Source organism: Fistularia commersonii, chromosome 33, assembly GCF_037954325.1.
Source record: "Fistularia commersonii isolate RoL2024-O1a breed Wild chromosome 33, RoL_Fcom_v1.0, whole genome shotgun sequence".
In the NCBI taxonomy this organism is placed as follows: domain Eukaryota; kingdom Metazoa; phylum Chordata; class Actinopteri; order Syngnathiformes; family Fistulariidae; genus Fistularia; species Fistularia commersonii.
The window spans coordinates 4,310,118-4,542,464 of record NC_141316.1 but is presented as its reverse complement, the minus strand read 5'-3'; the positions used below and the strand labels follow the sequence as shown (position 1 = coordinate 4,542,464).

At 39.1% G+C, this 232,347-nt stretch overlaps 5 protein-coding genes across 9 annotated transcripts; 3 read left to right on the top strand and 2 right to left on the bottom strand.

The window, feature by feature from the left end:
* Nucleotides 1–16,302: 16,302 nt before the first annotated feature.
* Nucleotides 16,303–19,826, bottom strand: LOC147214728 (somatostatin receptor type 5). The gene has a single exon (XM_086141030.1). The coding sequence runs from the start codon at nucleotides 19,465–19,467 to the stop codon at nucleotides 18,451–18,453; it is 1,017 nt and encodes a 338-aa protein (XP_085997156.1). The 5' UTR covers nucleotides 19,468–19,826; the 3' UTR covers nucleotides 16,303–18,450.
* An 8,559-nt stretch (nucleotides 19,827–28,385) lies between these two features.
* On the top strand, nucleotides 28,386–140,474 carry slc39a11 (solute carrier family 39, member 11). 2 transcript variants are annotated; one of them, XM_086140421.1, is made up of 10 exons: nucleotides 28,386–28,406; nucleotides 31,769–31,886; nucleotides 32,629–32,667; nucleotides 54,428–54,586; nucleotides 96,507–96,618; nucleotides 128,059–128,226; nucleotides 136,189–136,258; nucleotides 138,473–138,571; nucleotides 138,658–138,816; nucleotides 139,281–140,474. In XM_086140421.1, exons 2-10 carry the CDS (start codon nucleotides 31,779–31,781, stop codon nucleotides 139,357–139,359), a joined length of 993 nt encoding a protein of 330 aa, XP_085996547.1. In that variant the 5' UTR covers nucleotides 28,386–28,406; nucleotides 31,769–31,778; the 3' UTR covers nucleotides 139,360–140,474. The 2 variants fall into 2 exon arrangements, with proteins under 2 accessions (XP_085996547.1, XP_085996546.1); XM_086140420.1 differs by having other exon boundaries at nucleotides 96,507–96,639.
* A 273-nt stretch (nucleotides 140,475–140,747) lies between these two features.
* Nucleotides 140,748–143,990, bottom strand: LOC147214726 (ankyrin repeat and SOCS box protein 12-like). Of its 2 annotated transcripts, none has more exons than XM_086140558.1 (3): nucleotides 143,925–143,990; nucleotides 142,295–143,068; nucleotides 140,748–141,850 (listed from the first exon to the last, which is right to left on the bottom strand). In XM_086140558.1, the coding sequence occupies exons 2-3, from the start codon at nucleotides 143,052–143,054 to the stop codon at nucleotides 141,699–141,701; spliced, it is 912 nt and encodes a 303-aa protein (XP_085996684.1). In that variant the 5' UTR covers nucleotides 143,055–143,068; nucleotides 143,925–143,990; the 3' UTR covers nucleotides 140,748–141,698. The 2 variants fall into 2 exon arrangements, with proteins under 2 accessions (XP_085996684.1, XP_085996685.1); XM_086140559.1 differs by lacking the exon at nucleotides 143,925–143,990 and adding an exon at nucleotides 143,890–143,917.
* Nucleotides 143,991–151,896: 7,906 nt separating this feature from the next.
* Nucleotides 151,897–173,704, top strand: pkd1b (polycystic kidney disease 1b). Its single transcript, XM_086140241.1, has 34 exons — nucleotides 151,897–152,012; nucleotides 152,252–152,388; nucleotides 152,903–156,543; nucleotides 156,643–156,783; nucleotides 157,037–157,174; nucleotides 158,028–158,298; nucleotides 158,392–158,485; nucleotides 158,613–158,741; nucleotides 158,844–158,994; nucleotides 159,160–159,297; nucleotides 159,402–159,546; nucleotides 159,642–160,334; nucleotides 161,273–161,426; nucleotides 161,502–161,757; nucleotides 161,888–162,083; nucleotides 162,209–162,376; nucleotides 162,612–162,752; nucleotides 163,068–163,278; nucleotides 163,604–163,727; nucleotides 164,222–164,359; nucleotides 164,453–164,885; nucleotides 165,666–165,780; nucleotides 165,941–166,155; nucleotides 166,242–166,444; nucleotides 166,507–166,704; nucleotides 166,792–166,946; nucleotides 167,622–167,822; nucleotides 169,277–169,451; nucleotides 169,542–169,724; nucleotides 170,413–170,517; nucleotides 170,609–170,743; nucleotides 170,826–171,028; nucleotides 172,347–172,458; nucleotides 172,532–173,704. The coding sequence occupies exons 1-34, from the start codon at nucleotides 151,897–151,899 to the stop codon at nucleotides 173,390–173,392; spliced, it is 10,476 nt and encodes a 3,491-aa protein (XP_085996367.1). The 3' UTR covers nucleotides 173,393–173,704.
* A 3,338-nt stretch (nucleotides 173,705–177,042) lies between these two features.
* spata20 (spermatogenesis associated 20) lies at nucleotides 177,043–223,347 on the top strand. 3 transcript variants are annotated; one of them, XM_086141015.1, is made up of 22 exons: nucleotides 177,043–177,176; nucleotides 177,281–177,398; nucleotides 177,624–177,748; nucleotides 177,845–177,976; nucleotides 178,616–178,705; nucleotides 178,819–179,002; nucleotides 179,326–179,960; nucleotides 181,195–181,323; nucleotides 181,410–181,474; nucleotides 181,846–182,000; nucleotides 182,093–182,236; nucleotides 183,006–183,207; nucleotides 183,307–183,437; nucleotides 183,679–183,783; nucleotides 184,368–184,442; nucleotides 188,247–188,459; nucleotides 188,733–188,925; nucleotides 190,555–190,723; nucleotides 195,532–195,740; nucleotides 202,474–202,673; nucleotides 204,009–204,089; nucleotides 222,249–223,347. In XM_086141015.1, the coding sequence occupies exons 7-22, from the start codon at nucleotides 179,764–179,766 to the stop codon at nucleotides 222,432–222,434; spliced, it is 2,454 nt and encodes an 817-aa protein (XP_085997141.1). In that variant the 5' UTR covers nucleotides 177,043–177,176; nucleotides 177,281–177,398; nucleotides 177,624–177,748; nucleotides 177,845–177,976; nucleotides 178,616–178,705; nucleotides 178,819–179,002; nucleotides 179,326–179,763; the 3' UTR covers nucleotides 222,435–223,347. The 3 variants fall into 3 exon arrangements, with proteins under 3 accessions (XP_085997141.1, XP_085997139.1, XP_085997142.1); XM_086141013.1 differs by having other exon boundaries at nucleotides 178,538–178,705; XM_086141016.1 differs by lacking the exons at nucleotides 178,616–178,705; nucleotides 178,819–179,002.
* The last annotated feature ends 9,000 nt before the right edge of the window (nucleotides 223,348–232,347 follow it).

Below are 232,347 nucleotides of genomic sequence, written 5' to 3'. Positions count from 1 at the left end.
CAAAAATGGTGAAAGACCCTCTCGCTGTTCCATGCCGGGGTGTAAAAAGAAGAAAATGCTGGGAGACAGAATAACTGTCACGTCATTTTATTTCACACTACAAATGAAATGTGTGGATTTTCTATTCTTTACCTGTGTAATTAGTCATTTAGCTGCACGTGTCTCCGTTTAATAACCCTTTTAATCGATTCCCACGCTGGCTGCCACTTCTCATCCTGTATTGTGCTGTAGTAAATTAACAAAATGGGGTACCTGGCAGGTTAAAACGCAGCTTTTTTGCGTGTGAGCCAGTCTGACAGTGATGTTTATAATCCAGTATATTGTGCCTTGAAATGTTAGACACCAATTGAAACGAATGTTTAAACTATCCTGCTGCTTTCATCTGAGCAAAACACGGTCACAAACTCTTTGCTCGGCCTTCAACTCTGACACGAGTCCACGTCAGCAAAGAGATTGACGGGTAAAGGTCCTTTTTCAGATAAGGCCGACATCAGAAAGCTTCCCATGCTTTCTTGTTGTTGCTCTTGAATAAAATGCACCATCTCCTGCTTATATGAAACAAAACCCCATTCACTATAGACTTGATATCACTGGTAAAAAAAAACCAAAAAAACAACAATCCATGTTTCCTCAACAAACTTTGACACAAAAAGCATTTTTGTGTCAAACTTGCCTTCTCAGGGATGTGATGTCTTATCAGATCCATACAAACAAGCAGGACAGGCGGCTGCACATGGCTTCTGCTGTTGTCGTGCAACTGACGCGTTGTTTTCTCAGTGTAGACAAGGTGTTGCAAGTAGGACCGAAGCAGCTTGGGAAAACTGTCTAGGCAAATACGCTTCCATTTCCATCAGCTCCACAACACCTCTGTCATAAGTTATTCCTCGGAGAGCCTCCTTCCCAACCGACTTCCAGAATCCTGCGCCGCCCTTGGGGAATTGAGCATCACTGCAAACAAAAATCTCAGTGTGGTGTTAGTGAGGCCTATGACATTACGGATGTCGCGGTATTCTTACGGGTGAGAGGCTGACAATAGAGCTGTGACACGATTTATCTGCTGTTTATCACCTTGACTATTGGCTGACGGTGTCGTGCCAAAGAAAATCACAAACATGCTATGCGCTGCCCGCGCATCGCTGAGGGCAAGCACCAAGGTGCAGCACATCAGTCAGGCTCTGGGAAAACAAAAACATAACAGCTGGTGTGTGAGGTCATTGAGATTTGAAGGTTTCCGTGGTTATGTTTCCACCTGAGTTTCATCACATCGACCGCGGTTCAAGAATAGATGCAGCTGGGGAAAAAGAAAATGGTTCACCATTTGATGACAAAGTTCATCACTTTGAGACAGTGAGGAGAACATTTCCTTTTCTTTTCTGATGTCATTGTCTTTATCTGAAGCCACCGACTAATGATAAGGAAGCGTATTACACAAAAGTTTTTTTTTTTTTTTTTTTCCAGGGATGTGTTACATTCTGACATCAGCAGTGTTTATATATCTTTAAGATATGCATTTTACCCTCTAAGTATAAATAATGAGGATAACACAATATGCAGACTTTTTTGCTATGTCATTTTAGTTGAAATGATCGGTTATCACTTCTGACACTGTTAATGTCAGTGTTGTGACTGGCTAAGGTGGCGTTTCATCAGATGAAGGATCAGATTAGACAACGTTATTGTCATTACACATGCACAAGTAAAGGGCAACCAAATGCTGTTTAGCATCTAATCTGAAGTGCAAAAAGCAGCAGGTGCAGATATAGTATATAAATCACCAATATGTTCATGGTATATTATGTCAATAATTTACAAGTGATTTACAGATAGGGTTCTGTGAACATATTTTAAAGATAGATATGTGCATTAGATGTATTGGACTATGGTGAAGAACTATGGACATGCTTTACAAGTGAAGTGTTATTGTAGCTCAGCCAATATTTTATTTTGAATACACTGCAGACATGGAACAATTGGCCTAGTCCATCACCACTCCCAGCTTCGGCATAAGTGAAACACTAATCAAACATAATTTGGACAAAGACAGCATAACTGCATAACACCACACCATATTCAATCCTGTTTGAAACGGTTATAAAATTCCCTTCGTCCATATCCCACAGTTTTTGCCTCATTTAAATGTCTCCCCTCTTGGTCAGTCACCTCCCAGAGGCACCCTAGAACACAACACTATGTTATTCTCTAAAACTGAAAGTACAACAGCTTCAGGGCATCCTAACTGGCCATGTTTTGATAGTGTTTCCATGAGAATGACACCAGATTTTAATTTGACCCTTTTTAGATCCCTAGTCATTCATATAATGGTTGAATATTTGGAAGATTTCTCATATCTTCATGGATTTTTTCAATCCCAATTCATGGCAGATCCCTCATCACCATTTTATAATGGGTAAAATATCAGAATCTCCCCTAAATGCCTCTTGGATGGGAGGTGGGACAGATTCAAGATTTAAAAGAAAATATAGCAGCGTAGAATTCTGACAAGTGACAACAACTTTGATAAAAACGTTGACCTAACATGGTCAAAAGTTATGTTAAGTTAAGTTATAAGTTGTATTTCCAGGAACATTTACAAAAGCTGTATTTTTTGATCAAAACATTTTAAAATTAAATAAAAGAAAAAAAGACTGTTTTTTGTTCTCCATACTCCAGGCCAGAGTCTGAAAAGCTAGAAAAAATAACTCCCCGAGGAGGATGACTGACCACAGCGTGACAGCATCCCAAACAGCCGGAGGCAGAGGTGTGTAATGCTCACACAAGTCTGGGAGTTGACCACGACTTAAAGGTGGAAGGCACGCTCTGAAACATTATAATTTTAAATGCATGTGCCATAAAACAAACTAACAAATCAGTGAAGGGCTCCATTGTTTTTCCAAGAGACAAAAAATGTATTCTCAGCGATGCTGGAGTGTTACCACAGCTGGTCACGTTGTCGGGACCCTGAAGAATGATGGCACAGTATCTACTAACATATATCTGTAGATTCACGATTGCTCTTCATTTCTTTTTATTTTGTTGTCTCGGGAGCACCAGACTGACTTGAACTTTGGAATATGAAACAGTGTTTAATTCTTAATTTTTATTCATTAATTCATTGATTTTCAAAGTTGGTCCTGCAACTCCCGTGCAGGCATAGATGATAGTTATGAAAAGGTAATTAACCGAGAAATCATCATGTCCTACTTAAAAACGCAACATGGAATCAATATGTATTACACTTTTCAGAGTACCCACGCTTCTTATCAACTTTAGAAAAAGGCAGAGTGAGGCTAATCGAACAATTATGCCAAGATTACACCCTGATTCTATGATTTCAAGAAGTCCCAGCTTTTTATATAACACTTGCAGTTTTAATGAAACCGGCCTATCGTCTGGGATCAGTTCTTTAAATTTTATATTTGTTTACATAAAGCAAAAGATTTGATTTAAACATGCACAAACACACTCGGACACAAACACAAGCTTGGGTAGGGTTTCCTTTTTCCTCAGGGGGAAAAAACAAACCACACATAACTCAAAGACATTCTGAAAGCTGTATGTTTAATTTGTTGTTTTCGTGGATAATCTTGCAATTAAGAATATATGAAAAAAAATATTTTGAAGAAATATAAAAACATCTAAGACTGAGTGTAAAATCAGGACCCAGCTGCATCACAATCACCACAGATTCTTCCTTTCTATGTCTTTTTTATTTGATGGTACAAGCAGTGGAAAAGTAGACTGTCCTGGTTATGCAATCTGCTGCCTGTGACAATATCATTTATACTGATGCTAATTCATAAGCTCTGTATTCAGATAGTCCTTCCCAGCCAAATTCAATTTAAACATTGAAGTCATGTCTTGAAAATCTGAGAACATTATGCAAAAAAAAAAAAAAAAACTAGGCTGGCCGATTGTGCCCCAGTTTTTTTTTTAAGAGGCTGCCCCTGCTGTGAGAATGAACCAAAACAACCTGTTACTCCCAAGGCGCTGAACCAGCAAGCTAAGTACTCTGTCGTTCTCTGAATGATCCCCCGGAAACCTCAAGCTGTGGATTTACCTGCTGGCGATTCTCCCCCGCCGACCAGTGGAGCAGAACTGAAGCCTGTTCCTGGATCTACCATGCAGACACACACGCTGGACCCTTCAAAACACACTGTAATTATTCTCTAATGTCAAGAATCAGCAGGCTCTGGATGACAAGGTATCCATCTGACGTGCATTTCCAAAAACCCAGCACAAAAAAAAAAAACTCCTGTCTGTATTCTTTTTTTTTTTACTCTTAGCAAGACACAGGCTGCTTTCATAATACAAATCTTTAAACTATTTAATAGAAAAGGTGATGAGTTGCTTTAGTAAGTGATGCATATTCATGTAAATTAAAATAAACAGCTTGCAGTGATAATCGCAACACATGTCAGTCAACGTTACGTTACGTGTTTTTCGGGCCCCCTACACATGCACGCACCTGACACTGACATCCTTTCAGACACTTTTTAGATGCTTATATGCAATAGCAACATCAACAAATCCACCCTGAAGACAACTTCAAACATCACAATGAGGTCAGACTTCATAACTGTTACTCACAGACGGAATAAACTGCATTGCATAAACAGTTGCTCCACATTTTTTGTGAATATCTCAAAACAGAGTCATAGCTTTGTCATTAGACACTGACCAGAATGGAAAAGCAATATTCTGGAATCTTGCAAAATTAAAACAGCAAAGAAGTTGAAGCTGTGTTTTGTTTTTTGTTTTTTTTTGATATTATATATGAACTAAATGGAAAATGCAATTGAAACCCATCTGCTGAATGATGAAAAAACTGTAACTCTGAACATAAACAGGAACTCAAGTAATTTGCCAAAGGATGCGACAATAACATTTATCTGTCATGTTAATGTTCAGCTCAAAACCTGGAACATCACATACTCCTTACTCTGCTGTGAATGGTACCGTTGTTTCTTAGTGACTCCAAAGTGTAAAACATATGTAGATGTGATTCCTCCTCCAGAAAAGCTTAAAGATGTTTTTTTGATGCCCCTCATCCATCTTGTTTATCTCTATAAATCACTCCAACCTCCCAGATGCCTCGGAACTGGCGGTTGTGACATAAGATTATAAAGCGATCCAACAGATATTCTAAAATAAGGATGATTCTACTAATCACAATGAATATGGGTGAAAATAAAGAAATTATAAAGATTTTTAAAGATTTTTATATGTATAAAGAAATTGTTTTTTTTTTTTTAATTTATTTTATTTGTTTTTATTTATTCATCTATTCAATTTGGTTACATGCTGAGGGTTTTAGACGGACATGTCCAATTTGGAAAAAAATTAAGTTCAAAATTAGCAAGCCCAGAAATAGTGTATTAGAGACATTTTTATTTAGTATTGATATCAATCTATAACATTTTCAAGAGACACAACTGAAACTGATGCCAAATCAGTTTTGGTGCCTCACAAATGAATATTTAAAGCCCATGAAGATGGATTAAAGTGTGATCTTCTGATCTTACGGGTTACGTTGTAAGAGAAATCATGAAATTCTGAATGATAATTTATGAAAGACATTTGACATTGTGAAGAATAATGGCTCCCTGTCAGATCTTTTTCTTTTTCAATGGAAAATTATTTTATTTCTTCACAACATAGTGATTTTCTTTCATTTCTGTAATGTTTTATTCTCTCTATCAGTTTCTGAATTTTCTTACGTGATGTCGTAATTTTTCCCCTGGCTTTTTCACTGAGCCTCAGATCGAACACTAGCTGTCTTTCAACTCCTTTGAGAATTTCTATTTGCAACAAAGCCATGTCATATTTCATTTCCATAAAGTATCTTGGACTTTTACTTGATTCAAACTACAGGTCGAAGACATTTCTGTTTGGTCTTTAATTACCCTCAACGCATATTTCATTATTTTGAACCTTGTTGGGGACAGAGGAAGAATGATATCCAAGGAAAAGTGTGATTGATGTAACTGGATATAATAGGCAGAATACAGCGAGGGGACAGGAAATGCATGCAAAAAGATGGAATTAGTAGTAATAAAAGATCATTTTTTTAGAGATATTAACTAGAAATGGGATTATATACAGTACCAAATATGTGGCAAGGACAGTGTAATTGTGCTACACGCACACACACACACACACATACACACACACACACATGGCCAGTAGGCCTTCTGTCAGCTGCTTGAAAACCTACACATTCTTGTCTCTTCACTCAGCGAGCACATTGTGCGCTTATGTAAGTAATCTCCACTCACCCAGACATGATGATATCATGATCACTGAAGTACATTTCAGACACAGAGCTTCCAGGCTGAAAAACAATTCGAAGAACGTGAATCATCCTTAGATGACAAGTACACCGCAGGGTATTGCGTTAATGCAGTGATCAGGTTCGGGGATGAATGTATTCCCGAACTGAGGACCTGCGCTGTCACATGCTTTGTGTGTGTGCTGACGTGTGACATAAGTGTTTGACATCACTTTAATGAAGCACCTAAACTGAATGCCAAAGAAAAAATCTGTTGAGAATTGTAATTATATTTTACTTTATTTGAAATGAATGGTGGGGCATTGTAAGGCGATTTTATACGAATCATAATATGCCTTGGGTTTTAAAGGTCATCATTACATCAATTTAGACACAGAACCATGTGTGGAAAAAGAGGCGGCGTCCTCTCTATGTTATGGGAAACAGTCAGAAAAAAATTGGGCTCTGAATCGCTTCAGCTTGTGAAACTAATGTCTTCTCATGTTCCGTTTTGAAAATGTCATCAGAGTAACAAAAACAACCTGTCAGTTGCATTCTCATCAGGTCAGCATTCTAATAGGACCGCATTGAGATTTGCTTCCCCGAATTTTATAATTATGTCCGGTGTAGTTTGTTGCAGGGGCTCTTCGATGTTGCAGATTTGATGATGGCAAAATGAGACAGCATAATTATGAATAAGAACTATAACATGTTTCCTCCTCCTGAGGGTGGAAAGCAAAAAAAAAAAAAAGGACAACCTTTTAGGCAAACACTTACTTTCGGTTGTGCAAAGTTCAGCTTGTATTCATCCAAGGGCCAAACTCATCTATTGCTGCAGGGAATTTTCTCATATGCTGGATGTGGGATTACACAATGTTACGTGTCGCATTCTATCGATGTGTTACAAGTTGGCCAACGGTCATGATGTGAACGTGCACATTTGCCTCAGCAGTCACCTCAGATGATTACATGACTGCAAAGGACGTGTCACAATACCAGTTTCAGGTTGAAATGTTTGCCTGCTCCATTTCCATGGCCAACTATGAGCGTGTAAAGCAGATGCAATGAGTGGATTGAGCACCTGCTTGCCTGAGAAAAGCAAGCTTAGCCATTGTCATCTTGGAAACCTGTCTTATGTTGGTGGACATTTCACATTTTCTTTTCACCTTTTGTCATTCGGATGATCGGATCAGTCATCGCAGTAATCTGCAGAGCTTGATATCCATTTTTCCCCCCTAGATCCGCTTGGTCCCATCCAATTAACGGTGATTTCTTGGGCATATCTGGCATGGAAGAGTGCATTTTAAAAGATGTCCATCTAAAAAAAAAATGCAGGGAAGAAACTTTCCTTTACTTTATTACTCGGGGTATTATAATGAAAGCAGAAAATATGTGTTACAATTTTTCCGAATCCATGCCCTATGTGCTGTAATTGGTTGTCGCATCCCTCCAGTCTGATATTAAGGTGTTGAGGAGGCTTCCTGGCAATCAGAAATAACCCGATGAACACCAGATTAAACTTTCTGGGTAATTTGGTCCGGTCAGGCCTGGATGGCAGATGATTAAACTGATGTGACACATGTGACGGACATCATATGACAGGTAGTTGACATTCATACTCTCGGCTGAGGCTTGAACTTACCCTGTATGCCATTTCTGCATAAATAACACCCCCCCTCAAAAAAAAAAAAAAATAAAAAATCTGTGAAATAAAACATCTCCAGGCAAAGAAACCCTAAAACAAATCCCCTTTCATCTTAATCTCTGTTCATGTCAGTGTAGTAGAATCTCATGTAATACCTTTCTCTAGAAGACAGGTTAAATCTGCTCTTTTGTTAAAAATGCATTCATTATTTCATGGTATAATAATTTTGTAACAAAATAAGTCACTGTATGACAATGAATGTACAACATTGTAAGGCATCTCAGAGCTTTCTGAACAAGGCCACCAAACGAGGACCAGCATATGACCTCAATGAAGATATAACTAAACAGTTTGGGTGTTCTGTTCTCCTTCTCATCGATGTGTCGGACTATTTCTGAACCAAACATTATGTTAGGGGCATTTTGGATGACCTAAATATGATAAGACTCAATACCTTATCACTGTGAGACTCAGCCCTTCATTGGATTCATGCACCTAAAAACAGCTCCTTGATAAACCTTGTTCTGCCCCCTGCGTGATCCCGGGGCAGCATCCAATGGGAACCCAGATTATCTTGGTTCCCTCCTGAAGAGGATGAAAATGGATGGATTGGTCGGTTCTGGTAGGAGATTGAAGTGGAAAAATATGTTTAAAGATTACAGAGGATAGAGATGGAAGATTTTGTTCTCATCGCTATCAAGCAATTTTGTTTAAGCCATGTATGATAAATAAACTAATTGGTAAAAGTGTTGAGATAATCTTCTTTGTTTATGTTTTTCTTTGGATATACCAATTTTTCTGTTGTTGTCATTTTTAATTAGCTGTGATTTTACCGTCCACAAACAGGAACAAGGTATGGGTTTTTACACAAATCACCCTGTTTTATTTTCATAGGAAGTAAAGAGAAGAATCTTAGCCAGTGAAGTCGTAATCTAACTGCACAAATTCTGGTCATTGAAATGTCCCCGTGGCTACTTCTCGGACATCTCCCAAACAAAAACAAAGAATAGAAAAAAAAGATAGACACGCTCGGGAGGGAGAACAGACCTCTGCTCTTCCATGACAGATTTGACTGTCAGGCCACATGTGTTGATGAACTGGAAAATCCAGCATGGTAAAATGTATTGGGACCAAATGCAGCCAGTCAGGGTTTGCCTTGGTTTCAAAATAACAGGGAATTTCTCCTTTGACTCACCTCTCATCATGAAAGACATGGCTCAGAGAATGGCATAATTTGTATTCGCTCACTTTTGTTAAAAGATAATAGCAATCAGTCACAGCGATCTTAAACTTTAGATTGGATTTAATCTCTTAGTCATTTAAAATGTGGGTCATATCTATTCAGACTCCATCCATAAAAAAGGGCATTTGCTTGGTTACCAAAGACCATAAATGTTCAACTGAAACAGGTGGCGGTGACAAATGAAAATGTGTCAAATTTGCATTCATGCACCGTCAACATGACGACACATTCTTCATTCTCTGATCCAAGTGTTCCCACAAGCCTTCCAGAAACAGCGCTGAGCTTGGAGGCCAATTTCACATAGCATCCATGAAATCAATAAATACACCATCCATTATTCCCGTTCCAATTAGCCATGGATTGACCTATAAGTTTGCAAGTAGAACCTGGAGCTTTGTGCATTCCTGATCTTGGCCTACGCCCATCACTGCTGTCCATCACTGTTCCTGTGTGATCATGTCGTGTCTCTGCACCCCCACTTTCTTTATTATTTGTTTATTTCTTGACAATTTTCCCCTGCGTTTCTGTATCTCAGTCTAGAGCAGTGGTTCTTGACATAGTTGGAGGTACTGAACCCCACCAGCTTCATCTGCGCATTCATTGAACCCTTCTTTATTGGAAAATGAAAAAATTTGATTTTTTTCAAATTCAACACATATGTATGGTGCACAAAATGTTCGATGAACAAAACCAGCAAAACATGATTTTCACACAAAAACAAAAGCAGTTAGGACGCTGACTCCCATCAAGTTCCCTAATACACGTGAATCCATATTGTACATATTGCTCGATATAATTAGTATGAACGGATTAATATATTAAGAAAGAAATCACACGGCGTACCATCACGACAGTCACTAGTTGACTTCCCAGATAAGCCAAGCTATGGAGCTTGATCACCTGCGGACAGTGATGGCCCAGCGTGGCACGTCATCACGAATTATATGCGTCGGGTGTGTGTCTTGACTACCGCCGAACCCCTGAGACTGACTCGCCGAACCCCTGGGGTTCCATCGAACCCAGGTTAAGAACCACTGGTGTAGAGTCTCATTCTTCAAATTTACTCCACTTTCCTTGAGTTTCTGGGAAATTGCTCGACTCTAGACTCTGCCCTAGCTTTACTTATTAACCTTGTAACAAATACGTTTTGGCAAGAAAAAAAAAATCAGCCCATAACCTTATACTCTGTTATGCTCTTTCAAGATTCTGCAATTAAAAAGGCTTTTCTACAGATTGATTATAGATTCATGCTGATTAATGAAAAATCACATACACTTTGTACTCTATTGGGTTGGTAAAAAAAATGTAAAACTCAATGCACAATACCACATTTGCATATAGCTAATACCACCAGGGGAATGATTGAATGGCTACACACTTGCTGGGTAAAACTGCACTCCATTGAGCATCCATCAGCCGTTGGGATTAGGAGGGACCTTCCCCAATGACTACTGGGCTTCTCAAAACCTCTACAGCAGGGGTGTCAAACTCAAATGCACAGTGGGCCAAAATTCAAAACTGGGACAAAGTCGCGGGCCAACATTGATATTTACAGAAAAAAATCTTTCTCCATATATAACAATGAACCTTTTCATATGGACCCAAACAAGTTTTGCTTAAAAACTAAATATGGAACAAGCATAGCTTAATAATATACAATATATAACCTATTATTGCACGCATGCAAAATCCTGTTTTCTGTCAAAGAAGCAGGGTTCCAGTATTAGCATAAGGTTGCTATGGCTATTGTCAACAGAGGAGAGGGCGTTTATGGCTCCTTTTGTGATTTTCGTGCCAAAACACCAGCAGAAAATTCTGGGATTTGTAGAATTAGCGATACATGCACTGTAGACTATACTGGCGGGGCCAGCTCTAACAGTCATTTGGAATGTATTTGCGGGCCAAATATAATTACAGTGCGGGCCAAATTAGGCCCGCAGGCAAGAGTTTGACGCCTATCCTTGACAGCTTGATGAAGGAAGATCACAGTTTGATTTACAAATTACCATTGTCCCAAAATTTGGAAAAATTTATTTAGGTCAAAAAAAACGAGGTGTGGATGGTTACTCACTTCATTTATTCCTACTATTATTACTTCTTCACTAAGCTCCCCAAAATCATTGTTAAGCTCTTTTGCAATCTTGTGAAATTATAGTTTGATTATGGTTCAATTATAGTTGGAAAGACTTGCATGCTCAAGTATATTAAGCTTTTATTAGGTTATACCATGTTGTCTTAAATTATTCTTCTCAGTTTTTTACTGACTGAATTTTTCGAGATCATTGGAAAATCTGGTATTAATGTAAAAGAATATGGCATTGTAACATGTATCATGAAAGGGATGTGTTGCAAAAAAAAAACAGCTTTAAATGCCATTTGAGCAAATGCAAAAATAAAAGAGATCCACGAGAACAAATTGGGAAAGGAATTTTATTGTTTTCTCGTAAAAACCTTGAGCTAATTCAAAAGTAAACAGGCTAAACGTAATTTAATGGGTCATTTCTCACTATCAATTATTTCCCAGTGTAAAGAATCACAAACATAGAAATAATTTTAGTTTAACTCGTGTATTTTTCCCCTTATTAACACACTTTGACCGATCACATGGTATTCAGAGTTTTTGTTCAGTTAAATAGACGATGTTTTAATACAATTTCTTGCGTAAATGCTCCTAATTGGTATCAGCTGGGTACAAGATTCCTCCCTCTAATTGTTGAAAAGTATGTTGCTCTTGTGTCAAGTAAAGTGCAGGTGTTAGTCAGTAAATACTGAGTCGTTTGAGCTTTAGACCATTTCATAATGAGTCTTACTGTTATCCTTTCAGGTGTTTTGCACGGTGAACTACACTTTACTCTTACATTCCCTCCCATCAGGAAATTTAAAGCTCTATTATGCTCTATCTTCTTTCTTGGAACTTCTGCATTCGTCCTTCGAATCCTTCACCCCATTTTTTATCTGCAAATCTGCGGCGAATTCCCTTTGGCAGCAAACGGGTCACTCAACCCAGACATCAATTCCTTCAGCGACACACTTAAATTCTCCGGGGCTCCGTGGCGAGACAGACGAGACGTGGTCCCCGGAGCGTGTCTACGTCTCCTGCTGGTCGGACATGAGCAGAACAGCTATTTCCTTCTTCACCCTTAGACAGTGACAAAAGGTGAGGGATGGGAGGTAAATTGAGAGGTTTGACTATTTACTCAGCTCCAAAGCTCACCACAAATAACCCCTGCATCGCCAGGGTCACTTCTAACACCGGCCTGATCCTTCTTTCTAACTCATTCTCTGTCTCACCTTCCTGAACCCCAAGATACTTGAACTTCTTTACTTAAGTCAGTGGCGCTCCTCCGACTCAGAGAGATTATTCTGACATTTCCCGAGACGGAACCACGGCTTAGCAAAGAGGTGGAATTGACTTCAGCAGCTGTTTCCATTATTAAGCTGGTAAATATGTGATTGTTTTGATTCTTATGACTGGTGTTTTTATTCATTCCTGATACGTAGTTTTTATTTCCTGCCTTTATTTGTTTATATTCTCAGGCGTCTTTTCAAAAAATAGATTTTAATCTCGATCAGACCGTCTGTCTGAATAAGCATTTAGTTAAGCTCAAAACTTGTTTTGTCACTAACATTATCTCCACTGGGTAAATATCAAACTAATTAAAAAAAAAAAAAAAAATCCCTCTGCTCATATTTCACATTGCTGTGAGGTGTCGTCTGTCCGCGGGGACATGACAACCCAGGCTCGGTAGTGCCTCCTGTTTTTAATTTGGCCACCAGTTAGGCCTTGCACAATCTTAACGACAGGAAACGATGATTTGCAGGCCGATCTAAGAAGCAAGAGGACGGAGGAACGGAGGAGAGGATGCCGACGTGGACAAAGAGATGAAGAACTTTTGTACGTTTCCATGTATGTGCGAACATTAGCTGATCTTTTTGTGGAAAACCGGACACATTTACACACACCCCTGCTTTCCTTCTCTTTCACTTACCATATGTCTTTATGGAGGAGCTCCTCAGATACTTTGCATCTGGTCTAAATTACACACTGAGGATAAAGACAGGAGCGAGAAAATAACTGCTGCCGGCCATTCCTTAAGTAGCACTAACACACTCATAAAGCAAATCATACACACACACACACTCTCAAGACTATTCAATCATTCAATCAAACCTTTTGGATCATGAATGCAATCCTATGTTAACTGTTCCATGGTATGGGTTTTTTGTGTTGTAATGTTGTTTTCTTTTAGCTGCTTTTATAGATAATATCACCAAAAATAGATATTACTGCCAGCTGAAATAAGAGGATATTGGATGCAAACTTATGAAGTTATGACAGGAAACTTTTTTTTTTTTAATGCCAAAACAAAACACAGAGAGAGGAAAAGTTTTAGCAGGAATCCTGCTGATGTGGAGTAATAAATAAGAATGGAAGACATGTTGTCGCCTTCAATGGCATAAATAATCCAGGTCCAAATGTGAAAGGTTTCAAAAGGCTGTCAAATAAACCATCCGTCGGACTTATTTTTTAACAACAAAAATAATCTCAACTCATCATATCATAAAAGAAGTATTTAGTTGAACGCTACTTTTGGGGGTGAACTTTTGCACGCTGTCAGATAAATATCCAAAGTATGAAGTAAAATTTTATATGTGTCTGATTTTAAATGGATGTTTAAAATGTCTTGTGAATTTCATATATACACCTGTTTCTTTTATCATCAAGAACAAACGAGGTGTCCTTTGTCACCATGGTAACAGATCAATCCCAGTCGATGCTCGATTCTTTGTCGTGCTCTCGAATGGCAGATTTGTTAGATTTTTGTTTTTTGTTTTGTTGGTGGAAGTATGTTTTTTCTTTGGATAGAGCTACCACAACATGTTTATTGCAGGTATTGTTTATCGTGTTTTGGCACTTTTATGCGCACGCACACACACACACACACACACACACACACACACACACACACACACACACACACACACACACACACAGACACACAACTTTGACCTTGCTATCTGAGAAGTCAGAAAGGTTCTGCTTTGTGTTAAACCCAAGGAATTTTTTTTTTTTTTGCTCAGTTTGTGTTAATTACAGCGCCGCTATCCAGTACCTGTATTAAATTACAGTTTTGAAAGAGCTCAGAACTGCAGTGGAATATTTTCCACTGCTATTTTCTTCAGCTGTAAATATGCATAATACATGTCAAATAATGTATATACCTCTACTATTTGTATATTTGAAATATGCACCATTTGTTTGGCCGGTTTTGAAGCTTTAACATTTTCCCAAGGCACTTTATATTCTAATTTTATTTTGTAACCTTTGCTTTATGGATATTATGGATGAACGTATTAAATTGGCTTGAGTTCAGGAGACGCTGGAAATGTTGTTTCACTGCAAATTAAGGGCTCTGACTATTATTGAAAAATTGTCTGAGACTTAGCCAGCGCAAGGTCCTTCTGGTTCCAAGTTCGAGTATTTTAAGGCCCCCAATTTTCAGAACCTGACCTTTTCTTCTAACTTGAAATGTAATGCATTTTTGATGGTCTTTCAAATTTAGTCCTTTAAAAGCACTGTTTTTATAGACTCAAAGAACCAAAATGTCACACAAATATTGCAATGAAATATATTTTTAACTAAAACAAAGTACCGTACTTTGTTTCAGTCAGTCTAAAAGTATATTTCAGTCATTATAGCAGATGAAATTATTTTGCAGATACATGTGGATCATGTTTTTCAGAATAACCAAGAAGACACAGCTGTTTTATATGCCATTATAGTGTTATGATACAACCAATGTGTCATGACCAAATCTCAATCATTTTAGAATGTGGATTTTTATTGTCTTTCCTCATCTCATTCAATTCTCGACATTTTTCTTGCATATGGCATAGATTTTTAGGGGCCTCATTTATGAGTTTTAGAATTGTAAGACAAATCGTCTTGTTCACTGAAAACGTCTGCATTTACATCAAGTAGATTATCAGTATTGGTGTTTTGATTAAGTCAAAATGATATATGATGTCTGCATTTCAAAATCCAGCGCTAAATATTCATCATCATATCAAATCTCTTTCCAAAAGTGTCTGAATTTGACATCTGTTTGCTGTGCAAATCTGGAAATATTTTGCATTCATCGCTGAGCACACCTTAACCCCATATATCTCTGTCTGTAAAATGCATTTATGCCTTTGGCAGTTTGGAGTCTTTAAAACAACGTGGACGTGGCGAGGGTTCATCAGTGCATTTAAAAGCAAGAAGTCAGGCACAAGTAGGTCTCAGTGTGCCGGGCTGACATTTACATACACTTTCCACTCCACAGAACACCTTCAGGGATCCATCGCATGACTGTCATGGAAACACAACGCTCTTTTGGAATACTAAACTTGAAAATTATTATACTCCTGTGCAATTTCTTTGTCCTGGACGACTATCCTTTTTTACTTAACTTATTCTTCAAGGTGGTGCAAAGGGACCTTGGTATCACTTTGTTGAAATCATTTATTTATTACTGCCATCTGCTGTTGTACAGGACTAAAATGTATAACAGAATGTACATGACATCGCTGTAAACTTGTGTGTGTGTGTGTGTGTGTGTGTGTGTGTGTGTGTGTGTGTGTGTGTGTGTGTGTGTGTGTGTGTGTGTGTGTGTGTGTGTGTCTTCCACATACGTGCACACAAAACTATATCTCATAAAGAAATCAGACTCTTTACCACTACTGGTAGATAAATACTTCCCTGTAGCCATATACTAATATACAAATACCGGAGGGCAAATCATGATGTGTTATAAAATAGCTTTTTCTACAAACCACTTATGGATGTTTCATACATCTCTTGTTGTCATGGAGAGTCGAAGCATGTCAATTATTACTTTTCATCTGTCAAAATAGATTGCCTCCAATGTTCTTCTGTTTGCATTTTGGGGATTATCTTTTGATTCTCTGCTGTCTCGGCCTTGCAGCACACAAAATAAGTGAAGACTAATCAAAAAAGTTTATTGATACACATACATAATCTGTTAAAAAGCATTTTATTATACACTAATGTGAAAGGTGTAAACAAGATAAGGGAATCTATGTGGACACAACACCAAAACTACGAATATGTATGATATTACAAACAGTTGTAATTAACTTTAGTTCTCTTAAAGTAAACAGCGCAATTCTTCCTCATATATAGATAGTGTAGAGTGATACTTCTTAAAACTGTGCTTGCCTTGTATAGTTTTCAGCTTTTCATGAATTTTGCAGATTGATGTATGTGTGCACCAAAGAACAGACGAAAGAAAGAAGGATAAACAGCATTTTTTTTTATTACGCAATAGCATAAACATCTTATAGAGTGGGTTAGGAGTTATGATTTAAATGACTGAAATCCAAGTATCAAGCATTGAGATACAGTTGATTTCCATATTAAAAGTTTTGTTTCATGAATTCCGATGTCCCAGTAAAGAAATACGTTAACATCTTTGAGCATAAGATCACAATGTCTGTGGTATTTGTTGTGACTTTAGTTTCATTTACCACTCAGCTAAGTAGAGATTGTCACAAATCAGTGGGTTTCAACCTTTATAGTCATTTCAATGCAGTAAGATCACTAATAATTGACAGCAAACATCTGCTCCAACTATTCACTTTTAACAAGGATGTTTAATATTGACTTCTTCAGTTTCCTTCAAACCATAATTTTGTTAAAGTGTCTCCCGCTCGCTCACTGGCCAGATGTTTCCTTTACATCTTTGCATTTGTTTGAACTTCATAATTTCGATACATATCAGCCTAAATACTACTCAAATCTGATCACCTCAGATGTGTTCTCCTGAAATTAGATGTCATTTGTGTGAAATACATTTTCATTATGAAAAATCTGCAATTTATGGGCAAGTCAGTGCCGTGCATAGGCTATGGCCTCCCAGGAATGCAAAGCTCTTTGACCATGTTCTTTTATTAACAGAAATAAATTAGTATATCTTCAAGTAAATTGCACAAGAATACAGTGTAAGTGAATTGAAACATAAGGTATAGTTAATAGAAATACATTGGCCAGTAAAAAAACCGAACAAAGAAAACATAATTTTTATATATATTTTTTTTATTCTTAATTATAGTCATTTTTGTTGGGAATGTAATTGATGCAAACTTATCAGATCATGTTTGCAGTTTTTGGCTGTGGTCATTTTGTTTTATTTGCTTTTTTTAACCACATTTCTTGATTTTTTTTTTTTCTTTTTTTAGAAAATTAGCGACAAAATCAATATTTCATTCAACAGAATTGCCAGAATTCAACAGAACACACCCATTACATATCCTATGAATTTACATTGTTTTCTTGTTGAATCAGTGACACTAGATAACTTGAGATGAGGGTCTGAGGAACTTAGTGCAGAAAAATGTGCAGACACACATGACTCACAGAAACAATGTACAGTGACAAAATAACAATGCTGACTTTCCTCATTTTCATTTTTTTTTTTCTTTGGCCTGGCACATACACGCCTCCACAATGCGCAGGTGCAGGCACATGGTTGGTAATGTAAAACCAGAGATATGACACCTTCCTACAACATCCAGCTGTGAAAGTTAAGGAGATGACAATTATCCAAGCTTTGTGTTTTTTTCTGCAGTGCTGTGGCCGCTCAGATATAAATATACATCTCTACCTGCCACTACTTCAGGTTTACATTGGTTTGAGTTAATGGGGGCAAATTGTAAAACTTTCAGTCAGATGTACCCTTATCTATTCTAAGCGAGTAAAGAGAGTGTCGCTCGAATCGTCAAAGACGTTTTATACAGCTTGATTAACTTCTTTTGGAATTCTTTAAATAAGCTTGTCCCGTGGAAGACACATGCAAATAATTCTAGTTTCCTGTGAAACTAGAAAGCGCAAAGTCATTTCCTTGCTTTTCAATGGTGTAGAAAGCATTAATAGAATGATAGGTATATAAACAGAGTAATGTGTGACCAAGAAAGGTTGGCAGAAAATAGTAAACAGTAATACTCCCCTTTGGGACAGTTAAAAAATAGAGAAATTACCAATATAAACACACATTATACAATGAGCGTGACAACAAAATATAATCTACTGTGGAATAAGTAACAAAATTAAAGAATATGTTAGGCTTGCAAATAATGTACAGTTTACATTCAAAATATTTCAAGCAAATGTATTCTTCAAAGCAAATAAACCACCAAAATATGATTGTTAATATTTAAGTATAGAACATTAAAAAAATAGAATGGTGCATATTTACAGAATATTTCTCTACAGTCAGTTTATTTGTGCTTCCCCTATGCCAGAATAGTGATATCCGGCACAATGTAGTCATTGAGGTCATACCGTTCGGTGTTGCACTGCAGGCTGTTGGACGACTTGGTGGTGGGACAGAGGAGGGTACGGAAGTGCCGTCTGAAGGTGTCAGAGAAGCAGGTGTAGAGTATGGGATTTGCACAGCTCCATGAGTACGACAGCAGGACCACAACCTCAAAAGCGTTGGCGAAGTTCATCGACATGATGTTTTGGTACAGCGAGCAGAAGTTGAAGGTGTAGAACGGCAGCCAACAAATGCCGAAAACAACCACCACCGCCACCACCATCTTTGTGACCTGCCGTTCCAGCCGCTGACTTTCTTGGTTCGGGGTCGTCGCCTGGAGTCGCTGTGACCTGAGGGTGAGCAGCAGCGCAGTGTAAGACACCGTCATGACGACGAACGGCAGAGCGAAGCCCATGACGAACGTGTAAGACAGGATGCCGAGCCACCAGACGTCCGAAACCAAGTCGGGTATGCAGAGGCCTTGTTCTGCCGAGAAGTGCAGCGCCATGGGGAGGATGGTGAGGAGAGAAAAGAACCACAGGAACACTGAAACTATCTTCGCGCATCGTGGCGTTCTCCAGCGAGCGAACCGGAGAGGATTCGCCAACGCCATGTAGCGGTCGATGCTCATCACAGTCAGGCAAAAGATGCTGGTGAATTGGTTGATGCCGTCCAGCACCATTACCACTTTGCAAGCTGTGTCGCCAAACAGCCACTGGTTCTGGAAGTTCTGGGCAGCTATGAAGGGAAGACCAACCATGAAGAGTCCGTCAGCAACTGCCAGGTTCAAGATGTACACGGTGGTGGCCGATGACATTTTGTCCAATTTGAGAATGGTGACGACGACCAGGGCGTTCCCACCCAGACCCATAATGCAAACCACCAAGTAAAGAATGGCCAATGTGATGCCATAAGCATCAATGCGGTCCTCGAAGTAAAAATGCTCCTCCAAAACTGTTTGATTGAAGTCTACGTCTGAAAAAAAGGCATCCATTGTGATGGAAAATGAAAAATGATTAAAAAATGTTGAATTATTTCACTTCTGATGAAATTAAAAAGGGAGAGGAGCACCAGCAAAAAAAAACCCAAAAACAATAAAAAAACAGTTTTCAGTCTGACAAAGCCGTACAGATACTTCAATTACAATTAATCTGTTGCTACTTTCTGGTGTCTTTCAAAAAAAAGAAAAAAAATAAACTTTTTCAAAGTTTATTCCTTTGTAGTGGAATCAGCAAACACTGATACCCAGGTAGGCAGACACACATATGCCACACACACACACACACACTCACACACACAGGCGCACCCACCCACACACACACACACCCGCTGATGCACACCACCGCTGAAATGAGCAGGACAGCCACTCGGACGCTTGCCTGACCGCTCTTTCTCCCTGGGAGCCTCTTTATATCTCTTCCCCCACGGTGTGCAAGGAGTGTGTCTGCAGGGGTGTGTGCGTGTGTGTCAACGCGTGAGCGTGTGTGTGTGTGTATGTAATCCATCCACCCCCCTGGTTCATCAGTCTCGAGAGACCGTGATAAACTCCAGCTTGACTGTAGCCCCTCCTGATCGCACCCCCCGCTTCTTCTGCTGTAATGCTGTTTCCAAGGTAAACCCTGACTCCATCTGCTTCACTACTTTTGTTTTCATAACTTTTTCTCTCCCCTCTGCTTCTGTTTACTTCACCCCCCCCCACCTTCTTTTCCATCTATTTTGTCTAACACTCACTCCACCCCCTCCTGTTCACCCTCTTTCATAGTTGAGCGGGGGGTCATACAACTCGAACCGAACACACACAAATAACAACACAATTCCATAACCGTAAATCTACTGACAGGAAAAGTCTGCTGCCTCTAATTCGGGGCTTTTGCTCATTGATATTTGACACGGGGATGCTCTTTTCACGTCTTTAACTACTTCTCCTCTTCAACTCTGCTCCTCATTTATCTTCGAGAGCTCGGTGCCTTTAAAAAGTAGATAAAAGGAGGTGTTGAGCGAGTGGAAAGTGGAAAGGAGAGGAAAAAGATGTAGTGAGGGGGAGGGACCGGAGGAGATCGAAGACCAGGAATGACGGATGACCTCCGTCCTGTTGCTGCTCCGACACGCATTGTTGAAAGCACTGAAAAAAAGCCCCCCGCCCTCCCGCCTCCACCCGTCTCAAGAATTCCTGCAGCGTGTTCTGCCACCTTCCACCGACGTGAGCGAGGCTCTGCCTAAACTTGGGCAATTGATCATGCGACTCCAGCCTCCGCCTGAGTTTTATTTTGCGTCATCTTGGAGCTTATTCATCAGATGCCACGGATTTCCTAAGAAATTTCGCTTTCACTTGAGCTTTTAACAAGTTCCAGTTAACAGAAAAAAATCCCTTTGTAGTCTTAACTCCTAAATAGGTTGTGGCTCCACTTCCCCAGGAGACGAGCACTTCATACCATAAGACCCCCCCCCCCCCCCCCCCGCGCGCCCGCCCCCCATCCATAAAAACATCACTAGAAACACTTTGTTTCATGGTTCTAAATTTGGAGATGTTTGACAGCTTCATATTTCACGGACCGTATTTCACGGCCGTGTTCAGACAGACATCCAGGCATTTATATCCACGTGCTGTCTCTAGCAAAGACATGTGGAATAGGCTTTTCCACACAAGGAATTGTTTTTTTTTTTTTTTTTCTTTTCTTTTTCACAATTTCATACAGTCCATATCATCAGTTATGCATGACCATCAATATTTTTCTTCTCCTCTTGAAATTTCATGCTCGCGCACCGGAAATAAAGGCGTCAGTTTCCCTCGGAATGACGTATGAAATGTTTATCCAAATGCCGTGCATTCCTGCATGTGCGCTCGTGCTCCGTGTGCGGCCATACTAAGGCTAAATGCTAATATCAACATGCTAACACAAACACAAGAGGCCATTTTTATAGTTTACTCAGGCTCAGTATAAAAAACGGTACAAACACACCGGCTGGATTCTTTTTGTGCTCCGTGTGCATTACGTCTATGAAATGGAGTAGCAAGGGTGTATATCCTGACAAATCCAGTAAACACAACTAAGTAGAATGCATTTCTGTCATTGATACAACAAGCAAAAAAACTTTTCCATCGTCTGCTGTCATCACATGTTTATTCCAAATATCCTTGATTTTTTTATGCTCCCTCTGGCGAATGCAAGTCTAACATCCATGCAAATGTAAAGGACGCTTGGCAGTGTGTATGGCGTGAGGGTTACAGCTTATTTATTTTGGTGTGTGTCGGGATCAGAAATGAACCTTTTCAAGGCTGAAATTTATACAAGTTTAGTGGGGTAGAATGGGGCAGGGGGATTCATTTTGCTCTGATCTGGGAGCAGAGGTAGTCAGTGAACCATATCAAACATTTTGCCTAAACTCATGTTAGTTTCTGCTCATCAAAAAAGATCCTATAGTTTTGTTCCTCGCTGTTTTACGATACAAAGTTGGCTGATTTTTATAGTCCAGTAAATGAAACAAGACTGATATGTGTATGCATGCATGGCAAGTGAAACATTAAACTATTTTAGATCAGCAGATAATTATGTAAATCAGGTCATGTATTTCAATCCAAACTGTGCTTTTTGTCCAAATATCCAAAATGCAAGTTTTATTATAACCCTTAACATTTTGTGGGCATCTGATTCCCCTCTTTGTGGCATTTTTTACATTGCTCCTTTGCTTTATTGACATCCGGTCGAATTCACACTGAGGCCACTTTTATGCAGAAATCCTGAAACAAAAATGCGGAAGCGCCTCAGGTGATTTAACACAGTGCTTCATAATTTGTAAACTCACCATTGCTGGCATTTTGAAAGTGCTGTTCCACTGTACCCACAATTATTTTTTGTCTTTTTAAACCAGAGGTCACTATGACACAGTAAATACCTTTTGTGAGGGTCGCATGTCTCAACCAAACCACACCCACATTCTCTCCCTATACAATTACATAGGGGTGAAAGCTGCGAAATCTTTTTGCATGAAAAAAATGTTTCTAGGGCTTTTGTCACGCATTTTCCTGTCCTGATCAGTGTATTTTGTCATTTCAAAAAACTCCATCTATTTTTATTTGTAATCCTGGGGCTGAGTTTGGGATGAAAGTAGCACACTCAGGTCAACCCCAGGCTTCCTGTCCTCAATCCCTCTCCCAGGCTCTACCTGTGGGAGTCTGAAGCCGACCCAGGCCCAAGAAGAAATATAATCTCCACACAGAGTTCAGGGTTCAAAAAAGAGCTTTCTGCCATGTTCAACTCCCTCCTCATGTTGGATCTTTAAGACGAAACCGGGCTTCCTTGCAGTGGGGAAGCGGATCTCACATGCTTGAATCTGAGATCTCATTGTTGCACTTTTTTTTCCCCCTGAAAAAACACAACCTATGGATTGCAGAAAATACAATTAAATAAGTCAAAAACATCCCAGACATTATCAATTTGCATTGTTTAATTTTTTTTCCACAGTGGCTAAATACTGTGCAAATGTCAAATACAAATGCTACAGTGAGGTTAACGTCTGTTCAGGTTTAAGGACTAAAGCAATTATCAAAGGAAGGGAAAGAATATGCTTTGGTTCAAGTTTTGCATTTCATTCAAGGATGAATGCTAACTGGAGATTATGTAAAATTCATGTTATAATTAGATACCGTAGTAACGCATCAATATAGCTGGTCAGTTGCAGCAACTCTTTGAATTAAAATGCTAAGGATTATTCAACCAATGAAGCACTGCCAGCAGCCAAAAATGATAGAAATTAAACTGGCATACTGTTAGAAACATGCACTACATTTGTGTGTGTGTGTGTGTGTGTGTGTGTGTGTGTGCGCATGTGTTTGTGTGTCTGTTCACTTCAATCAAGTGATTCTAGTCAAATATAACTGCATTCTTGATCTCAGATAATGAATAGTTGTATAAGATGTGCAAGACTACGGATTAATCTTCTTATACAGTATGTTGAATCATTTCCCCCCTTCACTAGGGTCAAATGGGTTTATCATCTGGGAAGCATCTGGTTGATACTAATCGATTTCAGTGAATGAAATGCGATTGCAAATGTTTATGAGCTTTTAAAAGGCATGTAAAGCTAAACAAATTCTTCGGAAATTAGGGGGTCTTGAAGTTATTTGCTGAGTATCAGGGAAAAATGTAGCTGTCCAGGTATTTCACTCTGTGCCAGAAATACCTCATACTGCTAGCGTGGGTATGAAGTCTTCACGTGAACCACATGGGGCCATCTGCAGCTCGCATGCAGCAAAATGATCTTTCCAGTAAAATCTGATTCAGGCTGAGTTATCTTTGACAAAAATTGTTTCATAAGAGGTTATTATGAGCTCAAGATGTAAAATACGGAAATTCCAAGTATGCTCACAACATAGTTGGAGGTGGCAGGAAGCTGTAGGCGAAATCATGAAACTCATTATCCTGTTTACTGTGTCTTGGTATTCCAGGAAAGCTGATTGTTCTGAATTATAAAGATATTTCATCCTGGATTTGCAACAATAAAATGCAAACTATTTTGAACTGAAGGAAACATCTGTGCTACATTAGGTGATGAAATAAAGCTGATCTCACATGAAACGAAATCTGGATGTTTTCTGTCCAAAGTGTGATGTTAATATACAGTTATTTCTTTGGAAGCACATTGTAGTCTCGATGAAAATATGACAAGTAACATTCAACTTAACAGTTGTTTGCTTTGTGGCGTATGCATTTTATTTTTAAATCCTTGTTTATTTCTTTTTTTTTTTTAATCACGCAAAGCCTTCCAAAATAGACTGCTATGCTTGGGTTTTGAAGTTGTATTAGCATAAACAGCAGGGATCAGAAACATTTGTGGTAAACAGGCGGTTTCTGGTGCCAGAATCTCAGAATCAAAGAGGAAGAGGTTCTTTCTTCAGCCGCTATTTTGCACAGCTGTTAAATTTTCAAAACAAGGACTGACACCCATCTAAGATCCCAAGTGAGGATCATATTTTCCCCAAGAGGGAATGAACACAATACATTTGTTGCATTTAGAGTTTTTAGCGCCACTTCCCAAAGGACATTTCAATTTCTTGAATTTTAAAATGAATCAATAAACTTTCCTTACAACACAAAAATTCTCAATTCTACATTTTACACATGATCATTATTTTATAAATGCAAGATACTTTAATGATATGTTGATGATTTATTTATTTTACATTTTCATACTTTGACAGTGAGGACAAACAGCTCCTCTGACCTCCTTTCGTCATATGAGAAGCTTCAAATGTATATTTCAGAAATACTTTCTGTCCAATTTTCTCACCTCATTTGAACATGGCAAAATAGAAGGTGTCAGATGACTGAGCAACAGTAACATAATGTCCTGCAGGTAATGGCATTGCCAAAAAGAGTATTCAGTAAAATAAGCACGCTGCCTGTCTTTTGTGCGATTATACAATATAAGATTTCCATACTGACTGTTGAGGAAAAATCATTACTTGCAGTGTGATGCGTAAATTAATTTCCATGGCGTTTTGTAGCAAACGTTTCAATAGCCGTGAGTACATTCATGGGAGGCAAAAAAAGTTTCTTAAGTGTTGATGACTTCCATCAGTGCCTGGTGATCAGTCTGAGGGGGCCAGAGGTCAGTTTTAATGGGAACAAAGGCTTACGGTCACAACTCTGGAAATTTCCACTGTGATGAAAATAGAAAAAAAACAAGCAAAAAATTCCATGACACAAATTCCTGTCAATCTGTTTCTTGTCAAAAAGCACAAAGTCGACATGTTCCCCCGCAAATGCAGTGTTAGGAAAAGGCTCTCCCTCCTCTAGAATTAACAACATGCTATTGGGTTACAAGAAAAATGCAAAAGCATGGCCCCTCTGTGTAATATATCATATATGGGACACATCCCTCTGTAAGTAGCATTTTACTGTGTAAGTTGGTCAAGATGGGAAATAACTAGTAACTGTCAGCACAGAATGCAAAGCTTGATTTAATAATAACATAGAATAGAATAGAATAGAATAGAATAGAATGCAGCATAAATTGTCCCATTAAAGGGAAATTTCAATTCACACAGCAGAAAGTAGAGAGTACAGTAGAGGTAATTAGGCTATAAATATTGCAATTTAAAAACAGTAGCTAGAAAAGTATTGGAAAATATAGAATATAAAAATGAAAAATAGACACACTTGTGCAAAAAAACTTTGCCTTATACCAAAAAAATACATAACTAATTGAATAAATGACAAAATTAATCAATAAATACATAATTTTGTTCCTCAAATCAACTGTGAAAACACATTAAAGTTACAAAACAGTTAATATCTGTTCCAAGAGGTAAATTACTAATTGCCCATCAATTTTGTCAACATATGATGTTTTTGTGCAATGTAGATTATGATATCAGGTGACCACAAAGATTTTTGAGCAAGACTGATTGGGCAAAACTACCAGGATCTGGCGTTGATATTGTTAAATCATGTTTTTAATAAGCCAAAACCCAAAATGTAATTGTTCAAGTAGCAAAACTTCATTTATTTTTGTCATGAAGTCCATTAATATAATTTGAAGACAAACAAACATTTTGAAAATGGAAGCTTGTTGACATTTAACCCAGTATGTCTCAATGGTCACTGTAATAGTCCCTCAATAACTGAGGGTCCAGAAAGGTGGTGGGAAAATCCCTTCCCCACTCCACACACTGCGGACATTCCCAGCCATAGCCTTGTCACCTCTCAGATAGATTACCGCAACTCCATTCTTTTCCGGCTCCCCCAATAAATCTGTGAACAAGCTTCAACTCCTCCAGAATTCTGCAGCCCGGATCACCACTCGGACCCCCCACAGAGAAAACATCACCCTAGTCCTACATCAACTCAAACGAGTGCCGAAAGAATCTAGGATAGACTTGAAAATATCGCTCTGCATCTGTAAACGCACCCACAGCCTGGTCCCTCCATAGCTGTCCGACGTTCTTCATATTGCCACTCCCTTACGCTCACTCAGGTCCTCATCCATGACTAAAATTGTCGGTCCCTCTGACCACTTTATGACCATGGAACCCTCTCACTCAACAATCTGTTAATTTCTTTTTTTACTTTTTTTATTTTTACTTTTTGAAAAGCTGGCTGAGCTTTCTAGAGCGGCTTCATCCTAGATAATGCCTGGTTCCTGCATAGAAGGGCAATTGGAGATGGGACTTGATTAAGGTCCATTGACGTACTAGTAGGAAGGTGTTAGTGGAGACTGCAGAGAGTTCAGGATGAATATGTGGAGAGAGGTACGGAACTATGGATCTGAGGACTGACAAATATCAAATGTCAAACAAATGTTGGAATGTAAATCAAATCACATGAATCCAAATTAGTGCTCCTGCAAAAGGTCCGATTGATACAAAAGAATCTGGCAAGTGAGTGGTCGAGGTGACAAGTTGGTTGTTCTATTCCCAAAAACTTTTGTAAGAAACTCTGCAGCACCTCTTCACCCACGTGCTGATGGAGAGACAGAGAGGAAGGGTGGAGATAGTCACAGAGCAACATATACAGCTGAAAATAGCAGAATCAAACAACCTCAATTTACAACTGCCTATCATAAGGCAGTTGCTAATTCCTCTTCCCTCAGCCGCAGGGAATCTTCAATCTTTGTAGTTACTGCTAACAGTTAAGACAATTCACATTTCATTATATTTCTTATTCTTCCTCCTTTCTACTATTATCTATTACTGTTATGTTTTTTTTTTTTTTTTTTACTTGAAACTCTGGCACAACAATTTCCTTTGGGATTTATAAAGTTGTTCTCATCTCATTCTCATCTCATCTCAAGACTGCGCCTCCTGCACAATATGAGTTGAAGCGGGTCTTTCGTTCTATCTTTCTTTCTTTTAGTGTTTGACCTTTATTTAAATGGTTGTTTTTTTTTTAAACATATGGTCTACATGGTCTTCAGGTCTGTATGAGGTGTTTTCCTTACATGGCTTTTATTTCTCTCATCAACATGAAAAATAGGAAGAGAGACCACAACTGCATCCCAGTAATCCGGGTGGAGCCCTTTGGGGAACGAACCCTCAAGGGCTCGTGGTAAAATCTTGTCTCTCTCCTGCACACACACATGCACACACATGCATGCCCGCATGCTTGCACGCACGTCTGCCCGCACGCTTACGCACACACACACACACCCCTATACACACAGTCCCATATGTGATCATATTTAGAAACTACAGAAGAAGGTCAGTCATTAACATTTAATTAATTTGACTTATTTTCAGGTAGCCTCCTCAGACAGCTTTGTTGACTCCTTTTATTTTTTAATTTATGAATTCTAAGTGATTCTACCAAATTTACTCATTACTTCGTCAGATGACTTTGTGTGGAAGGAGCACTTATCAAGAATCAAAGGAAGTTTTATATTAGATTACAATCAAATTGATTTACACATTAACAGTAAACAAATAATCAAACTAACGAACAAATCAGAAAATAAAACATTCCAGATTGTCATAGTTTAGAATGAAAAAAAAAAAAAATTGTTATGTTTCTATGGAAATTTTATTAGATTTCTCAAAATCATTATTATGAACCCCATCTGACATGAGCCTCAGGTCAATAAGTTTTACACTTAAACAATGCACATATAAACAGGAACATCCATACACAATGTCTGTCCAAACAACCCCTCCCCCGAGACAATTGCAGCGTATTTAGTTAAACTCTGCGAAAGCAAAACATTTCACTAGTATAGAAATGTGGACGTTTAATTTCAGTTCATCGAAATTTGCAAGAATAGCCCCCTAATGTTGATTGACAGCCGATATTTTATCATGATCTCATTCGAGAAGCACTACTTTGAACTGTCACAGCGATTGGCCAATAGGCGCCGAGGAGGGGCGGGGTTTCTCTGTCATAGACACGTGTACCGGGAAGTAGGAAGTAAATATAGGAGTCGGAGGCACACTGGAAGCAAGTGAGTAAATTGAGAATAATGGCAAAAAATGGTAATTAAAAAAAAACAGTGCAATATTAATCTTTTTGTAGGAACGCGGGGTTGTTGGTGATACAGGAAGAAACGGAGTTGGGTGAAATCTGGCATTTTTATTAATGATAGAAGGTGATTAACCGGTTTGTACATTTGTAACGTTCGTTTAGTCACGTAAGTTACCTGTTACTGCATCACTCGTGTTATTTGTGTGTGGGAAGGAAAGTAACACTGCAAATCGCGGGATCGAGGGGTGGTTTCAGGTATTTTAGTCAATGTCGTCAATAAATAGGCTTCGCAAAACAAATGAATGAATATTTGAAAACGGTGAGTGAGTCTTCCACATGCAATTTTGCATCGTCTTTGAAAGGCTGTGGAGGGGTGTGTTTATTTTATTATATAGAAATGTAAAATCGAGCCAATTTGAAATTTTCTGTCTTCAACACAAAATTTTCATTTCATTTTTCAGTTGCAAATGTCATTATTTATTCAAAAGTTACATACATGCTTTAAAATTAAATGATTTTTTTTTTCTGAAAAGTTTCATTTACAAAGGTTATGTTGATGTTGGATCTCCATTAGGCTAGTTTATGTGGTTGAACTTGGGAAGAAACACTTTGGAACCGTTTATGTAAACATGCAAGATCAAACTAAGTACACACATACGCCAAACACACACACACACACACACACATGCAGGTATTCTCGGTTTTCCAACTCCACACAGTCATCTCACATATATTTATGAAATAACTATAGATGTATGATCATTTTTTAAATTTGTTCTGAGATTCTAAGCAGTATAGCATTATAAAATTATCTCACACAGCTGGTGTGTTGAAATAACCCCTCTACATGTTTTATTAATCTCATGTGTTAATGAAAATGCCATTTGATGTTTTCATAAAAGCAGTTTCTACATCTTACACTGTTAACAATTCCCTGTGGAAAAATATTAAATTGTACCATGAACACATTCAGTTAGCTTTTCCTACTTAAACATATTTGGGGAACGTATAGAAAAAAGAAATTGTCACTGAGCATGCAAGTTTTTTGATGTAATTGATGCAATATCAACTATCAGTTCTTCTTCTTCTTTCGGCTTTTCCCGTTAGGGGTCGCCACAGTGAGTCAACTTTCTCCATCTAACCCTATTCTCTGTATCTTCCTCTCTCACACCAGCTAACTTCATATCCTCTCTCACTACGTCCATAAATCTTCTCTTTGGTCTTCCTCGAGACCTCTTGCCTGGCAGCTCCAATTCCAGCATCCGTCTACCAATATATTCACTATCTCTTCTCTGTACATGACCGAACCATCTCAGTCTGGCTTCTCTGACCTTCTCTCCAAAACATCGAACATGTGCCGTCCCTTTGATAGATTCATTCCTGATCCTATCCATCCTGGTCACTCCCAAAGAGAACCTCAACATCTTCATCTCTGCAACCTCTAGTTCTGCTTGGTGTCTTTTGGTCATTGTAACAGTTTCTAGTCCATACATCATTGCTGGTCTCACCACTGTCTTACGAAAATAAAGTTCTAGGTAGAATTTGCTGCAAAGTAATGGTGAGTTGGATTGTTATAGCCACCAATCTTCTAGACAGGCTTCTAATACCTTTTTAATGTGTCATTTGCTGTACCTCCTTTTTCCTAAATGTTGGTTAATTCCTTTAATTTCAAATAATTTGTCAGCAATTTCTCTGTGATTCTTTTGGTATTTCCACAATTTTTGAAATAATCCCATTAATTTGACAAACAATTCCCGATAATGTGGATGCTAAGTTTGTGGGTCGCAATGTTTGATTAATGAAACAAAACAAACTGGCTCAAAAAAAAAAAAAAGACAAAATATTTGATAAATATCGAGAAAGGGTTATTTAACGCTAAACATGAGCTCACAAAGTAAACAAACCAATCCAACACTCAGACTGATCAGGATGCGGAGACATGTCCTCAGGACGGGCCAGACCAGCACCAGAAGTAGAAATTGTCGCCATAGTTTTGCAGCTTGGCACCAACTTGTTTTGAAATGTCATTACAGGTGAACCCTGAAAATAATACAGGTGATGTTTGATAAGTTCAAAAAACAAGTCCCAAGTTTTCTTAATTAGTTTAGCTTATTCACTCTTTCACTATGTTTAGTATGATCAGTGACCATCCAGGTTAAACCCCACCACTCACCAGATGTTTGCTTGGATTAGACCCAGCCTCCCACTTGTGTATAAGAGTATTGCCAATTGATATATGAATACATGCAGATTTTCCTACATTAGCTGAACAGTTGTCATTTGGTGGTCCATCTTTTATTGGCACCATTTCGATCTGGCTGCAGAATTATTATGTGCTATGATGACCTTGAATGTGCTTAAAAATGTAAAGCCGCTGGTTGAATGATTTTTACACTGCTGCTTTTGGCTAGTTTGACTTATTGAGAAGGAAGTGCATGCAGTTTGTTAAATGTTTGTATTTCTGTAAAGCAAATGTCAGAGTTGCATGCCAGCTTTTTGATAAATTAACAACTGCTTTTTGATTTCTTTTCTGATATATTGAGTTGAAGTTATCTTGGCTACGGACATTTGACCACATTGTTTTGTTTGGGAAACACTAGACATTTTCAAGCACATTCTGACTTGGACCGACCAGTCAGCTAATGAGTTTATTCAGGAAAATAAGTGAAAGATGAATTAAAAATGAAATCATGCGAGCAGTCCAAGATAATCTTTCGGCCCCTTGCAGTTGGGTGCATCACAAAAGAAAAAAAAAACTCCAAAAATGAAATAAATGTTCATCTGAGTTGACAGTTCCTCGCTGTGGCCTGCCACTGCAAAATTTTATTGATTGTAACCAAATACAATTACGCCGATGAAAAAATACAACTGTCATGATGCTTTTTATTGTCAATGAAAAGAGTTTGGAGTATTATCTTTATACTGTTAAGTTGTTTTCCTATCTTAAGAAGGGCTCCTTTTCACTGTTTATTTGATTCTTTGGCAACTGAAGAGCACAAAGAGATGAGCCAACACAAGTTTTGCAAGTTAGATGGAGGTGAAATAAAAGTCCAAGCAACACCTTACGCAAACGGAATATGACGCACATTTGTTGAGTGCTGAAACATTGTGTTCTCACAGTTGGTGAGGTATTTACAATAGATTTAAGCTCTTTTAATTCAGACTTTATACGATGTGGTTTATTCTTTGTGTGTTCTGGTTCACTTTAGCTATAAATGCCAAAGCACTAGTTATTTTGAAGTCGCACAGGAGAATCTTTTTAGATAATACTCCGGTAACATCCATGTTAAAGTCCTACACATGAGGGTGTGAAAGGTGTAATTTCATTTGCTGTGTGTCCAGGTGGGGCACCATGCTGGAAGGCTACTCCCCAGTGACCCAGGCCCTGTTGGGGACCCTGTTCACCTGGGGCCTGACTGCTGTTGGTGCCGCCTTGGTCTTCATCTTCTCTAGTCGTCAGGTACTACATGAATCACGGGAGGCACAATCAACCAGTGGGAACAGTCGGAAGTGGCAGCAGACCCCAAGCCAGCAATGTCGAGACTGCATTTTTGAAAAAAACGAGATCCTTTTTGTGGTCATCTAGCATGCCATGTGGCTGTTTTCAAACCAATCCAAAAACAAACAAGCCCAAGCAAACAAAAATGTACTATAAATGAGGTAAATTGATGAGCTGTTGACTCATGGAAGAATGTCCCACTGGTTTTTTAAGTCGTGAATTTTACCAATTCAAAACATAGTGCTAGTTTTCTTGTGCAGAGCCGTGAGGTAATAGAACCGTTATTAATAGAAAGCATAGCTTGTCAGAACATGTTTCCTTGAACTGCCATGCTTAAGAGACTGCGCCGAAGGCTGAGGTTACACACAGCATCTCATGTCCATGGTCTGTATTTAAGAAGTCTTAACAAACAATCTGTCAACTATACTTGCAAAGAAAGCAGTCCCAAGGTGAGAAGATGTTGGCTTTTTATCTGCTGATGCAGTGAGCTCAGAGTGTGTTGCAGTACACAGTATGAAACCTAACGATTGACAGAGCTATTGTACTTTTAGATTGTTCTTGTTGTTATCTTTCAACCTGAGACTCCTAGAACACACTGCTTGTTAAGTCAACAGTATCAGTTAAGCACCAGGATAAGATGTTACACTGTATGACTTGTGTGAACTTGGATTTGAGTCCAATTTAATTTCTCTGCCCTTTTCAGAAGCGCATCTTGGATGGAAGTTTAGGATTTGCTGCAGGGGTGAGTCTGTATTCATATAAATTGAACCGTTCTCCACAAAAAGGGAACTGTGGTAGGAATTTAGAGAAACGATAGGATGCCTCACCTCGGCATTAAATGAGATACATGAAGCTCCACAAGTCCCGATGCTATGTTATTAATTATGTTTTGGATAAATGGGTCCCCTAAAAGACTTTGGGTCTTACCATGTTAAAAGGATATTACGCTGCCATGGAAAACTACATTTCATGAGCCCTACTTTCTAACTCTTAAAATTACATTTTTGGATTTTCTGAAGGAGCTGGGGTTTACAGCTGTTAACTGTCGAGTGTCTGTCAGTAGGAAATCCCTTTAAAATCCCTTCCAAATCGGCAATGAAGGGGGAAGACACTGAATTATTCCTGTCACAACAGTCCAATTCCCTCTGATGGTTTTTAAATGTAGGAAGAGCCATAATGCATTAAATCCCCTCAGAGATTTAACAGATCAGCAGAACAATTTAGATCTATTAGGATAAATTAGAGGATTAGCATTTAAGTCTTTAGGTAAGGTATAGAGCTACAAATTTGAATTGAATAAAGATGAGCTACAAAACCCCTTCCAGTTTCATCCAAGACCAAACTGATCAGGATGCGGACGTCTCCACAGGACGGGCCAGACCAGAGCCAGAAGTAGCAATTGTGCCCATAGTTCTGCAGCTTGGCGCCAACTTGTTTTGAAATGTCATTACAGGTGAACCATTAAAATAAGATGGTGATTGAGTTTTCACTGAAATCTGCCACCTGCTATTGAGCCAACAGACTAAGAAATGGTTTAATCCCATGAGCTAGTAGAACTCCTAAATATACACATCGACACTTTTTTTAACATGAGCAATAAATGAATAGCTTATGCATATGCACCTGCTTTTGTATGAAGAAAGCAGTTGCAGCTAAAACTAATTAAAGTCCTCGGCAGTGTCAACTGGGTAGCATATTGGCATCGTACAGACTGAGCAATTTCAGATTATGGAGAATTTGAAAGTGTGCCACAGATTGCTATGTTTAGATTTGAGCTCCTGGCAATTTACGGTTGCTGCGATTAAAAACATGGTTTATAGTCCTATTCTCTCCCTGAATGGCAACACCTACAACAATTGTGCTTATTTAGCATGGGAATATTTTTCATGATCAAGAACACTGCCACAAGCTCATTACTCCAAATGCTGAGGATCCTCCCAAGATGGTGACACTTGTCTTCTTGGCATTGAGAGACATTCTTGCACTCTTATAGTGCTCATGAAACTGAAAATGTGGTTATTTCACTCCTTTTTGTGGATTGGTGAAAATTCAGGGACTTGATTAATGAGGTGATAAGGCTAATGCCCAGTGATGGATATAGAAAAGCAAGAAAGCTGATTTTGACTAAGTCAGCTCTTATCTCAATGAGATCCAGCGCTTACCAAACAGCTTTTCTTGCATTCAAATGAAAATAGGGTGTCAAACGCTGTGTCAATTTCTAAGACTCTACCAACTGCATATCATTTTGAAATATATTTTTGATTTACCTAACGACTCAGCCTGAGCGCTGTGAATTATTGATACAACCTGGCAGTCTCTTCAATTTTAGAGTACCTTGTTGGCATCATGAATTAACAGTCATTTATTTCCTTAAGCAGCTATATTTTTATGCACCCTTTGCATTGTATATATTTCTTTGGCAGAGTCTGGAGGAACGTGATCAATTTTTCATATTTTTTTCCATTTATATTACATCAATATATAGTAATGGCTCTATGAGAATTTTTAAAATATTCATCATGATATTCATACATTCTGCATATTCAGAATGCATTCTGCATGGATGGATGGATGACAGGTGCAATCCTGTTTACTGCATGGTGTGACAGACACAAACATACTCACACACACACACACACACACTGATAAATACACAAACATTGATGTGTACATATAGTGCTATTCAAGCAAAAATTTCAAAGAGGGTGCCGTAGCGATGGTGTAAAACAGTGTGCTGCAAATAAGTTATACAAGATTTAAAGAGTACTTTTGTTTTTTTTGGCCACAGAAGGAGAGTGAAAGAAGGTCAACCAGAAAATTTTATTTAAATTTGTTGAAAAAAAGATGAAGATTCTGAGGGAGGGAATGGAGTAAAACAATAACCAATGCTTTCAATCACTCTTCCAAACTGGATCGCAGACATGTAATTTATTTTTTAGAAACTATTTATTCCAGCCTAAACTCTAAAGTTTCCTAAAGCATAGTGATATTGTACAACAGTCATTTTTGAACATTAAAAATCAACTGTACTGTGTGAATTATCCTTTTCTGCGATATTTTTGCACTACAGTCACTTCAGCCACTTTATGCCGATTTCATGTAGTAAGAAATTCTTCTGATAGCTTGAACTTCACAAATAATGCATGTGTCTCATTTTTAAGACACTTGGCATATTGGCCTTCTTTATCAATCTAGTGTAAGACAATAATGCAGAGCTTCATTTGTGAGTCATGAAATTTGCACTGTTGGATGAACATGATAGTGAGTTTATAATGTGATAAGATGGAATCGGAATCACGAACAAGAACTTTCATTGAAGCACAACATTTATTTTACATGTTAAAACAACTGACAGTAAGTCATTTGTCAAATTAGCTAGATGGTTATACCAAGCAAGTGAAATGCACCAAGCACAATAAAGGAACACTGGCAAAAGCAGTGGAATTGTACAAATAGATACAAATCATGCTGGAAAAACTGTGACGAGAAAAAAAAAAAAAAACATTCTAAATAAGGTTAATATGAACACATCCATAAAGAAAAGTTTGAAATATTTCTTTACGGTGAAAGCGGTCCTATTGACAACACAGGTTTCAATAAACTAAGTAGTTTAATTGACACAGTTCAAAATTATGCTGTGGTTAAGACTGAAACTCCAGCTAAAGGTTTGAATATTTTATACATGGTTCAGTGTCATTAAATCAGCCTTTACCGTTTATGTAATGGCTTCAATAATAGTATTTGATATTGAGATTCAACATGAATTAGTCAGACTTTTAAAACCAGAGAGTGTGAAACACCTTCCCTATTTAATTTATTTTTATTTAAACTAGAACAAGATTAAATCTGAAAGACTATTGCGACTGCAGAATTGTAATATTGTTTTGATTGTCTATAGAGGTTCCTGGTCATCCAGTTCATCGTTAAATCTTGTCACAATCCTTGTTTAAGGGAAATATTGAAGACCAGTTGCCACAAAAAGATTTTGACGAGAATTGTTTTGATTGCACTTGTATTTAGCCGGGAAAGTTATGTGTGGTCTCAACTCTCCTGCTTTATTCTATTTCCTTTTTCTTTTATTTATTTATTTGTAAACCATTGTTACTCACGTCTTGGTTGTAATGTTTTATCTGCACACACATACATTGAACAATACCTTAAAAGAAGAATGGCACTGTATATAATCACAACAATGTCTTTCCTGATTGCCCTATAAATTGCAACATGAAAATTCCAGCTGCACTAAGTATTTAATAGTGTGTGCGTGTGTGCGTGCGTGTGTGTGTGTGTGTGTGTGTGTGTGTGCGTGTGTGTGTGTGTGAAGCCAAACAATACTGCAATTTCAAGCTGAGAGTTTTAGGCTGCAGTCTCGTGGAGATTATATTGTGTGTACATCTGTGCTGTGTTGGCTGCAAGAGATTTGGCCCTCCAATGAAATGACCAACTTGTTTCCTTGCTTTTGTTTAATATTGCTTTGCGCACCTGCCACTGTGTATAGAGCTATCACGTGCTAACCAGAATTGTCACTTTCATCGGTCATTTGGGTTTTTTTTAAGTGTAGTACTTTCCCAGTTTTTATTTTTTTGTTTTGTGTCTTTTCAACTTGAACTGGGCAGTTACACACACTGGCTGAGTGTTTCATGCTCTGACTGATTATCAATAAATGCGTTTTCTGTCTATTGTTTTCTCCTTCTCTGTTGGTTATGTGCCAAGTCCAGGCAGAAAATAATCACTTGTTGGCCGGGCGCTCTATATGCATAACTGAGATGGAGCTTAATTCAATTTTATTCATTTTAGCTCCACTTCAATAACAAAAAAGGAAAACTAAAGACAGAAAAACATTACAAGTAAACATTGCTATCAAGTACCCATGAATTCATTGGAAAATTGACAGAACAATTACAGAAGAATGAGACAGACAACTCAAAATAGTACTCTACAGATTTTGCCTGCAGAAGTGTAAAGTTATGAATAAGCTATTTTCAAGATTCAAGAGATTCAAAGTGTTTATTGTCACATGCACAGTGTAGAAACATGTTTCCCTATGCAGTGAAATTCCTAGATGGCTGTCTGCCGTGCATTTAGATATGTATTGATAAGAAATAATGATTGTGCAAATATTATTATAAATATGAGCAGTGTTTGCAGTGCAGATAAGACATTTATGTGTAGTTGGTGCGCAACTCACAAAGTGCAAATGCAAGGATGAGTGGAGTTTAACTAGGCAGTAATTACATAGGCAAATGAGCGCAGCACTGACTGTGCTGTATTTTAAGTGCAGAAAAAAAAATAATGTATGTCAGCTTTTTGAGTCTGATGGCATTTGAGTAGAAAGAGTTAGTTAGTCGTGTCGTTCTACATTTCATACTCCTGTACCTCCGGCCAGAGGGCGGGACTGTGAACAGTCCGTGTTTGCGGAGGGCGCGGTCCTTGGCGATGGAGGCAGCTCTCCTGCTGACTCTGCGGTGGTAGATGCTCTCCAGAGAAGGCAGTGGGTTCTGGTGATCCTCTCTGCAGTCTTTACTACTTGCTGCAGGCGTATGCGGTCCAGAGCAGCGGTGCTGCTGTACCATACCGTGACACAGCTGGTCAGGATGCTTTCAATAATGCAGCAGTAGAAGTTGATGAGTATCTCAGGTGACGTGCCAAACCTCCTCAGCCTCCTCAAGAGTACAGCTATCTTAACTGTCTGCATGGTATTGAGGACCAGGTGAGGTCCCTGCTTCTGTGGACACCCAGGTTTTTGAAGCTGCTCACACTCTTAGCCTAAAGACCTCGGAGGAACATTGGCTGATGAGGTGTCCTCTCCTTCCTCATGTCCACTATCATCGCCTCGGTCTTGTCTGTGTTCAGGGTGAGGTTGTTGTCCTCACACTACAACACTAGACTTGATCTTTTTTTTTTTTTTGTTTCAGTCAGCATGTTTGTATTGCAGCTGCCTTACTCCACTGTAAAATTAGTTCATTTTGCTCTGTAGCTGCCCATTAACAGCAGGACATTATGTAGTTGTGTCATCAATTTGCCATCACTCAGTCTTTGGAAGTGCTCCAGCTTCCAGTCATTTCAGAGCCTCATTAGAACAGCAACAGGAATTAGTACCTCAAGAGCTTTGCAGCCCAAAATACTTTAAAATAATGTCCCTCAAAAATCAAAGTGGACAGGAAAGATTAAATTGCGTGTTCACCAGTGTTATTCAGGGAAATCTTGGTTTCTTCCATGACACCACCCTTGGGTGGGCAGATAGATCCCCCTAGGTTTTCGGGGTTGGATTGGGTTTACGGTTCGTGATTTGTTTCTTTTGTTGCCTATAACTAGTTGATGAAACAGAGATAATGTCGTCAGTCTTTGGCTGATTGTGTCTTGAGACAAAAATCTTAGGGTCTAAAGTGAGGGAAAACCAATTAATTGTTCGTTCAAAATGTCAGTCTGAATCTCTGCACATTCCTTAATGACAATGCCATAATATTTGAAAATGTGAAAGTAGCACGTGATTCAAATGTTTAGAGATCCTGGGTCCCACAAATGTTCTTGTTGCAGCTCAGCATGCATTGAAGCAGAATTGAAAGTCCAAACATTAAAATTAGTATTTTTGTGTGGTTGTTTTGCTGGGAGGGTATATGGTGACCTGCATGTGTCATGATCTCTGCTGCTAATGTGATTCACGAAGCCATCCTGTTCTCATGTGTTTCATCTGCTGTCCTCTCAACTTGCACGCTACCAATCTGAGGCATACAAACAAACATGCACAAATCCAAATGGACACATGCGCAAACACACACACACACACACATACACCAATCGCATTGATTCCCAGAACACAGATTCCTTCAGCTGTAATTGGCTGCTTGTGTGACCAGATTCAAGATTGCATCTTGTTTGATTTGTGCATCTTCTAGCCTTCCTTTCAGTCCCTCCTTGGATGTACATCATTTTTGCATCTACTGTATGTCAGAAGAGTTGTTTGAAACGAGTCCCAGCAAATGACTGTCCACGGCAGGATGCGGGGCCAAATTACTGACTGGTATTTAATTTCCCAAAATGCTGCATAACTTATTTTTATTGTTAGGCCAGAAGATATCACATAGCAATATCCAGTTTATGAGAGGGACACTAGCTGACTCCCAGGCTCAACATGAAAAATTGGTTAGATAGCCTAATAGCTTTTACTGCAGTCTAAAATATCGAAATGCCAGCTGCAATGGAAACCACGTGATGCGAGTGGGGCTTTTTTTGGCGTCTGTCATTCACGCCGTGTGTAGATTCGATGCTTGTAGACAACAAAGAGCTGGAGGTTTTATTAGGACAGACCGTCAATGTATCTTATTGCTCTGGTTTGTAAGGAAGACTCAGCAGCACAGGAGTTGCTAACACAGTATTTCATAAAATGATGTGTCTGTTCCTGGTCAGCACGCTCTCATCACTTCCACACAAACTCCAATTGATGTGCAGAGAATCTGGTGAACAGGAGAGGCCCATTCATGCCTGTATTAAAGGAAGAAATCAGTGGTTTGAGCAGGACTGACCCAAATACTACAATGCAGTGACTGCAGTGTTGTGTTTACAGCAGTGGGACATACATTTTTAAAGTACTGAGTTGCTTGCTCTTCCCAGAATATGCTTGAATAAGTTTGATATAGTAGTTACATACATATATTTGCCATCTTTGCTGGAGCTACATATAGAACTGTCTCTTTTTTTTCAAGCAACATGGTGTTTTTCATTTTTGCTCCAGGCACCCTTTTGAATTTATCAGCAGAATCACTTCGCAGTGAATCCATCAAGGAAAGCCCTGGTGCATTACACTTGGGCTTAAATGGAGATTATATGGAATTTCCAAGAACTGGACGGTTGAAGATCATTTGATGTTTGATCTTACTTCAATATTTGCTTTCACCTATAAAGCCCCCATGGGAGCAGGGCCTGAGTCCCCCCTTTTCCATTTTGTAGTACATGTATAAAGGGAGCTTAAAACATAACACAAGTATTCTCTTCTTTGGAAACATAAAATGAAGAAAAAAGTTTTCTTGTTATTGTCATCAACAAGCATTGTCTCATCTGTGTGATTTGATTCCTGGTACCATTATTAATTTGCTTTACTTGAGTTAATTTCACTTCTGACCAGTCGGTGCTAATTTAAAAGCATTAGAATTTATTTACTTTAACAATCAAGGCGTTTTCTGATTATTGATATGAACATTATGATCCAACTGTTGCCTACCTGTCAGATATTGGCAGACGCCAATATTTTTGCATCATGTCCATGTGTCTTTAGTGTAAAACATAACCACAGGAGGTATCATTTTTCTCAGTTTGAAACAGACATTTCCTTGACAGATGGACCCAATTATCCAGCTTGCTGTAATATTCTATATTTAACCTCATCCCTCTTTTCTAAGGAATCTGAAGGTGGCAGTCCATTAACTCTGCTCACTGTGTGTGCATGCATGCAGTGCTTATCTGGCTCTGCCACGTTGTAAATTGATAAATAATATCAGGAGAAATGTTTTTTTCCACTTTCATGCCCCCTCTAACATTCATCAAAATATGACTTGGAAAAAAATAGATGCTGAAGCAAAAAAAAAAAAAAAAAAAGAAAAGTTTAAAAAGTTCTTCTAAGCTAGTTTGAGACTTCAGCAGAAGGTTGTGCCAATAAAGAGCATTACGTGTTTTTATGAAGGATCTTTCAGCGAGTGATATGACACTACATTTAGGCCATAACATCTGCAAAAGCGGAACCCTTTAGATGTTGAGTGATCAAAGGTTGAATCTTTGCCTGGGGTATCTGTGTCAGAGGTGTAGGCTTTTGTCCATATGGCATCAGTTCTGTTGCCCTGCTGTTGCCTTGTACATGTTGTGTGTGTGAGATGACTGCACATTGAAATCCTGAGGGTGAGACAGTTCCTATTAGGAATACGTAACAAGGGCCCCATGCGATTTTTCTATCTCTTATAAGCGTATAGCTGCATGCGTGATGGTTTGATGTGCTGTAAATAATTAATGAAAAGCTGCCTTTTAAAATTGGATTTATTTTGGTATTGGTATATGTGTGTGTGTGTTTGTGTGCTATGCATATATATATATGTATCTGTATATATATGTATATTTGTGTGTGTGTGTGTGTGCGCGCGCGTGGGTGTGCGTTTCTCTACACTAAACAGGTTTGATTTGGCAGTCAATGCCTAAGTACGAGGTTACACCATTTATTTATTTTTTTTATTAATTGCTTTCTTTCTTTTTTTTTTTTTCTTTTTTATTCTGACACTAGGTCACACCTGTTGGTGGCAGGGTTCTTATCTTGCTTTGAGCTTGGAGCAGGAAGGTTTTGTGTTTAAAATTCAATATACAATATATCTAATTGTATAGATATTTTATATTATATAATATATATCAATATAGATAGATAGATAGATATCACTAGATATAATGTGCTTCTTTACATTATTACAACAAATGTACTGCATTGAGGGGTTAGTAATTAAGATAATGTATATGCTCTCATGAAGTCATATTACTTGCCAACAAGTAATTCATTATCAAGTGGATGTGAAAAGGAAGCTATTTAAATTTCCACATGGTTGCAGGCAACTCACATATTTGAAAGATGATAAATATTGGTCGATATACACTCTGAAGAAGAAATAGGAGTGTGAGCGTTGACTTACATTGATGTAAGGTAGTCATTGTCATCACACTCACATACTGCTTTCCTGACCACCCTTACTTGATTGTTAGACATTGGTAGTATCATAAAGCCTTGTAGCTTTACATTTTGCAATTAGAAAACTGAATTAATATTACTGACCATATTAGTATTCAGTGATTAAAATGTCATGTTCCACTCTTATACATATGCCTGGATGGATGAGCATGAGAATTGGGACTGCCTGAATAGCTTAACCTGTTTATCAGACATGTCCTCTGAACTCTGTCTCTCTCTTTCTCTGCCCGCCAACTATCTATTCTTAAAGTTGGAACATCACCACCTGAAAGGGCTATTTACTTTTGGACAAATTATGGACACATGTCTGTTGGCGAACCTAACCATGTTTTGGCGGAAAATCTTTTCAGAAAAACAAAAAGAAAGGGATAACATCTCTAATTCTTTCTTGGACATACACTTCAGAAACGGATATGATCCTCATTTGCACCGCAGGAGCTTTTTTTACTTGCTTTTTTTATACCAGCAGGATTATCCTGCATAATATTAAAACATGAATCTCTTTTCACAACTTTTGTAATGGATTAGCATATGAGAGGAGAAGAAAAAAAAGGGGCTTACCCAGATGTGTTTTAAGGTATCAACATGTGCTGAAACCAACCCAACAATACTTCCATCATCCACTGTGCACTCTGTAAGTTTGCTGCAAATTCCACAAAGCTGGCCTCCTCTAAAAACATGAGCAGATGAGACCATTTATAGTAGCAATAATACATGTAGGTGCCATGTCCAAAATTCTTTATATTATGAAGGTGGAATGCATGCAGCATTGGCTGATATACATTTTCATCACCAATACATGGAGGTGAAAATCACCAAAGTAAATCATATCTATGCTATTTAAAGCAGTACAATCACTCGCTGCTTCCTTGAAACTAGAGACAATATATTAACCAAGCACATGAAGCTGTCTCCCTAATTTTCACTTGCTGCTCAGAATCTGAGCCTACTTTTTTCCTTCATTTGGCTAACTGTATTGTGTAGCCGCTTTATGTGGATAAAAAAACTTTGGTCCACAATTGCACATGTTCTGCCTTTTTTTTCTTGGTCTATTTCAAGGAAGCTTCTTTCCTCTGTTAAAATATGTATGTATATCCCTCTCTGTGTCTTGGCTTTTCTTCATTATTTTATTTTTAGTTGGTTTCCGCCCCAGGTTGCATCCCTCGGACTATCTGCAGCAAGAAAAGTGCAGATGCAAAGGACTTAATTTGATTCATGGAGAAAATATATAAGCTAATGTGATATGTATGTGTGTTGGATATTGGCCTAACTCTAACAGGGGGATATTGTCACTATATTGTGACAAGTATTGGCATGTTTGTGTCGTATTGTGACAAATATTGTCATATTTGTCAATCATTATCATTCTCTTGGACTACTCCTCCTGCTGAGAGCAATGGGAGCCATTTTCATAAAGGTTTTTACGTTTCTGTTAACAAACAGTAACAGATATGACCTGTGTGCAGTGTGGTAGGTCCAAATGAAACGTCTAGTAAGCTTTCAATGATAGTGGTTCAACATTGATTTATAATAACAGTTAAATGTGCGTGTAAAGCTGAAGGTGACAAGCTTATGTTATCAATAAAAAGTTAAAATAATAACATAAAAAAACAAAGACATTTCTTATTGCAATGCAGTATTTCACAAAGAGCTGACCGCTGTAATCTCCTTACTCAAATTCTGACACCACCAGGAGTGTGAAATAAAAGTCATTGAATGATGAGCTACTGGATGATTAACATGACATTTGATATTGACATTAATTTTTTCTTCCTACTTGCTGTTGAAGATCATTTTTTATTAGTTATTGAACATTGGTTACAACTCATCATGCATCATGTAGTCTGAGTTTTCGAAGAAGAGCAATAATACATTACTTCAAGTAATGTCTGACTTTTTCTTTGAGCCTCTTCAACTGAACATGCGTTTTGTGGTTGTTTTATCAGCCCTGCACATATTTTATTCATCCTTCACATTTATTTCAGAGTGGTTTGGAAAATACAAAAAAACATTTGACTGTTTTCTCTGATGAAGCTGCTTCACAGCAATGCAGAATAACTTGTTTATAATAAACAATGACTTGTGACAGACTTTACAACCGGCTTAGTTAGCACTGTATTCCCGTGCCCATTCCATGGGATTTCTATCTTATGATGTTTATCTGTATAGCCACAGGCCCCCCTGCAGGGTTCTATTTTTTGGAAATCCCCGAGAGTATGTATATTTATTCATTTATTTATATCCTCCCTCCCCCAAGGATGATGCAAGTGCAGGTTAAGTTTGACAGTACCACAATCTGATCTGAGGATTCCATTTCAACTATTGTGAAACCCTGGTTGTACAGCTGATAGGGACCACTACATTTGCGTCTGGTTTTTTGGCTGTGTTTCAAGACTGGGCTGTACGTTTCTAGCGTTAATATGTGTATGCATTTGTGTATTGCTCAAATTTAATTTATTCAGTGCCTGCCGCCATGTTGAAGTTTAAATGAGCTGGAGGAAAAATGATGTCAGTGTTGGATTGTCAGTGGGATTACCTAGACAATTAAATATTGCTATCTTATTACACTTTTTTTTAAATCTTTATGAAACAATCAGACATACAAAGTGGATACTGGTCATCATCAATGATAATGTATAACTGTAAGTGAAGGGTAGTAGTCTTTTTGTGTCATCACATTACTTTACTTTAGTTTTGGCTAAATATACAGTCTTCTTTGTGGCTAATCCCTTCAGGGGTAACCACAATGAATCAGCCCACTCCATCTAACCCTATTCTCTGGATCCTCTTCTGGCTTAAAAATGTTGTTTGTCTAAATAAATCTTCTGTTGGCCTCAGCTGACGATTGGTTTATAATGTCATGACATATACTAAACCCCCAACTGTGATGGTACATTTTTGTGTTTTATGCCACATTTCATTCCTACAACCCAACTCTAGCTGCAGCAATGTCTGGCAGCATGCATCCTTTGTCATCGCCTTAAGCACCAATTTGACACAGAAGTTAAAAATCAAGCAGGAGTATGGCTGTAAACATGTTGTTGTGCAATGTGAAAATTAGGTAATTAACCCAACTCCAAGAACGTCCTGTAGAGAAAGGAAATGTAGTCCTAATTTCTTGTCTTGTTGACTGTTGCTTTCGGTGACGGAAGTACTATTAATGGGCTCTAATGATCGAATCTGCATTTAATCAAGTTGCACAGGAGACAGGCACTAAAACAAGCAAGACAGATGTGCGTGTTTCATTTACAGTGGAAAGTTCACGCCTGTCAGTGAGCCCCTGCCTTTCCGTCTTCAATTAAAGGTGTAGCCTAATTTGTCACACTATCCTTTACACATTGTACTCAGACCATGAGTGAAACTGCTGATGCATTGTTGGAGGCAAAGCAAGGATGTAAATCCTATTAGGGGATGATAATTTAGGTATGATGTTAGCTGTCGGTTTAAAAACGATCCTTTGATCAATCGAGCTGCGTGATGAGAATCTCTTAGGATATTCACGCTGAGCCTATGTGAATGTGCAAATACAGGGCTGGAGAAAGCTTTTCGTATATTTAAGGTTTTGCTTTAGATCACTCTCATTTAGTGTCAGTTAAATTGCCAGTGACACAGAGTCAATGACATCAGCAATAAACGCTATAATTGGGGTTTTATTATTTTGTTGTTATTTAACCTTGATTTGGTATTCAAGTAAACATTACCTGTAGAGCCTTTGTTTTTTTTTCCTCCGGCTTTGGCTCAGCAGTGGTAAAGCTCTCCCTTCAATGAGAGGGTCAGCGGTTCGGTTCCTGAGTTGTGCAAGACCCCCAGAAGCTCTTTGCATGGCACCTCTGCCACCATCGATGCACGTATGAACGGATGAATTCAGGTTAAAGCATTTTTTAAGTGAATACTATTCCTACATTCAACCCTATTTTCTCTATTTGCACTCATATATTTATAACCATAGGAGGATGAAAAGCATGGATTTGGTCATGATCATTCAATACTGGTATTCCAGTACTCCATTTAAAAAAAGGAAAAAAAAAGTTGCGAATAAGTTACATTGTAAAATACTGTTCACAATGTCTGTCTTGCACTGCATTAGTATACAGTAGTAATAAGTATATAGTATATTGTCTGGTCATGATCCTTGACAATGCAAGTCCAAGTCAATGAAGTTACAAAGGCAACCACAACATGGTTAATAGAAGCCAAAACTAAAAAAAAAATTAAAAAATAAAATATAAATAAAATAATCTGTGCTCTGGAATTTTTGTCTTTAATACTTTGAGTGATCTTTGTGGGAATGAAAACATGTTGATCCAAAACACTCATCTATGAGAGATAGATTTTAAAAATGTTTGTGGAAAAGGGATCATAGAGATTAAGTGAGAGATGATGGGAGACGAAGAGATGGTCATAGAAATCAGGTGATGAGATGGATTTAAAGCTTGAAGAGGCAGAAACTACCCAGGAGAAAGTAGGTGGCTTTGATAATTAGCTCTTAGAATGGTTGTCACGATGAATGGAAGAGAAAGAGGTGGGATGAATTGATTGGAGGGGGAAGTGGATGGACCTCTCCATTCACAGGAGGTTTCACACAAGGGAGCAGAATCTGCTTGAAATGAGGGATTAAAGAATAATATCAGGGTATTTGCTGTGGGGTACAAATTTTTTAAGTGCTCTCCTCGCTTCACTTTTATCCTCTTTTTCTGCTGTGATGAAGAGTGATGAGCTGATGTAACATTTTAGCACTAGATTCCACACAAAATAATGTGGCAAATTTCAATCGATGAAATTGCAACATAGATACAATCTCCATTCTTTCTTTGTTGTATTGTTATGCTGAGTTCACAATGCGATCAAATCTGACAATTTTGTTCCTTTTTCAGTTTCTACAGAAGGACATTAGTAGACTTTGTTTGTGGCAAAAATTGGAAAGGATTTTATGACTGATGTCAATGTTATTGTTTATGATCCTTAAACATTACAGCATTGGCTGGTTTTAAAGCTGTTCCAAATCAAATAAGCCAATAATCCGATAGGTCAATGAGCTACTAGTATGGTTACCTCATTTTTTGATAATGAATTTATCAAAAAGCCAAAAATTTTACACAAATGTCGTTTTGTTTTGAAAATAATTCTTAATACAAATAGCGTGAATGCTGCTTGCACCCCAAAGGTCACTGAGCAACTATTAATTGCATAAACAGCAATTATTTCCTTCAAGATTATCTTGATAGTCCTACTGTTGGGCTATATTCATAGCTGAAATTTAATAAATCACTGCGCCATAAAGGAGATACCTTTCTTGTCACAGATGCAAGAAGTAATAATAAAAAAAACACTTCATATACATTTATTGCAAGTAGATCCAATAGTTAGACCTGGGAAGTGGAAGTGGAAGAAGTGGAACCCAAAAGGAGGCAGCACAACAAGGACAGACAGCCCTTCTTTTTAATTCCTCTTCAGGGAATCTTCAATCTTTGTAGTTACTGCTAACAGTTAAGACAATTCATATTTCATTATATTTCTTATTCTTCCTCCTTTCTACTATTATCTATTACTGTTATGTTTTTTACGTGAAACTCTGGCACAACAATTTCCTTGGGGATTAATAAAGTTGTTCTCATCTCTCATCTCATCTCATCATAGGGATATTATATGGCAGGTGCAGCATAGGTGAAGAGGCTCAGGGCAGGGTGTAAGAAAACCAGTGTGGAGCAAGGCATCAGTTGCAGAAAAGAGGGAGTTGATAGTTGATCAGGCAAGAGGAGGTAGTAAGGCGTAGTAGTAGTGTCGTAGGCAAAGCAAGGAGAATTTGGAGAATGTGTAAAGGAAAAAGCTAAAGTGGAGAGAGTTGTGGAGCATGGAGGCCAATAGAATTAGATTTATCATAGGGGCTACGTATGATGTGCTACAGGACGCTGCCTGCCCATTGTGTTCTGGGGTGTGCACACTTAGACATATATTATCAGGGTGTAAGGTTAGTCTTTCCCACAGCAGATGCGCTTGGTGTCATAACCAAGTGTTGGAATGTTTGGCAGCAGCAGTGGAAGAAAAGCAGTTAGAGATGAATTCTGTAGATGGGAATCGGGAGGCGAGGCAGATTAGATTTTTATGTGAGGGAGAAAATTATTGAAAAAAAAAAGTTCTTCTGGTTGCTGCACACAACTGTGAGATGCTTTATAGAATGAGAGTGGCATACAGGTGAAGATTTGCTTCTAGAATGCCTCACGCTATGTCCACTAGTTTGTCATTTCATTTCCTCCATATTACAAGAAAGCAATATCATATTTTTGTGTGTATTGTCTCAGTCACCTTCTAGTGAGCACATTGGAAGCAGGGACACAGGTCATAAACCATAACCATTAACAAAATACATACATCCTAATTTCATCATGAGGGCCTCCCAAAGTTTGGATGATCTTTGAACAAACAGAGTCATTGGTTATTTACTCAAGGCTGCCTTGTAAACAGGGGATAATGTCATTCTTAAATGAGAGGTTTCATCAACATCCCTTAATACATCAGTACACTCTATTTGATACTAAAAATTTTATTGTAGTAAAAGCTGTGCATAAAATGCTTTACAACCTCCATTGTATGGTGCAGTTTAATGGACTTATGAATGTAGTGAAAGAGCACATGAAGTTAGTTGGTGTGAGACAAGAGGATGCAGAGAAAAGCGTTAGATTGAGGAAGATGATTGGTAGTGACCCCCTGAGGGAACAGCTGAAAGGAAAGTTAGAAGTTCTCAGAGTGTAATGTAATACAATTGCTTTTTGTTTTAATCAAATTTAAGAAGAGGAAAACTGTTTTGATAGACATTGTGTTATTTGACACCCCAATTATATTATTTATAAAAAATAAATCATTAAATAACTCCTTTTTAAATGACACACGTGGTTAGACAGAGAAGTGATTGCACCTCAGATTTGGAACATTCAGTATCTCATAACCTCTTGTATATTTCAAAATAAATATAAATATCATAGGTTATGAATTTTTAATGGATTGTCACTCAGCCCTATTATCTAATTAGAGTCAATTGGCACCCGGTTCCTGACGGCAGCTTAGACCTGCCTACCCTGGAGTAGAACATCATTTCCTCACAGTCAACCCGGACAGTTCTTGTTAAGAGTAACTTCTTGCAGTGACACACAAATGGGATTAACCAAGTCTGTGTGAGGGTCACTTCTAATTCATCTATTTCCAAAGGACAGAGAACTAATGGACAGAAAATTTTTATAGGCAATGAGCTAAAAGAGTAGCATAGAGTCTGCATTATCCCCATAATGAAGCGTATATTTTCCCATATGCAATTATTTCTCAAAGCCAGATAACAGTGTTTGCTAGCAATAGAGGTTTTTAATGTCTTTCTTAATCTCTTGGAGCAACTAAACCATAGCAATTTAGCCAATTCCTCAAATCTCCAGGGGCTGCGATTAGAGTACAGAGGCAGTACTCAATGATAGTGTGTGTGTGTGTGTGTGTATATTTACATGTGTGTGTGTGTATATATATATATATATATATATATGTATGTATACACATACACATGTATATAATCACATAATAGAGATTCAAGACATTGGATGCAATCAAGTACTCCAAACCTAATGAATGATCCCCAAGAAAGACTGTAGATCATTAATTCTACAAGTACATATTTGATTTACTTAACATCAGAATTGGAAACATCTCTTGAGCAAGGGCCCACCACTGCATTTACTCCCAAAGGGAGCATATCTTTGTCATATTTATTGGATTTTTAGTAGGTTCATTTGACATTGTAAGATGCTGGTCATTCATTTTGTGTAAGCTCCAATCGCTGGTCCACAACTTCAAGTTTGCATGAAATACTAGACGATTTAGTGTTGCCAACCCTACCCTTTCTATTATATTTCTTGTGCAAATATCACAAGGCTCAATTGCCATCGTTTGCATATGAGCACCCCAAGTACGTGTCACCAGAAATTATACCCCACATGCGACAACGTATTCCTTACACTGTAGCTCCATGTGAAATAAAACAAATCAATGTCAAGCTTAACTGTTTGACATTCAGTTTGGCAAGCCAGAATTATGCCACGGTTCAACAAATGGGCTTTAGCATCAAAAAGCTTTTGCTCCATGCTTCAGAGTATTAGATGGAAAAATATATGAAGGGCAAACCAGAAGAAAAACAATATCTAGCCTTCAAATTCAGTGGAAGGCTCTGTAATCCACATTGAATGCAAATGATCAGCATGTTGAAACATGTCAGTGGGCACTTTTTTCTGACGGTAATTTACTTCAACAGTATTCAGGATGCAATAGATTTGAAATTCTATGAAAATGGAGGATTGGTGTTTTTTACAACTGTTCTTGAATTTCATCCTTACACATCCCTACACAATGTCTCCACAGAGATAATTTTACTTGTTTCTCAGCAAGCTTTGTGGTTTTTGTTCATATCATTAATGTTGGGGAAGGTTTTCATTTTGATAATCACAGAAATATATACCTTTACAAATAGATACAGCATATACCCAGCTCACACCTTACGATTTCCGCGTTTCAGACTCAAAACTGGAAGTCAGAAGGAAATCTCCAGAGTCGTGGGGGGAGTTGCAGTGGAGTTTCTGTGGGCTCCCATCATAGTCTTAGCGCAATCGTAGCTCAGTCTTTGCCTAGTCTTCGGGCGGCAATGTCAAAGGTGTTTGATATTATCACAAGTCTTTGTGTTACGTTGCCAAGAAGGCTGCATCAACAACCAATAGATGAGCTCCCACAAAACTGGAAACAGGAAACCCGCTTCAAGCATGATGGGAAAACATTGCATGATGGGAAAAGAATGTAGTTGTAGTTTTCTTTGAGTCTTTTCAAAATCTCTGTAAAGTATTGTGATGTAAAATCCGTATTATTTTGTCTCAGACTGCGCTGAGACTTAAAACTCTAAATCTAGTCTTAAGATGTATCCTTCTGTGAGATGATCATTTTTGACAAGCCAAAATATTTTCAATGTTTTACAGTATAAGCCTTGCATGAGTGAACCTGCACTCAGATAATGATGGAACACTGAAGAGCTAGCGAGATTTTTATGTGTGGAAGAGCTACTGGCTTGTAACTGCTAGTGCAAACCAGAGACAATTAGGAGAAGTGGAGCAACCGGAATTGTCTGAAATGTGATAGGAAGAATAGGGAGCAATATATTTAACACAAAGTCTACCACCATGAAATGCTTGTGCTGCCTCCTCATTTCTGTTTTTTAAACTGGTAAGAAATGTGGCCAATTTATAACGCAGCAGAATCATGGGCACATAGGAATGCACGTATTGAATTTCTGGGGGTTTCCATTACTTTGTCATCTCTATTTCTATCTTCTCTTGCCTGCTCCAAGCTTTTGGAGTGAGAGCGATGGCTTGCCTAATCTGTGTAAACAAATGTAACTTTCTCAAGAAAATCATACGTCTGGATATAAATAACCAAAAAGTTAAACTATATTTATCAGAACTAAATTGGAAATGTCATTGCAGCAAGCTGCGCTTCATTAAAAAAAAAGGATAATGCTCATTTTTGTGTTGTTTAGTAACTACATCCCTTTCAAAGAGGAAGGCTTGTGACAATCTGCCATGTTGGGTTCAACGCAATCGTGTTAATAAATGAGAATTATTTTTATTTATCCCTTTCTGTCCCTTTCTTACTTCCAATGCCTGGTTAAAGCAATGCACAGGGAATTACATTTATTCCCTTTTGTCAGAATAAAAATTGTCATGCATTCATGTTTGGTGAATGTTTTTTGATTAAATGTCTAAATCACCAACATATTTTTACATCTTCACTTGCAAACGTGATGATTCACTTATACTTGCACATTTTTTCATTTATAATAATTCACTTTATCATAAAAGCTCTGGCAGATACTTTTCTCTGTCACTTGTCTGATGCACTAATTCAGATCGCTCATTTTGACCATTTGTGACCAGTCCAGTAATGTACTGTCAGATCGAAGAAATGCAGCAGAGACATGGGTGGCATGAGCCCATCTTAATATAGGATGGAAGTGGTTTAAAAATAACAAAACAAAATAAGCTTGGCTTGGTGTTCATGTTCATTTTACCACATACTGTCTTATTATACGCATGTATTGGTTTTCTGTAAATTTCAAATGTTTCTCATTTTAATTGCCTTCATTGAGGGGGATGCGATACAAAATTTTCTTGCTTCTTAACTTTTAATTTCCCGTCTCATTGAGTATATGAACCGATTATCTAATTCATTAAGTTTTGTCTTTTTTTTTGCCATAGTTGCGGTGGTGCAACCTGACTTGGGTGTGTAATGGAGAGAATCATTTTGGATTTTACAATTCATTATGAGACAAAGGCCAAGTTTCACGCAATACGGTGTTCTATCAAAGATCAGAGGACTACTAGGAGATAGTCAGTAATGGCTTCAGTGATTACAAATATGTAAACATATTATATAAATGTTTGGTGTATTTCTATGTGCATGTTTGGAATGTTAATTAGATTAGCAGTAAGCCTTTTAATTTGTTTGTAGGATTTTTCTGTGACGGTGCTAAAATATTGGTCATTGAGATTAGTTCAAAGCCAACACCCTCTAGGGCCCAGGATATAACATTTCAAGACACATGACACCATTTCTTAATGGTTTTCTTATTATTAATGGAATCACAAACACACACACACACACACAGACACACAATGCACATGCAGACTCTTATATGTGTGCATTTGAATCCGTCTGTTTAGTGCACCTTTGGGGCTTGGCAGCTGTGATGGCAATGCGCTAAAGTGCTCCTCTTATGTGTGCTCTGAATCATTGCTAATTAACATTTAGATGGCTCCTCGCCTCCACTCAATCGACACAGAAGAACATGATGTTCTCCAGACTGTAGCAATGCTCTCTCCAAGAGGGACGACATCGCATAACGAAGTACAAATATTCAGCTATCGAGTAACAGCAGTTGCACATTTAGATCAAGATTGAGTTTAAGTGAAACCGGTTTGTTGAATTTTTTTTGAAAGAATTTCGGTATGGCGTCTTGTGCCAATGAGCCCTCCCTTCTCTGTTTTGTAAGTGGATAAAAAATGGAAAATTTTCATTTTTCAATGTGAGAGTAATGCTTTTAAGTAAGAGCGTGAAATTATTGAAACACAGACAAGAGATCTGATGCAAAGGTGAGGCAGCCATTGCTTCATTTTTGGCCACAAACTAGTCGATAATTATGCAATCCAGTTTCAATAAGGTCTAATCACCTTTGTGTCTGCATTTTGGGTTTTATCTCTTTGGACAGTTGGGCACTAAAGTTGATACTTGTTGTGGAACCATGCCATCTTGGTTAGAGTCAGATGATAATGGTTAGTCGGTTAATCGCTAAAGATACTGTTGGTTGATTATACATGACATTCTATCGCGCATTTTGCTCTTTGGTGGTGCTAAATGAAGCACAGCGTGAAACCATTTCAGCAACATGTAAATTGTGTGATGTTAGGCTTCCATTTGCTGTATTACTGAACTAACTGCCATTTGAATAATTTTGTGTAATGATTCATCTGCACAGAACTAAGTGAAATTACAGAAAATTGCCCAATTAGTCTACATATGCAAGAGGTGTTTAATTGTTTATTTATTCATTTGGGGTGTTGGCGTTTGATTTGTCTAAATGTATTAATTGAAGTTTTTACTTCATGAGTTACAAGTCATTTCTTTATTATTTTTGTTGTTATTGCTATTTTTTCTCTCTTACAAGTTTTTTGTTTGTTGTATGCATATAAATAAGATGTATATAGGTCTAGAGATTCACTTTGGCATTATAAAACAAACTAATATTCTCACCGTTGAAAAAATTGAATAGGCTTGGCATTTGCATGACATGACAGCATCATGCAGTTGTCAGCTTCCCATACATCATGCAATTTTTCTGTTTTTCCACATCCCAATGATGCGCCTTTCTACTGCAATAAGGTGATTGTGGAGGTCCTTTGACAGCAGTGAACTCTTTTTCGTGTTCAAGACAGCAGTTTTAGATTATTTAATTTTTGTATTATCCTGTGTGACGTAACCATTGGAAGATGCATAATCCATGGTCATAAAGGGATGGACAGGTTAGTACTCAGCTTGGCTGTGGTGCTGAAAACCAAGTTTGTATTGGAAATATATGCATCTGAAATTGAGCTACAAGGCAGTATGGGTCCATGATTTCAAGTTTTTTCATGCCATGTTCTTACATGTTCATCTATATATTGCAGCTGAAATCAAGACCAGGCGATGTTTTTTTTCAGCTGGAATAACAATTGGAATGACAGCCTCAGTTTCTTGTCCTCCGCTGATAGTGGCAGCATCTTGTGTTTGTGTGCTCTAGCTCAGCTTGTTTAAAGTTTGGCAATCAGGGATGATGTGCTGTCACTTTGCGCAGCCTATCTCAGTCTAGATTTTCCATTTTCCTTTGACTTCTGGCCTTGTGTTTTGCTGCATGAAGCACACCCACCTACAATTCAATTTTAAAATCAGAACAACTTGATGCTTTTGACCTAATTGGATCCAATGATGTTCCCTAGTTGAGTTTTTAGCAGAGAACCCTCCCTTATGGCTTTAAAATGGAAAACACAGAATCAAAAATTTGAAGTATGAGTAGGCATTTCCATCCATTTTCACATTTATGGTGACCAATTCTTGGATTGCTTGTTTTTGAAAAAAGTTATGTCGGGTTGTTTTGATACTACACGAATTGAAGTTTAAATTCCAGTTCTGTTAATTTTCTTTTTTGTCCTTTTTCTTATCTCTCTCCATTCAGGTAATGCTGGCTGCTTCCTATTGGTCGTTGCTGGCTCCAGCAATAGACATGGCTGAGGAGTCTGGGAAGTATGGCTCATTTGCGTTTGTGCCCGTGGCCTTGGGATTCGCACTTGGAGCAGCTTTTGTTTACTTTGCTGACTTGGCCATGCCTTTTCTGGTAAGAAATACTCATAAAACTCCATGCTGAAGAACAAAATTTTGTTTTAAGTGAACACCGAGGTTCACATTGTGTATATAAAACCCACCTTTTTATTACTATCTGTTCTGTGTCTGCGACCGACTGATGATTATTGCATAATTTCAGGTCTATGACATTGCCAGAACATGCCTCATTTAGTTTCGCAGTGTGAAACATATTTACTTGGTGATACTGTTTTCTAAGATTCGCCCCCCCCAATCATCTTTTCTAGACAATCTCACAGCAGGCCTTACATTTAGCAGGGTGAAATTGAAAAATGCCCCTTGAACAATTCCCGCTGAGATGGCCATAAGTTCAAATCAATGGATAAAAAGGGCCTCATTAGGGGGGCTGAGCTGCAGTGCTACCCATCTATTTTGGTGTGCCTTCTATTAAGTTTTGCTGGCCTCCATTAAATCTGAATAATTGACATAGCCTCATATAGCAGCACAAAGTTTTGTAACCATGGTTGCATGCAATAGAGGAAATTTTGAACCCGGACGATCATCAACATGGTAATTCTTATTCTGAGATGTTCAAGGACTGAAGGTAATGGCTCAAATTCTGACTTACAGTACATTCAAAATTCACAGACTGAGTAAAAAATACATTTGTTCATAATCTTATACGGTGCTCCAGACATTGGCCAATTTGTTGCATTTTGCGTGAATGGATAACCAGCTGCCTTTTGTTAATTGTACACCTTATTTATTTAGTGTTTTAGTACCTTTTTCACACTGCTTTTACGACAACTACCTTATGGGGGCGTACATACCCAATATTGTTTGATTCCTACTTGTAAAGGATTATTTATTCAGGAATCAAGATTCAAAATCCTAATAACTTGTGGACTGTGAAAAAGCTAGAGGCATTTCAATTGAATATATATTTAAATTCATCTAACTGTAGAACTGTGTCTCTACTATTTGAGCATTAACCAATATACACTCCTGAATAGGCCATCATTAATAGAAAATTACATTCAGATGATTTGTGAAGATAAGGACTAAAAAAAAAATAATTAAAAAACTGCAGTTCATTAAATTCTAAATGTCCATTATTCTAAAAACCTTGATAAGTAAACCTGGATGAGACCTGACAGAAAAATTGTTTAATTTGTCATTTGAGGTTAGTCATTTTCTTAAGGCAATTAGCCTTACATTTTTCAGTTGAATCACATTGATATTCTCATGGTGTAATACAGAGGAAATTAAGGAAATAAATGTGTACAGAATTCATATACATATAAATTACAATGTTGTTGCTTGTTTTTCGTGGCACTGCTCCTGAATATTTCAGTGAGCAGCAGTGGTTGCTATTTGGGTAAAAAATTAGTCTGGGACTGTGGTGTACTTTCATTTCGTATTAATACTGTGCTTTATGTTAGCCACACTAACTAATGGCTTGGCAAATTAGTTTTCTTAATACAGTGATTAATTTCTCACCATGTAAGTAAAGTGAAATAGACCCAGTCTTGAGAATGGTGATCACATGCAAGCTATACACATTCAAAATAGCCAAAGGCAAACTTTTCTTTTTTTTTTTTACTCCCCGTAGATAATAAACCTGAGAACTGCCAATGTTGTCTGGGCAAAACACAGTCTCACTTTCTTTCTTGCCTTGACAGTTATGGTTAAAATGTTGATTGACAGTCAGCCTTTCTAAGGTAATTGGGATTTGACATATCCTTGGCTTCTTTAAATCAAGTCATTTTTTTCCACAAAAAAACAAGCCATATGTTAAATAAGGAGTTGATCTGTGATTCAGGCAACTATTTTGAGAAGAAGGATATAGACTGTGTATGTTGAAATACATTTATAAATTTTCTATGAATGCTATCATCATTTTTAAATCTTTACCTCATTATGTTACTGGGTTCACTTGATCATCGGAATTTAAACAAAATCTCAAGTTTGGTTCTTCAAACAGGTGATGTGTTCTTAAGTAGAACAGTCAGTTTTTCAAATGAATGTATTGAACAAACATAGTTTTTAACATGTTGCAAATTGAGCGACACACCTGCACGTGTGTTCCGCACAAAGTGAAATGCAGGTGATAAATATGTATTTACTTTGATTGCAGACACCAAAGAATTCAAGCAATTATAAATATAGCACATCTCATTCCCTTCAGTCACCTTGTGGTCAGATATTGTTGTTTGCTTGGTGAAATTTGATCGGTAAAGGACCATTGTCACCTTGACATTTAACAAGATCCCAGTTTTATATACAATTTTTTCAAACTCTTTCAGTATTAGCTGAAAACAGTACCTAATCAATCATCCTTTTAATTTACTTTTTTTTTTAGAAACTTCAGAAAAAAATTGCATTTTTACACTGATGATTTGTTGTCAAGGTAATCACTCAGAAACAGAATCAACTATAGTCATGAGAAAATGGTCGCTTGAATTCTGGCTCTTTTCTGTCTGTCACTTGGAATTGCACTGAATGAAATGGGTCAGTCTATTTCTGGATAAAAAGAAATACTTGACTCACTTATGAAGTAGAAATGAGCTTGGATGAGACTCTAGACTTCGGGATAGCAGCAAAGTTGGAGTTTTCAAGCTCATCTCAGTCATGTGTCCTGTCTCAAGATGTTCGTTACACTCGGATGTGTCTGACTTATCGGGAATTGTTTTGACTGGGGCTTGATTTCATCTTAGATGTACCTATTAAGATGGTCTTTTATTTCTCTGTCTACTCCTGCACTTCTTTGTGTAACTCAGAACACACTTGAATACCTTGAAATATTCTGTCTGCTTCACAAACATAATACCTCAGTTATTAGCAAGTTTAGACAGAAAAGTTTGTTGAAGCATTGGTTTACCTAAGATGAAAAACACAATTTAATGTGTCTGGGTTGTACAAGTATGAATACAGTTTTGAAGCTATTGGTCTGCAGGGAACAAGGTGAAGCAATAAAAAAGGGGAAAGAAATAAAAACAGAGTTCATCTGACTGCAGTCCATTTACAGCGCACACTTCCGCCAAGGTCCATGTACCACTGATATTTTCTGTGAAAGTATCCAGAGAGATAAGCACATTGGTCATTGCAACAGGGCTCCAACTCCTCAACTAACAAATCAAACAATGAGGAAGCAGTTACTTAAGTTGAAATAATGAATTAACAGTGTGAAATGTTTTTGTCTGGATAAAATAGGAGGCTAAAACCACGGGTAAATGATGTTACAAACTGCTTTCAACTAATTGAAACAAGGATTCAGCTCAGATCTCTGCAGCCTTTGCAATCAGAATCATAGTTAATGTGACAGATTTTCTGTTTGTGGGGAACATGGAACTGATGACAAGGACAGTGAATCAAATCCAAAGCGTCTATATCATATGAATGGTAAGGAAATGTATTTCTCTGCACAATTAGATTATTTCTTGCGCTTCCCAAAATACTTGCAGGGTAACCCCCTGCAAATGTCTGTTTTGCGTTGTTGCTGTGCAGTATAAACTTTAAGTCTCTCAGTTAAACAAAAACTCCTCCCTGTAGGGTGTGCAAACAATGTTGCGGCTTGATTGTTCCATATCAGTTTTTTTTTTTTTATACTCAAACTTCCCACCGAGAGGGCCGATATATGTTTTTTCAGGGTAATGCTTTGAAACCCCATTGTGCTCTTGATATCGGCAAAGACGAGCGACTGTAGCAATCGGAGATTGACAGGTACAGCCTGCTTGAGAGAACAGATTACACAGAATCTCAGGGGAACACAACTACCTAAGGCAGTCAATTGGAGCAGTAACTAGTAAGCTGCAGAATGCCTCGAGTAGTTTTCAGGAAAGAGCATCTGAGATCCTTGTCCTGAAAAGTTCAATTCTGGGAACAGCAAAGATACTGTGCGGAAGCCCCAAGCTTGCAGGCCTCAGGTAGAGGACACAGTAGTGACGGCTCATTAATTCTTCAAATAAATTGTTTGGACTTAAAGTTAATCACTGCTATCTCTGAACATTCCATCAATAAATGTCCGATCTTGGGAATAGAAAAAATAGATATATTTTAAATCTGCTACATGATTCAGATCTTCACCAATGATATGTCGTCCTTTCATATCTAACAATCTATTTATCAGTCGGCCTTGTACAATGTGAAATTAGCCTGCTTAGACAGACTGACTGATGAAATTGGGAACATGACTTCTTTGTTGACCCATTTCAATGGATGACTAGTTATTTAAACCATTACATCCTTTAATGTGCATATTTTGACCATATCATCATTTTATCCATAATTTCTATCTCCAAGCTGTATAAACTCAAATGCTTATTGGATTTAATGCATATCAGGGTGTAACAAGGGATGGTGTGGCCTAAGGAGATCAATACCCTGTATCAAGGTGTGCATTATTATCAGGCAGTGACTGAAAAGTCAAAAATCTTTTAGATCAAGAAACTGACTGAATCCTTGAATGGAAGGCTTGCGACTGTTATCAAAAAGAAGTGTGGCTATATCGGTCACCACTGAGGTTTTTTATTTATTTATTTATTTTTTTATTTTCAGAAATGTTTATTTGTAAATTTTGAGTTTGTTTATCGATTTCACTTTAACAGGTGAAAATAAACAAGTGAGATGGGTAAATCTTTTTTTTTTCATTTAGTTGCATATAGTTGCCTAATGATAATTTACATGTAGATATTCTCTTAAGAAACTTCAAACTTCAAACTTCACTTTTACTGCTTAAATGTTCAGGTTTGTTGACATTTTGGATTGGCCAAAGAGCACTGTAGTTGTACGATAACAAAATTAATCCTCAAAAATACAACTTGCCTAATAATTGTGCATGCAGTGTAATAATGTCAGCTATGCAGTAAAGTGTCATGTCTTTCGGCCATTTTTTGATGTCAATTTTAATTACAATTCTTACATGGAAAGTCACAAATTGAAAAATCCCCTTGAAGTAAATCATATTGATTCTGGTACTAATAGGTGTGTCATAAACAAATTAACTTAAATTTGTAGTCTAGGTTGTACATGTTTTTCAGAAATAATTTCATTATTTGTCCTCAAGTTATTGATTGGACATCAGCTTATTTCTTATTTTTTGTGTAACCCAGTTGCCATTGTAAAAAATAGTTTTGTGTTTGAAGGTTATGCACAGAAGTTTCTAGTCACTGCACCCACTTTCTCTCTGAAGAACTAACATGCCGTGTGCGTGCGTGTGTGTGTGTGTGCTTGTGTGTTTATACACACTGTGTATTGACATTTTGATTTGTTTTAGACTTTTCAAGCAGTCTTGCCTAGATGTTGGTGGAACAGTTTATGGTTCAATACCCTTTGAGACATAAGGTTAGGTCGCTGTTATGTCGCCTGAATGTGAGGGGGCATATTTGTATTTGTCATTTATATAATTTTCAAGTGACTTTTTACCCCCAAGACAAAAAAAAGATATTGCATCGTCCAAGTTGTATGTATGTATGTATGTATGTATGTATGTATGTATGTATGTATGTATGTGTGTTTTAATGTAACGTCATGTGGGTGCTGAGAAACGGCTGTGCAAGAAACCTGAATTGGTACCCGATTGGCTCAGTGACATTGGTCGGAGCAGCAGAGAACAGCTGCTCCTGCAGTCACAACAGGTCAGTGGCCGTAACATGGATTGCACACAAAGTGGGTGACACATCACAGTCATACATTCAAGATGACACACGTCCCTATATACACAACACTCTCATGCAGATTGACTCAAGAGGGAGGGATGACGAGGACACAGATGTGCTGTATGCATACCGCTACATGATTAGTTGTTGATAATTAACAGGTAAAATCTCTCTTTTTCTTTTTAATTTTTTTCAAACTTTCAAAAGAAAATTATTGTTAATGTGGGTCTCACAAATTTTTGCACAAAATGCATTAAAATATGTTTTATGAGTAACTACTCAGTGTGGATAACATCCTGCTAACTGGTGATACCTCGTCTCAGCCATAATCATTTTTAGAGAATTTGATACCAGATACCAGACATACATATATGCACGATCATGAACTGCCTTGAGCTTCTTTGCACAACCAACCACGAACATCCTGATCTCACTTTTATTTTTCACTTATTTAATTCCTGTTACATGTTGTCTATTTAGCAACCAAAGCAAGTTCCTCCATGAATAAAAGCAATATAGCATATTTTATGTATATATATATGTGTGTGTGTGTGTGTGTGTATACTACCTTGCACTGATTTTCACAACCATGATCGCCCTGACTCCACTTTTATTTTTCACTTATTGAAAGCCTGTTACATGTTGTGCCGTCAACTGTCAACCGAAGCAAATTCCTTATAGTTTAAAATTACTTGGCAAATAAAGCAATTCTGATTCTGATATCTAAATATATCATATATATATATTAGTGTAAACAATAACAAAATGCTATTTTTTTCTTTTTGATTCCCATGGTCATAGAAAAAAAAGTTATCAAAATAAAATATATTGACAATAGTTTTGTTTTTCAATGAGCTTACTAGCATGTCACTAAAAAACAAATTAGCATTCTGATAAACTTTAAAAATGCGAATACATTACTATATCGTTGATTAATTATAAAATTAATGATGACAATAATTATTATAAATTACTAGAAAAACAAACAAACCAGGGCTGTGATTGCTTATTGAGGTCAGTTTTATTGTACAGCTTTACTGTCTGGGAGTTTTCTCTTGAATAAATATTGAAGGATCAGCAAAGAATAAAGGGAAAGCAAAAGTTTGATTATTTGTAAACATTTGCTGAAAGTAATTAATCCTCGGAATCAGCTGGTTGAACTCAACATTACCAGCTGTACCTGATTGGGCACATTGTGGATTCTCTGCTCAGGGATTTGAGACCAGAACCAATGCAGTGGTGCAAATGCAAATGATCTATCATAACAGGTAGTATATATTACGATTAGTTTTGAATGCTTGTGGCTTTTGATGTACAATATTAGGAAGCTATGAAAGTACATGCAATATGAAAAAACGAAAAAAAAAATGTGACTATGATAAATGTTTGTAACTCTTTTAATAACGCAATGCATAGATATATGTCAAAAGATATGCATTCTCAGGGGACATTAGCCATTTACACAGTTGGATCATGTATTCATCTTCATTGTTATTGTGAGAGATTGGTATATTTGATTGGCACACACTCTGATTTAAGTTTTTCCCCTGCAAACCAGCTCTGTACCATCTAATCCTGGTAATAATTTTAAGAAATATCAATTTTCACCATTGTAAATCACCAACCTCCCTCCTCCAATACACAGTCACACTTGTTGAGCCTACGAGGCAGTAGTATGGAAACTAACTAACACCTCTCCCCCCGTGGTCTGGACTGAAATGGTTTTAGATAGGCCACAGACACTCATGGTGCCCAGAGGATGAATTTTTCTGGTAGCCCTTATTGTGACAGGAAGAACCCCTACCCCCTACATGCCGACATGTCCAGAGGGAGGTTGACCTTGTTTTGACCCAGCAGTGACATGTCAAAGTAGCTGATGCAAAAAAGGCCAGCGGAGGTTTTCACTGAAAGACTAAACCACAAGTAGAGAATTTTTTTCCTCATAACTAAGAAAAAAAAGTCCCCTCTTCTGTGCTTTATCAGCCCCTTATCAATTTGAAGTGATCAATGTTTTTGTTTATAACAAAAAGCAAAAAAACAGAAACTTGCCTATACACAGCCTCATGAAAAATTGCTATGTTTAATCATCCATACTTTTGAATGTGCTCGTTGAAGTTGTTAAATGTATGTGCGTTAATAGACTTTGGTGTGAGACCTGAGGATATTTTAGCACTGTAATTATTCATATTCAGTAACCAATAACTACTTTTCAGTTTCCCCGGAAATTCCACATTTCATCATCCTTCCTTCGTTCCCCGCCAGTTCTCTCCTTGATACCATGGTGATAGTTGGATTGGAAATGTTAGGTCGTGTTAATGGCTAGTACGAAATCAACAGGGAACATAGGGGGTCCTCAACACACACTCAGTGGGGTACCATCAGTGTTTGGACAGCTGCCGGTGTCAGTTTTACTGGCTCCTCAACAAACACTGTGGCTGAATAAGGAGAAAGACTTTGCAGAAAAAGATGGATAGACAGGGATGGCTGAGGTTGACAAGGAGAGAAGAGTGGGGTGATAAGGTAACAGAAAGGAGGATGACAAAGGAAGTGAGAACGAGGTTAACAGAAAACAGGATGGAACTAAAATTGATTCTAAGCCCGGTGATGAAAACCAGGTAATGTTTCCAGTAAGACCTTTTTTTTTCTACTACCCCACACACACCACCCTGCACGTTTTCGTTTAATGCAATGGATGTCTGAGTTGTACTGGCTGTAAGATATTGCACATATGTGCTACAAATTGCTATTGAAATCTTATAAAATCATCCAAATCCGTACATGAAATATGATATGCTGTTCCAGAATTTACCTTTGAATTCATAGTGTTAGAAATACCTCTGAAACTAATCTCAATGTTTGTTTTGTTACTATTTGCAGTCACGCTAGCACTACATAACAAGTTTAGAGACAGACGAGCAGGTTTCTAAAAACACTTCTTGTCTGAGTGGCACCGTATAAATAAACTGCACTTAGAACATACGGCGCTGCCAAAGTTATTTCCATCAAAATGGAGGATTGTGTCTTTTATCAACTACTTCTTATTAAAAGTCTAATGTTGGGAAATTAGTGCTCAGTTCTATACTTACACATTGTCTTTAATGAATGACTATGTAAGATGAATACTGAGCCAAGGTTGGCTTTCCAAAAAAAATCTGATAAACACTGTTTGTCGTAAAATCCAAGTTTCATTGAGCACAGAGGAAATAAACACTTTGATCAGTGAAAGTGAAAACAGCCCCATTGGACTTCACACACTTTTCTCTGTTTTTTTTATTGTTTATTTCATAACCGTTATTTTAGTTAGTCAACACTTTGATTCAACCTACCAAACAGTTGTGGATTGTTTATATATCTATATATATATTTATATAGAATAAAGTGACCTGTATCCGCCTTCCTAATAACCTAACGAGCCCAGTTTCTTGCTTTCATTGTTCCAAAATAAACTGAAAATAACTAACAAAAAGAGAGCACACTGTTTTTTTGGGAGAAGTGGTTTTTAGAAGCAAGAGCACCTTGGAAAAATAGATCACCTAAGAGGGGTGGTAGACATAACAAGGACGGTGAAGTAAAAAAAACAAAAAAACGACTTGACAGCCCCTGCTCCATTTTCACTTCAGCTTCTCAAACTCTCACTTTAGCTCCTCAGATAAAATGTGTGAAAAAAATATGGCGGTTGCTTTTGTTCTAAAACTCCCAAACAAAATACCAAACTAATAAACTGACATATCAGCTCAAACCAGATTGAAATATGCCATTTAATATCCTCATTCTGCCACTTTATTTGCGATGTCACCATAACAACAAGTGTTGTGTTGGCCAAAGGCACACGAGGAAGCCTGTAAAGAAGCCATTGTGTGCAGTATACAGTTTATCAGCAAATCTAGTTTTCACATCCACAGTATACGGGAGCCACTGGGTCAGGGGAATGGTTGGAACAATGACCAGTGCACAGCAAACAAATGTCATCTGAACTGTTTGCTGTATCCGGGTAATGGTTGTCTCCTACTAGAGTCTCTGAATTGGGTGTTTAGTCATGGTTACCAAGAGCAGTCGAAACTCTGCAACTTGGGAAACTTTGTACTGTCAGAGTAACCACAAGACTTCATAAATGATGTCTTCAAACTTCCGAACCTATGGCTGAGGCCGTGGTTTTTCGTCAAACAGATTATGCTGCTTTTGAAGTCTGTATCAAGCTGACACACAATGATAAGATGGCACAGATCATAGGGAGTTGCAGAAACTGTGCAGTCAGTTTTAAATGGCACTTCACATAGAGGCCAGTTGACAAAATCATTATTTTTTTAGACATTATCCGTCGAGAGAAAAATACATAATTGGAGCTCTACAAGTTTGTGATAAGTGTCCTTTCAGTGACCATGTTTGGATTTATGCTGTGCCTTTTTTTTTTTCAAGTATTTTCTGTCAAAAGGCAAATCAGAGATGTAGAGCTGTCTCCTGCATAGAAGTGGTGCCAGAAGCCTTGACAAAAAGATAAGATCGACACTCAGGAATGAACAGTCAGAGATACCAAATAAACATTTTTTTCCAACTGCTCGAATCACGATATACCTGAAGAACCCCAAATAGGATGATTTATTATGTTGTATTTTTTAATGGTTAATGTTTTATTGATAACTGAGCTACTGCTTTAAAATGAGTGAAAGGACAATTTTACCTGAAAGGACATTTACCTTCAGATGCATTCAAGCTCAAGACTGACCTGAAAGTTAGCTACAGTACGTCTCCCAACTGATGTGGTGGATGTCCTCCCTTTTTGAGACGGCTTAGGACCTCCTTCAGATGACTCAGATTATGAATCACACCAGGAAATGTTGCTCCGTCCGGAGACCGTCCGGTGATGCAGGTGGCGGCCTGCATCGTCAGACTCTCCTTCTTTTATTTATTTATTGAATTTAGCAAATGTAATTTCAAATTTACACTACTTCATTGCCTTCTTCCCATACTGTATTTGAGTGCAGTTTGTGATCTATGGACTCTTTGTAAGTTGCTTTGGATAAAAGCGTCTGCCAATGTAATGTAATGTAATGGAGCAGCTCTATCACTAATAGTAGAACAAATGTATTGCCATTGCAACATGTGTTTCAATCCATAAGTGCAAAACAAATTGTGCATAAGTTACTGTATTCTCTACGCCGATATATTTTCCCTGCTGGCAATTTTAGTTATAAATAGCAATTTTAAAATCTAATATCATGTTTATAATTTTTAAAAATGGGGGGCTATTTGACATACGTTTAAGGAAAAGTCAGCGGCTGTTGGGCGCCAATATTTCATCGAAAGAAAACTTACATACTCTTAAAAGGTAGCTGCAGGTAAATTTTATAGTGTTAAACTAAAAGTTGTTTTGGATTTAAAGGCGTTTTAGTAATGATCTCTGAAAAATTGCAAATATAAATGAGGTTTTACTGGATGTTAAATGGCTTTACATTCCAAATTTTTGACCTGTTCAAACATCTGTTATTGCTCTGGATGAGTCACTGTGTCAGATGCCACTGATATTGCAAAGGAAGAAGTTCTCACTTCAAATTATGCCCCTCAAAATAAGTGGATATAACGGTTATTTGTTTCACCCCTGTATTTCATTACATTAGTTATCTTTGAAGAATACCAATGCCACATTTTTATCGAGTTTTAGCAAACTGATTCAGGAACTTAGAGCTAAAACTTTGTCCTTTCTGCATAGGATTCTTTTAATTAAATCTTTTATTTCTGGCCTTGTATATGTCCATTGTATCTTTCTTTCGACATCTCCAGGCTCCAGCACGGTTCAGAATCTTCTGGTCATGTGTTCGGTCTGACAATACACGCAGGATTGTATTACTACCCATTGGCTGACATCAGTAGGTTTTCTTGCAGAGTAATTGGAAGTCAGCTTTCTTCTTGCTCACTGTCAGAACATGTCATTTGAAAGAAACAAAAAACATTTGTTTGGAGATTTAAATTCAAATCGTCACTTTCGCTGACGCTGTAACCGAAACGCTTGTTTCGCTAGAAAATAATTCAAGTTTATAAAGAACGGAATATATTAGGGCTCTTTTAAGAAATGGTAGAGAGTGACTGTCTCTGATAACTTTTCCTTCCAGTGTATTTTTCTTTTTTCAATGTTTTTGCACGTATTGTGTTTTGACGTACTTGCATTGTATTTTTTTTGTTTTTTTTTGCGATTAGGGCAGTGTTCTTCTGCCTTGAGGACTTTAAAAAACTAAATGCTACACAGGAATCTTTCTGAAATAAAGATACTCCTGCCATTGTGTTCAAATTGGATTTTAAATGCACAAGATTCAGTCTTGTGGTCTTTACTTCAAAAGGGCGATCTGTGCTTTTACCGCCGAACTTCTCATTTGTTGAGCAATTGCTTGTGCTTTTTTCCGTAATGAGAAACTTGAAAAATCCTTTTAGTAGCTCATCCGGTGCATCGCATTTCGATATTTTTTCTTTTTTTTTTTTTTCCCTTTTTTTCTGTTTCCCTTGAAGTGGTAGGACGAAATGCTTCTGTTGCTTTCTACCTTGTTAATTATGCATCTTTATCATTGTTATTGGTGCCTTTGCATATTATTTAAGAGACTGCAATCACCCAAAATATCGATAACTTTTTAATAATTTCTATTATCTTATTTTGCATATTTAAAAACATTTGTTTTACTAGCCATGTTTCTAATATTATTATTTCCTTCACCTAAAGAATTTAAGAAACCACAAATCTCAGCCTCTTAGTGCAGCCGCCTGAGGTTGCTTTTCTCCCTGCTGTCATCTGACATGAGTTTAACATCCATCTAGTCCCGCTTCACCCCATTTATTGCATTTACATGTCATTTTAAATGTCCTACATTAAAATAAATTCGGTGATTACTTAGCCCTTCCAAATTCATCTTTGTAAGCCAAATCCCAAATGTGATTGCCATTTGCCTGCTTTCCTAAATAGGTTAATCACTGTCATCCCTGGTAGAGTCAAGCACCCGAAACCATTTCATGACAGGTGAAATCTGCCAGATGGTGAGTAACTAGCCCTTTTTTTATAAGCTGGTTACGGTGATGAGAATTAGCAGTAACATCAGGCTGTAAAGTGGAAAACAAGCAAGAGCCTTCGAACTTACTTTGTGATGGTGAGAGTCAGGTTTTGAAGGGATTTTTCTTTAAATTAAGCTTCTTAGACTTCCTCAAAATACCTAAGCTTTGTTGTATTTTTCCTACTATTTAGTGGTAAAAAAGACCGAGATGTCACCCTTTGAATTTTCTTCCTGAGATAAAAATGCCTCTTTTTACACATATTTTTTTTTGTTGATACTCCTGTGAAGCCTCACGGGAGTGCTTCGTCACCTCTCAAAAATTCATGTTCAATCAATGTTTTTGATATGGGTATATGGATTTAAATTATTTGTTCTTGTGACCTGAGCGACTGTATTTGAAGTTGAGTCTGAATGGTCATGTTTTAATGGGTGTTTTTGTGCATGTTGATGTGACATGGGAGTCTCTGTCTTTTCAATTCACAACTTGCTGGCTTGCAACTATATGTAGATGACATCTCAACAGTTCTGGCTTAGTTTCTGAGAAAACTAAGCAATCAGGCACTGATTGCTTGGTTTGCACCACCAAAGTACGGTAGTTTGGTTGCCTGAGGACTGAAATGAGGGTGAGATTAGAAGTGGCCGGTGGAGGCTTACAACTGTGAGGCGTTAAATGCTAGTTTCTGTGAACCGGCTCATCCATTCAGCAGAACCCCCATCTGGCTATCGTTCTTTGACTCAATCGCCCACCTGCCTTTTTTGCACAAAGCAAGAATAATTACTTTGTAGAATAGTACTTACTGTCAGTGGGACACCATTGAAGTGTATTTGAAGTGTCCATGCTTGAAACATTCTCACAGTGGAGCCCAGTATACCGAATATACTACTTCTGCTGCTGCTTCTTATCTTTTCAGTAATACACAGATTTGTTGTGGTCGGTGAAAATTTCATGTATTTTTTTTTATATCAGATGTATCTGCCCAGACCTCTGCAACTCCCCTGGGTGAATGCTGGTACATTATCTTGGCAGTGTTTGCAGGAACCAAAGTAAGTGATGCTCAGTGTTCTTTTGAGGCCCTTTACAACATCAGGAACCTCTTAAGGAGTTTGAGCAAGTCCCAATTTGGCTACATTTCCAGCAGCACAATTGAAAACTGATGACTTTATTTTCATTGCCCAATAGAAGGAATGTATTCTTTCCCTTTGCCCCACAAATCCTGAGACATGAATTAGCTGTAAATGGAAAAATCCAGTCTTTGGTCATTTCATATTTGTGTGATTGTTCTTGTAGGATGTTTAAGATGTTATGGCTTCAATTAAGACCTTTCCCAAAAGTCACTTAAAAGTTATGTTCCCTCTTTTTCGGTTATTCGGTTGACTGTTTCCATTTACTTATTGGCGGTTCCATTAAGCAGTTGAGTAACAAAGTTCCAGTGTGACAGTCAAGAATGTGAACAAATATTTCAGTATGTGGACATTGATTTCATTAATATTTCAATTTCCATTTGTTTCTTTCTGGCCAAACAACATTGCTGATACATTTTGCCATCATTATTCCTGAATGATCCCAAGAGCCAGTCTCTGTAATATTCACTCTTTGCTAAGCCGCAGGCACTGTATCCCACCCCCCACCCTCCAGTGAGGGTGGGGGGTGGGATTGCTTATTCTTGATGGAATTACATAACTGTAAACTTTTCCAAGGAGCTCTTCACCTGGGGAAAGTAATCCATCGCTGCATTTCGAGGGAGCAGCTGCCCCGGCAGACCAGAAGAGGGAAGTCATTTTGGCGTGCATAAGTAATCACATTTATATTGTCCCTGCTGCAAACTTGTGACCGCAGAGCAGTGGTGATAGCTAAATCAACAAGTACAATTTCTTTTTTTCTTACAGATGAGCTGCACATTTTTATTCTCCCTTCTATTGCGAATGTGCATACATATCTTACTGGGTTTACGCAATAAAACACCAACCATTTTGCTCCAGTTAGGTAAAGATGTAGCTCATTTTGACTCACAGATGGGTATAATTCTGCCCACAGCCCATTTAAGGCAACATTATGCCTAATAAGAAAGTGTCAGATTGTTTGGCAAAATAGAACCCTATACAGACCCTCCCCCAAATATCACATTGTTGCGTCAATGAATGAACAGCCAAGAAATAAACTGCTTTTTAGATTTTCATGACAGTGCTGGATAACAAATTGCGGTTCAACAAAGCAGGATTTAATTTGCTGTTATGAGCCTAAAAGAGCCTGTTCTACCAAAGAAAGAATGCATGTGTGAATGGTTTTACTCATAAAGAAGTGACTGCTCATCGTTCATAAGTTCATCACCTTTATCCATGGTAATTTAGATTCCATAAAGATGGAAAGCATACCTAGCATCTCCAGATCATGTTCAAAGGAAAGAAGGGATACAGCAAACTATTTTACGACACAATGACCAGCTACACTCTGTCCTTCATCGAAGTTTTTATTGATACAATATGACTTTGGCTGGATTGTAAAAACAAGCAGCTGGAAATTCACTGATCAGTGAATGTTTGCGATTGCCACTGCCATTAGCAGCCATAAATAATCCAAGCGAGCTCCATAGCTAAGGGTTCAAAGTTTTGGGTGATTTCAATTTAATGATTCTGATCATTACTATCTTTTCCTATCCAAATAGAATAAATACTTTGAATTTTGAGGAAGTAAATAATTCATAAACAAAAGCTTCATGGGGAAAAACATTGGTCTTTAGTTCTAAAACCTGCCAAAAGGTTTAGGCAACTATGTTAGAGAGATTGCATGCAGAAAAAAGAAAACGAACAGAATTTTTGAACAATCGCATTTTTATTTACTTCAATTTCTTAGCACACTAGATAAAATTTTAATGGTATCGTCGAAAATATAATCTGAAAATATCATCTTGGATATGTATTTGTCGAAACACATCAATGGAGTTTTTTTACTAAACGCTTTTGGATTTGAATCTATTTTCTTAAGATGTCATTATGAGTTTTGGATGTTTTGGATTCAGGAGGCCTTTGAGCACTGATGATTTTCAAAGTCATGTCGAGTGAATCCGTTCATCTTTGTGTATACCAATCTCTCAACTGTGCTTTTATGTTCTGCTTTTAAATCACATTGCTTTTCGATATCGTGATCATTTATACCTCACTTCCCCTACACTGTTTCCATTACGGCATGTATCTTTCCCAGACTCCTCCTTATCAGTGCATCTCTTTTTTTCTGTCACATCAGGCCTTTCCGTATAGCACGTTGGTTTCATATTTTCGCACCGTCTGGTAATCTGCTGGGTTCGTCTCAACAATCACTCACCAGTCAGCTTCATTCCCCGGATGGTTTGTTGCTCACAGGCCGAGGGAGGGAGTGACCAAGTGTGAAGGTGGTTGGAGGCTCCTGAGACAAATGCAAGCAGCAGCTGCACTGTGTTGAACGAGCGATGCACTGGGGGGAAACCGAGACCCCCATGGATTAAAAAAAAAAAGTTGAATGGTTGTGCATAGTTTTACACCCATTTTTTTTGTCCAGCAGAATATTTGCAAATTCAAAGATTCTGGAATTTCTTGTCATGAGAATGGAGTAGGTTATGTTTTTTTTTTCTCTGAGGCAGAAAAACGAAAACGTGATACTAAGAGATGACGACTAAAGGATAAAGGATATGTAAAAGTAGAAAAAAAAGATAAAAAAAAGTGAAAATAACAACATAACACAATTTAAAAAAAATGATACAGAGACAGAGAGACAAAAAGAAAAAAAAATTGAAATGAAGGGATACTAATTCTTCTTTTTAATGACTGGTGGGACAAAATTAAATTGTATTTTCTCTGCAATTCCCCCCTCAGGACAAATTCTTGCTGTACTTTTCGGAAATTAATGAGGTTCCGGTTTCATAGAACATTTCTGTGTTTATTTAATGTTTTACAAAAGTTGGGAGCAAGTCACTACAGGCAAGATCACATTATCATGACATGATATTAATCATAAACCATTGCAAAAGGCCTCCCATTGTACAATGAAATGACCTCTTTAGCAAGTAATTTGGTTTTGGCTGTGATTCAGTGCCAGACATGGAAATACCAGCACTTGAGCACGACATAATAAATTTACCCGTTTTTAATGACATCAGCTGTGCTTTCTCATGCGCTGGAAGTCTTGTGCGTGTTTTGCAGCTGCTTACAAACGCGAAATGGATTTACTTTTAACAATGCAAGCTTGATTTTCTCTGAAAAAGCTGAGTTGCTTATAGATCGAAAAACATTTTTTTCCTACTGAATTAATAATATGAAGTTATGACTTTAAAAATAATATTTATCAGTAGTATTGCTGGAGTAAAGCCCATTTTTGTCATCCTGTATGCATGTAATTTATTTGTGTAATTCATTGGATACCCCAGTAATATGATCAGAACAGTCAAATAGACAAAGAGTAAAAAAAAAAAAGGAATTTCTATAATTACTAAATTACTAATGGTGTTACGTGACTGAGATGCCCTCAGGTCCTGTGCTTGGTTGTAAACACACACACACACACACACACACACACACACACACACACGCAAACACTGTATTTGATCTCCTGCTGAAAGGCAAATGTGTAAGGTGCTGAGAAGTGTTTACTCTAAAACCATGCCAGATGAGTTGAGTGTTCTGAAGCCCATAAAACAGATCTTTATATCTTTACTAAAAACCGACCATCAATGGAGAAACAAGTGGTTAGTCCTCCCTTAAGTCCTTGTCCGTACTTGTGCTCCTGCAATTTAAAAGCTCTAATGTTCATATCATTTGAAAAGATAACATGTCAGAAATGATGAATTTACTGTGCAGTTTTGCTTTTTTCTAAGAAATTGCCTTCTATGCTCCCAAAGGATGCATATGCCCTGCAGCTTTCACTGGTAGAGTGTTTACATCTGTATCCAAGGCTCCAAGTGTGCAGGTGCATGTTTGTGTGTGCAGCCATCTGTGGGGAGACAGTGGAGAGTCACTTTAACTGGTCCACGACTCGTGTCAACAGCAGATTACGCGATCAGTGGTCGGGATTTCCTGTGCCGCAGATTGTTGGCTGAGCTTTAAAGTGCTCAGTTGTTTCAGAAGAGCCTAAATTGTTTATTGATTTCTCAACATTATTTAGGCTGTCACTTCTTTGCTGTAAAATGTTTTTGCACCAGCCTGAGTGGGATCATGAATTTTCTGTCTTTTTTTTTTTTTTTTTTTTTCTGAAAAACAACTCTGAGTTTTTTGATAGAAAGCAGCAACTCCGGTTTGAACATGAATGCTTTATAACTCCATTCAATATTAATGCAACATAAATGAAACATTCTAATTAATTCTAATTAAAATCAATTTTGACGAAACTGTTGTTACATTTTGAATAATAATGCAATTGACTCAGTTTTGGCAACGTCACAGAAATATAAAACATGCATAGTTGCCCCTTTTTTACCAAATCCAATACGGCTTGAAATATTTCAGTAACAGTAGGATGGAATGCTGATGTACAAACTTATAGAAGTTAAATTAATCTTTTTGTTAACCCGCCTTGTTTTTTTTACATAAGTGCCTTGTTTTCATATATCTGAGTAGATTTAATGGGGAATTTGCATTTCTTTAGCAATAGCATTTTAGCTTCCGTAGTAGCATCTAGCAATTCTGCTCCTCAGAAACCTTATGAAGCAAGCAACGTGGTATTCTTAGAACATTTTAGAAGTTTGAAAAAAGTTTGAAGTAAAACACATGCAAATTTGACCAAGCGTAAATGTCTCTAGAATCTGATTTGTTGCATTTATCGTGTCACAAACACAAAGACCGATAATGTGATATATGGAGTGTGGTTTATCTATTCGCCTGTGAGACTTCAAGCCCAGCTGCACTTGTAACTCCTATATGGAGACATTTCCACTCCAGTCTGTGTCAAGTCACACAAGCAATTATCTCTCTCCACTCTGTGTGAATCTCTCTTGAGTGAGAAAATTACATAACGGCAGGATACAAGTGAATTGCACTGTCAGGTCTGTTGGGTTGTTTGACAAATAAAAAGGCACTATATCAGGTGCTGAATAGCCTTTGAAAAAGGTGAATTGTATCCTGTTGGGGTGAGAGGGAGCATCAGCGGAAGGTGATGCCAGTCAATGCATTAGTGATGGCCCTTTACCTTTCAGTGTGCCCACGTCATTAGACATCTGAGCTTTTCTCCTGCTAGGCCAGTGTTCCTGTGAATTAGGCTGTGTGACATGAAGAGAGAGAGCCAGTGATGGAAACAGAAAAGAAGGGAAGTGGGGATGGATACATCTTTGTATGGAAGTGTTTCCACTTCCAAGTGTCAGCTGGGATCTCTCCATAAACGGAGAAAAATAACAAATTGACGTATGAAATAACCCCTAATAGGAATAAGTTTCAGCTGTTTAGGCAACATGAGAATCCTTTCATGGACATCTATTACCTCAAAAAGGGTCAAAGTGTATCGGCAGCATCTCATAATGAAAGCTGAAAGCCCTTGGTGTCAGAAATACCTGGAATCATCTCTGGGTGATTAGTGAAATAATTAAGAAACTTTGCTCCACTGAGATGAAATAATTACTTTTTAATATGGTTTCATATTAACAGTAAAATTTAATTATAAGCCACCAAAGCTGTATGGACTGATAAGGTGCTATTACAACCTGCACTTTCACGGGATTACATGCAACTTTATTTGATTTGCAGTTACTTCAATTGCTATGTTTCTTTGTTACAGATGTGATTATGCAGGTGCATACATATTTGATGATATATGGAGTGTGGTTTATCTATTCGCTTGACGTGCTTCATCTTAAAATAGACCAGTTTTAATAACATCCTTAATCTTGATTATTTTATCTTTGAGAAAGATTAAAAAAAGGATTTTAGGTCCAAGTCAGTTGTTCCATATCAGCTGTTTCCGCTGGGATCGCTGAGGGCGATGTCAATATTAAGTGGTAATGACGTTTTGTCCGATACGCGATTGGGAATGAGACACTTGAGTGTAAAGATTGAGAATCTGGTTGTGAACGGGTGATTTTGTATATTTAGCATAATAAGGATTTGTATAATTAGCTGGAGATGAGTCCTTCTGCCTGTAACCGAATGCAGTCCGATCTAGCTCTCTTGTAGACCCATGCATGATGCAGGTGGATCATTAGAGAAAAGGAAGTTTATTGTGGACGATATCCTTCCCTTGGTTACAATATAAAGATGCTAAAAAGTTTCACAACGTTACATGAACATTTCATCTCAATGAATCATTAACAAATACATATTGCTGGTCTTGGGAGAGTTGATGAGACCGAAGGGCTGCAGACACTGAAAATGCCACATATCAAAACACCCGTGCTTATGTAAGGCCACATAACAGCAGCATGAGAGGCGTGTCACTCGTGTGTTTGAATACATGTATGTTACTTTCCTGTCGCTTGGTAGGAAAGGAGCAGACTTTCCTCACATCCTCACCGCACTCTCTGATTCTTGGGCCTGAGCTGTTAGGCTCACTTACAGTGGCATTCGACAGCAACCTTTTTTTTTTTTAATTACATTAGTAATATTTATTGATACTTAAGGGCATAAATCACTTGTTTTTCACTGACAGTGACATGAAACATTTACAAATGTTTCCAACTGGGAAAGTGTTCTCGAAATGGTGGCTGTAGGGTCACTCTTTTAATCCCTTAGTTTACGTCAGGCGGTTTTGACACCTCTGACGGGGACAGATTCAGCAACATGCTCATCAATAAATGCATTTTACAATGAGTTCTCCTGAGCGTTCTGCATGCAAATGAGGAAGTTATTAAGAGCGGTTCTTAGCCTTGCAGCCTAAGGTACGTACGTTTTCTGATTAAACAGGATGTGGATGATTTGCTTGTTCCTAATGGGTAACGGTAGTGATGCTTGATGGAGGCTTGTGCATGTGTGTGTGTGCATGTGTGCGTGTGTGTGTGTGTCAATATGTATTGGGGCAGCAGTGTTTTCCCACTGGATAGATTTTGACAGGCTGTGCAGGAAGCGAAGGTCCGGTGGAGTCCCATGATTCATGCAGCCAGCAGCGGTTCTCCACCTCATTTATTCACCGCATGGACACAGAGCTCATGCTCCATACTGAATATCACATGACAAAAAGCATGCTAGTGATTGTAAGAGTGTATGGTTGTGTACACAAGTGTGTGTGAGGGGTGTTTTTTTTTTTTTTTTTTTACCACTGCACTGGCTGTCATCCAGCTTACCTATGAATAATCGTTCCTCTCTGAAATGTCACCTTCCAAACTCAGTGGCCCCGAGCGTATCACCATGAAGGGGCAGCGAGGACTCGGTGTGAGTGCGTGCATTTGCACCAGCCATTCTTCATGTGCGCCAGTATGCCTGTTCATGCATCATACTGAAGGTACTTGCCTTGATTTTGATACTTAAAAGGCACACTTCACGAGTGAAAATGTGTTTTTAGGTAAGTTGTGTTGAGTGAGAAGCTAGTCTGCCTCTCTCTGTGTGCGTTTGTGTGTCTGTGTACTAGTGAGCAAGCATTAAAAATGACTGTCGGGGAAACCAAGGTTAGGGTCGAAAATACTTGAGAATATATACTAAAAATGAGAATGGCTTCTGAAAGATGTGCATGTTTAAATGACACGATTGCAACTTTACAACCCACCTTGCCGTCATTTTTATTCCCACTCACGCATCTGAGGGGAACGGTCACGATGAAAACATCATTTGAAATCCATAGTCCTTCTGTGCTGTCAGGTTACCAGCACAGAGAACTTGATTCATTTTTCTAATAGTTAAACAAAAAGAAGCGTAAAGGGTGATATAAATCGCTAGAGTCCCCAAGAAGTGTCGGTACGATTCTTCTCAGAACACATACAGAGGCTCCTTTATGATTAAATTTGAACCACGGCGACTTACGGCCAACTCATTGCACCAGGGTCTGACTCATTATCCAGAAATGACAATTCCCGTTTAATTGTCGCAGTAGACGTTAGTGCAGTGTAATGTCATTTCAGGAGTTTCGTGGATCATTTTCCTTATTTCTGGCCCACTGCGTCAGATCAAGTCACTTTAATTTAATCTGGGGAGCTGCATGAGCTCTGCAACATCTGCAGAGTGAGAAGCATATTCTCTAAATCCAACTCATTTTCCTTCTGACAGAAGTCCTCATTACCACACACAACACACACAGGGCATGTCTGCAGAACAAATATGTATAAAAGGATTAAATAATACCCACAAATATAGTATTGAGCCAGATGTCACATTTCTGTTTGGGGAATTTGAATGGGGCATTTTAGCATTTTCCATAAATGTAACTCACAAAAATAGGAATTAGCCAGATTTCACATTAGTGTTTGGGGAATTTGAATGGGGCATTTTAGTATTTTCCATGAATGTAACTATCAAGGCACCATCGTCTCTTAATAAAATGCGCTTTTCCCTGGTTCTCTTATCAGGAAAATGACTTATCGGTACATACTGTATATTTTGCAGAAGCATTTTTCTCACTTGGTTCCTCTCCTTTGAAATTATTTTCCACATCAGAAACATTTATAATGTCCTTGTATTCTATCATTATTTGATACCGAATTCTGGAGATTTGGATTTTGGTCCTTATCATTTTCAGCTCGATTTCACAAGAAAACGCATGTTCGGTGATACTGTTATTTAATTAATTAACCATTAATTGAATATTTCATGAATCAAACAATAGTAATTAAAGAGGGGAGGAAAAAAAGTTGCTGCTAAGCCCTAAATCAATTAGATAAACAATACCTGAGACAGAAGGCATATTTAAATCTGTCTCTTCTGCCTCTAAATCTTGTATTTGACTCTTGAGGATATTTGGAATCTTGTCATTTAACTTTCAGTTTAAATTGCCCCCCGGGCTGCCGGAAATGGTGTGACCTATTAAAATTATCCACCCACTGTCTTTTTAAATAACAAAATAATTGGCTGCATCAGCATGACTCAACAGTTCTGTAAGCCATTCTGCAGGTTTGCGAGGCAGATCCACACAGGACAGATGTCCCCCGTGGTGGATATAGTAATCCTCTGTCGGCGAGAAAGTGGCTTTTGATCATGAGCTCAGACACACCCACACACACACTCACACACATACACCCACACCGTTGCTGGTAGCATGCTTTTATGGAGCAGTATTAGCAGATCAAGACTGTCCTCAAGGCCCTTTCACTCAAGCGATGCTTGCCCTGTGTCCCTCCGTGCAACTTGATCAGACAAAGATGGCCTGAAGCTGTGCCGCTGTATGCGAGGCGTCTCGAGTGTTTCCAGAATAGGACGGGGCAAAAAGGAAAGTGCTCCTGGTTGCTGAACTTGTTTTAAGTCAGACTGGCAGTTTCTTTTTTAAAGCGGAGACACTAAGGGGGAGTTTTGGATTAAGGGACACTCGAGCTTTTTGGGGTTGGATTGCATATTGAAGTTTCTGTTACACTGAAAAATTAAGTAGCATATAAGTATGTTTACCCCTGAGAGAAATGGGTTGTATCGCCAGGGGTAAATGAAGGGATTTCTTAAATACATAAACACATGAAATCATCCATTATATTCATCCAGTGCAAAAATAAAGTCCATATATCAATCTGTCTAAATGTTTCTGAATGAGGAACTCATACTTTTTTCATAGTGTTAAATATGAATGATGCTTTTGCATTAATGAATATGGAATTATCATTACTAACAATGATATAGTGACGGAGAATCGCTGCTTGTTGAAATGATCTGTTCACCAGGGAGATAAATTATATCTACATTCAAGAGGAACGAGGTATTAAGGCAGCAGTATTCGGAGGGTGGGCCATGAATGCACTTAAAAAAACAACAAGATAGTCAAGTAGGTACATTAGTGAAGAAAACATGAAGAGATAAACAAGCAATACATGTTTTAAGAATCAAATAAACGGTAAATGAAAATGTACGGGCTCACGCCAGCAGGGTTTCGATCTAATTTTAATGGAGCCCATAAAAATTACTTGAGGGAATATGTACACACCCTGCCATATTGCTGATGTATGGATCAATTGACTCGGAGCCATGCAATTACAGGAACCCTAGCAAACATTCAGACGGATGAATGCAATCACTCTCCTTCCAGTGCCGGCGAGAGCGCCGTGATGCTTGTTACAACTTTTATCACAAAAGGCATCTCAGCTTTGTGTTATGTTCAGATAAGGGTAAAGAAAAAGCTCCCTTTCATCTTTGTCTCCTGGTTTGATAGGGCTTTTGTAGGTTTTCCAATCACTGTTTCTAAAGAACCTTTTCATCTGTTTATCTGTTAACCCAAAGTTTGATTCTCTGCAGACTTGTTCGGCTGATGCTGGATCTATGTCTACCGAAGGGTCACTTTTTGAAAATTCTTGTTTCATCTGTTGAAATCAATACATCTGAAAATCACTCGGTCATAAGCTTGAAGGAGTTGGCCTCCGTGTAAACAAATGGACGTCTCTCCTTTCCACTCGCTCGCTGAACATTAAAACCATAGATAGTATTCATATTATGTGTTTTTTTTTCAACTTATTGCAATATAATTACAAGTGTTGCAAAGCACGGCTTGTTTTTCTTTGTGTATTTAATGAAAGCCCGCGATTCCCTGGTTACGATAATGAGTTTTTTCCTCCACATGGATAGTTTAAGTGTCGAGGGTGACTTCAGGATGACGATTCCTGTCCATTGTTATTTGATTTTCTTGCAGCCTCAGTGAGATAATTAGTAGTTTTCTGCATCATGTTTTCCCTCCCCTTTGTCAGCCCTGTTGATTATAATGTTGAAATGGAAGCATTCATTGGACAGGTTTTTGTTTTTGCAATATTTCCAATGTCAGTTATTGGAGCTGTTTGTCTGAGGACAGATTTAATTAAAGCTTTTTTTAAAAACATTTTCAAGCACATTTTTTTTTGTGTCTGCCACAGCACAATCGCCATTGCTTCTTAAATGTATCGGCCTTTCGTGCACAGTTCAATTCTTCAGTTTATATCACTTGTATTTCCTTATTTATTTTAACAGGTCCCTTGACAACAGTATTTTATTCTTCATTTTCCATTTTTTTTCCCCCAGACTAAGACAGGTATACTATAATTTCAGAGCAATCTCCTTCCTTGAAAATTATGACAGAAGGTCATTTGTCTTTTTTTTTTCCATTTTGCTGATGGATATCCAATTGACTGGACATTTCATGGTACTTTTCATGCGAGGACGGAAGATCTGTTGAGCAAAAAAACAGCCATGGTAATAATATGTCATGAAAGGAAGTGTAATCATCGTCAGGCTGCTATAAATATATCACATTAGAAATCACATGCATCATTTTCATGAATGAGGCTACACAACTGCAATAACACATTGAACAAAAGCACAGTAACATTGTTGTTAAACTGTGATGTGGGTTAAATTTTTGGTAACAAATATAAAAAAGTCTAATCCCAGAATAATGATTGTAATAGTAATTGATTTCTTCATTTTTGTTTCACAGTATCTCATACTGCCTCTCGTAAATACCTCCCCCTCACCATTACTATATACATTTTGAAAGCAACAGATAGATTTATGGATGATGAAAATAATTTGTGGGTCATCAAGTTTGTTCGGACCGTTTATTTTAACATAATGTATTTATTACATCTTACATTTATCTTTGTACTTTGTACTGAGCATCCGTGTTTTCTACAAAAAATCCACTACATTACGTTGACGCGGCTAATAATGGTCTCCACTTATGTAGCACATTCATTGCCTTCCAGTTTCAAAGCGCTTTACACTGGATCATATTCTCCATTTCAAACACACTCTAATGGCAGGAGAGCTGCACTTCAGCGCGCTAACCAGACCATCAGGGTCAACCGGGGGTTCAGTGTCTTGCTCGAGCACACTTTGGCATGTAAACAGGAGGATATGGTAATATAATGAGCGGCTTTTGATTGGAGGGATGCCCGTTCCACCACCTTAGCCGCAGCCACCCCATTAGAATTCCCTGGCTCTGTCCATCCTAACGGACAAAACACGTTGAGATATTTATCCCTAACAAAGAGCCAAACAACCCAACAGGCCTTTCACCTTTCGATTTTTTCCCCTCTATCTAATGGCACTATTTGATTGTTAGTTTTGAATTGATCTGTATATCGATCCATACGTCATAATGAGGTTAAAGGACACTAAGACATATGAAATTTGAATCGATCTCTATGTTGATCAATACATCATATGAGGTTAAAGGACACTAAGATATTTGAAAGCATTTGTCTTCTTTAATGCCATTTAATGCCACATAAACTCCATATTCACTGCATACTTTTGATTTCCTTCATATCATCAACTTTGACATACCTTCACAAAACACAACAGTATCAAAAAAATCAATTAAGTTCTGGGTAAAGTTACTACTTTTATTTCTGTCCTGTTTTAGCTGAGCATCACACATATCTTTCTTTTCTGCATGTTATTACTGTATATCCAAAGGATCAGTAAGTCAAATCATTTTGTAGTGTAAATTAGTTTGCTCCAGATTTGGTGAAAATTCCCATCACTTCTGCTCTACTGTTAAGAGAAAACAACTTAAATTTTATCCTCATATTCCTCTTTGCTGTTGCTCCATATTTTATCCCCAGTGGGCTTACTTTCATTAAATCCATCACAATTGGAAGTCATATAGGTATTGCTTTCAACAATGTTTAGTGTTTAGCATTTTCACTTAGTTTTGCATAGCTTTGAAACAGCTATTTAAATAAATGATATTTCAAATTCATAATTAATCCTATATACAGTTTTTTTTAACATTATATAATATAGATTCCTGCTGATTCTACAACACCATATCATGTGATTACTATCAGAATATTACTGCCATTGAAAAAATAAGTCACTTTGCCCTGGTGTGTGCGGAGCTGACATTATTTTGTTAAAAATATTCAATGTAGATGATTATGAAATTAAAAAAAAAAAAAAGAAAGAAAAAATAAGCTGTTCATAATGACAGAGCGTGAAATAAGGAAAGCGCCCTGACAGAATGGGATCAACTTGAAAAAGAGTAATCTGGCAGCGTTGTCATCTGTAACATCTTTATCACTTCCCCTGGCAAAATAGACATCCTTTCACTTAGCGTGAAGCCGATGAGGAGTGCAAATTATAGTATAATACAAAGTGAAGTTGCTGCAATATAATTGATTCATCAGTTCTATGAGCCCCCAGAAACGATCACACTTCTTTCAGTCACTCCCTCACTCTGTTTTTTCAGATTCCAAATGAAGTTAGTGAAACCAGATGAAAAACACACAGTTCTTAAATAAATGGTGGCACAAAAAAAGAAAATTGATTCTTGCACATTGATGGTCGACATGTCATTAAGCCTCCTGCCTTACCACCTGACTTTTCTTGAATCATGGGAGCAGTTTGACTTGTTTTTTGTCTTTGTGATTTATTTTCAAAGAATGCAGCAGAAAGTGCAATTGTACATGTTTGTTCAGCTTTGCCTCAATGAGGGAGGAAAGAAATATGATAGAATAAATATGGACATTAACATTCTCTATTAAATTAATATTACTTTTTATTTTTTCAGTTTTGCATAGACTATCTGTCAAACTATGCAGTGGAAATGAGATGGTTTTTTTTTGTTTATTTCACAAGCACAAAGCAAGAATGGGCAAATTGGGTGGAGCAAAATAACCAAGAGATAGAAGATTGGAAAAAAAAAACAACATGTTTTTCTGTTATTATGACAACCCCCTCCAGGCTTGGATGAAACCAATAGGTTTTTCTAATAGTCTCCCTATAGAGGATGTTGGATGTTTGTGTGAATTAAAGTGTCTGAAAAATCATAACAAAATCATTACAAAGACATAAACGCAGCATCATATGCAGTAAGGTCGCGCCTGCTTACATTATCTCCATGCAAGCTATTGTGTTGAAAGCAGCGCCACTTCAAAAATCAGCTTGTGATGAATTTCATGTTCAACTGTGTTTTTTCTCCATGTGTACCTTCAAATAGACGTGCAGGGGCTGAAATAGAATTGAGAAATAGCAGGAAAGGACTTCTCATCTTATCCAGAGCTAAAACCCATCGCCTCAGTCACAAAGGTATCGAGGTAATTCAGGCGGGGCAATCTACATGTGAATACTCTAAAAGCCCGTCTCTCTGATTGGGTTTACTTCAAAAAGAAACGGTAATTTCAAAATGTCTTTATCACACGCTGCAAATGTCATTACAAATTTGCTGATTCTTCGTCTGCATTGTGGAATCTTCACAGTCCTTATGTGGTGAAATGAGAGAGGGTTACTCAGTTTTTTTTTTTTTTGTCTGTGGAAAGCTCTCAACAATAAGATCATTTCAGTTTTTGCCCCAAGTCAAACCGAAGTAAAATGTCAGCTGGAACAATTCGTGAGAGCCCTTTTCCCACTGCCCGCCAGTAATAATCTGTCCCGCCTGATAACATGCCTTAATTCCCTCAGTCCTTTTCTCACGGTAAATCCAGAGGCAGATAGTTTTGAAAATCTATTTATTTGCTTGTGTTTATTTTCAAACTAGTTGGAAATTTTTCTCTCTCTCAGACAATCTCATCTATTTTAAAATAAAGATCAGTAAGCATTTAGAGAGAACATTTTTTTTAGGATAAACATGGCCTGGCTGGTGCTGTCGTGGGACACCTATTGCACCATTAGGTTTGCAATGTCATTTAAATAATAACTTGTCGGTAACAGCCGTGAAAGGTGGATAGACTGTAACAGAGACTCTTTGAGACCACTTTCAAACCAGCTTCCACCACACTGTCCAGATCCCTGGGCATCCCGCTCTTGCTTTCAGCTGCTTTCCATCTCAAAATTTATCGTTGCATGACAATTCAAAAATTTGGATTTTAGTTATTTTTCTTGTAAGTATCCATAGCGACTTTGTTAACGCTGTCCTCTTTTAACACAGCCAAGCGCTAACTAGAACATCTATTTCCTTCCTGTTTAAGCACAGCCATCCTGTTTCATTAAGCCAGGACATCAGAACAGCTGAATGAATGAGGCAAATGGGATGTGCCGCTTAATAAAAGTTGCATTACCCTTAACAATAACTTCATTATGCCAGCCTTAGCTAACGGTTTACCAGCTCACTCCGCTGATTTTAGCCTCGAAACGCTTTCAAGAAGCAGCGACAGCATCCTCTGCTGACAAACAAGGTGATTACAGGTTGCGATCCGAACGTGTTTACTTCTGTCGCTTATGATCTATTTGCACGTTTTTATTTCGCACGGGTAATATCCCTGTGCCTATACAAATTTTCGGAAAGCTTTGGGCTCCGAAGGGTGACTGACAACATTGCAAATGACATGATCATCAAAGTTACACCTTGCAGGAATAGACTCTGGAGGCAAAATATATGAATGACCCTGTTCTACCTGCCGGTGCACCGTTGAAATGTTCAAGACGCATTTCAAGCTAAAATAGTTTCTAATTGGGGCTTTAATTGGCACCCAGTGAAGAGGGGTTACAGACACTGAATTTGGTTGCGCCCAATGCTATGGTTCACAAGGTACCAGTCTAGAAACTAGTAATGAGATCTGCCTACAGTCTAATTTATTGGGGCTCCTTTCATATGACATATAAAAGTAAAGAAGGGACAATTCTTTCCTCTCTTCTCTCTCTCTCTATACCTACATGTTCAATATATATCCCCAACTGAGAGTCCTTGGCTCGTAGTTACCACATGATTGAGCAGAATCTTCTCATACCTTAAAGTTTGTCTGATGTTAAAAACTTTTTTTTCATTTTTGGCACTGCATGCCCTGTCTCTTAGGGATCTGTAAATCCGGCCCCTCCAGATCAATGACTTGCCAGGTCCCTCACAGTTTGTAGAGCTTCAGAAATATAAAGTCCTTAGAGAGAAGAGCTACAACAAATGCCTGAAAAAACAAATGAAGTTGCCATTGTTCTTTGGAGAGAAGAAATGGGGTCAGTTGTGAACACAAAGCCCTGCAGACCCATAGCTTTTATATTTTCATTGGTTTTTCAAGCTACTGCTAGCTTAGTTTACATCACTCTGTATACGCAGCCAAGACACCAGACATATATCCTTGTGCAAAAATACTAGATGTTTACATCACTTTTAATGAGGAAACACCAGACATTGTCAGCACATGAAACCTGGCAACATGTTAGTCATTGTGTCAGGAAGAAGCTGTGCTCACAGCAGGTTGCTCTGCTTGGGGGGCGCAGCGACCACTGGTATGACACCTCTGGCTGAACTTCACGAAATCAAACTGGACCTTAATTCCTTTAACAATATTCAGTTACAGAAACCTTACTCCGGAATTTAAAATGCAATCTGGCTTCAGTGAGTAGAAAATGCAACTAGTCCTGGGAGGAAAACACTTAGCATTCCTTTAGTTTTGGAACACTAGATGGTCTCTGAATGAAAGGAAAATACATGAAGAGCTTGAGTATTGAACCTCCCGAAACAGTTGCGATATACAAACACGCTATCATTAAACACAGTAATTATTCCTGCCGGCATTCCACTAATTATACTTGCAGGCCTGGTTTCCAGTGTGTATCTGGTTCATTTAATATGTTTGCGTAGTAAAAGACTGTACTTCCCTAAAATTTCTCTCCACACTCCAGCACTGCCTCAATGTGACCCACGGGAGTTTACATTATAGCTTGTGGAAACACTCAAACGCACATAAGAGAAATAAAACTATCAGAGAAGAGAGGAGAGAGTTTAGAGTTGCATCCACCGTTTTACTTTGATTTTCATCCGGATTCCTGCCCGAATTGCTTGCTTTGCCGCTTTGAAAAACCAGATAGTGTTTTTGTTTTAGTTTTTTTTTATCCATCCAAAAGCTGCTTCTTGGACTGAGGAAAAGTTTAAAGAGTTAGAATTGGTTTGAGACCGAGGGTGTGCGTGAGTGGGAGGCAATGAATAGATACATTGATTCGCCAAGCTGAAAACGCCAAGCACACCTTCCTCTAAAACCCAGAGGAGCGAAAAACACATGATAATAATCTTACATATTGAAATATGTGTAATTTTTTTTTTTTTTTGCATTTGTGTGATATCGTGCTTCTCTTTGTTAACTGTTTAGTGCCTGTCTTGATTCTTCCTGTTTACTTAAATAAATGATGCTCTATGCAAACTTCTGCATAGCAGTTTGTGTACAATGCACCCTAACCATGTTGTGAAATATGAGATTAATAAGATTAAGCCATTAAATCATCTAGACTTCTTGTTCGTATAGACATATGTTGTGCCATACTTATACTATCAGCACCAAAATAATATAAATACAATATGTAATCAATCAGCGGGTTATACAAAAATAATAAAAACCTCATTAAAAAATTAAAACAAATAAAAAAAAATAAAACACACACGCACAAACTATAAATTGCATGTTCAATATACATTACTAACTGTAGTTAAGTTTATGGCCTTAAAATTAGACTGATTCTAGCTCCAGTAAATTTTGCAAAGGGCACTTATTCCTCAGAATGGTCCCAAATTATTGATGAAAGTTAATACGAGCAAAAGTTCAAGTAGCAAGTTAAATCTCACAATAACATCGCAATGGCTGAGTATAATACTTGGCAAAACAGCCACCACTGTTATCTTCTATGATGCAACACCCACAACACCATCACGACTCCACTATTTTTACTTTTAATTGTGGCGGCTCTTGAAAAAGGAACATTTGTTTTAAGAGTTATGTGTGTCTTTGTCTTTTATTGTTGCACTTTTTTTGTCAGGAAAATAAAGTTGTCAGCATCTATCGCAAGCCCGCTCAATAGTTTGGATATTTTGTATTAACTTTGATCATATTTGTCCACAACTACAATAGGAAACGGTAATTTTGTAAGGACTGTTTATCAGTTATTGCTATAATTAGCAGTTGGCAGCCAGCTCAGCTACATAACCACTGCACAGCAATGCTTCCAGTGTGGTTAAAGGGGGATTTGAATTATGCTGTGTTTGATATTTAAATACCTTCGGTGCTGTGACTGCAACTGACAAAGAAAATTGGCCTTCATGTTTTTGTGTATTTAGATGCATTGGATCACAGGAATGTCTGCTTCTATTTTTTTACCTGATGATATGTTGAGTAGTATATATCCCGATGGATTTGTCACTTTTTTCAAAGATTGCACATTTTGGCTCGTATTTTGATGTTTTGTTTAAGAGGAAGAACCCTGGGCCCAGGTCAGTTGCTTTACAGGGTGTCAGTTTGACAGCATCATTATCATCCCCAGGCAACAGGATGCACAGTCTGTCACACATGCCTCCTTGAGTGTGTGTGTGTGTGTGTGTCTGCGTGTGCCTGTGTGTATGTTCGATCACAATGTGGATGAAGGGCCGCATACTGTGATGAATGCATGTTGTTCAAAATCTCTGTCCTTTTGGTGTAATTTTGTACATGGGTGCGATTTGTCTCGCACACCCATTATCTTGTGTGAGCTCTGCTGTCCAGTGTATCAGTTTTGCCCTGACTTGTCTTTTCTCACACTTCTCTCACACATCATATATGTGTCTGACAAATTTCCTCCTGGTTTAGGTGAGATGTGACTCCTGCGAGCACCCAGAAGGCAGGACATGACACAAATTCCAAGCCCGCGGTTACGTAATAAGTTCATAATTTGGCATGAAGATGATTTCAGCTTGAAGGCCGTATACAACATTATAATGTTCCCTGTACAAAGTCAAAGAAGATGAAGTGTTTTGATATTTTTCCTTTTTGCACGTTGCTGTTTTTTTCTTTTTTTTTTTTAACATGAAGCATAAATCACATTTTTTCAGTTGTGGAAAAAAACAACAGGGAGACCAGTGAGGTTTACTTACGTTTTACTTTAAATGGGCTTGGGATGGATGTGCACAATCCTTATAAATGTGTGAGGATGATAAGGCTAATTCATGACCCCCCCTGACAGTTGGAGATGGGTTGGGGTGTTTTATTGTTTCCATGTCAACTATAATTTTAGATCATATATGTTTACTGATCGTGTTCTGTATGTACTCCATTAAACTTGTCCTGACTGCTTCAGTTTTATTTTACTGTATTCATTTGGCTCAGGAGAGAGGCAGGTATAAGATGAGAATTTTAAACAGATTTTTTAACTTTTTAAAGTATTAATTTAGATCATTATTCAAACAGCGGCTATGCTCTTGTTAGTGACCGCAGCTCGCAATGATTTTGAAACTGTGCGATTGCATTTTGATGTATAAAAAACCTTTGATTTTGCATTTTGAGCTGGGGGTCTGATGGTGTTTGCTGGGTCTGATCCCTGTTTCGCTGTTTTATCAAGAGAGAGACACTGACTCATTCAAGCGTTTAGCTTCAGGAGAGTCATTTATCTTCCTTGCCCATGTGCTGATGATAGTTTAATCTGTCCCAGAAAGGCTCATTTCTCAATTTTCAGCTATCCAGAACAATTTTTGCTATTGGGGTGATTATTTCATGGGTAAGGATAAATGGGGCGGGCACATATCTGACTGTGAAAATATAGGATTTGCTGCAGATTCCTGAAAACGCTTTGTCTTAGCACTCACCCTAAAATGCGTCAGTACAATCATGGCATGTACCCCCGCTGTATATTTGCATATCATTATAATAAATGCCCCAAAGTTTAATGGATTATTTTACTCACGCTGTGTCATTGTCAGCCTCCCTTGATCATTTCAAAATGTCAGGTTGGCACGGGCCATTAAAAGGTTACCGTTGCTGACTAAAATGTCTGTTGATGAATTGAGGAGGGCAAGATGACTGTTAGTTTATAGCGGGATACAAAGCACAACTCAACATGCAAATGAAACCATTAAAAAGGCAAATGGAAAAAGGGGTTTTTATTTGAAAGCTCAGCAGCAAAGTGGTGGTGATTATGGTGGTGAGGGCTTCTCTAATAGCAGTCCTGGTGACCTCTCTCTCAGCTGAAAGGTGAGAATTTGAATTAGAATTGTTTTTTTTTTTCTTGAATTATCTGTAAAAACTGGTCTGAAAAGGGCAGTGACACGCCGCCCCATTGTTGCTCAAAGTGATTGTGAGGAACGCTTGCTTGAAAACGATTAGAGAAGTCTCCCGAGGTGCCATTGTCAAATCTCCTCGGTAATAACATTGCTTCAGTCAGGTCTCCAAATGCCTCAAAGTGACATTTTTTGTTCATTTGGAGCTTTGAAAGTTAATATGAGTGAAATGACAATAAAAAGGCCATTTTGTCTTGAGTGGATATAGTTTGGCTTTGGAAGTCCATGTTCTTCTCTCCTCTTCTCTGCTCTCCTCCAGTCTGGTTAACTGCCTAGTCTCTGTTGGCTGTAGAGGTATTGGTCACTTTGGTCTTGTCAATTGTGCCCCGTTCGCTGTTTTTAGCTGGCAAGGCCAGCGGGAGAACTCTGTGCTTGTAACGCTCAGTCCAGACAAAAACTATGGTCTACTTTGTTGTTTTACGTTTTTATTCAAGCAGATAGATGAAAAAAAAAAAATCCCGTTATGTAAACACTGTATCCCAGCACCTCCATCCGACTGAACTCAAAACTTTGCTCCTTGGTTTCCTGTACCTGTGGCCTGAGAGTAGGAGTGTGAACAGTCCACATTGAGGGTGTGCATGGTCCTTGGCGAGAGAAGCAGCTCTTCTATGGACTTTGCGGTGGTCAATGCCCTGCAGAGAAGGGAGGGGAGTTCTGGTGATCTTCTCTGTAGTCTTTAGCACTCACTGCAGGCGTCTGCCGTCCAGAGCAGTGGTGCTCTGGTGCCACCTCCATCCTGCAGGCTGTTTCGTCTCCACCCATGATGCATCCTATCATAAACTGAGGTCTGCCAGTCATGAAGCCAGGAGCCAATCCCGGAGATTGGGGTGCAGGCCAAGGTCAGACATTTTGTGCATGAGTATGTTGGGTATGATGTTGTTGAATCTGGAGCTGTGGTCCACAAAGAGCATCCTGATGTAGGAGTCTTTTCAAGATATGAGAGGGAGTAGTGGAGGGTGGTGGCTGTGGCGTCTGAGGTGGACCTGTTTGGCCAGTATGGTGCCTAGGGTTTCTAGAATGTTGTTCTGAATGTGGGCCAGCACCGCTCTCTCAAAACACTTCATAATGATCGGAGTGAGTACTACTGACCAGTCGTCATTCAGGCAGGTGGGTGGGCTCGTCTTGGGGAAGCGGAAGATGGTTGTGTTCTTGAAGTAGGAGAGGACGGTGCTTTGGTGAGAACGTACCACCTCATTGGCGTGAGCTCTGAGGGCCCATTCCAGAATGTTCTTTCTTCAGTCCGTACTAAGCAGCTTTGTACTCCGTCCAGACCTAAGTGCATGAGAGTGAGCATGCAACGTGGCGTTCCTGATTGTTCAGCCAAAGCTACTGGTTTGGAAACTTCCTGACTCATATGGTGGGCATGATGTTGTCAACACAAGTGCTGATGGACCCAGTCACATACTCAGCATACTCCTGTGCATTGACAGTCTTCCAGTGTGGCTGCGGTCTTGAACCATGGGTTCAAGACCGCAGCCTTGGTTGTTGCAAAAATAGTCCTGCATGATCCCCTCTGAGTCCGGGATTCGGAGTTTGATTTCTCTGGTTACGTCATTTGTTTGTTTCAGTCTCTGTCTTTACGTGCCTTAGAAACATGAAGTCTGACTGTCCAAAGTGGGAGTGGATATGATCCTGTATACGCCATAGACATTGCTGTACACTTGGTAAGCTTACAACACCTGGTATTCCCAAGTGGTATTCAATCTAAATAATAACCTGGCCTGAGCCTGCTTAGCATGAGACTGTGCTCATTCATGCTGGTGTGGCCGTAAGCAGACATCATGGTCCATGTAGATTTCTATCTAACCTCATCGGTCAGCTTGTCCATCACCACCGCAAACAAGAAGGGGCTTAGAGCTGATCCCTGATGAAGTCCCACCTCCACCTTGAACATCTCTGTTACACCTACAGCACACCGTACCACCGTCTCACAGCTAGCATACATGTCCTGCACCAGTCTAACATACTTCTTCGCCACTCCATACTTCCTCAAACAATACCAGAGTTCCTCAATCGGCATCCTGTTATACGCTTTTTCTAGGTCTAGAAAAGTGCAATGCCACTCCCTCTGACCTTCTCTGTGCTTTTCTATTAGCATTCTCAAAGCAAATGCTGAATCTGTATTACTTTTTCGAGGCATGAAGCCATACTGCTGCTCACAAATGCTGACTTCTGCTCTCAGACTAGTTCCCACTACTCGTTCTCATAACTTCATTGAATGGCTCATCAACTTTATCCCTCTATAGTTGCCGCAATTCTGCACATCCCCCTTATTCTTAAAAATGGGCACCATCACTCGTCTCCATTCCTCAGGCATATTCTCACTCTCCAAGAGCCTGTTGAATAATCGAGTCAGAAACTGTACCGCTGCCTCCCCTAGACATTTCCACACCTCCACAGGTATATCATCAGGACCAACTGCCTTTCTAATCTTCATCCTCTTCAATGCCTTCCTTACTTTACCTTTATTAATCTCTTCTACTTTGTGGTCTACAATAGTCACCCCATCTATCCTTCCCTCTGTTTCATTTTCCTCATTCATAGATAATCTAGACTCTCTGTTAATTAATCTCTGTAAATTCCCAACCTCTGTCCACAGTATACAGGTGGCAGCCGATTGCAGGGCAATTCCTGAGCTTTTGTTTCGGCACACCTGGATCAAACTTCGCTGTCTGGTATGCCAGATAGCTGGAACCAGAGTTTTTAGGCTTCTTTGTTGAATAACAAGCAATTTTTCAAAAAGCAGTTTATCATCATGACAGCAATGATGCCAGTTGCCCTTTTCCTGTTGACCTGCCTGAGCTGAGGCACCAAAATGTGATAAACTTGAGGGATTTGTGCTGAACCCTCTCTGAGCCCATCACAGAGAATACCTGTGTCATAATAACAGATACTCCTCACCTTTTTAACTGATAGAGTCTATTTATGTTGGTGGTTTTCAATTAAGGGTGCATCCGTAGTAGCGAAGGGTATCATAACCAAGATTTGGAATTTCAGTGATTAGCACATCTAGCTTCAGAGTGGAAACACATTACGGTTTATATTAAGGAGAGATTTTGTATTTGCTCCTACAGATTTTAGTTTTGTGAAGTAAAAAATTGTCTACCCCTATAAATATCATAGGGCCCAAACTCATCTCAGATCATCCAGATATCTGATAGATATCTAACATCTTATCATCTAATACCCACGTCAGACCGCAGTCAAGCTCGTATAGCATTGTTATCTGCGAATGCAGGACTCAGTAGGTTTATTGTACTGTGATTGAAATCTCTCTGGCAGAAAATAATCACTTTCCCTTGAAAGTTCCATGGTTGTAGTGTGAGCGCTGCAATTTTTGCTCCAGTTGAGCAAATAGACTGAGCCTGAGTTTGAAGCGGCGATAAGAGAAGGTGTGTAGACTAGCACACAATTCATCCAGGGAGTAGAAACTGTGCATGCTGTTGCCACTTTGACTTTTTTTTGTCCTCTTTTTCAACTCTTGACTATCTTAGCAAACTGTGACAAGTCCCTGGAGATGTATCTGCTGCAGAAGCTTTCAGAAAGAATAAATTGCATAAACATCAGATAAGTGGAGTACTTTCATATTGAGTTCTACTTTGGCAGCACGGGGCTTTTCTAGACTCGAGGAGATTAATCAAGCCCACTTTGTGAAAAAACATTTTTCGATGTTTGTGTGTGTGTGTGTGTGTGTGTGCGTGTGTGTGTGTGCGTGTATGCGTGTGTGCATATGTGCCATCACTCTGCAACTTTTAAAAAAATTCTCACAAGAATGTATTATTGTAATTCCAACTGAAATGCGTGTTTATCTCACAAGAGGCAAAATACTTCCATCACATGTAATGTAAATTCACTTTTTACTTTTCTTTGTGGACTCATTGCCTATTGAAATTAGTTTTGAGTCACTAAAGTTCTGCTATCTCCAGCATAAAGCTGTGACATTATATTTTGATAAGATATCCCTGGGTTGTAAATGAACAAAGGTTAGCAGGATTGTTTTTTTTTTTTCTTGATGATCAAGATTAAGTTTGAATGAACCAGATTGAAACAAATATGTTATTTAAATCTAATGAGAGGTCTCCCCGTGAGTAATTTCAGGGTGTTGGGCCACCTGTGGTTGCCGATATCGAAAACTAGGCCACAGAAAATGAAACAGATTTTTTTTTTTACACTCTAATAAAGGCGATCTCATCATTAAATCTGTTTGTCCAGTCCTTCTGGACATTGGTCTTTTAACAAGACTACTGAGTCACAAGATGTGTCAGAATGTCACTGAAAGCCAGGACCAGTATGTCAAACACTAAATGTGATATAATGTTGGCTTGTTAGTTGCTTGAAGCGTTACAAGTACTGCAGCATTTTTTAAATTTTTATTATTATCTATGAAGCTGTTGAATATTAGAGAATCATCTCAATAAATAGATAAAAAAATAAAAAAAAATACTGAAACATGACTTTTGGCAGATAGATTATTTCACAAAATAGCTGATAATCATTATTTGACAACCAGTAAACTCTATTTTGATTGTCATTTAAATTCAAAAATTCATGACAAATAATTGTAATTTTGTATTTCATGTTTTACATTCCCTGATACTTTGAGTATTTGTCATCTGCTAAGAAGGAGAAAGTAAGGATTTTCCTGCTGATCTCAACAAAGCAGGAAATATACATTCTTAATCAACAATGATGAAATCTATGGCTGATATGAGATTATTTGGTTTCAAATATTCCAGTGTCCAAAATTATCACCCTCAGGTAATTAGGTTCAAGCTTATTAATGCTGCTTTGAGACCACTACTTCTTTCAAACATATGATTTTTCTACATTTTGATCTATATGACCAGTAGGACGTCTTTGTTGATTCTCATCAAGGGCCAGTTTTGATTCAACCCTCCAAACATAATGGCCACTCATTTGCACCTATAGGGTCTTTTTAAATTGGTGATGAAATGGGTCATATCTGCAGGTAGAGGACAAGCCGAGTGTGAAGAGAGAGAGAGAGAGGTGACCTTCAGTGATCACCAGACCCGAACAGCTGCTGGAATAGTTTTACCAGTGAGCTCTGAGCTTCTGATGAGATTATACCACGGGTCATTACCAAAGGCCATGTCTTAAAAATGTCCCCTTGGGATGTGTGTTTTTGTGAGTATGCATGTACTCTGGGAAAAACTAAGACAAAATAATAAGTACATTTTTTGTCTGACTTGTTGACAATTATCTAAAATCCATGTTATATGTAAAACTAATTTGTAATTTGGATCCAGTGTTTTTACATCAGGAAAAGAGGGCACAGTTTTTACTGTGGGTCTTTTTTTCCTCGGCAGCATGAAAAAGTTCAAAAATCTGGTACCATAGTAGACTGTCTGAGTAACAACCATTGACTAACAGAAAAGTATATATAATCATAATAATAATGTCTCAGAAAAAAATTCTAAAAGCAGCAAAGATGATAAGACAGGCTGAATTTATGTTTCAAATTTAGTATTTCGATCAAACTATTTTCTATCCTTTTGCTGCTGTCAATCCATAATGGACTTTTTTCTGAAATATGAGGTTCAACCATGTGTTTCTGAGTCTGCGGCAGTCGGGAACTTGAGGAGAGGAGGAATATTCAAGCCAGCTATGCGTTTGTATTTTTTCTGGCCCTACCTTTATTCAGTTGTCTATGAGTATTTTGTCTCTATTTTCATCAAATTGAAAAAAATGACATTCAACTGAACAGCATTTTATTCATTGGCTACAACATGTATTTGTTACAGACAATTATCCCCACATTAAATTACTTTATTAAACTATTGGCGTTGTTTATATATATTAGTGACAGTGTATTTCACATATCAACAGGGTTTTCTACAGCAACATGTAAGCTTCTAGCAAAATATTCCACTATATTCCAATATTTATATGGAGTAAACTAACTGTTCCTGAATTTTATTTGCTTTCACGTTTATCTCAGTAATCTTTCAGGAATGACTGTCTTTCTCTATTTATTTTCAGAATCAAATAAAAGGCATTCATTGTGTTTAGAGCTCTGGTTATTCATCCCAACACTAGAATAATGCACTCTGATGTGATCAGTCCATGCTACTTTGTCCTATCACACACAACAAACAACTTAATTAAGGCAACAAATTACTGCCAATTCTTAATGAATCCATACATCTTTCTAATCCATGATATTGATATTGCACAGCTGGTCTTGACACAATTAACGAGGCGATTTAACTCTGACGTATTACTGTTTAATTTTCATTCCTGTTGTTTTGTGTCTTGGTAGGGAATAATTCTGCTGAGGAAATTGATTAGTTGAAAACGTTAGTTTGGCAATTTGGTGTGAGACATATTAGGTTTTGAAGTTCATTTGATGCGACAAACTGTTTTCAGCACCTCGGACAGCGACAAGCACATCAAATATTGGATGTGATTTCGCTCCCTGGGTGCTGATCGGTGCAAGGAGGTCTGCTCAGAATAACTCCTGGCAAGCGTTTCTCTCGTCTCCCTGACGCCCCCCCCCCCCCCCCCCCCCCCATCATCTTTGAAAATTTGAAATAACATGAACGTTCTATAGTCCTCAAAGTCCCACCGTTGTTGCACTAAAAGAGAAAAAATGGCCAATTGCAGGAACCCAAGCTAAGTATTTCTTGTCTGAGATTGTAAGGTAGCTAAATGGAAAAACATAGAGAAAAACATTTATGTGACAATTCACAGAACCACAGGTGCTTTTCTGAATTGCGTGGTGTTGTGTGTTGTGAGTGGTTGGGACATCGCTTCCCAACAGAACATACAGATGTTTTTTCTTTAGCAATCGCTCATTTGTAAGGGCTGTTTAGGGACTATTTTTAGAAGATTTTCATTATATGGGTAGACAGATTTGTCTAGAGACAAGTATTAGTTCAATATGGTTAAATCTAAATTCTGCTCAAATTGCTACAGCCAGGAACAGATAGTTCATGTTATCATTCATAATTTATGATAATAGGTTCAGTGTTAAGATGTTGATACTGTCGATGATCGTTTTTTTGATAGTATCTCCTTTCACCGCCTTGCAGTTTCAATGCACTTTACACTGAGTCTCACACTCATCCATTCACACACAGATGATGGCAGAGCTTTCATGCAAAGCGATAACCAGGCCATCTGGTATAACTTGGGGTTCCCTGCTTTTCCCGACGACACTATGGCATGTTGACAGGAGTCATTCCTGATCCTGTACATGTACCATCACTTCCCCATGCTGATCAGGATTGTGTAGTTTATATTATCTTTCTTCTATTTTGGAAAGATGTCAACACAGAAATACAGCCTAATAGTGAAGTGTTTCCTTTTATAAATAGGGAATGACACTTCAGTCTTGTGTAGTCTGTTCTGTCTGATATGAAAGCAAGCCCTGTTCACTGTAAAGTCTGTCTAAAGTCTGTGACAACTCGGAAACAGCACACCCTCCATACTTGAGCATCTCAAACATAGACATGCAGCCAAATGGGATTAGCTCGTGTTTCTTCAAAAGTTAAAAGATGGCGTCAGCCTCAAAACACTTTCTAAAAAGCTTTTCTTCCCCATAAGTGTAATAAAGAGGAGGACATGGCCACACTCAAAAGCAATTATAACTGTGGTGGCTTTTCACTTCGCCGAAAATGGCTCCCACATGTGCTGACATTGCCAGAACCACGGTGCCCACATGTGTTTACTCTGCCAAATTTTAGATGCCCACTTCTTTTCACATTGCATAAGTTACAGTGGGTGTCCGTATAAGATTTTTAGGCTGGTTCATAGAGAGTGACAAAACTGCCCACGTGTCTTAAGTCCCAGTCAAACATAAATGCCGGTAGAAATGAAACCAAACATACAAGTGTGGTCACCTGAGCTGGGGTGTTACAGAGAAAATTGGAGATTTATCAGTGAGTCGTAGGAGTCCATTCATATGAAAACCACTGGCAGATGCAAGAAATAACTTTAATCATTCTGAGACAATGGCTTCTACCAGTTGGTAGGGCAGATGTTGAAGATGGGAATATGGTCAAGAGGAAGGACGAGTCTTTCGACAAGGATCACATTACGATGTTTTGTGAAGTAGGAGAATCTCCACAACTGCCCTTCTTGTGGTGCTCTCTGGATACACGCGGATCAATTCGTACCATTGATAGCAACATCTTAGGCGGCTAACACTAACTTGGCTTGAGGGACGGGCCATTGCCCTGTGTGCTCTACTTGTGTGATGAACACCTACATGAATATATTTTTTATGTACTTTGTTTTTCATTTTATCCGTAGGGTGTAGGTGCTGATCCCCACATTGCCTTGGCCCTTTCTCCCGAATCCAAACAGAAAGCGGAGGAACCCCTGGTCCAGATGTTGGACTCGGACGACATGTCAATCAGGATAGGTAGAACCGGAGCTCTCTCAGGCAAGCCTCCCTTCATATACCCACATCACTGTTTCTCATGTGTGCTGGATTTATGAAACAACCATGAGAATATATCTTACGGTTGCAGACTTCTGCAGATTGAAGAGAAAAACTGCAAAAAATATGTAGATGGTTTGCATTGGCTGCCACTGTGAATAATGATGTGGGGTTTTGATGGTGTATTTTCACCAATATTTCAGCTCTGCTATTCTTTTTGTCTCTGCCATTTCTCTTCCTTGTGCTTCTGTAATAATCTTATTTTTCCTGAATCTGAAGGGTGCTATTCTGAATATCACTCGAGTCATTGTGATTAATGGGGTTGATGTTTCCTATCTTTCTTCTCACGATCATCGCACACAGTACATATGATGCATCACATAAAATGGGTCGCCTTGTGTCAGCCATACAACTTTTGGGCTTTTATTCAACTACGTATTTTATCTTTGATTTAATTCTGTCTTTAAAATGATAAAGAAAGGTGATGGACATATGTAATTTTATTTGGTAAAGACAGTATAGTGTTCCTTGTGTGTCTACAAATGTTTCCTCATTAGGATCAGGGCTTAAATGGAGCTCTCAAGGAAACGTTTTTAAATTTTTAAAATCCTATGAGCATTAGTCAACCATTAAGACCATGCAGTCTTCATGCAGACTACAAAAAATATGTATCCATAGTTCATTGGCCAGATGCGCCTATGAGGATATCACTTATCCAAGAATGAAATTAGATCCTAATTTTCTTCATTGCGGACTATTTGACAGCCATTGACAGCCCCATCTGATTCCCCATTACACATTAAGGATGGGAAAACTGCTTGAAAAATTTACTCATTATCTATTGTACTCAGTGTGGAAAGTGTTTGCGAGACAGATAGACTAAGAGAAGAGCGGGTGATCGGGGCAGAGTGAAATATGCTGAATAGGACTTTAAATGGAGCAGTGAAGGTGCTATCATAATGTCAAAAAAGCATCATATGAGGCTCCCCTCTGCATCTGTATGGTGGATGCAGCATCTGTGATCCTGCCTTGTTGACACCTGCCCATCACATGGAGCGGAGAAGCTTAGACTGATCCACTGAGGAACAGCCTCCAGCAGCTTAACGGATAGTATACTGTTGGTAACTGTCAGCAAATTGCCTTGCCTTGTCTTTGGTCAGCTTATTTACACAGAAACCTTACATTTAAACCAGGTCTATTAGAGGGAAAAGTCATTAAATAAGGAATTCACCAAAACACATCCGTATGTAGTTACATAATATTTCATTGGCGTTACACGTAATTTATCATCGGGCATTGTGGTTGCAATTTATCACCATGCATGTAGATGGACGGACTTAAATCCAAGACCACAGGTGACTTTTATTGAATTCACTAAAATGAAACCTGTGAGAACGGATCAGCAGTATTTGTTGTCCTGCGTTTTGCTGATAGCCAGGCGAGGGATGCAAGAATAGACCATCTGTGGGACCTCCCGCTACTTGATAGTCAACTACCCGTGCTGTCCGGCTAATTGTTTTTGCATCCGGCATGAGACGTATGGGAAGTAAGCTCTAATGATTTGTTGGGAGTGACTTAATTATTTAACACAGCATGTAAATTGTCTAAGGAAGCGAATATCACCCACCATTTTGCAAGAGTTTTCATAATGTAAGGTGCCTGAATAGCTTATAATTAGCTGCAAGGGAGTGTTAATCTCATCATGTCATACATATATTTGAAAAAAAAAACTTCAAATGTAAACACTCGTTTAATATATTCTCCATTTATTATGGGTCTAAAAGTGAATCACATTAGTTCTGTACCATATAGGTCGAGTCAGAGACTGAATATATAAACTTGAACAATAAAGTATACATCTCTTCCGTTTGTTGTTCCTCTCCATGTGATATCTTAATATCTTTTAATGCCTCATAAATCACACTCACATCTATTTTGGGGGTATTTTTACTAACTCCAAAAAAAGTACTATAAGTATTAAAAAGTACTAAAAAAAATGCTAACTCAAACAACTTATCAGGTTTCACTTGTGGCTGTATGATAATTAATACACCATTTCCTAAAATTAAGTATTACTACTTAGATATGACTGTCATTCCTGATCACACCCCGAATTTGTGATTTTTAAGTCTTTCAAATTGCTTAAAGTGACATTATGTATTTATACACCCATCTAAAGTTAAGTTTAGGAGAAGATTTTTTTTTCGAGCTGTGACAAATTTATGTTAACAGTTTTAGTCACAGACATATGAACTCTAAAATATAGATGTACTTCAGCTGCAATGGAGACATGGAATATTCAGTTTGGGTGGGCTTGAAATTCTCTCTTGAGATCACCCCTGTGCAAATGTTCTACAAAGCCAAAAACATTTTGCTCTGTTGAGATACTCTCAGTGTAACACCAGTTTATCACTACGACATGACATGCCAGCGTGGTCTCATCAGTAGCTCATGCATAGTCATGTCCTCCCTACAGGGACATCAGCACTGAAAGCTCCTGAAAACTAACGCTTGCGTTACCAATCAAAGTTAGATGAACCAAAATAGAGGAGTTTTAAAACAGCCATTCTAAAACATACAATTTAGAGAGATTAAGGTTCATGTGGTCTTCAAAACACAAAGTTGGCATGAAAACCTAATCTGCAAAAATGGTGCAAACAAGGACATTTCGACGAGTAACAGCATCACAAGATGTTCTATTGGTGTGCAAAAAAAAATTATGATATTTATTTATGATTTTGTTGTAGTAGAGATGGGGTTTGGGCGACAGACAAAGAGAGAATATTCTGTAGATTTTTGCCCACTGATGGACTTGGCTTTCTTTTTAAGGACTTTTCAAAGTTAAGAACTGATGGGTTGGACAAGATAGCTGCAGAAGGATATTTATAGCATAAAAAAGATGTTTAACTTTTACTCAATGTTCAGATTCTGCAATCAAGGCTTTTTCATTAATCATTAATGGTATAATTAAAAATGACTGTCACTGTCAACTTGCTCCTTTAGACTCAATAATAGACACAGTGCTAAAATTATAGATTGGATTGGATAAAACTATGGATTAAATAGGAGTGGCATTGCCCTTGTTATTGTTCGCCAACTGATCACTGTGAGACACTCATTGTTAATAACAGATACAGAAATATAAATGACCATTTTAAGCAGAGCTGACAACTCAACTGTCAGGGAACGGAATGATGTGTGTGTTCCCTTCGAGTTTAGGGTAAAGTTTCTGGGTGTATGACATGTGCCGACTGGGCACAAAACTCAAACTAATTTGCCTGTCAACATCAATTGAAGATGGCTGAGGCTGTGTTGTTTGAAATGGGGTTGCTACTAAACAAACTTAACATCTGCAAATCTATCCATACACGAAAGATTACATTTTAGCATATTTTAATGGTGAGACTTCACTGTTTTTTTATTAGCCCCTACCTTGGAGTTCAACCAGTGTTTGACTTTAACGACTTTAACTCTTCATTAACATTTTTTTTTGTCAATGGACATGTTTTGTCAATTGTTTCTCCAATATAGGATTTTGTTGAAATGAAAATCTTTTAACACTAGTCAAGTTAAAGTGAATTGAAAGCAATGCTAAATAAGTTATTTAGTTGTAGTATTATTGAAATTTTTCATAATAAGTGCTTTGTATATGTTTGATATATTGCTAAAAAGTAAAATAGAATGCACTGTTACTTCATTTTATCTCCAAATACCAGGAACCACTTGCATTAAAATTCTGGTTCTCATTTCAGTGCACTTCAATAACAGTGTCATTAAATCTGTAACAAGTCCGGAGGTCTTGCCAAAATACTGCTTTAACTTGCAGTACATCTTTTCAAAAACTACAAGCACTCCGATGCAAACCCTAAACCCTGTTCTTGACCTCAGACGGCAGTTGCTGGTCCTCCTCTAGTTTTCAAAAGAATTTTATTGATATCAATTAATAAAGCGTTCATTAACATGTTCTTACCTCAGTTCCGACACAATGACTTCTGTTCTTGCTGTAACAATTGAAGTGACTGAAGACTCACTGCTCAAAATCTCTCCATAATCTCCTCCTTTTAGCAAGTAATGGCAGCTTGATGGAGAAACAGAGCACCAAGTTCGCATCTTAGTAAAATTCACATTGAAAGAATCCAGACATGCATATCAGGTTTGGTCCACATCAAAATATGTCATGAAAAAAATCTTTTGTATTAGAAAATACATTGCGCTCTGATGGAGTGACCAATACTACCGTTTGACACAGTAATGTTGACGTGTTACAATATGCATTACATCAACTGCAGGTTAAATTATAACTACAGTGGTGCAGTTGGGCAATGTTCTCTAAGAGAGTTTGAGAATGGTTACGCCATTCTGAGGCATGTCACAAGGGATTCACTGCCATGACTACACTTGAGTTCACGCTAAGCGGAACCCTGCACAGGCAACAAGTGCCAAGTCATTCTTTCCCACTTAAATAACAGATTAAAAACAGAACATGCATTTCAGTCATTGCTTATCTACATCATTGTCAGTGTCTCAGTCGTCCTGCCTTGTGCAACATCATGCTCAGTGGGAAAACTGATTATCGCCTCAGGGCTAATGTTGTCATCAAAGGTTTACATCTGAAGGCTAAATTTCACAACTTGTTATAGTGAAGAAAAGATATGGAGAAAATAAAAAACAGTCATGCTGCTTTCTACTGTTACTGCTACTCATAACTCATTTAATTAAAAAAGGTTGACTGAGGACTCATCGAGGTGAATTTACCTAGGTGTACTTATTGATATCTTAAAGGTGAGCATAATGGAGCGTATTTACTGTACTAATGTTTAGTTTAATCTCCCTTTGAGTTCCCAAATACAATTTGGGTGACTCCTCCAAAGACACAAGATATTTTATCATATTTAAGTAAGTGATTTTGGTGCACGTTATTGATATTCTGTTGAAGGTAGGTGAGATAAACTGGTGTGCAGTATAACTTATTTTGCTGTAGCCCATTTTGAAAATAAAACCATGAAATATAAACATTTATCTAAAAAAAAAAATCTGTATGAAATTTTCCTCTATGCTATTCCATGATAACAGAATAACACAGTAAGTTTGCATTAGACACAGAATTCAGCATTCTATTTCAGTCTAAACCACCTTTACATGAAACCTTTTTTTTTTGGTGTAAAGTTACAATACGAAATGTTCTGAGGCTGTGGAGCTCGAGACCTGTTTCCAATGGGTCGCTATCCTGAAAACAGGTTGTGTACTACTTTCGTAGCTGTGACGTCACAGCCAGTGCTCAGATGGATATCCGTCAGATTAAGACTGACTTTATGAAATGTCATCCTCCCCATGAGACACACGCACAAGCAGCATCTGCAGTCATTAGCATCACATACCACCAGGAAAACAAGCACACTTCCTCTCTTGCTCTTAAGGATCTTAATATACTGGTGACATTGTTCTGATATTTCACTCCTTTTTTAATTTTCTTTCTTGATAATTGGTGGTTTGTCTGCCTTTTTCTTGTTTTCTCCTACCTCAGTACAAATCAATACCTTAAAACAGATTCTTGATTTAAGTGGCTTGTCTTTGTTCTGGTGATCACTATTGAAGCAGCCATTGCAAAAAAAGATAAAGAAGCTCTTTTGTTCTTAAGATGTGTGGTATATGAAGTTGGATGGTACACATTGCCTTCTTTTTTTCTCATTAACAGTATCGATATAAATGTTAACCACTTAAAGCAGCAAAGCCATTGCTTTTTCCCTCACAGCATTCAACACCAAAACTGTGAATTGATTTTCTGTCATTAGAAAAAAGAAATATCCCTCAGATGCCCATTGCTTCCTAAACTATAGACTGTGCAGTCGTTGAAGTGTGAAACTTCATTGCTTTTCTGTTCACGCTCGTGTCGCAGCAGGTCAAACAGAGCATTTACTTCTAAGTCTTTACATGATAACATGCTGACACTCACTTAGGGACCCATGTGTTCAGTTTGTATCCCATGCAGTGTCAACATTCACGTGACTGTAAAAGAACAAACTGGTGGATTGATCACAGGGTTTCTCCTTTAATTGTTGTACCCGATAGCAAGTATTTATTGACCAAGGACCCCTAAAAGACTGATGGCAAGTGCTTGGGTTGATTATTCAGCCTTAAACCAAATTAGCTCATGTTACTTCTGCGTCAAAAAATACCTCTAGTAGTTGCAGGTCGAAGGAAATCTAAAAATTACGTGCCTTTTGATTTAAGGTTCCTCCCATAGCCCACCAAAACTGCATAGCTATGCCAGAGATGCATAACATTCATGGATAAAAAGGACAGATACTTGCACTGACAGCTGCCTAGCATTTCCAGTTTATAAGCAGTCACTGATTGAAAAGGAAAAAAAATAAACAAAAAGGTAAAATCATGTCATTTTTTTTTCTCGTGAATCAAATGACTTCAGGTCATTGTTAACCTTTCAAGTGCTGTCACAGCATGTAAACATCTGTAAACAGAGATTTATGTGGTTGCATTTCAAAATAACAAGAGTGGTAATTGAACAGGAGATGGAAACGTCGTCGGCCTCCAACAGCCCTTCAACTTTGGCCCCGTAGTCTTTTTTGGATTGATATTGGTGAATTGTTGTTATTGCTCTTGTTGTTCTTTTTATTATTGTTGTTGTTGCTGCTGCAATCTCATACTTCATCTAATATCTAAAAAAAAGATTATGATCTGATCTTATCTGCTCAGTGATGAGTTATACCCAAAATCAATGTATTATTAGATACATTGATAATCAGACTCAAACATGTGGTGGGATAATTGATGCTTATTTCGCTGAATGAACAATTTGAGTACATCATTCCATGTATTGTTACAGTTTCATGAACGGAACTGGAGGATTGTGAAGCGCACAACTCGTTCTTTTTGTTACATTTTTTTCTTACTCTGAAAAACTCTGCCCTACCTTTTATTAGCCAGACTCCCTGCTGTCAGCTGAAAGGATTTCATGGTGTTTCTGCCGAAAATCTGTAGACGCGAGACATTTCTCTTAACTCCGCAAGTCAGCAAGAGCATTAAAAAAAATCCATATATTCACACATTTTTCATATTCAAACACACAACTCCGATGGCTCTCTCTCATAGCTAATGCATGTTGTCTTCAATAATTAAGGCCAATGGGATCATTTCTGAATTTCTCAGTACATACAAAGCAGGAAATTCCATGCATGTGAAACTTTCTGTGGTACAGCTAACTTGGATTCATGTATCTTTAATTTTCTTTTTTCCCTTTTTTAACAGCTTTAAGGCAAAGGCTGCCTGACCTATCTTTTATAATGAGGAAGAGATGATGCCATACATTAAGCACAGTTCCATGTATTTTTAGAGGCTGCCTGATGTGAATGGATGAGCAATTTGGTGAGATGATAAATGCAGTATCCTTAAAAGACCAACGAATGATAGTAGGTCATAACATGCAGGGGTTCAGTGTTATACTTCATCAGAAAATCCAAAATGTCCAAGGGGTTTATAGCAAAAAAAAAAAAAAATCACATTAGAAATACCAGCATAGAAGTAGTGCGGATAGTCTATGCGGCATAATCCAAGTAACAATCTGGGTCACAATAACTGCACTTGCTAACTCACTTTAAAACAATCGAGTGCTTTGACTGACCTGAGAGATTATAAATAAGCTGAAGTTTTGTTTTAGGGTCCAACACTTAATTTCTGATGTTTAACCATCAGATGAGCAACAGATGAGTTCTGTTTGACTCTAATTATAGCTGTAAACAAAAGATGTTTTGAAGATTAGTCATGAGTGCTTTGTTTTTACTATCCTTTGGTTCCTCTATCACAAATATTTAAAAAAGTCTTTTTTTGGAAGATTACAATCACCTTCTACTTAGGATGTCAGACAATGGCTTCCTTTCTTTTGTTTGGACAAACACTGGCATTTGTAAACCCCAGGATACTATATTTAAGTTTGCTCAAATGCAAATTCCCACGAAACTATACACTCAAGTAAATACATGAAACACCACACTTGAAGCAAAAAGACACATCACATCTGTTGAACAAACTCTCTCAGCCGTATGAAATAATGCCATCGCTATAATGTTCCTTTGCACCGAAAGTATGAACAGCCCACTGTAGCCTTCTGTACTTACAGTAAATACTTTCAATCCATTCCAACTAATATTGATTTTTTTGCAGCCCTGACTTTCTTTTTTTTCTGTTGTTTTTTCCTCCCATACTCATGTCTTTCTTTCACCTGCCAGCATCATAACTGCGCCTTTCCGTGTCTGAAGAGCTAACATTGAACAGTGCTTCTTTAATGTACAAAATGTTTAGCTGCCTAATCAAGTTCCACACCATCGACTCTCCATAGTAATGAGGTTTTCCCTGAAAGCATTGCTTTATGATGGAAAACAGGCCAAAGCTCTCGGATGAGGAAGCTGTGATACATGACATCTTCCTCTGGCAGGGCATGCTCTCAATAACATCTCATTAGTAATGTGGCTTTCCACCAGCTCTCCATCCTTACAATGTGGGAGTATATGCACATTAAGAAGTTAGGTTTAGCTTCCTTCCATATCTACTACTCAGAAATATCTTCCAGCTTTTGCCAACCAAAATTGCAATGGATGCTTAAATGGACATTCAGATCAAGATGAGAGTTCAAAATGCAAACCAGCCGGTCTGGAAACATGATGATCTTTGCAAAGCAGCCAGATTTGAGTAATCACACAAAAATCCATCCAGTCACCCTTGAAGTCATTGGTTTGTGCCTCCACCCAAACTGGTTCTGTCAGATATCATGGAGTTTAAGGTCAGTGTTTTGAACGATGGCAGCAGCTTCTGTCAAGGTTAGCAAAGACTCCCCTCTAGAATCCTTTCATAGGAGAACTAAAAGTAGATTTTTAATAAATGGAGTGCAAGGAACAAAACAGTATGCTTTTCTTGATGGAAAATATGTTTTTAATCGGATGGTTTGTCCAGTCAACAGTGCCCACCCCTATCCAAACTGCAAATGGTCCCTTCCAGATTGTGCTGCTTTGAACAAAGCATCTTTAAAAAAGCCACCCTGATGAAGATGATGCATTAGCACAGAATGAGCAGTTCTGTGCTGTTTAAAACATAGCTAGTGATGCCATGAATTAAACATTTTTCTTCAGCAAAGATTATGGTTAATCTTATTTTTATTATTATTTCAAACCATTTTCGATGTCAGTTCTGTAGCAAACAACTTCTATTATTAATTGGTACTCATGAGACCATATTACCTTTTCAACTTTTTTTTATATTAATTTAATATTCAAGACTGTTCATTGCAACAAATAACCCGTCCCCGGTGTTTTAATTGTACTCAAACCAATGAATCACGATGCCAAATGACAGCATGATATTTTCTTGCAAGTTCATATTTTCAGTTGGATTAAGGTTTACGAAAGACAAAAAAAAAGAATAAATAAATAAAAGGGCAGAAGAAATATGCTGTTCTAAATTCTTCACTCTGTTGAAATACCTTCTGGCCCCATTCACCCCAGTTCATTGCTCTTAGAGGAGGGACACTAATGACGCTCATCTTCCCTTGAGCCTCAAAGGACAGAGGGAGGGAGGTTTGATGAAGGTGAGGAATGTTTCCTGCAGAGTGACACCAAAGGGGTAAACACTCAAAATGCAGCAATTTGGCTTGGTCTTTCACTCAAGTCTGTCTCTTTTCCTCCATTATTCATGTGGCTATTCTTTCCCCGCCTTTCCTTTTTCTACAAGGAGTTGTTTTTCTCTTCTTCTTTTTCAGGCTGTCAAACAGCTGTTGCACAAAGTTCGAAGTTCTGTACCCTTTTTCACTCTCATACTTGTATTTCTTTCAAACTGATTCAGCCCGGAGATTTTCAGCAGAAACAGACGCTACGGTAGTTAATTAAACGGGTGTACACTGAAAACTCGACACATCGTCTTGCGTCTCGAGCGCAGCAGTTTTCTCTACACTGATGAATCAGCGGATCGTGAAACATGAGAAAGCCTCAGGATTCAGTCTTTTCATCACAGAGGTTAACGGATCTTTTCTTTCTTATGCGTTTTCGTTTTCCTTTCGCTTCATGTTAAACCTGTACATTCCAAGAGATCCTTCAAATTAGAAGATAGAATGGAATAAATCCGGACCTTAAAAAATTACATTTTTGTAACAACCCAATACATTTTCCATACTGACTGTTGAGGCAGCCTTCCTGATGGAGGGGAACAAAAGTTACTTTCAGAAGTCAGTCATCCACTATAATGGCTTTCGAATACATTGATTGGTCGAACAATCATTCAGTGCAGAATCACAGCTTCACTGATTCAGTGATTACTTATTGCAAATTGTGATTATAATTGTCTTTCCCCTCGGTTTTGCATTCTCTGCATCTAATTCAGTGCTATTCTTACTGATTACATCAATTTTGATCGAGTAAGAAGATGTGCAACAGATGGAGAGTGGTTATTTATTTATTTTGAATTTGATTTCTGCCAAAGTTCTGCTGTTGTTAACTTCTAACTATACGTTTTGAGGTTTAGAAGAGAAAAACCTTAAAGAGCTGACATAAGCCGGATATGAAAATGCAAATACAAAAGACATTTAAAAGGTATAACCTTGTCATCGAGAGAAGTGCGAGGTATATTCCTGTTTTTGTGATGTGTTGCTTACAAATGCCCCCAAATTTACTGGCCTCTGTGAAGCGATATTTACAGAGGCCAGTAAATAGATATCACTGTTAAAAAATACATATTAAAATGTAAAACCCATATCTGAAAAAAAATCTGGATTCTGTTGCTCAGGATTAACGTCATAGAATCAACAGTCAGAGTATCAGTGATTTATATCCAGTCGTGGTATGGATTTTAAAATGACTGAGCTTGGTTATATATCCAAAGAAAGGTCAAATGTCTGGAACATGCTTTTCCAACAACACTAATGATGCTCTATATAACACAAAATCTAGGCCTGGAGATTGAAGGATTTTGGCCAAGGACCAATGCTTCACGTGTTCTCCAATCTAGTTGAATAAATATGTACATGTGATTGGAGGTAACTTATGGAGTTTATACTCCCGCTGGGATATCTGAGTATGTGAGCAGATTTTAGACCCGTTTTAGGTAATTGGTCAAAGGTATCATTATAATACATTGTAAAAAGAATGGATGAAATGGGATTGTAGCTGTAGGAACATAAAGGAAGTTTCAAACTGAGGCAGCCATGGGTCAAAGTGCAATTGTCCCATGGGAATTGGGCTATAATGTAGTTTTGTCGTGCAGTGGTACGAGTCCTTAGACTCCTGTCGTCCCATTGGCCCTGTGAGGCAGAAGCTACACAGCACTATGCAGTCGTCCAAAGGCTAACATGCACCCACCAAAGTAGAATTGGAAATGCATGTTTTATGTGTCTTGGGAACTAAGGTTTTATCATCTAATTCTTTCAAATTCATTATTTTATTTCAAAAGATTAAGGCCAATTGACTAACCGAGGCAAATTGGACTTGTTTTTTCTCTCATTTCATTTGCTCTCAAGGGGATTTTAGCACTGGCTGTAGCCTGATTGATCAATCCAAAACCAGTAATTAACTTTTAACAGAAATGACAGTCAGTAAATTGAAATTGCCTAGCAAGTCAAGAACAAAGTGCTATTTTTTTCAGATCAAACTTGTCCTCAATTGTTTTTTTTCATTGGCACTGCTTTACCAAACCCAGTGGAGACTCTGGTTGATGCGGTAATTTTCACTGGCTTTATTTATTAAAACGGTACAGGAGTGCACTTCTCTGTTTTCCTGTAACTGCATGTTTCTTGGTTCAGGGTCTGGGTAACGCAACATCTGTTTGCTTAAGTAATAAGTCTTGTTTCCTTTCAGTGGACAAACAAATGGGATCATCAACACTTTTGGGTTTGTTTTGCTAATTTGTTCTCTCACAAATTGACTACTCTTTTTTTTTTTACCTTTTTTTTTCATTTGTTAAACACTATTTTGTGCTTGTTTTGAGGAAAATGTGATGGGCAACTTTCATGTTCAGGAATGAATAACATTGAAGTTGAATAACATTGATGCTCGTGAATTTCCCCGTAATGGGTTTCAATTGCCCTTAAATAGTTGTTGAAATATTTGACCAACAGACACTGCAAAGGTAAATTATTTTGCACTTTATGCATTGTTTTACATTACATGCTATAGAAAGAGGAAACATTAACAAAAGCCAGCAAGATATCTACAGTATCTCCACCATGGACCAAGACTTAAATGAATCTGTAAAATAAGTTCTCCCTACTTGTGAAATAATAGTAGGACAATTGGATCAAACAGATCATGATCAAGGGATGCCAACTTCTACATCGCTCTACTGCCAAAATCCAAATTAAAATTATGGAAATATACCCAATTTAACATTTAGTTATAAAAATCAAGTCTGTTGTTTATACATTTCATGAATAAATTTGCAATGTCAATTCATAGTGTCAGCCATCCCCTCTTGATCACGATGTAATAGCAAATAATCCTCCAATTTATCCCATATGATGTGAACATGCCGCAACCTTTTTTGTCCTCTATTTTTATACAAATTTTCTCTTTCTTTTTTTTCAAGGCTTTTTGCATTTGTTATTCTCTTTCTTCTCACTTTGATCATACTGTTTTTGTTTTGCTCTGTGATCCATGGAGTACTATGAGCTGCCGTGAGCAGGATAAGAGTTGGGGATAAGAAGGTAAAGAGAAGTGGAGGTAGACTATGTGAAGTACTTTACTTGACCAAAAAAATGAAAAAATTGCGTAGCAAGAAGTGCATATGTTGGGTAGGCAGGCGGTGTCTCATAATGTTTCAAATCCACCCCTTAGAAATCTTTTTAATACATTTTTGGCTATATCAAGCAGAGTCTCACAATATTACAGGTACCATTGATGCTGCTGTAACTGATGGCTGTTCCTCTCTCCGTGACAAATTTTATACGTTAATGTGCTCCAGTGATAATTATCTGTTGAACCCCTAAGTTTGTTTTCACTTGCTAGTAAAATTGTCATAAATGAACTGAAGACACCGCTGCAGTTTAAAGCAATTAATTAAGCAAACACAGATTGCTAGATATTTATCTTTCATTAAATTAAATTGAGCTCCTCATAGATACACATTCTCATTTTATAATAGATACCATAACTTGTGTTCTTGATCTGTTTAAAACATCTAGACAAATAATCTTTTGAAATAACATTATATTTTGTCATCGATCTTTGTGTGATATTTTCAGTGTTTTGTATTTTCAAGATCTTCTTTTTATCATAGGTTTTTGTCATTGTGACCCGCACTCAGGGGCAGTTGCTGGGCAACAGACCATTGGACCCATCAAATTTTAGCTGTTTGCTTTACTTTAACTTTATTCATTTCCTGCTTCCCTCGCTTTCCTTTTGGCATTGTTTTCTTTCACAAACTGTCTCTAAGTGTCTATCACATCTTCAGCCTGTCATTTCTCTTTTCCTGTTGAGTCTTAAATAAGCTGGTTTTACCGGCATGAAAAACACTCAGAAATAAATAAATAAACAAGTGAAAAAGAAAAAGAAACTACTCTCAGTAACGTGGTACGTGCAGAGATGCATGCTGCCTGAGAAATATTTACTTTCAGAAGTGACACCTTATACAATCTTTGAATTTGTTTTTGTCTTTTTTGCTGGGGACACAATGCTATGTATGGAACACGTTTCTCTGTGTTTGCATGATGTTTCCTGTCTCGCTTGCCATGACAACTGCATAAACTAAAAAAGCTTGTTTTGATTTCTTTTTTGTTTCTCTTCCTTAATGTCTGTTATTTCAGTTCCCACTCACGGTTGAGGACTTGCCACTCATTGCTGTCTGTATCTCGGGCTGAGATGAAAAGCATGTTAAAGCATACAATGCCAGTTGTTGCCCCCTGCTTTACCTGTTTTGCAAATAGAGAAGCGGACGCTGGAGGATAAGTTGATGTAAACAAAACAATTCGCATAAATGGAGGTCAAAGTGTCTTCAGGAGGGGGCGCAATTTTCTACCCACTCCAGCTTCATGTCTTGGAGGCATCTGCAAAATTGTTGTCATGCAGTTTTGACCGTTTGTGTCAAGAAAATGCTGTGTCTCTTTCTGAAGGTGAATCATTACCATTGCTTTGGAGACGTTCTTCCTTTTCACAATTACCCTTTAACGTCTATTGCTTCTTAAGTTTCCGTTGCCCTTGCAGACCTCCTGTGTTTCTCTGATGATGAGAAATGCCACCAGCTAATGAATGCTAATGAAACAGGAACATAGAGGATGTTTCTAATCACATTTAAAGTGACTCATGTTTCCTTTGTTAGCGCTGTTAGGCTAACTTGCTGCAGTTATGGAGTCTTGTTCAAGGCTTTTGTGTGTAATGTTGCTCCAATTACGGACAAAGATTTGGTGTTTAAAATCATTTAAAATGTGGTGTTTTGAGTTATTACATGTATAAAACTTGAATTATTATCTTACAAAATGACCAAACTTGCAGAGATGGACTGGAAAAATATAAAACCACTGAAACATTTTAAAAATAACAGCTGTCATGAATTGGGACTTAATCATTATGCTTTTATTTACCTTTTCAGTTTGCATTGTAGAAAGTGAGGAAATACTGCAACCAGGAAGAAAACAGTTGATGAAACTGTGAAATTTCCTATATTAATGATGTATTTAATTTTGTGGCATAGAAACAAATTCAGTAAACACTGGATGAAAACCAGAGGTGATACATCATCTGTATCACCTCTGGTTTTCAACTAGAAAACTAGAGAATGAAAAATTACTTAAATAATCCATAAGCATAGATGCTACACTGGATGAGAAATTACTACAAAAGGTTCCCGTATGTTTAAGCTGCATCACCAGAACACATTTATAAGTTCACAAAACTAGAGTAAACTACAGTAAAGCTCTCGATATTTTATTGATAAAATCATGTCTGAAAAGCTCTCTCTAAACCTTTCAAACATTAATTATGTCTTAACATAAAAAGTCATGGATAAAAAAATAATCCATGTTCATTCTTGGTGTTTCTACTGGAACAAATTTTAACTACTGTGCATCCATCAATGTCATTTGCTAATCTGGCCTTGAATTGCCGTGGCAACATGCTGATTTGGTGGATTCATGTGCCCATTTCACGAGCAGTGCACTCTAGCTTCTGCTAAGGAACCTCCACAAATCCCTGGGACACAAGAAGCATGTAGTGCCTCCATGACATTTTGGTTTGAACATCAGGTTCCCTTGCCAGTTTTATATGCTGTGCAGAAATTCTTACAGGGGTGTTCAGTGGATTTGAAGGACCGGCAGCTCTTCTCTAGCCGTATGTATGTAGTTCTCATCTCATATTATTAGGAGAAACCAAGTCACCCTGGAGAGGAAACTCATTTTAGCTGTGTTAATCCTCAACTTCTCTCATTCGGCCGTGACCCAGGGTTCACGGCCAGAGGTGAGAAGTCGAGCATAAATGGACTGATGAAATTAAAAGTTTGCTTCCTGGCGCAGCCTCCACCAAAACAAACCCTGGTAGCTTCTTGATCTCTGCTGCAGCCCCACTAATGCACCTGTCGAGCTAACGCTTTCAGCTTTAACACATGAGAGAAGAAGGGAGAAAAAAAGTAAAAGCAAAAGGAACATTTTGAGGAGAGTATTTTATGTAAACAGATGAACACAAAAATAATGTTTTGAGGTAATTTGGGTTCTTACGTAACATACAAGAAATTAAATATTCATTTGGTACATCTTGTCTCCTTGGCCCAGTTTGCTGGGAACTGCTTTTTTGTAATGCTTGTCACGTGGCAATTAGGTCACCACTACGGTGGGGTCACTCATCAACCAACTCAATAACCGCTACAGAAACTAGCTACGGCTGCAGCAGGGATTAACAATCACGCAGTGGATATTACCCTTTTTTGGTTTTGTATTTTTCCTTTAATAATCCCAACTTTATGGTCGCAATTTGTGTTGTTATATCAAAAATTATATTTGACAGCAGTTTCTTTAATCTTAAAAAGTCTATATGCACCACCCTGACGCCTAGCAACATCATTCAAATTTGTAGTATTGAACAAATTTAAGCAAAAAAATGATATCCAGCTTCAAGATCTTGAGGTTTCTATTAACCATCACAAGTGTGTTCATTCACAGTTGTCTTGGTCAATATCCACAGTACTAATTGATAGGGAAATTATGAACGCCAATGCCAGGAGAAAAGTCCTACGGGTATTGTGTGATAAAAGAGTATCAGAAAGATTGAGAGCAAAGGTATACAAAATGGGGTGAAACCAGAAAAGTTGTCTGGCTCAGAGACATCGGCACTGAAGAAAAGACAGGAGGCAGAGTTGTGGGTAGCAGAAATGGAAATGCTGAAGTTCTCTTCGGGAGAGAGTTGGATGGATGGGATTAGGAATGAGTCCATTTGGGGGACGGTACATCTTAGTTGTTTTGGAGATAAAGTCAGGCTCTTATGGTTTGGACATTGACGGAGGAGGGTTAGTGAAGATCTGGGTAGAAGGATGCTGAGATTGGTGCTGCCAGGCAGGAGGCCAAGAGGAAGACCAAAGAGCCGATTGATGGATGAAAGAAAGAGGACATGAAGTTGGCTGGTATAATAGAAGAGGTTGTGGAGTATAGGGTTACACCGAAGAAGATGATTCAGTATGGTGACCCCTGAAGTGAGCAGCTGACAGGAAAAAATGAAGCGAAGAAAAAGCATTTTTCCAAAATTTCCTCATCATGCATCCTCACCATCTCTTTGTCTTTTTATACTTTTTATTTGTCTTATTTTACCACACAATAACATATACTGTTAATCCTCCTGACTTTCTTTGTTAACTGTAGTTCTCCAATCAACATCCTGGAGCGCACATTTCTCATTTTTTCCACTTGTAGTCGCTCTTTTTATTACAATCCATCATTGATTTAATGATCAAGCCATTTGATCTCCTATCTCATAATTCAGCTCGCCAACCAACCAATCTGCCGTTTCAGCTTTTGGAAAAAAAAACAAAATAAAAAAAAAACCCTACCCTGCTCCCACAATCAAATGGTAAAAGGCAAAGGAAGAAACAGACAAGGAAAGAATTTGAAACATACTATTCAACAATCAAAATCCCAAAACTAAAAGTACAAACAAATCCATTATACAAAATGGAATTCATTTTTCCAGTCAGTTAAATGCAACGGACCAGATGGTAAAGTGGCTCTAGGTAACTCTCATTATTGTTGTTCCAAAGCTCCATCCCGTTGGTAAAATTTCTCCTTTTTTGGGTTGCCAGCTTGGCATCTTTTTTTAACAATTATCAATTGGTTAAATTTCACAGAATCGTCTAACAGTGCAAAACAGCATAGTGCTTTTTTAAGGTATTACAGAAGTATGTGAAATGTTAATTTGAAATAATTTAATTTTGCCTACTGTTGTTCCTTTTTTTGATTTATGTATTGCAAAGTTTTGCACCTACTATTTATTTAGATTGAATTTAATAACTTCAAACCACGATGCCAGTAAATGTCAACTTCTTGTGCGTGTGCAAGATACAATGTATTGTGCGCATAGTATCTTAAAATATACATAGTGCAAGATACAATGCGTTGTATACATAGTATACGTGTCGTATAATATACAATTACCTTTCAAATGCAACATATGTGTTGTAGAAGGTTTATAGAGTAAATGCAATAAAATTGAAAACATGAAACACAATAGCATTTTAAATCCAAAGATGCCTGCGGTGTTGGAAACATTATGCCCCTACTGCCAAAAAGCAATCACCTTCTTTTTAAAATAGCTTAACACAGAAGCAGAGGTTAGCCTGATACATAGCAAACTCTGTAGGACTGAGCGGATGTTATCAGAGCAACACACACTGAGTCCAGATGAGTTGCTCTGTAAAGGCATGAAAAATAATAGAAATAACAGAAAAAATAAGTATCAACATATTATCTTGTACTTGGTTAAACCTTTCAATCGCTCCATCTCATGGTAAAATGGTGTGGATGTCTTTGGTTTTTTGTATAATTTCTTACAATGTACTGTTGCTGTTAAAAAAATAATTACAGCACTTCTTGCGATTAATTTCCATAAGTGCATGGTCTTATAAGCCTAAAATAATTACCCTGGGTCGTTCCAAAGATGGCTGCCAAGTGGGCAGACCTGCCGATACGGAGCTGGAACACTTGAATAATCATTAGTCATTCAGGCATCATAAATGTCAGTAGCTACGCCTGTGTTTGCCAAGAGTACATGTACATAATTGCCTCAGGTATGGTCACAGAACAACCTCAATGCGAAGGTATTGACTCATTTTTGACTAATGGCAAATCTTTTCTTTGTACTGAATTAAGATAAGGATTTGCATACGCTGTATTATGAATGCATAAGTTTTACTTGGTCATGCTGTTATGGAGCTGTTAAAGTCTTCATTGATTTTATTAAATGCCCTTTTGAATTGAGGACTATTTTTTAAATTAACTCTGCTGGCTTTAAATTGAGTCTGAATATCAATGGTGTGTTTACGAAGTGGCACACTAGAGAGACTAGAATAAGAAGTACCCTTTGCAATTTCCTGTGTTGAAAGTCAAAAATGTTACAAGCTCAGGGCACAGAGCCAGTCCTCCTTGGGTCGGGACTCACTCGATGATATCCAAAGTAGACACTCCTGGGATGCATTGCGCATTTTGATTTTTTTTTTTTCATAATGTGGAATCTGCTGCATACCTATCCACTCTAAGCTTTTGCGGTTGCATTTGCATATGATCATCACAATGTTGTTTTTGTGCTTCCTCTAAGGAGTTCAAGTCTTAAGGACACTAGGTGTCGTACACTCTTTGTAAAAGGTCTTCGACGCAAACTGTGATTTGTGATTTCAGGCTCCATAAATACAGTTTAACTTGACTCATCTCCCTTACAATGTTTACATTGGACTGCAAGATGGGGAATTCAACAACAGAGAAGAAAAGGAAAAAAAAAAGTTGGACTGTGGGACAATGCATAACTCTACTGTGATTAACTGGCCCTTCAGGACCAGTATGGACCAAGCTTTGTCCAGCTGATAGTTCCCTTCAATGGATAGATGGAGGGAGGGTTTGTGTTGGCAAAGCAGCGCTGGATTTGGGTTTTTTAGTTCCCGGGTCAGATAAGTTGTTCACGCTGGCTGGACACCTTGTGTCATTGGGCAGTTGATCAGTTAAGTCATTGACTTTTTCAGAGGCTCCGGCTCATCTCCCCTCCTCTCATTGTATCCTCTCATTCTCTCGGCTTGTTCCCGGAAAGAACACCACAGGGTCACAGTAGTGCAGTTGCTAGAGCACAAAGCCGACTGTGAGACAGTTGTTAAAGTATCAAAATCTGCAAATCAACATTTATCTGCACCCCCCCACCTCCCTTAGTCAGCTCCTTCCAACACTGCCCACTGACCCTGAGAGTCTGCTCACCTCAGCTCTCCCAGTCACATAATCCCTTTACTCCATATTTGCTTCCACACTTCAATACTGTATCGATTGGAATTTTATTAAAATCTGCGGCCATATCCATTTGACCCAATCATTTCATGAACAGCTGTGACTGTCAGATTTTTTAACTCTATTTTACAAACCATGTAAAGGATCATTAGCCTCTGATAATGTTGTTAATAACTGGCTTGCCCTGGCCTGACTGAATAGGAGAAATAGAATAAGTGGAGCATCCCTAAATGTAGCTGTCATCTAAGTTGAATGTGGAAATTAAATGATTTCAATTATTTTTGCCATTTGGATGGCCACACCTCCAATAGGAAAGGATAAAGTTATCGTTTTTTAAAGTTGGAACCTTGCGGCAATAATCTACTGCCTGTGAGTTGTGTAGGTGAAGCAGCAAGAGAAAGATGATGAAGGTGGTTACAGATGAGCATTGGAGTGAAACAAGAAGGACCTGGGGTCAAAGGCCATGGAGGAGACAGAAAGGAGAAACACTTTTATTACCGTTTTGTCGAGGAAGAAATCTCCAACTCCGAACAGAGGATAGATAAGTGAGGACACAGATTATTTGAGTGCAACAGGAGGTTCGGGTAAAAATGTTGTTGTTGGAATAGCGGTTTCATCCCAGGTGATGGGATAAATACCACAGAGCTTACAGTCAGGTCCTATCTGCACAAGCACAACACAAACGTGGAGCTCCTCTTTATTCAATATAATTGGCAAAGACAATTCTGCAGCAACATATTGTGACACCAATGACTTCTGTGTGACTCTTCTCCTCTCTATATTTCTCTTCAGCATGCACGGCACAGTTGTGCTAAATGATGTTTACCAGAAAATGATTAATAGGCAGCATTTTAATGTTCAAAGTCCCCGGCTTTGTGACTGCTGAAAAATGTGCCGCTGAGATTGAAGATTGCAGTGACTCTCTTAACATTCACTCTCTTTCTTTGTTTTGCATTTGTGTTTGCCCCAAGTGGCTACATAAGATCTGGATGCCGAACAGACTGGCACAGTCTTCTGTACTCAATACTGATGTACCGATAGCAACCAAAATGTCACAATCATTTTTGATAACAGACCCTTTTAGTTGAATGAAAATGGTTTTGTTGCAAATACCTTTTCTTCCCTTAACACTTTGTAAAACCAATAAGTGTTGAGTCACTTCAACATGTTTTTTGCTGTGGGTAATGTTTGGGAATAAATGTCCCGTTGCATCTATTCAACACCAGAAGGAATTGTATGATGCAAAGCTTGAGGAAGTGGTTTTGGTTGGTTGGACTGATTGCTTTTCACCGCTGTCAAATCTCGAAGGATTTGATAGGAATTTAGCCCAGGTCACCATTTCTTAGCGATCTCATCCTGCTCATTTTGTCCCGCCCTCAAGTAATATTGCTTTGTTCACACATGACCGAACGAACTGATTATTTGGGAGGGAGGGCGCCTCTGGTTATGAAACAGCTGCTAGGAAATTCACCCCGGGACTCCGAGAGTGTTTGCGCTCCCCTCTGTAAATGAGCTGTGCATACAGAATCAAACACACATCATTAAAAAAACAAAATTTGTTTGTTCATTGTAGGGGCTGCATTGTTACATCACACATATGGTAGTATGTTTTTCTATACTGGATTCCTTGAAGCCAGTGTTTCTTAACAGATGAATCTGTTTCATCTGTCTGTTGACTAAATGTTCTTGTGCTTAATGTTTTTTCTCTACGCAAAGATGATCCTATAAGCCTATAATTTTATATTCTTGCTCTGATTCTTCATTCTTCATCAGCTATAGTTGCAATGGCATCCAGCCTTTCACAAATTCCCTGGTCCTAGCATCTTCTCCAAGGTCAATGAAACCAGCGGGAGAACAAATCATCTCAACGCAGCATTTCCACCCACCTTTCTATCAAAGTAACAGGCTTGACAACAAGGTGTTTAGAGGAGGCCGAGGCATTTGCATAAATCAGATGTGTTGTGTTTGTCTACAACAGACTTTACCTTCTGGGCAGTACAAATCAGATGGGCTCCTAAAGCTCTTAAAACTGCCCGCACAGCCATAAATCCAGGGTGCCAACTGGAACGGAGCGGTATCTTAACCAATCCTCCGAGAAATTAATTAAAGGTGTTACCTCATGCAATAGCTGAGGACTTTTTTTTTAAAATGCAACACAGCTCCGATCATAACTCTTTTTGTCGTTATCTTTTCTTATTTTCATTGATGAGGCAGTGAGGGTCTCTTTCACGCTCACAGCTCAGGAACCTGCTCCTTTCATAGTCTCGTCCTGGAAGCACATCGTTCTTCTCAAATCTCAGTCAGAAGAGTCAATAGAAACTATGATACCACATGTGTGCAATCTGAAAGTGCTGAAGTGTTGAATTTACCAGATGAATAAATGTACACAGAACATCTACAATTATTAACATCCAGCATGCCAATTCTTCAGCGATGAAGTATCTTCTAGACCTTTGGGAGAAACAAAATGTTAATTCTGTACAAATCTCTAAGCCTTCTTCCCCTCGAGACTGATCTACAATTTTGTACATGCTGATTTACCACTTTGTGTGCTAAGATACGCAATGGGCAAGTCCTCTGCAGCCCTAGTGTCGAATAGAGAAGGAAATATTCTCATTGCACCTTGTCTCAAAGGGTCTATGGCCTCCAAGGCTTTCATGCAGATGGCGACATCAGGTTTCTTCTGTCAAATTTAAATCTAAGACAACAGGCCATACACTTGCTTAATAGTATGGTAGCTATGCTGCCATCAAAGTGCATGACTATTTAAAACAAACAGTTGCCTCCTCCTGCAAGAGAGTTTTCAAAAGCTACAAAGAAAAGTCGAAAAGGATGAGGTATATCTGAAGGATGGCTTGACAAGTCGCAGATGACAGCAGAAAGCAGAAGTGCACAGAGGCTTTTTATAGAAGTATGTAATTCAAGTCCATTTCTATGATTGTTCCCTGAAAAAAATGACAAAATCAACCTCCTGTTCCATGCAGAACGTGAGAAAAGATTTAATCCTCATGTTTGAAAAGGAATCAATAGAACAGGTCTTCCAATACCTTAAATTTCAAAGTGTTTAACCTTGCCTATGACAATCCACTCCCTTTAAATTAGGTGAATTGGATAATTTTTTTTTTTGTCCTAATTAATGCGTCTATCGAAGCAGGATTCATCAGAGAGCTTTTGGCACAGCACAGAAGGTGATATATAAAACTGCAGAATTAAATTGGACTGTCTCGATGAATAAGTGCGAGCTTTTTCCTCAGAAGCCTACAAGGGCAAGGTAGAACGTTTAAACATGAGCCTCCTGCAACATACCGATTCCCAGATCTTCTGTCCCTGGTAAGACGGTAAACATGTTGAGCACGTTAAGGAGCAGACAGACAATTACATGACCCTGAAAAAGAACCAGCTTGAATTGAAACGAGCCATGAAAGAACTGCGTAAACTGATCCGAAGATTAATTTTTGTAACCGAAATCAGTGCAAGTGTTGTATGTACATGAAGAAAGGAGGGAGCCGGCGTAAACAGCAGTGAAACTGTAAAATGAAATACTGACACATTGATATTGTTATTCCAGAAAGGGTCAGCTCTGGATCTCTTGTATTATTTTGATGGTTATTGCGATAAATGGCGTAAGCGCTGTCTTTTTGTTTTTGTGTGCCTTTTTTTTCATTGTTTTTCATCGAAAAGCAAAATATTAATAACCCGCTTGATTGTAATGCACCATTTGTCAGTTGCAATGAGGGAGTTCAGCTCTCCCACATTTGCAATAAATTGTTGTTGATGGAAAATATCAATCAACACTGCACTGGTTTCTTCATAACAATAGGAAACCAAAGGTTTTTCCATCGTAACACACAGATGTTCAGGCTCCAAGAATTTGACAGACGCTTATATTTTTTTCCAAATTAACCATTTAGCAGGCTATTTTCCTCGGATATCCGAAAGAAATATCGATTTTGGCGGAATTTCTCTTTGAGGAAGATCAAAGCTTAAACATTTTAACTGAATTAGCAAGGCCTGTTTTGTCGTTTTTTTTTTTTTGTTTGTTTTTTTTTTTGCTTTCAGTTTGGATGGGTAGCATCAAGACAACACTAATAAATGCATTTACTGGTTCAAGCATTCCTCTTTGAAGACCGAGCAGCTCAGAACGGGAAATAAACATGTGCATGCACAAACACAAAACAGTGCATCAGGCTAATGGAGACCTCAGTCATATTAAGGTGGCTTTATATTGTTTTTTTTTCACATAATACTTCAGACTACTTTTCTGTTTTGGAAAAGATGCATCAGTGATGCTCACAGCCACTTTGAAGTGCTGCGCATCCTGTTTGTGATGATGGGATTTTATTTATTATCAAATAATACGGGACTGGTGTAAATTTAGATTTTCGGTGATGAACGATGTGCTTATTCCTGGCAAACTTTTTAATTTTTTTTCTCCAAATGGCGGAATAATGTATTGATGTTTTTCTCAGAAATGATTGCAAGGATGTTAATTGTTCTGTCTTTTCAAAAGCTCCAGCAAGTGGCAATTAGCTTTCAAGTCACAGATTAATAAGCTTTAATTTCAAGTTTTGCTCCATAATTCATTCAGGCACAACAAATGATCATTTGTCACATTTATTGTTGTTTTAACCAGCAAAAACAAAATATTTGAGTATTGTCTGGTCAAAAGCCCACCTGTGTGTCTGCTCAAGTCTAACTGCAAATGTGAACATTAATAGCAAGGCTACTTTTAAACACTTTGAATATTATAAAGCCAATGGGATTTTGATGTTTTATCTGTAGTGTCCTTAGTCGTTGTTTGTCAGAAAAGCATCAATTTATAATACAGGTCATAAGAAAGATGCCTGAAGAGTTTAACTATTGGAAGACAGCAATGGGGGATTGTAATTCACAATCGCCGAAAATATATATTAGTATTTACATGCACTCAGTCCTACACCCGGGCCTGGTCATAAACATGTTTGTACATTTTTGGCCATTCTTAAAGACATTTTTAAAATGACACAGAATTCCCCCCCCCCCCCCCCCCCCCCACACACACACACATGAAAAATAAAGAAACATAATAATTTTAAACATCATTGAATATCACACTCTGTATATTAAGCGCATGTGTTACAGAGATAAAATATATTCTTTATATGGGGGCTTTGACATTGTTTAACACATTTTTAGAAATTGTGCTGAAATGTGTAGCCCACTAGGCGATACTTTAATTGACACTACTGGAGGCCTCATCTGCAATATTTTATAGTTCGTTCTTCATACTTTTCCTGCGCTCAGTTTCATTTGAATTGCTATCAACAGTTTTCCGAAAGGAAGCTATAGAATTTCAAAGAGTCTTTAGAGAAGTGCACGTCATAATTCTAATAGTTACTGCCAGTCCACATCATAGCTCATCACCACTGAAGTGTCTGAACTGAACTTCACTTTGACACCCACACCTGCCGCTTGCAACTATGATATTGGCACTCAAATAAAATTAATGACTTCCTGTTGTAGCAGAAACACTCTAAAGCTCTAAAGCTCTAAAGCTCTAAAGCGTTGGTTTTAAGTTGCTGCAGTCAATATGCCGGTAAATTCAAGGACCCACATTTTTATGTTCGTGGGACAACACGCATATTCATTTAGACATTGAAATAATGCAATGGGTGCTGCTCTTGGACTCCAGAAACATGCTATTCAAGCCATTAGTAGTGGGGTTGGAATATCAAAACCAGCCCAGAATAAGTCACATGTGAGAAATACGCTTGGTATTAAGTTCATTTCTCATAATATTTGTTCTATTTTTTTTAAAGACATTTACGCAGAGGCAGCAAATGAATTCTATTTATCATTCCAGGCTCTAATTAAAAATAAAATCAATATCACCGCCAGGCCAGGCTGGTATTCATGAGAGCTCCACCAACAACTCCCTGTAATTCATGTTTAAAAATGTTAATTACTTCAGGGTGTAATCAATATTACTCTGACATCCAACTGAAGTCAACATTATAGGCTTCATAAAGGGAGCATTCCTTGCTGTCATACTGTTATCTAGCCTTAATAAGACCCACAGGATGTGCCATAGCAAGTTATTGTACGGTTGGTTTGTAGCATTTGATGGAGAGCGTTTGTTGTGTGTTGATTAAATCAGCTGTTGTAATATGTTTGCAGAAGTAAATGGCAAGAAGATGAATTTGAGAGCGTTGACTTTCATAAAAACAGGCTGATGGTGTGACTGAACACTCCAAGTAAAAAACCTCGATCGTTTGACTTTTACACTCTAAATATTTCCTACTGACAGTTAGGCAGTTAAACAAAAGAGGCAGTTCATAAACAGCGATTAAGGTCGTTTGCAGTAAACATATTTCAGAAGCGAGACAAATAGGTGTTGGCAGGAGATAGACCTGGAGTGATTATGATGGACAGATGGCAATAAGGTGAAACACTCCCGCTTTTAGGTGATTAATCAGTGTTTTATCATAATACATCAATAAATGGATGAGAACAAAAATGATGAGAAAAAGTTTTACAAATTCATTTAATTTTACATTGAAAATTGGTCTCAATCTGCATTTGTAAGCACTGCATATTACCCACAAATTAATGAATGCCTCAAGGCTTTTTCCACCGCTTTGCTCCTAGAGACAAATCACACCAAGAATTATCACCAAGAATTCCTTCCGCTTTAGTGTCTTTCAGCTCATTTTTTTAGTTTGACACATCACATCACATTTTAATTTACATGTGAAACAACCCATTAAAAAAGGGTGATGAAAGAAGTCCATTTTTCTGGTTGTTTGTTGTTCTCCCCCTTTCCTAGCATCAAAGTACACAAAACTGCTTTAAATTTCATACAGTGTGACTACTATATTCTTTGCACTATTATAAGGCGCACCTTCAATGAATGTCCTATTTTAAAACTGTCTTCATATATAAGGTGCACTGCATTATAAGGTGCATACAATAGAAACTACTGTAGTAGCTGGGGTTGTTTATGTATTCACTAGATGAAGCTTCTCTAAAGGGAGTGTAAACAAAACAGTCTTATAAGTCAGTCAGTCAAACTCCATTAACTCCGTTCACTCCCAAAGCAAGTTAGTGCATTCACAATACGGTACCGTACGTACCGGTAGCTCTTACCATTACGCCGCCTTTGTTTGTCACAGTTCAAAAGGTTTTCATAAAACTATAGCACCAAGAAGGACAGCCTCTAAATTAATTGACGTTCATGTCTGTGGCTAGCGCTGTTGCCTTCATTCGAATAGTGACTGTAGAGACGCTTCTACTTTCTGCTCTCTGTTCAACCCACCGTTCGACTTTGTCCTCCAACCGTAGCCATCTCGCTTTGTTTCCTCAGAAACTCTGTTTAGTCTTCTTTACTTGGCACAGGTCATCTTGTTGCTTTCTCAACTTCCGTACCATTGATTCATTAATGTTGAATTCTCTCGCTGCTGCTCTATTCCCGTGTTCTACTGCGTGACTGATCACCTTGAGTTTGAACTCTACGTTGTAAGCATGTCTCATGTCTCTTTTGGGGTCTTTATACACACACACAAGTGGTGTGGGACTGGAATTCACCTTTACCGTTTTTACCGCTGCGACTTTGGCAACGCCCCCTGACTACGATAGCCACGATTAACCAATATTGATCCATATATAAGGCGCATCGTATTATAAGGCGCACTTTCGTTTTTTTAGAAAATTAAAGGCTTTTAGGTGCGCCTTATAGTGTGGAAAATACGGTATGTTGGTCTTTGAGAAAATATATATTTAATTGCAACAATAATACTAGATCATTAAATGATCTCATTGTGAAACGACCCCAGATTACGATGTCAAACGTTATTGTGGCAACTGGTATATAACTGCTAGGATTGACTTTGGGCAGTGTTCTCAGATGAAACGGTTTGTTGTTATACATCAGTTTTGGTCAATGGGGTTGCTATGTTATTATGTGTGCTGTCACGTGTGTGTCGTTTTGGGAATAAAGGTAGGAATTCAACTGACTCACCTGCATAGGTAATTGTGAGGCGAATGCATAGATTGTGTAAAACAAAAGAAGTCTGCAAGTTCACTCTGGCTGAGCATCATGGTTGGAGTCGCCATGGCCCAATGTGGGTGATGGATCTCTCCTGGTGAGTTGGCATCGTTGTCGTCAACGAAGTGGCCCTTGTCCTTATGGTGTGAGTGGACCACGAAACCCTGTCCTTTTTAGATAGCTCTCCAGTGTCGTATCAGTATCTGTTTATGCAGAGGATGTTTTGTGTAACTGATGAAGAGCTCATTACAATTCTCATTGCACTCAACGCCCCTTTCTCGACCTTGTGTCCTGGTATCTTTTGGTGTACCCTGATTTGAAGTTTGTTTAACTGCCAGCAATATATGGCATCACAATGTCCATGTGATTATTTCCGTCTTTGTTGTATTTTGTGCGGTTTCTAATTTTGCGAACAACCAATTTGGGTTGCCAAAAGATTTGGGGGATTTCCTGATAAGTCGTACCTCTGTTCTTCTCCCATCACCATATTATGGTACGGCTGAGAATCATCTCACACAAATCTGCAAATACTTGTTCATCTTACAAGTTGAACTCCTGGGCACAAGACGTTTCCCATTTCACTAAGTTCATTCTCAGTTCACGGGGTGGCGTCTTCTGGCGGAGTAGATTTAGCAAGAACTGCTTTTCACAGGGATTATAGACTGAGCAGGTTATCAGCTATTGTAGGAAGGTGTACTGGAGGCAGAGAGGAGGCTCTTCTAAGAAAGAAAAGTAGGAGGGAGGAAGAGGGTACGACAGCATCGGACTATATTCTCATGAAGTGCACTTGAATCTTCACTAATAATGATGATTTCTGCCGCCTACATTAGAATTGATATACAAAGTTCCCTAAAGATATTTGGATCTGTGTATAAGAACTTGATCTTTTTAATTTTCAATCACTTTGAACTGCACACAGTCAACTTTGCTTTAACAAGAAACACAAAGCACTTTACACAACCATGTACACTCAAGGGGGGGACACAAGGACAAACATAGAATTCTTATCTGCAAAGGAGATTTGGTATGTAGGGATTGAGCAGCCTTCGAACACAACTGACATAAGACCCCAGTGAAGATAAAACTTTACAGTTGGAACAGAGGAAAAAAGCTATATATATATATATATATATATATATATGTAGTGGCCTTCGGTAGTACTCTATTTATCGATCCACCCCTCCATAACTTTTTTATGGCTATAAAAAAAAAATCTTATTATGCAGAAATGCAGTACAAAGAGCCATTGCATCCCAGAGATAACTTGGTAGCCACAATAAATGCTGTTGCTGAAGAAACAAACCCAAAGTGCACAAGTCTCCTACTGCTGCTGCAGCTACGACACACATAAAAAAAGCACCAATAATACCCTTATGAAATTGCAATATTATAGGAAAATAAAAACATTTTATTCACCAAAAATTCAGATTATTTGTACACAAAATCCATCCTTACTTTCTCAATTACTGGGTTTTATAGTCATTCATTCTCTCACTCACTCATCTCGGCAATTTTCCCCATTTTTCTAATGCATGTTTTTGGTCTGTGGGAGGAAACCAGAGAACCCGGAGGAAAACCTGGAGTCATTAGTCTTTCGTCATTTATTTATTTTTCTGTTTGCTTGTTGGTTGGTTTTCTTCAGTTTTTAAGCCATATGCAGCTTGAAAATTGAGTCATAGTTTATTTTGTCTGAAGCAACTTGAGTGTAAATAGTGTATATCTGCTCAAGCCTGCATTTTGGGGGGGATTTGAAACAAAATTATACACAAAAAAAGACAGAATAATTACATGGACACGGGTCTGGCTCAGACAGATAGGAAGTAAAACATGAAATATCTGTCTATTAGCTGCTGAATGATAGAATCTGATCCTACCACTGCTATAATGTGTAATTGCAATATAGGTTTCTATATGCACTCTCTTCCTCTTTTATATTGGTACTTCAGTCTGTTTGAAATACAGATAAGGGTTCTAGGGGTATTTTTTTCCATTATATGTTAATTGAAATATACATCACTATGTTTGACTTTGCTTTGCCTTTCATGAAAATATTGCCTAACATGCTGTTCTGCTCAAGCATAAAGTAAATACTCTCAACGTTCAAACCTTTTGTGTCCAATACCAATATACTATCGGAAGGCAAATACATCACTGCGGAACATCGGATTGTTTATTTAGTCAAGAAATTCCTTCCCACTGTCGGGCAAAATGCAGCCATCATATTCATTTGCTTGATGACTTACTTTATTCCACATTATTTTCCCTTTTATGTCAAGCGGTCTTAATGTTGCCTCCATGACCTGCAGCAGAGGTTTTTCACTAATTAGATTGTCTTGGCCCATTAACTCTGTTCTTGGGGTGTTAATAGAGATTTCATTGCTGATAATTGGATTGTTAAAGGACAAACTTGGGACATTTTGTAAATGAGAGATGGAGCTTTGTGCTTCTCAGGATTAAAAAAGAAAAAAGATAAATCTCTTAATCAGGTTTCAGGCAGCTAGCAGAAGTATCCTATTTCATTTATAATAAACCTGTATTACACCGTGAGCTGCTCTTTGATTAAAACATTTTCAGGATTATGGTTTGTAGAGTGTGGTATTTCAGACTGTGCACATTGTGTAAAAAACGCTAAATTGATAGCATATTGCCAAATATAATGCTTACAGATTTATGATTTTTTTTCTCGCAGTGCGATTATCCTCCAGAAGCTTTTTAAGAATCGATTTTAAAAGGATTGGACAGGGAGTGTTGTGGTGATTGAAGGATGCTGGAGGAGATTAGGGACAATCTTAAAGGCGATGTGTTTTTCTTAATTCAACTCCTGCTGCTGCTTTTTCATGATAGAAAAAAGCGAAGCATTGAACCATTTTGCTCGAAACCTTAAGACAAATTTATCTCACTGTGTCTGCCTTTGACAGAAATAGTTCCAAGTGGCCAATATTTTGGAGATAGTAAAATGTATTTCGAGTGATGCTGTTCACCTGAGGATCAAAGGGCGGGTTGCAAAAGAGAGCTCAGAGGTTCTTTACTCGATGCTTTGAAGCAAAGAACTTCTCTGTCTCTTCTTCAAAGACCCTCCGAGTTTGTTTGAAGAGCCTCCGCATGCAAAAGAAATTAAATTAAATATTGTGTCATCAGACAAGGCAAAGGTACGCTAACCTCTTCAGTATGGACTCATTTGAAAGCAGCACCAGAAAGCCGTCTGTCATTCCCTTGTTCCCACTGCATCACTCAGACACCTTAATCTCCCCTAAGCAACTGTTAAAGTAGGACAATCTGTCCTACTTTTTTTTTAAAACAACGCACACCTTGCCAGGTGCTGCAATAAGCAACCAGAGTTTGGAAAAACTGCAAAACATGTTCCGATTATAAAATTCTTGACATTATCCGATCTAATTTCCAAGTGGCGGGGAGCTTCCAGAAATAACATGATGATCCAGGTTCCAGTGCAACCTCTTGGTCCAAAACTCACATTCTCTCTCTCCACAGGCGGCTATTTGAATAAACCTTGTATTATAGTTAACCTCTAAGAAACACTTGTGTGTATCCCTGCAGAAAAAAGATATTGTGAGCTGAGGTATCTTCAGTCCCTGGTGCATTAACTTCGCTTTAGACTAACACTTCTTGCCAAATAATAAATGAGGCTTAGACTTTCTGGAATGAAAATTGGTTCTTTGACCAGTATACTTTTGTAAATTGACAGGAAATAGTTTTTTTTTTTTTCTCTCTCTTGCTACAGGCTTTTGGACACAGCAATAAAATATATAACCTGTTGACTCCTTTAATTAAAAGTAGACAATACAGTTGCCACATGTGACTTGTACTCTAGCTCCATCCTTTGCCAACAAATTTGAATGACAAGGCTTTTTACATGTTATTTATTGTACTGCTTATCTGCAAGTTAATGTTGCACATTGTCACCGTGCTTCCATTCTCCTTCTTCTCGTAGATAAACTGGAGAACGGGGACGTGTCATGGAGGCGGAGGGGACTTCATTCGGATGGCTCCAACGGACAAGAAACGGAAAGCAAACAAGAGGAAATGGTTGGCCAGACAGGGAGCAGTTGGAGACGCATCCTGCTCCTCATACTCGCCATCACCATTCACAACATTCCAGGTGAGATCGAGCCGAATGAGTGACTTTGTCAGGGTCGAGAAAAATATGATCGCTGGAGCGCTCTATATTGCTTCTGTTCTGAGTGACAGTTAACAACAACAAAAATAAAAACGCTGGACACAAATGAAGCTGTAGCTCATTGAATTCCATTAGACTGACAGGGACTGTAGCTTGGCTAAGATGAACATCGATTCTGCCTTGTGTATCAATTCAAGCTGCAGGATAGCGTGTAGAATTGGAAGAAAAAACTAAAACTCTGTCACAACATTGGTCCTCAAATCCTGATGAAATAATCACAAACATAACATGCATCAAATGTCTGTTCATGTGCAAAGTGTCGTAATGTTATTATGATACCTCCAGGTTATTTATCCAATGCAATATCTCAAGACTTACTTCAGTAGGAAGTCATCATTAGGCCATTCTGAACCTTAACAGTTGATGATAGTAGATTAGCAACAATTATCTGCCCTGCTCTCCGTTTTGCTCAATGTTAGTTGTTAACCTGCACACATGATGGGAAATGATAAAATCTCCTGCGATTGTTTTATGGTTTACTGCATTACATGCATTATATCTCGTCATTGTCAACCTAAATGAGAACATGCAGTTTGCGGTGCAAGGATGATTTTTGCACCGTGGTTTGGTGTTTCTTTGAATCAACAACAGCTATAGGATCTCCATGCATAGAAAATTATTTGTTCCAAAACGGTGTGTGAAATATGAATTAGGAGATTGTGTATGCAAGGAGAACACCATAGCAACTGTCTCTCCATGAAGCACTTCACTTAATTCGCAATTAAATGTAAAAGGTCAGTTCATTTGGGCAAGCTCAGAGTTAAGTTTAATTATTGTAGCATCTGCATGCAGAAAGTGCTTTTCAATCAACACGCACAGATCAGATCCGTACACAGAGGCATCTTTTTGTAGAAGGGGATACAGTGAGGCCACGTGGGCTCATCATGACATCCACCCCCATGCTGTGCGTACCCCAAATAAAGATAAACAAAGCTAAATGAGTGCCCTAGACTGAAATATGATTGACTGACCGATCAATAAATCAAACCTTTCTGTGCAATTCTATATAAAGGGGACAAACAATCCAGATTCTGTCTGTAAGGGAAGAATCCTAGACAGAAGTTACAGTACAGAGAACACAAAATATTGCATCCATTTTGACAACAATGAGTAAGCCATTGCTTAAAAGCATGGAGTTGCCCTCTTCACCTTGGCAGTGCATTCCAGACATCTACTTCTCAGTGTCATCAAGACAAAGGATCTAATATTTGACTCCCACCGTAAACTTGCCACCCTCCGACCACACACACTCATCCGCATCCAGCCGGGAGAGATGACTTAGACCTTGAAGTGCCTCACGGGACAATGAAACCGAGGAATAATCTCCGAACCATATCTTTAGACGTGGCTCTCAGACTCAGCCCAGAACCCCCATCTGTTTGACAAAGGTCGCTCTAACGGACAGAACCGAGCTAACCTGCTAGGCTTCATCAATAACACCTTCCCATAGTGACAACAGTAAACAACACCCGTCATAACCTCCACTCTGTCTTCTCCTCTCCGGCCCCAGATAAACCAACTATCTGCGGAAAGGCACGTTTCAGGAGACGTTTATGCCCCCAGCTATGAGCCCTGGATGGGAATGCTGTAACCAGACTCGGGCGGTTGCGTGGTGTTTTTATTTTTACCTTATTTCGAATTTCGCAACCATGTTTTTGGTGCTTTTTGTGCGCAGCAAAGAACATCGATCCCCTCTGTGCAAGACTCAAAGGTATGCCTCTGAATCTGACATGCCTGTTAATCAACAGAGTTATTATTTTCAACAAATATCCAAATCGTTTTGTGCGGTAGGTGTTTCTCAGATGTGAAACTGAAAAGGAAAGGACTGAACATTTTTTCCCTCAGTGCCAGAATGATAGATGAAAAGGAAAATTCATTTTTATTGTATATTAAAATCCATGTTTAATCGCATCTTTTCTTTTCTTTTATTTATAAAAGAAATGAAAAGATGTTTATTGTAATTTCTGTATCTGGAAGCTAAACTCTCTGATCTAAGAGGCATTTACAGTTTTGTGTTGAATTAGGTTTGGGCTTAGAATAGACACAAGTCCATAAGTAAACGGTGCTTAATTTCAAGGAGAAGTCTTGAGTTCATCAAATGCTTGTTTTACTTGAACATAACATTCTTATCATACACTACACTACACTTACTTGACTAAAACTTATTTTATAAAGCGGCACTGAAAAACTTACTATACCTTGATAATTATAAGGAAGGCACAACCAGAATGTGTCAATAGTAGCACCCTGTTGTATTAGGGTGTTTTCGTGCAATTTGTCATCCTAAATTACAGTAAGAGGAACCTATTTGGATTCTTTGAAGTGGTTATCCAGTGGCAATCATGTTATTTACCATTACCTACAAACACACAGAGACACCACTGTGATATAACCCCATTTTGTGATTCAGCCTGATTAGAGGTCTATTTTTTCCCCAAAAATTGTCATTGTCACGCTTAATTTTTAACAGTCTTAGACACGGTCCCTCCGAAAATCCGATCCCTCACCTTCGGAGGCACGAAGGCCAGACTCTTCGACTTGAATGCGATCATCAGCTGCATAATAATACCGCCATCAAAGAGGCTCTGAATGCTCGGTGACTGCGCAGTCTGGGCCCCGACGATAGTGCGGTGATGGCCCATCAAAATGAGCAGGAGGTTGCTTTCCCTCAGCGCTCGGGCTGATCGTGGGTCCCGTGATGGATGGAAAGGGGTCACTGTCAGTTCGCTATCTGAGCAGTTCGTCTCATCGGCACAAGACAAAGGCTATCAATCAGATTGTGATTGGGAGGTTTTTTAGAAACACAAGGAGTGAGGAAAATGAAACGATATATGGAGACTGGATGTGGGGGATGTGAGATGAGTTTTTTTTTCTTTTCCTGGAAGCTTACACACACACACACCACTGTTAACACAGAAAACAAAAATATTTCTGAAAAGTTGGGGCATGATTTTATATGAATTGCTTGACAGTTTATGTATCAAAAGCAAAACAAAACCCATATTCTTTGGAGGTTGTAATCAGATACCACAGGGACGGACAGGCAGCATCACAACGCAAATATCAATATCTCTGTTTGATTTCCAACCTAATATATATGTTGCGTTTTTTGGAGTTTAATTCTTTAAAATCAGTGCCAAGTACAAAGCCGATGGACGTGATCAAAACATAATACACAGGTTTCATAACGCCCCGCGTCATTGACTGATGGAAAGGAAAAGTACATTTTAACTCTAAACAGACAGACAGCCAAAACTTACACGCGTCACTTGTTGCCAAGTGTTGCAACCATAACATTAAACAGAGTGAGGCATTAAGGCACTGTAGGTTAAATAAGAATCATAGCCTGGTTGCCTCTCAGGAGCAAAGTTAGTGGACTGTAGCAATGAAACCCCCCTCAGTGATGTAGGCCAACGCTCCTTCACAACACGTCCCTCACTGTTCAATAGAGAAGCAGGACATACTAAAGGTCATTTTCCACATTATAAAATATTCTCAGGATTTAGCTTCAGGCAAGGTAGGGAGAGATCTGATCTTGCAGTCACACAAGGCTGTCAGTCTGCATAGGTAATATTAGCTGTTTTTCTTTGATTCACTCGGAGCACTGTTCTTCGACTTATTTCATTTTACGGAGTCAGTGTCTTTATGATCCTACAAGAGGGTAAATGGCTGGCAAATAAAATGGACAACATAAAAATGAAAAATGCATTTTTTTTTAATCAAAAAAGTCGGTTTGAGACTGACACAGATAAAACAACAGACATCCATTCAAAATGTATAGCATTAATGATGGAAGCCATTTTACGTTATCATTATTATTATTATTATTGTTGTTGTTGTTGTTGTTATTTGAAATGTAGGTTTACAATGTAATTGTCTTTTTTAATCTCTCTAAAAAGAATTACAAACATAATATTTTTTCTTCTAGGTGAGGATCATTTTCCTGTTCCCCTAGTAATAGCAATGGCAGGGGACTTTATGACCCAAAAAATATGGAAAAAGAAATGTCCAGCTGATGTAAAATCTGACAGAGCAACCGTAGGAAAAAATAAAAATATGATAAATTATGAGAAGATGCTGTGAGGGGAGGCAGAATAATGGGAACCTCTGTGCAAAATGAGTGTGTGAACAGCTGAGGAGAAGAGATTAAAGGGACATCCTATAGAAATGAGTGGATGCTGTGACAATGGGCTGTCAGCAACAGTGTTTTCAGCCTGGCTTAAAACAGCATAGAACATTAAGCAGGAATTTCAGAGGTCCAACTGTTTCACACATGGAGATGCATTCAATACACAGACACACACGGAATTTCATTTCACACATATCTTGCCTAAAGCCAGCCTGAGTTATTTCTTTGTGGAGGAAAAACAGACATATGAAAGAATTATGTAGCATCTTACATTTTTCTGTACGAGATGGAGAGATGATGTTTCTCAGTATAATAGCACCATTATATTTTTACACCTCCCATCAGTTTGTGTGTGTGTGTGTATGTGTGTGTGTGTGTGTGTGTATGTGTGTATGTGTGTGTGTGTGTGTGTGTGTGTGTGTGTGTGTGTGTGTGAGAGTTAGTGAGCGAGTGAGTGCAAAGAAATGGAATGAAGGCTATTGGGGGTTTGAGATGTCCAGGAGTCTGCAAACGCAAGGCTACGGTTTAATTTCACTGACTCACATTCAATTAGAAGGTGTCACAATTCCTCCTTAAAAATATAAAACCGAGGACACGGACACGTCTCAGCCGGTAACCTCTGTTCTCATCTGAGGCTCAGAGCTGATTTACCACACTATGAGACATATTAAATGCATTTCTCTGGACAGTTTGATGGCCCGTATGTTCTATCTGCATGTTGGTAGTTTGCTAATAAACTAATGTGCTGGCTTCTTAAATATGCTTGGCTGCCACACTTGTCAAGGCTGTAGCAATTGATTGTTATATTTCAACGCATAGGCATAGCCCTTTCCAGCTCTGTCTGCAGTGCACGTTCATACTCTCTGGGTGGCACCATGCAGTGTAAATCAACCAATCAGCAGCTTTGCTCGGCAGTCTTGGGATTTATTCCTTCTTTTCATCATCGACATGGATATACAAGTACACCAGATATCTTTACGCACCATTACTAATATTCACATATATTACTGCTGCACATGGGTGCCAGCCTCAGTTAGAGAAACCCACCTCTTATTTTCATTAAATAACACAAATGAAAATTCAAATGTTATATGACTATTGGAATTTAAAGCTCAAACATATAAGTAGCTATCTAGATACCTAAACCCATATTTTATGTTGATGTTAGTTGTTTTGTACTGCATCTCCATTCAATTCAATTTTTATTTATCATATATTCAAATAATTTGAATGCCATTTTATTATTTCATAATAGCTGCAGACCTCAGCGTCCAGCCATGTTTTATTTCGCTGGTCTAACTTTGTCATTTTGACACCATTAATGTACTGCACGGGGAATCCATTAAATCTTAAATTACTTAATTTAAATACGGTTTGGGACAGCATTGTGACATGTGGGGGATGTGAAATTCTTTGCCGATGGCCAATGCCAGAGTACGACGCCGCAGCTGGATGGTTCAATGTTGACCTCTTCCAACCTGTCACTCAAAAGATATATGAATCAAAAAAAAAAGAAACGTCTGCGCTGTCTTGGACTTTGACAACTCTCTGAAGTCACATCAGTCACATGTCAAGTGTCAATTGTGAGAGCGCTGATGTGGATCCAAGATGATACACAGAATCAAAACTGTCCACATGACCTTCTTATTCTCCTTTAATGGCACCGAGATGCCAGCAAAGATACTCAAATATGACACTCAAGAGAAAAGTTTGACAGCTCTTTGGCTGTTTACTGCTCCTTCATTAAACCTGCTTTGGAACCGACGCTTCCAGCTCAGTGGAACTTTGAAACATCTTCTTACATTTCCAGCTGCGCCTGGTTATAATACCATAAATTGAAAAAAAAAAAAAAAAGACAAGCCAGTATGATTTTATATCACTTATTTATTTGCCTGCGTCTGTTTTTTTTTTGTTTTTTTTTTAAATCAACGATGAACTTGACATCGTGCTTTTCCATGTAATTTTACTTTAACTTTAGAACTTTAACAACAAAAAGCCCTCGTGATGCTCTTGCATTTTGAAATGGGTCATCATTTAGGACCCCCCCCCCCCCCCGCCTCCCAACCCTGTCTTTCGCTCACCGCTCCAGATGCCGAACCGCTGACACTCTCTCTTATTTTTCATCCGAGGCTGGGGTCTCTCAGCCCAAACACAGTTTCGACTGGCCCTGTGGCAACTCAGACGGTACCAGAGGATTGAGATTGCTAATGAACGGGGGCCGGGGGTGAGAGCTTCAGTCTGCCGGTAATGAGGCGATGGGGACTTGATTAAACCCTGTGCGTGTTGTTATCATAGGTAATGACAGGCGTTCGATTAAGATGAAGGGGCCTCTGGGCTCATACAGTCTGCAGCTGCACGGGGATCAGGGTACGGCTATCTGAGCAGAACATTAGCAGGGTTTCTCTTCTCTGCTCCTTTTATGCTTTATCTTAACTTGTCATTTCTTTTCAGTTTTAAGTGGTTTGGTTGGATGCCTATAATTAAGAATTCAGATGGCGTTAATACAAGGCAATGAAGAAAAGTTGAACACAATCATTGGATGGAACATGAGTGGATGACAATTGCCCTTTCTAGATATAGAGCTTTAAACGCAGCACTTTTGTTTGAAACTGTCTCCTGCTTATTCCCCTAAGGAAATAAAAGCATATAAAGCATGTAAGTCTAAAACACATGGCAAACTTCACAGCAAATATTAACTTTTTTTTTTTTCCTTGACCAGCTCATTAGTATGAGCTTCACATTTTTTAACAGATGCAACCCTTTCAAATGAAATGTTTGTTTTAGTCAATGAAAAAAAGGGACAAAACGGGTGCAACTATCAAAAAAAAAATCTGTTTATGACAACCATCATTCCCCTGTTGGTCCCCGACATCTAAAACTTTAACATCATTCATGAAGTTTTCTCTGTTTGCTCAGCATTGTAAAAGATATCCTCTGACGCATGAGACATAATTTGTTTTTTTTTCATCCTTCGGATGATATTTGAGCCGTGCGTTTCCTATTAACTTTTTGACGTATGAAGAAAGAGTGTTCCCGGTCTTTCATTTTCATTATAAATATGTCAGTCTTTGCAATAGAAACAGTTTTGAACAGAGTGAGGTCCAGTGGAATTTGGCCTGTTCATTTCTTTTGTGATAGATTTAGATCATTAGGGTAATAAAACTGTCGCCTGCGTTAAGATCACACTACAATCCAATGAACTGCTTGAAGCTACAACTGTCCGCACTATTATGTAATACCCTGAGCTGTAAATGTAAACAAAGTTTGTAGATCAGCTTTCGTCTGTGAGACGCCGCTTGATTTTTAAATAAAAGTGAAGGGTTTGAATGCAGCACCGGAGGACAAGCATATGTTTCCACTTAAGTTACTACGGTAAGTATTCAGCATGATTTTCAAGGTTTGTCAAGCCCAGTTAGCAAATGAGTTTGATGTGTGATCACCATCAAGTGAAGGTTGAAGGATCTGGACCGAAGCGCATCACTTTCTGACAGCGAAATGAACTCATTGAACCTCGCCACTTGTTATCTCCTCCATCGCGACCAACATCAGGAAGCTGGTGCTTCGAGGACTGCATATGGAGATAAAGTAGTAATATAATATAGTCCCATCAGCTGCGGTCAAACACGGCATCCTGTTCGAGGGGACACGATGTCAATAAGTGTTCATTTCCGGTCGGGTTATTTCACCGAATGCTCTTTCTGCTGTGCGGCTTTCACATAAGACATGGATCAAACGTGTTGCGTTTCTGTCTTCAGAGGGCCTGGCTGTGGGCGTTGGATTCGGGGCAATCGGAAAGTCCTCATCCGCTACGTTTGAGGGCGCACGGTAAGACCGATGTCTAAGCGCTGAACTCTTGGCTTCCTCTGATACCTTTCCACATCCTTGAATACAGTATGGAAAAAAACTAATGGAAAAAAAGTGACTTCTATGACATTGCCAACAACATGAAGACAAGCAGTCAACTTCCTCACACTTTAGATGTACTATAAGACCACGTCCCCTATTTAGGCGTGAAAGACATTCCAGAAAGAGTGAGAAAAGACAGTTCAGTGTGAGTGATGAGGTGAAATAGTTCAGCCCTGATGTGATTCGAAACATACAACACGAAGAGCTGATTGCAATCACCACTCAGCACAAATAAGGAATCCAAGGAAGACCTAACTCCTTTGGAATTGACAAACGTTCGAAGACAAAGATGGAACAAATGTGGATATTTTCGGCCCTCTATTACGTAGGATATCGTCAAAAGATTCCAGGGAACTGGTTGATTTTCAGGCTGAACATGTGTTGATCCTTCAGGCCCCCAGCTGCACTGGAGAAGAGTCATTCAGCGACGGCTGATGGAAACACGTGGGCTCGGGAAACGTGTAAAAATGCTTTTTTTTTTTTTTTTTTTTTAACAACAATGCAAAGTTACACCCTGACATTCAGAAGAACAATCGACTGATCCAGGCAGGTCGGGTCTTAGATGGACCATCTCACGGTGGAAATGTTGATTGCGATCAGATGAGTCAGCATTTAATGCCTTTTCTTGGAATCCGGACAACCAACTGAAAACCTGCCTAATCCGCTGCCTTACGTACCAATGCTGAACCCTCGAACTCTACGAATCAATAATCCTCCTGGTCTGAACTCTGGTGTCCTTTTTGGGGAGAAACTAATGCCGTGTGCTTTGAATCTCAAGGGGAAATGGACCATCAAGTGAGTCCAACAGAGGGAGATCATTTCTGTCTTTGCACTCACGAAGCATGATTGTCGTTGGTGTTGCATCGAGGCTTCGCGCAGGGACTGCTTTCTAGGGTCGTCCATTAGCCCTGGTCCTCCCCCCGCAGTCATTAAGACAGGATGAAAAAATGACACCTCAAAAACATTTTCACACCTGATTTTTCAGTCCCAAATGGAATAAAATATGAAAAATAATAGCTGTCTTAGACGTCACAGTGACAATGTGGTTAGCGCACCCGCCTCACAGCACGAAGGACCCTGGTGTGAAAGCCTTTTGGAGTATGGAGTTTGCATGCTCTTCCCGTGTCTGGGTACGTTTTCTCCAGGTTCTCCGAAGGTTTGCACCCACAGTCCAAAAGGAAATTGTAAAAATTGGCCAGATGTGTGAGCGGGCGAAGGAATGGTTGTTTTTCTCTATATGTGGCGGGTGAATCCCCCATCCTGGCCGATGACAGCTGGAATCGGCTCCAGCATCCCAGCGACCCTAAACCCTAAGTGCAGGATAAGCAGTAGATAATGAATGAATGAATGAATGAATAGCTGTGTGACAGTAAAAAATTAGTTATTTCTTCATTAGTGCTTCTTTTTAAATTTGGGGAAAGTCATCAAAGTAACATTAAAAATCACCAACCTATTATTTTTTTTCTTTTGCCTTTTTTATTTACGGTCACCCTACCTTCTTCCGAATTGCGGTTGCAGAATAAATATATTTTATATTTCAATATATCTACACAAAACAATGGTTTTTAGTAAGACTGTATTTCGGAAAACTGTGACTTGTCGATTCCATTAGGAAACCAAATTTATGTTGGGATCGAAATAATACTCTGCACGTCTATATTGGCTGCTGCTTCCATCTAGTGCCTAAAGTTTAGTACTGCAGAACACTAAAATCTGAAGTTGTGCCATTGGAAGCTCATTTCAGAATCAGAAATACTTTATAGATCCTTTAAGAAAAGGTGTGATCCTAGGAGCTCCATAAAGAATTAAATAAAAATAGATAAACCAAAATGAGATGAACAAAAATAGATAAACAAATATAGTACCCTTTTTGGTTTGTTGTTGTTGTCATCGTCACAACATATTTTCTTCCTTCTAATTTTATTTTTATTCAGTTCACACACACACACACACACACACACACACACACACACACACATGCACACACACGCACACAGATTAGTGAAGCCTTTAGGTCAATAACCATTTAGGCAATACTTTAGGCAATACATACTCCTATGCTCTCATGTTATCTGAATTTCTAAATTTAAATGCCTTAAATTTGCATTTATATTTATGAATTCATCTCTGCAGGAATTTAGCCATTGGTATTGGCATTCAGAATTTCCCGGAAGGCCTTGCGGTGAGCCTGCCATTACGTGGCTCAGGTGTCTCCACGTGGAAGGCGTTCTGGTAGGAAAATATTGATGTCCGAATAAAGATGTCTGAAAATAAGACCGTCAGTTCAAGCTAGTAAAGCCTCACTGTTGTCCTGCCAGGTACGGACAGCTGAGCGGGATGGTGGAGCCTGTTGCCGGGGTGATGGGCGCCCTCGCCGTGGTTTTGGCAGAACCTCTGTTGCCGTACGCGCTGGCGTTTGCTGCTGGTGCCATGGTTTATGTGGTGGTGGATGACATCATACCTGAGGCTCAAGTCAGGTGAGAAGGAACATGAGCATGTCTAGTTAACAATTATGGCATTCTTCTTTCTAATTCTAATTTATTTATTTTTTTTGCACTAGATGTTTCAATAATTCTCTATTCATTTTTATTTGATTGTTTTGCTAATTTTTTCAGTGAATTCCTCAGAATAAATGAAGTGAATTAATTAATGAAGAAGTTAAAATTAATGTGATCATTTTATTGTTTAATCAACAGCATTTTCCAAACGCGAATGTAATAGATTCTTCAAAACAAAATTATTTGCTTTGAATTATATTGATTTTAAAAATGTATGAAATATTGGAATTCAAAATGAAATGTCTAATATATTTCCGTCGTATCTTTGACCATGTTCTTATTCTTATCCTAAATTCCACAGAGGGTTCCGACCCATTATTTCGGGAGCCACTGATGTAAGCAAGGTGTTTTAAATATGTCTTTAAATATCTCTCTGTCACCAGCGGGAACGGGAAATTAGCATCCTGGACCTCCATCTTGGGCTTCGTAGTCATGATGTCACTGGACGTGGGGCTCGGCTGAAGCTTCTGCGACAACAGTCACCAGGTCAACAAAACCCTCATGAGCTGTGATGTCATCACCAGGCTGCAGACCTCAGCATGAGGAAAAATGGGGACCAAATCAAGTTTTTTTAATTTGAAATTATGTTCATTATTGATAAACCTTTTTTTTTTTAACTGCTTTTCCATGACGAAGTAGCTGCAAGATTCTCGAGCTTTAAGGATTATGTTTTCCACCCGCACACGCCACCCACTCAGAGTTGCCGGTCGTCATAGCAAAGCAGTTTGGTGTGGCAGTTTCTCCAGTACGACACTTGGGTACAAAGTAGGATGTGAAGGGAAGGTGCTTCTTAATTTTTGAGAACACCTCAAGATTTCCTGATGGATTCACTCTTACCAGTCAGAGGTCTGATGTGATTTCAGCTTCAATCCCGCTTCAATGGGAAAATACTCTAACGAGTACCAAGTAATCCAAGTACCTGAATCTAGACTTAAACAGCATTTGGAGTCGTACTGTGCAGTGGAAAAGCAAGTTTACACAGAGCAATAGATTTGTAGTAAAGCTGACTAAATTTTTTCTCAGCAGTCGTTTGCTTCCAGGCAGAATTTCATGAGCTGGTGAATGTTTGCCTGGACAATGAGCGCTTTTTGACTGGTCACTTTTGAAGGTAAAACACTAATCGTTTTTTTTTTTCTGTTCCGTCATTGAAGGCCATACTTGAATTTTGTCGTTTGGTTTGATAATTTATTGAAACCAATGAATGATTGGGTTGTTGCTGAGTTCTGATTCCATGTAACGTGATTTATAGTTGAATTCAAAGATTTCTGCTGTTTTCGTTTTTTTTTGTTTTGTTTTTTTTTTTAACTTGAGAATGAAAAAAACTTTGTGGGTAACCTCGGAGGTTGACTGCTTTTTTTACTGAAGTGTTCTAATCCAACGTACATTCAGTATGTTAGTCTGGGATTATGGGATTAGTAATTTATGGCTGGGCTAGAAGAAGATAATGGTAGCGAGCCTTATCATGATACCTGTTCAGGTCTGGAAACCATGTGCCAAATAAACATCAAATAAATGATTGTTTGTGCGAGCATCAATAATGGTTGTTAAAGCACTTGAGGATTTTATGCAATGTGTTAATGTTTGCTATCTGTCTGTCCTTCTGTGTGTTTCTCTGTCTGTCAATCTATATCCTTTTTTTAGGTCATTTTATGTAAATCTTTACATTTGATTGCTACTGAATGTTCCTTGTCTATTGTGTTAAAAAAAAAAAAAACATGTGCAGGGGCATTTTAATACTGAAGTTCACTGCTATCATAGTCATACATTTATCTGAGTTCTACTCGTCATTCATATTCAATAATAATAACACAGGAGGCAGGGACACACAACCCGCACACGAAGCAGTTTTTTTTTTAATTTAATTTCTTTCTACACATCAAAAATACATATGGCAGTTTCATGTAGAGCTGTTAAAAAATCAGTTATTTATCAATCTTTGCACAGAAGTACAGTGGTTCATTTTTTTTTTTTTTACACAGCAAGACGGTTCCTGTTTCCATCCTGACAGCCTTCCTGTGAAAGATGCATGTTCACCCTGTTTAGTTTCTCCCAGGTTCTCTTGATTCCTCCCACAGTGCAGAAACATGGTTCATTGGAGGCCCAACTGCCCAGATGTGTAAATGAGAGTGAATGCTTGTATGTCTGTATGTGAACCCGTGATTGGCTAACTGTGCAGGGTGACAAACTACAGGATAATTGCAACCGATGTTGAATGAATGAATGTACTTCTTTTCCAGGTATGGACGATCTGGACGCCAGACAGTTTCAGTTTTAATAACTCGATTAACTTTTAGCTTTTCTCTCATGTCTTCTACAGCTGAGGATTATTTCTGGTGAACTTGATCTTCCAATCTAAACTCTTCTCATATCCCAGAGCTCTCTGGAAAAAAGGATGAACCAGTCCCAATTTTACAAAATTAAGAGCTAAATATGCAGCCTATCTTGAAATGTACTGTCTTCTTATCATTGTGTGTGTTTAGATCTTTCAGGTTATGACTGGTTGAGTTTAATCAAGCAACACCAGTCAAAAGTGTCGACATTCGCTGAGTATTAGTTCGTCTGAAGTAAAGGGACCACTGACCTGTGATAATCATGTGACAAGGCAGCAGTCTGGCTGCAAGGGTGAGAAAAAGAAAAAAACAAATGCATTTCGAAGCGATTCACATATTTAATGTTTCAGAGTCAGCCTCATGAGACAGAACATTGTAAGTCCTTTTAAAAAATAAAAGACAGTATGGACACAGTGCAGATAAAAGTAGTGCTTCAGCGGAGATTAAGATTCACATGAGCTGCCTCTGGGGTCACATAATGCTGACCGGGACCGGCTTGTGTTGCAAAAAGTGGATGAGACTGGTAGGCATTTCCAGCTGCTCTATACAGTGGATCTTGTTGATCTTTTTGAGGTGTCTCCTCACGGCCAGTCGGCACTGAGAACTCAAGGCCTTAGGATTTCCTGGAGAGCGAGGAAAAGGAGGGTTTAGGTGGGATATCAGAATTATTACGTAATTCAAACCGATGAGGAGGGATGCGGAAATATTTCCCGGCGTAGGAACACTTCATTTGGTTAATACATTGTGTGTGTCACATGTATAATATAATTCCAGCAGTTTTAACCACTGATCACATTTAAAAATAGCCTACTTTTACAATGATAGGACTGAGAAAAACAGATTCCCACTATTTGCTGATTTTCTATTTAAAAGATCTTGTGAGAAAATGAGTTTGTTGAAATATTGCTCCAGTTCACGTTATAACCATATAAAGAAATGCCCTACAGTATACATCAGAAAGTATTAGATCACAAAAAAAGAGACGAATCATGTATAACATTAACAGTAGATACAGATCGTCCTACAAGTGATTTGGGTCACAGCGGACCTTTTCATGCTCGTCTCACCTCTCTCGTGCAGCAGCAGCTCTACAGCCTCGTTCTGTTTGGTGGACTTCTCGATGATCAGCGTGGGGAGGTAGACGTTGGCGCCGAAGTCTATGAGGAGCTGGATGTACTCCACGCCGCAGCCGTGCCTCAGGCACATCTCCAGCACAGTCTTGGGCTGCTTGATAGAGCTCAGCAACTTTGCGTCAGTGCAGTTGTAGTTGGGGTCGGCCCCATAGAGAAGCAGCAGCTTGAAACACTCCATGTGTCCGTAAACAGCAGCCAGGTAGAGCGGCCCGCTCGACACCCTGGCACTGGACGTCCAGAGCAGGACCTTAGAGCGTGAGTTTACCTCCGCGCCGTGATTGAGCAGCTCCCTCAAAATGCGGACATCTCCCTCCCGCGCAGCGGTGAGGACAGGGGAGCAGTTGTTGGACGAGCTGCCATTGGGGTTGGCGCCGGCTTTAAGAAGCGCTAAGACACAATCCAAGTATTTTCCGCGTACGGCGGCGAACAGTGGCGTCTGCGCCTTGACATCCACATTGTCTACAAGAGCACCATGGGTCAGCAGGACTTGCAAGCAACTAAGGTGCCCTTTAGATACAGCGGCATGCAGCGGCGTGCCTGCAACGCCCCAGCCGCCTCTGCAGTTGATGACCTTCTTGTAGATTTCTTGGCAGAGCATCTCATCAAGGAGTCTGTCATTGTTTTCTAACACAGTTTGCCTGAGCTCTGAAATTGCACTACAGTTCTCCTCTTCAGAGGTCCTGAACTGCAGCATAGAACCCACTGAACCTGTGATTTCACAGAGAAAAATAATCACAAAAATCAAAAAACAAATATTTATAGAGGTTAATGTTGCATCCTAATAATAACCTCGCCTGAAAGATGGTGGTAGTATTTATTTCAACAGAGCTATTTTCTTAAGGTTATTCCTGGTGATAGTTTGGTGTTGGCAGATTTATAACTAAAATTTTAATTCTATTATGAACAAACAAAGCGTGATATTTTATTCTGTGGAGTATTTAACGAGGAAGAGGTTTCTCCACACAATTCTTGAAAAGTTGTTTTCCGCGAAGTCACGTTGAGTCCCGTTATATATAAACTTAGGTTCATGCAACTCATGTTAGTGTTGTTCGAGTTCTCAACACTGCACAACTTCAGGCTAATACATTTTCACTTATATTGGTTTCTGATAACAACACTACTTAAAAGTTTATGATTAACAATAACCTTCTAGAGCGTTTGGCCCACAAATAACCGATTAAATATCATGAGTAGTAGCCATGTTGTTTTTAAGGGACGTTTACCGGCACGCTCTTTGACCAATGGGAAAATACTGAGGATGCAAAACATGTTAAGCTCTTCTCTTACTGTACCAATCTTAAACTGAAGTTTAAGAAAAACTTTTTTATAAAGCACATAAGATGCCTGTTACTGTTACGTCTTTAAATACCGTGTCGGACTCCCTGCTAATCCGTGTTTACACTAGCAAAGATCGCTACTTTTAGCTCCAGCACCGACACATCAAATTGTTAAATACTAATCCCGCAATGTTTTTTTTGTTTGTTTTGTAAACAGAATCCTTTCATTGCTGATAACTTAAATGTACATACATAAAATCGACGTGCAGATCTTCTGTTTACATTACCTGTGGTGCAATGTCACGATGGACTACTGTTTCCGCTTCTACTTCCGGTATCCTTCCTGTTTTTCCTCGTTGTTTTTGTCTGAACGACAACGATCACTTCCATTTCACTAGCGCTCCTCAGTGGCAGGAGCCGCAATCACAGCTAAAACAAGAAAGCCTCTACGTTAGTATAAACACAAAAAGTAAGAAGAGCATGATGTAAATACAAAAAAAAAAGGAAAAAATTGATATTATTAAACATGGCAATCACATCACTTTAAAAGGTTGGAAAAATAAACGAATAAACGATAAAATGAAATAAATCACGGTCAAGATTTATTCCTTTTGATCTTTACCGTTTTTTTATTTTATTTTATTATTTGCTATCTTATTCTTTTCCAGAGAATAGGGTTAGATGGAGAAAGTTGACTCGCTGTGGCGACACCTGACGGGAAAAGCCGAAAGAAGAAGAAGAAGAAGATTCTTTATTTTAGATAGCGTTCTAATTTGATTCTTCTTAATGGGGTATTTCTAGAAGGGTTTTAGTCTTTCAAAATACTGCTCTCTGACCTTTTTCAATTATTAAACAGGGCTTTCAAATATCTATCCTTATTTGTATTGTGTTTACATTTTTTCCCACTTAAAGCACTTAATGCGGCCTGCAGAAATGTCTCTAAATTGCATGCATGTGTGTATGTTAAAAGATTATATGAGGAAAAAAAAGGTAATGGAAAAGGAAAGCTTTTTATTTTTAAAGTCTAATACAATTGTTTCTATGGTAATGGACTGACAATTCTTAGTTATGATCACCTATTTTTTGCCTGCAACTTTATGTGTGCTGTCTCTCCAGGCAACACATGAGGAATTCTGTCTTTTACGGACGAGTTTGATTCTTTTGCTTGTGCGTCACACAGCCTTTGTTCACCATGTGATGAGGTCTTGGTGTTAGAGCTCAGACAACGGGCCAGGGGCAGAATGCAGGACATAAAAATAAGACAAATCACATGAAAAAAGTGCATGAGATTTCAAAAATCTCAAGAACATATTAAAAGCAACAAGTCATGGTGCTACATGACTTGCCTTGCACCAGTGGCCTTAGGTGCATCCTGCAAGGTTTACAACATGGTAATGAGCCTCCTCTGTCCTCACTGCTTCTATGGCTGTTGCCGAGAGACAAAGAAAAAGTCACCAGGCTCTCAGGGAGCTGAGAGAAGAGGCCTTTAAAACGACATGGCCATAAGTAATAGTGTGATCGCACAATTGAGGGAGGGGGTGTGAACATTTGTGAATCTTTTGTTCAAAAAGAGGTAATGAAGGGAAGGAGAGATGGCTAAGAGCACACTGCGGATGAGCGGGAAAGCCTTGGGAAAGTGGGAGAATCCATGTTTTTACAAATGCCGATGTCTGATTTCTGCTTCTGTAGTCAAGCAAAGAGAGTTTTAACTCTGGAGGGGGGCACGATTTGCCCCACAGGATGACAGGTGCAATGGCTTTACAGAGGCTGGTTGGGATTCTCTTGGCACTTCTGAACATCATAGCTGGAGGTGAGGAGCTACATCTTGTTTTGTTAAAGATAAACGTAGGAATGAAAATAACATGTTGTCATTTCCCCAAAGCTTTGCATATGTTTGGCCCTTCCTTGGAGGCTCTTGTGTTGTCTGCAGGTCTGCGTCTTTAGATGGAGAGAAGCGGTCTCACTTTACAAAAGTAAAAAAAAAGGCATGGAATTAATATGTCAGGCTCTGGTTTTCACCCATCACAATTACAATCTCAATAATAGCATCCTGCATTTATGCTAATAGCTTTTACAGTATTTAAAGTTTGTTAAATTAAATGAATAGGAAGTTATGCATCACTTCAAGAACAGGTTGGGGTTACTAACACAGCCAATAATATATTGTGACAAGAAAAAAAATTAGCAGTAATGCAGTTATGGCAGCCATGAAAAAAAAAGATATATATACACACACAAACACACACACACATATATATATATATGTACAATGTAGGATATACAAAAGGATATACAAAAGGATAAAGAATATACAATGTAGTTTGCTGGAAACATTCAGAGCATGAGCAGTAATGATAAGAAAAGTGACTTTCAATTCATTTTCAATCACGCCAAATTACCTTTGGAAAAATCCTGCAGCTGATAGTTTGCATTTAGATTCAGGTTAAATTGATAGCTTTCTATTTACAAAATTTGCATGCAACTTTTATTTAGCAAAATTGAAAAAAACTAGAAGAAAAAAACGCTGTGAATTGTTCATATGTTCACCAACATATTTTGTGTGATGTTCTGTGAATATCTAAACACTGTACATATACATAGAGATATAGATCCAGCTGGTTAACAACAGATGCCAACGAACAGATACAACACTCTTTAAAATGCAATATCTGATATGAAGTTTCAACATTTGCTTGAAAGCCAACAAAATATCAAGCATCAATAAAAGCCATAATAGATTGCAAATATAAGAAATACTGAGGAAAAGTTAGATTTAGAACAAACATGCAAATACGAGATACTGTGTATAATTTCCATTACATCTGAGATAAAGAATTCAGGGAAATCTGCTTTTGGCTCCCCAAGTATTTTTTTTTTTTTTTTTGTAAATTTAGATTTTCACTCAAGACATACATCCTTACTGCTTACATTGGTATAAAATTTGACAAACAACAGCTTCGTCTACATCAAACACATAATAAAATCCTTTGTGGAATGATCGTTGTCCATTTCCTGTCTCGCAGAGGATGTTGATGTTCCCTGTCCAAAAAGTGGACGTACACACCTGTCCGGCCTGCGATGCTACTGGCTCTCTGAGGCAGCTGCTTCGTGGTCGGACGCTCGGGACACCTGCCGTCAGACCCAAGGAGGAGATCTAGCTACTGCAGAAGGATCAGATCTGCAAAACTTCCTCCGCAGCTCCTTCCAAGTGTACGTCCTGAGACCCCCCCCAACGTTCCCGGTGTACTGTATATCTACCCAGTAACTCCTTTGCTTTACTTGTGCATAGGAAAACCACCAAGTGGGTCTGGCTGAAGGGGCTGTATGGAGATGATTCACACCTGGGTGTGGACACAGCACGTCCTGCAAGGTGGGAAGGAGATGCTGAGAGCCAAGCGGAGTGCCCTCAGATGGCACTGGGAACACTCAGACGGTGGAGGAAGACTGGATGTGCAGGACGTTATCAGTTCTTCTGTGAGAAAGAATTAACTGGTAAGATGAGCCTTTTTTAGTCGACTCCGGGAGTTATTCTGACGTCCTCTCTCATGTCACTGAAACTTCCTTCTATGTGCAGCATCTTTACCGACTGTAGACAGTTACCTGGTAGGACTGGTTCTCTTGACCGGTATCTACACTCGCACCCAGATACCTCCTCTTCTGTCTATCCCAGACATCGGACTGCTCACTGTAGAGGTCAGTAGAGTCGTTTTATAGCCACAGGCTTTCAAATAACGCTCCTCTCTTGAGCCCATCACGGGTTGTTCTTTTGACCTCATCAGCTGTGTTTCCTAGTCACTGGAGAATTCTGCTTTGGCAGAGAAGGTCGATAACCGCATAGAAAATAGAAATTCTGAATATAATATCTCATTAAATTTTAGTCATTTTAGTAATTCTATAAGACAGAGTGTTTGAATTATTATATTATGTGTTATAATTATATCCCTGGCCATGCAAGTATGTGCTAGTTCAAGACATTCAGTCTTACGTGATGATAATCCATTATTAGTACAGCAGTGACAAAATTGCACAGTTCTCCAAGTATCAGAGGTCTGTTTTTCTTTCAGTATTTGCAAGATAAACCTCAAAGGTCACAAGAGGATTAAAAAGAGAGGTCAAGAAAAAAAAAGGCTTTTCTGCACCATTAATTAATCTTTTTTTTTTTCCTTTCATCTTTGTAAGTCTGTTCTTGCAAGCTTAACAAGATGCAGTCTAATTCAGGAGGTTACCCAAATGTTTTGGAACAGGGGACTCAAAATAAGGGTCAGAGTTTTGTGCTACTCAAGTAAGAGCAAGGCTGGGGTATCAATGTGAATTTAATTTGCGTTTGCAACATTAACTCTGAAGAATAATGAAAAATAATTTGATGTTGTTTACTGAGGTGATATAAATACACTACATCATTGTCATTGGAGAAATCAACTGATCACCACCTGGTAGTGAGCTGCCTTCAATGGTGGGGGAGGATGCCGGTCAGACCTGGCAGACCCAAACGCAATGTGAGAGTCTGTGAGGGGATGGATGGATGGATGGATGGATGGATGGATGGATGGATGGATGGATGGATGGATGGATGGATGGATGGACATCACTGTCCTTTGCAGAGCTGTATACTTTCTACTTTCCTCTTCCCCCAACCAATAGAGCTGAGAGTCAACACAAATAATACAAAACAGATAGATAGATAGATAGATAGATAGATAGATAGATAGATAGATAGATAGATAGATAGAGTTATCACATATAAGAACAATAAATGGATAAGTACTGAATATATACATAGTACTGAATATATACATTTTTATGCACAAAATAAACTGCAAGATGCTGATAGACAGTGAATTATTGGAAAGAGAGCCACAGAGCCTGTGGCAGTCAGAATTTTCTGAATCCATCTGTTCGACAGCAAAGCTGTTTCAAACCCCTCTGCTCTGATGCTGCAGTAAAACACTCCCCAAAGTGTCTGTTTCGGCTTTTGTTGATTTGTCTTCTGCTTTGCATCCTTTACGACTTGTGAATAGCGGAACTCTTGAAAAGTTCTTTCAACAGATACTTAGTTTTGATGTCAAATACATTTATCTCAGAATACAAGTGAGCTCAACACCATCAGGCATAGCAGCCTGCTGTTGAATCAAGACGTACATAAAACAGCTTCAGCCTGGCAGTTTAAACACGTATTATGTCATTTCAAATTCCTGACAGCCTGACAGTATAATGTTGACACTGATGTGCTATTGAGGTACTGTCGTCTTTAACCATGATAACGGCCATGCCTCCGTGGGTGGCCCATTCCCCCCCACAGATGCAGCTGTTCCCAGGGCTTTGGTTCACCCATGCTGGTCAGCTAACATCAGTAGAGCTAGTGGTCCAGCCCAGCCCGGTCTCTTCCCTCGCCCGGGTCCAGATCCTTCGACCCTACTGTAACCCCAACCACCACCTGGTACCTCCAGGTACTCTTTTTGTCTTCATTCCTTTTTGATATTTTCACCCCCTTCCCCACAGCCAAAATTATGAAAATAATAAAAGAGTATGAGGAAAAATCCAAATTTAATTTAACGTGTCAAAGAGAGATAACCAGTGGGCAGCATGGTGGTGCAGTGGTTCGCCTCTCAGCATGAAGGATCCTGGTTCAATACTGACAAGGGGACCTTTCTGATTTTGCATGTTGTCCTTTGGTTCTCCAGTTTCCTCCCACATTCCAAAAATATCTAGCAGGTTAATTGGAAAAAAATGGGTAAATCACCTTAAATGAGTGAGTGAATGGTTGTTTGTATGTATGTGGCCCTGCGATTGATTGGCAACTGGGCCATGGTGCACCCCACCTCTCGCCCGATGACAGCTGGGATCGGCTCCAGCATCCCCCACGGCCCTGAGTGCAGGATAAACAGCAGAATATGGATGGATGGATAGATATCTTTAACTTTAATATTATTTATTTCTTTTGATATTTACCGTTTTCATTATATTTTTATTATTAAATAGATATAATTAAACAGGGGTAATCACGTCACTCTAAATGGTTGGAAAAATAACTGATTAAACAATAAAATAAAAATAATTAAAATAAAATAAATAATGTTCAAGATTTATTTCTTTTGATCTTTACCGTTTTTTTTTATTTTATTTTTATTATTTGCTATTTTATTCTTTATTTATAAAGAGTTCTACTTTGATTTGTCTGCACTTTATTCTGTGAGCGGAGCTGCTTTCAACAAAAAGCAATTTCCCTGTTGGGGATCAATAAAGTATTCTGATTCTGATTCTGATCCCTCAACAATAAAATCCCTTTTTTTTTCCCTTTTCCCCCTGATCTAATGTTGATCCATATAATTATTGATGTTGTTTTAGTTATTTCTACAAAGTCAGTAGAGGTAATACTTCCCTCTTCTGTCCCCCTCAGGTTGTAGCTCCCTCCTTAATCCTTTCAGCTGCTGCTCAGTCGTGCCTCTGTGTAACACCACAGGGGGCTGCAGTGTGGGTCTGTACTGGTGCCACCTGCTGGAGGCCTGTCTGCCCACCACCAGTCCCTGCAGTCCATACGTCTCAGCTGCAGTGACCCGGGGCTTTGCCTTACCGCCCAGATACCCTGCAATACCTCCCTTTTACCACCTAGTGGCGGATTTTCCCTTGAGTGTGAATCCAATGACCGAACTGACAACTATAAGTGTGAGTAAGCGGCTTTTTCTGCTCTCAGTACAAGCACACGATGCTCCGAGTAAAAGATGTTCGGCTATAATAGTCTGCTTTTAACAGGTGCTCCTTCCAGGGGAGGCCATCATGGTGTACCCAGATGACATTGTTGCGATACAGCACACCCGTAGCTCTGGCACTCTTCTGCACTGCATCAACAGCGAAGCGTCACTAAATGCTCCCTGGAGCCAAAGCTACCAGTCCCTCAGGGGGCCAGAGTGGGGAGGCTGGTTGGATGGAGGCCTGACTTCCCTCCCTAAAGAGAGCCAGTGGGTGGACTGGGTTGCGTGTGACCTGAGAATCCTCTACGAGGACACTCTTCACGGAGGAACCGAGCATGAAGACGCGAATGGCTTCACACACACACCAGCGACCACACCTTGGGATTCTGCAGCGGCTGCTGCTGCTCCAAATCCGACACCTAAATTCAAGCTGAGCATCGTCCACCCGCCGGTAGACGAAAAGGACCAGATCCACGTTCAAATCAACGTCCCGTCGCTCATCGTTGTCGGGGCGTTGTCCGGAGAGAAGGCGAGGTGTTCATGGTCAGCGCCGGCGCTCCAGACTGGACTCCCCTTCCTCCCCTCTTGCCCAGAGCTGGTGGTTCATTCTGCTCCGGGCTGTCAGAGAAAGCCCGGAGACACCTGGTTCTCCTCTACCGCTTTCATATTGGACAAAGTGGGGGTTCAGACCCTCAACATCACCGTCACAGATTCAGTGAGCGCTGAGAATTTGAGCGTGAAGGTTTACGGCTACGAAGCAGTGTCGGGACTCGGCGTCGAGCCGCACGGACACCTGAGGATGCTCGTCGGAACTCCTCAGGTGAGAAACTTCATGCACGCTGCACTTTACAAGTAAGTTCCTAAACAGGTCACTGAGTCTGAAACCGAATGCACCGAATTCTAGAAACTTTTAAGGAGGGTACGGACATTTCTGATTTTCTTCTGTCATACTGGGACGGTTGCAACACATACATTTTCTACTCAGAAATTAAACATTTTCAGGCACGTCCTTTACTTTTAATGTTTATCGGTCTATGTTCCAGTGATTGACTATAGGTAGAGTAAAGCTTTATTAGCGCGGGACCAGTTGCCTGCTACAAAAAGACCACAAGAGCTGCAATTAACTACAGTGATGTTTAGGACTGTGAATAACATTGATTCATTACCTAATACCATTTAATTATTCTTGATAATGGGTTTTGTAAACAACTATCAATTCAGCAGTCAACGGATACTTTGCAACATCTATAATCACTATTTACGGGGCTGATTTTTCAATGTCTTTTTACTGCAGTTATTTACTGCCAGAATCGACAGTGGCTCCTCTGTGAAGTTCTTGTGGGTGATTGACAACATGGAGAAGTTTGCGTATGAGGGCGACTCTTACAGCGTGGTGTTCAAGAGGCCCGATGAGTATAAGCTAAAGGCAAGTGAATTAAAATACATTCAAGAATTAAATTCATATTTGCTCTTGGAATGAATATAAACATAACTGTTTGCTGTCTGCCAGGTAACAGCAGCCAATGCTGTGAGTTCCCAAAGCCAGCAAATCCTCCTGACTGCTGATGAAATGATTCCAATGTCAGACCCAGAGTTCTTGTTTTTAAAAGACGTGGTAACTGTGGCTGTTACGCATGTCTACACCCTCAGGGTAAAAGTGGACATCTCCTCGCCTCTTGTCTTCAGGCGAGTTTCGTTTTTTCCACCATGTCCAAATATTTGCATTATAAGCCCGATTAACCCAGAGATTTTTTTGAAGTCAATTTGAGCTAAACTTGGATACATTAATGATTTTATTTTAATCTATAACATTTTAGTTTTTATCTTTTTAAAACTTTTTTTTTTTAACTTTTGAAATTTTTTTTTAAACCTTTTTTCTTTCACTTCATTTCTTTTTTATTTTAAAACTTGCAAATGATATACAGGTGGGACTTCGGTGATGGCAGCAGTGATGTCGTCCACACCCAGTCTGCGCCATGTCAGACCATGCAGGGCCTCGTGGAAGGAGGAGAGAAGCAGGTTTATGTCCAGCACTCGGTCAACTATACATATTCTGTCTCAGGTAACATATTTTCTTCACTTTTAAACGTTCACGACTGAACAGCTGATCCAATCCAACATATTCATGGGATCCTGTATTCCCTCTCAGCTCTCCAGAGCACCGGGACATCTTGCCGCTCGTTGTTTCTGTTATATAGTCCACAGTTTGACGGTTCATTTTTCAGTTTATCACCCAGTCAGTTTAGATAAATCCTCTGCAATCTGCCTCCCCAGACAGAATTATAGGAATTTAGGACGTGAGAAGTGAAATAGAGCAAATGTCACTACACCCTCAATTCAATGCATATTAACATGCTGAGAGTTATATATAATACTATATAATCCTATAACGTTACATCCAACTTCCCCCCCAAAAATTCATAGAGGTTTAATATCATATTCATATATTTGAGAAAAGATAGTATGACCATTTTAATATTTGAAATGATTGGGAATAATTGTTTTCAACTGGCATATGAAATCTTTTTGCTCATTTGATTTCAAAAGTAGATCATTTTTCCCCACCTTCTACACAGATGACTACATACTTCATGTCCAAGTATCCAACCAGTATGAAAGCATTGAAAAGTCTACAAAGATTTGCGCCCGCCTGAAGTTGAAGTGCCTCCACCTGTCCTGTTCCCCTCCGATCCCCCTCGTCAATCAGGCTCTTCTCCTTGAAGCGTCAACAGAGCCTCCCGCTGACACGATAGTGTATACGTGGAACTTCGATGACTCCGAAACTCTCCGAGGCACGAACCGTACTGTCAGACACACATTTGAATCTGCTGGGGTTTATAATGTTACACTGTGCGCCAACAACATGGTTTCAGAAGTGACCGCCTGGCTTACAGTGGAGGTTATGGAAAAAATCTCCGGACTCCATGTCAGCTACGACGGACCCAGTGAGCTGAGTTCTGTTACACGTTTCAGAGCAACAGTTGCTTGCGGCACAAATCTGGTTTGGGATTTTGACTATGGAGACGGATCCCTTCTGGGAAACCTTACCAATGGTTCTGTCTCACACATTTATGAGTCCCCAGGGAACTTCTCAGTGAGAGTGACTGTATCCAATTCTGTCAGCCGAGCTCAAAACTTCATCCATGCTGAGGTTTTTAGGTTGTCTGTTGGCGGAATACTACCCACAGAGTGTGTCCTGAGTGGTAGAAACACAGAACTGACTGCTTTAGTGAATGGGAACATATCCATTTTAACTTTCCTTTGGTTGTTTGGAGATGCATCATCTTTGACTGAGGTGAGAGGAAAGTCTATGACCAATCACACATTTGCCAGCCAGGGAGTTTTTCATCTCAACTTGACGGTTTTCAGTCCTGTCTCCTCTGTATCGTACAACACCAGCATCTGTGTTGGAACTCCAATAACTGAAATGGCGGTGAGGTCCTCACAGGACGTAGTAGCAGAGGGAAGAGAAGTGTGTTTCACGGTGTTACTTCTCCCCGAACTCACAGGTTGCCAATTCGAATGGTTTAGCAGCTCTACTAGTCGCGCTGTCGTGACCGAAGAGCCTCAGAAGTGTTTTGTCTTCAGAGATGAAGGTTTCGAAGAGGTGGTTGTAACAGCAAGTAACACGGTCAGTAACAAAACTGTCAAGGCCAGTATCGCCGTTCAGAAGCCTGTGGGTAATTTCTCTGCGTTGCTCGATGCCGAAAGTGACGGCGTTACCGTAAACACATCGGCGTCATTTTGGGTCCCACAATGCACCGGCAGCAACGTAACCGTGATGTGGGACTTTGGGGATGCTTCTCCACCGCAGTGGAATCGAAACGTTTCACACATCTTTACCTCAACAGGCCAATTCACAGTTACTGCCACTGCATTTAACGATATTAGTCGTCTATCTGTGACTCTCGAGGTTGATGTTTTACATCCCGTTTCAGATCTGTCTCTTCACACGAGTCAACCTTTTGTTGAAGTTGGACAAGAGGCACTCATCATGGCAGTTAGCAGTGCGGGTAGCAGCAGCAACTACTATTGGACAATCGATGGTGTGGTACCAGTCCACCAAGGGACATACCAGTTTAAATTTGCTTTCCCCAGAACGGGATTGTATAAAGTGAAGGCGATAGCTCAGAATACGGTAAGCAAAAGAGAAGCGTCGATTTTAATTGAAGTCCTTGAAAGAATAGAGGGAGTGCATATTGACTGTCAGAGTCTGATAAACACAAAATATGTGCCGACCGAGGAGGAACTTCTGTTTATCGGTTCAGTCTCCAAAGGCTCTGATGTAACTTACCGATGGCTTTCTACACATAGTGAGATTCCTGGAGACGGAGAGCATTTTCATTTGACGCTTGAAATTCCCGGCAGGGTTTCAGTTCAGCTAAGTGCCTCTAATAAGTTGGGAGAGACCACCAGCACTGTGTCTCTTTTGGCGGTACAGCGGGTAACAGGTGCACGCATGTCAACACAGTCAAGCATTGTAGCGTCGGGAGAACTAGTGAACATATCTGTTTCTGTAGTTACCGGGTCTGACTACCTGTACCTTTGGTATTTGGGTGACGGTGTCTCATCTTTGCAGACACACGTGCCTTTCCTTCTCTACAATTTTACAATTTCAGGTGAATACGCTGTCACCATTTCAGTTCAGAATGCCATCAGCCAGAGTAATGACACCAAATTGTTCCTGGTCCAGGAGCGAGTAGAAGATGTTAACTTTAGAATATTCGGCACAAATCATGTGTTTCATGTCAACACAAGTGATGCCGTTACTTTCCATGGTTTCGTCCGCAGAGGCACTGATTTGTGCTGGGACTGGCAAATTAGATATGGCGACGTAAACCTTTTGAACTCCACCAGACAGACTTTTACTCATACCTTTTTACGTGAGGGAGTCTATGAGGTGGCTTTGAATGTCTCCAACGGAATAAATTGGAAAGTAGTTTCTCACAATGTGACTGCTCAGGATGAAATCGAAGGTCTCGCACTTCACATTAGCAGGTCTGTTATCTGCACAGAGGAGAAGGTTACCTTTACTCCAATGATCTCCAAAGGAAGCAACGTAAGCTTCGTCTTAACATTTGAAGGGAAAGATGGGGCATTTACTCGGGATGTTGTTGAGGGAATGTTTACCACATCCAACCTCACAGTAGGGACACATCTGGTTAAATTAAAAGCATGGAATCAGGTCAGTCGTGCCGAGGCGTCGTCTCACGTCGTGGTTATTGAAAACATCGAAGTTTTAAGACTCGTCAATAATTTGCCTCCTGCACTGGAGGCTCAGAAAGGAATCCTTCTCAAGGCAGAGGTTCAGAGTGAGTCTGCAGTCAATTACACCTGGATATTTCACCTGGCGGGTTCTGAGCCCGAGATGCTCACAGGCCAGGAAGTCGTCTTCACTCCCCGAGTGAACGGTTCACTGTCTATCAGTGTGCTGGCGACAAGCAGAGCATGCTCCAAGATGCTGAATGGAACCGCCAAAGTGGAGTGGCCTGCAAAGAAAGTCAAACTTTTTTGTCATTCTGCTAAGATATTTATTGGATACGCTGTCAAATTTTATGCAAAAGATAATGGAGGGAGTAACTTGAGATACCAATGGGATTTTGGAGACACCACTGAAACAATGCTCACAGATCTACATGAGGTCACTCATACTTATTATACTCCCGGTAAATACAATGTCACCGTCAACGTTTTGAACGATGTGAGCCACGTGTCCACACAGTTGCTAATATTCGTGGAAGAGCTGGAGTGCTCCGGTCCTCAGGCGTCGCTCATCCAGCGTGAATCCATAATCCTCAGGTCCGCACCGAGTTTTTTCGAAGCAAACGTGGACATGAACTGCTCTGCTTATAAAACCGCGTACCTATGGGAGATATTCAGAGTATCAGATTTTACAAAGGACGGCGTGGATTACGCCGGCGACAGAGTCCTCCTCGATAATGCCACTTCAACATTTCTCATAGTGCCAAAGCACTTTCTCAGCGTGGGTCAGTATTACCTCGTATTCACGGTTTCGCTCAGAGGAACTCCTCTCTTCATCCAAAGAAGGGGCAAAGCCACCGTGATCCATTCCTCTCTAGTAGCCGTCATCAGAGGAGGCTCTCAAAGACTGTGGCCGAGTTCCAGCGACCTTTTACTAGACGGATCTGATTCGTACGACCCTGATGTAGAATCGCGAGCAGAGGATGAGCTGCAGTATCACTGGACCTGCATGGCGGTGGTAAGCCTCTGTCAAAAGACATGTGACTCTGAGTACAAGAAAAAATCTCCTCAGTGGAAACAACATTTGTTTGTTCCTCTGCAGAAACCAAAGAAGCCTTGCTCTGGCGAGCAGCTCGGTGAGAATAACAATGGTGTTTTGATTGTGCTCAGCGAACAGTTGCTTCCCGGCACTGTTTACATTTTCACCCTCACCGTGCGCAAGATGGGAAGGAGCCCTGCCTTATCGACACAGGAGGTGAGTATTGTCAATAATCTAAGCCTTCTCTCGCACAATGGGACGCTTTATCTTTCACGCTGATTTTGACTCTGCCGTTTGAACTTCTCATCCCAGCTTTTAACACATTAATAATGACGGGCAATTATAGACTAACCTGTCGCTGGCAGAGAAACAATGGCAGACTGAGTTTTATTTATTCTGCAGACGTGTATTTTCAAAATGTGGTCCCCTTGTAAAGCATATTGTTGTCTAAAATCGCCCCCTTTGTTAGGTAACGGTGAGTAAAGCTCCGGTGCTTCCTGTGTCTGTGGAATGCGTCTCCTGTTCTCTCGCCTCCAAACATCGCATCAGTTACCACAACCCCCTCATTCTCTCTGGAAAATGCGGGGAGTGTGATGACCGCACTCAGGTGATGAATACTCTACATTTCTGTTTACTCTTGAAATCGGCTTTCGGGGAAATGCATTCATTCATTAGAAAAAAGATTTCACAAAATACACGGGAAAGCTCTTTATCTTTTCAATAAGGTCATGTCAAGACAGTGTGGCGCCTCCCTGCTGCAGCATGGCAACATCGTTTTTACCTGCAGAAACATGCTTCATCAGTTTGGGATACACTCCCCTCCTGTGTGAAATGTGTGTGTAACTGAACAGGTTGGGCTTTTGTTAATGGGTTGTCATTTCCATCATATGATATTTTGATCATAATTCGGGAGTGTCAAATGCATGTATACAGTAAGGTGTTAGTTTGTGAATTGCCTCTGAGTTGCCGGTGTAAGCCGTAGCCACGAATAGTCTTCCTGTGGCAGCCTTATTGGAATCCCGTTTTTCACAGTCAGAAAAATCTCTAATGTTTTAATAAATTTGCTTCATATTTTACTCTTCCTCTCTATTGTTCAACAACATAGCCCATTTAATTTGAGTGATGCACAATCTGAAATATTTATTTCCCCATGGCTGCCGTACATGATCGGTGAGTTTAAATGTCTATCATAGTTTGATATATTTTGTGGTGCCTAGTATTTCATTTTTTTTTGGTAAGCAGGGGAGGGTGAGAATGAACATTTGGTAGACAGCCTCAGCGGTTGCCAACCTCTTACCATGTCCATTTTTCATCCTTGTGATTTTCTTTAAGTGTTGCTGGATCCTAATTGGTGAGAGAAATTAAAGCCCTTTTTATTTTGCTGCCAAGAAGAGATTAAACCCGAACAATAAACCGCAGTATTTAGTATTCTAATGCTTCATTTATATGTCCCTTCACAGTACAAATGGATTGCTGAAGACCAGACTGGCGTTACCCTTGACCTTGCTGAGGTTTCCACTTCTACAGGAGGACTGGTGTTGGCTTCTGACGCGCTGCAGCCGGGTCAGACGTACACCTTCACTCTCAACGTGATGCAGCCCCGTAGCGGGAGGTGGGGACGCAGTAGCTTTACAATTATACCCAACAATCCTCCACATGGAGGCCAATGTGAGCTGAGCCCAGAAGCAGATATACATCTTCTGGAGACAGTAGTGTCATTCACATGCTCCGGTAAGTGTCATCGTCTTATTCCACTGAACGAAAACGGTGTCCAGATCTAAATACCGTTTAATGTGCCGTCTTTGTTAACTTTTATTTTGTCAGGGTGGCGAGGTAATCTATCCCAGCTAATCTATACCTTCCAGGTGTTTCCGTGCCAACCCAATTTTACCACGTGCCAGATGCTCACTCTGTACAGGTGCGTGCAAGCTGATGTTTAACTAATCGTGAAAAGTCTAAATGTTGTAAAGTCGCTCCTTCCGTTAAGAAAATAACAGACTTCTTTGTGCATTGAGGATTTGTTTTTTCTTCATTTTTGTTTCCAGAGGCACTCGGTCAACATTTGGCAGCCTGGTTCCCGTGGGCAGTCGTGGGCAAGAAAAAAACACTTCAGTTATCACAGTTATTTTGCTTGTAGAAGACAGTCTGGGGGCAAAAGTAGTTGCCCTGAATAGGTAAATTACCAAAAATCACAATGTATTCAAATATATAACTTTCTCCATGTTATTTCATCTGATGTCAACTACTCGGACTGATTCCAATTCAACCGTTTTTAGAACATTAACAGTTCTGTCTGACATGAGGGAAAACATTGCCTGTCAATGGCTTGGAAACAAGAGTCGGACAGAGCTGTGGGCTTTGACACAGCGTGGCAACCCACAGGAAATCATCCCGTATTCCATCGCTCTCATCAGTCAGCTCAATCGGGTAGAAACAACAACAAACTCTCACTTTCCAGCCTTTTAATTAATGCTCTGAATTAAATTTGATCTACTTCATCATATTTTTATTGTGTCGTCTTTGGTCTGCGCTTCTGAAAAGCATAACAATTAGAATCCTTAAAAATAACGACTTTCATTTTCCGATCCACAGGTGGAGTTTGGACAAAGTATTACAGAGATCGCAGTGAGGAGAGAAATACGACAAAATGTTACCCGAGCACTGGCTTCGCTTTCCGTTACCTCCCTCCATGATGTTGATCAAATCAGCTCGGCGTTGGCCCAGTCCACTGTAAGAACCGCTGTTAAAGTTCCTTCAGTAAAGAAAACAAAATAAACAGATACAAATAAGTGATGCCGTTTTACAGTTTAGCTCAGCTCCTGAACTGTCTTTAGGCCATTCCAGATGAGTTGATATGCCAAGGATGCCAGCGAAAGCTTCTCGAAGCGGTGGGAAGGATGATCCGTGTTATTGAGGAGGAGATGAGTTCGGGTGTCCCGTCGGCAGTCGACACGGGAAGGAACATCCTAAATGTCATAGGTGCCGCTGGACCTCTTACACGACACTCGGTGGTGTAAAACCGATATGAAAATTCACTCGGGAAGAGTTTAATGTTTTGTTATTTGTGTTTCCAGGAAGCTCCCTGGCTGCCACGGCTGATACCGCCGATGTCTCCGGTTCTCACCTTATCAACTCAAGCCATTTGCAGTCAGAGTCTGCAATCGCTCTGTCGGCGCTATGCCATGCAGGGACCCTAATGCGTTCTCTTATGCATTCGCATGTTCTTGGCGAGAAACCCCTTTTACTTTCCACCCCTTATATAAGCACTGTCGGTTTCCATGGAAACTCCTCTGACCTCCTCTGCGCTCGGCAGTCGAACCAGTCAAACGCTCACCGCGTTATCCCCGCTCGGTCCCCGTTTACCGGTGGATCCGAGAGCTGTCCCTTCCAGATTCCCACTGCCCTCGCCGCTCACCTGGAGAATCAGACGTCTCAGCTTGTGCAGGTGTTGCTCAGTGTGGACGGAGCACTGGAGGCCCACCCTCTACTGACCGCGGCCAACCCACCGATTTCTACCATATTAGTTGCCATGGAGCTGAGCACATCAGAGGGAAACCCTATATCCATTCAGGATCTGGACCCTGAACAGGCCATAACAGTCACTCTGCTCAATAACAGAAAGGGTGCTGGTGACGAACGCGCCAACGGATCATGTCTTACTGAAAGACTTCTCCCCGGAGGACAATTGAACTTTGGAGTAAAAGCCATTGATGGTTTGGATGAAAACACAGGGCTCTTCCTCTCCTTCAACTTCAGCCTGTTACCAGGTACAATAATTATTTGTTCTCTTCCTTGACCTACCCTGTTTACAGTCTTGCTGATGTTAACATCTTAAAGAGGGCTGCCTGAGGCACTTTTTGTTTTGTTTGGACTTAAATCATCCATGACATTCATCGCTAACTGACCGTAACAAAGTTGGAATTACCGCAAACCGAAAGTATCATCCGCATGCCATTAGTCAGCATGCAGTTAAAGCTTATTGAAGGATCAGCATTTTCCGAAAAAATCACATTTTGCAAATGATGCACCCGCTTTGTTTAAGAATTTACTAAAAATAAGAATATGTGATACATATTTTAAGCTGTGTAAAAGTCAATAGGACCACATTCCAGTCATATAGTTTTCAATAGTGACAAAAATATATGCTGAACAAATTTGACAAGTTTTTCATTTCCACTGTGTATTTCACAATATTTGCTGGTCCTTTTAGGATTCTCAAAATCAATGCATTGTGAACATTGATCCTGGAATGCCTACTGATAAAATCAGCTACAAACCAACCCTGGACTTCATCTCCATTTTTATCTCTCAGTTTTCAAATTTATACCATTTCTAGAACAGTTATCGTTTTGCATGTAAGACATTGGACCAATGATAGCTAAAATGCGCTGTCAACTGGGAAGCACCAGATGGTTGTAATTATTCACCTATGAACACTGCAGATCAGTCTCCAAAATATATTTCAAAGTAACTGTAGTAGGGATGAAGTTCAGAGATTATTAGTGATTTGCCCTTCCTTTTTGTTCATACATCATTAACCTTTATATTCATGACAATCTTCAAGGTCTTAGGCCTTAAATCGCTTGTTCGTTAATGAGGGTGAACTTCAAGGTTTATCAAACAGCATCTTTACATTTTAAATGAACTCGATAACAGTATAATCTGCTTCGATAATACATTAAAAGGGATCATAATGTGTTTCTAGGAGGTTATCCTTCGAGAACGGGACGTATAAAGATGGACATGAGCTCCACAGAGCCGGGGAGCGATAAATCCCAGGATTCTTTCTCGAAAGAGTGGGTTCTTAATCTCACTTCTCTGAGATCCTACACAGAGGAAACCATCTTTCTGTCTCCGCAGTGAGTTTCCCCATGATCGCGCATTTTGACAAATTTTAAAAGTGCCGTTCTTGACCGATGTTTCTTCCTCAACAGCTTGAACCGGACGGCCCAGCGTCTCACCGTCAACCTGACCTCTTCCCTGACGGACGGCGGCCCCGTTCTTGTGTCAGCTTGTGTGTTCAGCTCTCTCTGCCAGTTCTACAGTCTTGAAGAGAGGCGTTGGAGAAGTGAGGGTCTGCAGCCACTGGAGGGCAGTACACTCCACGCTGCACATTGCCTAACCCAACACCTGACCATGTTCGGGGCCAGTTTATTCGTACATCCCGAGGCGCTTGTCCTGTTGCCTCCTGTACGTGAAGGGAAGAAAAAAAATAAAAGCGCATTCCGGACACGTTTGGATAAAGCTCTTTCATTCAGGAGGTAAATAAAGACATCAAATGGCTCTTTCCCTTTTTCTCCATCTCGCCCAATCTCTGCAGTCAGGCGGTCCCGTGCGGAACACGGTGGTGGGGATTGTGTGTGCTGTCCTGGTTCTGATTCACTTGCTGGTGGGGCTTATTGCCCACAAACTGGACCACTTGGACAGCCTGAGATTGAGCCAAGTCCCTCTATGTGGCCGGCCAGGACTGTTCCAGTACAGAGTGCTGGTGAAGACAGGCAGGAGGCATGGAGCAGGTTTGCCAAAAACAAGTCTGTAGAGAGAGAGGAAACATAACCAGCATATTTATTTTGGAGGCTGTGTTTTTTTTTTTTTTTTTAAACCTTCAAACTGATTTTAATTCTGTGGTTTGACACATCAGGCACGACAGCCCACGTTGGCATCAGTCTGTACGGTGTCAACAAAAGTGGCTCTCACCATCTGCAAAGGGAAGGAGCTTTTCAGCGCGGCAGATTGGACCAATTTCAGATAGAGACAGACGACAACTTGGGAGAAATTTGGAAAATTCGTATTTGGCACGACAACACAGGTTGTTGCAAATAACCTTCTTTCAACAACCGAGCTTGATATATAAACTAAAATGCTTTATATCCTAGCATGAACACAGAAAACTTGTATGTTTTTTTTTCCCCCTCACTTTTAAATAAAACCACCTACTGTGCATATTTACATATAGAAATTTAGGCATGATGTGTTTTTGCAAATGTGATGACTCTTTCACTGCCGGTTAAACAAGCGTGTTATTTCCATACATGCAACCATAGGTTTAGACCCATCCTGGTATGTTCAGCATGTGGTGGTGTGGAACCCCATAACGGACCACATGTTTTTCTTTCTGGTGGAGGACTGGCTCTCGGTGGAGAATCAGAAGAACGGCGCTGTGGATAAGGACGTTCTGGCTTCATGTAAGATGACTCACGTTGCAATCCATATGACCGAAACAATATTAGTGCCATTAAGTAATGCTGGACTGCGGTTCAAGAGGAAGATGTTCTGTCAAAGTTGCTTAATATTAGGCCAAATTGTTGTCATCAGATTGTCTGTTGTAACAAACTCCACACTGAAAACAAGAATAATCATCTCCATATTGGGATTTTTTTTTTCCTGTCTTCACAGAATAATCATTCCCTTTCTTTCCAGTCTGGTCACGTAGGGATGAATAGTAACAACAACACAATTATTAGAAGGATCTACTTTTTTATTATATTCGTCTTCCCCAGGTCCCGAAGAGCTGTCTCACTTTGGACGTGTCCTCGCCTCCCAGCTGACGTTTGGGATGGTGGAGCATCACCTCTGGTTGTCTCTATGGGAACGGCCCGCCCACAGCCTTTTTACCAGGGGTCAGAGAGTGACCTGTAGCGCCCTCATGCTTCACTTGTACATGGCGCTGGGGGCTCTGTGGTACGGGGCAGTGGGGTCTGAGGGCCACAGGTGAGGCTGCAGTAATTAAATTAAGCTAATTAGGCAAAACTTATTGCAATTCATGCATTTTTCGGTGCAGAGCCGAGTACCGGATTGAATCTAATTGTCTTGTGACCACACTTTTAATAGATTTTGGTCACATAATATCTCATTATTTCAACAAGACACACTCATAAGATTTAAGCCCCTCAATAAGTTTGTCCATTTTGTCCATCACTATCTAATTAAATTGTTTGAAACAGGGGCACACGAAGTAGTTGCAGTTTTAGGTGACAACTTGAGGACTCTGTATTTAGTAGACATGGAACAAGTAATTGTGTACCTCTTTCACAAGTGGACCCGTGTCAGAGCAGATGCCCGTAAGCATGGAAACCATCGCCGCGGGGATGACGATTGCCGCTCTGGTCTTCCCTCTCCAGTGTTTCCTCTGCTTCTTATTTCGAAAAGCACACAGTCAGGTAATTCCTCTCCACTCAAAACGACTTAAAGACTTTCTCGCTGTCCTGCCCTCCTTCGACCTAACCAAGTTATCTAACTGATGCGTTGATTATCATAATTGCGTACAGGGTGATGGCTTTTTCCGATGTTTACCCTCAGTGTTCTGTTGATTGCACGTTGTTACGCTGATGTCTTGGATGTGCTTCTGAGCGTTGTTTTGTAGACAGTCTTATCTCAGCTTGGAAACAATACAAAAGAGTGGTTTTCATTAATGGCTATGTACACTGGGAGATTTTGAACTAACAGGTGATATGGGGGTGAAATTATGAAAATGTTCTATAAACTATGACGTTTTACTGAAAGGTCTCACAAACCATTGGATTTTCCTGAACTGTACTCTGTAGTCTGATTGAAAAAGATCCCTCTATGAACACTCAGCTGCTGGGTGCAACTGAACTTCCAAAGACCAAATTCTACCATAACTCAAGTGTGTGTGTGTGTGTGTGTGTCACAGGTTATGGTGGACATGTCGGATCCCCCTTCTCCCGCTTGTCACTCTGTGGAGATGGATATCCATCTTGAACAATCAGGGTTCTCCGGCCCTTCTTTCTTGTTCCAGCCAGATTCCTCCAGGCCGGATAGCCCCTCATCAGTGAGCAAACACACATGCACACACATTTTTTCTATTCCTTCTACTTAGCTCATCAAGACTACATTATGCATGGTTTTATCTCTGCTCTGGTAGTTTTTGGAGAGCAAGGCATTTGACTCCAGTATCCTGGACTTCTGGGCAACCTCTGGTTTGATGCCCCAGCGAGTTGGAAGCTGCCAGGAGGAGGGCGTGGCGACATGGGCTTCATACGACAGCCTCCTCCACCAGTCAGCCTGTCTATCTGACAAGACGACCGAATCTCCTGATCGTAACGGGACTTCTCTTGCTCTGTGCTCAGCACGCCGTCTAAAAAGGAAAAAGGCCCTGTTGCAGCTGCATCTGTCCTCAAACTCCTCGTCCAATTTACCCAAGGCATTCCTCCCTACCCTGTACGTGCATCCCCTGACACAAGGTGTTCTAGACACAGACACGTCCCTTCCTGTGGTGTGCCGGGATATCTTCACTGGAAACGCAGACCCGCCGCAAATTCAAAGCTGCAATCTGCCGACATTTCTCAGCCTGTCTGGTGAGACATTGTTCCAATTTATTCAAGAAATCAATTATTATCTACCCAATTTGGAATGGTATATCCCGTTTCTTTTTGGGCATTAACACTTGGATTATTACCTTGAATTAAAGCTCTTTACTGGAAAGACATCATTCCTCACCACAACAGACTTTGAAGGGTTGTTTTTTTTTTTTCCTTTCATAGATTCATTTCATCAAAATTCACCAGATGGCATGACATATGAAGAACAAATGCAATGAATCTGAGAGACAAATTATGATAATTGCATTCCAAAAAAGGAGTAGTCTTCTTAAAACATAATTAATAGAAATCCTCTAAAAATTTCAATAATTGATAAACTCAGAAGAGACTCGTTGTGTTGGGTTTAATTGTGATATATGTATATATATAATATATATATATATATATATATATATATGTATATATGTTATACGCATATGTAATATTAAATTTTCATTCATTCATTCATTCATTCAGTTATTCAGTCATTCATTATTTATTCCGGTTATACAGATGAACTTTTATTGTCCGTTAGTTATATGACAATAAGCAAGTTTAGTTTATTATTTTAGTTTATTTTCTATGGTCATTAAACAGCGTTTAATCATTTTTTTCATTTTCAAAGAGGATACAATTCTGCTTAATCAAACAACATTAATACCCCTGCCAGTCTGCACTGTCGCATGTGCAAACTGAATACGGATAATCCTAAAAAATCATCACTATCTGCGTAGGTTAAGAACATGTGTAATGCTGGTGTATTGCATTCGTTTTCAGAGGAGGATCTGCTAAAGTCAATTGCGGCGGCAGCGGATGACACAGTTAAAACAAACAAAAGCAACTCAGACAGTGGCCGGTACTCTCCTCGAACGACCTCCTCCTTCTCAAACACGTAAGACCTCTTTCATATTTCCCTTTCATAAGTGGACCAGTTTATATTGTGCTGCGTTTGCTTGTGTCAAGTTTTGAAAACACCAGCTTTCTCTATCTGAAATTAAAAGAAACTTCACAGCTGTAGTGCCCTCCACACATTTCACTGTTTCCCTTCTTAGCCAGAGCACATCCTGCAGCAGTTGGTCAGATCAGAGCGAAGAGAAATCCCTCTATGAAGCCGAGATCCACATGTTTGATATCCAGTCCAGCCCCTCCTTAGATGAATCTAAACTCTATAAAAGACCCTCAACCCTCTCAGTGAACTCTGTGGCCAGCACCTTTCTTCCAAGCGCCTCACCTGACTCCACGCGCTCATCCTCCACCACACGAATAGGTGCCTTATGATCAAAAAATCTTCAATAACCGCCTGATTTTTATCTTTATTTTTCCACCCTTGATCAATTTACTGTCTCGTCATAGGGGTCGCCCGAGGTCAGCCAAGCTGGGTGCTCCCACCCTGGACTCTGTGTGTGATCTACCTGCTGGTAGCCACGCTCCTAGCCACCTGTCTGGCTATTGTTGGGCTCTATGGCAGCTTCTTTTCCAGCGCGGTGGTTCTCATGTGGCTGACGTCTGCGGTCTCCGCCTTCTTCGCCTCCGCTCTCCTGCTCGAACCCCTCAAGGTGAGTTCAAACGCAACCCTCTTGGATCTTTACCGAGCTGAAATTTTCACCCGCTTGCTCAGGTGTGCGTACAGGCCTTGATCTGCACAGCGCTATGGCGTCCTGTGGATCCAGAGGTTGAGGATCTCCTAGCCCAGCAAACCACAGTGGTGACGGTATTCGACAGGAATGGCGGGAAAGTACGGCCCCCCTGCGGCTATGGGCTTCTGCAGGCCAAAGAGGAGGCACGCAAAGTTCGGACCCTGCGATCGCTCATGAGGGTAAGCGTAAAACCCAGCTCTCATGGATTCATTAGTGGTCAGAACCGTCTAATGTTATTTTTGTTATCCTCTGCGCCGTCTTTGCAGCAAAGCGTGTGGCAGTTGTTATTCTTGTTGCTTGTGCTGATGATCAACTACCAGGACAGCATGGAACAGAGACAAGGAAGGCTGTTACTCTCCACTGTCAGACGGCGCCTCAGCACAGCTCCCTCAGGGGCCCCTTACTTGACCTCCGTCAGAGAGTAAGGAGGCATTCTTTTCCTACCTCCACTGCAAAGTCAATAATAGATATTGCCTGTTGAGAAAAAGTTGAAGAGTTCAAGTCAGAGTTAACTGCATAGAAAAACTTATTTAGCTTTTTTCTGCCAAGCTTGGTTTAGGAAGGTTTCACCAAAGTCTTTCGGAAATTCTGATTCTCATTGATTGTCGGATCTGTTTATGTATTTAAACAAAAGAGAAGTGTAAACATCCGGAAAAAGCCATTGCAGTAAAACCACCAACCATTAAGGCTTGAGGGTGTGTTTGAAGAATTTAGATTTAGTTTTTGTGTATTTTTCGGGCAATGCTTATTTTTTTTTTACATAAAGTTTTTAAATAAACATTACTCCACAAATGAAGGGACCCTTGAGCGCAGGTCTGTGTGTCAAAGTTTCCGTTTAGGATTCAAACCCCCAACAGAATGTAAGTACTGAATGGAAGACCAAAAAAAGTCTTGAAATCTCAGCAACTGTGGGAAGAGGGACACTACAGAACCAGTATGATTAAAAGCAGAAAGACTATTCAACAAAAATAGCAGCATTTTTGACCATGAATAATTCACTTAATGTAAAGATACATTTAGGGAACGCATATCTTTCATGTTCATGGCTGAGTAAAAAAAAAAGTTTTCACATGGGTGCTTCTTCTCTCTCTTCCAGTTGGCCAGATGCAGGAATTTGGATGAGGAAAACCTTGTTGACACACCTCCACCAAAACCCTGTCCTGCATCTTGTCGGGTTGCCGCGGCTCCGGGTCGCACAGATCCCGGGTCCTGTGGCGTATATCCTTCTGGGAAACAGCAGCGGAGGGACTCGGCAGCTGCTGGTCGACCTCCACATGGAGGACTGGAGCGCTAAACAGTAGGTGGATTCTCCATAACAACATGATTGAATGCGTAGTGTCGATTTATTGATGATTAAAAGAGCTGGGGAAATTATTTCTTTGTAAATAACTAGTTTTGGCACCCCATTGAAACATTAAATCAGTTTTTAGAATTTGGAATCTTTAATGTGTGGCCTGGCACTGCGTTTGGCATTTCAGCACATAGTGATTATCAGAATCCTCAGCCCCCACTGATTCTTGGACTTACTTGACCTTTGTTTGATTATTTACAACAAGAGTTCGGTGATCTCGTCAAATCATTTATGCGGCCAGTGAAAGTGCTTTTTCTTCGGCATGCTTCTGATGACATTTCCAATCCCTCTCAAATCAGAGAACAAACTTAACGTTGCCGGTGAGATATTTGAAAGGTCTTTTAATTCAAATTCTACGGTATATCTGTTCAGTACATAGAAGTGCATGCATACACTGAAATACCAGCTGTACCAATTTAGAGAAGTCCTAAAAATATATTCCTGAAAAGCATATGGCTATCACTTAAATACTAAAAAGAGATAAATTAAAGGCTTAATAACACCTACATGCATACATTTGCAAAATGCATTATGTATACACACACTCACGCATACACACACACACACATAAATATATACAGGACTGTCTCAGAAAATTAGAATATTGTGATAAAGTTCTTTATCTTCTGTAATGCAATAAAAAAACAAAAATTACTTTTTCATGATTTTCTAATATTTTGAGATAGAATTTTTAAGTTTTCTTAAGATGTAAGCCATAATCAGTAATGTTAAAATAATAAAAGGCTTGCAATATTTCAGTTGATTTGTAATGAATCCAGAATGTATGACATTTTTGTTTTTCTAATTGCATTACAGAAGATAAAGAACCTTATCACAATTTTCCAATTTTCTCAGACAGTCCTGTATGTATGAGTGTGTACATATGTAAAAAGGCATTTCTGACTCGTATTGTGAACTACATGTCTGTACATGCACTCACACAATGCTATATATATATATATATAGATATACATATCTATATATATAGAGAGAGAGATAGATAGATAGATATAGATACACATGTGTGTGTGCGTGTGTGTGTGTGTGTGTGTGTGTGTGTGTGTCAGTGTTTAGGTTTTCCGTAAAGATGTGTGAATGTGAACAATCTTTTCAGCTTCAAGTTACGAATATTGAATGAAATGGATCTCAGACCATAGATGGTGTCGCAGATCAAACTTCAAATGAAGAGAGACTATACGTGTGAAAACAGCTTTCTCATTCTCTGTATTCATTGCGTATTGAGACGCTCAAAATCAAACCAAAAAAATAAATCCAGTAGACTGTCATTATCTTTGACAATCAAATGTAGATGGTCAGACCCATGTTGTATGTTCAATTACTTATTTACCAAGCATCATTAATTTTAAAAGTTAGATTTTCATGCTGTCTTTTTTTTCCAGGTTTAATACTCTTTCTGTGGACTTCACACACCACCACAGAGAGTCTGGTCTGTTTTTATGTGTGTCCATTCAGTTAGACTGGCCTCAGACACACAGAGTCACTCACTCCCTCTCCATGTATCCACTCCACATCCCGTCTTCCCTCACAAGCCTGGACCTTAATGTCGTGTTGACGGTAACAGACACTATCACTCTAAGAGCAATACATATTGAAAAAGGTGCACGAATTGAAATCATTTAAAAATATTCTGGCTTCGTCATTCAGGTCCTTCTTCTCATGTCTGCTCTCTCCATCCTGAGCGGGGAGCTGTGGTCCGTGGCCTCTGAGCGAACTCTCCATCTGCGTCAAGGCAAACACTGGCTCCAGCTGTTACTGGCCTTGTTGTCCCTGGCAACAAGTATCCTCCAGCTCTGCTCTCTGTCCCAGGCCACTTCCTGTGTTTCTAAGGTGATAAAGACATTAAGAATGATTAAGATAATAGCCAGTATCTGCGTAAAAGTAGCGAGCCACTGGTTACTATTACCCTCAAAGTTATGGCCAGCGCTTCATCTAAGGTGGCAGACCGATGACCAATCCGCAGAACGGTACTATCTTGCAAGTAAGCTCGTTTAGATGTTTGAATACAATCGCAATTCTTAAAATAATTTGATTAAATAACAAACACAAGTCACACATGACTAAAAAGTGGATGCACTGTGGAATGAATGATTTAAGAATTGCAACAAATAATGCAGCGCAGCTGGATTTTTCAAAGCCTTGCTGAGTCACATCAGACCACTGGGATGCAGCCTCCCCGCTCTCTGAAGTATTTAAGGGAGGCTCAGAAAAGGGAAATGATCAAATCTAACAGTATTTATCAAAAGGACTTCAAACTGTTTGGGATTTGAGATGAGGGTCTTTTTGATTTATGTTGATTCTTTAAAGCTAAAATAAAGGGATCACAACGAAGAATAATGGGGTACAAAGGCTCATTATACTAAGGAGTCCCGTGGCTTATGATGATCCCACAGAAATTCAATGACAGCATATCAAATTGTGAAGAAGAAGGGAGGGGCAGTTTATACGGCAAATGCTAATCCAGAAATGAAGAACCCTGACCACCGACGTGCATCTGATCTTCTCCCATATTCTGTAGCTGCAAGGCCAATCGAACATTTACGTCGACTTCCACGGCCCCGCTCTTCTAGCACAGAGGTCCTCCCAGTGCGCAGCTGTCCTGCTCACTCTGCTGGTTCTAAAGGTAACTTGGAGTTTTGTTTTTCCACTCGTGTAAAATTACCCCGGCCTTAGGCTCTATACTCTGAAACTTTGCCTTTTGCTGTGCATTCCAGCTGCTGGGAACCTTGAGGTTTGTGCGAAGGTGGGTGGTGATCAGCAGAGTGCTGCAAAGAGCCTGGAGGGAGCTGCGGGCACTGTCTGTCCTTCTGCTTCTACTGCTGCTGTTCTGCGCTCACCTTGGGAACATTGTACGTGACACTGAAAGTCCAAGTGAATAATCTGTTTCAGCCGAAAATGGAAAGGAACTAATGTGTTCCGTGTTTGTTTAAGCTCTTCTCGTCCTCGGCAGAAGGTTTTCTGTCCATGCATCGGGCCGGTGTGTCGGTACTCTCCCTCCTCAGTGGCCGGATAGATTTTCAAAGAATTTGCAGGGCGCGCCCCATCCTGGGCCCTCTTTTTGGACTGCTGCTGATGGGAGGAGGGGTCTGGCTTTTGGCCAGACTCTGCGGAGCTATTCTCATTCACTCATACAGGTGCAGGTTATCTTATGGATACTCAATTCAAAGCTGCTGCAAATTCTTATTGACTTTTTCCAGGCAGTCCTCACATAAACACATCAAGTAACTGCAACCTCTGAACACGGTATTACGGTTTCTCTGTTAAAATTCTTAGGAAGTATCAGAAAATGAGCGATATTCATTCAGGATAATTTCATGGCGAAGCCTCAAACACTCGGGCTCAGCGCTGTTCTTGAAGGCCGGTAATTTTGTTTTGGCAGACAAAATGAAATTCTTGAAATAAAATTCCCTTTTAGAAAATGATGATTTTGAGCATGAAAGAACGGCTTAGGTCGGGTTACTTTTTACAAACACTAAGTATTTTCTCAAGATTACAGGCTGAAATGTTATTCGTGCTTCAATTACAAAAGGCTGTTTGTTAAAGAGAACTTGAATGAGATTTAAACAGCACCAAGTACTTCACAAAACTCCACTGCCCTAAAACAGTTTTTCTCATGCTTGACATTGACCGGGGAATGGAAACAAAGAATTTGTGAACCCACCCTGAAAACAAATCCCCTTTGTTTAACTGTTAGACTGTTCTATATTGCTACGTGGCCGCCGCATAAAAGTAACACATGGTGTGCCACCGCGTTGCAATGAGGGTTTATATCATTCACATCCCTTTCATTTGCTTTAATCTTTATTATTTATTTTTTTACTTGACTGTCTGTCTGCCCACATAATTGTGTAAAAAGAAAAACGACTAGATTCCCACACAGTGAAAAGTAAGTTGTGGAATTGGCACGTTCGTGGAAGTATTTTCTCAAAAGAGCCTTTTTCCTATGGCTCCTTTCTTTTTTTGAATAAATTCTTCAAATCTTGTGGTTTGTATTCACAAAATTTTGAAAGCAGAACAACAACCTTAATGGTACCTTGATATTATTATAAATTTCAAGACATATCTGACAAACATTGTGAGGGGTGAGAATGATTTTAAGAATAAGAATAAGAATAAGAATAAGAATAAGATCAATTGTACTTATCCAGAAGTAAATTGTTATGCCAGAGTTACAAGAAAAACATAACAATAATAAATAATAGTAGAAAAGCTAAATTAGAACTAAATTATATATATATCCCTTTTTTAAGGCGTTTAATTTTAACTTACACCAAAAAAACAAGTTGTGCGGCTGTGTTTAGCATGTTGCTGTTTTTTTTTGCTAAATGCCAAGATCAGCAAGTTGATGTAATTATTACATACATTTGAAATGATAGGTTTTAAAGTAACGAGATGTCCACTTTTATGTATCAGAATTTGGCCCCTCATTGGTGCCATTCTTGTGTTCTCTAGAGCCGAACAAGCAGACATATATCGTCCAGTCGTTGAACCTCAGGATTATGAAATGGTGGATTTCTTCATCAAGAGGTTGAAGCTGTGGACCGGGCTCACCAAAGCTAAAGAGGTATGTAGTTCGGATGGCTTTCACTCAGAAAATGAATGTTGCTGTTGATGATACACATTTTCTTTCCTTGTAGTTTAGACACAGGGTGAAATTTGAAGACATGGACGTCCCTCCCTCTAGGTTGTCCCAGGCATCCCATCTCTCCACTCTTTCCTCCTCCCTTTCACCATCCCACTCTCCATCCTTGTCCTCTTCATTTTCATCTCCACGCCCTTTGTCCTCATCGCTCTCCGTCCAGTCTGAGGAGTCCTCAGTGTCCGAGCACGGCTTCGTCGTTCAGCCCTACCTGGAGAACCTGCTGCCGTGTGTCAGTGCTTTGCTCTCTCGGTTTGACTCGGTTAACCGGATAATCGAGGACGTGCACAACCTTGAAATTGAACTTGAACAAGCTCTTGAGACGAGGAGGAGAAGAAGGATCAGCAACAAAGAGCAAAATGCAAAAAGACACCCTGACTCACAAGAGCCAAAGGAACATGAGGGGGAAGGAGGAGTAACAGAAGTCAGGCACAGGAGGAAAGGTCTTCTGTACCCTAAACCACATATCTCACTTCCAACCTCATTTTCTTTCGCTCCCTCGATAATTCAGTCCTCAGGCTGCGTATTCCCTCGTTTGCGTAGCTCGTACTCCGAGTCCCACTCAGTTCAACTCCAGTATCACCCTTCTAGTGACACTCGCCCCCGTGAAGCAGACAAGCCTGCCTCTCCTGAATTCAGCAGGCTCCCCAGGAGGAGAGCCTGGCATTCTGGGAGCTCTCATTCAGCTGATGCAGCCCAAAGGATGCTCCGTAAACAGGGTGCGCACGGAAGAGAGAGTTTTGCCTCCTGCGACGCCAGACCGGGGAGTGCGGGGGGTTTACGAAGGCGTATCAGTGATGGTATTCCTCAAAAGAGGAAAGCTTGGATCTCTGAGGGACCGGAGGCCGAGCTAATCTAATAGTGTGAAAAAACTGGAGGTACTAACTACCTCACTGGTCTCCGCCTGAGACGAGATTTTATTCTTTCTAGGCATCACACTGCATTCAAAAACGATGAATTATAATACCTTCATATTTGAAAATCACTTTTTTAATGCCATGCTTGGAAAGAGAGTGTTTTGATTGCATTGATTTTATTTTTTCTATTTTTTTTGCTCCAGTGAGTTAATAGAAATTATGCAGATCAAGTATCGAAAATAAACCAAAACGTGTATTAATTATAACATGAGGAAATATAATTTCCTTCGGGATCAATAAAGTATCTCTATATACCAAGCCCACCTCTGATATGCCATACTACAATGTTAAATCCTAAAATTGGAGGTTATCAAGGAGTTTGTAATGGTAAGGAGAGGGTAATCTTCTCTATCTCTGAGCTCTGCGTTTTGGGATTTCAGTTCCCGTAAAAGTCCACACTGCTGCACTCTTCCAAACATCTTCATAGTATGACAATAAGATCAACTGAGGAAATCAAACAGATGGCTTCTCCAAAAAGCAAAGATATATAGTGGATGAGGCAGCCAAATTAGGTTAACCCTTGAACATCCACATTTTCTTTTGCAGGGACGCAAAACATTTCCACGGTTAGTTTTGACAAAGCAATTTCAACGTATTGCTGGGATACTCAACAAGACTGCAAATTACATCTTTCAGACCGACCATTCAAATAGATATGAATAGTCAACTTAACATTACACCCTAGTGAATGGGGTGTATATTGGGGAGCTACATATCAAATTACTGTCAGACAGCCGTGGGGCGATGCTCTTCTTGAGGTGCTGAGATTTTTTCACACTTTCATCCTTTTTTATTCTTATTAAAGAAAGCATGATTAAATGGATATGGGTGTTTGAAAGACATCAGTATTCACCGGCCAGACAGGTAGTTGAAATGAAACACATTCCTGGGTTCCATTAGGATAATTCTTGGGTCCTTCATGTTTCAATTTCACCCTTATAAGAGAGAAACATGTGAGCACTGATCCTGACCACTCTGATCAGTCCTGCAATTTTATCAAAATTGTGCCTGTTTCACACAGAAAATGCTGATAATATACCAATAATGATAATATAATAATGTTGCCTTTAGGTCTACTGATGACACTGGTGGACAAAAAACTTATGTCTTCATTCTATTTATCAAATGTAGTCATCTCTGCACCTGCTCATAGAAACCAAAAAAAGGCCAAAGGTGTTGAGGAACAGATTGCAATTTCAAATATTTCTAGAAGAAAGACTCTTGTTACTCAAATTGACAATCTTTTTCTGCAACTTTACTGGACACGTTTAACAAGAAACTTGCTACAGAATGCTGTTTGCTCCTCTGTGTTGGATACATGGGAAGAAAAGAGTAAATTCAACATCTGCATCTATGTTATTGTTTGCAGGCAAACAATTTCTGTACCTTTCAAAATTTGGTTTCTTTCCAAAGATTGCCTCATGCCAACTAGCTTTGGGAAAGACATTGTCGAATTTTTCTACGGAATAATTAAAAACAAATAGAATTAAAATTTAATGTTTAGGTCTTTTTCATGCATTCTATAATATTATCTTTATTTTACTACTGTAATGTGGTAAGTCTATAAATTTTTCCAGAAAATCATAATTTTATTAATATGTTATCAATGAATACGAAAGTATCATTAGAGCTATTTGTAACTATCAGTCCTTTTTAAATGCAATCGCATAAGAAACAAAAGAGATTTAATTATTGAAAGTGATTTCACATGTGAGAAATATGTAAAGTTTATGAGGTTTTACTGTGTCAAAAATCCATACAGTCAAAATTTTCTATCCCACTTAATGCATAGACAGTGCTAAAGTCCTGCACAAAAATAGATTCTCTGTCCATAGCTAAGATTCTGTCAACCCACCAAACATAACAATGACGTTCCAACATTGTTAAATCTAATCTGATCTATTTTACTCCCTCACCATGTCTCATGATGACTCATGTCAGGGATTGGTTCAGATTAGGGATTGACACCCAGTGTCAATAGAGAGCAGCACAGGCAGCGATGTCACCACTGGAAACAACAATAAGCCTTCACCAGTGCTTGACTTCCCTTGCTAACCTACATCACTAAGAAATCTCCATAACATCCATCAATACCCATGTAAATGAATGTTTTCCTATCCAAAAGAACTCTTTGTTGAGTGTAATTTAACTGTAACTGTGAATATCAATTAACATAAACCTTTGGATATACACACATACGCAAAAATATATGTGTGTATGTGTTGTTGTTTTTTTTTTTGATGAAAGGATATTTGCTTTTCACCCACCAATGGGAATTTTTTTTTTAAAAAGGAAAAATAAAGTATAGTTGTTGGTTCGGAGCCATAGATGGCTCTATGGCTCCGAAACCTGGCCGCTGAACAACACGCTGGCAGCCAGGCTTGATGGATTTGACTCCAGGGCCCTGAGGACATTAGAAGGCATCAGCTGGACCCAGCGTGTCACCAACAAGACCCGAAGGGATCGAACCCAGCAGCCCCCAGCATCTCGCCTCGCAGCAATGCGGCGAGTTCGTTGGTATGGCCACATCATCCGCTTGCCTGCCGAACATCCCACAAGCTCCACCTTGGCCTTTAATCCCCAGCTAGTCGGATGGAGAAGACCCAGAGGTGCCCCCCGCACCCGCTGGCTTGATGCTGTGGCCCAAGACCTCAGGGCCTGCGGTGTGAGCCTGGCACAGGCACGGCAACTTGCCAACGACAGACCCCAATGGAGAAACCTGGTAGCCACGGTTGGCTCTACGTATATCGTGCAAGAGGACTAACTAACTAACTAACTCTGTTGGTAGTGCGTCGTTCATACACATGTAGTTTCTACCATTCACAATACTTAGACTCAGATCTAGACAGACTTCATCGTCTTTCTGTACGCAGCGGTTGTGTACAGAATGAAATTTAATTTGCACAGACATCAACTTAACAGTATCCGGGTAGAAAACACAGCAAAAGTAAAAATAGGTAAGGTGCAAATTGTAAAGGTGAAGTACAATATTTATAACAGTGAACAGCAGCAGTGATATGGCAGAAATCCTCATACTTACACGAGTGGATTCCTGGCTTAATGTCAAGGTTTGTTTGGTGTTGTGCTGGTCTTGTGTATCTGTTTTGTAGCTGATAATGATGCAAATATCCTTGAAATACATTATATTATTAGAAACACTCACTTTGTCATAACCAGTAGATGTTGGATGACCAATTTGAAGCCTTGAGCTATTCCAGCCATCTTATCCTCTTATCATAGTCTTGGGCCCGATAAGCAATCATATTAGGAAATGAGTGTCAAGGATATTAATGGCTACTCCTCTGTCTCGAGTGATGGAATAATCATTTTTGCTGCTTAGATTATGCTATGAGATAGACAACTATAAACTTATTATCTCTGCTGAGGTATTAAAGGTATTAAATCTTTAGTCTTTTTCTAATCTGTCTTCTTTTGGCAGCCATTGTATTACCCCAACTCCACTGGCCACAGAGAGTAGCGCACTTTTTCTGATAGGTATGAGGAAGTTTTATATCTGACCTATCCAGTTCCCACAAACCTGCAAGACTACATCTCTGTGCCAATGATCGCAGAGGACTCAGTGGTTCAGAAATGTAGCTTGAACACTGTTGTGTCTCTTTGAGGATAAAAATGTCATTCATATGAATGATTAAAATAACTCTGCTTTGACTTCCTTTTGTTGGATTTGGGACTCACAGAACCCAAAGATAAGTTTGCACTGATACGGTAAGTGGAGTTCCTCCTTTTTGACACTTGTTTAATTTGAAACTAATTATCTGGATTTAAAAGCTTCGATACCAAATATCACAATGAGATGTTTTACATTGCAGTTGAGGAATGTTTCATTTAAAATGCAAAAGAAAGGAGAGCTCACAGACCACTGTGACTGGATGGCCAAACTTCCACCTGAACTTCACAGCACTTCTCTGTGGAACATCGTCATACCAGGTATTATTTCTACTACACTGAAAAAACAAAAGTTATTTCCCAAACATTTAAGATGAGTGCTTGAGAGGGGTAAGTGTATCTCAAGCATGATATGAACAGAAAATTGTTGCAATTTTGCTGTTTTAGTTTTACTGTTTTTTGAAGTAGAAGAACATTCCAGAGGGTTCTTCCCTTGCTATTTCAAAATTTTTTGTGATGTTTTCCTGTTTCCTTCTTTAATTCTAGGAAGTCATGACTCAATGAGTTATGATTTGAACATTGATTCTGCCATCGTAGAGCCTGACAAGCTGAGGAAATACAGTCAGAGTTATTATGCACGGAAATTGATGTACAAATGGGCCATCACACAGGTCAGTGGAATACTTAACTTGCCAGATCCTGTTCTTGTGCACACAAACAAAAGAGAGCACAGCGTTGGCTTGACTGCTGCTGTGACTGTACTGCAGGAGGAGACAATCACAAGACAACTGGATGCTGGAGTTCGTTATTTTGATCTCAGGATCGCACGCAAACCACACGACCCCGATCCTACAAGGCTTTACTTTCATCACGGCCTGATCACACTGACAGATGTGGAGGTAATGACAGAGGTGTTAAAGACTGAAATAGTCCCTGATAATTACGTTGATGTCAATAATACAAATCTTAATCAAACTCTTTGACCAAATCGGAGTTTAAAAAAGATCTCCTTTTTTGTTTTTAAATGTATGAATTTCATTGCACTAAAAGCTCATTATTTTAAGTTTTATCTGTCATTTTTGTAAATATCCTACCATTTTCTATCAAATTTAATACATTAACTGTGGATAATGTGAGTTGTCTATCTCTCTCCTTTACACATTTTCTTCCTATTAAAGAGTTTCTTTTTTAAACTGAAATGACCTCAACCTGGCTGTGTACATATAAACACCTTAACAAGAACAGTGAAACTTCAGTGAATGAGCATTAAGGATGGCACTTATAGTTTCATGGACATTATATAAATGAACTGTGCTGATTCTTCATACCAGGGTGACTACTTGCAAAAAATCTGTAGTATTGTGAATTAACATTTAAACTGGTAGCCACTTGAGAAAGAAGATATGATAGTGACCGGGTTACAGTGCGTAAGATCTAATTTCCTTTGCCATTGTGCTCAGACTGTTCTCCAGCTCATCAATGACTGGGCAGAGCGACACTCCAAAGAGATTATCATTCTTGCCTTCTCACACTTTAAGGGGTTTGACAGTGGCACTGAAAATCACCTCCACAGCCATCTAATAAAATTAATCAAGACCTTGTTTGGTGCTAAACTCTTCCTGAGGACGGTAATGTATGGCACAGTAATTCCAAAATCCAAATGTTACAAACATGAGTTCAAATAAAAGCCACTCAAGCTTAATGACTAATCTCAATTATATCATTTGATGGACCCTAACAGGATGTCCCCACATTGAAAAGCTGCTGGGAAAAGGGGAGAAATATTATCGTCTCATATGACCATCATACAAATCGGCAGCCAGAGATTTGGGGTAGAATAACCTACTACTATGGTGATACCATGGACCCTGCAAAAGTTCAGTCAAAACTCTGCCACATTTTGGAAAAACAGAGGCCTTCTAATTGTGAGTTCAATGTTCCTTTGGCTGGTTGTGAGTGGATTAAGGATGGGGAGTTTGGTTTCTAGGGATCATAATATAGTTCTCTAATGTTTCGGTTCATAAAATGGCATCTATTAAGCAACACCAAAATGTTCACACTCAACTTTATGGGTCATTTTCTGCTTTATGATGCAAAAGGCTTATGTTTTACAACAATCCCACTCTGGCCCTGCAGAGACGCTGCTCAGGACAGCAACTGTTCTATTGATAAGACCGCTACCTTTTCCTCAGAGTTCATCTTTGCACCAATACCTCTCTGTTTGTTTACTTTGAAAATATACTTGCAGGTTTCTTCGTATGTGGCTTGAACCTTACACTGCCAAGTGACAATCGGGCACTGAAGTACATCCTTCGCCGCCATGACACACTTCCAAAGTTCATACGTAGAAGTCAGCCAGAGTTGGTGGAGTGGATGAAAAAGCAAGCTGGCAAGACATCGATGAACATTGTCGCATCAGACCTGGTGACTTGTAATGATTTTGTATCAACAGTTATTGCACTCAATATTTTGAAACATGCTGAGTCATAGCAAGAACAGTCTCATTTCCTCGTTTTCTCTTTGCGTGGTTAATATACATTCAGAAGTCCGTTGATGCGCCTCCTGTGTCCTTTCGTTGTACTGCAATAAAAGACGTGTTCTCCACATGCATGGAAGTTTCAGGTGCTCATTGACAACAATAAACTAGCTAACTTGCTATTCCGGGAAACACACGTTGCGGATTAGGATGTTAAGACTGGCATGGCGTCGGTCGGCGTCCAAAAGTAACTGGGCGGAGCGAGCAAGTTTATTATATCCAGCTTTCTTGGTAGCAGACTGTCAACAGAAGAAGTCGGAGAGCAGCTTCGGGGTTTTCAGACAAGTCCTCCGCCCACCAACCGTCGGATCACCGCTTCGCCAGCCCCTACTGGCCCCTTGCCTCAGGTAAAGGAACCGCGGCTAATGTTAGCTAATGCTAACATAACATCAGCTGTTTTCATACATCACTCCGTTACTCTTGTCATGTCGCAGGAAGCATAAGCTTATCGGCAACATCTGTTAAAGATCTGATATTTGCAATCGTTGCTTTCAGAGTTGTTGACAGGCTTTTGAAAGAAAAAGAGGCTGCACGAAACTCCGATTTGAAATCATTGAATTAGAAATGTCCCTGGCGTTAGCGTTAGGAAATCCCAACGCTTTCCAGTTTGAAGCCGTTAGCCTTTTTCGGAATATATCCTACTAAAATTCGGCTTCAGTAGCTAGCCAACAAATACATGTTTTTTTCGAGAATGTTGACATTTTTTTTTTTTTGCTTAACCTTATCATTCTCTGCTTACGTCAAATTTGCTAAGTGAAATGACTTTTGGTTGCTATAACGTTGTATGTCAATAGCACACCGGATGTCAAAAACCCATAAAAAATAACACTCAAGCCGAATTTAAAGAGAAATTTAAGAAAGGTAAAATACTGTGTTTAGTGAGGTTTTCTTTGCCATGACAACTCGCCTTGTGCCTAAAAACGTCTTGTTTAATCTCGCAATATTGTATCGGAATAAACACGATTGTAACCTCATTGGTTATTGATGCTGTAATGTGTAAATAATGCCAAACGGAGCAAGGAGAGTTGACCCCAAATGAGATGCATGCATTGGGCTAATCTATGGCAAGGTCAAGAGGAAGCTTCACGCTATCCAGATAAGGCTTAGTTCAATTTAGTGAATAGTTCCGTGACTGCATTTGATTTAAGTGTTGATACAAGCACATTCTTCACAAGAGCACAAACAGGGTGAGATGCAATACCAGAATTGCAACAGCACATGATTTCAATAACGTGTGGCCACTTCATTTGACAGACTTGCACAGTCACTGTGACAGATACAGTTCTGCACAAGTTTCCTATGAATTCGACTTTCATCATACTTTCTGCTGCCAGAAATCCAAGTGTACAGTGGTGAACAGGTCCTCCTGGGTGGATAATGTTTGGTCGTACCTTTTCAATCAAGTGTGGTCTTAAAATGCAAATCAAGAGATGCAAAATTAAACCACTTATTTAATAACAATTATTAGAACTGAAGAAGATTCTCGGGTGAGGAGTGCAACGTCTTCAAGTAAAAACATTCAATGCCAGTTGCCAAGGCAGTACGATTTTGACAATCAAACAACAGTATTTATTTGTCTAGGTCAACTGTCTCGATGAGTTTGGCATCAGGAGATGAAGGGCCATCGGCCATCCGTCCCAAACATACCAACAGGTTAGCCATGGAGAAGTCACCCTACTTGCTGCAGCATGCACACAACCCTGTTGACTGGTGAGTGCGTCTACAACGTCAAATTGTGCGTCTAATTGACTGGTGTCAATGAGCTGAAGGTCGGCTTAATGGTGAGTTGACTGTAGGTATCCCTGGGGACAGGAGGCATTTGACAAAGCAAAGAATGAAGATAAACCCATCTTTTTATCTGGTAAGACATCAAGTTTGAATCTGTTACCAGGCATGTCTTTATATACCTGCTTTTTCTTTTTTTCAAAAAAAGTCCCATTTCAGATGTTAGTCTCCTGTTGTTGTCCTTAGGTTTGGTTGTCATCAGTTTATCAAATGAATATCATGCTATTCTAAATCATTATTGCATGTAGTAGCATGTGTCAAAATAGTATTTTGTTTTTTAAAATCATGATTCAAATACAAATCCAAACCCAAATTTAATGAGGAGTAGTGTGATTCCAGTATCATTTAAATGCATTAAATGTCACACAGATTTCTTTTTTAATTTGATATTATAAATTACTTTTGTCTGTTTATTAAATTCCTGTACTTGTCAATCACCTCCCTTAGTGGGCTACTCAACATGCCATTGGTGCCATGTTATGGAGAGGGAGTCCTTCGAGGATGAGGATATTGGCAAAATCCTCAGTGATAACTTTGTCTGCATCAAAGTGGACAGGGAAGAGAGACCTGATGTGGACAAGGTTTACATGACATTTGTACAGGTGCGTGTGCATGTGCTCACACGTAATCCATGTGTTTTAATCCCCAAGGCTCTGGTAACCTTTTTGGCCATGATTTGGGTGTCTAATGACAGGCGACAAGTGGAGGTGGAGGATGGCCAATGAGTGTTTGGTTGACGCCTGAGCTTCAACCTTTTATTGGGGGTACCTACTTTCCTCCCCGGGACCATGGAAGACGACCTGGGCTAAAGACGGTACTTACTCGTATCATGGAACAGGTAGTTAGTCGTTTTGTTTCACTTGTTTATTTTTTCATGACATTACTCCAATATTAGACTTAGTTGATTGGAAGGCATATGTCTGGGTGCATCTATCTTGTTCTGTCGCATGAAATTTTTAGAAAATACTCGGTCTGTGTTTGTTAAGTCAATATAGCAGTTTGCAGTTGAAAGTGAATCGTCATGGGAACGGGCTGTAAGATACAGACCATAACATTCACTTTTCTTTCCTATTGCACAAATTGTTGAAACAGGACAGATTAAAAAATGACTACCTCTTTATCGCCTGGGTTAATTGACTGTTCTTGAAAACCTTCAAGTCATGAACTATGTTGAGATTCTCATTAGAACTATGTGTGCATCACAGTTGAAAAGGTGGTCAGTTTTTTGGTTGTTGCAAATTAATTGTCAGAACTGGATTGGTGATTGATTTTTCCAAGATGGCATTTTAATGGCTGACCATAACAGATTCCACAATGACTTAAACAATGCATTATTCTTCTAATTATTTATTCATGTTTGCTATTTAAATGTTGTAGCAAGCATACATAAACACACACATACAAGCAGCCGGTCTGTCGATGTTTTGCCATTTAAAATAGGCAGACATAAACAAGAACAGAGAACAATACCAATAATCCAGAATTGTAGGCTTTCTGCTTGTAATTTTTAGTGAATTTTTATCATCCATTTTGTATGTTGTCTTCAACCTCTTGAAAGGACCATATTTCCATAATAACAAAATTATGTGTTACCTTCTGTTCTTCAGTGGCGGAATAACCGTCCTAATTTGGAGTCTAGTGGGAAAAGGATCATTGAAGCACTGAAAAAAGGCACGGCTATCAATGCAAGCCCAGGAGAAAGTCCGCCATTGGCCCCTGATGTGGCTTATCGCTGCTTCCAGCAGTTGGCTCATTCTTATGAGGAGGAGTATGGAGGCTTCAGAGATTCTCCTAAATTTCCCACCCCAGGTACACTCAATAAGAGCTCTGGTGGTCAGTTCTGTGGTTCCATCTGTGACCAATCTAAATTTTCTTTGTTCTTCTGCCTCTCTCTGTGTCCCCATCCAGTGAATCTGATGTTCCTCATGTCTTATTGGTCAGTGAATCGCTCCACCTCAGAGGGCATAGAGGCTCTCCAGATGGCTTTACACACACTCCGCATGATGGCGCTGGGAGGCATCCATGACCATGTTGCACAGGTTTATAAAGTGCTATTGAATACACTTTCACATCTCCATTCAGCATGAGCAGGGTCATTACCTTCTGATCATTGTTGTTATTAAATATTAGATATTTCCCTTCCCAATGGGTTCGGGCCACAGAACTTACATGAAATGAGATAAACATGATGTTCAATATACAGTAGATGCCTCTCACTGACATAGTGGTGTCAAAGTCATGGGTGTAGTGTTGTAATGTTCTTTTAAATGTCTTCCTCAGGGATTTCATCGTTATTCCACAGACTCGTCCTGGCACGTTCCTCATTTTGAAAAGATGTTGTATGATCAGGCTCAACTGGCTGTAGCCTACATAACTGCCTATCAGGTGTGTACGCTTGTCCCTAAATCTGCATTCTCTGTACATCTGACAATGAAATTATCCTTCCATCTTTTTGTTACTGTCTTGCACAATTAACATATGGCAGCTTTATCCAGTCAACTCAAATCACTGGTGTGACAAATAATAGTCATTTGTTTTTGCTTCAGAGTCCAATTGACAGTGCCCCACAGTTGGGTCAGCTTCAAGGGTTGTTATTCACAAAATATTACCAATACCTTCAAATATATGCTTTACACATTTTCGGTCAATCAACAGGACATGAATATTTAAAGATACAGCTCAGAGCAATACAATTGGAAACTAGTTTTTGGTTTCATCCAGAATGTAGGTTGGTCTGGCCTGTTTTTTGAATGTCATCAGATGCTAAAATGAATCATTACGGAAACAAGCATGTAAGCAAACTCAAACATAAACCAAAACAAGCATACCTTGTTAATGAGGTCAGATAGAACACCTTAACATTTACTCTGGATCCAGCAGTTAATAATCTATCTAGAAATCACATGTAATTTCTGGTTATATTCAGGCTGAATCATGAGTTTAAGCTCATTTGTGCTGTTTTTATATAGGTTTCTGGTGAACAGTGGTTTGCTGATGTGGCCAAGGATATACTTCTCTATGTCTCCAGAGACCTGAGTGACACGGTGAATCATCCGCCCTCCTCTCACTTTTTAGGTTGTGTTGTGTAATGTGGGCATGTTTGGTTTTTATAGGTCTTATGGGGAACTTTGTGGAATCTAATGAAAGGAAAAAATACAATTTCATGAAAGAGATTTAGATAATTCGGACCTAAGTTACCTTCAGAAAATTTTCTTTGGAGTACTCGCTCTGTAGTGAAAGAAGACTAGCAGTATTGTGATTCATCTTTATTATTTCATTGTAAACAAGGTCAGCTTCATCGGGCAAAAATATAATCTGTAGTAATTTTATTTTTTGCATTTAATAATTTTTACACGAAAAGGCATGATTTGAAGCTAATTTTGTAAGCATACCTTGGAGGAAGGAATCAAACTTTCATGTTTACTTTCATGGATAGGATCAGGAATGAGTCTATCAGAGGAACAGCACATGTTAGATGTTTTGGAGAGAAGGTCAGAGAAGCCAGACTGAGATGGTTGGGTCATGTACAAAGGAGTGATAGAGAATATATTGGTGGACGGATTTCAATTTGAGCTGCCAGGCAAGAGGTCTTGAGGATGACCAAAGATAAGATTTATGGACGCGGTGAGAGAGGATATGAAGCTTGTTTGTGTGAGAGAGGAGGATATAGAAAATAGGGTTAGATGGAGAAAGTTGATTCGCTGTGGCGACCCCTAAAAGGAAATGCCGAAAGACGAAGAAGAATGTTTACTTTCAATGCTGTAACTGTTGATAACACATCCTTTTGATAGAAGGTTGTGATGTCCTGAGTCATCCCTGCTCCAGAGTGGCATTATTTAATTTGATGAATATAGCGTATTATAGATATGATACACTAGCTGTCATTGCTTGTGATTTTGCCTCATGTTGTTGGGAAGGAGAAGTGATACATCTGCGATGAGATCAAACATGATCCTTGCATGTCTAATTTGCGGCATTAAATTAATTCACTGTTATTCTCCCACTTCTTTCTTGCATTTTCGCCTCTGCTCAAGATGTTCTCAAGCCACACGAAAGTCACCACCCCTTATCTCAGCAGTTTTTTTTTTTGCTCTGTAATGCTTTTGTGCATTGAAAAAACTTTCAACTTTACAAGCACCTATTCTAATCTTTCAGAGGAATACATGGTTTCCTGAGGTCTTTGTTTTAGAGGCAACTCATTGTATTGGGTAGGGATATAAATTTTGCCTCAGATTTTCCTCTGGCATTGTTTTATAACTGAGCTGGAAGCAGGTTTAATATTTTACTAACATTGGGTGTACAGAAACGTGACTCTAGTTTTATAATTTTGCTCTTTAGCACATACATACTGGATCTTTAACATGGTTACTCAAAGTCAAAGTATGGTCTAGAAACAGTTGCAATGACGAAAAGACAGGAGGCAGAGCTAGAGGTCAAAGGGATGAAGATGCCGGGTCACCAGGATGGATCAGATCAGGAATGAGTCTCTCAGAGGAACAGCACATGTTAGATGTTTTGGAGAGAAGGTCTGAGAGCCAGACTGAGATGGTTCGGTCATGTACAAAGGAGGGATAGAGAATATATTGGTAGACGGATGCTGAAATTTGAGCTGCCAGGCTGGAGGTCTAGAGGAAAGCAAAAGAGAAGATTTATGGAAGTAGTGAGAGAGGATATGAAGGTAGTTGGCTTGAGAGAGGAGGATACAGAGAATAGGGTTAGACAGAGAAGATTGATTTGCTGTGGCGACCCCTGAAGGGAGAAGCCAAAAGGAGGAGAAGACAACTCAAAGTCAGCTTTATTGTCAATTTCTCCGCATGTACTGGACATGCAGAGGAATCAAGATGACTTTTTTCACAGTCTCCCGATAAGTATAAAGGGCGCGCAGATATAGATTGATATTTGAGTAGCAGCAGAATTTTTTTTTATTTTTTTTTATGATTTTAGTAACATTATTGTAGTAACGGCATGAAGGTTTTCAGTGCCGTTTTTTATAAATAAATATATATACATACTTAGAAAATAGTATATGTTTTAAAGAGATATTTAAAAAAAAAAAAAATCAGACATCGTCTTCCTCTGCTTTCGGCTTTTCCCTTCAAGGGTTACCACAGTGAATGAACCCTCTCAATCCAACCCTATCCTGCTTTTATTTGCTCCAAATATACCTAATTTTGTATCAAAGTACTGGCATTATGTGTTCTTATGCAAGACAGCCCAGCTTAGGACATTATTTGTATGAAATATACATCACAAAGGATTAGTTGGTGTAGATTATAGTGTGTGATGCAAAAATACAATTAGTGTTACATTGAAAACTAGTTTTTGTATTTGAAAGCTATGAAAAGTAAAAATAATGATATCTATTCTTCTAGCTTGTATATCTACTGCTGACTAATCACAAACATTAAGTTTGAATTCCACAAGGAGACATGAATTGTATCTTTCCCTCTACATGCACCCGTTGATGTCTGTATTTGCAGATACTAGGGACCCACTAGCGGGACCTAACAAATAGCCTCTTAAAATTTTCATTGTTTTTTTATTCAGTCATTTTTTTTCTCTCCATCTGATTAATGACTTGACAGCAGTGAACAGAACACATAATTAACATAAGCCAGTTGCAGTTTTCATAATCTCCAAGATGAATTGTGTAATTATGAATAAATTAATGAAAGCACAAGAGGTTAATTGCAAGTAATTCATATTTATTTTGTGTGTTAATGGCAGGAATATTCACTCAGTCTTGCAAAACTATGAAAATAATTTCCCCATGTTGGTCCGCATGCCTGTTTACATTGAAAGATTAAGAGATCCCTCAAGATACTGAGAAATTGATTACTTTCCAGCAACATTTCAATTGATTTTTTAAAAGCAATGAAGTAACGGGAAAGAGTAGTTGAGGCTCAACTGAGAGAAGAGGCGGGCATTTGTGTACTACAGATGCTGTATTTGCTTTAAGAATGTTGATAGAGAGGGAGTTGTTTTATGCTTTTGTAGATATCGAAAAAGAGGTCAGACAGAAATCTCCATGGACTTCCATGTTTGCAGATGGTTTTATGGTCTGTCGTCAGAGCAGGGAGCAGGTGCAGAATAGTCTGGACTGGTGGAGGTATGCCCTGGAAAGGAGAAGAATGAAGGTTAGCTGCAGCTAGACAGAATACATGTATGTGTTCTTTGTTTTAATACTGACGGAGGGCTCAGAAATGGATAACCAATGCAATGTTGCAATCCACTGGTATCAAGCTTTGTCTCCAGCTTTTGGTTATCCAAGATGTATTTCCCATATACTGATGGAGTGGGATGCACAATTATGAATTATGAATCTCAAAATGTTAATCAACATTCCAGAAGCGAAAATATTTGAATAGTTAAAGCAATAACATTAAAAAACTAAGGGCGAATTAAAGTTATATTTGTATCACTTTATCTTGCTTACATTTTGTGAAACTTTGATATTTTTGGACAAAATATTTGAGAAATGTTTTTTTGCCATATGGCTCTTGGATCTCTTGATATTGGGGTGCAGAAAGAACTGAATATTATAAGACTTTCTAATGTCCTTGTTGCACATTTTTGTTACGCAAATTTTCCACATCCTGCAGATGACCCCATCTGTTTGATTCATATTTAAATCTGAGTGGACATTTTTGAAGTAGAGTTTCCACTGTCATTTGCTCATTCTGGAAAGGTTCTGTCTCATTATTTATTATCCATGTGACTGCAACACAATGTTACCATTAAAATCTGTGTTTGTAGCCTATATGAATTTCCCCTGAAGACCTGTATTAATTGCAAACCAGTCTCCCATAAAATACATGCTTTTCTTCTCTTTTGCCCTCCTCCAACAGTCTGGGGGCTTCTATAGTGCGGAAGATGCAGATTCTATCCCAGCATCTGGGGGGTCCGAAAAGCGGGAAGGGGCTTTTTGCATATGGACAGCCTCAGAATTACGGGAACTGTTGCCAGATGTAGTGGAGGGCGCCACTGGGGCTGCCAAAGAAGTAGACATTTTCATGCACTACTATGGGGTCAAAGAGCAAGGCAATGTCAGTCCGGAACAGGTAACTGTGATAATTAATTGATTTGCATTGTTATTATTCATTTATGTCTCATATAACAAGTTGAAAAGCATTACATTAGATTAATGTAATGGGAGGCCTGCTCCATCAATTTGGTCAAACTATACTTGGATGCATTGTTTTTATTCTCAGATGATTTACAAAAGATGTAAACATGGACAAGTTTTTTTTTTTTTTTAAGATCCTGAAAGTGGCTGAATGTGACATGAAATCTGTTTGGGTCAACATTACTTTATTTCTGTTCTGTGTTGCCAGGATCCCCACAGTGAACTTCAGGGCCAAAATGTTCTGATTGTGCGTTACTCAGTGGCATTAACAGCTGCACACTTTGGCATTAGTGTTGAGACCGTCAATGAGATCCTGGCCTCGGCCAGGGCCAAAATGGCAGAGGTGAGGAAGACCCGACCCCGCCCACATCTGGACACCAAGATGTTGGCCTCTTGGAATGGTAAAGCTTAGACCAGCTCTTATTATTCACTCAAATTGTTCCAATTACTGACTTGACAGATGTGTTTAAAAAAAATCCACATTTTATTTGTGTTAAATGATTTTAATTTTTAGACATGTTAATGATCATCTTAGTTTATAGATTGAAGTTGTTCCTTTAAGTTCAAGTTGCCTTGCGAAAACATATGCACCGACATTTATTTGCAATTGAAAAATTGCGTAAGACGAGCGTAAGACCATAGATTTGCTTCAGAAATGCATTTAGCATGAAAGATGTTTTAAAATTATTGAATACTTAAAACCGAAGACAAAAAGAATTAAAAACAGTTTAGATTGAATGCATCTTGAATGGGTTGCGACTGAAAGTAGCAAAAATTGTATAAGAACATTTGTTTGGCTGTCTTGGACTAGGTGTAGCTGTAACATTAAGGACACATCCAAGTCGACCTAGAAAAGTGCACAGATAGTATATTCAAGCAGAAGTACATCTACTTGACATAATGGAAATAAAGAACAAGACATAGCACAGATTGTGTTTCTTTACTCATGAAAAATTGACAAAAAGCAATTGAAATGTACCCTGAAGTATGAGTGATAAAGGATACTCGCTATTCTGCCGGCTATTTCTGAGGCAAGTCAATTTAATGTCAAATGAATAATTGATAGTGATAATAGGAACTGTGAACATTAACTTTGCTCCAATGTGCACATTGTTTTTTTGTTTTTTTTTCAGTTCACTTTTGAAACCGACGTTCCTTAATTTCGTAATGCAACTAGTTTCTCTGTCGTTCGTTGCTCTGAATCTCAAAAAGTACATTGTTGAGTCTCCCTCAGTTTTTACACATTTTCCTTTTGTAATCTGAGATGCCTGATATGCAACAAGTAATTGAGTAGGGGGTCAAAGTTGGTCTCGGTGTGAGTAATGTGATGTGGCAAGGAATAGTATAAATTAAAAAAAATATCCTTCTACATCTCAGTGCAAGTGAAAAAACAAAACAAACGGAAAGGTATTATTAAAAACCTGATGCGCAGATTAATACAGGCAAATATTTTGCAGGCTTTGAAAGTGTTGGCAGATTATTATCATGGAAGTTGCTGTTCTTTTAGCATGATAGCAATTTGGACTCCTCCACATTGTTTGTTCATCATATTGTCTCAAATGTGATTAATTAAAAACAACAAAAACAAACCACACACACCCACAACATTTGCACCTTGAGCTGACATTTCAAGACAAGAGTGCGTTAGTGTGGTAATGAGGCCCTAGGATCCAAAAAACTTTGCAATTAGACCCAATACACCCCTCTTCTCTAATGAAGAAACCCTTCTGTTAATCACCTGTCCTCTGCTGCGGCGCTTTGAAGACTGCATTCTCCACGGGCTTTGATTCGCAACATAAAAGTGGAATAGGGTAACACGTGCAAAAAAAAAAAAAAAAGGGGGTGAGGGGAATGACGAAGGAATAAGAGGGAAGAAGAAACTTCAAAGTGCGGGAAAAATAACTGCTCAGAAAGTCGTGGGGATGCACTCAGCACAGACATGATATTTTAAGCTGAGTAACAGTCATTATATACCCCGCCGAACATTGGAGCGACCAGCGTCATCATGACGTCTGTTTGACTCTCCTCAGGTCTGATGCTGTCAGCCTATGCTCGCGTCGGAGCCGTGTTGGGGGACAAGGCGTTGTTGGAGAGGGCAGTGGAGGCCGGCAACTTCCTTAAAGAACACCTGTGGGATGCTGAAAGGCAGACCATTCTACGATCCTGTTACCGGGGAGACCAGATGGAGGTGCAGCAGATGTAAGAGAGCGTTTTGCTCAAGAGCTGGTTCTTAATATTTCTGTGATAAGGTCACCCTGACAGGGACAAGTTGACAGCGATGATGACATGGGACCAACAGAGAGTTTTTGTCCATATGTAATCCCCGTCCATTTTATTTTATAAGGTACTCTAGTGAAGTCAAATATAAAAAAACACTGGTAATTGCTGCTCACATCACGGTGCGGCTGTGAGTCCTTTTCATTTCTTAGTTCAGATAGAATACTGACCTCAAACACAATGGGAATATCCAGTAACAGCGATGGTATAAAAATAATTCACTTACCCCAAGTCTCTAGAGCCTCGGACTGTGGACATTTTTTTACCTGAAGCAGGTAAAATTATTATTAAATTAGTTTATTTCAAAATCATAAAACACATAAATAAAACATGAGTAAAAAAGCCAGATTTAGCCAAAGAGGCTATTTTTCATCCGTAGTCCCCCGGCCATGATGTCAAAAATGGCAATTAAATGGACAAAGACATACATTGTTGGACACAACAGCAACACATATACAACAAATAAATAATAAAATATAATATTTACAAAATATACAGTGAGCGGTCAAATGGACGATGAGAGAGGACAGGCTTTAGTGTGTGCATGTAAATGTGTTCACCAGCCATTCTCGCAAATCTAAAAAATGTATTTATAATACACAAGTTATAAGCATTATCAAAAAGCCCTCCATGCCGTTTTAGTAGTATATATTTTAACTTTTAAAACATGAGACATGAAAGAACTACACATACTTTTTTTCTATTTCTCAAATAAGATGTTCAGTAATACCTGTGCTTATAAGTTTAATTTGTTCTTTGTTTGAGCTTGTAACTCAATTTGCTCACATATAAAGTAAATTTCCTGATCAAAATTAATTGAAACACTATCAAACCGTTCTAGACTCCCATTTTTGTTTTAAATAAAAAAAAAAAGATGTCCTTGAGAAATTTACATTTCACAAAAAGACACAACTTAGAAGTTGTTGTGCTGGCAGTTCGGTTTGACCAGTCATTACATTATTTTGATTTTTGTGCTGGTTTACTACAGTTTTATCAATTTAAAACCTGACGAGGAAGCGGCAGTCATTGTGACACAGTCCTTGGAGATGCCCTGATTTCCACAAGGCTGTGTGCTCTTAAGCAAATGTTATGAATCCACATGCGACAGTATTCGTTTGTCCTGCTTAACTAAGGCCTCCAGGCATATTGTTGTGATATCATTATTGATAGGTGATGCCAAAGGTAAATCCTTGCTTTTTCTCTTCTTTTCTTGGAGAGGAAGGCTGACACCAGCTCTTCTTTGTAATTGTAATTCATTGTGTGTTATGTAATTCACTCTGTCAGATCTGAACACAACATACATGCACAAGAAATTATATGTCAACTCGTGTTAATGCTTTGTTTACACTCTGAAAAAACGGACTAACTGTATATTTTAGCAGGAAACAAGACTACTGGTAGACATTAGGGGAAACAATTCAGAGAGCTTGTTCACAATCTGGTTATTGTAAAACGTGCATCCAGCTGACAGTCCGTTTATGTTGCGTATTTGAAACAAGATTAGCCGTACTTTAAACGGATTATGGAGGCTTGTTGAAGGAGTATGATGCTGAGGTTTTTTTTTCCAGGTTATAGCTGTAGACGGACTGTGGTAAAAAGGCAATGCTCTCTAGTTGGAGAGTTGACAATTTTTCCTTGCTGCTCCAGGTGTCCTAATTCTGTTGGCCACCACTGTGGCCTAGTTATTGTGAATGAGCGAGTGTGAGATGCCACAGAATCAGCAGAAAAAAAACTATGCCAGGGGTCCCACAACAAGCATGATGAAATGCATACACTTTCAAGCACACCATTATGAACACACACTTGTGTCTAATCACACTGGCCTTGTTCCACAGCTTCACTCCCATTCATAATTGTCCATTTCGGGATGGTGTCAGCATTGAGAGTGCTTACCAGGGCTGTTTTGTAAGCATGGCATATTTTCCATACATGGGTAAATCATTCTAGTTCCAGGATTATGTGGTCTGCAGACTAATTTGCCAGGAGCAATGATAGGTGCTGGGGCTAACTGGGTTAATAGACTGTTGAGGTGTTGAGGAGCTGATGCTGTAGATTTTCTTTGGCCTTTTCAGGCACTGGATGCCTGAGGATCTTACTTCTGGCCTCAGGGACAAAGGGAAGGTTTTAGAGCTGAACGGTGAGGCAAATTCAAGGGCCCCATTGGGCCACCGGTGATGTTGAGTTCTTATTGATTTTTGGTTTAACTCAATCTTTTTGTGATGCTTTGCACTGTACTTACCAGGAATAAAAAGTGCCAAGTGTGACTTAATTTTTATGTGCATTCTGTAGAAGTTCTACAGTTTGCATACACAATTTTGTTCAGATGGATGTTTCGGAGAGAAGGTCTGAGAAGCCAGACTAAGATGGTTTGGTCATGTTCAGTGGAGGGGTAGTGAAGACCAAAGAGAAGATTTATGGATGTAGTGAGAGAGGATAAGAAGTTAGTTGGTGTGAGAGAGGAAGATACAGAAAATAAGGTTAGATGGAGAGGGGGGATTCGCTGTGGCGACCCCTGACCCCATATTCACTGACTATTTTTGTGTAATCAGGAAAACTACCTTAACTGTTTTAAGTTTTTACACTTTGAAAGAGAAATTTCCACTCTTTAAATTGTATGCTCATTTCCCACCATTCTTTTCCTCCGGTTAATGCTCGCACATTAATATTCTAAACCTGCATTAAAAGATCTTAAACTCAAATTATGTTTTAAGTGAATATAAATAGGTTCCCATTTCAGGAGATGAATGTGCAGACTCTACATAGTGGGAAAATCCTATTTTCTTCTCATTTAAATTTTTATTACCTGCTTTTCTACATTGTGTTTTACTTCATGGCCCATTTTCGTGGGAGCTGTTTGCTGTGATCTAATTTATTTATTATTTTTCCCTTATAATAATCATTTGTTCTTTTCAAAATACACACATAGTTAAGTTCTTTCACATCGTACTCTGGAGCAAGATCAAGCTCAATTAATAATCCTCGATTTAAAAGGTCTTAGCTCCTGTAAGACCGATGACGCCCGCTGACATTTATGCAACAGACAAGTTTCTCCTCTTTAAGACTCACCATTCGGCTAAGAGTCAATGTACGAGGTAACCATTCTGCAGCTATTATTGTAAAACGTAAGTGTTGTGATACCGGTGACCGACAATGTGTTCTATCTTTGCTCTCAGAGAAGTGACTCCGTTCACATCACCAGTTGAAAGGGTTTATAAAAGGCTTTTTACATCTTCATCTCTGTGTGTCAGTGAGGACTCTTGAGGACTTGTCTCAGATTGTCATGCTTGCATTGAGCTGTCTGGCATCTTGACATGCAACTTATGTGAAAAGGGGATGTTCTATTAACTAAATGCCACTGTGATGCAGTTTTGGGGTATGAGGCTTAAAATACAGATAACAGTATTCTTTTTAAAGCTATGGCAAGTCAATGTATATTCCCAGATTTAGACAACATTTCAGTGTTTGGAAACATTTAAACAAACTACTATTAATTCGGCAGAAAATTCAGAAACATTTACTCTACAAAACTAGTGATTGAAGGTTCAAAACAGTTGTAAAAACTGTTGTAAATGTTTAAATAAAAATTGCCTTTAAAAAGAAGTATATATTGTTTTTATCTTGCTGGGAAATCACTGATAATATTTTTGCTTCATGTACCTTTCATTTGATCTCAGCAGATTTTAAATGCCAGTAATAGGGGAAAAGGCTACTGAATATTGTAATTTTCATGTTTTTTAACTCTAAATGATGATGTCAAAAGTAAATTGAAAAAAGAAGGAAAGAAAAAAGGAAAATTGTGTAGTATTTTTTTACCGTTGGCCTTCATCTGCCTATTACAAGAGTGCTTGCACTCTTCAATGGAGTCATGACCCATTAGGTTGTCTGGGCTGTGACTCCTCACACTTAGTGGCGGCTCAAAGTATGCTTCCTCTCATGCCCTCCAAAGTCCTGTTTTCAGCCTCTTAGCCAGGCCTCACTGTCTCCATGAGTCTGTCCGCCATCCTTTTCTGACACACTGCTATCTGGCTTCCTGTCAGCTTTCGTCCCAATGCACTCACCCAGACTCGGTGTTATTGTGGGAACGGGAAACAGAATTCGGTGCCGGTGCCTGGTCTGGTTCTAGGATGTGGCGGTATTACTGGGAGTATGGATGGGGTGAGGGAAAACTATTGAGTTTTGGCAAAAGACAGCAGGTTTTGAAAGGAAAGGGCAGAATTGGAAGACTGTGACACTGAGGGTCATAATTATGTGAATGGAACCAAAGCAAGAAGCACATGAAGCTAGTATTGGCACAAATGCTAGGAGTGTTATATTTCAAGTCCAACACTTTGAACTTCAGTGACTATTTGTACATTGGTATGTGCATGTACATTATGCTAACAGGGTCTCAGAATTCTGCTGTGCCAAGGCCTGAAATGATGTGCAATTTCACATTTTGAAAAAAAAAAAAATTCTTGCGACGACTGTACTCAACCTGTTGTTTTTTTATATGCAGTCCTGCGCTGTCCCAAATTATTCCTCTTTGTAGTTGTGCTTTTATGAGGTTTTCAACAGTCTTGACAGAAATAATAATGAGTGGGGAATAAGGAACTGAACTAGTTCACCAACATTAACATCTCTCGACATATCTGGCATTGATCTATCAATAAATTCTTAATGAAAAAAGTCCTAATTCCTGATCTTTTTCACCATCTGTTTTTAATTTTCCTCCCTTCCTGTGTTTTCTCAAGATCACCGCCTATTCCCGGCTTTCTGGATGATTATGCCTTCATCATTTGTGGCTTGCTGGACCTCTATGAGGCTACGCTTCAGACGGAGTGGCTGCAATGGGCTGAAGAACTGCAGCTCAGGCAAGACATGCTGCTCTGGGATGAGCAGGGCGGAGGATACTTTTGCAGTGATCGTAGTGACAGCACGGTACTGCTGCAGCTTAAAGAAGGTGAGATACATATAACCGGTGATCTCATTTCACATGTGGGAGACAGATACCAAAACCTTGTATTATATTTGAGATTGTGTGGGTTTCCTGACAGAAAAAAAAAGATCTCAGGCCTCCTTCAGTTAACTTGAAAGCTTCAAATTTTCTGCGATTTGCCAACCCGTAAAATATATCCCTTACTATATAATCACTGAACATATGATTTAGCTACTGTTCATATATACCCTTTTTATATACTTCTTGAAAGTGATTTTCTTGAGTAAACGTCTCCTTTCTAGAGAACACTTGATCAGGATTTTTAAGGACGTCCCATGAGGTGGAACAGTAGACATCATTTCAAAGACAAGTAATCAGTTTTGCAAAAATTCAGTTTGGAACCCCCTCTTTCTTTGAACTCAGAGCCATAAGACAAAATTCGCCATGGAACTTTTCAGATCTTTGCATATAGATGTATATGTGTTATATTTTCCTAAGTCACCTCAGCAGTGAGAATTTATTTTTTTATTTATCAGTTACAAATCAGAAAAGGAGAGATTTCATAGAGCAGTGTAGTTTCCCCCTCAATGGATCTTACACCTTGCTCAACAATGGCAACAGTGGCAAAGGAAGGCATACATGTACAGATTTACTGTACTTGCACTTCTGATAAAAGTGGAGAAGTGCAGTCGTTAAAAGCGGAGTTGGATTATGGTTCTGCAGATTTATTGGTGTTTCTCAGTGTCAAAAGATGATTTTTAGGATGTAAACGTACACAATGACTTTGCTGATTTTCATTGAGCATGAATCACAGTCAAAGACGTGTTTGTCCGGTCAAGGGTGACCGTGAAGGCAATTTTTTGGCAGTATGTTTTTGCATTTGCTTCTTTCACTGATCACATTGTCATAATGCAAGTGCCATGTCTACAGCCTTTGAAAGACCCTAACATTGACATTCCAATGTTTAAAACATGCAGGTAATTTAATTTTTTTGGCACATAAAGGGACTAATAGACCGTCATTGTCACATCTCTTTTTTTTAAAAAGAGAAAATACACAAGTTCAAATGCTGACACTTGATGGTGTAAGAGAGATTCACCTGGGAAGCACTATTGGACAAAGATGTGCTTACTTGCACTGCAGCAGCATTCCTCTGTCTTAGACAAGTAAGGGAACTTGTTCAGATGATGACTAATGAATGGGTTTGAGGAATGCCGTTATCAACTTAGTACAAGCAAATACGTAATTTGAAGGGACACAGTAGAAGTTATACAGAATATGTGCAAGCTTTCATCTCTTTACCTATCAATCTAACTATTTTTGCCAAGCCTTGTACTTCAACCTATTGATTGGTACAGAGCTTAGCTGTTGTAGTAATGCTTTCACTTTCATGGCTACACTTTTGTCGTTGGCGAGGAGGGAAAAAAGCATAGATGGAAGGAGCGATACATTGATGAATAGGTAGTCAGGATTAAAGTGGAAAGTTGAGGAATATTGACGTCCTCCATTCACAAGAGGCAAGAGAAGACATTGATTCTTTGATGCATTGTCATACTCTTTTGAACGAGTATTTCTGCATGCAGAAAAGTCAATAATTGGAAATTTAACATCTAATTCTCTGCACCACGATCTCCTGGAAGAGGATTTATAACTTTCTGCATATTTTGACATTGGGGCAGCTTGTCCATGCAGGACTCTGCCTCCAGCTTTTTCCAATGGGTGCTTTCAAGGTGACGAGAACAGAGATAGATAGAAAGTTAAGAAGCCCAAAGTGCAACATTTAGCATAATTGCCAGCATTCAGTATAAGATATAATAACCCTTTATTTCCACAATGGGAAATTGTGGAAGCCTAGTCGAATCTTATGTTGATTTTATTTATTTATTTATTTTCTCGGGCATTTGATTTTGTTTACACCACCCCCTTTGGTTAGAAACCAAGCAATGAAGTTGGGATCCAAGTTCAAATTTTCCACTTTTTTCAAAGGTTTCAAAACACTTATTTTACTAATCATGCAGGATTTGTGTCTAGACCGTCACTATTGCAAAAGTTTTACTGTAGTTTTGCAATGGGTGTGTAAATTAATCTGTAGATAAAACATGTAAACATGTAAACTATGGGCTTAAGATCATTATATTATATTTTTATGATAGTAAATCGGAAAAGTTGATGTTTAAAAATGCACCAACAGAGGGATATTTTTTTATCACACTCAAATCTTGTGTTATTGTGAGATTCCAAGCCCTAATCCAGTGCAGTGCAACCCTCTCACTCGCGTTGAACGATAAAATACTGTAAGACTGAGGCTCTGCTCCCCTGTTACTTTGAACATCAGAGCTGTCAAATCTGTCTCCGTCTTGGGTCTCCATCCATCTGCCTTTGACAGTTTGAAGGAGGCTTCACAGAGCACACTGGGAATCGTAAATCTACTTTCTGCTTCTTGTCTTACACTTGCAGTATTTTCAGGGATCTCATTCTCTCACTGTATTTTTATGCCATGTGCTTTATAGCCCTTAAATCTTTTCCTTTGACCTCTTTTTATTTTTTTCACATATTAAGAGTGTAGTTTTTTCACACAGTGAGCTGATGTTTTATTTTCATATATGAGACTTCAATATTACATGATGATGTTTCTGCACAAACACTTTTCTCTTTCAATTCATGAACAGAGGCACATAGCAGAGGCATTGCATTATGACAGCAGTTGGCGCTTTTGTATCACTCTTTACTCTGTCCTTTCATTGGCCTCATTACTATTATTTACACACACTCACACACACACTTATTGAATCATAGCACATCATCTTTGAATCCTCTCCAAGTTTAGTGTTGACAGATTTTGAAGACAACATTGCATTTTCAATTTACCTGTTTCTTTGAGCCCTCAAATGCCAATCTGCAATTATACATAAATAAATAAATGACCAAACATCTTTGGATAAAACCCCATCATAGCCAACGGAAATTAACTGAATGGTGGCAGGCAATATCTTTTTTTGTGATATTTCCTTCAAAAAGATTTTAAAGAGATGAGCTTCCTCCACTCATCATGAGAGACTAAAAGCACAGACCTCATTTTAGAGCCCTAAGTAGGTGCTTCTTTATTTTCCTTTATCTTTGCATTTGAACAAAGTGTGGAATCACGGGTGTGAGATGATAACGCCTCGTTATCAAATGAAGGAAGCTGAATAACCGAGACCTTACATGTATCGGGTACTTGTCATGGTCTTTCTTGTAATATCAATGCCCTCTTTCCATTCTAACATGGTGCGGGTCTGAATAGGAGAGTGACTGGTTGTTTCTTGGTGCCAGACCTTTCATCGACCGGCCATCTTTCAGACCGAGCCTTTCTTTTTGTCCAGTGTCAGCAGGGATTGGTGAACTTACACTGTACACTGTAAACAGTAGAGATTATATATGAGTTTAAACAAAGCCAGTGTAGGTACTTTTGAGAAAGCAAGACTTGAAGGGAATTTGTTGAGGTTAGTTATATTAGTCAAGAATGATCTATTTTTCTCTTTCATTTTTCAGTGTCATTTTGTCTAATATTCCAGTCAGTAGTTTAATCCAGACGGTCCAAACCACCTCACAATATCATAGGCCAGAGGAGAGTCTTTTCCCCCGAAGAATTTTCGAACATGACATAAATATCTTGCCTTAACAGGTACTGCAGCCCCTTGTCAGCTGCCAGTCGGCCCCCGGCTGCCGGCTTGCAGCTCACAGAAACTGTCACCTTGTAGACCAGCAGAGATTTACTTTTGATCTGTCAGACAAAAGTTTCCTGTATGGGGTCGAGTTGTGTGCTGCTCCAGTTTTTTTCACTCTCCTGCCTCTCCGATAGCAACCGTTCATTTAAATGCTTTTCTTCTCACGTTTAAGATTTAAAGAATTCACTCAGTCTGTTTTTTAAACAGTGCCACTCAGCTTAAAGCAACGAGGGAGTGTCTGTTGTCCTCATCTGTCTTCTAAAGTGCATGAATTAAACAATCCAAAAGTGCCTGTCGAGGTACATTCCTGATTTTTTTCAACGACATTGTCAGATTGACTCATTCATATTTGTTTCTTGTTTATTGTGTTGCAAATTAGTATGCAAGCATGAAATTTGCCTAATTTTGAATTGTTAATCTCTGCATTTGAAACTAAACCTTCACCTTGACAATCCCCTCTGGAAGATTGTCAGTTTTGATAAAGCTCTGTATTTGACAGAACACATGTAAACATACCTGCTCCTGTGCGTTAGACAGATAGCTTAATGTAAATAGTTCAGATGAGAGCAAGACACCACAGATGGGTTGGGATCCTGGGAATAAAGCTAATACTTATTCTTGTTTTGAGCGGCTGACAGATCCGAGATGATTGTTGCATGTATGAGCTGGCTTGTGTGTATGTGCCCGTCCCTGTGTGTTTCCACACCTGCATCTGTATGTTTATTGGAGCTGACATGTGAGAGGTTTCTCATCTGAGAGGATTGACTTTGCCATTACGGAGGCGGCACTGTGCTGAGTTGAAGTCCATTAGTGACGCAACAGTCGTGGCAGTGTGTTCGCCTGTCCCAGCAGCGTCTCTGCAAGACAGATTACCCCAACATACCCCCTTTGGATTTTACTTAGTTGTCACATTTCCCCTGTTTCTTCTTTAAGAGAAGAGCAAATATGGTGCATTGGTTCTCGTATGCAAGTTACTTTGAATATACAATATGCAAATGGATTTTAAAATCTCTTGTGATTATTTGCGTATTAGATTTCAGTATGGACTACTTTGCTCCCAAACCGCGCTTTAGAGGATTTCCCCGTCGACATATGCCACAAACATTCAAAGTATCATCTTGAAGTCGCTCCGGGTCAGAACTGTCAGTCATTGTGTACTTTTGAAAACTGAAAGTGTCAGGGAGGTTTCAGGCTGTGAGTGTTTGTATGTTTGAACTTTTCCATCAACCCAGAATGCCGTTAATCTGTTTTGTTCATAGGAATCCCAGCGCGATTCGTCACAGTAAAGGTTTTTTGTGTTAAAAGTTGTCACAGCTTAATGTTTGTGCGTATGTATGTGTGTGTGTCAGACCTTTTTCACAGGGCTCTTAGAGAAGAGATATACTGTATGGGAAATGTAGAAAAACAGGCATCACTCAGCATCTGTGTCTTGTTTCAGTGTAATACTACATAGTGGTATGTGGCACATAAAAAATAATTTAAATTATGCTGTTATACACTCTAAAGAGGGTGGGAAAAATTCTAAAAACAAATAGTTTCTCTACATGACTCATTACAAAGATATTATTAGGAGAGTTAAGGACTTCAGAAAGTCTTTCAGGCCTGTTCAAGGTCTTGTAGTTTATGGTTTGGATAAAAAAATGGGCTGAACTCAAGTATGTTTAAACGTTTCATGTTCTAAAACTAGACACTGGCTCTTGACATGGCTAATGTTATTAAAATAAATTAGTCTTTTTGTCCCTACTTAATCGAACATATTTTACCAGATGTTGCAGTAACATATAAATGTGTGTGAATATAGTATACCCTTCATCCATCCGTCTTTGTGTATCGAACTAAAGATTCAATTTGGTTAGAAAATTACTTATCAGAAAAACACACACATACACACACGCCCATGTACGTATAATCATGCTTACACAACCGTTACAGAGATACAATGAGGTCATAGGTCATGAGAAGATGACCCTGAGGCGCTCAGTGCACGCTGATAAAAGATATAAACCATTTACTTGACAGGGCAAAGAAAGTAGATCTTTTGTTGGTCAGCATCACATCACACATTGAGACTGAAATGGTTTTATAGCATGAATAGGAGTGTATATTTTGTGTATATTTTGTGTATATTATACCTCTGATTTAGGTGTTATTTTTCATTTTGATATTTTTACCTTTTTTATATTTCTACCCCCTTATATTGTCCAAAAGATTTTATTTACATGATTTAAAATTTTTATTCTGAATTATCAAGTAACTTGTCAAAGTTGCCAAGAAATTATCAGGAAATGTGTCTCAATTTTGACAAGATAAAATGAATGTATTTGAAAAATATACCTGAAAATAAATGAATGACTTTAGCAGTAGGTGAGAGGAAGACATTGCCTCAACCCGAGATGGTTGATGAAAATGTCCTGGAAAATGTTCCTTAGAAAATCTTAATACTTCCTGGTGAACAGAAGGAGACAGGAGTAAGTAATATCCCAGGGGTTGGTAGAGACCAGATCATATCAAAAAGCAGTTTTGTTTCTCTGGAATTCCTCCTATAATAACTGTTAAAATGAATTTTGGTCAAGACAATTCAACATCAGATGTTGTCTATTGCCAGCAACTGCCAGATGTCCATCCTCAAAACACCCCTTGTGAAGTAAATGCATTTAATAGGAGGTGAATTGCTATTGTTTTCATTTTCTCCCTATTAGTATAATACATTTTCAATTAATATATAAATCAAATAGTGAATGCTCAGTTTCTGGGTCTGCTCCTGTTTCCTAACTGAGCTTGTATTTTAATTGGCCGTCGGCTGGGTTTGGTAGAACTATGTGAAACCATGTGCCCTTATAAGTCAATCCAGCTCCTTTAAATGGCTGAATTGTGAATAGATGTTAATGTGTTTTAATGAGAAATATTTTTGGTGCCCCTCACAAAATCTGTAACCCACCCTAGGGTTGCAGCTCATTGTATTTGCATATATCGGCATTACACTTCCTTTTACTTGCACAATGTCGAATCCCTCTTTATTCACTCTGCACATGTTTTGATGCATTTTTCAGATCAGGACGGGGCCGAACCCAGTGCTAACTCAGTGTCAGCCTCTAGTCTCCTGCGACTCTCCCACTACACTGGAAGGCAGGAATGGCTCGAGAAATCCCTGCGGCTGCTGGCCGCCTTCTCTGACCGGCTGACCAGAGTCCCCATAGCCTTGCCTGAAATGGTCCGGGCTCTTATGGCTCAGCACTATACTCTGAAGCAGGTGTGCACCCCTTCCATCTTTATGGCTCACACACACATGCAGGAATTGATAGGCAAATCCGAAACACACCCAAGAAACTCTTCATTTGCATTCAAGACTGCAGTTTGAAACTTTATTTTCTTTATTTTCATTTTAATGTTGGATTTAATTGAATGTATTTGAAAAATACAACAAAACAACCTCAAGTGACACCAGGGCTATTCAAGTAACTGGAATATTTTGGATTAAAGATAATAAATAAATATAGAGATGACACAAGTCTTTAAAGAGTGAAATAGTTAATAAGTTTCTCGGGACAGTGACTCTAGTGAAACTTATAGTTTCACCTGGACCTATGACCACCTGCGTGAGTGGGTGTATTTCCCTGGCTATATGTGTCAGCCCACCTGGAACAGTTGTTTCTACAAACAAAAGGGAATTGTAGAACTTATCCATAACCAATAAAAAAGTCAGGAATCCATTTTCAAACACTTGCCATGAGAATGAGGCACCATCCCCATAGAAGTTGCATTGTTTTTTTTTTTTTTTGTGTAATTTTTTATGACAGCGTTACCGTTGAATCATTTAGAGATTTTCTTTTTTCCCCACTGTGACCACTGTATTTCTTATGAAAATCCCCCATGTAAGAGGAGACCATGTGCTTTTAACTGTTTTGATAAAACTGCTGACCAAGATCTCTTCATAGAAGCAACTAATATGTCTGGAAATCATTTTTTTATTTCAACGGAATTAGGTTATCCAAGGACACAGGCTCGATCAAGGCTTCGTATATAAAGGCTCACTTAATCCGCAGATACACATATTCTTGAACCCCCACCACCAAATTTTAAGAAGCGTCATGCCTTTAATGGGTTATTTGAACCACTCAGTCTCAGTTATATAATCAGTTTTGAAATACTGAGAATCTAATTCACCCCGAAACTACTGACATCTGGCATCAGGAGTCTCCGTCCCCGTAAGAAACTTCGAAACTGAAAGCAGTACAATGAGAGAGAGACAGCTAAGGTATCGCAGGGATAGAGAACAAGCGGAGAGGGACAGTTTCTTTCCATCACTTGTGCCCTGAGGAGGATGAGTCAGGGCTTCAGGGCGAGGGTAACAAGCTCAGAGGCAAGGTGAGTTGAGACGGTCCCAGAAGAAACACCTGCCTCCCTTATTACTGCTACAAATACAGTGCTGACCCCTGTAGCTTTCTTTCTCCCCCCCTCCTCCTCATGCACCACCTCTCCCCTCTTGTTACACTTTGTTCATAATCTTTGTTATCACTCTTATTCCCTCCTTTATTTCCCTCCTTTCCACCCCCCCCCCACTCACCTTCTTCTCCTGCCTCTCCAGATTGTGATCTGTGGACAAAAGGATGCCGCAGATACCACAGATCTCCTGGCAGCAGTCAACGCTCTCTTCCTACCGCATAAGGTCAGTATTTTAGAGCATTTGGGGGAAACGCGCTGCAACAGGCCAAAGATTTGATTCACTCTAACTTAGATAGTGGTAATACATAAAAAAGCCTCAAAAGAACACTAAGCCATAATCAAGAACTGTAACTGAGGCAGTAATACTCACCTCCTCTATGTATACTGTTCAAAATGTGTTTTGAAAGTGTGTGAGTGTGTGTGCATGTGTAAAAAACAGAATCAAAAAATAACAAGCAAACAAAAAAAAAATTGCATTGCCTACCATGCTGCAGACTTACTAATTTATGTGTATCTATTATTACCAGTATATTAATTTCTATTGTGTATCTGCCATGGAAATTTTCATTACCAAGCAGATACAGATATTAGTCAGTATTGAACAAAAACAAAACTAGCTGCTTTTGTCTCACAACTGATCCTGCTCTTCACGAGTGGGACAGCTCTCTGTATGATTCAGACCAACATTCATTCAGTACGTCCTGAATTCATGTTTCTTTTGGCCATATTCTTCCTGAGTTTTAGCCTTGAACTTCAATAAAATGCTCTGCCTTTCCTCAACCAAGACTTGCGGTTTCTACAGTTACATGTATTCCCTCTCATGCCGAGAGTACGGACGACACAATAGCTGCAACTGAAAGATCAGGTCAAAGCATTAAGTGGCTCCTGGATGATATAGTTCAGCATTTATTTTATATCTGTCCCATGAGATGATAACATAGTGAATTAATATGATCTCTGCACATAATCTTCAGTGGAGCAAGAGTTCAATCAAGGGAATCACCAGATATTAGATATCTTTTTGAACCAAATTCTAGCGAGATGCTGTTAGGCAGACTTCTTTTACTTGCAGATGGAGTCATTAAGTCAATCAGTGGATTTTGGTGATTTCGCTAGATGCTAATAGTAATATAGTACACACATATATACACAAACACACACTGGGCATACATATAGACCACGGATCTGTTGAAATATAAATGAGCTGTGCCGGATCAGTCAGTGGCTGCAGTAACATCAGGCCATCTAGAGCCCAGTGGAGAGACAGAGCCATTATCAGTATGGATCTATTATTAAAAGGAATACACCGCGTGTACTTATCACACCCAGTCAGTGGCCGTGGCAGTCTTTGACTGGACACTGTTCTGCCCAAGAAGTTTAAAAAAGGATCAGAGAGAGGGTAGGTATGAAGGAGACGGGCCAGGTTAAATTTACCTTAAACTGGTTGGAGATTAAGTTATTGGATGTCCCCCATATCAAAACTTAAGAAACTTTATTTGCCCCAGGGCAGAATTTAGCAATATACTACTTACTTCTGTGAAATTAAAGTTGAAAAACGTAGAGGAAAATACCAGGAATAAAAATTAGACTATGTATTGCATACTTAATAGAATCTAATATTAAATACAGACATTTGAGTAACAAAATATGGTTTGCATATTTTTGGAATCATATTACAAATTGTGTATTAAAGAGGAATGTTATGCTAATATTTACAATAAATTACCCTTTATATGTATCAATATGAAAATGACCACAATTTAGTTGATTCAAGGTGTAGAAAGAATGGGTTAAAAAACACAAATATTGAAGAGGTTGCACAGTAATAATCATTCATAGATTAGCAATTGTTATACCCAAACACTGATATCTATTTGGGCTGAGACATGGTGAAAATAGTGTAACGAGGGTTTATTTATTTAAGTGGTTCTCATATATCTGAGGCATATCTGTAACGATATGAACAGTTTGTGAATGAGACTATTTAAGTGGATGTTTAAATTTGAATTGGAATGATATCTGGAAAATGAAAACCCTCCATAGAGCAAAGCTCCTGCAGTGCATTATAATGTATCCTTCCAAGCTAGAGATAATGGGACCACGATGCATTTAACATTTATTTGAAATTACCTCCTACTTTTGAGTAACACGTTTAAATAAAAGGAGCTTGCCAAACTTTTTTTATAAATGAGATTTTCAAAGCATGATATCAGTCGCTGTAAGACACTATTTTAGAGGTTCCAAACTCTGCTTTTGACAGTTACTGCTCCCTGCCCACTATTGTATTTCAAAGGTTACATGTGAAATAGCAAAATAGAATAAACGTCCGTCAGCAAAGAACTATGGACTTGAGAGCTTCCACTCAATCTATGTAAAGGCTCTCCAGTTCAGCCAGCATACTGGACTGATGGCTCAGTGCAGAGGCAGTCAACAATAGCGGTGTTCAAAGTTCTAACCTTGTTGGAGCCATCACCACTGGCATGCCTGCGGTCTCTGTCCACAAAAAGTTGCTGCTGTAACCACAACACTCTCAATGGATTTTCCTCTAGTAATGATCATCAGTGTTGCAGTATCTCATTTCGTGATTATAAATTTTAACCAGAGTGAAAGGTGTCACTGGATTGCTGTCAGCTGGACTATAGTTCCACAGATCATTTTCACCATCTATTTTTGCTGAGAACTGCATGCGGTTTGTGCCGACTGGACTGTTGGTGTAATTTAAAAGGCAATTTTGCTGATGTGTTAAATCAAAATGATGCAGGTTATAGATCAGAGAATATGTTTTTTTTTTTTTTTTTCCCCCGTATTTTTCAGATAGATGGTGGTAGGATGCCTTGTGTGTGTGTGTGTATATGTTGTTATGAATGATGCCACAACTGATCCAGGTATCACCAAAAAGGGGCGTGGCTTATCTCTTTCAAGTCAGGATGATTTCGAAAGTTGTTATCTGCTTGAAAATTTACAAGTGCTTTATTTGGTAGGCAACAAAGGGGGGCAAAAGAAGTTTGATCATTTAAAAAAAAAACATTTCCACACCAGGAGCTGAAATTGGTTAGCCTGGTCTCCTAAAATCAGCAGATCCCTTGTCAGGACAACACAATTTATGGTTTATCACCTTTGGATGGATTAAGGTCATGTCCAACTCAATTAACATAATTAAATGTCTATTTTATAAATATTAACTGATACTGTTAAGGAGAGATGAAGAGTGTTAAACTAATATCTGCCAGTAATTACGGGGATGCTTTTAGATGAGGACACCAGAGGAATGGGGTTCTAAAGGTCTCACACAAAGAAAGACAAGAAGAGAGATGATGGTGACCAGAGCACTGTGTTATGCTACTGGGAACTATAAAGTGGCAAATGAGAGAGAGAGTGGAGCTAGAGGAAGAGTCACAGAGAACTCCTCGGTGGTTAACAGTGTTTCTTTATTATCAGATATAATCTTTTTTTATTTACTTCATTCTTTATTTACTTATGTTTAGTATGTATTTACATATTTTTATGTGAACAAATTTGATTTAAAAATATGCCATTCGTGTGTGCGTCTGCGCGTGTATGTGTGTGTGTGCGTGCGATTTTCCATGACGTGTCTGTCAAAGTGCTGTGGCTGGTCCAGATTTTAGTTTAATTAGCTTTCATGGAGCAACAGAGAAAAGTGAAGCGGGAGATGAGAAGGTGTAAATGAGTGGTTTTTGTGTGTGTGTGTGTGTGTGCCGCGTGTCTGTATGTGTGGATGCACATGTCCAGATGTTGCGGGACAACCGCCCATTATTGGCAGCTTTCCCCTAACTTGGCTGACTCATTTGTGATAGGTGATCCAACAACCCTAAATAAACAAACACGTGTTCTCTTTTTGTGATTGCATACCGCCCTCCCAGTGGACGGGCACAGCTGCTTGAAGCTTCTATCAGTCGGTCTCACTAAAATACTCCAACCGGAGATACACATGCACAGATCCAGTGCACCTGCCAGTATGGCCCTGTATATCAACAGTTCCCATTTTCACACATATTCACCCACAACCCTGGTTAAGACATGTGTTACTACTATATATCCAATGCGGAAGCGATGCGTACTGATATTTTTACACACTCAAGCCTTCAACATAAGGGCTTTCAATCCATTTCTTCCTTTCAGCACAGATTTGCCAATGCAACCATTTATCTGACAGTATCGGGGATCACCTAGTGCTTGCCTAATATCCAGCTGCAATGTGGATTTATTTGATGATTTGATGATGACATTTACACTAATTCTTTGAATTACAGCATAAATTGTTAAACTTTCATGTTGTCTTTTAAATGTCAGTTATTTGCCAAATTCAGTCGTGACAGTTGTGGAAATGGAGGGAGTGTAACCGCCCATGTGTGCCCCGTGTTGCAGCACGCCAGTCACTGTCACTCTGGTGTTGTGACAGGTTTTCTGAGCGCTAACCGGACAAGTCACTTTGATGTAAAAAGAGCAAACCTTTGTTTTTTGAGCACTTCTAATTCAAGAGTGCTCTCTGTTTATCCTTTGTTCAAAATTATGCTGCTGTTCATCAACCTACAAACTGGTGATATTTTATTCTTTTTCTAAAATTTCAAATACCTTGAAAGGCAATACAGATAACATACGTTCAATTTCTAGTCGCAATAAAAAAATTAACAGCAAATACTGTTGCAGCAGGAGAAATACAGATAATGGACAAGATTAATCGGAAGAAAACTAATTAAAGCGGTGCAAAATGGGAAACATTACGAGAGAGATAACAGATTAAATAAATGACTGAGTCAAGGGGGTATATCATGTAAGCACTACGGGTGGGAAAAGATGGGAGGATGCTAAATGAGATAAATGGAAGAGGTAGAGAGAGAATTGAGTGTGGGCATTGTGCTCCACGTTACATTAGGTGGTTATGAGCAAAGAACATGTCTAATCTAAATCCAATTATTCTGTGCCTGTTTTCCTGGTTTGAGGCTGCCGTGCGCTAATTGTGCAGAATGAGTTGCTCAGAGCCCAACTCATGCTAATCTAAGCCACCCCCACCTCTTACCCAGAGATCTTCACTTCATTTAATTTATTTACTATTTTAATTCACACGGAGACTCTGTGCCGCTCAATACACCACGGCACTGCAGCTTTTGCAGCAGCCCCCCCCCCTTTTTTTATTTTCTTTCTCCCAATCCTAACAGTCACAATGAAACATCATCTTTAATTGCATCGCTACCATGAATTGTGGTTAATTATTCTGTTACACAGAAAAACAGCTTGATTAGAGTTAGGTTGAGGTTTGTTGATCCCGGAATTTCACAAATTACGTACCAGTTGTTCCCGTTATGCATATCTCAAAGGCTCTGACACAGCTGTTAGTAATAATATCTGTATTAAAGCAACCGCAGCTCCATTGCAGCTTTATTTTTTTGACATATCCCTGTATAAGAGCTTTGAAAATCTGTTATTAGCTGATATGTTTGATTATTGGTCTTCGGTATGGCTGCCCGGGGGTGAATTACCACAAAACCCTTTGGGGACCCTTTCGTCGTCACGCAGGTATAATAAGTAGATATTTTTTCAATTAGAACTGACAGCTACCGCCAGCTTAAGGGTGCTCTAGTAAGGATTGGCAGCCTGGTGCCCTTTCACTGGAAGCATTAGCTGCTGATGACTGAGTCTAGCCTTCCTCCCTTCTTATTCTACAGCATTCCTTTTTGACAACTGCTTATAACAACACTGTCAATCAAGTATTGAAAACTCAGCTATTAAGAATTATTATGACCTGAAAAGTTTTATTGACTGGCATGCAATGTGCATTCCACTACCTCTGTTATGCGTTGGCTATATGGAGTCCGTTACGAATGACGACTCATGGTGATCGTGGGGTTTTACGTTTTTGGACTGAGCCTTAGAAAGAATTGTTCCTTTTTTCACATTTAAGGATATAAGCCATTCAACTTATAATGGATAAAGTTTGTGTAGCAGCTGCCAACTTTGTCAATGTATGTTTCTCTATTGTAGATTAAAGTGGAAGCCTAATTACTTCTGCCTGTATCTGCATGCATTTTGCAATTTTAAACAGTGAAGGATTAGTAAAGTGCTTTTGTTTTATCGTTCATCCCTTTTTTTTTATATTTCCCTGCAACATCTATTCAGAGCATCTTGTGATGTGCAACTGTTTTATGTGTCTGTGGTGTATATAATGTCGAAGGTAGCTATGGAATAATCGACACGGCATGTCACTGCGTCTGCTCTCACTGCAGGCAATTAAAAGTTTTGGTTTTCACTTCCACAATGTCAACAGAAAATCCCCTCCTCAGTCAGCTAGAGATGCTGTAAAATTGCTGTTCAGGAACATTTAAAAACATGAAAGTGTTTACATGATAGTTCATGTGTCCTTTAAAAAAAAAAAAAGAAATCTAATTGTGCATGTTCTGTATGTGTATGAATGATTTTGTATTGTTTTTTTTTTCTCATCGTAGAGCAGCCTATTGGCAGCAGCTTACAGTTTACAGATTTATTGTGTCCTATAAAATAAGATGGGACTATTAATTTTCTATTGTCAAGCATGTAATGTATCAGAGGCATCCTGACATGAACAGGATGGCAGGTTTCAACGTAACAGAGGGAGGGCAGAAGAGAGAGAATTAAAAGACAATTGGGAACATTTTTTGATTGTTTAATCAACAGACCAAGAGACAACAGATAATGACTAATGGTTGCCTTACTGCTGACTAGAAATGCATCTCATCTTAAAAAGGAAACGCAGTGCTCTTCAATATACTAAAACTGACCTTTTGTTTTACACCTCTCTGTATCGTGGGTGTGCATGCATGCACGCACACACGCATGTACGAACGCGTGCAGACACACACACACACACACACACACACACTGACACACACCAGAGGAACCACTGAAACCATTCTGTTGCAGGGTATGTTTTCACCTTGGCCTGACCATGCTTTTTCTGCCGATCACTGTACCAGATGAAGCAAAACATACCATGACAATTTTTCATAGTCAAGAAATAGGTGGAACACTTGCCGGTGAAGAACCCTTTGAATTTTGAAAAAAAATGTATTTTTCATATTTCATAAGAGTTGAGCTGGCCCTCTGATCTAAGTATTTTCCATGTCTAAGGTCCCTTTGATGGGGGGAGAAAAACAATCAAAACAAATGTTGACATTAATTTGTATAAAGTGGCTCAAAGTCTTAATTCCTGAATGCTTTTCCTCGGTTTAGACTGCTTCAGTCAGAATTAATTTTTGTTCTTCAGCCTACACTGAAATAAGGAAATATAGCAAATATGAGGAGTCAAAGAGGGAGAATCCACAGCTAGTTTTAAGAAGGGTGGTAGGATTATGGTGTTAGTTGAAGATGCAGAAGGTATCACATGGATGTTAAAGGATTTAGGATACAAGACGGTTCAGATTCCTAGAGGGAGATACTGTAGATGAAATACGTTACCTCTAAATTCCTCAAGTGCCTCTGTGCTCTTATGTATGTTTCCTGACCGCATGCCCCAGAGAGAAGGATGAGAGAGGAAAACTGCGTGGAACAGAGTGTACAACAATAAATAAAGAAAGGAAGATTGGGGGCTTTAAGAGGAAAGAGGCTCCTTATGAAAGTGTGTGTGAAAACACTGGAGGGGAACGACAGGGAATCCCTAACAAGTCCACAGAGACATGTTGAAGAGCAGGGTGAAGGGAAGGGCGATGGGGTGGGGGGGTGGGGGGAGGCTGCAAGAAGATGGGTGGAGATAGAGAGCCTAGCCAGAGGCTAACTAGCGCTGCTAACAAACAGTGTAGTGGGGGATTAGAGCAAGGCAGCCTCCCAGATCTCCTATGTGACCTCTTACTTCCCTCCCATCAATCTGCCGTCTTGTTACCCTTCCAGTCCTTCCTCCCTCATCACAATCCCTCCCCACTAATCAAGGCTCGCGCGTGTACGTGCATTTGTCTGCAAATTCTATTTGGACTAAGCCCTTTATTCTGTCATAGAGCTGAACTCCCAATGATTGACAGCTTTGCAAAACATCCCAAATGGTTAACGTTGCCGGGAAGCATTTTTCAGCATGACTCAAATGTTTTCAGATGCTGTAGCCACTTATCCTCTTTGTTTCCCAATTTTGTCCGGTCATGCTTAAAATTCAGTTTCTCTCAAGGTCTTTTACATGAATATGTTTCAACATTCCTCCTCCCTTAGTTACTAATCTGAAATGTACATATCCCTCCACTGAGTGTTTGCTTTATTCTAGTAATACCACCATGTCCCACTGCTTCCATAAAGCTATGGGGGAGGTGAGTGTTTCCTCGGGATCCAGCAGAGTGGACAGCTTTAGTGATGGTGTTTGAGATCTAATCCTCTGCCTGCATTTATATCTTGTATCTTTTTTTTTTCACGCTGTAGTTGTGCACTGTGCTCCCTGCTATCTCCATTGCTGTTGTCTGTAAATAATAAATGTTTTCCCTTGTTAAGGACCTTCCTTGAGCAAAAGGGCTACTCACCTTCATAAAGTTTGAATTAATTGTTTAAATGTTAATATACATATTTCAAACATTATCAGCGATATTTACTCCACATTTGGAATAATGAATATATGTATAACATTTTAGCAGTCATACAGCCATTTTATTTACTTGTAAATGAAGCTGAAGTTACTTAGTACATGACAATCTGTCATCAAAGTATAGAACATGTGTGTGCATATGCATGTGCAGTGCTGCAGCAGGAAGTCTGAGGTAAGTATTCGCACACATGACCTCATCACAGTGTGATGTAACCGTCCTTATGTTCAATTCAGTATCTTATACTGGGCATATTCAGAAGGCATACTGCCAAAGGCCTTAATTGTCTGAAAAAACTCCTTGTTTTTCTGTAAATGAGCTAGTTGTGATATGTGTCAGATATGTTTCAGGGGGCAGTTTTGCCTGCAAATATTTGTCGAAGCAGGGTGGTATCATTATTCTGGAAGTGATACAGGTGATGATTTTGTATTCGATAGATGCAAATTACTACAAAACTGCACTTTTTGGAAAAACATCTTTATGGGTTGTTTTATTGGATTTCAATAAAAAAAAAAAAAAAAAAAACTATTGCAGTTAAATTTACTTCAATATGATTTTATGTTACATTTTCTGTTGTAGTTCAGGATATGCTATCCCTCAATGCAGTATAATTGAGATACCAAAGTTATTGTTCTACATAATTGCAGTTTTGACATTATTTAAGTGTATTTTTGCTTTCTTGCATTTTATTTTGCTGCAACATTGACCCTGAGGGAAACATTAGTTGTTTCCAACTGTTGTTTTCAAAGTAAAACAATATAGAATAAATAAAGTTAAAAAAATAAATCATTATCTATTCATCATTTCAGTATTGTCATGAAAGATTTTGTTAATTTTCTTTTCACCCTCCTGGCCTTGCATGGTTGCCACATAATTCCCATTTTGAATATATGTATATATATATATATATATATATATAGCATATATATAGAAATAATGGGCGATATTTGTAGTCTGTACTTCAAACTTTCTATAATGTTCAGGCTTAGTTAACCAAAATTGAGCATGCATGTTACCTGTAATTTTTTTTTCTGCTAAGAACTTAGCAGAATGGTGTTTGAAGGTGATTGAGTGACTCTGTCATGTGCTGACTGTCAGAGTGTTTATGATCCTCTTGAACATATATCAGCATTCTGGCTCTGGGGAAGAAGTGTCTGCCGGCAGGCAGGCAGGCATTGGTTGATCTTGGCTGGGTTACGCTGGATGGTGCTACACTGTCATTCTGAAATATGGCAACAAGTGATTTACACAGTACATGTGTTTAGAAATACAGACAAAAAGGCTCCTCTGTTCTGTCTCCGTCTACCCATATAAAATGTGGCTCATCTGGAGTAAGGTCTGGCCTCATCAATACTGTGTGTCAGACATGATCTTTAACATTTTGACTCAACATGACACTGCCAAATGAGAGCTCCTTTTCATCTTGAACGCAACGTAAGCTGATGAAGTATGACATAGGTGTCAGGGACTGATTGAGGACAGGGGCTGTTCATTCTGGCGTCCTCACATCACGCAGTAGAGGCTGGTGATTTAATCAAGAGGATCCTGTAGAGACTGTCAATTGCTGAAAACTGATGCATGGCATGACAAAGGACAGGGCACATAGCTGGAAGTGTCCCGCTCACTTCAACCCTTAGATAATAAAGACTGCCTGTAACTATCTTTCCTTCTCTATCTCTCTCTCTCTATATACCTTTAGTGCCACTGTATAGGTAATAATTGTCACAAGAGGAGAACAATTCATTTTCCCACAGTTTTTCTGAAGCCAAAATATATGGGTGGTAAAGGAAAGCAAAAGCCAAAACTATTGCTCAGTAAACATGCAATTTTCCTCCCTTTGTCCTCTTCTTTTACCTGGGCCCTTTGTTTTCAGTACTTACGATGTACATTTTTAAAGCAGCCAGAACTAGAACTGTAACCCAAAACAATAAATTGGCTGACGTTGCACTTGAATAAATCAGGTTGAACTCTAGCGGCATGTGAAATGCTCTACCATTGCACAAGTTGTGAACATGGTACGGTATTTATACTAGTTTCACAAAAAAGAATATGTGTAAATTAAAGAAACATAATAAGATTTTAAAAAATCATTTACGTCAAATGTGTGACCTAAAAGCATCTGTTCTGAATACATGATCTCCAATGACCTGTCAAGCTAAATAATTATTGAAAAAAGAAACATTGAAAGGTAGATATCCATTGACAATTGTGGCTTGTCAATATATTAATTTATTATTTTTTAAGTAAAAAATAGCTTGGTACATTTGAATTATCTCTGTAAAGTAGTACTTCAGGGTAAAGTTTGTGCTGCACTATGTTCTGCACCACGCTCTGCGCTTTGTTTATTTTCCCTTCCTGTCCCTTTCCAATTACATGCCTGCCTAACCTGGAAGCAAAGGGCAGTTTAATCCGACTAACATCGTCTGAACCTGTGTTCATAACAAGTAAAACCTTCAATTTACTCAGCTGTAGACTATTAGTATTAACCTGATGCATCGGTTATGTGACAAAAATGGCTTTGTGCAATCACTTTGTTTTTTGTGCCTTAGAAAGAAATAGAGGGGATTGTTTTGTGTTTTTTTTGACCACTTAAACTTTTTAAGTCTTAACTTTTAAGCCTATAAATGTGAAGGGCAGACCTCCAAAATATGACCCGTAGAGTTCGAGTTTCTATCCTGTGTCATCAATTCAATACAAGATCACCCAAAGTTTGTCATTTTTTTCAAACTTGGCCAGCTATCCTTGATAGTTGGTCATTACATTTGCACATTACTGGAAAGTATATAAAACCACCATATTACTAAAGTGGCTTTTGTTTTCAGTAGAAGTAAAGTCGGTTCCTCATGTTGTTATTTTTTTCATGTTGTGTTTTGCAGAGATTTCAAGGCTCTTTTAGCAACTTTTTTATTTATCTTAATAAAAAAAAACAATGTTGTGCAGTGGTTATTCAGTTGCTTTCTTGCACGAGCTTTTATGCATATATTGTACAAAGGGATGTAGTCAGCAGTCTTTGATCATGTTGTAAATTGCTATTATTATCTTTGTTTTTGTTGTCATCATAACATTTGTTTGTGGCTCGAGGTATCCTATTTGACTGAGATATTGAGGTTCTTCTTGTGCCTCTCTGGCAGTTTTAGTCCAGTGGCAGAATTTATTCATTTACCTTATGCTGTTTCCACCTCTGTCCCATACGAGTCTTTCTCAGTAAAAATTTAGGTATTAAGACTTTGCTCAACCAGAGACTGGAAGCTGTCATCTCGTTTTGGTAATAATACTAATTGCTCCAAAAAATACTCCATTCCATGACCAGTGTCTCGTGCATGTATTTGGTGCACATCCCAGAGTGCTTGCAGATTCCCCTTCATTTTAGCCAACACAGTTCAATTAATTTCTCTTACAAGAGTCATTTCCAGAGGACATAAAGAAATAGAAATTCATTTGGACATGTCATATTCTCATTTTTCAGTTTTGTCTAAGTAAAGCCTGGCAATGGCATTGATGTATCACTAGCCTTGTTTAAAACAGTTTGGCCAGATAAAGGAAACCTATTCTCATGTCGTCCTTATATCAACCATCCAGGACGGATCAGTATGCTAACACAAACCCAAATTCTTAAAGATGTTAACCAGCATAAACCACACCTGAAAGTCTGTGAAGCAGAAAATACTATGGATAACAAACTGAAAATAAACATCTTAGACACTTTCAGCTCACGTCTGCTATCTAAACAACAGCCGTTGTTACACAGACATTGTGATTGTACATTCTTCTTTTTATCCCCTTCGCTGCTCAATCTATTACAAACAAAAAGAGTCAACGTTGATCAGCTCTTCATAGACCTGTGGTTTTTGTGGTTGTAAAAGTATTGTCATGTTGCCATGGGACCAGCCTTTTAAAAGGCTTGAGAGATGGCATTCTGAATTAATTCATTGCACTGTGCATGCAAGATCATGTTGTCATGTTTAATAATATAGGAAAGGAGAACACTGTGTATGTGTCGGAACAACATTTATTTACGGTGCGCTATATTTTTAGTAACTTTTTGTACAGTGACACATTTTTTTTCTTTTCTATTTAGCCATTGGGCTAAGATGGTTAGAGCAGCTGTCTTGGAACAGAGTTCCTGGTTCAAATCCTGGGCTCCTCCTAACCTGTTGAAAGTGTTAATGAGGAAGACACTGAACCACTAACTACCAACCTGTTGCCATTAAGTGACTTGCCCAGTACAGATGGGTTAGAGGTATCAATTTACTACAGGGGATTATTGAAGTGTTTAAAAAAATGATTTTGAAACTTTCAAATATGCTCAAGATGTGATCACTTTGTAGACTTTGGATGTATTGTTGTGTGTGTGCTTTACCACATCAGTTTGGTCAGTTACTGGAAAAACAAGTTGTGCTGAAAACAAGCAAATGGTTTGGCCGCTGGAGAACTTCCTTTACCTCAAAGAAACTCTTGCTTTCACATGTTTTTGAGTCAGTCTCCATCTGCACTGTGAAACTATTCTCACTTTTGCTGCAATTTTGCTAAATTTGAGCGAGACAAGCCCGGAAGACTTCATTCCGGTGTACTTCCAGGGAAACATTTCAGCAAGGCAGTTCGGATGTCTTCTGTGGTCTTATAGTTGTTTTGGTATTGCTGGCCTTGCCAGTACACCATTTTTTAGAAACAAGTCCTGGTCCTTAAGTTGTGTCTGTGATTGATTGATTTATTATTTTTTTTAGTCTAAAGTTACAGCCCTTTAAATTCACACCTCTTTGGACCTCATATTGAGAGTTCCAATGAACAGCTATTTGATTTTATAATAAATGAAGTCCACACTGGACTGTGAATAGCCTACTGAGACAAAAAATATTGAAAGAGCTGAACCAAACAGTACATGAAGTTGTTTGAATTGTCCATTCAGTGTTAACCCTCTGAAAATATGGTGACTTAACAAAAAGCAATTTGACTGAAAAGCAACGGTAAATGCAATTTTTTTGTAAAATACACGGGATGGTATCATCATACATGGTACCACTGTGCATTATTCTGTTTTAATTTCCCTGGACTTTCCCTGCTGTGCAGATGATCTGCGGCTGTATGTGCCTTTTAAACAAAAATGGATACACATAAACTCGTTGCCTGTCTGGCTGCTGTTAAGAACTGGTTATCAGCAATTTTTTTTGCTTCTGAACTCAGCCAAGATGGAAATGATAATCACTGGACCAGCAAGACTGAGTCAGTTTTTTGACAATTTCATTCTGTCCTTGGATGACAGTGTTATACAGTGCAGCAAGAGCCTTATGAACCTTGGCATGTTGTTTGACAGGATTCTTACTTTCGACATGTCCTGTCCTCAAAGGACAAAGTGATCTCAGTCCACACATTGATGTCATTGTGTTTGGATTTTTGTGATGTCCTTTTATCTGGGTTGCTAAGGAAGAGTTTCTAAGGCCTGCAAACTGTTCACAATGCGGCAGCCCATGTTCTGACCAAAATGAGTAAATTTGAAAATATTACTACTGTGCTGGCCTCGCTCCTCTGTCTTCCCGGTCGGGTAAGTGCAGACTTTTCTCGCCTCACACCAAGAAGGTAACCGGTCCGATCCCAATGGGTCCTTTCTGTGTGGAGTTTGCTATGTTATCCCTGTGTCTATGTGAGCTTCCTCCAGGTTCTCTGGTTTTCACACACAATTCGAAAACATCTAGCAGGTTAATTGGAAGCCTCTGGCACTGTCATTCCCCTGCTACATGTTAGGTGGAATATATGAATGAATGAAATTGAAATTTCTATTTAATTTGTGTGCTACTCTTATCTCATTTGTACAGCACTTTAATGGAAGCGCTCTTCCATTACTATTTAATAAAGCTGAATGGTATACTTTTAATTCCATATTGACTGCTGTATTGTTCTATCACTGTATACCCATTTTGGATTATGTGCTGAAGACAAATTCCTTGTTTATTTATTTATTGTGTCTTATTAGTAATGGACCTGGTAACTGGTGATTTTGAATGATGTAGAATGGCTGTCATCATTTCCATCCATCAACAATCTCTCGCATCCGGCGTGAGTCATCTGCGTTCATTTTGTTGATCTTTAGAGACTTGTGAGGAGGATGCATATCAGGGATCAGGGAACAATAAAGGTCCACTCAATGCTGGTTATTGATACTGCAAAGAACTGATTTCCTTGACAGTAACATGTTATCAATATCCTCAAGTCTCAACTGAAGTGTCATCCCCTTATTCTGTGCCCTACTTTCTAATTTCCTCTCTGGCTCCCTCATTCACCCTCCTCCCGTGTCTTTTGCTGAAAATTTTGAAAAATGAATATAGACGATGGTGAAGTTAGTGTCAACGGTTGAATGATAATGTGCGTAGCACATGTGGTCTTACTGCTTTGTCACTCGTTATCGCTCGTGTCCGAGGGTGTGTGTGTGTGTGTGTTTGTGTGTGTGTCCTGGAGTGGCAACCTCAATTGCCAGGTTGTTTTAATTGTTGCGTGCATGTGTGTATGTGTGTGTGACAGGAAGGCAAACAAGAGACAGGCGGCAGAGGAAGTAAATCTCCTCATGCTCTGCTGCATGTGGTGCTATTCAGTGCCATCATCACTTTTACTCAGGTATGACATTGGCTTAGAATTGTGTTTGCCTACTTTTTTTCTTTTATCTCTTTGAAGCTCACTGATGGACATCAGCTATAGCATTGTGTGTGTTGGGGCTTGGTGAGAAGCCAATTGGAGAGGCCCCACTAAAATGGTCTCTGAAGATGTGTGTGTTTGCATGTTGCTGTCAGCACAGGTACACCCTGTTCTTAGCTTGGCTGGTTTGGCAGTGTGAGAGTGGGAGGGAACTGTCAGTATGGGGACATTTAATGGGTGGGAGGTGTGTGTGTGTTTGTGTGTGTGTGTGTGTGTGTTGTGTGTCAATTGTCAATGCATGTTTGTTTTAGGGTTGTTCAGTTTATGAAGGGATTAACCCTGTGGGAGTTTGACTGCACTCTCATGTGTAGCCAACTGCTGTCTGCTACACCATCTCACACACACACACACACACACACACACACACACACACACACACACACACACACACATACACACGCACACACACACACATTTTGCTTTTCAGAGAATACGATGGCCACACACCACTTTAATAGCTTTGTACACATTTGCACCTGTCTCACTGTATATATCCTGCCATCTTTTTCTGATCAGTCTTTCACAAATGCACTTACACACACACACTCACACCAGTGTGCCTTATAGCCCTGATGGGCACGTTGAAACAGTGTTGTGACACTGAGCAACCCTTAAGTGGAGGGTCTGTAGTCTGGTTGTAGTCTGGGCTCGGGGACTGCACAGATCTGACAAGAGAGAAGGCAAGAAGCAGAGTCAAGACAGAAATAAAAAGGTTCCACTTGGCAGGGAAATCCTCCTCCTGTCTCCATAGCAACGGTCATACAATTATGTCCGCATGCCATCACACTTCTTTCCAGTCTTCCCCTTGCGAGAAATGCCAACAGCAAGCCATCTCTGGTTCTCAGCGAGAACTCCTAGTTCTGTGTTATTTATACTCAAAGCTGTGTCTAACAGGTGTACCAGCTTCGGTTTAGAGAATTAGATAATGAGTTACTTACCAAGCAGCACTTTTATTAATAGAAACAGAAACACCTCTCTGCTGCAGCCTCAGTGGCAGGAGACAGGCAGCGTAGCCCATTGATTGTTTCCTGGCGTTAGAAGTACAGATGGCTTCTGGCACAAATGAGTGGCTAAATGGATGAGTCGAGCACATGGGGTGCATTTAGACGACTGGTGAATGAGAACACGAGGCTCAGTGGGCCTGGATGGAGAATATGCAAGCAGTTCTGCACAATGTCCCTTGGTAAACACTGTCTGGCAGGCCTTTAGGGGATAGAGTATTAATGGTCAATGTTGTCTAATGCCCAAGGAAACACTGGGTTTATATAGTTACTTGCAGCATCATAGGGGTCCCTGTGGTCCCTTTTAGCCAACTATGCTTGAGCAAATGGCTCGGAAAATCATCCTTTTACAGGAAGGAATCCTAATCGTCATCGACTCGGGCAGTTGTTTCATACCTTCATAGCCTCCTCAACACTCTGCAGGGATCAAACTGTGAGCAATAACTCAAAGATAGGAGTCAGTGTAACGTGTGTCGCCTAGTAGTACGCTGTTTCTTGCGTAGCTAATTGGGATTTTCAAAATTGATTTAAAGAACAATGCATTGTGCTAGTTTTCATTAACAAGGAGTTGACGAGTTTCTTTTTTTCTAACTGTTTCTTCATTTTCACTTGCATCTCTTAAATCCATGTTTTCATAAAAGTCAGGCTACCTGTGCACTTCGAATTTCAGCCATCAGGAACTGTAGCGGTGAACCCCATCTCATAAGTCAAATTATCCCTCACAGCGTAGCACATCAGATACGGGAGGTGTTGTTGTATAACTGAAAAATGTTCAGTTCAGTGTAGAATGACCTGCATCTCACTCATACCAGAGAGAGATCACTCCGGATCACCAGAGATGAAAGGTGTCTCCATCTCCTCGTCCGTCCCCGTCTCTCACTCCGCTCCCTCGTTCCATCTCCTGCTGTCTGTGCTCGATGGTTATGTGTTCGTCTCTTGCACTGGTGTGAACCAGAGGTGGTGCCAGGCCAGGAGGAAATGACATGTGTTTGACAGGAAGCTGCCTCAGGGACGAACAGGGCAGCCCCCCCCCCCCCCCCCCCCCCCCCTTTAACTTCGCTCTGGTGCCTGTCCAAGACAACCAGCATGCTTGCACAAATACACAACCAGACGCGCAACCACAAGCAGTTGCAAAGACAGTCAATCTTCTCGCATCCTCTCTTATGTCACCGTGATTTATATTCACACTCTGGTCAAGTTGGTTTCATGGAGTTTATGGTAATATTTGCCTGGTTTAGTTTTGGGTGATACGGTCAAGCACCGATTGTAGCCTTGAGGAACTAAGAGCCACATTAAAAGCCATGTACTATTTTTTTTTTTTCTCCAGCAAAGGCTTCAAACTGTGGCCATTCAGTTATCACACATACCATCCACGTCTTTTACGGCCATAGTAATTAGGTCTGCTGTGAAGGAACAGATAATTATGTTCTAGGCCCTGCTTGTTGTTATTGCTTTTAGTAAGATAATCCATGCAGAATAATAATGCAGCCGCTGCTTTATCTATGTCTGATAATTGAATGGTTTTCTGGAGCTTGCCTTTAGGTATCAGTTGTATATCACGGCAGAATAAAAGTCGGTGTAAACGCCAAATACCGCTGCATTAAAACTATTTTCAAAAAAAACATTTAATTGTGATTTATTTTTTTTTCGGTAAGTATACAATTTCAATAATTAGATGTTTATTTTTGAAATTACATTTGGATTTTTGGTGAGGACCTATGAGACATCATTTATCCATACAAATGCCAAAGGCTTGATTTTGAGTTTAAGTTGGTATAATATGGAATGGATTCAGTGCAAGAGTTTGATGCAAGGCCCTTACGAAGGCCTGGTTCTGTTACTGCTATTTTAATAATAAAAATGGATCCCCCTTTTTGATACAAACAAAAATAAAACATGCATGAACAAGAAAAAAGGGGCACCAGTGGACAGCTGAATTTTTAAGTGAAGTTGTCCGCCGGGAGTTCCATACATGTGGCATTACTTATTCTTATATATTACCAGTAGACCGATTTCCCCCCTCCCCCCTCAATACTTATTCAAATCACTCACATTCTAAAACACATCAGGAAGTAAGCAGTGTAAAAATCAAAAGAGCATAACTCTTCATCATTTTTTCTTCCTTTTCTCTCCATCCCACCTCGGTAGGTCTTGATGTTCTCAGATGGTGATCCCGAGAGTTTCCTGCACCAGCGCCTTCCTGTCCTCTCCTCTATGACACAACAGGGTGGTGTTGCAACTGTCTACGTCTGCCAGGACTTCACCTGCTCACTTCCTGTCACTGACCCTCAAGAACTACGCAGGGTGCTGCTAGACGGACATGTAGAAGTGTAAACGGGAGGAGCGTGGACCGATTTTACCCAAGAACCGTCTTGTATGCAGACCTAGCCTAGCTTATTCCACTATATGTGAGTTAAGTCTGGTGTTGCCATTAAGGAATAGTATCGCTGTGCTTTGGTAGGAGTAGTTGCCATGGGGTTACATCCCCCACCAGTCATTCCAGAGTGCTAAGTGTAATGAAGCCTAATATCAACCTCGGTTTCCAGGCCGTCTGACTGTTGGTCGGAGGAGCCATATACTGTAGACGATGAGGGATACAAATGTTCTTATAAGGAAACGCACACAGCTGCAGTGGCAGCCAACCGAAAATATGTAGCACTTGTCCTGGTTTGACTGTTTGCCAAGAAGTAAAGTACAGACCTTTAATAGACTTTAACCTAAGGATAAAATGGGCCAACAGTATTTTGCAGATGAACCCACATGCCCCTCTGTCTTCTTTTTGCACTGTGATTCTGCTCCCACACTGATGTCACATGGATATGGTAGCTGACGCTGACATGCCTTTGTATGTATGTGTGTGTATGTGTTTGCACATGGTACATATCCGCGCACATACATTGAAGAAGTTCATGTGCGTTTGACTATTGTAGTAATGTCACAGCGAGTGAGTCTCTTACTAATGAGCCTCTTTTTTACCATCTGCTCCCACTGTCGTTCCTTCACAGTTACAGTGACAACCTGAGAGAGATCTTCCCCACCGCTGCAGAGATGTTTTCCCAGGTTTAACCTGAGGTTTAGGGAGTAAAATATGCCGCATGCACGCACCAAAATCCAGAATATATTTCTATTTATTTTCAGGTAAATACTTCAAAAATGCATAGATACTGCATTTAAAAATGCTTGATACAGTGTTTTCCCTTTTAGCTTGAAGAGTGAAAACTATAATAAAAGATGTTTTTATCTTGGATATTTCTGTGAAATGTTCATTCTGTATGTAGACGAGTGGGGAAAAGTCCCATCAGCAACCCTGTGAATGTGTCTCAGAGGGCTGCCTTTCTCCTTTTGTACTACGAATTCTCATGATACAGTTAGAAACCCACAATTTATTCCCCATCTCTTCCCTCGGTAGGCTGGGTGAAGGTAAACTCTGTGTTACTATGTTGTATTGAGAAAAGGGCATATGGGAGTGCGTGTGTGTGTGTGTGTGTGTGTGTGTGTGCGCGTGCAGCGTGTTTGTGTTTTTTTTTTTTGTCTGTCTGTGTGCGCGCACACCCTATGAGTAGAAGAGAAAGAGACAGATGGGCTGCTGATGTCGAGGCGTGGGAGTTTTGTCTTGGAGGGTCCTGCTCTGGGCTTTGGAAGTGAAAGAGAAAGAAAAAACACAGCAAACAAGCTTTTTCTGTCACAGTGGAGAGGCAGTTCCACAGCACTATGTACCGTGTTCCCCTGTTTGTTCTCCATCTCTTCCTTTCAAATCTGGCAACAGCCCTGTACCCTTAATGAGAGAAGTATTTTGGCAGGCTGCTGCTTCTGTGGATCAAGAATTAAGCGCAGTGGAAAAAGATCGGGAAACAACAAAGTTGAATATCGGTCTGGGTGATATTGAAGATATTAAGTAGATCAGTATTTTTTTCATGTTCCTATATTTTTATCTGCTTTCAGATGGAGCGCCTCCTTCCACTGAAGCTTCATTAAAAAAAAAGCTCAGCTGATTTTTTAGGGAATTTGTGGATGTGACTTTTTGATCTTTGAATTATTCTGTAGATGTGCAAATTATTTAAGAACTGCTTTTTTGAGATGATGTCACCGTACTAAGATCATATGTAAGTTTTGTAATGCATTAGAATTTTAGTTTGTTGGTGTATGTTCAAGTAAGACAAAAGTATTTGTCTTTCGTGGTTCGAAATATTTTTGTTTCAGCTTCACTTTCAATCACCATTTCCTCATTCCTTCTGTCTCCTCTGCATCCGTTCACTTCTAATCATCATTTCGCCATACACAGGCATACATCTTTTTAACAGCTCTAACATGTTTAAACTGCTGTCTTATGATAACACACTCATCTACACATGACATCTGTTGTCCTCCTCCCATCTGGAATTCCATCAGTTCCCTCATTGCACTAAGCTAATTGTTTTGATGAGCTGCAAAAGCTCAATTTTAATTAGCGCCGAGATTGGAGGTCGACCCTCAGCTAACCTGTTGCCCTGGTAATTATGGCACTGGAATCAATGAGCTCCAGATCTACATGGACATTCATTGTAAATATGTTTGTTTATTTTTTCAATGAAGATTTGACATTCTAGACATATCTGCAAAGTACTGGAATGTATTTACATGGAGAAACATCAAGCCAGATTAAGTTATTTTAGAGCCAAATATAGTAAATCTGTTGTAAGTCAGTTTGAATAAATTGGCCAAGTTACTAAGAATAAGTTTTTAAATGTAAATAAAGGATGTAAATGATCCCTGGTCACTCGCTGCACATTTAAACAGGAAGTGGCGAGAGGATCATGATGACCTGAGGTCATCAATTCTCAATGGAAGCAACATCTCACAGTGGAGCAGTTACTGGAGGCGTGGCCTCACCAGGAGGATCAACTCTGTGCAACTTTGCAGCACTAAGACTTGAGCTGTGTCAGTGCATTGTCCATAAGAAGAAATTAATAGTTAGTTTTGTCTGAATATAGATTTGTTATATTGGTATTGGCTGTTGCAATACAATGAGGTAAAAAAAAAGGTTTGTTAAGGAGGTATACACGCTATAAATAGTGTGTGTGTGTGTGTGCACGCACGCATGCATACGCACCCATAAAAGGTGTGAGTGTTATCTAATGAAGACAGTGACATTAACTCAAGTTCTCTTAAATGTTATTGATCAGATCCGAACTCAAGCACGATGCTTGATCAGAGAATCCCCTTTTTTGCTCACTTATTTTGCAGATTTTATGTCAGAGAAGCCCTCCTACAGGCTGCACTCCAGCATGTAGGAGTTCACAATTTGTCAGAGAAAAGCTTTTTATGTTGAACTAAGTATACACAGTTGTGTATAAGTGCAAATATACACAATTCCACAGATGTGACAATGTGGTCTGGTTTGATCAAAGAAGGGATGCTGACATTGGAGTTATTTTTCATTTTAGGAAGCTATCAGGACAGGATACAATGAAGGGAAAGAAAAGTTTTTTTTTTTCATTTGAACACGATCAAAATGCTCAATCTCAAAGGACATTAACAGTCTGGTGTCTTGCTGCTGTAGTCGCCATCACTCTCTGGCACTGGTCAGCATTAAACACAGCTAAGGCTGAACAGGGATGTGATCAGTTTAGCAGGCATTCGTACCAAAGTGTCTGATGAAAGAAGAGGAAATGTTGGGGAAATTGGTCTCAAAGCAGTTTTACCAGAAAGACTTAGGAAGTAGTTATAGATTAAAGTTTTTATTTCTGATTAGGGAAATAAGTTACATGATGACAAGGTGGATAAGAGGTTAGTTAACAGTTTTTTGGCACAGATTCTGTCTTTGGTCCAGCAACTGATGGGATAAAATATGCTTTATAGAAGAAGGCGAGGTAAGAGACTATTATCAGCAAGGTTCTCCTTAGTGGTAGTAGGTAGGATCTCCTTCATCCTTTAGAACTGCTTCAATTCTTGGATATAAAGAATTAACAAAGTGATGGAAACTCAAAGATGTAAGTCCATATTAACATGACAGCATCGTGTCCAAACTCTTCGATTTTCATTTATTTTTCAGCATGTTGATTTTCTTTTGGTGCATTGCTGAGTAGTGGTAAACCTGGAAAAGGGAGCCTGATCTCCATGGTAACAAGACAGGGTACATCTGTGGGGGGAGAGTCTTTCGCCAAAATTCCTTGACCAATTTAAAAAGCTTCTTTAGAGCTGTACTCAGATAAGTCAAGACAACATTTTCATACAAGAAAATTGACTTGTTGTGTTTTTAATTTGAAACTCATCCACATACTTTCATCCCCGGTGTCTCTCCAAATTCTCTGGTCATTCAGATATCCAGAGAAAATAGAACCTGGAGGCAAAAATTGTTTAACAGGTCAACAATATGAACAAAATGTAAATGACCGGTGTTGCATTTGTCTGTAACAGTGATATTGTAAGAATACCGTTGGTTTATTCAAGACAAACAAAAGTTCATCTTCTTCATGTAGCATGTTACTGTTTCTTTATGTATTCTGCATTGGATGCAACACAAAATTTTGCTGAAAATAACTTGTGGATAGGGGTTTCTTCAGATATGCTGTGTGTCTGTGTTTGATAATGAGGCCACAGGGGGTCAGAATGGTGACTCAAGAACTTGACTGAGAAGAGAAATGCTCAGCATCTTGAAGGTGCAGGAAACCAAACCCACTCACTCCAGCTGTAGCTTTGACATAAATTTCCTCAGAATTCTGGTAATCAACTTGAGAAGCATCAGTTGTATTCACGCCTATGATTACAAGCCATGTTTCGTGTTATACTGTAAAGTAGCTATAGTTCTCCATTTTGTCAATTTTAACAAGTGCTGTTTCAAAGGCACGATATCTAACAAAAACGACCACCTGTTTGGCTGAAATCATCAACATATTTTCTGAAAAAAAAAAAAAAAAAAAAAAAAAAAACCATCAAGCCTAATGTCAGGCCTTGTACATGCCAGAGGCGGGTTTTCCCAGCGACACAGGTGTCCAGGCTTGAATAATGTTCTTGTGCAAGAAAGACAATCTCATTTTCAAAATACTAGAAATGGCGCATGCTATCCAATTCAGATTCATCTTATAAATAGCACTGGTCTCCTGAAGCAAAGTATACTGGCCTTGCAAATGATTTCCCCATGTTCTTGGGAAACACAATGGAAATTTTAACTTGATTGTGACAGCTGATTTGCCAATTAGCTCTCCGGAATACGTTGAGATCCTATTCATTTTTTCTTAATTATTGGGTTTGGGTTATTATTTCAATCGAAGGTGATGCACGATTGCTGAATGTATATCTAATGGCATTTGATGCGTGTGAACATGTATGTATGTGTGTATGTGTGTGTGTGTGTGTGTGTGTGTGCGCACCCTCCTGTGCCACTGAAATATGATTTATTAATTGACTTTATTGAGATGGATGCAAAAGTAGTTTAGTCTGAAATAAGCCATTTTTGATGCATTGCACCACCAATTTGCATAACAAAATGGCTTTTTTGGATACACACGGCCAGTGGGACGAAGAGAGGCGGGGAAGGTTTACCTAGAACAGAATGGAATAAATGCCCACTTGAAGGGAAAAATATTAACCTCTCCGCCCATTTACCACTTTACCACCACCCAAAGAAGACCCGTGCATGCTTTATTTGCATTTCTGTGCGATCACCAATCGATAGTCTATAGCTAACTCTGCTCATCAACACAAATATTGAAAGATTAAATTCACACCAAACAAAGATGCGGAATGACGCATAAGATAGGAACCAAGAAGGATCCTTGTTGTTGTTCCCTTCCACGGTCCTTAAACCGTCGATTTATTGGAGACCCTTAATCACCCAGATGTGTGACTAAGTGAGTGAATAGTATGTCTATATGTGGCAAGTGATTGACCGGTCCGGCTGGGATAGGCGGCATCCTTGAGTGCAGCATAAGCGGTGTAGAAAATGAATGAATGAATGAGTTTACAGGTCTGCCTCAGAAAATTAGAATATTGTGATAAAGTTCTTTATCTTCTGTAATGCAATTGCAGAAACAAAAATGTCATACATTCTGGATTCATGACAAATCAACTGAAATATTGCAACACTTTTATTAGTTTAATATTGCTGATTATGGCTTACAAAAAACTCCTACTCCTACAAAAATCCTACTCAAAAATTCTAACTCAAAATATTAGAATATCATGAAAAAGTAATTTTGTTTTTTTAAGAAGATAAAGAACTTTATCACAATATTCTAATTTCTGAGACAGTCCTGTACTGTTACTATTGATGTATCAAAAATGAGCAGCTGAATACACATTAGCAGGAATTAAAAATCCCCTTCAAATAACTACTTTAATGTATCCAGACATTTCTCTAAAAGCAGAGGTCAGCTGTCGACGGCCCCTTTTTACACAAATAACGTAATACTCTACCGTATGAGCAAAGGTACGTTATGCAGTGTGAAAAACGAGTTTAAACTTTTTGACCCTGCCTCTCACTCACTTCGCGTCCTGTCTCTTCGCTCTCCTCCTTGAGACGTTTTAGCAGACGCTGTGAGCAGACCAGACAGCAGAGCTGGATCATGGCTCGAGCTGTTTTTGGCCGCAACATCGCAAGCTATGGGATTCTTCCAGCCAGACGCTGCTGCTCCCACTGATGTTCACACTGGAAGCGTCTTTGAGTTTAAATTTAGTTTCCGCATCATCTTTTTTTTTTTCTTCCTGCATACTGTCGGACCAGGATTACCTTCAAACATCATTGAACCCAAAGAAAAATTGAGTTTTGACAGAAGGGGATATTGGATAATTTATAAATTGATGAAGCAAAACGCAGTGGGTGATCTGACGTGACATAATGATCAGCCAAGTATTGCATAAAAAAAGGAGACAACCAAAACATCTGGTGTGAGATAACACATGCTTTAAATGTCATGTTACATTCACTTTTACAGGGAAGAAAGATGGACGCGTCGTGAACTTATAACAAGAAATAACGGGAAGGTGGAGCCGGCAGGCGTTGGTCTGGGATGTTTTTTTGAAGGAGTTGAGGTGCAAATGAGGTGGCGGAGGGCGTGGGATTGTGGAGGAGCGGATGGCCGTTGGTGTCGGGTTATTTCCTCCTTTCAATCTGACTTTATTGAATGTGAGGAAGGGGTTGCCCCCTTTTTATTCACACTCGAGCACCGAGGATGTGGCCAGACCAATTAGAGAAAACCTCCCAGCACTCGAGGAGAACGCCAGTCTCTTGTGATCTTGTGTTTGTTCCAAGAATTCACTTTTTCAGGAAAAAATATGCACTTGACCGAATTTTAACCCCAAATGCAAAGCACTGTATGTGGCTGCAACATTTCAACTCACTATATTTTCCTGATTATTGCTTTCATGAGCTGATGAGTTGTAATTTTCCCACAATTATTGTTTTGCACCAACATTTAGCTGTTTACCAACTTGTTTGTTCTTGACTACCTTTGGGACTCACTCAGATCTTTAAAAAAAAAACCAAATCAACAGACAAGGTCTTCTCATTCATGACCTTGTGTGGTTGGAAAGAGAATAATGACAGAATAGGACAGCCTTTATTTATTTATTCATTTATTTTACATGAAAAATTGATTCCGGTCATGCCGGAGCAGTCAGTGCTTCTGCCTCACAGCAATAAGATACCTGGTTTCAATCCCAACGGCGAGCCATTTTGTGTGGAGTTAATATGTCTTCCCCATGTCCTTGTGGGTTTCTTTCAGGGTTTTCAGTTTTTTCCCCACGGTCCAAAACATGCGGTTATTGGAGACCATGACATTTATGTGAGAGGGTGAATGGTTGTATGTCTCTATAGAGCAGGTGGCCCTGTGATTAACTGGAAACCAGTAAAGGCTGAACTCCACCTCTTTCCCAACGACAGCTGCGATAGGCTCCCCACGGCCCTGACTGCAGTATGCATAATGAATGAATGAATGAATGAATGAATGAATGAAAATTGACTTGGTCAAAATGGGCATTATGAATTGCAGGGATGCTTAAATGGCAAGTAGTTGGAAATCCGTTTAACCAGGATTGTCCTCATGATTCCTTCAGCATATTCAAATAAGCATATGGGTTCAAGTTAAGCGAGTGTAAACGGTGTTATTTTGAACCCTTGGCATGCTGATATTAGCATATCGCCTAATGCATAGCTATGCCATGTTTAATATGGCTTGCAACTGTTTGTGACTTTGTTTTAGTTGTTTGGTTGTCTATTTTTCAGTCAATGTTCAAACTGAAGCCCCATCCCTGATGCATGCCTCTGTTTGTCTCATGGCTGCGATGCCCCCTCCCTTTTTTTTTTTTTTAAAAAAATGACTGTCTGGCTTGTATCTCAACAAATGTGTGCACATTCAACTTTCATTTCCTCCCGAAAACATCAGGCTTGGCTTGCATCAGTTTTTACAGCCTTTCCTGACATTTTACTTGGCTATATGGTAGAGGAGCTGAAAAACTACTACTGGTCAAAAACATTCTTGCATGCATTTTTCTGACAGACATTTTGTCCGCTTTTAAGCAAGAAATGTACATTTGTATAGAGGTTAAACTAGGTCATATGTGGAGTAAGTCAACGTCCCAGAATTTACATTCTATACCCTGGTTTGCTTGACGCAATATTAAAATTGTCAATTTGCGATACCTGGTAAATAACTGCGGTATAAGCAGGTGAAACAATGAAATATGTCACAACATATACAAAAAGGAATAGGAGAAAAGGGGGTAGCATGAGGAATAAATGGGCAATGGAGGAAGAAACGGGTCAATAATTCCAAATGTGACAGAAAAAGAAATAGGAGTCAGGTTGCAATAGAAAACACCGTATGGATTTTTGTTTCCATGGAAGCCTTAGGTTATTGGACTTTCATTGTTGTGACAGTACAAACTGTCTTTAAGATGGGAGATTCTGTACATTGTTTTATTGCCGTTGTCACCTCGCTTGAACACTCCTCTCACTCCTCCATTGTTGTGCTGCCTCCTCCACCTGCTGCCCCGCACCATAAAGCTGCCGGGTGGATATAAACTGCTGCTACACTCGAGATATTATTAAACAGTGTTCCCAATTTTCCCTTGTGATCACGAGAAAAAAACAAAACATTGCAGAGCCACTACACAGCTCCATAAATAATCATAAAGTGCAATATTTTCCAAGCGGCTTGGGACTGTATGGAAGCCCATTTTCTGCCAAGAAAATAAAAACGGTCAGAAACGTGTCAGAAATGTTACATGTAAGCGGCGTTCCAAAGTAAATGAAAGAGACATATATCACTATATGTTTCGAAGCTACTGGCTGCACTCCTTAAAATCTTTCACCTTCTGGAATACACACAAGGTAAAGTGCAAGCCACTTTGAAAAAAAAGGTCACTTATATGAGCAATAAATCAGCATTGATTTAAAAAAAGATCATTACCTAATAAGGAAGAATTCACTACAATGTTAACCAAAGAGCAGTGCGCAGCAGTAGAAACATCCATCCATCCATCCATCTATTTTCTGCCGCTTATCCAGCACTCAGGGTCGCGGGGGATGCAGGAGCCCATAGTTGAAACTAAATTATCTTAAGAAAATCTTCAGAAAAAAAAAATATCCCCAAATTAGGATTTTCATTTGAAGTCAATCAAATCATAAAAATTACAGTTTTTTTTTTTTGTTTTTTTTAACTTTTCACCTATATTTTTACCAAGATAAGAAAAATAACATCAAAACAGGACTGTTCATTATAAGTACCTGATGGAGATGGACAGCAGCGCCACGAATCTTGTTTGTCTTGGTTGTACTATTGCTGATACCTTAACAGCAAAATGAAAAAGGAAAAAAACTAAAAAGTCACCCACCCCGACATATGAGGTAAATCTGACCTCATATATATTTTCATATCTCAGTATCATTTTGCCGGAGAGGCTCATCACCGCGCGGTCCAAGTTTAATTACAACTATATGGGTTGTTCTTCCAAAGTAAACCATAACCTAGAAATGTTGGTCATTTAAATTATTTTAATGAGGAGGAATGCACTTGATTGTGTTACTGTCAAAACAAATAGGAGCTAAACTGATCTCATACATTCTCATCTGCCAGGAAACAGAAGCGCATCCATCTTTGGGTTTTACAGGCTTAAAAATGGGTTTCTAGAAAGGCTTGAGTGAAAGCAGATCAGTACAGCTGCAGCCGCGAGTCCGGCCAGGTTTGACTCGCTCATGTGTTGAGAAACAAAGGGAAGTAGGTGAAGAACGACGAGGGATGGAATCAGCATTTTGTCAGCATGAGAGAGT

Excerpts from the sequence above, each read along its gene's own strand:
- LOC147214728 (XM_086141030.1), bottom strand. The coding sequence starts at position 19,467 with ATGGATGCCTTTTTTTCAGACGTAGACTTCAATCAAACAGTTTTGGAG.
- slc39a11 (XM_086140420.1), top strand. The coding sequence starts at position 31,779 with ATGCTGGAAGGCTACTCCCCAGTGACCCAGGCCCTGTTGGGGACCCTG. Across the intron at positions 54,587-96,506 it reads ACTTGGCCATGCCTTTTCTG|GGTGTAGGTGCTGATCCCCA; the intron begins GTAAGAAATACT and ends TTTTATCCGTAG. Across the intron at positions 138,572-138,657 it reads TCCACGTGGAAGGCGTTCTG|GTACGGACAGCTGAGCGGGA; the intron begins GTAGGAAAATAT and ends TTGTCCTGCCAG.
- LOC147214726 (XM_086140558.1), bottom strand. The coding sequence starts at position 143,054 with ATGCTGCAGTTCAGGACCTCTGAAGAGGAGAACTGTAGTGCAATTTCA. Across the intron at positions 141,851-142,294 it reads GCTGCTGCTGCACGAGAGAG|GAAATCCTAAGGCCTTGAGT; the intron begins GTGAGACGAGCA and ends CTCGCTCTCCAG.
- pkd1b (XM_086140241.1), top strand. The coding sequence starts at position 151,897 with ATGATTCCAATGTCAGACCCAGAGTTCTTGTTTTTAAAAGACGTGGTA. Across the intron at positions 156,784-157,036 it reads CTGCCTTATCGACACAGGAG|GTAACGGTGAGTAAAGCTCC; the intron begins GTGAGTATTGTC and ends CCCCTTTGTTAG. Across the intron at positions 159,547-159,641 it reads GAACATCCTAAATGTCATAG|GAAGCTCCCTGGCTGCCACG; the intron begins GTGCCGCTGGAC and ends TTGTGTTTCCAG.
- spata20 (XM_086141016.1), top strand. The coding sequence starts at position 179,764 with ATGTTAAGACTGGCATGGCGTCGGTCGGCGTCCAAAAGTAACTGGGCG. Across the intron at positions 179,961-181,194 it reads CTACTGGCCCCTTGCCTCAG|GTCAACTGTCTCGATGAGTT; the intron begins GTAAAGGAACCG and ends TTATTTGTCTAG. Across the intron at positions 182,237-183,005 it reads TTACTCGTATCATGGAACAG|TGGCGGAATAACCGTCCTAA; the intron begins GTAGTTAGTCGT and ends TCTGTTCTTCAG.